Below are 213,357 nucleotides of genomic sequence, written 5' to 3'. Positions count from 1 at the left end.
GTTTCTCAATGGGCGTCACCTTCTCCCTGGCTGTGACACTCTCCGCTGTGATTAAATCGGGGCACAGCCAGGGAGAAGGAGACGCCCCTTGAGAAACCCTGGTGTCTCCCTGTACCGATGCTCAGTATTAACATACTGAGCGGGAAAACTACAGGGGGGGCACAGCGGGGTGCAGGAGCGATAATTGATAAAAAAAGACAGGCAGGCTGGCGGCATCAGCGGGGGCGTACCCCGCAAGTTAAGGTATTTATCTAGAATTTAAAAAAAACATGAAAGGTCCTCTTTTAGTAAACATATCGGGGCCCAGAAGATAGACGAACGCAGCCAGGGCACCAGAGCGAAAGGGATCAGGTGGGTAGGAGTTTCTCGACAAGTACCACATGCGTCGGGGGCTATGAAAAATAGCCCAAATTTCTGAAAATCACCATTAATAAGATATTTGTGTTATATCAGGTCCTAGAGAACCCCTCAAACTCTGTCTGACTATGTGACCCCCGTTCTCGACATTGGTGCAGGTCCCAGAGGTGTAGACATGTAGGCCAAATTTTGTGTATAAGCCATAAGTTTTAATGGGAATACCTCTTTTAAGTAAAAGCATATTAGCAACAGGTTTAAGGTGATAATTGTTTGATCGGTGGGGGGGTCCGACTTCTGGGAGAGAACGGGGGTCTTGTGTCTCCACGTATAAATGGAGTGGCATTCGAGCATGTGTTCTACCGCTGCATTCATCTCTATGGGACTGCCTATTACAGCCTGCAGCTCCATTCTCTTTATTGGTGGGGGGTCCCCGCAGTACCCTCCCCCACCAATCAAACTTATTCTGTCAGTAGGGGATTAGTTCAGAACGCGGCACAACCGTTAACGGAAGACATGATCCCTCTGTCCTATGCTTGCCCCATTTACATGTCCCGGACTTCAAAACCCACCAAAGACTGATTGCTGTCATAAGCAAAAGCCATAATTGTTGACGTCGCGGAGTTTACAAGAAACGCGCCACCGCACTGCTGGAGCATTATCCTGTGGATGAAATGAGCTGAACTTTTTGTAAATGTTAAGAGGTCGTCTTTCAAATTTTTGCATCCGCCATCTTCACTGAACAGAACTTAGATCAGTATAGGTCTCTGTGATGATCTAGGTTTGGTTCAACGGAACCATGGAAATCCGACTGCATCCACGAGGCCTCACATACACGCCCGTTGCTTGGCCTTTCTGTGCATTGGGGACCACAATTTGCGTGCGGCTGCCGCGACAGATCCGGACCCATTCAACTTGAGCACATGGCCGGTGCTTGCATATTTCGGACCCGCTGTTTAAGGCCGCAATACGGGCACAGCCGAGCAACGGCCGTGTGCATGAGACCCAATATGGATGCTAAAAAATGTGGCTGCATTGCGAGCCATGTGAATCTGGCCTTATTTTGCATGAAAGCAACACCATCCCATCCCAAGAGCGGAAGGATTTCCAAAATGTGCTGGTGCCTGAAGGTCTTGATGGACTACAATCAGTGACGGACACAGTCAACATAGACCTCATGATGATGGGTCCTGCAAATCTACAAGAACCTCGATTTTAGAATGGTCAAGTCTAAAGCTGGTCATACAACACATTAGACCAACTAAATATCGGGCAAGAAGGTTCAGGCATGATGGGTTTTAATCAGGGATGAACGAATCGACTTTGGATCCGAAATCGATTCGCATAAAACTTTGTTCCAATACTGTACGGAGCAGTGCCACTTGGAACCGAACCTGAGTTCGGGAAAAAAATTTTTTTTACAGTACAAATTAGTTTATGAAGTTATTACCCGAATTATCGAAGCAATAACTTTGGCTCATCGGAGCCAATACATTCTCCTGCTCCGTACAGTATTGGAACAAAGTTTTATGCGAATCAACTTCGGATGTTTCGACCAAAGTCGGTTCGCTCATCCATAGTTTTAACACGTCCAATCCTTTTGTTCTCAGGAGGATAAGTCGCTCTTTGTATTTACACCAACAGATTATCTGACCAATTTCTGGCCAATCAGGCCAATAGATGGTCTGCATCACAAAAGATCTGTGCGTGTAAACGGCCGACGGACCGATGATCGGTCAGAAAATCAGCATGCATGTGTGTGGTGGTGTCGGGACAGATGGTTGTCAGCTGAGGCTCAATCCCGATGACAAGTCCTAGTACGATCTGTAGCCGGGTTCTAATGAAGACGTCTGCAGACAAGCACAGCGCCCAATGAATACAGTTCTGGGGCATTGCCAATAAAGAAGTGTACAGCAGTTAATAGGAGGGTTCACAAAGTTTTTCCATCAAAGACCTTGATTGTATTAGCTTTCACACAAGAATGCCATTGTAAAATGCAGGCTGCTGGCCACATAATAATCCCTTCATGACTGTGGCTTTTCAGGAGCCATTCATACAGAGGTGGGCCCGTCCAGTTCCAGTAAGGCCTCACCCATTCATTCCAATGGGCCTTCCAAATCATCTCTGATCCAATCAAGGTGGTCCCCGGAGCTACATTCATAGCAAAGGGGGCTGAATACTTATGTCCATCCTACATTTGTTTATCCTTAAAGGGGTATCCCATCACAATGATCACTGTTAAATTTGTTAATTATTTGACAGTGATCATTTTTGTAAATATATTTGATTAACCAATTCCCACCATTTAGGAGAAAATTCATCCCCACTTACCTCAATGTTGTCATTCGGTCTCCCCTGGTTACGGCCACTACTCTTCTCCGGAATCCCGGTGGCCGCGCTTGCACAGAAGACTCCTTCTTTTCTCCCGGCCGGGCCACTCGCTGTCCTGAACGCGCACGCCGCCGTGCATGCGCGATGGTGACTTTTTCCTGGCCAGAATAGTACAGAGCCGCGAATGCGCACGTCGACTCTGTACTATACTGGCCAGGAATAAGTCACCATGGCGCATGCGCGGTGGTGTGCGCATTCAGTCCAGCGCGCGGCCCGGCCGGGAAAAGACTTCAATCAAGATAAAGCCCGCCCCCAGCCGGTAGCAGGTAAGTATGAAAATGCTAAGTGGGATAACCCCTTCAAAGGGGTTATCCAATTTCAGAAACATCCCCCCCCACATGTGCTAGGCCCCTGATAGGTAATATACTTACCCCGCTCCCTGCGGCGCTCCTGGTCCCCGCACCACCGCTTCTCCGGTGTCGGGGGGGGAGCCTCTTTAGGGTCACCCCGATGCTAGGGAGGCTCGTCCCCATCCCTGCCTGCTCCCCCCGACACCGGATGTTTTCATCTATGTGCGGGGACCAGGAGCACCACGGGGAGCGGGGTAAGTATATTACCTGTGAGGGGCCTAGCACATGGGGTGGGGGGAGGGGGTTGTTTCATGAAATTGGATAACCCCTTTAATACATTTGCAAACATTATGTTTTATTATTAAAGGGGTTATCCCATGACTAATGTAAAAAAAAAAAATCTGACATCATATAGGACATGACAATCTCTAACAAAGACAGAACCAGCCCCGCACCTCACATGGATCCAGAGATCTCCCCAATCATCAGAAGCTCAAGGGGAGTGTCCTTTCTGCTGCAGCTCAGGGGGCAGTATAAAGATGAAACTGAGCACGTGCGGCCACCTCAGTGAGCCGGACAAAGAAATAAGAAATTAAGTGTCACTATACAGATACATTGTTCTGAATAACTCAAAAATTATAATTACAGGCAATTACAAACCCCCAGAATCTCTATTTTTTTTGTTGCAATTCTGGAATTGTGGCAGCTTGCATCTTGGGCCGACACCCTATTCAGTTTAGTGGCTGCTACACGTCAGTGTTTGGTTGTGCGACGAGCGTTGTGGCAAAGATCGCCTTGTAGTCCCAGTTTTATTTTATATCTGCACTGGAGGCTCCGTGAGGACATCGTGCAGATATCAGCCCAGCCCTAGGCTTCATGCACACGACCAGATGTGTTTTGCAGTCTACAAGTCGCAGATCTGCAAAAACATGGATCCTGACCCTGTGCATGTTGCCATTTTCTTTTTCACTTCAATAGAAGCGTCCTATCCTTGTCTGCAAAACGGGCAAGAATAGGACAAGTTCTATCTTTTTTGCGGGGCCGCAGAACGGATGTGCGGATGCAGACAGCACCCATGAAGCCTAAGGCAGAGTTGGATTTTTGAGATTCTGGGGCTCGCCCTCTATACATTAACACATGGATGCACAACTGCTAATTCAACATACAGAGCATTTGGAAAGTCTTCAAACCCTTTCACTTTTTTCACAGTTTATGTTGCGGTCTTGTGCTAAAAAAATTATAATTTAATATACACTTTCCCCCCATCAATCTGCTCTCACTACCCCAAAAAAAAACAAAAAACATTTTAGAAATGTTTATAAATGTATTAAAAAGGAAAAACAAATGTAGGATGGACATAAGTCTTCAGACCCTTTGAGGCCTCCCATTTTTCTGGAACATGTCTGAGATGTTTCTACACCTTGACTGGAGTCACCTGTGGTAAATTCAGTTGAATGGACGTGATATAGAAGGCACAGCCCTGTCTATGTAAGGTCTCACACTGACAATGCATATCCGAGCAAAAACCACGCTATCAGGAATAAAGAACTGCCTGTAGAGCTCAGAGACAGGATTGTGTGGAGGCTCAGACCTGGAGAAGGGGACAAAAACTGTTCTGCTGCACTAAAAGGAGCCCAGTGGCCCCCCCATAATTCTTAATTGGAAGAATTTTATACCAGCCAGGACTCTTCTTAGAGCTGGACCACCCCACCAAACTAAGTAATTGGGAGAGAAGAGCCTTAGCAAGATAGGTGACCAAGAACCCAATGGTCACTCTGACTGAGATCCTGTGTGCAGATGGGAGAAACGTCCAGAAGGTCGACCATCACTGCAGCCTCCACCGATCTGGGCTTTATGGCAGAGAAGCCAGAAAGAAGCCTTTCCGCAGTGAAAGAACATGGAAGTTTGCACCTAAATGACTCTCAGACTGTGAGAAACACAATTCTCCGGTCTGATGAAATCAAAATTGAACCTTTCTAACCTCAGTTCTAAGTGACATGTCTAGAAGAAACAGCAAAACAAAGTAGAGAGATAGTCTTAATGAGAACCTGATCTACTGCGCTCTGGACCGTAGACTGGGTCAATGGTTCCGATCCAGAGGGCTCTGGAGCTCAGACTGGGCTGAAGGTTCGCCTTCCAACAAGACAACACAGGAGCGGCTTAGGGACAACTCAGGGAATGTCTTTGAGCGGCCCAGCCAGAGCCCTGAACCCAATCGAGACCTGAAAATGGCTGTCCACCGATGGTCACCATCCAACCTGACAGAGCTTCAGAGGATCTGCAGAAGAATGGCAGAAAATCCCCAAATCCAAGTGTGAAAACCTTGTAGCATCATGCCCGAGAAGACTGGAGGCTGCACCTTAGCGGCTTCCCTGATTCCCCATCACTTGAGAGGTTGAGGGGAAGAGTCCAAGAAAGTAGAGCGGAGGAGTTAAGGTGCACCGAGTGGCTAGGCCCCACCTTCAGTGCACTTCAGCCCTACTTTGAATATTCAGTTATTTCTCCTAAACACAGCAATGGATTGTTGGAAGAAAGGTATTTTTTTTTAATCAGGAGGGTCAGGCCTATCAGGCTTAATGCCTGCTATAATGGGGTTGATCCTGCTGACAGATGCCCTTTAACTTAACTGTACAGCCCTTTAATCTCTTGCCTGGCATAACCGGGCAGTCCGTGACTCAAGAGCAGTGCCCCACTGACTATATCTAGAGAAGTTGATCAGACGGAAGCCACTAACCCACGTAAATGCAACCCCATCTCTAAGAATGGGTCATATCTAGCGTCTTGGACCTCATTTTATCAGTCATATTGGACCCCCACAGTATGCACGTACCATTCTGCTAGCCCTATGCATTTTGCACATCTCAAGATCAATCCAGCCTTCATGATGTCCTATAGGCACCGTGCCCAGCCAGCTACCTGACATCCAGAGCTCGGAAGCTCTTGGCAAAGGCAATATTGTGCGAGGGGTTAATTTTTAGCAAAGACGACAGAGAGAAGGACCAAGGTGTTTAACGTGAAAGGATACAGCCTGAGAGCTGTCAGACAGGTTTAGGCAGAGCAGCAGAGAAGAATTCTCTTTAATGAAGCTCCTGGCCCTGATAAGCTGCGGCGTGTCAGCCTCAGAGTTCTGCTGTATGACCCGTGGCACCAAAGATCTGACCCTATACATATAGAGAGGGCAGCAGCGACCAGGTCTAACACAGTGCTACTGTGCCCATGCCAAAACAGCCAAACCGATCAGGACTCTTCGTGAGAAGCTGAAGGAGCTGCTGTTCCTGGATTTTAGAGACAACATAAAGACCCTTATTGATTCCCATAAACATTGCTCTAAGGTAGAGAGGTCGACCAGCGTCGGGCGGTCCGACAGGCAGCAGCGTTATGCGCTCCCTCTCTGAGGACATCTTCTCCGCTCCACGGCTGGCGAGTCGATGGCGACACCGCGGTCTTCTTCCTGAAGTGAGAAGGAGAGGTAAGAGGCAGCAGGTCGTAGGAACTGCAGAAACCTGGGAGACAATGCAAGAAAAAAATGTCATATATTTCAAGTGACGCATTTTTTTTAACTATTAACTTTTACTTACTTTGGACTAATGTGAGGGCGGTGCCTCGGAAACATCTAAAGACCACATCATAAATCTGTGATATTCTTTAGCAGTTCGGTTCCCAAAGACGACTCAAAGGGTTTAAGGTTATGGGGAGAGAAAGAGCAGCCATAACACATTACATAACTCCGGTGCATGAACTCCCTGGACCTCCGATCAGTCACACGTTACATCTGCTCATTTCTAGAAGCTTTATAGACATAACTTAGAGACTCCTTATAGATAACCGTCCATTTATAATGCTTTCATTTTCACAGACTTATTATGTCCAACAGCTAATCACACAATATTACGTTTGGTTCATCTAGGGTCCCAATAGTAAAGCTACTGATCCTGAGTTACATCCTGTATTATACTCCAGAGCTGCACTCGCTATTCTGCTGGTGGAGTCAGTGTGTACATACATTACTTATCCTGTACTGATCCTGAGTTACATCCTGTATTATACTCCAGAGCTGCACTCACTATTCTGCTGGTGGAGTCAGTGTGTACATACATTACTTATCCTGTACTGATCCTGAGTTACATCATGTATTATACTCCAGAGCTGCGCTCACTATTCTGCTGGTGGAGTCAGTGTGTACATACATTACTTATCCTGTACTGATCCTGAGTTACATCCTGTATTATACTCCAGAGCTGCACTCACTATTCTGCTGGTGGAGTCACTGTGTACATTACATTACTTATCCTGTACTGATCCTGTGTTACATCCTGTATTATACTCCAGAGCTGCGCTCACTATTCTGCTGGTGGAGTCAGTGTGTACATACATTACTTATCCTGTACTGATCCTGAGTTACATCCTGTATTATACTCCAGAGCTGCACTCACTATTCTGCTGGTGCAGTCACTGTGTACATACATTACATTACTTATCATGTACTGATCCTGAGTTACATCCTGTATTATACTCCAGAGCTGCACTCACTATTCTGCTGGTGGAGTCACTGTGTACATACATTACTTATCCCGTACTGATCCTGAGTTACATCCTGTATTATACTCCAGAGCTGCACTCACTATTCTGCTGGTGGAGTCACTGTGTACATACATTACTTATCCTGTACTGATCCTGAGTTACATCCTGTATTATACTCCAGAGCTGCACTCACTATTCTGCTGGTGCAGTCACTGTGTACATACATTACTTATCCTGTACTGATCCTGAGTTACATCCTGTATTATACTCCAGAGCTGCACTCACTATTCTGCTGGTGCAGTCACTGTGTACATACATTACTTATCCTGTACTGATCCTGAGTTACATCCTGTATTATACTCCAGAGCTGCACTCACTATTCTGCTGGTGCAGTCACTGTGTACATACATTACTTATCCTGTACTGATCCTGAGTTACATCCTGTATTATACTCCAGAGCTGCACTCACTATTCTGCTGGTGCAGTCATTGTGTACATACATTACTTATCCTGTACTGATCCTGAGTTTCACCCTGTATTATACTCCAGAGCTGCACTCACTATTCTGCTGGTGCAGTCATTGTGTACATACATTACTTATCCTGTACTGATCCTGAGTTTCACCCTGTATTATACTCCAGAGCTGCACTCACTATTCTGCTGGTGCAGTCACTGTGTACATACATTACTTGTCCTGTACTGATCCTGAGTTACACCCTGTATTATACTCCAGAGCTGTACTCACTATTCTGCTGGTGCAGTCACTGTGTACATACATTACTTATCCTGTACTGATCCTGAGTTACACCCTGTATTATACTCCAGAGCTGCACTCACTATTCTGCTGGATAAGTAATGTTATGTATGTACACAGCTACACTAGCAGAATAGTGTGTACAGCTCTGGAGTATACAGGATTTAAAGGGGTTTTCCAGTTGCCAATATTAATGAACTATCCTCAGGATAAGTAATCAATATCAGATCGGTGGGGGTCCATCTTCTGGCACCCCTGCCGATCCGCTGTTTTTGAAGGGTGCTGTGCTCTGTTTAGCTGCTCGCCATCGACGTTGCAGCAGAGAGCAGGAGTAATTACAGCTCCTCCATCCCATTCACTAGTAGTTACACTCCATCCCAAATGTGACGGAGGAGCCGTAATTACACTGCTCACTGCTGCAATGGCAGGTAAACCGATCGGCCCCATAGAAATAAACGGAGGGCGGCTGCGCATGCACTTTCGGGGCTCTGTTTTCGATATAGGTGCGAGAGCCAGCGGTGGGACCCGCGCCTATCAGACAATAGGGGCATATCCTAGCAAAATATGTCTCCATAGTCTGAGATGGGACAACCCCTTTAAGGGTTCCCTCCCTGGGCGTATGAATTGTCTTCGAGATTTATGTCAGGCGTTCCCACATGGCAGAGTTGGTAAAAAGGTCACTAACCCAAGGTCGAATACAGAGTCAGCGCTGTAATCTCAAGAGCGGAGATTCTCGCTGATGCCAGTATATACAGTACAAGGAAACCGGATCGGCAGGTTGTTATTCTTAGTTGAATTGGCTTTAATTATCGACAATTAGCTGAATATACAACACCCCGTATTTTCAGAGTCAGCCTGACCCACTGCTGGGAGGCTTCCCTGTACAATAAATATCCTGTACCCCCATCACGTACCTCTGCCCGTGGGATGTTCGGACCCGTAGATAAGACCTGTTCAGGGCTGTGTTTGTCGGAAAGTCGGCTGACGCGTTTCAAGCCTGTGATGAGATGTCAGGAGATAAAGCCCACGAGTTCCACGCGGTTATCACACTGCTAGGTGACGTCATTTTACGCTGCTTAACGATACTGTTCATGGTAAACCTGTGGGCAAATTTGGTGGGTTCGCAGTGGCGGGCAGGTGATTTGTGAGAAGGGGCCCCTGAGGATAAGTTGATCGCATGATTTCTCTGCTGCCGGAACCCCTATTGATCAGCAGCAATCTGCCTCAAACTGTGACGCCAGGTGTTTAGTACAGCAGCGCCACCACAGGGCAAATGTGGCATTACACTGCCCCCATCCGTAGGCTGTTCAAATAATGCACAGATCTTCCGAGTCTGATAGATGAGGGTCCTGACTGGGCGACCGCCTTCTATTCAGGGTATCTGAGAATGGGGTTTCTAATGCAGACATCCCCTTTCATTTATTCAGGGTCTTGTTCCATAGGTTATAATATAATTGGGTATTTCTGGCCTGGCTGCTGACAGTTTCCAGAAAGTATTACCACTGTAGGGTTGTTGCGGGTATCGAAATTTCCATACCCAATCGATACTTTTGTCCTGGTATCGATACGATACTGGGATTTTCATTTTTTCGATACTGGGCTGCGCAGTCTAGTATCTCTGAACATGAGCGCGCTGCTCTCAGCGCGCTCATGTTCCCTCAGCAGCACACGGGAGAAGGATACAGTGTCTCCCACCCCCCCTGTGCCGCCATTAAAGAGAGAGGGGAAAGCGCACTGCGCCACCAATGATAGGACTTTTCCTACACAGAGCGGCGCCCAGAGATGTCCCAGCACTTACTATTATTCCTGGGCGCCGCTCCGTTCACCCGCTGTGCGCCATTACTGTCTCCTCTCCTGCTCCATATGCTAATTACTATCGGAGCAATGGGGAGGAGACCATCAGCTTCTCTAGTGGGCGTTCCTTCTCCCCTGGCTGTAGCGCTGTCCAATCGCAGCGCAGGGAGAATGAACGCCCACTAGAGAAGCTGATGGTCTCCTCCCCATTGCTCCGATAGTAATTAGCATATGGAGCAGGAGAGGAGACCGTAATGGCGCACAGCGGGTGAACGGAGCGGCGCCCAGGAATAATAGTAAGTGCTGGGACATCTCTGGGCGCCGCTCTGTGTAGGAAAAGTCCTATCATTGGTGGCACAGTGCGCTTTCCCCTCTCTCTTTAATGGCGGCACAGGGGGGGTGGGAGACACTGCTTCCTTCTCCCGTGTGCTGCTGAGGGAACATGAGCGCGCTGAGAGCAGCGCGCTCATGTTCAGAGATACTAGACTGCGCAGCCCAGTATCGAAAAAATGAAAATCCCAGTATCGTATCGATACCGGGACAAAAGTATCGATTGGGTATGGAAATTTCGATACCCGCAACAACCCTACAGTGGATAATGGTAAGTGCTGGGACATCTCTGGGCGCCGCTCTGTGTAGCCTAATACTTAAAGTCTGGACCCAGGAAAAGTAGTCTTTAACACATAATACAGGAGGCAGGTGCCGGCAGCAGAATCGCATTGCTGGCACCCTGCCCCTGACAGGGAGCTGCGATCAGCGGCAGTTAACCCCTCAGGTGCGGCACCTGAGGGGTTAACTGCCGCTGATCTGCCAGTGCCTGCCTCCTGTATTAAGGGGTAATTATCATTGGTGGCACAGTGCGGCCGCCCCTCTCAACCCCCCAGTATTAAAATCATTGGTGGCAGTGGCACATGGTCCTCTCCCCTCCCCTCAATGGTAGCAGTGGCAGCTTCTGATCGGAGCCCCAGCTGTGTAATCCTGGGGCTCCGATCAGTTACCATGGCAGCCAGGATGCTACTGAAGCCCTGGCTGCCATGGTAATCTCCCTGCTGCTGTGTGCACTATGCACAGGACAGCAGGGACAGTATGAAGTCCTATTCACCCTGATAGACCTCTATTAGGGTGAATAGGACAAGGGATGAAACAAATCCCAGGTTCTAGCCCCTAATGGGGGAAATAGTTATTCAATAAAAAGTGTAAAAAAAAAAAAAAAGTTGTAAAAAAAACCCCTACCAAAATATTAAGTATGAATCACCCCCTTTCCCAATTTCACATATAAAATGTATAAACAATAAATAAACATATTACATATAGCCACGTCAGAAAAGTCCAAACTATTAAAATATATAAAAAAATCGATGTGGTGAACGCCGGAACAGAAAAAATAAATAAAAACTGCTCGATTCGCCATTTTTAAAAATGCATGTGGCTTTTTTGGTTCATTTTTTCGCGTGGTATCGAATGGTATTGAGTATCGCAATACTTTTTTATGGTATCGAAACCGAATCAAAAATTTGATATCGCAACAACTCTAGATCACTGAACAAGAAAACCCCTAAAATTTAACTTTTTATATAATCATTAGAATATAAAAAACCAAACCCCCAAAAACATAGATAATATATGGATAATATAGATAACACTCAGGATGCAACAGTCGGTGTAGTGCATATACCATATTAAAAAGCAACAGGGACAATAGACAATATGACACCGGCACATTTGATAAAGCATAGAACATGCAGTTCTATAACCAGTTACTTGTCACCAGATAGTCTCCAAATATTGAAAGACTCACGGTTACTTGACACCAGGTGATCTGTAGGCCAGCAACAGACAAGGTGGGGTGGGGAAGGTGTACTCTCCCTAAATTGTCCCTACCGGCTACCCCTGCCTAAAAGCATATGGGAAACAAGGGCAACAGTCTAGGAATAGAATAGAAGGGATGGAAACCGGAGATAGACATAAATCTCCAATTTCCAATAAGCAAATAAAATGCAAACTAACTCTGAACTGCGTGCGTTATACTACTACGGCGGTGACTACTACAATAAATGACCACACACTGTCATTTAAATAATAAAATAATCCATAGCAGGCTTTAAGGGGGCGCGTTTCCCTTACAGACGGGTCTCAGCCCTCCAGCACAGGCCTCAGATCCCAGCACACAGGCCTCCTGAGCTCCACTGTCAGACTGAGGTAATCCTCCTCACCTGGCAGTGCTGGCTGGTTTTTAGGCCTGGCAAAACCTGGCCTGGAAAATGAGGAGTAGTCACCCACCCAGCACTTTGACTACTCCCAGTAAGAGCTGTCCCCGATCAGCTATACACCCATACAAAGTATTAAGGTGTCAAACAGCAACTGCTGCTGACACATAAAATACGGCTCTTACTCCGCCGAGGCCAGGAACCTTAGTGACACGTACCTATCATCCACGATGATTCCTTGTACCTACTCACATTATATATATTTATATCAATGGACATATCAATATAAATACTTAGTCACACACGGTAATACTCCAACAATACTACAGTACAAACCTAATTACACTACACACAGTACAATATTCTAATATTCCACTCCAAACTCTACCTAAACATTACACTTACACACATGTACACGTTATTTAGCAATCAATCCACCCAACCTGGCTATATTCTGACCCTACACAATATGGCACTACAAGGGTTAATAGGATGATGCAGGCCAGGAATACAGTTAGATTGCAGGGATATGCAGGAAGGGGTAACTGCAGGGGTATATAGAGTTTGTGGGCTATGCCAGGGATAAAAGGGTTAATACTGTAGGAATGCAGGGCATGGGGAATAGCAGGGGTTAATGCAGAGGATCAGGGTTAATATAAGGGTTAATCGTTGGTGGTATAGGGTACTCAGCCAGATGCAGGGGTTAATGCTCGTCTTCCAGGGGTGCTCGTCTCTAGGGGATAATCTTCGCTCGTTCTGTGCTGCAAGGCTCAACTGAAGAGCGCAGTGCCCGAGCAGCCCGCGCTGCAGGTGTGCGCGCACGCTGCAGGCAAGGACATGTGGGCTGGCGCGGCGATATGACATCACCGCACCAGCCAGCACGTCCATGCCACGCGCATCTCTGTGACCGCGCATCTCCAGAGGTATTGATCCCCTGTCTTTTGAAGTAGCCGCCCCTGGCCAGCCATCTAGGCGGCATCTCTCTTCTGCAGGTGCGCTGGTATGTGCCTGCAGGGAGATTAGGCTGGGGAAGGGGCACCCGTTACTGGGAGGGGGGGATATTGGCCACACTTTATAAATATACATATACACACACATACACATATATATATATGCTAGGACCCTCCCCCCTCTGGCCATACAGGGCTAATACATCCCTATTGGCCATATAAGGGGTCTGCAGGGTGTGACACACAGACATCTTAGCTTCCTTACTTTTCTGTACCCCCAAATACTATCCTGAAGAAAAATTTGTGTCCCCCATAGTAACAGTACTCCTCATAGTCCCCCCAATAGTAACTCCCTACTAGAATGCTCTCATTAGTAATACTGCCCCCTACTGGACCCAACAGTGATAACGCTCCACAAGAGTGACCCCATTAGTAGAAGAGCCCTCCAGTATTAATAGTACCCTCACAGAGCCCCCAGTAGAAAAAGGGCCCCCTATTCTTCCCCCAGCAGTAATAAAGCTCTCTACAGACCCCACAATTGTAATAAGGCCCCCATAGTGCTCTTAGTAGAAATAATGTGGATCCCTCCTATAGAGCCCCCAGTAGGAATAAGAACGCCTAATGTCCCCTGGATTTAAAATGCCCCCACAGTGCCCCCAGTATTTATACTGACCCCTACTGTTATAATGCTCATCCTGAAGTGCCCCCAATATTTATAATGCCCCCTGCAGTGCCCCCTGTAGTTATATTCCTCCATTTAGTGTCCTCATAAATTATAATTCTTCAGCACCTCCACCATACAGTCCCATGTAAAAAACACTATTTCCCTCCCTCCGCCATAGAGTCCCATATAAATACCATCACACCATCTCTCCAGCCCCCTCCAATATACAGTCCCATGTAAATAACATCCCTCTCTATCTACAGCCCCCTCCAAAATACAGTCCCTTGTAAATAGCATCACCCTCTTCCCAGCCGCCTTCAAAATACAGTCCCATGTAAATAACATTACTCCTTAACATTCAATCCCATGTAAATAATATCACTCCCTCCCACAGCCTCCCTCAACATACAGTCCCATGTAAATAACATCACCCTACCCCAGCCACTTCCAAATTTCAGTCCCATGTAATTAACATCACTTCAACCCACTGTTGAACAGTGGGTTGAAGTGATGTTAATTACATGGGACTGTAACTTCCCTCCCTTCAGCCCTAACATACAGTCCCAGTTAAATAACTACAACTCCCAACATTGCTCTGCCTCTCACACTGAGTAGTCTTCACTTACCTCTCCTCATGTAGCAGACCTCACCTCAGCCTCCTCCCAGGGCTTCTCTTCACTGCCGTCCTCTCCTGCACTGGTCACATGATGGTGACATCATCCCAGGTCCCTTTCAGCTACTGCATTTAGAACTGATCACATGACCTGTGAGGTCATCACAGGTCCTTCAGCTCTTGCAGTGCATAAGATTCAATTGTATTTCAGTCCTGAGGACTTACAGTTATATCTAACAGGCAGGCAGGACATTCGGGGCCTGGGACAAAACATCAGGGGCCCAGGCCCCGAATGTTTTGACCTAACAACGCCCCTGCATATACAGTATATATCTATATATACGCCTACCCGACACTTCCCTCTACAGATCAGTTTTCTATTGTGCCATATTGTGTCAGAGAAAACGGATCCGTCCCCATTGACTTACATTGTGAGCCAGGACGGATCCGTTTGGCTCCGCTTCGTCAGGCGGACAGCAAAACGCTGCAGGCAGCCTCCAGAGCGGAATGGAGACAGAACGGAGGGAAACTGATGCTTTCTGAGCGGATCCTTTTCTATTCAGAATGCATTAGGGCAAAACTGATCCGTGTGGGCCGCTTGTGAGAGTCCTGAATAGAAATCACAAACGGAAAACCAAACCGCCAGTGTGAAAGTACGCTTAAGGCCTCTTTCACACTTGCGTTGTCCGGATCCGGCGTGTACTCCACTTGCCGGAATTACACGCCGGATCCGGAAAAACGCAAGTAAACTGAAAGCATTTGAAGACGAATCCGTCTTCAAAATGCGTTCAGTGTTACTATGGCACCCAGGACGCTATTAAAGTCCTGGTTGCCATAGTAGTAGTGGGGAGCGGGGGAGCGGTATACTTACAGTCCGTGCGGCTCCCGGGGCGCTCCAGAGTGACGTCAGAGCGCCCCATGCGCATGGATGACGTGCCATGCGATCACATGATCCATGCGCGTGGGGCGCCCTGACGTCACTCTGGAGCGCCCCGGGAGCCGCACGGACGGTAAGTATGCTGCTCCCCACTACACTTTACCATGGCTGCCAGGACTTTAGCGTCCCGGCAGCCATGGTAACCATTCAGAAAAAGCTAAACGTCGGATCCGGTAATGCGCCGAAACGACGTTTAGCTTAAGGCCGGATCCGGATTAATGCCTTTCAATGGGCATTATTTCCGGATCCGGCCTTGCGGCAAGTCTTCAGGATTTTTGGCCGGAGCAAAAAGCGCAGCATGCTGCGGTATTTTCTCCGGCCAAAAAACGTTCCGTTCCGGAACTGAAGACGTCCTGATGCATCCTGAACAGATTTCTCTCCATTCAGAATGCATTAGGATAATCCTGATCAGGATTCTTCCGGCATAGAGCCCCGACGACGGAACTCTATGCCGGAAGAAAAGAACGCAGGTGTGAAAGAGCCCTTACACCCCTTTAAAAAAAAAAGAAGGAAAATACTTTCCCAGATCTGGAGACTAGAGAGACCTGTGTCTTCTGTACTGTATCTACTGACCTTGTATACATTGTATCATCATAGGAAATACATTGGTTACAGAGTAGCCACTTGTATGACCCATCTGACTGAAGAAGTAGCAGGAGCGCCTGGGTACTGGCTGAATTCTACAGGCTCCCCCATACTGCCGGGGGACAGGTGTCCTCATCGCTTGCTTTTCTGATACATTAGGACTTTTTAAAGTGTAGGTTCACCTTTAAAGGAGTTCAAACTGTATTTTAGGTAAGTGAATGAACATCACTTCCCTAATTGACTTTTACTATAAAATTCTTTCCCTTAAAGGGGTTAGTACATGAGTGTAACAAAGCTAGAACCAGCCCTGTACCTGACATGGATCCAGAGATCACTCTTCATTGCTCCAATTGCTCTGCTAGATTTATTTCAAGCTGACAGTTCAGGGGGCATGTCCTTTCTGCTGCAGCTCTGCCTCTATCACAGCTCAGGGTGTGTGTCCTTTCTGCTGTAGCTCTGTCCCTAGCAAAGCTCAGGATCTGTGTCCTTTCTGCTATAACTCTGCCCTTAGAACACCTCAGAGTGTGGGTACTTTCTGCTGCAGCTCTGTCACTATCACAGCTATGTCCTTTCTGCTGTAGCACTGTCTCTAGCACAGCTCAAGGGGTATGTCCTTTCTGCTGCAGCTCTGTCACTATCACAGCTCAGGGGGTATGTCCTTTCTGCTGTAGCACTGTCTCTAGCACAGCTCAAGGGGTATGTCCTTTCTGCTGCAGCTCTGTCACTATCACAGCTCAGGGGGTATGTCCTTTCTGCTGTAGCACTGTCTCTAGCACAGCTCAAGGGGTATGTCCTTTCTGCTGCAGCTTTGTCACTATCACAGCTCAGGGGGTATGTCCTTTCTGCTGCAGCTCTGCCTCTATCACAGCTCAGGGTGTATGTCCTTTCTGCTGCAGCTCTGCCTCTATCACAGCTCAGGGTGTATGTCCTTTCTGCTGCAGCTCTGCCTCTATCACAGCTCAGGGGGCATGTCCTTTCTGCTGCAGCTCTGCCTCTATCACAGCTCAGGGTGTATGTCCTTTCTGCTGCAGCTCTGTCACTATCACAGCTCAGGATCTGTGTCCTTTCTGCTGTAGCTCTGTCACTAGCACAACTCAGGGTGCGTGTCCTTTCTGCTGTAGCTCTGTCACTATCACAGCTCAGGGGGTATGTCCTTTCTGCTGTAGCTCTGTCACTAGCACAACTCAGGGTGCGTGTCCTTTCTGCTGCAGCTCTGCCTCTATCACAGCTCAGGGGGTATGTCCTTTCTGCCGTAGCTCTGTCACTATCACAGCTCAGGGGGTATGTCCTTTCTGCTGTAGCTCTGTCCCTAGCACAGCGCAAGGGGGGTGTCCTTTCTGCTGCGCCTCTCTCCCTGTAACTGTCACAGCTTCTAACAGAAGATAAAACTGGTGGCAGATGAAGAATGGAACGGAGCGTGTGCGACCACCTCAGCAGGTGGCGCTATACAGATAGATTTTATTGAATAACTCAGTTGCTAGACTATATTTCAGGGGCTGGTTTGAAAAATGTAGAATATCTTTCATGGGAGAAGCCCTTTACAGGGGTTATTTCAAGAAGACAACTACTTCCTAAATGTGACCATATACATGATGAACATCAGCCAACCAGCTAATCTCTAGGAGGGTGCCCCAAATCTTCCCCGAGAGCAGATGTCACGGAAAAGAAGGATCAAACATGATGAATTTCAACATGTCTGATCCTGTGTTCTGATGAGAGCAGCTTAGCAGAAAGTATTGGCTCTTCTTAAAGGGGCTCTCCGGACTTTTAATATTGATGACGTATCCGCTGGATATCAGATCGGTGGGGGTCCGACACCCAGCACCCCCACCGATCAGCTATATGAGAAGGCACGTGCCGTATCCCTTCTCTCTTCCTAATCGCTGCTGCTATGTCTATGGCGAGCAGGAAGGGAGAAGGGAGACGGCACGCGCACCTTCCCTTCATACCGCGGATCGGCCGGCGTCCCGGGTGTCGGACCCCCGGAGATCGGATATTGATGACCTATCCTGAGGATAGGTCATCAGTATTAAAAGCCCGGAGAACCCCTTTAAGGAGATCCGCTCCTTGAATGCTCCATGGGAAAATAATATGAAAAAAAAAGGAGGTATCTCCCGGGGAAGGAGAAGCGGCTGAACTATACATAGTTTCTGGTCATGTTCCAGAGAGTCAGCCACTTCCAGTAGGTGGCGCTACCGAGACGCCCCTCTGGCTGGGAGACTGCGATACCTCTTTACATATTACTTTGCCATGTAGCGTTGCCGTTGTCTATACACCGCTCCATAAGGAAAGCCACCAGGGTATCTCACTAAGGGCTCATGCACACGACCGTTGTTTGGGTCCGCATCCGAGATTTTTTTGCAGCTCGGATGCGGACCCATTCACTCCAATGGGGTGGCATCCCCTGCTCCGTAAAAAATAAAATATAAAAAAAATATGGAAGAATAGGCCTTTCTATCATGGGCCACCTGTTCCGTTCCATGTTCCGTTACACAAATTGTGGAATGCACGCGGCCAGCATCCGTGTTTTGCGGACCCGCAATTTGCATTGGTGTGCATGAGCCCTAAGCCAGCTGGAATCCTACCCCATGGTGAGGAGCTGTCTGTGGACCGCTATATGGTCGGCTAGTTTCCCTTGTCCATGGCGTGTTGGTAGGGAGCCACGTCCATTAGGTGGCAGTAGCGAGACGACTCTCTGTTCGGGAGATACCTCTTTGCGTGTTCTCACGCAGGATAGGCCACTGTCAGAAGAGCGTATTCCCTTCTCTCTGCTAAGAGCACATGCATGCTCCTCAGCTAGGTGTGCATGTCTGGAAGGATAACTGCCGACCGAACAACAATGTAGCCGTCCGCTACTGAAAGCGAGCGGTCAGCTTTAGAGGAAGCGGCTGGAGGCCGCAGGTCGGGCCTCTCTACCTCCCCACAACGCTCGGGGGAGGCCACGGGCAGCCTCACAAATACATGGCCATTTGTGTAATTGTCCTGAGAACTGTTCTTTCGCCAGTGTATGGCAGTATTATTTGCACAAGGTGCGGAGTACACCGCCGTGTTATCTGGGTGCTGCATGGTGGAATATTTGGACGCTTTATGGTCTTTCCACTGCAGGGTCTCATTATGTTGGCGCTATATGGAGTATTTTGGGAAATAGTCTACTTCTACTCTCTGTGCGCTGTATGAGGTTATATAAGGGAGCTGTATGGTCCCATTATTTTGCCACTGTGGCGTACTATAGGCAAATGGCCTAGTTCTATGATCTGTGCACTGTATGGTGTAATTTCTGGACAGTGTATGGCGGTATTTTTCAGACAGTGAATGGTCTTATTTAGACACTGTACAGTTTTAGGATCTGTGCACTGTATGGTGGTATTGTTTAGGCCAGGGATCAGCAACCTTCGGCACTCCAGCTGTTGTGAAACTACAACTCCCAGCATGCTCTTTCCACTTGTGTGGGAGTTGAGAGAGCAGCCAAGCAAGTGTGCATGATGGGAGATGTAGTTTCACAACACTTGGCGTGCCGGAGGTTTGGGCAGTGAATGGTCCCATTATTTTGGCACTGTACAGTATTATAGGGGCATAGTCTAGTATGTAGTATTATTTGTGCTCTGTATGGCACTTGCTGACAGAATACTGGTTTGAATCTCCTGCTGTATCATTTCCTGCAGTACAATGTTACCTGTAGCTTGTTTTTTAAGGTTATTTTTCTTTTCTTAAAGGGGTATTCTGGTTTTAATGATTACATTTGTTTATTTAGAGAAGATGATGTTGAACGACCTATACATCTATTTAAAATTTTGCCCTTTATTGTATCCGTACAGTAGCCTCTCCCTAAAAATTTTTTAAAAAAATGGTACGGTCTATTTTAGTTCTATGAAGTACATCCAATGGAGGGCTGGATAGGACTAAACATGGCGTCAGGTGAGCCGTCATGTGACCCTCACAAGTATCTTGTGACTTGGCTTTCAGTTACCCGCACAGGTATCTAACAGGTAATAGTATTACAGTGAGGAGCAGAACATGTGCAGTATATACAGTATTACTACCCGCAGCAGCATCTCATGTCTCAGCGTCTGTAGAAACAGATGTGTTTTTTTTAGACTAAGCTTTATTAACAATATGACAACATGCCCTAGAGACAGGCAGCCATTTTTACAACATGCCCTAGAGACAGGCAGCCATTTTTACAACATGCCCTAGAGACAGGCAGCCATTTTTACAACATGCCCTAGAGACAGGCAGCCATTTTTACAACATGCCCTAGAGACAGGCAGCCATTTTTACAACATGCCCTAGAGACAGGCAGCCATTTTTACAACATGCCCTAGAGACAGGCAGCCATTTTTACAACATGCCCTAGAGACAGGCAGCCATTTTTACAACATGCCCTAGAGACAGGCAGCCATTTTTACAACATGCCCTAGAGACAGGCAGCCATTTTTACAACATGCCCTAGAGACAGGCAGCCATTTTTACAACATGCCCTAGAGACAGGCAGTCATTTTTACAACATGACCTAGAGACAGGCAGCCATTTTTACAACATCACCAAGAGACGGGCAGCCATTTTTACAACATCACCTAGAGACAGGCAGCCATTTTTACAACATCACCAAGAGACGGGCAGCCATTTTTACAACATCACCTAGAGACAGGCAGCCATTTTTACAACATCACCTAGAGACAGGCAGCCATTTTTACAACATCACCTAGAGACAGGCAGCCATTTTTACAACATCACCTACAGACAGGCAGCCATGTAAATACATGACTATTATACATATACGTCACGTAACACTGCTGCTTACTGAATGTCCGGGCTTATATGTTGTGATGCCATGTTTCTGATAGGCCACGGATACATTACACAGGGCCGCTGCATGGGCTGCACCATTCTACTGCATGTAGGGGTCAACGGCCTGATATTTATGCAGCATTTTAAATACATGTATATTAGAGAGTTGTATGATTTCCTATTATATAAACACATAAATTAAAAAATAAAATCTAGAATATTTTTCAGTGCGAGCGTATTGACCTTTATGCCGCGCTGATGCTGGCACAATATGTGAGCGTAAAACATTACCAAACTCCAGCCCAATTTTAGAAACAGTCTTCGTGCGGATCGGTCTGTAATAATATACCAGATGCAATAAATTATCTGACAACCGACAATGATAGATGACAAAGGGTAGGCTAATTACTTGTCAAAGATCGCTTCGAGGTCATGATGGGTACGGCGCGTACTCGCCCTGGGTGGGAGCTGTACAGGAAAGCTTTCCGATAATGTGTGTAATTACAGGATACGTGACATGAAGCTGCTGCAAATGTGTGCCGCCGTTGGTTGCAGCGGTTGGGGGTGGCTCGGGCGCATGCTGCCAGCTGCACCGATGGTCACACCCCTAAATGCACACAAATATGGCCAGTTACTATAAATAATTGGTTGCTACACCTTTAAAGGCCACAAGGTGGCAATAAGCAGGAAAGGGGGGGGGATGGTAAGAGAATAAGAATAATCAGCGAGCGACCCCTGCCGCTCACCTCCAAAGGCTGCTGAGGAGCAACTACAGACATGGTAAATACTTACAAAGGAAATATCCGGAAAGCTGGAGTTCACCTTTAACTATAATATAAATGAAGGAAAATGGATATTCTAAGGCCTGTACAATACAGCATCGGCAGAAGAGGACGGCGCATGGGGAACTGTGTGCCGCTGACCTACCACGGCAGTATGCTGCATGCGGTGTCCTGGTGGGTGGGGTGCCCCTGAAGTCCTCCTGTCACCATGTGATTAACTATGGAGAGCAAGTGCGGCGGTATATATATATATATATATATATATATATATATATATACACCGTCTATACACATCTATCCTGTGTGTCACTGCTGCAGTGTATATATATATATATACCGTCTATACACATCTACCCTCTGTATCACTGCTGCAGTGTATATATATATATATATATATATATATATATAACCGTCTATACACATCTATCCTGTGTGTCACTGCTGCAGTGTATATATACAGGGAGTGCAGAATTATTAGGCAAGTTGTATTTTTGAGGATTAATTTTATTATTGAACAACAACCATGTTCTCAATGAACCCAAAAAACTCATTAATATCAAAGCTGAATATTTTTGGAAGTAGTTTTTAGTTTGTTTTTAGTTTTAGCTATTTTAGGGGGATATCTGTGTGTGCAGGTGACTATTACTGTGCATAATTATTAGGCAACTTAACAAAAAACTAATATATACCCATTTCAATTATTTATTTTTACCAGTGAAACCAATATAACATCTCAACATTCACAAATATACATTTCTGACATTCAAAAACAAATCAGTGACCAATATAGCCACCTTTCTTTGCAAGGACACTCAGAAGCCGGCCATCCATGGATTCTGTCAGTGTTTTCATCTGTTCACCATCAACATTGCGTGCAGCAGCAACCACAGCCTCCCAGACACTGTTCAGAGAGGTGGACTGTTTTCCCTCCTTGTAAATCCCACATTTGATGATGGACCACAGGTTCTCTATGGGGTTCAGATCAGGTGAACAAGGAGGCCATGTCATTAGATTTTCTTCTTTTATACCCTTTCTTGCCAGCCACGCTGTGGAGTACTTGGACGCGTGTGATGGAGCATTGTCCTGCATGAAAATCATGTTTTTCTTGAAGGATGCAGACTTCTTCCTGTACCACTGCTTGAAGAAGGTGTCTTCCAGAAACTGGCAGTAGGACTGGGAGTTGAGCTTGACTCCATCCTCAACCCGAAAAGGCCCCACAAGCTCATCTTTGATGATACCAGCCCAAACCAGTACTCCACCTCCACCTTGCTGGCGTCTGAGTCGGACTGGAGCTCTCTGCCCTTTACCAATCCAGCCATCTGGCCCATCAAGACTCACTCTCATTTCATCAGTCCATAAAACCTTAGAAAAATCAGTCTTGAGATATTTCTTGGCCCAGTCTTGACGTTTCAGCTTGTGTGTCTTGTTCAGTGGTGGTAGTCTTTCAGCCTTTCTTACCTTGGCCATGTCTCTGAGTATTGCACACCTTGTGCTTTTGGGCACTCCAGTGATGTTGCAGCTCTGAAATATGGCCAAACTGGTGGCAAGTGGCATCTTGGCAGCTGCACGCTTGACTTTTCTCAGTTCATGGGCAGTTATTTTGCGCCTTGGTTTTTCCACACGCTTCTTGCGACCCTGTTGACTATTTTGAATGAAACGCTTGATTGTTCGATGATCACGCTTCAGAAGCTTTGCAATTTTAAGAGTGCTGCATCCCTCTGCAAGATATCTCACTATTTCTGACTTTTCTGAGCCTGTCAAGTCCTTCTTTTGACCCATTTTGCCAAAGGAAAGGAAGTTGCCTAATAATTATGCACACCTGATATAGGGTGTTGATGTCATTAGACCACACCCCTTCTCATTACAGAGATGCACATCACCTAATATGCTTAATTGGTAGTAGGCTTTCGAGCCTATACAGCTTGGAGTAAGACAACATGCATAAAGAGGATGATGTGGTCAAAATACTCATTTGCCTAATAATTCTGCACGTAGTGTATATATACTGTCTATACACATCTACCCTCTGTATCACTGCTGCAGTGTATATATACAGGTCCTTCTAAAAAAATTAGCATATTGTGATAAAGTTCATTATTTTCTGTAATGTACTGATAAACATTAGACTTTCATATATTTTAGATTCATTACACACCAACTGAAGTAGTTCAAGCCTTTTATTGTTTTAATATTGATGATTTTGGCATACAGCTCATGAAAACCCAAAATTCCTATCTAAAAAAATTAGCATATCATGAAAAGGTTCTCTAAACGAGCTATTAACCTAATCATCTGAATCAACTAATTAACTCTAAACACCTGCAAAAGATTCCTGAGGCTTTTAAAAACTCCCAGCCTGGTTCATTACTCCAAACCGCAATCATGGGTAAGACTGCCGACCTGACTGCTGTCCAGAAGGCCATCATTGACACCCTCAAGCAAGAGGGTAAGACACAGAGAGACATGTCTGAAGGAATAGGCTGTTCCCAGAGCGCTGTATCAAGGCCCCTCAGTGGGAAGTCTGTGGGAAGGAAAAAGTGTGGCAGAAAACACTGCACAACGAGAAGAGGTGACCGGACCCTGAGGAAGATTGTGGAGAAAGACCGATTCCAGACCTTGGGGGACCTGCGGAAGCAGTGGACTGAGTCTGGAGTAGAAACATCCAGAGCCCCCGTGTACAGGCGTGTGCAGGAAATGGGCTACAGGTGCCGCATTCCCCAGAAACAGCGGCAGAAGCGCCTGACCTGGGCTACAGAGAAGCAGCACTGGACTGTTGCTCAGTGGTCCAAAGTACTTTTTTCGGATGAAAGCAAATTTTTCATGTCATTCGGAAATCAAGGTGCCAGAGTCTGGAGGAAGACTGGGGAGAGGGAAATGCCAAAATGCCTGAAGTCCAGTGTCCAGTCCCCACAGTCAGTGATGGTCTGGGGGCCATGTCAGCTGCTGGTGTTGGTCCACTGTGTTTTATCAAGGGCAGGGGCAATGCAGCCGCTATCAGGAGATTTTGGAGCACTTCATGCTTCCATCTGCTAAGAAGCTTTATGGAGATGAAGATTTCATTTTTCAGCACGACCTGGCACCTGCTCACAGCGCCAACACCACTGGTAAATGGTTTACTGACCATGGTATTACTGTGCTCAATTGGCCTGCCAACTCTCCTGACCTGAACCCCATAGAGAATCTGTGGGATATTGGGAAGAGAAAGTTGAGAGACGCAAGACCCAACACTCTGGATGAGCTTAAGGCCGCTATCGAAGCCTCCTGGGCCTCCATAACACCTCAGCAGTGCCACAGGCTGATTGCCTCCATGCCACGCCGCATTGAAGCATCCTGGGCCTCCATAACACCTCAGCAGTGCCACAGGCTGATTGCCTCCATGCCACGCCGCATTGAAGCATCCTGGGCCTCCATAACACCTCCGCAGTGCCACAGGCTGATTGCCTCCATGCCACGCCGCATTGAAGCATCCTGGGCCTCCATAACACCTCAGCAGTGCCACAGGCTGATTGCCTCCATGCCACGCCGCATTGAAGCATCCTGGGCCTCCATAACACCTCCGCAGTGCCACAGGCTGATTGCCTCCATGCCACGCCGCATTGAAGCATCCTGGGCCTCCATAACACCTCCGCAGTGCCACAGGCTGATTGCCTCCATGCCACGCCGCATTGAAGCATCCTGGGCCTCCATAACACCTCAGCAGTGCCACAGGCTGATTGTCTCCATGCCACGCCGCATTGAAGCCTCCTGGGCCTCCATAACACCTCAGCAGTGCCACAGGCTGATTGCCTCCATGCCACGCCGCATTGAAGCAGTCATTTCTGCAAAAGGATTCCCGACCAAGTATTGAGTGCAGAACTGAACATAATTATTTGAAGGTTGACTTTTTTTGTATTAAAAACACTTTTCTTTTATTGGTCGGATGAAATATGCTAATTTTTTTAGATAGGAAATTTGGGTTTTCATGAGCTGTATGCCAAAATCATCAATATTAAACCAATAAAAGGCTTGAACTACTTCAGTTGTGTGTAATGAATCTAAAATATATGAAAGTCTAATGTTTATCAGTACATTACAGAAAATAATGAACTTTATCCCAATATGCAAATTTTTTGAGAAGGACCTGTATATATACCGTCTATACACATCTACCCTCTGTATCACTGCTGCAGTGTATATATATATATATATACCGTCCATACACATCTATCCTGTGTGTCACTGCTGCAGTGTATATATATATATATACCGTCTATACACATCTACCCTCTGTATCACTGCTGCAGTGTATAATATATTAAATATATATACCGTCTATACACATCTACCCTGTGTGTCTCTGCTGCAGTGTATATATATCGTGACACAGTGAAAGGTTTGGTCTGGGAGAACAGGTATTTTCCTCCCAGCATGTGCTGCTGGGCTGATTTACAGCACGTGGCTGTCCTTAAATAGGCAGCTGGGCACAGAAGCCAGGTCTCTGTGTTGGGATCTGGGAGCCTTGTGTCTGGATGAAGGCTTGCTACCTGTTTGGTGCAAAAACAGGTTGGTGCTGCCATCAGCAAGGACTCTGAGGCAGAATTGCCGCATGGTGTGAATTACCACCAACACCGCAAGGTGACTTTTTGTTTGATTATGAGTATTGCTTGTTTTGTCACTTGACTAAAGTGTGAATAAAACACTGAACTGTTTGATCCAAAGAACTTGTTTTTGCCTCTATACTGCGTCCGCTAATCCTGTCTACCAGAGCGACACCCCACAATATATATATACACAAACACACACACACATCTACCCTGTGTGTCACTGCTGCAGTGTGTGTATATATATATATATATCCCATCTATACACATCTATCCTGTGTGTCACTGCAGGGGCCGCTCTGCTTTTCACTTCCATTGTGTACAGAGCCAAATTAAGACTACTTTCACACTTACACCAGGGGCGTTGCTAGGTTAAAACATTCGGGGCATGGGTCCCTGAAGAGCTGAAGGACCTGTGGTGACATCACAGGTCATGTGACCAGTAAAACAGGCAGTGGTTAAGAAGGACCTGCGATGATGTCACCATCATGTGACCAGTGCAGGAGAGGAAGGCAGTGAAGAGGAGAAGACCTGGGGGGAAGAAGCAGTGATCATGTCTGTACATGAGGAGAGGTAAGTAAAGGGAGAGGTAGAGCAATGCTGGGAGTTGTGGTTATTTAACTGGGACTGTATGTTAGGGCTGAAGGGAATGATGTTATTTACATGGAACTGTATGTTGATGGCAGCTGTAAAAGGGAGTGATTTTATTTACATGGGACTGAATGTTGAGTGGGTGATGTTTACATGGGATTGCATGTTGGAGGCGGCTGGTGAGGAGGTGATATTATTTACTTGGGACTGTATGGTGGAGGGAGGAATATAACTACAGCAGGCATTATAAATACTGGGGGCACTTCAGGGAGAGCATTATAACACTAGGGGGCAGTATAAATACTGGGGGCACAGTAGGGGTATAATAAATCCAGGGGACAATATAGGCATTCCTATTACTACTGGGGGCTCTATAGGAGGGATTTATAGATCCATCGTATCTCTACTAAGAGCACTATGGGGGCCTTATTACTACTGAGGGGTCTGTAGAGAGCTTTATTACCTCTGGGGGAACAATAGGGGGCCTTATTTCTACTGGAGGGCTCTTCTACTAATGGGGCACTCTTGGGGAGCATTATCACAGTTAGGGGCACTGTAGGGGGCACTATTACTAATGAGGGCATTCTAGAAGGGAATTACTATGGGGGGCACTAATGTTTCTTCAGGATAGTATTTGGGGTACTGGGGGCACAGCGAGCAGCAGGATAACACTGTGGGGGCTCCAGGTTGGGGGATAATAGTAGAAATGTGAGGAAGCCAAGATGTCCGTGTGTCACACTCTGCAGAGACGAGGCGGCTGAGAGAAGTTATACGAACCTAATGGAGAAGATGATGACAGAGAAGATCTACATGAGAGGAGACGTCACCTGGAGGCCCTGGATGTGACAGGTATGTGCTGCTGTATAGCAAGTACAGCAAAGTGCGGTGTGTGGGGGGAGGGGGCAACAACAGAGAACTGGGCCATATTCATTGGGGCTTGGGCCCCGGATCTTTTGAGACCCTAACAACGCCCCTTACTTGCGTTTTCCCTTTCCGCTATTGATATCCGTCATAGAATCTCATAACCGGAGGAAAACGCTTCTGTTTTGTCCCCATTCATTGTCTAGCAGGGATGCCCAACCTGCGGCCCTCCAGCTGTTGCAAAACTACAACTCCCAGCATCGGTCTACAGCAGGGCATTGTGGGAGTTGTAGTTTTACAACAGCTGGAGGGCCGCAGGTTGGGCATCCCTGGTCTATGGGGACAAAACTGAACTGAAGGGAGGCACCAGAACGCATTGCGTCCCGTTTGGTTGCATCCCCATCGCAGACAGAATAACGTTGCAGGCGGCGTTTTTGTGTGCGTCATGGGATGCTGATGAAGACGGATCCGTCATGAAACACAATGTAAGTCAATGGTGGCGATTAGTTTTCTCTGACACAAAAGAAAACGGATCGATCCCCCATTGACTTACATTGGTTTTAGAGACGGAACAACCGGATCTGTTCGTAACAGATGCAGACGGTTGTATTATCAGAAACGGAAGCGTTTTATGCCGATCCATGACCGATCCAGCAAAAAAACACAAGTGTGAAAGAGAGGTGCAGGGGCCACTGCTGCGCTCACTTCAGAAGGAGGGGTGTGGAGGTTTTTTGGGGGGCAATTGAGGTATGTTCTGTCTGATGCCCTATGTATGGTGGTAGATCTATGACCCCGACAGAGCCTGTACATGGGGGGGGCTCGGTCCACTGCTGTGCAGAGAGCTAGATATGAGATATAATAAGATAGACAATGAGATACATAGATAGATATAGGAGACAGATAGATAGAGATTATTTGCTTACCGAAATGTATCTTTCCTTGAGTCCAAAGGCAGCACACACAAAGGGTTAATGTCTTGCTTCTCCCGTCTAGGACAGAAGATAAATCATTAGTAAATCAGACTAATTATCCCCCCTATAAAGGAGGGCGCGGCCACTAGGCAGACGTGTTTTTTTCCAAGCAATGTCTTTTTTAGGGATATTTGTGCTGCCTTTGGACTTAAGGAAAGATAAATTTCAGTAAGCAAAAAATTTAGACTTTCCTTATCGTCCTTCAGGCAGCACAACACGGGGGGGGGGGTGTGTGTGTGTGTGTGTGTGTGTGTGTGTGTATGCCTTAGGCCCCTTTCAATCCGGACCCATTCATTTCTATGGGGCTGTGCAGATGAGCGGTGATTTTCACGCATCACTTGTGCGTTGCGTGAAAATCGCAGCATGCTCCATGTTGTGCGTTTTTCACGCAATGCAGGCCCCATAGAAGTGAATGGGGCTGCGTGAAAATCGCAAGCAAGTGCGGATGTGGTGCGATTTTCACGCACGGTTGCTAGGAGACAATCGGGATGGGGACCCGATCATTATTATTATAACCATGTTCTAAGGGAAAATAATAGCATTCTGAATACAGAATGCATAGTACAATAGGGCTGAAAGGGTTAAAAAAATTGATATATTTTTTAACTCACCTTAATCCACTTGTTCGCGCAGCCGGCATCTCTTCTGTCTTCATCTGTGAAGAATAGGACCTTTGATGACGTCACTGCGCTCATCACATGGTCCGTCACATGATCCATCACTATGGTGATGGATCATGTGAAGGACCATGTGATGACCGCAGTGACGTCATCAAAGGTCCTATTCCTCACAGAACAAGACAGCAGAGATGCCGGCTGCGCGAACAAGTGGATTAAGGGGAGTTAAATTTTAGTAAAAATATTTTTAACCCCTCCAGCCCTATTATTTTCCCTCATAACCATGTTAGGCTGGTTTCACACGGGCGTTGCAGATTGGGGCCGGATGCGTTCAGAGTGCGTTCAGTGAAACTCACACTATTTTGCAAGCAAGGTCAGTCAGTTTTGTCTGCGATTGCGTTTAGTTCAGTTTTTTCCGTGCGGGTGCAATGCGTTTTTCACGCGCGTGATAAAAAACTGAATGTTTACAAACAACATCTCTTAGCAACCATCAGTGAAAAACGCATTGCACCCGCACTTGCTTGCGGATGCAATGCGTTTTTCACGCAGCCCCATTCACTTCTATGGGGCCAGGGCTGCGTGAAAAACGCAGAAAATAGAACATGCTGCGATTTTCACGCAACGCAGAACTGATGCGTGAAAAACAACGCTCATGTACACAGACCCATTGAAATGAATGGGTCAGGATTCAGTGCGGGTGCTATGCGTTCACGTCACGCATTGCGCCCGCGTGGAAAACTTGCTCGTGTGAAAGGGGCCTTATAAGGGGAAATAATACAATCTACACAACACCTAACCCAAACCTGAACTTCTGTGAAGAAGTTTGGGTCTGGGTACCACATTCAGTTTTCATTGAAATACCGGATCCGTCTCTCCGGTGTCATCTGGAAAAATGGATCCGGTATACATTTTTTTTTGCATTTTTAAAGGTCTGCGCATGACCGGAAAGCCGGATCCGGCACTAATACACTTAGTGGCGTCGCTAGAGGGGGGCGAGGGGGGGCAATTGCCCCCCCTATGTTGTTCCTTGCCCCCCCAGGTGCCCCCCCGCTGATTCCCCCGAGTGAATACTAATGAGCGCTTCCATTATGGAAGCGCTCATTAGTACAGAAGGACCAGGAAGTGGTGAACGCTCTGTACTCACCACTTCCTGGTCCTCGGCTGTCGGCTGTGCAGGGCTGCGCACAGCGTGAGGTCGCTCTGTGACCTCACGCTGTGCGCGCCAGTTTAGAGCACAGTCGACTGAGGAGGGAGAAAATGGCAGGCGGCGTCCGTCCAGGAGCAGGAGAGGTAAGTGTTTTTTTATTTTATTTTATAAAAAATGTGGCTGCTGGGGGCATTATGGGGGCTAATAGGAGGCATATGGGGGCTAATAGGAGGCATATGGGGGCATTTGGAGGCATATGGGGCTAATTGGAGGCATATTTGGGGGCTAATTGGAGGCATATTTGGGGGCTAATTGGAGGCATATTTGGGGGCTAATTGGAGGCATATTTGGGGGCTAATAGGAGGCATATGGGGATAATAGGAGGCATATGGGGCTAATAGGAGGCATATGGGGGCTATTTGGAGGCATATGGGGGCTAATAGGAGGCATATGGGGCTAATAGGAGGCATATGGGGGCTAATTGGAGGCATATTGGGTCTATGGGGCTAGTTGAAGGCATATGGGGGCTAATTGGAGGCATTTGGGGGCTAATTGGAGGCATATGGGGTCTATGGGGCTAATTGGAGGCATATGGGGTTAATTTGAGGCATATGGGGGCTAATAGGAGGCATATGGGGGCTAATTGGAGGCATATGGGGGCTAAATGGAGACATATGGGGGCTAATTGGAGGCATATGGGGTCTATGGGGCCAATTGGAGGCATATGGGGTTAATTGGAGGCATATGGGGGCTAATAGGAGGCATATGGGGGCTAATTGGAGGCATATAGGGGCTAATTGGAGGCATATAGGGGCTAATTGGGGGCTAATAGGAGGCATATGGGGGCTAATTGGAGGCATATGGGGGCTAATTGGAGGCATATGGGGTCTATGGGGCTAATTGGAGGCATATGGGGTTAATTGGAGGCATATGGGGGCTAATAGGAGGCATATGGGGCTAATAGGAGGCATATGGGGGCTAATAGGAGGCATATGGGGGCTAATTGAAGGCATATGGGGGCTAATTGGAGGCATATGGAGCTAATTATAGGCATAATGGGGGCTAATTATAGGCATAATGGGGCTAATTAGAGGCATAATGTGGGCTAATGAGGCATAATGGGGGCTAATGAGGCATAATGGGGGCTAATGGGGCATAAGGGCTTATAATGGGGGCTAATGAGGCATAAGGGCTGATATGGGGGCTGATATGGGAGTGATGAGAGGCATAATGAGGGCTAATGAGAGGCATAATGTGCCATCCACAGATCCCCCATAACAGTGTGTCTTCCACAGATCCACCATAACAGTGCGCCTGTGCACTGACGAGAGACAGAAAGAAGGGGAACGAATCCGTGGAAGCAAGCAGAGGATGGCACAGCAGATGACTCAATAGCTTCTTTTGTAAGTAAATTGTTTTATTATAACTGTATCCCTGCAGACCGCAATACTCTCTCGTATTTTGTAATCTTATTTCTATATACTTATTTTGTTTTTGCCCCCCCATTTTTGACTGTGGTATCTTTGTGCCCCCCCTATATATTGTTCCTAGAGTCGCCACTGAATACACTTCAATGTAAATTGGCATTCCGGCAAGTGTTCAGTATTTTTGGCCGGAGAGAACACTGCAGCATGCTGAACAGGAACCTGTTGTCTCCTGGCTTTTCATTGGCTGCCAGCCTCTGCTCGGTCACAACCAATCACCTTCCCCGCACAGCCCGTCAGCAACACATGGCGCAAACATCATCCGCTTTCCTACGTCACCCGCCAATCTTTTCCCAAGCCCCGCCCAGAGGAGGCGTATTCACGTCGTCCCTCGCGCGACATATTTCAGCGCATGTCACGTCTTGGCTCCCCCCTTAGTTACCGTCACTACCGTGTTGGCTCCACTGCCCCGCCCCTAGTAACGCTCTACCGCCTGTCAGCACCGCCCACCCGTGGAACTGTCTCACACAGCAGAGAGGCCCCGCCCCGCGCTTGCGCAGTGTACTGTCAGTAGGGGGGCGTGCCGTCGGTTCCTGTCAGTGTGTGAGCGGACCGGAGCGAGCCCCGGGACTTACCGACTTCTCCTCGCTTCTCCCGCTGGCCCGGGCGGCCATGCCCTCCGACTTCATATCGCTGCTTAGTGCCGACCTTGACCTTGAGACCCCGAAATCCTTGTACTCTAAAGGTGAGCGGTGAGCGGGCCCCGGGGGGCGGCGGGGGGGACACCGGCGACTCTTGTGACCTGACGCTCGGGCTCCAGACTTTGGTTGCCGCCAAGGATTCTGGGAAGAGCACACTGCTCCTTATCAGAGGGGGGCGTCCTGTGGAGTGTCCTGCAGGGGGCGCCTCCCCTCTGGACGAGGAGCTTGTACTCTTTGGGCTGTGGGGGTCTTCCGTCAGCTTGTGGCCCCCTGGCGCCTGTGCTGTAGGATTCAGGTCACATGTTGCGTCTTTTCTGCGTTACAACATCTGATGAGGTTTATTTGTGCCATCGATACATCTGGTGACTATTGGTGGTCACGGCGCTGCCACCCACCACTGTCCGTGGCTCGTCAGGTCCTGTAGAACCACAAATCTCAGCAGCAGAAGTGCAGAACACATCGCTGTCCTAGTGACCTGTGAGAGCCGAGTGTACGTCACTGTGTATGGCCATATAGGCGGTATATGTATACATCACTGTGTATCGGAATATACTCATATAGGCGGTATATGTATACGTCACTGTGTATGGCCATATAGGCGGTATATGTATACGTCACTGTGTATCGGAATATACTCATATAGGCGGTATATGTATACGTCACTGTGTATGGCCATATAGGCGGTATATGTATACGTCACTGTGTATGGGAATATACTCATATAGGCGGTATATGTAGACGTCACTGTGTATGGGAATATACTCATATAGGCGGTATATGTAGACGTCACTGTGTATGGGAATATACTCATATAGGCGGTATATGTATACGTCACTGTGTATGGGAATATACTCATATAGGCGGTATATGTATACGTCACTGTGTATGGGAATATACTCATATAGGCGGTATACGTCACTGTATGGGAATATACTCATATAGGCGGTATATGTATACGTCACTGTGTATGGCAATATACTCATATAGGCGGTATATGTATACGTCACTGTGTATGGCAATATACTCATATAGGCGGTATATGTATACGTCACTGTGTATGGGAATATACTCATATAGGCGGTATATGTATACGTCACTGTGTATGGGAATATACACATATAGGCGGTATATGTATACGTCACTGTGTATGGGAATATACACATATAGGCGGTATATGTATACGTCACTGTGTATGGGAATATACACATAGGCGGTATATGTATATGTCACTGTGTATGGGAATATACACATATAGGCGGTATATGTATATGTCACTGTGTATGGGAATATACACATATAGGCGGTATATGTATATGTCACTGTATCGGAATATACACATATAGGCGGTATATGTAGACGTCACTGTGTATGGGAATATACTCATATAGGCGGTATATGTATACGTCACTGTATGGGAATATACTCATATAGGCGGTATATGTAGACGTCACTGTGTATGGGAATATACTCCTATAGGCGGTATATGTCCGAGTATACGTCACTGTGTATGGGAATATACTCATATAGGCGGTATATGTATACGTCACTGTGTATGGTAATATACTCATATAGGCGGTATATGTATACGTCACTGTGTATGGGAATATACACATATAGGCGGTATATGTATACGTCACTGTGTATGGGAATATACACATATAGGCGGTATATGTATACGTCACTGTGTATGGGAATATACTCATATAGGCGGTATATGTAGACGTCACTGTGTATGGGAATATACTCATATAGGCGGTATATGTATACGTCACTGTGTATGGCAATATACACATATAGGCGGTATATGTCAGAGTATACGTCACTGTGTATGGCAATATACTCATATAGGCGGTATATGTATACGTCACTGTGTATGGGAATATACTCATATAGGCGGTATATGTATACGTCACTGTGTATGGGAATATACACATATAGGCGGTATATGTATACGTCACTGTGTATGGGAATATACACATATAGGCGGTATATGTATACGTCACTGTGTATGGGAATATACTCATATAGGCGGTATATGTATACGTCACTGTGTATGGGAATATACTCATATAGGCGGTATATGTATACGTCACTGTGTATGGGAATATACTCATATAGGCGGTATATGTATACGTCACTGTGTATGGGAATATACTCATATAGGCGGTATATGTATACGTCACTGTGTATGGGTATATACACATAGGCGGTATATGTATACGTCACTGTGTATGGGTATATACACATATAGGCGGTATATGTATACGTCACTGTGTATGGGAATATACTCATATAGGCGGTATATCCTGAAAAATGCCTGATCAGTCAGAAAAATGCATTGCAATACCGGATCCGTTTTTCCGGTGTCATCAGGCAAAACGGATCCGTTTTTTTTTTTTTTTTTTTTCATTTTTAAAGGTCTGCGCATGCGCAGACCGGAAGGACGGATCCGGCATTCCGGTATTTTGAATGCCGGATCCGGCACTAATACATTCCTATGGAAAAAAATCCCGGATCCGGCATTCAGGCAAGTCTTCAGTTTTTTTCGCCGTAGATAAAACCGTAGCATGCTACGGTTTTCTCTTTTGCCTGATCAGTCAAAACGACTGAACTGAAGACATCCTGATGCAAACTGAACGGATTACTCTCCATTCAGAATGCATGGGGATATGCCTGATCAGTTATTTTCCGGTATAGAGCCCCTGTGACAGAACTCTATGCCGGAAAAGAAAAACGCAAGTGTGAAAGTACCCTAAGCGGTATACGTCACTGTGTATCAAAATATGCACATATAAGCGGTATATGTCCATGTATACGTCACTGTGTAGCGGAATATACACATATAGGCGGTAACTGTCCATGTATAAATTTCAACTCCCAGCAGGCTGGAACTACAACTTCGAGCCTGCAGAGATGCTGGGAGTTGTAGTTTAAACACCAGCGGCCTATGCTAGTAGGTGGTCTCGTGATGTGAGACGTTTTTCTGCACCTGTTTTATGCTTGAGACTTTTTCTTTCATCCTGGTCACTCACGGTCTGATCCCAAGAGCTTACAATCTCTTGTCTCGCACATACATTAGGGGCAATTTAATAGGAAGCTAATGAGCCCATCAGTGTGGTTGTAGAGCAGTGGCCTGCATCCTGTGGCTCTTCATCTGTTGCAATACTATAACTCCCAGCATGCCCTGACACACTGTGGCTGTCGGGGCATATTGGGAGTTGTAGTTTTGCAACAGCTGGAGAGCCACAGGTTGGAGATCACAGTTTTTTAGATTGTTGGGAGAACATCCAGCCTCCGTGCAGATGGATTGCACAAGTCTTCACCCCCCAGTGATTGTCCCTGAGGTGACTACCTGCTCGCTCTCACATGACTCGCTCGGCCCGTTCTGGATTGTGCTGCGTTAACTTCATACGGGCGAATGTTCTTGCCTTTTCTCCTTCTCACCTGTCACCTAGAAGACGTTTGACTTGTCCCCGAGGACAGATCACTTGCACTTTGGTGATAGGCAACCAACATGGCGGCCACAGAAATCTCCACCCAGCTTTCCAAGGCCCCAGAACAGCAGACCAAGATATACCTGCTGGTGTTATTGAGCTCAGTCTGTTGGGAGTTGTAGTTGCACGAGAGCCAGAGGTTGCAGACCGCTGATGCCCAGTGAGGCTGATTTGCTATAATTTTGGAGCAAATCAGTTCAACTAAGATTTGCGCCAAAAATGACTTTTTGCCTTGTGTGTAGAGGAGAGGGGGCGTGACCGTGGCGATGCGTCCGATTTATACCTGGCGGGCGTCACTTTTATTAGTTCACCCAAGTCGTGTCCTAAGGAAAGAAACTTAATCTAACACATGCCAAAGATGCGCCAAATCTGTCAAACAGCATGCGTTACTGCGATATGGCGCATCTTCTGACTGCACCGTCGCCGATTTGGCTGTCTAGATGCTAGACCACATTAGTTTATCTGCCCCAGTATATAGTGGTCCCTAAAAGGTTGCGCCAGACAAATCCCGGGAGCGAGGTTACCTATGGATCCGGAAATTTGCTGCCGGTGTTGTCGTACACGGGACGGGATGCACGCATAGGGGGTCTGCTTCCTGTAGCGGCTGTAAATCGCGCTCTAATAGGCGCTCTGCTTGTCATGCCTTCCTACGTATAACTATAGAAGGCCTTAGGTCCTTGGTGATGCACGACCAGGTCGGATCTCCACTTTATGCACAGCTTGATTCATGTAGTTAAAGGGGTCGTCCGATTTCAGGGGGGAAAAAAAAACAGGATAACCCTGGGGATCAGCCTACAATAAAGGACTGCTCAGCACTTAAAGGGGTTGTCTCATCTAGACATTGGTGGCATATCGGTAGCATATGCCACCAGTGTCAGAACAATGCGGGTCCCACCTATTCATCTCTATGGGACGGCCAATAATAGCAGAGGCTCGGCTATGTCCCTCAGTCGCATAGAAGTAAATGGAGCGGCGGAAACGCTTGCGTGCAGCACTCTCCGTTCATTTCTATGGGTCGCAGTACACTGTCCTTCACTTTCAAGTGTCCGTTCTGGAGATAGGTGCAGGTCCCAGAGGTAGGACCTGCACCTATCTGACGTTGGTTGCCTATCCTAGCGATACGCCACCAATGTCTCAGCAGATCCAGCGCCATAAGACCTGGAGCTGTATGTCTGGATCTGCCAGGTAAGTACTGAGCAGTTCTTTATGGCAGGTTGATCCCCAGGGTCCTCCTTTTATCCCCTTAAAGCCGGACAACCCTTTCAAAATGGATACCGCATGGGTGGTGACCCTAAAGTCGGAGTGTAGCTGAGATTAGTCACTTATATGGATGTATAAGATGTTTCTACGGGCCCTTAGAGGGGGGCCGGGGGTTCTGAACTTCTTGGTTATCCAGACATCACCTTCCTGGCTGATAACAGGGAGCAGTAGCTTGCATTCAGATTTAGCGTCCATTGTTAGGACTAGGGACTGCTGACCGTTTTATGAGACAGAGACATCAGAGACATAAAAGGGGTTATCCCCTGACTATAAGCTTGTGACAGAGACCCCCACCAGCTGGAATCGGTTACCCTGCAGCGCCACCACAGGTGAAATGAAGCATTGCACAGTTACTATTGATCTCAAAGGGCCGAATGCATGCCATTCATGGGGTCCACTAAAGCAGGGACTGTCAAACTCTTGGTGCAAAACTATAACTTCCATCATGCTGAGACAGTCTACAGCTATCAGTGCATGCTGGGAGTTGTAGCTTTGCAACGGCCGGAGGGCCACAGGTTTAACATCCCCCAGTCTTTGTAGCTGCTCTGGGTAGAAGATGAGGGTCCTGAATGAGGGACCCTCTCGATTAACAGAGGTTCTGATTTCCGATTCTTCCTCTGCCGGCTGCAGTTGTCTTCAGGTGTCCTGAACTGGGTGAGAACCGCCGTGGGTCCTGTGATGGCGGGAGCGCTCACATGTCCATGTCCTGATGAGGGTGATCATGGGTCGGGGCAGTGTCCTCCGCGTAATCTCATATGCTGATCTGAAATCACCAAAGTTCGTTCTGCAAAAATGAGATATCGTTACACGTGTGTAGGAACGGCTGCTCGTTACCGTTCTCCCTGATCCGTCCATAATGAAAGGACTGTCTAGCGGTACATTGTAGGTTCTGTATTGGCCTATGCCATTTTAAGGGTATGTTCACACGGGGCTGAAAACCTGCTGCATGTTACAGTAACAACAAAGTGCGATTTTACCCGATACTGCGTAAAAGATTACACGCTGTGTGGATTTTAAATCCGTAGCGTTTCAATTCATATCACAGATTTTAATGGCAAATTTCATCCTTTGCAATGCATCTGCTTAGGCCTCATGGACATGACTATCTCCGTGTTTGGGGTCCGCACAGCACGGGTACCGGACGCGTGCATCCCGCATTTCCCCTTCGGCCAGTCCTGCGCTGTTGTATAAATGGTTATTCTTGCGCTACGGACAACGGTGTCCTGTCCGCATCTTTTTCAAGCCCCATTGAAACCAATTGGTCCTTATCCGATTCGAAAAAATGCAGATTGGATGTGGACTGAAAGATGCAGTCGTGCGCATGAGGCCTTACATCCTGTACCCTCAAAGCTAGAGATCATGGCCGCCATGACCGAGTCCAAAGGCCGGACATATCCCAGGAAGTTTGCATTGTTTTCTATGGAGGCTTTTGAGACAGGAGTCAGATTTGGCTTCTAAAGAGTCACTAGACAGACGCTTTATTCTAAAGTACAAATTCAGCGCGTGCGCCATTTGTAAACGAGAGCACGGCTTGATCTGATTGGCTGAGAGGCATCGGGTGGTCGCTACCGGTAAGTCCTTTTTTTTTTGTCTGTGGCCATGAAGTGCCTCTTGCATTTCTAGTGTCAGAAAAGCTTTGCCACGTCAGAATTTATTTTTGTGGCGGTCCAGATCCTGAGACCCCTGCTCCTACTGATTGCTGAAACAAAGGAGCAGAAGCTCTGCTTTGCTCAGCTCTCTTCAGACTGGTGTACACCTTTAATCCCACCTCTCCTTCAGCCGAACCCACCTGCCCCCATTTGTTTCGGTGAACATCGGACCCCAACAACCAGTAAAAAACGATGACCTGCCAAATGTTTTCTGAGACCGGAGGCACGCTTTGTGTATGATTATTATTAAGTTTTTTTCCCCCCCCTGTTTCATCCAGTTTTCAACCTGTGTCAGTCTCCACTGCAGTTGGCATCCTATTCGCGTAACAGGAAGATCAGGATGTACGCTGCCTTTAAGGGGGCGCTGCAGAGGATGGAAATGGGCATTTGCGCCTTGTGATTGCATTGTTGGAATTTATCAGATAATTTATACGTTAACAGGGCTGACTCAATGTTGGTGGTTTTCTTTCACTGGGTACATAAATAGTGGTGGTGTTACCTCTGCCTGGCACGTTCACCCATGCCCCCCCCCCATAACCAATTATGCAAGTGCGGACCACAGGAGTAAAAAATGAATGAGACAGGTACTCGCATGCCAATTCCTAGTGATGATGCCAGTCCGACCCCAGTTATTGGCACATAATAGAGGCTGGCATGTTTTAGGTTGAGTCAGTATTTCACAATGCAATCAAATGCAGCTGATCTTTCAGGTGGCAATGGCATGATGCCAGGAGGCTCCTTACTAAGTGCTGGCATCACCGGGGCAATATTGGTAGAGTGCCCATGTCTCGAGCAGCCAGTCTGGTTTTCTTAATGACTTCATTAATGGACATGAATAGAAATTGTTCCAGAGTCAAATTTATGGCTTCATTTAAAGGTATGGACCGGGGAGATTGAAGGAAGCTTTGCTAGTATTGTAGGAGAGCGGTATGAATGGCGGTGAAATTCCTTTAATCCAGCATTTGATAATCCCCCAAAACCATATCATTTGGCACCCATGACCAGGAGCCGAAGACTGAGCGGAGAGAGCCAATTTGGAAACTTCACGTTTCATTTTCGGCTTCCTCCCTCACGGAGTTAATCCTGTTGACTTCAGGGGAGCTGAGCTGCAATACCAGACACAACCTATGGGCCGGAGGTGGCGCTGTTTTTGTAAGAAAGCAGTGATGTTTTTTTAATAATCCTGGATAACCACTTTAAAAGTTGAATTCATATTACTAGGATATGGCATCACTTTGATTGGTATGGGCTCGAGCTCTGGGGCCCCTGCAAATCCTGAGCATGGAGGGGATTTAGCACTGTGTCCCCTCTGCTCTTTGTCCCTTCACAGCAGCGCTCCACCCACTGTCGGAGCCCTTCAATTATAAAGTGCTGCCATATCCTGTCCGTACGCCGTCCCTTTATAAGATGGGAAAAGCTTATTTAGCTTCATTATTGGAATCGCACTTATCAATCCGCCCGTCCGTTCCACAGACCAAGTATCGGCCACCTCTGGCACTCCGGCTGTTGGGAAACTACAACTCTCAGCATGCTCCATTCACTGTTATTAGAAGCTCTGAGGACAGCTGAGCAAGGGTGCATGCTGGGAGTTGTGGTTTGACTACAGACCCCTGCCATAGACGGCGTACAGGCTTCCAAAAACAGCACGTGCATTTTTCTTGATTTTTTTTTTTTTTGTTGTTCCCGCCTCGGAATTGGTATAAAGGATGTCATAGGGAATTGCCATTCATGCAATTGCCGCAGGTTGCGCTTTCTGCTGTGCCCGAGACATCGGAGGACTGTGCTTGCTTTACTGCCTGCTGCAACGTAGACTGAGAGGGTCGAGCTGATCTCGAGATCTGGGAGAACTTCTTCGTAATACTTTTTCCTAGACTTCCTCGATCAGATAAACCGTTGCAGGTGACCGGGGTCCGGCGTACACGCATGCATATCTGTTACCATGGGACCTGCCTCGTCAAGGTCATTCGCCCTGCACGTTCGTCCTTGATTTTGCACGAGGAGGAGTCACAGCTCCGGAGGGCTCGGGGGGGGAATTGCAAGCCTAACAATGCAGATCGCCCGACACTTCTCCTCCCCAGGACTTGCATCCAGCCGCCTTCTTCTGCTTTTCCGTGAGGCACGAAAGTTCAGGACGTTTTTTTTTTTTTTAATCTGGTTGTAACGTGACTCGGACATGGGAGGTCACGGAAAGGACTGGATCCAGTGGTTTCCCTTGGAAGTGACAGAAGTTGATTGCAGGAACGGTGCCAGCATCTTGAAAACCCTTGGCAGGTCCATTCACGTAGATGCCAAAACTATGGTCTGAAGTTATTTTTGGGTGCAGATGCATTGTGCACGCTCGTTCCTGTCAACACCACAGGGGGGGGGGACTGGAAAAAAAATAAAAACTGTGAAGTTACGCCGCTGTCACGAGGCCGAGGCGAAATGTGCATTAGTATTTGCATGTCATTAATCCGGCCGCAGGCTTCCCTCCTAGATCACAGGCTCCATGATTAAGCCGGACTGACGTAGGTTTAAAACTCCAAAGTATCTTAGCAGCCTAGAAAAATGCAGTCTCCAGCATGGAGGGTATTACAGAGCGCTGAGCCCCACAGAGCCCGGACAGGGGGGAAAATGAGCCGTCCGGGCAACCAGACCTTGTGCGCTTTAACCGTTTATTGCCAGGGGGGACGGCAGCAGTAAGAAAAAGACGTTCTCCTGCCCGTCCACCCCTGTGCGCTCCAGCTACTGGGACGTTGGGTACTGGGTGCACCCTCTGCACCAGTCCGGCAATGAAACTTCACATTACCAGATAAGAATATACTGTGTACCTTGGCTAGGAATCCTGAAAAACTACTGAATCGCAGACTGTCCACCTTTGGACACTTTTTTTTTTTTTTTTTTTTATTTTATTTAATTTTCCGTTTTATATGTAGACCTAATCCAGTCACTGCAATTGCTGCAGCGAGCAGGTAAACAGAGCAGAGAAGGCAGCGCTCGTATACAGCATGTAACTGAGGATCAGCACAGGATAAGTAATGTATGTACACAGTGACTGCACCAGCAGAATAGTGAGTGCAGCTCTGGAGTATAATACAGCATGTAACTCAGGATCAGTACAGGATAAGTAATGTATGTACACAGTGACTCCACCAGGTGAATAGTGAGTGCAGCTCTGGAGTATAATACAGGATGTAACTGAGGATCAGTACAGGATAAGTAATGTATGTACACAGTGGCTGCACCAGCAGAAGAGTGAGTGCAGCTCTGGAGTATAATACAGGCTGTAACTGAGGATCAGCACAGGATAAGTAATGTATGTACACAGTGACTGCACCAGCAGAATAGTGAGTTCAGCTCTGTAGTATAATACAGGATGTAACTTGGGATAAGTAATGTAATGTATGTACACAGTGAGTGCAGCTCTGGAGTATAATACAGGGTAAGTAATGCAATAAGGATGTACCAGAACCTATTCTGTTCTATCAGTTGGACCAGTCAGTGTAATTTAAAAAGCAGTTTTGCATAGAGTATAATATTACAGACTTGCAGCATCTTTACAGGTACAGCCTTAGGGTCACTGTAACAGATAATCCACCTTAATTTGTTTGTCTTCTTGCGTTGGGACAGGGAAACAACCTCGGAGTAGTTGTCCCTCTGTTGGTCCCACGTTCTCTCTGTGGTGGCCGCTGTGGACATGGCGCCCTGGTTCCTGCCATCTTTATATCAGATGAGCACTTACAGCTTTCCATTCACTAAAGTAAATTTGCTAATAAATCCCAAGTACAAACTCCAATGCCATAAAGAGCTCATATATTTGGCTAGCCTGAGGCAGCATACTTTTTCTAAGTAGCCAAACTTTTACAGTGTAAAAAATAAACAGATTCATTTAAAGTGTGACTTGGAGGTTGTCACCAGTGCGGAGGATGAGTGTTGTTCCTCTTTCACACAATGGTGCTGATAAGCTTTACAGCCAGTGTTTCACCATCTGCAGAAGAAGTTGGGCCTTTTAAACCCTCTTCACAGCGACGCTATGGCCTTAAGAGCCCTTTTACAGGGGACAGTTTAGCAGGCGTTTGTCAGGAGGTGAAGCGTTCCCTGCAAGTGCCTGCTCGTCCGTAAAGGAGACCGCTGCCTGTACATGTAGTACTCCGCAGTATGAGGAGGAGCGATCGCTAATGACGTCACTCTTCCCCATACAGAATCAGTGTTTGCCGGCAGCAGAGCGTGATTAGACAGCTCGATCTGCTGCCGGCAAAGGCAGATTTAGGCTACTTTCACACCTGCGTTTAGGTGCGGATCCATCTGGTATCTGCACAGACGGATCCGCACCGATAATGCAAACGCTGGTATCCGTTCAGAACGGAACCATTTGCATTACTCTTAGATTTTGTTTCAAAGTCTAAGTCAAACGGATCCGTCCTGACTTACATTGAAATTCAATGGGGGACGGATGCGTTTTCAATTGCACCATATTGTGTCAGTGAAAACGGATCCGTTCCCATTGACTTACATTGTAAGTCAGGACGGATCCGTTTGGCTCCGCATCGCCAGGCGGACACCGAAACGCTGCAAGCAGCCTTCAGAGCGGAATGGAGGCTGAACGGAGCCAAACTGATGCATTCTGAACGGATCCTTATCCATTCAGAATGCATTGGGGCTAAACTGATCAGTTTGGGGCCGCTTGTGAGAGCCCTGAAACGGATCTCACAGGCGGGTCCAGAAACGGCAGTGTGAAAGTAGCCTTAGGCTACTTTCCTACTAGCGTTTTTGCAGGATCCGGCAGGGCTCAGCAAAAACGCTTCTGTTACTGATAATACGTTATGAATCTGCATACGTTATGAAAGGATCCGGTTGAATTATCTTTAACATAGCCAAGACGGAGCCGTCATGAACTCCATTGAAAGTCAATGGGGGACGGATCCGTTTTCTATTGTGTCAGAGAAAACTGATCCGTCCCCATTAACTTGCATTGTGGGTTATGACGGGCACGTTTTGCTCCGCATCCCAGGACGGAAAACAAACTGCAGCTTGCTGCGGTTTGCTCTCCGGTATGGGAACGCAACCAAATGGGATGCATTTTGGAGTGTTCCATTCTGTTCCCTTACATTTTGTCCCCATTGACAATGAATGTGGATAAAATGGAAGCGTTTTTTTCCCGGTATTAAGACCCTATGACAGATCTCGATACCGGAAAATATTAGCGCTTTTGTGAAAGCAGCCTTAGGTGACCACATGAAAGATGTGATTACCCGACGAACTAGTGTTTTGCTCATTCATCGGGTAATTGGCGGCACCTTTATACCGCCAGATCATCAGACGGTTCCTACGATTCTAGGCCTCTGTGAAGGGCCCTTTAGACACAGAAATTAACCCTCAAAGCAACAGACTTTGCGACATTTGTTCATTATCGGAACATCTCCGGCCTCTCCCTCACTGGCCTCATTTACCTCTGAGTATGTGCCTTCATAATCTTCTATATCTCACTATAAGAAATAAGCTCTGCTCGCACTGACTAAATGCTGAACTTCTGCAGGGCTTGTGCATATGCACAGCAGCCACTCAGAACAAGCAGAGCTTCAGTGTAAAACACAGAGGAAGGCAGAACGGGAACAGGAGGCTCTTATCAGACTGCCTCAACGCCCAGGAAATGACCACAGATCTGTCCTAAAGGTGTAGAGACTTTAAAGGGGTTGTCCCATTAGAAAAACGTTTCCCACACGCACATCATAGGGCAGTGATGGCTAACCTTGGCACTCCAGCTGTGGTGAAACTACAACTCCCAGCATGCTCCATTTATTTCTATAGAGTTCTGAGAGCAGCCAAGCAAGGGGGGCATCTTGGGAGTTGTAGTTTTACCACAGCTGGAGTGCCAAGGTTAGCCATCACTGTCATAGAGGATAGTTATCTGATGGGTGAGGTTCTGACCACTGGTGCCCCTGCCAATCATAAGAACTGAGACACATGTTACTCTGCTTGAATGGAGAGGCAAACGCACGTGTCCACCTCTATGTTCAGCCCTATGGGACTGCTGGAGATGGAGGAGTATTTTAATTTTTGCCTGACGAAGGTTCCGATCCGGACCTGAAATGCGTTGCGATTTAACTAATAGAAACGTCTCCTGAACCCGATTTCCCTGTTCTCCTTCTGTGTATCTACCCCCAAAAAAAGATTTTGAAAAGTTACCCTCAATGGCACCTCTTCTGCAACGAATGTAATTGCCAGGAGTAAATTCCTGCACGATCTGACACAAGGCGTGGTGATCGTGCAGGATCTATCATATGTATCTGAAAAAATTGCCATGTCTTAAAGGGGTTCTCTGCTTTGGACAACCCCCAGTGGTTAGAAGGGTCCCTTAACAATAAGCTGACCACCAGCTAGGACCCTCAGCGATCAGCTGTAATCTGTGGGGGGGAAACCTGCCAGTCTGTGTGTGTCCGTTTTGTGGATCCGTGATTTGCAAAACAGACACAGCTGTGTAAATACATCCTAATTGTTAAATTTTGATGCAGCGCCACCACAGGGGAAATGAAGCATTGCACAGTGCCTATTGACAGCAATGGTCTGTCTGTATAATGCAGGACAGGATGGGTCCTCCAGAGCGAGAGATGCTCTTTGTAACCATTGTCCAAGAGACGAGGATCCTGAATGCCCCTCCTTCCCCCGTTCCCCATTATCTCATAATTCCCTAATCGGTTTTATGACAATTACTTTCTAAACTGGACAGCCCCTTTAAAAATGTATGGCGCATGTCTCTCAAAAAAAGAAGGTCTTAAAGGAGTGGTTCAACTTCACCGATGGGACCTGTTGAGGGAAGCTGCCCGATGCTCTGCTCCAGATCTATGGGTCCACCACAGTTTTCACTGCATTTCAGTTCCCCAGGTAAATTTATGGCATGAACGGGGGCCCGCGCACTTCTGCAGCCAACAGCTGATTGCAGTGCTGTCGTGTCCCCAAGCAGTACGTCACCTTGTGGACTTGTCACTGCTGGAGCCAGTCATTGACTGCAGCAGTGCACATGTCCTCATCCAGATTTTTACAGGTCTGGGATCGGAAGACCATGGCATGGAGCCAAGGTGCTGGAACGGAGCCATGGGGAGTATGTTTTTCTTTATTTTTTTTATTTTTTATTCCCCCCCCCCCCCCCCTTTCATCCTCCATGACTGCATACCATGAGAGATGACACACCTCCATCCAGGTAGGGACAGGAAGAATAACTCTAAGGACTCTGCTCCTTACCTCCCGCTTTGCGCGTCGAGCGTGGAGGTCCATGTGGTGACCGGACAGTATTGTGGGCGCTCCCTATTGCATCCCGATACTTTAGGCTCTTGGGATGACGTCACAGGAAGTTGGATTAGTTCCACATGCGTTCCATCAAGAAATTCTGGTATGCTTGACACGCATAGAGGGGGTGAAGCTTAATTTGGCAGGCGGATCAAGGCGGAAATCGCCCTCTGATCTGAGGTCTGCAGGTAAGAGGTATTTAAAGGGAACTAAGGTTTTACAGAGGCCTAGCAGTATGAACTGGAGACAAGCCAGATGGAGAGCTCTCTGGGGCCTACTGTTGTAAGTTACTTTCACTTGGAAAGCTAAAGCAAGTCCAAAAAATAGGAAGTGTGTGACATGTTCGGTAAAATTTCCAGTGGCTTGTAATAAGAAGCTCTGCAAAAAATGTACTGCCAATATAGCAGAAGATTTGGTTCCCTCTTTCAGGGAGGCGTTAAGGGAGGTAATCCGAGAAGAAATGCGTTCGGCCCTATCTGAAAATCCTGTGGCCATTCCTGGTCCAGCTACATCAAAGCGTAGGGACCCTAAAATGGTTGTCTCAGATTCTTCCTCCTCAGACTCAGAACAAGACTCTGAGTTAGAGAGTCGAGATTCAATCCATTCCTCTGGGTCTGATACGGAATTCAAAAGTTTTATTTTTTCCTCAGAGGATACGAAAGAATTGATTAAAGCGGTCGGAGCAACCATGAACCTCTCAGATGAGAAGGTCCAAAGGTCAGTCCAAGATAAGTTGTTTAGTGGACTAGAACAAAGAGTTTTTCCAGTCCATAAAAACATGCATTGATTGATAAAAAGGGAATGGAAGGCTCCAGATAGGAAGCTATTTATTCCAAAAACAATCAGACGTAGATTTCCCTTTAGTGAAGAAGACGAAGCGTTGTTAACCTCCTGTCCAAAAGTAAAGGTGTCCCATTCAAAATTAGCTAAAGCATCTAATGCACTTCCCTTTGAAGACATGGGGTCCCTAAAAGACCCCATTGATTAAAAAAAAAGTAGAATCAGGTCTGAAAAGAACCTGGGAGTCTGCTGCTGCCCTTTTAAAGCCAAATCTGTCACCAGATCTCTTACAACAGTTGAAATCCCTTATGAAAGAAGGCTCCCCTTATGACTCATTAAAAGACTCCTTCCCTCTCTCACTAAAGGCAGTGGACTTCTTACCAGATTCTACCGCGGAGTCTGTAAGGATGACGGCAAGAACCACTGGGCTGGCGGTTGTGGCTAGAAGGGCTCTATGGTTAAAATTCTGGAAAGGAGACATCAGTTCAAGGATGAAGCTATGTAGTCTTCCTTTTCACGGAAACCTAATGTTTGGTCAGGATTTGGAAAGTATTTTAGAAAAAGCTTCTGATTCTAAAAAATCCTTTCCCCGTTGAAACAAATATAAGGAAGTTTCCCTTTCGGAAAGTTAAGAAACGAGGTTCCTTCCAGTCCAAAAGATCTGACAGGGAGGAACAGTGGTCCAGGGGGGAAAAGTCAGAAGATTGGTAGAGGCAGAGGATTCTTGTTTAACCCCCAAAATTCGGAATCTTCCAAACAATGACGCCAGGCTTCAGGTGGGAGGAAGACTAAAATTCTTTACAAAAGAATGGGAAGAAATGACTATGAACCCTTGGGTTCTAAATATTATATTAGAAGGTTACGATATTCCTTTCCATCTTCCTCCACCCATAAATTTCTTCAAAGTATCTCCAATTCAGAAATCTGTTCTTCTACAGAGAAAACTAGAGGAGGATATCTTGAATCTGTTGGCTCAAAAGGCTATTATCCCGGTTCCAGCCCTTCAACAAAGAACATTATTCAACAGTTCTTTTTCGTAAAAAAAAACCGGGGGATTTCATCTGATAATAAACTTGAAGAGCCTGAACAGATTCATAAAATACGAGAAATTTAAGATGGAATCTATAAAATCCACCAAAAAGGAGGAAACTTTCTGGCTTCGAAAGATTTAAGAGATGCCTATTACCATATTCCGGTATGCGAGAGAGAGCGCAAAGATTCCTTCGTATAGCAGTTTTTCTGGGAAAAATCTACATCATTTTCAGTTACAAGTCCTCCCCTTTGGGATCACCTCCGCTCTGAGGGTTTTTACTAAAGTAACAATAGAGGTGGTGGCTCACCTGAGAAGAGGGAACATCATAATAATCCCCTACCTAGACTATTTCCTAATTGTAGGAAATTCAAAAGAAGCTCTAGAAAACAATCTGTTCCAAACCTGTCAAACTCTTTATCGCACAGGCTGGGTGATAAATTGGGAAAAAGTCAAACCCCTGTCCATCCCAAAGTTTAACCTTTTTAGGGGTTCAGTTAGATTCCACACATCAAAAAACATTCCTTCCCACTCAAAAAGTGGCAGGGGTAATAGAGAAAGTTCAAGCTTGCAGGGGCATTCAGCTTGTACGATCAGGGTTGCTATGAAACTGCTGGGCACACTAACATCATGCATCCCAGCGGTAAAATGGGCCCAGTTCCATACTCGGGTTCTTCAGCAGTGGTTACTAGGGAACTGGAACAAAAGTCAGGATTCGTTAGAGCAAACGATTAAAATTCCCTTATCAGTGAATCAGTCTCTGCAGTGGTGGCCAAATCCAGATAATCTGCAAAGGGGCCTTCCCTGGAGTCCCAGTCACTTAGAGATTGTCACAACAGGTGCAAGTCTTTGGGGATGGGGAGCTCATTGCTCTCATCTCTCTTTCCAAGGACGATGGTCCAGAGATCAGACGGCACTATCTTCAAACCTGAAGGGGAATTATCCGCGGTCTGGGAAGCTCTAAAAGCTCTATCTCAAAATATAGAAGGGAAAGACATTCAAGTAAGATCAGACAACTCGACAGTAGTAGCCTATCTAAACCGTCAGGGGGGGGAACAAGAAGTGCAAGCCTAAATCTGATGGCAGATTTTTTATTTTTTTTGCTGGGCAGAGATTCATCTAAAGTCCCTATCTGCGGTACACCTAAAGGGATCCCTAAATATAAAAGAAGATTTTTTTAAGCAGGGTATCTCTAAAGTTGACAGAATGGAGCCTATAAGAACAAGTTTTTCTCCAGATAGCAGACAAATGGGGAACTCCCCAGGTGGATCTGTTCGCTTCTGCAAAAAACATGAAGCTCAAAAAGTTATTTTCCCTAAACCCCTTCGATGGGAACATAGGGGTAGACGCACTGTCCCAAAATTGGGACTTTCATCTGGCATATTCCTTTTCTCCCTTTCTGCTTATTTCCACGGTTCTGAAAAAGATCTGTCAGGACAGAGCCCATGTTATCTTAATAGCGCTGTTATGGCCGAAGAAATCGTGGTTCCCTCTTCTAAAGTTCCTTGGATTCTTCCCTGGAGGCAAGATCTGTTGTCCCAAGGACCGGTTCTCCATCCCAAGTTAGAAAAACTACATCTGGCTGCTTGGAACCTGAGAGGGTGACTTTGAGATCCAAGGGCTTGCCGGACGCTATAATTAATACCATGGCGGCCAGCAGAAAGGAGGTAACCTCAAAAATGTATTCTAAAGTTTGGAAGAGGTTCTGTGGCTGGTGTACTCAATCCAAATAAATGTTTCACTGAAGTTTTCCATTCAGGCAGTATTGGGATTCTTGCAATCAGGGTTCGAGAAAGGGTTGCGCCCATATACCTTAAGAGTCCATATCTCGGCATTAAGTTCGGTGTTTGATAAAAAGATTGCGGATCTCCCGTGGGTCATCCAGTTTCTTAAAGGGCCAGATTGAGGCCTTTCCTAAGACCAGTGGTATCGCCCTGGGATCTTAACTTAGTCCTATCTGGTTTGACTGTAGCCCCCTTTGAACCTCTGTCGGAAGCCTCTCTAAAATTCATTTCGATGAAGACCCCATTTTTAGTGGCCATTACCTCGGCACGCAGGGTAGGCGAGATTCGGGCTCTAAAAGTGATTGAACCATTTTTCACTGTTTCCTGACACAATAGTTTTCAGATTGGACGATACCTTCCTACCCAAGGTCATATCCAATTTCCACAGGCAGGAGGAAATTATAGTCCCCTCATTCTGTTCAGATCCAAACTCAGAGGGGGAAGTAAGATTTCACAAGTTTGACATGCGTAGGGCCATTTTGTTCTATCTAGAGGCCACTCAGTCATTCAGAAAGTCAAATGTCTTGTTTGTACAATTTCTAGGGGCGTATAAAGGTCATAAAGCTACAAAGAATTCCCTGTCAAGATGGATAAAAATGGCTATATCTGAGACCTACAAATCGTTAGGAGTATCTCCACAAAATACCTTGACGGCCCACTCTACGAGATCTGTCTCAACGTCCTGGGCTGAGAGAGCAAACGCATCCATAGAAGAAATCTGTAGGGCAGCGACATGGTAGAGTCCTCATACGTTTACCAAACATTTCAGGGTTGATACTAGGGCAAGTCAGGGTCTGCAGGCCATAGTCCTTCCCTAAAATAATTAATCTGATATATCTTATGGTATGCCGTCATGGAGGATAAAAGGGAAAAACCATATTGCCTATCGGTAATTTCCTTTTCATGAATCCTCCATGATGGCATGTCCCCCCCCACAAAAAAAGGGGTTGATACATATACGAGTAGGAAATTGTTGGTGTGAAAGACTCTCCGAGGAGGAGCCGGACCAGGGTCTAATTTATTCTTCCTGTCCCTACCTGGATGGAGTCATCTCTCATGGTATGCCGTCATGGAGGATTCGTGAAAAGGAAATTACCGATTGAGCAATATGTTTTTAGTTTTTTTTCGTGAGATACAACACGTTCCTGGGGCAATTAAAAAGCCTTTTTAAGGTAGTCACTGTAAGGGTTAACTGAATTGTCCGCTCTTGCCAGGTGCACAGCGCCTTCCAAGGTTTTGCAAAGTGATCTCCGAGGCTGGAAGAAGAGACCTTGGAGTAGCTTCGCCTTGGCACCCGATTCCACATCGTGACGTGTGACCCCGTCCAGCAGACCATTGTAGTAGATGGTCACACATAGGAGTCGGTGGGGCCCTGGTAAATCGTCTGGAGTTGTCAGTAAGAAACCTTTTAAATGCCGAGAGGCGCTCTAGTCCTGGACGAGATCTGTGGGCCGGGCAGCGGAGGGATGTTTTCTACTAGATGATGAAAGCCTCCATTCACATCGGAGCAGGGCTTATTACTGGCCATGCTCCACATACACAAGTTTACTTAGGTTTCAGCCCTGAAAATACTGTTCTTTTGTAAGGAAATTGTCTGTTTGAATAAGCAGGATTTATGTGATGTGCGCTGTATTTACTCAGCTAAGTCTGTGTGGCTGAACAACACGCCGATTTCACGGGGTCTTCTTCACGGCCTTGAATGGCTGCAGAATTACACATCCTAATAGACCCTTGTATGACAGAAGGGGGTTTGGGAAACTTATAAATGGAGGCTGATCTAATCTTCTATCAACCATTCTTAAAGGGGATGTTCCACTATCGACAGGATTGGGTATAGGTATTTGTGGGGGTCTCCCACCGACCTCGAGCTTGGGGTCGACAGAGTGAATAGAGCAGTGGTCACAAATACTTGGGACTCCAGCACCTCCTTCTTAATCCCAATGGTCTGACCTCCGCTGATCAGATTAGTTCTTAAGGTGAGACGGCCCCTTTAAGCTGGCTGCTTGTTTGGCTGTCAACGATTCCTCCTGAACGTGAATGGGGAGAGGGAAGTAAGACACTGCCAGGCTTCTCTGGACATCTTTCTTCTGACATCTGCCTTTGGGAGAAAGTCGGGATACCCCCATACACATAAGATGGTTGGCTGGTCTCGCTGAAATTGGTGGAATAGTGGTCAGCTCTGTTGTGTAGCAAAGTCTATAAAAAAATTTGAATTGACCCTTAGTGTTCTGTTCATGCCTTGTTTACTGTGAATTGGAGGATTAGAGGGAGTAGGCCACCCCTTATGTTGGGCCAGCTTAAAGGGGGTTTTATCATGAGGTCAGCTCATAGATGATTTGGGGATCAGCTGTGAGTCAATCTTCTGAAAGCGATCCTCTGTTGGTGCCAGGGAAAGTTGCGATTGGCCAGAGGGTTCCTCTGCAGTATTACACGGCGGTCTTCAGATGAATAGCTGGAATTGTAATGTGTGGATACAAAGCTTCATTTTTGCAGTAGCATCTAATATTTGGTAGGTATGAGAGGGTCCCTAATGGTGGACCCCAATTCCTTCCTTATGTACTCGATAGTACTCTGATTGTTAATGAAGAAGAACCCAATGACAAAATCGGATGCTAAATTGTGGCTGCTTATCGCTGAAATGGCTTTTAAAAAGTGCCCTAATACTTTCAATAGCTATCGGCCGACCACTCAGTCCCGCAGACCCCCTATACCCGTGTTCCCTCGGGGGTGCACGTGTTCTGAATAGAGAGAAGGCAGTTAGCTTCCGTTACGTACCCCTGGCAGCAGAAAGGAGTGGCTGTTGTAATTCAGTGACCTGACCCTTCTTTACCCTGATATCTGTCGGGAGAGAATCGGAAGCTCGTGTGTAGAGACCTTTACATGAAAGGGGGTGTTCACCTACTGGGGGCCTTTCTGCCAGAACCCCCCCCCCCTTTCAATGTCACCGGACCTCCGGAGGATAGCATTCTTATCTGCTCCGGCTCCTTTGGTGCCGGTCTCCACGGGTCGCTTGGTCGCTGCAGCGGTGACTTGTCCCCTCATTTCAAGTCATGTGGCCCAGTGACATGGTGCATGTGGGAAACCTGACCAATGCATCAGGCTGTTGGCTGCGAAATTCACGTGAGCCACGTCAAACAGGATGTTGGCACGTGTAGATCGGAGAGCTGGAAGGGCCGTAACCCAGCGCCGAGGAGCAGGTAAATAGGCTTCCTTCCACAGTTCCTATGACATCGGGAGGAGGGAAGTCTTACATAAAGGCCACCTAAAGGTAAACTGCCTCTTTGAAAGTTTAAAAAAAAATAGAGATCTTAAAAATATCAAGTTGTGCCCTATCTGCAGAATAGCATCTCTGTAGGACCCCCACCAATCAGATGCTTATCCCCCATCTTGGTATGAGCCCTTTAATGTTGTGTAACGTGATCGGTGGATCGTTGTACGTTTAGGCCTCCTAAAAGGAACAGGTCGTTAATTGCCTTTGTCACAAAAGCAACAAACGCATATAACCAATGGCACGTAAAGCGGATTAGAGCCGCTCTGGCAGCCGGGGGGTGTTTTCTTGCTTTCTTTGTCGAGAACAGATAGAGAAACGACTAAACCTAATCCCTTGTGCAATATGGAGGATATCTTTAAACTTGGTCTCACGGGGAGAGGGTTAAGAGCTCCCGAGCGTCCTGGAGCCTCAAAGTATACCTCGCGTTGTTTAGTCACCGAGACTTCCCGTGTTTTGGAAATAGTGCACGCACTGGGCGTCACCGACATGAGGTCTGCAAGTTTCCTACGGGTGACGCTGGTGTGTCGACAAAGGTGCCCTGTGTGCCATCTGCTGGGGTGCCAGCCTGAACTTGTGAATATGCCCTGATCTTGTTTCAGGCTCGTGCATCTCTATCCCAGCACGATCTAAATATCTAAAAATAATGTAATGGAACGTTAGGCACTTAAGAAGCAGATGAGGCTGGATGCCTTCATTACTGTCACGATGCTGCTCGCTGCTTCCCTTGGTTACTGTGTAACGTAGACTCCTCGGCCCGTACATGCACAGGAACTGTAAGGGAGGATGGAGCATTGTTAGCCTCTGGTATTGTTGGCGTACCATCATCCCCTGCATTCCTTAAATACTTTGTTGGCTTTGGAAGTGGCTTGGCACTTCATGGGGTACTTTAACCCCTGGGTGGCTTAGCTGTCGCTCTTCTAAGGGCTACTGCAATGTACAGTGCTGAACTGGAGCTAAAAAGCAAGCTCCGACACCCTAACCCAGCCGAGCTCTGACACCCTAACCCAGCCGAGCTCTGACACCCTAACCCAGCCGAGCTCTGACACCCTAACCCAGCCGAGCTCTGACACCCTAACCTACCCTCTTACAACATCACTGAAAATATCCCACAGCAGATTATGCAGTATTTGGGTCACTTGCTTACTACTCACACCCCCTAAAGTATAGACCCTAGATAAGACCAAATAAAAAATAATAATCAGATCCTGCTTTGCCGGCAAGCTTTCTGCAATTTGCTTGTGTTGCTTGCATCCATTTGTAGACAATTTGCATACATGTTTTGCCATATAGCCCCCAGCCTTTGGGGTACAGCCTCACGTAGCAGCGTCCACAGCACCAGGGGCATAGCTATAGGGGGTGCAGAGGGGGCCCAGGAACCTGAGGGGGCCCAAAGTCCCTTGTGCCATATAAGAGGACGCTGGTATTATAGAAAGTACATGCTGGTCAAGTTACACCTCTGGCTGACGGGAAGGGGTTAGGTCAAGAATTTGGATTGAGGGGGGTGCTGTTTAAATTGTTGCCTCAGGTGGCACGAAGGCTATGTGTTTCCCTGTCCCTTGCCAGAAAGTAGGGGGCCCAAGCTGAACTCTTGCACCAGGGCCCATGAGCCTTTAGCTTACGCCCCTGCACAGCACATCAAAATTTGCATGAAATCATTCAGATTTTATTGTGGATTTCTGCAAGGAAATTTTCTGCTTCTGAACCCTTTAGAATTTTTCATATTTCTGCATAAATTTGACCTAAAACTACTTCAGATTTTCACACAAGTTCTAAAAGTAGATAAAGATAACCAAATAAAAAAAATAAGTCAAAAATATTAGATTTGGTCATTTTATTTATTTTGAGGAAAAAAAAAAGTATGTGAACCATTAGGATTTAGCAGATAAAACCACACATCCGTGTGGTTTCCGCGTCCGTATGTCCGTTCCGCAAAAAGATAGAATATGTCCTGTACTTGGCTGCGAAATGCGGACCAGTTGAAGTCAGTCCGCAAAAAAACTGTACGTCATGTGCATGAGGCCTAATTTGAAGATGAAATTAAAGTCAGGTGTTTTCAGTCAATGGGACAACAATCTGGTATCGGCAAGAAAGCGTTTCATTTAGAGAACAGGGATCTATCAAAGTCTGATCTTCACAACACATTTGTGGAAGTGTATCATGGCAAAATAAAAGGAGATCTCTGAGGACCTCATAAGAAGGGTTGTTGATACTCATGATGCTGGGAAAGGTTCTGAAAGTCTCTAAAGAATTTGGTCTCCACCAATTCACAGACAGATTGTGTACAAAAAGAGGAAATTTAAGACCCTTACCCTACCCAGGAGTGGTCGACCAACTAAGATCATGCCAAGAGCAAGGCATGTAATAGTCCGCAAGGTCAAAAAAGAACCCAAGATAACCTCTAAGCGACTGAAGGCCTTTCTCATGTTAATGTTCATGACTCCACCATCAGGAGGACACTGAACTTCAGTGGTGTGCATGGCAAGGTTGCAAGGAGAAAACCACTGCTCTCCAGAAAGAACTGCTGCCCGTCTGCAGTTTGCTAAATATCACCTGGACAGGACAGAAGGCTATTGGAACGAAGTTTTATGGACTTATGGGACCAAAATACAACTTTTTGGTTTACGTAAGTGTTTGTAGAAAGGAAAACCACTGCATTCCAGCATAAAAACCTCATCCCATTTGTGAAACATGTTGTTGGTAGTGTCATGGTCTGGGCCTGATTCGCTGCATCTGGGCCAGGGTGGCTTGTCATCATTGATGGAAGAGTGAATTCAAATAACACCTGCAAATTCTATAGGAAAATGTCAGGATGTGAGCTAAATCTCAAGACAACGTGGGTCATGCATCAAGACAACGTCCCTAAGCACACAAGTCGTTCTACCAAAGAATGGTTAAAGAAGAAGAAAGCTAAAGTTTTTTGAATGGCCAACTGTGAGTCCTGACCCTAATCCAAAGGAAATGTTATGGAAGGACCTGAAACGATCAATTCATGGGAGGAAATGCCGACATAGCAGTGCTGGAGCTGTTCTGTACGGAGGAATGGGCTAAAGTTCCTCCAAGCCGATGTACAGGACTAATCCACAACTACCGGGAACGTTTAGGTGCAGTTATTGCTGCACAAGACACTGAAAGCAAAGGTTCACATACTTTACCCCTCACAGACATGTCATATTGGATCATTTTCCTCCATGAATAAATTATCAGGTCTAATATTTGTGACTCATTTGTTTGATTTGGTTAACTTTATCTACTTTTAGGACTTCTGGTAAAAATCTGTTTTAGGTCAAATTTATGCAGAAATTATAGAAAATTCTGAAGGGTTCACGAACTTTCAAGCACCACAGTAGCTGTACTCTAAGACTTTTAGCTTCCCATTTCCCCCTCCAACACACCGCTACCAAAGGCCCCTTCTCTTTTTCACTTAGTGCCTTCCTTGGTCCCCCCTAATTTCTCCCATTTCCCCCGTGATGACACCCTTTCTTATTTGCATATAATGATCCCTATAGTCCTGGTGACCTCCTCCACTTCTTTCCGTAATGTGCCCCCTCCTCTTTGCTGCTGGTTCAGGACTTTTGGCATGTGACGATGTTACCAAAGGTCCTACACCAGTGGTGGCTAACCTTGGCACTCCAGCTGTGGTAAAACTACAACTCCCAAGATGCCCCGCTTGCTTGGCTGCTCTCAGAACTCTATAGAAATAAATGGAGCATGCTGGGAGTCGTAGTTTCACCACAGCTGGAGTGCCAAGGTTAGCCATCACTGTCCTACACCCAGTTTAATTGTGCTGTGTTTTGCCTCAATTTTACTGCAGTTTAGGCAGGACTGCGTTGCTTCTAGCATGGTTCTGTGCATCATTGATGATACAGCATGTTGATCTGCGATCTTTTAAAGCGTACCCAAACCTTCAGAAAAATTTTCTGTATAAACCTCTGTGTGTATGAGTTATTGCACTATATCTGACCATTATTTGACTTTTTCTTTTGTTTTTAGTTTTTCTTTTTTAATCCGTTTTCTCTTTTGCATACTACATCTCTAATTCTCAGTTGTCTCAGAGCTGGAGGGTGGAGACTAGCTGCTATTTCTGCCCATAGGCCACACATAGGGACAGCAGGTTCCACTCTTTTAGGGTCCATTCACATATCCGTGTCTGTTTTGCGGATCCGCAAAACACGGACAGCGGCAATGTGCATTTTGCAGACCGCACATTGCCGGCACTAATAGAATATGCCTATTCTTGTCCGCTATTGCGGACAAGAATAGGACGTGTTCTATTTTTTTTCAGGATCGGAATTGCGGACCCGGAAGTGCGGGGCCGCACGTCGTGCAGTCCCATAGAAATGTATGGGTCCGCAATTCCGTTCCACAAAATGTGGAATTAAATTGCGGATGTGTGAATGGAGCCTAACAGTGAGCAGGCTGGCCATCTTTGTCTCACAGTGTGGATTTCTCATAAATTTCAGGGAAAAGGTTATTTCGGAAAAGGGGAGGGGGAGAAACAGCTGAGCAACTCTAGAACAAGGCATTTATGTCTCTGATGAGGTATATTATAAAGTTTCATACGGTCACCTTAACTATGGATTTATGCAAAGTTATCTGATAGAGTTTGAAGAGTTAAATCATCGTACGTTCTTCTCTGTAAAATGAAATAATCTTGCTGGTCTTCAGAAGTAGAGAGCATAGTCTTATTGTGGAGCAAGTGACGCGAGGCTCCTGGCACTGCAGACGGAGAGTGTGGGCGGACGCAGCATCACTACAACAATGTCCTCCGTGTACTGCAAATATTTACATGATAAATATATCAATAGAGGTTGTTTAGACCCCTGAGGAAGCTGGATTGATCCGGCAATATACATGGGGCGTATTACCTGCACACCATGACCGCCTACTTCTCTATGTGATAAGTACCTTGCACTGTCTTTGATGCTATACTTATGAATTGTATATCTCCTTGGCAGTTTGCAAATGTTCTTATATTGAACCTGGTGTTTGTGGGACGTATTCTTGATCCAAACACAATGTTGTCATTGTATACAATGGTTTTAACTTTTTGGGCTTTGTGTCTACAAATAAACGATTGATTTTTACAAGAAGATGTGCGGCCCGTGTATGCGGCCTCCTTCTCTTACACAACGGAGAGGTTATACCTGCGTCCGGTTACAAACTGTAACAATGTAATTAAAAACAGATGGCAGATATTGGGGAGCGATGGTTGCCTCTACTAGATCACCCCCTTTCAGGGCATATAGAGGGGTATCTGCTGCAGACAGGTGACATCTCTGAAATAATGTTAGTTAAAAGGGGTTTTCTGGGACTTAAAGGGGCTGTTCTGCAAAATCAACAAATTCCCTATCCATGGAAGTCTGAACAGGAGAGCTGAGGTATGATTGGAGAAGCCGTTCCATTCGTTCTCCACCGGACTGCTGGAAATAGCAGATTACAGAGGTCAGCTGTCTCAGACCGTCCCATAGAGAGTGAATGGCGTGGTAATGCGTATACTCGACTGCCGTTCAGTTCATTCAGGACCGCCCCATGCTCGACTGCCGCTCCATTTGTTCCTGTGCACAGGACCGCCCCATGCTCGACTGCCGCTCCATTCGTTCCTGTGCACAGGACCGCCCCATGCTCGACTGCCGCTCCATTCGTTCCTGTGCACAGGACCGCCCCATGCTCGACTGCCGCTCCATTTGTTCCTGTGCACAGGACCGCCCCATGCTCGACTGCCGCTCTGTTTATTCCCGTGCACAGGACCGCCCCATGCTCGACTGCCGCTCCATTTGTTCCTGTGCACAGGACCGCCCCATGCTCGACTGCCGCTCTGTTTATTCCCGTGCACAGGACCGCCCCATGCTCGACTGCCGCTCCATTTGTTCCTGTGCACAGGACCGCCCCATGCTCGACTGCCGCTCCATTTGTTCCCGTGCACAGGACCGCCCCATGCTCGACTGCCGCTTTTCAGCCTGGCAGCTCAAGGAGGCGTGTCCTTTCTGCTCTCTCCCTGTAACTACCACTTCTTCTAACAGAACATATGGCAGGTGGCAGTTGAAGATTTAAAGGGACCCTGTCACCTGGATTTCACTTACTAAGCTATTAACATCACCACATCAGTCTCCACGATTTACATGAAAATATACTAGTATTACTGCCCTGTGTCTTGTAATTTGTCTATAAAAATCGCTTTTAGCAATATGCTAATTACCTCAATAAGGAGCCCAAGGGGCTGTCCCTCCGGCCATTGGAGCCCAACCGCGCCCATTACTTCGGAGCCCAGCACTGCCCCACTGCTAATTTTTTCACTCCTCTTCGCCGACGTAATGTTTGTGCAGTGCCTGTAATCCCGAGCATGCGCCCTGGATACACATGTCAGCGCCTTCGCGGTGTCCTGGCATCGGCCTCACAGAACTCATTGCGCATGCGCCAGCTTCCCTCGACCCGGGAAGGAAGAGCGGAGTGGCGCAACTTGCCGGGCGGGCGGAGGACAGAGGAGCAGGAGAGGGTCGAGCAAAGCTGATGCCAGGACACCGTGCGGGCGCTGATGCCAGGACACCGTGCGGGCGCTGACTTGTATCCATGTGTACTGATGTGGTGATGTTAATAGCTCCGTAAGTGACGTCCAGGTGACAGTATCCCTTTAAACTGAGCTCAATTAGACGGTCAAAAAAAAAAAGGAAAAAAAAAAAACAACAAACAGTCGGCGGCACTATACCGCACTATACAGATACCTTTTATTGAATAGTGCTCAGATCCAGGGTCTGGTTTGAAAAATTTTAGAATGTGTTTTGTGACACAACCCCTTTAACTTACCTTTTCTGCTTGTAAATGAGCTGTTAAAACTGGTTATGGTGATCGCCAATTGTACACAAGAATCCAGTCCTGCGCCAGTGGTACTAATGCTGGCAGTCATCGTAGTGGTCCTGTCCAGTTGGATGCTCGCCCAGCCTCCTTTCATTCAGCTTTGATCAGCCTGTAAATAACATGGCTTTCTCCCTCATAAACACACAGTTTCCATCTATGGGTCGCATGTTAGATATTTCACGTATATTTTCGAGGCCAAGTGAATACCGATGTCAGTGCGTGTAGATTTGAAGGGTTTATATGCAGGCTGACTCATGGGCTGGCTGTCTTGTTAAATATTATTGGTCGTGTATCTCTCTCTTTTTAAAGGGTTTGTTCAGGATAAGATGAACATGGCGGCTGTCATCTATAAACATCGCCACACCCGTACGTGGAATTACAGCTCTGCCCCATTCACTTCACGGAGCTGCAATATCAGGCACATCCTGTGAACTGGGGTGGCGCTGTTTGTGGAAGGCAGCAGCCATGTTTTTCTGGTCTTGGACAACGCCTTTTAATATATTCCTTCCCTGTTATATAAAGGAGCCAAGGAAGGTTAGCGGTAAGGGTACCACGTTTGGCCGGTTGGCTTAGAGGCCTCTGCCTTTCCACGTTCCCAACGTCTTACCATGTTATCGTAGCCCTGTGCAGAGTGGGATCATTGCGCCAAAACGTATACCGCCCTCTGCCAAACCAAACCTCCGTGACGCAGCTGACTCGGTGACGTGGCAGCCAGCGGCTTATATAAACTCCTGCATTTCCAACGCCTCTTGTTCTCGCCATGGAGGCTGAAGGAGCATCGCGTGGCTCGGAGATATTTTCTTTGGTATCTCCTCGTCTTGTTTTCCTTTTTTATTATGGGTCACTGAGAGTTCAGAGAGCTGTTTGTTGCCTTTTTGAATCGCTCTTGTACCTTTTTTATGCCACCTTTTAGGAGATCTGCGGCTACAAATATATTTTACCCATTGCTCCGATGTGGATTGCAAGCTCCTGAGGGGAAGGGCTGCGAAAGTTCACTGAATTCAGCCGCACTCTTACAAGGTTTGGAGTTTATGGGACGGTCAAAAGGACTTTTCCAACTTAAAGAAGTTTTTCAGGATTTCGATTTTGATGGCCTTGCCAATATCAGATCGGTGGGGGTCCGACACCCTATAGCCCCACCGATCACCTGTTTCGGGCAGCCTCTGGTGCTCCGTCCACGGTGTAGTTTCCACCGTACAACATGGCCACTACATGGTAGATGGAACCTTCTGCGTCCAGCTCTATCCACTGTATAGTTTCTGACGCCGGACGGTCCTGAGGGTAGGCCATCAATATTAAAGTCCCAGAAAACCCCTTTCAAAGTGTCCCTGAGATCTCCTTGTGTAAAGTCTGTATTTAGAAGTATTACTAATGCATTACTGAATCCCCCCCTCCCCAATATCGTTATCCCATAAACCGTTTTTACAGCAAGAGTCTGCAATGCTGTTAATAGCAGTTTTAAAGCAATTTACAGCATCAGAAAAGAGGTTTACATCATTTTTAGCTTCCGTATGTTCCACTTTGGTGCCACTGGGAGTGGTCTCTGCAGAGAATCAGTCTCCTCCCCCCTCTGGCAGCTGACAACATGCTTCCTTCTTAATTTTCATGCAAAAGGAGTCTTCTCTGCTTTACTGCCATATACTGCACGGACTCTGCTTCTTCCCTAAAGGGACTGTCCAAGTTATTTTTTTGTTCTTTGTATGTTTCTTACTAAGTAACTGTAAGGGGTTTACAATTCACTTCCTTCATCTCCAGTGGCCCTGTTCTCCTAGTTGGCTGAGGGTCACATGACCTGTGATGTCATCTTCTCTCCCTGCTCTGTTGACCATAGGCTGTGCTGCTTGGAGCAACAAGCCACACCCTCTGCACTGCCTGATCTGCTGGTCACGCCCTCTACACTGCCACTCTGCTGGCTGAGCTGTCTGCCCTGTGTCTCCTCCCACTAGATTCTTCTGCAGTTTAACCCCTTCTACCATCTTCAGCACAGACTCCAGGCAATGAGGAGATAAATGCTGTGCACAGGATCCTCCCTCCTCACCCTGCGGACACAGGCCGGAGGAGTTCTCTCCTCTGTACCCCTGTGCTGGCTGTGAGGAAGTGTCTGCAGAGCATTGCACAAGAACAGGTAGGGGGAAGATCCTGTCCGTATCAGCATTGTCATTGTACTGTACAGCTGGTACCTGTAGTTCCACACATACACCATGAGTATCCCAGCAGTCAGACCGCAGACAGGGCAGCTAGTTTATTCACTCCCTTTGCAGAGCAGGGGGAGAGGAAAGGCAGTCTTTGTTGACACCCACAAATAATAATGAGGAAAACCTCAGAGATTGCTGTTACACGCCCCCGCAGCTCTGCAACTGCATGTCAACAAAGGGGCCAGAACAGAACTAGCCAAATGAGAAAATAGAATTATGAATATTTATTTATTTTTGCTTAAAAGTTGCTTAGCTTATGTATATAATGCGGACCATCAGATTTAACAAGCAGAGATCTGGCTTTGGGGAGACTGAGCCTGTGTGTCCAGCAGCACCCATGCCGAACCCCAGGTGGCGCTGTACTGTGTCAGTAAGGATGCATTCACATGACTGTATATATTTTGCGGTTCGCAAAAAATACAGATGACATCCGTCTGATGCCCGTGTTGCATCCATGTTTTTGTGGAACCATTGTAAAAATTGCCACAGGATGTACCAGGACATACCCCATATAAAGTAGCTACACCACTGCTCCTAGGGTCTCCGCCGAGCCTTCTGCACACCCCGGGTGGCGTGTCGATAGCGTTGTCATTGCTCAGTGCCGACTGATGACCTTCAGTCCTATGGAGAAGTAGCACATGGTATGTTCAGTCATAAACTCGCCTCTCCTGTGTGTGAACTTGCATTGCTCCGTGGGACTGAGGTCAAGCAGCAGAGGTAGTACTTATGTTTTCTTAGTCTAGTTCGTTGGCCCTTTAAGAAATATATGGTTTAATTACTAACTTGTCTTTCTGTCCTTTAGGTTATTGCGCCGTACCTGGAGGTTACTGTTTAAGCGGTCATGCTGTGGCGTCTCCGTATTTTCCAGTTAATCATTGCTCATTTACAATTTGGACACCCAGACTGTGTTCACACGTGGCGGCAAAACACCTTGGGGTCCACCTAGGGGAAATCTGTATTTTCAGGCCACGTCCGACTTGCAATTTCTGCAGACCCATTCATTCCTATGTGGCTGCAGAAACTGCAGACATCCGCGTGCTGTCCGCATCCGTTTTGCGACAGTAGGGCGGGAGGGGAAGTTCGGGAATGTTCACGGACTGCTTACGCATTTTGTGGATCCGCAGTTTGCAGACCTCAAACTGCTTATATTCACTTCAGTATAGCTGAGCTGCAATACCAGACAAAACCTGTGGACAAGTGCGGCGCTGTTTCTGGGAGAAAGCAGCCATGTTTTTATAATACTATAAGCTCCTTTTAAAGGAGTCCTCTCACATCAGAAAATGGCATTTATCATGTAGAGAAAGTGAATACAAGACACTTACTAATATATTGTGATTGTCCATATTGCCTCCTTTGCTGGCTGGATTCATTTTTCCATCGCATTATACACTACTCGTTTCCATGGTTACGACCACCCAGCGGTGGTCGTACTTGCACACTATAGGAAAAAGCGCCGGCCTATTTGAGCTCCCATGCTCCCGGCCACTAGAGAGGCTGGTGTTTTTTTCCTGTAGTGTGCAAGCACGACCACCGCTGCTGGATTGCAGGGTGGTCGTAACCATGGAAACAAGTAGTGTATAATGTGATGGAAAAATGAATCCAAAGCTTTCTCTACATAATAAATGTAATTTGCAAAAGTCAGACAACCCCTTGGAAGTCTTGGATCATGTTTAAAGGGGTTGTCCAAACTCCATAGCCATTTTGGTTATAGCCCCTTAAAGGTGTCGTCCCAGGACAATAACTTATCTCCTATCCACATGATAGGGGATACGTGTCTGTTCAGCGGAGGTCTGACCGCTGGGGCCCCCGCCGATCACAAGAACAGGGGCCCATGTTTCCACACTTGAATGGCGCTGCAGACACGAGTGCTTTAGTCACCTGTATAGGACCATTGGAGATAGCCGAGCGCCTGTACTCGGCTACCCCCAGCAGTCCCATAGGGATGAATGACGTGGTTGGTCACACATGGAGAACACGGGCCCCTGTTGGTGGGGTCGGATCTTGGCAGATTGTTATGGGACAACCCCGATAACCGCCCAGCCTACAGAAAAAAAAGCACTTACCTGTTGACGCACGTCTTTCCATCACCAGGGGTTCCTGGTCCCACTTGTGTGACGCCCCGTCCATTATCATGTGCACTGTTGCAGCCATTCACTGGTCTCTGGTGACGTGTCCGTGGACGGGGATCCTCCATACTGGAACGCATCACAAGTGAATAGGTGTGTTTTTTTGGCTGAACAGCTAAGGGACCATAACTGAAATTTCAGTGGGGGTCGGACAACCCCTTGAATATATGGATGGCCCTATTTAGGAATGATATGACAATAAACCTGCAGAGTTGTCGGGATCTCCAAATCTGCAGGATGCCGTAAGAAACCGTTCACACACTTTACATGCTGCCCTTTATGGAGGCCTGTGTTTTGCCTACGGAGGAGCACACACAGGCCGTCCTAAAACTGGGGGTCGCTTCCTGCAGCGGAGGTAGGTATCACTGTAAGACCTCTTGCACACAAACGTATTTTCTTTCCGTGTCCGTTCCGTTTTTCTTTTTTGCGGACCTTATGTGGAACCATTCACTTCAATGGGTCTGAAAAAAAACGGAAGTTACTCCGCGTGCATTCGTTCCTGTATTTCCGTTCCGCAAAAAAATAGAACATGTCCTATTATTAACGGACAAGGATAGGACTGTTCTATTAGGGGCCGGCTGTTCCGTTCTGCAAAATACGGAATGCACACGGAGGTCAGCCATATTTTTTGCGGGCCGCAAGAGGCCTTACGGTGATACAAGTTCAGATAAATACATTACAATTGACAATATTTCAACCCCTTTTTGCACAAAGCCGGAGATGGCGGTAAAATGTCAGCGCGCACTGTCCAGCACGACAACCAGATCTGGGCAGGATTTAATATTAATCCGAGCTCTTGCGGGGGCCGACTCTCTGTGAAATTCTCAAGGTTCCTGAAAACAATCTCGTACAATAGGTCACATTTTATGCCGCTGACCTCAAAGGGCCAGAGAAGGCAGCGGGCCAACGAAAGATCCCATTTATAGATGAGGGGCGGAAGAAACGCAGAAAACAAGCACCGGTTTTTAATTTGGCCTCTAATTGGAACAGGCCAGGGGGTTAAATGTTGCGAGCGCTGCTGGCATAGGGCAGGCGCCACTTCCTTCTCAAAGAGCTGGCCACTTCAGATACTGGCAGATTCATAACTCCAGGGGGACCCTGTTTCCAAGTTTGGGGTCACCCCGTAACCCTCCGGGCCTCCCCCGCACTCATTATCTCACATGTTTATGGATACTTTGTAAATGACTTAGTAGCTGAAGATCTTAACGCTACACAAATATCTTTATTGCTCAGGGAATTGGGAAATTAATGGCGCCATCTCCTTCCCTTGCTTGGCAGATACAACCGCTACGGTTAGTGACTGACTGTGTGTTATTTTTATTTATTTTTTGGGTTTGACGTCAGGACGGTTTATATGTTCTGGATGTAAAGTATCTCACAAAAGTGAGCACACCCTCTCAGATCTTTGTAAATGACTTTTCATGGGACAGCACTGACGATCTGACACTTGGATGCAAAGATATCATAAAATGTGAGGGGTGGACTCCCTTTTGTGAGACACTGTGTGTCTCTTTTTGGGAATGCTGAGTGGTGACCAACATGGCCGCGGTTCTAGCTCTTGCATAGGGGTCATAGCGGAGGCTTTTCTGTCTGTTACATGGCGGCATGAGAGAGAGAGAGACAGGTATTACTACATGACCTATTGTATTTTCCATTCGGGAGTTTTGGAAAGCTGGGAGGGGTATGCCGTCACTTCAGGAGTGGTAGGGATCCCCAGCCATTTTGGGAATCGATGGGGTCAGCTGCAGCTCCCTGCACAGGGGAAAGCTGGGGCATCGCTGTGCTGAGCAAAACCAGCACTGTGGCCCCTTCCTGTTCAGGATCACTGGCGGTACAAGAAGGGCACACCCCTTTAATTGTCATGGTTCTCACTACAGTAAAGTTATTTGGTAATCAATGGAGTTCTATGGTAAGCAAGCAAATTTAAAGGGGATGTTGCATGAGGATATCTCCCAATTCAACGGGGACCCGCCAGGAGGATTCAGGCCCTAAAACAGTCACCAGTGATCTGTACTGGCCTTGGCTTCATCCTCACACTGCGCATGCGCTGGGTGCCACCGTCTGATGACATACCTGACCTGTGGGACATTAGTCAAAGCAGAAGGCAGATGGTCCATTCTGAATCTCTAGAGCTGCAGCTCCGCCCCTTTGACTCCTTACAGGTCATTTAAATATATCATGCATTTCTTTTTCTATGTTATACCTCATCTGCCAGAACAGATGCTCAACCTGTGGCCCTCCAGCTGTTGCAAAACTACAATTTCCAGCACAGCTGTGACTGTCCAGGCATGCTGGGAGTTGTAGTTTTGCAACAGCTGGAAGGCCACAGGTTGGGCATCCCTGCTGTAGGACATCATCGTCAACCTGATACCGCCGTGGATAACAGGATGGCGGCAGTTTTGGGGACTAAATTCTCCTGGCAGGTTCCTTTCAGTTTTGGTTCATTAGATGGGATCATGTAGTGGAGACCACGCAAGGCAAAGAATCGTATCTTTTGGACGCTATAGCAATTATGGGAAGAATTTTGGGGGGATGGGGGGGCCAAGTACTCTTTAGACGGGTGAAGCTAAGCCTTTACTTTCTCCACTGTCACCCCTGCCTGTTTTTTTATTTTTTTTATTAGCAAATGGGCAAGGATGACAGCAGGAAAGCACAGAAGGGGTAAGGCTTCCTTCCTTCCATGCTTTTCGGTGTCTCCTCTGGCCTAGTAGTTGGCGAATTTCTTCCAGCCTCCCGGTATGCCCGCGTCCGCCTATTGATATTGGAAACAGCAGGGATTGTCGGCTGCTCCGTCCATGTGGTCATAAAAATTGTTAAAAATAACATTTAAGCTGGCAGCTCAATGGGGGTGTCCTTTCTGCTGCATCTTAGGGTGTGTGTAATTTCTGCTGCAGCTCAGGGGGCGTGTCCATGCTCCCCCTATCACAGCTCAGGAAGCAGTTGAAGGATGAAATTGAGCATGTGCGACCATCTCAGCAGGTCAAAGAAATAAAATAAAAAAAACAGCAGGTGGCGCTATACAGATGCACTTTAATAAATAACTTACTACTAAATATTTAATTACAGGCGATTACAAAAGTGTTAATATCCAGGAGCCGGTTTGAAAACTGTAGAAATATTTTTTGTGGCAAAACCCCTTTAAGCTACAAGCGTGTTGCCTGCATGGATGCTACTCTATAATATGTATGCAGTATATGTATCGTGTGTATATGTTGTGACGAGGTTCCTCATGTTCTATGTGTTGTTTCATCACTGAGGCTAGCCATACACATTAGATGGCTGTCGGCTATCCCTCCCAAGCCCGCCATACACAGGCATGCTCAGCTCAGTTGAGCGTGCATGTGTCCTGAATGGGGTGAGGGTAGTAAGCCACTGAGAAGAAAAGGATCAGACATGTTGAAATCCAACTGTGTGATCTTTCTCCCCCCCCCCCCCCCCCCCCCCAACATCTGCCATCAAGGGGGGGGAGAGCTCATCGAATGGTCGGCCGGTCCCATCAAAATCGGCAAAATTTTCTGACATTAAAGCCGCATTCACACGATGGCAGTGCCTGTTTTGCAGACCACAAACTGCGGATCTGCAAAATGGCGCGGAGGGACGAATCCGGAAACACATGGAAGCCATTCTTTGTGCTTCCGGTTTCGTGCCTCCGTGCTGCAAAAGATAGGACATTTCCTTTCTTTGGCCGCATCATGCGGATCGTGGACTCATTAAAGCCATGCAGGATGCCCGCGTTTCTCGGATCCGCGGTTTGCAGTCCACAAACCTGGCGTGGCGGTCACACAGCCGTGTGAATGTGGCCTCATCTGTACACCCATCCTATGACCAGATACGTGCCCTGCTTGAATTCTCACATTTGTCTGTTCTTTTTTTAAATTATTATTATTATTATTATTTTTTAGAATCGGTTTATGACCTTCTCCCAAAGGAGCTGCAGTTACCGACATCTCGTGAAACCTCTGTCGCCCCAATGAGTCAGACGAGCGGAGGTGAGGCAGGGTCGCCTCCCCCAGCCGTAGTCGCTGCTGGTACGCATATCATTTCTTTTCTCTTGCTCAGTAGACGTGCCATCCTCTGTGTTGTTCTCTTCTACTTTTCTGCCTTTTTGCTTTATTTTATTACTTTTATTGCTGGCTCAAAATGAACAGCGCTGGTAAAGCAGAGCCTCAAACCACCCCCTAGTAAAAAAAAATAAATAATTTTTTAACTTAGATTCTTAAATAAAATACAAATATTTTCAAACGTTCCACTTTTTGCGTGCATGCCTATATTTAGTAAGCAGGATATTAAACTAAGTGATACTTTTCTGAGCCGAGCAGAATTTCTCCCCTCGGGTGCCAGCACACGTAGACTTGGTTGGCAGCCGGAGTGCTCCACTCCTAAATAATTATGTAATCCTTTTATATTACACCCTAACTCCTCTTTGTTGTACTAATCGCCCCTTTCCTTTATCCTTTCAATCTTTGGAAACCATTTTGGCCTTTTTTTTTTTTGCTGCCTGTTTCCTTTTATTACTATACAGTTGTATTATTATTATTAGCCCCATGTCCACCGGTTTATGTCCTTTTTATATACAGGAAATCCTGATAGATATGATATGTATAGATACACCTCGGCCATAAGCAGCATTGCCTTGGTCCCGGATACGGATGTGCCCAGCGGGTTGTTATAAACCTGGCACTCTGTTTCCACGTGTCGCAGTCACGTCCATCCGGTTCAGCTTATCCAAGGTTTGAAATGTAATACTTTACAGCGCTGCTCATTGTCCTGCAGGGTTCCTCCAAATCTGTGGTTTTATTGTGATCTGTATCCAAGTGCAATATTTTTTTTTCCAATTTTTTTATTTTTTAATTGCACCAAATTTGCCACCTTTGCAGTAAGCCCACAGATTGCCTTGTGCCCACCTTCTATTGCTTGGTTACCTGAGTATTGCAATACAATGACCCAAATTCATTACATGGAATATACTGTCTGTTGCCTCACCGCTTTTCCGCTGATCAAACCCAGTTTTGGAGTCAGCTAAAAAAAAATAATGGCTCTTGTTTATATTGGCTGCGGTTGGCGGCGGTAATTAGAGATTACTCGTATCGGCTGCCGTTATCACAGAATGTGCAGGGGTTTATTAACCTACTAAATCAGTCCGGACAGTCCGCCGCTGCTACAGTGCTCCGAGGGGGGGAATAAACAGGTATTATATCTTATCTAAAAATAATTGCATTATAATAAGAATAATAATACGCTCCAGACCTCGCTCCTCCCGAAAAGGAAATGTTGACCTTGGCTGTAGGGATCGTGAAATGCAAACGTTTTTTCCTCTGTTGCTTCCCAGTAACAAAAGTGTTTTGGTGTACTTGGCCGCTTTCGTCTAAATATATGGAGGACGTATTTTTATGTTGTGGGTCTTCCTGCCATTTGGATCTGGGAATGTTTAGAAAAAATAAAATCCCCCCCCCCCCCCCTCCTGGAACAAGTTCCTGCAAAAAACAAACAAAAAAAACCTAGGCCAAAATGAAATAAAAAGCCTTAAACTGCTAAAGTAAAATAAAACAAAAATAAATGGAAAAAAGATAAAGAAGTAGAAATGATCTGGAAGATAAAGCCCTGTGTGAACTCATGATGTATGCCGCGGAGTTCTTCTGGATTAATGGATGCTGGTTTCAAAAGGTGTCCTCTAACTTTCCATAGGGACCAAATGCTATATAAATCTACCAACCAATTTCTGTACCCATAAGGCTGTCCTCCGACTTTCCATAGGCCCTTAATGGCCTCTAAATCTACCAACCAATTTCTGTACCCATAGGGCTGTCCTTACGACTTTCCATAGGCCCTTAATGGCCTCTAAATCTACCAACCAATTTCTGTACCCATAGGGCTGTCCTTACGACTTTCCATAGGCCCTTAATGGCCTCTAAATCTACCAACCAATTTCTGTACCCATAGGGCTGTCCTTACGACTTTCCAGAGGCTCTGAATGGCCTCTAAATCTACCAACCAATTTCTGTACCCATAGGGCTGTCCTTACGACTTTCCAGAGGCTCTGAATGGCCTCTAAATCTACCAAACAATTTCTGTACCCATAGGGCTGTCCTTACGACTTTCCATAGGGCCTGAATGGCCTCTAAATCTACCAACCAATTTCTGTACCCATAGGGCTGTCCTTACGACTTTCCATAGGGCCTGAATGGCCTCTAAATCTACCAAACATTTTATGTACCCATAGGCCCGTCCTACGACTTTCCATATGGCCTGAATGGCCTCTAAATCTACCAAACATTTTATGTACCCATAGGCCCGTCCTCCGACTTTCCATAGGGCCTGAATGGCCTCTAAATCTACCAAACATTTTATGTACCCATAGGTCCGTCCTCCGACTTTCCATAGGGCCTGAATGGCCTCTAAATCTACCAACTATTTTATGTACCCATAGGCCCGTCCTCCGACTTTCCATAGGGCCTGAATGGCCTCTAAATCTACCAAACATTTTATGTACCCATAGGTCCGTCCTCCGACTTTCCATAGGGCCTGAATGGCCTCTAAATCTACCAACTATTTTATGTACCAATAGACCCATCCTCCGACTTTCCATAGGGCCTGAATGGCCTCTAAATATATCAACCAATTTCTGTACCCATAGGGCTATCCTCCATAGGCCCTGAATGGCATACCAATTGACAATATACAGAGGTATGTCTTTCTCATCTCTGCTACCAGTACTATCAGCCCCTCCCGCATACAGAATGCATGGCACAATGGGAAGGCACAATAAATAAGGGCTTTTACGTGATAGGATGAGTGACTTTCGTGCAATAAAACGCGCAGTTCTTGTAAGTCAGTAAAGCCTCATATGTGGCTGCCGTTTGTGAGGCTTCCTGGAATAGCCCTTTAAATGGTGTTGTCTTGCCTTTAAATATCGCATTCAACATTGCATGGCAGAGGAGACGACTCCTGAGAGGGAAGTAAGAAGGGACTATATTATCAGCTGCCAGTGGGGGAAGGAGACTGATTATGCTTAGAGCCCACCCCCAGCAGGACAGATTAGCAGCAGCAGTAAGGCCTCATGCACACGACCGTATGTACGGAACAGCCTGATAGAACAGTCCTATCCTTGTCCGTAATGCGGACAATAATAGGACATGGTCTATATTTTTGCAGAACAGAAATACGGACATATGGAAACGGAATGCACATGGAGTAACTTGTTTGCGGGCCCATTGAAGTGAATGTTCCGCATACGGTCCGCAAAAAAAACGGAACGGACACGGAAAGAAAATACATTCGTGCGCATGAGCCCTAAGGGAAATGCATGGAATAGAAAAATGCTGAGGAAAGTATTGTTTATGCTAGAAACATAGCAAATTACATGAAAGCAGCTATTCGCAGCCGTTCAGGATCTACGACCCCCATCATGCCCAGAGACTTTGGGTACAGACTGCATCTTTGCAGGTGCCAGAAACGTATTATTACAGGACAATTTAGAAAAAAAAAGTAGTTGCATTCTGCTGTATAATGAGCTCGATGCCTCCTGGAAGCCGCAGATTCTTGGTTTCTGCCACATTTCATTTTCTCATTGGATCTGAAATGAAATATACGTAGAGCTGCACTGTAAAGCATGGGGGACAGAATAATAGCTTGAGCTTCTGAGATTAAACTTCAAACGAACAAAGCCATCAAGGCTGATAATATAAAATGTGGCAGATACGTGGTGGGTTTTAATAGTTAACCTCACCTCCGCTATAGGTCCCATAAATAATTTTATTTTATTTTTTTCCTATTAATATATTGCGACTTATAAATTACTGTCCCTTTTATACCATTCTAATTACCGCCACAACTGCAGCCAATTACGAGACATGGCGGGGGGGCGTGTTGAGGTGATACTTTTCGCGGAGGCGACCAGTTATTGAGTTTCCTCCCTGTAGACTGATCGGTCTAACAAACCGTCTGAACATAACCTGTGTATGAAGGTGTGAGTTTTGGGAAGATGGCGGGTGGGTTTTGGGGAGGGGGTGGGGGGGGGGTGTTATGTGAATCCGATAGTACTTCAGAGTGAATGCGGACTAAACTATTGATCAAATTGACCTAGAAATTCCATGTGATAATTGGATTGCTTTTTTTAAAAAAAAATTATATTTGCTGGGATGCGGCTGTTTTCTCTATTAATACAGTTAACTTGCATTCTAGCTTCTCCACTCAGAGGCAGGCATCGTGTGGTGGGTTGTGTGACTATGTCTGTCTATCAATAGTGAAGACAAATATTGCCAGAGACACTAAACCCATCCAAACTCACCCAGGGTATAGGTCGGTCTCGTTTTCAGACTTCTTCCTAAGCCTTTTTTTTCTTTTTTCTTTCTTTTCTTCTTTTCCCTTTTTTTTTTTTTTTTTTTTATTCAATTTTTATTTATTTTTTTCAGTTATGATTAGTGGATTGATGATGAATGTTGGTTAAAAAAAATGTTAATTTGACTGTTTTATTTCATTTTTTTTTTTCACAATATGAAAAAAAATTGGCAAATTTATTTTTGACATAGATTTGTGGCCACTTTGCTTATAGACTATGAGCAAAAAAAAAAAATTAGTTAAAATTGGAAAGGTCCCCTCAGTATGACGTGTAGTTGGTTCCTGTAATTTGTACGTGTTATTGGATTTGTTAAATTTGGGTATGAAATATAATAAAATATTTATATGCTTAGTGATAACTGGTTCTGGTATTTTATCTACATCCATTCAGTTATCCATTTATTAAAAAAAAAAAATACAGATGGGAGTTATCTACATTGTAGTAATATTATTACAATGTATTATGTTTCCATATCGGCCTAAGCAATGTGGACTTCTATACAACAAAAAATAATGTAAATAAGGAAAATGTATTTGACAAACTCATTTCATGTTTTTTTTTTTTTTTTTTCTTCCAACCATTCTTTGTGTGGTTGGTAATATTATTAAAAATAATAATAATAATTTTAATCATTTTTTTAATCTTAAAATTGGTATTCTAAGAATAAGAAAAATGTAATTGACAATCTGAGATCAATATTTATTATTATTATTAGTTTTTTTTATAGCAAAATTGGTCTTTCAAATATAAGGATTATTTAATTGACACATGGAAACTGATATTAATTATTACTTTTTTATTGCAAAATTGGTAGTATAAAAATAAGATTTTTTTTATTAACAATCTGAGATCAATATTTATTAGTTTTTTTTATAGAAAAATTGGTCTTCTAAATATAATAAGGATTATTTAATTGACGCCCTGAAACTGATATTCATTATTACTTTTTTATTGCAAAATTGGTAGTAATAAAATAAGATTTTTTTTATTAACAATCTGAGATCAGTATTATTATTATTAGTTTTTTTTATTGCAAAATTGGTCTTCTAAATATAAGGAATATTTAATTGACGCCCTAAAACCGATATTCATTATTATTACTTTTTTATTGCAAAATTGGTAGTATAAAAATAAGAAAAAATTTAATTGACAATCTGAGATCAATATTATTTATTATTATTAGGTTTTTTTATATCAAAATTGGTCTTCTAAATATAAGGATTATTTAATTGACGCCCTAAAAACTGGCATTCATTATTATTATTTTATTTATTTTTTTGCAAAATTGGTAGTATAAAAATAAGAAAAATGTAACTGACAATCTAAAACCGATATTCATTATCATTACTTACATATTCAACAACATCCTGTCCTAGGAGTCCTTTGAACAATTCCTTTATTGTATAGAGAAAAAGAACTGAAAAAATCCTTAGTGAGGAACGACTATTGTGGCAATAAATGTAATAAAATTTTTTAAAAAATCATGCCTGCAATCTGTGCTAAAAGCAAAGTTGCTTCAAATCTTATTATGCAAAAATAAAATGTTATATTAATACAGAAGCATTTTCTTAATGCATGACCCCAAAAAAATACAAAAAACTTCCTCAGCACCCATACAGTACTATGATTTTCTTTTAAATGTGAATGTTTTTGAAAGTCACTGAATTTTTTTTCTTTTTCTTTTTTCATTTCAGCTGCAAAAGTATAGCAATGTGCACAAACATGGTGTAAAATGGAACTGATAAAATATGGCACAAAATGACATTTTTTGAAAAAAATAATAATAATAATTCTCCACCAAAAACAGCAGCTGCCAATAGGTGTGATTACTCCCCCCTTATTACAGTGGTTATCCCCGCCAATAATATTGTCTTAAAAGGAAGTGACTCGTTACCTTTGGTATGGGGGGGGGGGTTACATAAAGGTGTGAAACGAGGTTGTCACTGGTAAATTAGTATTTAGTTAATAATTGAGTTGTTATTATTCTATTTTTCAGGCTTGTGTGTAAAGCGTAACCTATGTATCTGGCAGTGCCATTACGTATAAATTAAAAAAGGTGGAGTAACGTATTATATATATCTTGGTGTTCGTGCCTAAATAATGATTAAAACAAGCGCACAAAAAGTCACCTGTGGTAATAATAAATCCACCAATAGAATAATACGTTTTAGCTCGTCTTCAAACCAAGAAGGTTTCTTAAGGCCAACGCCCAATTACTTAATTACCCCTTTCACATTATCTTTAGGGCCCAAAGCCGTATCAGTTCCATTTTGCCGAATACATGAGTTTGTCTTATACTCTATTTTTTTTTTCTTTATTATTTTTAATAGTTGATTAACTGGAATAATTAGCAGCTGTTTCTCATTTATTTTCTCATATTTTTATTCCAGGATTTGCCTCTGAAGCAGGGAGTGTCTGCATTAAAAATGACCTGTAGTTCTCTGCTTCATAGGTTAGAAACTTATATTTAATATTTTGTGGCTACAGTCAGTCCCACTCCAAAAACAAACAAACCCAAAATGACTTGTACCAATTGGCAATAAATGCTGACCATACATTTCGTAGGGGGGTGTTTATAGACTTTTTTTTTTTTTTCCAATTGGCCAAAAATTCTAAATTTGATCAATGAAGGTCAAATTATGTAACTATTTTTAATTTTTTTTAGTGAGGTTCTTATTTTTACACTTTTTGTTTTGACGATATTGGTGCAGCCAATACAGTTTGGGCATTTTAAGTGGCCGGTGCCCTTATTGGCTAGTAGTATTTTATCTAATTTTTTTGCATTTCTATATTTACCAAATTTCTACTTTTTTTTTTTTCCTGTGGGAATTAAAGTAATTGGATATATTTTTGAAGAAAACAAAAAAAAAAAAATCACTAAAATCCATTGGGACTGCTGGCCAGTGCCGGTGAAAATGTGTGTATTTACTTTTGGATTATACACTGCAGATGCCTCATCTTCCTCCTCTTCCACCATGGGCGGTGCTCGCAGTTCCTTTACCACCACTTCCAGCCCTTCTAATTACTCTACCTCACTCACCGATACCAAAGCTATGCAATCCTCTACCACGAGGGTAAGTAAGCCAGGGGTAAGTGATCAGCTGTTAGCCAGTAATGCGGGTCGGCAGCAGTCGGTGCCATTGAGATGGACAGTCCTAAACATTTCACCGCCCCCAGAAGACCTGCTGGATAGCAGTCAGATGTCCTGCCAAGATGAAGGGGGTGGCCTGGAGTCTGAGCAGAGCTGCAACATGTGGACAGAAGACTCCACGTCTAATTTCAGCAACATGAGTTCTCATTCTTACAACGATAACACCGAGGTTCCACGTAAGTCACGCAAACGAAACACGAAGCAGAGGCCTGGGGCCAAGAGACGAGATTCCATCATGGACGTTTTTGATGCAGACAGCGCCAAAGCTCCACATTATGTTCTCTCCCAGCTCGCCTCGGACAGCAAAGGGAACTGCCAGGCTGGAAATGGGTTGGTATTTGAATTTAATACACATCTTCCCTCTGTCCTATCCATAAACCTTTCCTTTGGTGTCTTAGGGTGGATCATAGTTATGTAGTTGGAAAGACCTATGTCCCTCAAGTTCCACCAGGGTAGGGGAAGACGACCCAAAGGTTGTCAGCGAGGTTGCAGCCGTAGTGTAGTGAGGGTCTTGCAGACGTCCAGTACATTTGGGTGATGCAGCCATTGTCTGGTGGCCGCCAATATTCTTGAGCACTAAGCCAATAAACATTTATTGTAAACCTATAACTTAGTAGAAACTTGAAACTGGCCGACGAGTAGATCTTCATGATGACACGTTCCAGCCCCATGTTTATTTCTGCGGCATATTCCGCAGCGCTGTACAGAGATTGTCACCATTCACATCAGTCCCTGTGTCCAGGACTGTTAATTCCCCTGTTTCAGACGCACACACGGTAGAATCTGTTTTAGGGTGCATTCACACGACCGTATAAATGGATCCGCATCCGTTCCGCAATTTTGCAGAACGGGTGTGGACCCATTCGTTTCAATGATGCGAACAGCACACCATGCGCTCTCCGCATCCGTTGTTCCGTTCCGCTGCCCCACAAAAAATATGGAGCATGTCCTATTCTTGTCCGCGGTTGCGGACAAGTATAGGCATTCTCTATATAGCGCCGGCCATGTGCAGTCCGCAAAATGCAGAGAGCACATAGCCAGTATCCGTGTTTTGCGGATCCGCAATTTGCGGACCACAAAACACTTACGGTCGTGTGAATGCACCCTTAAAGTAGGCCAATTAACTTCACAATATATTTTTGGGAATACAGGAGGAAACAGGAAACCATCATAAATACAGGGGGAACGTACAGACTCCTTGCAGATGGGGACCTTGGTTATATTCAACCCCAGGACCCCAGCGCTGCAATGCAACGGCGCTAACCACTGAGACTGAAAAAAAGTTATGCAAAATAGCGCTCCTCTCTAGTGCCACCTATTTGGGGGTAGCTGCCCTTTTAAGTTGATGTCCGACCTTTTAACAGGCCTCGCCACGTGGTTGGAAGCCAAACCAGAATCTTCTCCAAAAGATGGAAAGGGACCCATCCATAGACAGCTGTTTAATCACTGGTTGGCTGGATGAGGGACCTTTGACATGGCATTCTGTTTTCTTCCCTCTGGAGGAGAGCTACTTTGCAAACCACTGAGCCATGCTTGCTTTACATGTGCCGGAAATGGACATCCATTTGGGCTTGTATATGGTAGGTTATTGACGTCCATAGAGAGTAGCTGCTTCTCTGTGCGTTTGATCTACAATGCATTCTCTGTGTTTTACACTGGATTTGTGGCCCAGTGTTTGGCCATCGTCCTACTGCTGATCTCCATGAAGGGCAGTGGTTATTAGGATCTCGCGTTTCATACACGCCTGGATCCTGAGGGCACCCAAAGGCATCTCTTCTACATATGACGAGGCTATATAGGTAGGCCGCAAGTCCATTCCATGCCGGGGCTACATGGTCACTTGTGACCTGCAAGTTGCTGTGAAGCAACCGTTGCAAGAATCTGTCCTGCAAAATTGGGTTGTGGTTTCGGCAAGTAGTTGTAATGTAAGCGGCACTGCCTGGGATCTTTGCCCCTATGAAGCATGTCCCAACCAAAGGTGCCATGTAACCTGGACCTTAATATTTTATTTAGCAGCAGGAATATTAAGCATACGACTATATGACAGTTTACCGATTCAGGTTGTGTCATTAAGTTATAATATTCTGAGAAGTTGTACCATAGCCCCCATCATCCCCTAGCAATATTCAGAGAGCAGTACTTAGCATAGGCGGCTCCATCTATTTGATTTCATTTAATTACATAGCCTTAAAGGGATTGTGTCACCGATTAAAATTGTCCGCATTGATACATAGCTGTGGTTCACCCCATTAAAACGCTGTTTCTCTTTAGTTGATCCGAGGCTTAATTCCTGCATTACGATACTTTTACTTAATATGCAAATGTGGTATTTGGTGCAATGAGGGAGTCACCATTGCTCTTGTTGCACCCAAGCCCTACTTCTTTCTGAGGCGAGCCCCTCCCCGGCTGCTTTGATTGACAGGACCAGGGAGGGGCTGACCGCAGAAATGAGTGGAGCTTGGGTGCAACAAGGGCAATGGCGACTCCTTCATTGCACCAATGGCCTAATTTGCAATTTGTCCATAGATCGGAGTGGCCCTATATCTGAGATTAGTGGCAGGGTTTTCCTTGAAGTCTCCCCTTTTTGCACATGTAATCCAGGCGTAGCAGACACAAGTGCGTAGACCGTGTGCAAACCTCTACCGTGCCAGCAGGTCTTATCTCCTGTGTACTTGTAGGATTGTTAACCGTTTTATGTTGATCTGTGCATTTGTATTTGAAGCTGTTTGTTAAGATCGGGATCCTGAGACACTTTAAAGGGGTTTCCGGATTAGGCGGCTTCTTTTGAATGACCCGTAAGGCTATGTTCAGACGACGGATTTTTCAAGCTTGAAAAGGATAACGCTAATTTGCAAAAGAATTAAAAAATTTGCAGCTGACCTCGAACCTCAGTGGGGCTGATCCACATGTGGCTGATTTCTGTGCAGAAATATCTGACACCCAAGTGACACATCACTTCTTTTATAAATATGCGACCATGTGACCCGCCATGCAACATTCCCATTGAAAACAATGCGGGCAGATTTCATACGTGGCGAAATCTGTATGAAATTTCCATCGTCTGAACATATCCGTAGGTGATTTTTTTTTAGGGGTGAGGTTTGCCATTTGATCTACCGCCCCACCTCCCCCGTCCTAATTCTGGACGACTGGCGCCTTCTTGCATTGCGCAGATTACCCCTAGCAAAAAATTGCCTTTTTTTTTTTTTTCAAATCGCCGTGACCTCCTTAGACCAGACTGTCGTTATGTGAAAACTGACGAGCAGGCGATTTGCAGAGTACAGGCCACTGCTCCAACTTGTAAAGGAAGAGATTAAGTTAACATAGTAAGAAGTTTCTAAGAAGTTTGCAGTAAATTGAAAATCTGTAAAAAAAAAAAAAATGTTTTTAAAAAATGTAGTGTTGTGACCACAAGTGCAGGCAGAAGGGTGGGAGATGGGTTGGGTTTAGTTCGGGTCCGCGGTGGAGTCTCATGTGCAGTCGTGCTCCGGTAAAATGAATGGGCGCAGCTGTCAGAGGTAGGTAGCTGCGGAGAAGTAGTCCACAGGAGTCATCTGGCCATAGCAGCCAGGGTCCACGTGTTATTTTGATATGCAGCAGCTAATATGGTCGCTATGGGCAACACCACCTACTTTTCTTCTCTCTTCGCAGTGCAGCTTAGTAGATAGGGGCAGTTGTGTTCTCCCTCTTTGGCTTTCTTTACTGTGCGTGTTGAAATCTGAAGACATAGAATTGACGTTCTCGCGTTCCTCTCAGAGCCTCAGAGCCTCCAAAGGGAGGGAAGAAGAGTCCATTGCTGTGCGAGCAGTTCCCAACGAAAAGTGAAGGGAAAGAACTGAAGATTGTGGTACAGCCAGAGACGCAGCATCGCGCCAGATACCTGACGGAGGGAAGCCGCGGCTCGGTGAAAGACCGGACACAGCAGGGATTTCCTACAGTCAAGGTAAGTGTGATTATCACACTGGGCGGCTATTCACCACATGCATGGCCCCTGGACTATTGGGAAACTACAACTACCAGCATGGCACCTCCTAGGAGTACAGGTTTGTAAAATCCACAAGCAAGATTTGTTACCATTCCACAGGCTAGGCCAGGGATCCGCAACCTCCGGCACTCCAGCTGTTCTGAAACTACAACTCCCAGAATCCTTCTTTCACTTCTATGGGAGTTACAAGAACTGCTGAGTAAGTGTGCATGCTGGGAGTTGTAGTTTCACAGCAGCTGGAGTGCCGACGTTTGCTGATCCCTGGTATAGGTTATAAATGAATGATCTCTGGGGGTCCACCAATGATGATAGCAGAGGTCATTGGAGTGGTGGTGCACATGGAGGACCACCATTCACTGTCTATAGGACTGCCGAGTGCAGCACTCGTGGATCTCTGTCAGTCTTATAGAAGTGAATGGAGGGGGGGGATCACACTTTATTAACACGGGGAACTTGGAGAACCCTGTGATCGCTGGGGGGGTCCAAGCACTGAGATCCTCCAGTGGTCGCACATTTCTCACCCATCCTACGGATAGTTCTAAGAAGGATGAGGCACTCGTGTCCTGTTGTTTGGGGGCTCTAGTCGTGGGGTCCCAACCCCCAGGACATAAATTAGAGAAAATAAACTTAGGCACTCCTTGAGATTTGTGTGAAGTATTGTGCTTGTTTTTATTTGGTTTCCATATGCAAGTTGCCTTCAAGGGGAGCCTAAGTTTATAGGGGATAAATGTCTGTGGATCAACCCCTTTAAAGAGACTGTCCCGTTTCCTGATAGGACAGTGATTGTGGGCCCCACGTGGGGAATACGAAGTATTTGCAGGGGCTAAGAAAAAATATATACCTTCCTTTGACTTGGGGCCCATTCAGAGCATCAGTACTCCGTTCTGGGTGTAGTCTTAGTTTAGAAAGGACAGCACCAGGACTGACCACTGACAGTGGGTCAGTTCACTTGAACGAGATCCCCCAAGGACCATAGGTCAGGCACTGTCCTGCTCAGACTTTGTGCTTTTGCTCATTCACTTCCCGTCGTCCGTCTGAATAAGCCCTAATGGCTCCTTGCTTCAGAATGGAGTAGTGGGCAGATACTGCCGAGCCTAATCCATCCAGTCACATAGACTATCACTTCCCACATGGTTCCTGTGGAGGGTAAGGGTAGGTTTGTAAGTCATCGTAACTTATATTGGCAGACGACAGTGCAATCTAGAAGGACCTTTTCATGACAGATGTGCCACCAATGTGGAGAAGTTGACTCTACAGTTATGGCCGTTTTCTATTACATGGAATGGGAGACATTTAAAGGGCATCTGTCAGCAGTTTTATCCCTATGACACTGGCTGACCTGTTACATATGCGCTTGGCAGCTGAAGGCACCCGTGTTGGTTCCATGTTCATATGTGCCCGCATGGCTGAGAAATATGACGTTTTATTATATTCAAATGAGCCTCTAGGAGCAACGGGGGCGTTACCCTTACACCTAGAGGCTCTGCTTTGTCTGCCGCTCCCCCTCCAATCTGATTGATAGGACCAGGTGTGATGACGTTTATTGCCTGACCCTGTCAATCAAAGTGCAAAGGGCGTGGCAGTTGCAGAGAGCAGCGCCTCTAGGTGTAACGGTAACGCCCCCATTGCTCCTAGAGGCTCATTTGCATATATTAAAACATAATTTTTCTCAGCCATGTGGGCACATATAAACATGGGACCAACACAGATGCCATGTAACAGGTCAGCCAGTTTAAGGCTACATTCACACAAACGCATTTTATTTACGTGTCCTTTCCGTTTTTTTTTTTTTGCAGATGGCATGCAGACCCATTCAAAAATTCGGACAGGGCACCGTGTGTTATCTGCCTCCGTATGTCCGTTCAGTAGCCCCGCAAAAAAATAGAACATGCCCGTTTTGCTCACAAGGATAGGCATTGTTACAATAACGGATGCCATACGGACGTCATCCGATTTATTTATTTTTTGCACATACGGTCGTGTGAATGTAGCCTTAAAAGTACAAATCTGCTGAACTGACAGCATAAATCTCCCATCACCTGGAGACATGTTGGTATACGGGAATATAATTTCTATTATGAATTTCATTAACTTTAATGCTTCAAACCGTAAGAGCAATGATTACAGTGCAGGATCGGGCAATATAACCGTGCGGCCCTTGACTAGACAGCCTTCTGCTCCGGCTCCAGGGGACGCGATGGCAGTGGCTCCAGTACTGAAGAATGCATCCCAGTGGCCAGAACAGGACGCTGTCCAGTCGCGTGCCGCCGTGTAAGCCAAAGGCATTGAGATGTGTGTGTTGCATGCATTTTGTACGATTTTTGCAGCCTGAATAGAAGTGCCTATGCCGGCACCGTAGGTCATAGCCGCCTTATTTTCCGAAACAGCTGTGAGATTTAATTCCTCTTTTGCAGCTGGAAGGTCATAATGAGCCTGTGGTGCTTCAAGTGTTTGTAGGCAATGATTCCGGCCGAGTGAAGCCGCACGGATTCTACCAGGCCTGCAGAGTGACCGGGAGGAACACAACTCCCTGCAAGGAAGTGGACATAGAGGGCACCACAGTCATAGAGGTCATGCTTGACCCCAGCAACATGATGACCATAGCGTAAGTAAATGATCTACCAGCAGCTCCCACCCTCAGGAGCTGAAGCGCTGTACCCCTCGTGACAGGTTTATGTCACTGTGCGACGCTGGCATGCTGCTCTTATTGGGCCTTATCAGACGTTTTTATCTAAAATGCAGAAATTCCAGATTCTGTTACCGCTGGACCATGCAAAGAATGCAGACTTTCCTGAAATGCTGCATAGAGCAAAGGCATACAAAGGAAAAAAACCTACAGTGACCCCATACAGTGTTTTTCCTCAGTGCAGAAATGTGTAAATTATTTATAGGAGCCACCAGTTTATAAAACATTAGACATATCAGTTAAGTTTTTACTGGTCTTTTTTTTTTTTTTTTTCGTTTTTGGGGAGGGGGAATTTTTTTCTTTTATTTAAAGGGCCACACCTTTCTGCAAATATAACAAATATATGGTGTAATAGTGTTAAAGCTTGTTAATGGAAAGAAAAAGTGCGGGTAATGTGGGGCTTGTTCCATGGAGGAAGGTTCAGTATAGCAGCACGGAAATCTAGTACCTTTTTCACAGATCTGGTAAATTCCATAGAAAATGAATCCGTTACCTGAAATTGCAGGAGCAGGCACATGGGGAATGGAACCAGGGTTGTAGGCACGCCTGGTGTAAACGCTGCGGATTCTCTGCAGAGGAATGGCACGTGTAAAATAGCGGCATTTACGGATTTATAAAGTGGCTTGCGCTGTAGAAAAAAAACAACAACCGTAAAAAGTGACGTGCGCTGCAGGATTCCAGTAGGTTTTACCCGCGGCTTCCATCCTTTGCAGCGCATTGGTTGGAGGCCGGAGAAGACCCGCTGTGATTCCTCCAGCAATGCCACCACAAAAAAACAGCCCATGGCAGGCTTTTAATGTTTTTTGGCACCTGCACATTTTGGCCTTACCCTCAATCGTCCAGATAAGCGCCATCCCTACACAGTTTATAGGCCTCTGTAAAGTGAATAGTCCTACTAACATGTCTGTCGGACTTTCCACCGTGTGATTTTCACAATAAAGTAGGATTTTTCTTAACATTCATTAATACCAAGGGTAGAAAACTTGGTAGAGATCATCGCCTTATGCACTTTTTGTTAATTTGTGTGCGCCGTGTACCTCGAGCCTTGGAAGAGCTTCCTAGAACAGGTTACGGGGATAATGTCGGGTTTTGCAGCTGCTCTGCAGTTTTTGGCTTGCCTTCTCGTTCGTTCCCCTCCAGTCAGTTTGTTGTTAATTGCAGTTTAGCGGTAGTATCCATAGAAACCATACCCCGCCATGGGCTCTCCGTTGCATTAAAAGCCTTCACATTTTAACCCTTTCCTTTTGCTCTTCTCACAGGGTTGATTGCGTTGGGATCCTGAAGCTCAGGAACGCCGATGTTGAAGCCCGCATCGGGATCGCCGGTTCTAAGAAGAAGAGCACACGAGCGCGGCTTGTGTTCCGAGTAAACATCCCTCGGAAGGACGGCTCCACTTTAACCCTGCAAACCCCCTCGTCTCCTATCCTCTGTAGTATGTGTTTTCACTGCGTTACGTCACATTAGACATTGCCACCATATGTTTTATAGCATGCGGATATCCTCTGACTTCTGAAACATATTGTAGATGCATCCTCAGTCCATACCGGTGCAGGGTGAATGGGAAGCTCGGTTAGATGGGTCCTGAACTGCTGGCTAAAGTTCAGTTTATATTCTTTTCTTACTGTATGGGTTGGCCAGGACAGGTCACACATAGCAGCTGTAAACTTAAAGGGGTTTTGTTATCTGGGACTTTGATGGCATATCGCTCGAATATGCCATCAAAAGTCAGTTAGGTGCATGTTCCACCTCTGAGACTTATACCTGTCTCCAAAACGGGACCACGAAAGTGAAGAAGAGTGCACCACACCGTGCATGCAAGGCCACGCATGCACATTCTGGCGTTAGGTGCGGTTCCCAGAGGTGGGACATATGCCACCAATGTCTCAGATAAAACAACCCTTTACAGACCATTACCTAATCCTGCCTACAGGGCTTAGGCTAGTTTCACATCTGGGGCAGAGATCTGACTATAATGGTGTTGGGCAGAGATCCATCCACTACCCCGCAAATATGCAGAGAATCTGTTGGTCCCAAAAAAAAGCAGTTTTTGTCCAGCCTATTCCTGGCATTGCCTTCCGGACCTGCTGGCTGAAACACACAGCTGCCTTATCCTATGTATGGTACTTTAGTAATACATTGCAGCAATTTAAATGACTAGGCGACCATGGTATACACGTATTAAACAGGAAGCTCAGAGTGGGAGCTTCACTCTTTGAGTAGCTCTCTGCTGTGGCTTAAAGGGGTTATCCAATCCTAAAAAAGCCCCCCCCCCATATGCCGGGGCCCCCACATTGAATATACTTACCTAGGTCCCCGCCCCCTGCAACACCGCTGCAGTTTCTCCCCGTGCACGGGGTAGCAGCCAATGGCAGGCGGTGACGGGGACAAGGCTCCCTAGCATCACTTTTTCAGGCCACCTTCTTATCAGTAAGATAACAACTGAGCTATAATGACTGTTTATAAGGGCAGAGAGAGATAAAGAGTCCGTCAGCTCCCCAAATGACGGCGCAAATGGAAAATCCAATTGGTGCTTCTAGAGCATCTCAGCTCTGTACAGAAAAAAGGACTCCGTATTTTTAATAAAGATTAATCCCCAAAAAAATATTTTGCTCAAAATGAGTACAATGCAATAATAAAAAAATCAGGTTATCCCTTGTCCACAGGACAGGTGATAACTATTAGATCAGTGGGGGACCTACTGCTGGAACCCCCACCGATCACAAGAACGGGGGGGCCCTGTACCCTCTGCAGACCCCTGAAATGAATGGAGCGGCCTGTCGGGTATGCATGCAGCTGCTCCACCCACTTCTCTTGGATTTCTGGAGATAGCCGAGCTCTGTACTCCTCTATCTTCGGAACTCCCATAGAAACTAATGGAGCAGCCTCGCCCAAGTGCGTCCGACCGCTCGGTTCATTTCAGGGAGGGCTGCAAGGGGTACGGAGTCCCTGTTTTTCCGTGATCCCTGGGGGTCCAAGCGGTAGGAACCCCACCGATCTAATAGTTATGCCCTATCCTGTGGATAGGGGATAACTTAATCTAGTTGGAATACCCCTTTAATAAACTCGGCCCCTTTTGCATTGGCATATCCAGCTATAGCAACATGTAAACCTGCTCAGGAGCTACAAACGCAAGCTGCATGGAGACGAACGATCATATTAGCGATCACTTATTCCCACGCGCTGGGAGTGGAGCAGGATATCTGCGCGTGTAAAGGACACCTAAGGCCCCACTACACATTAGATAATCGATGGCGGAGTTGGGAAGAATAACTTTCGTCCAACAGCTATTAAAGATGCATGCAGTTGTTTATAGTAAAGTGAGTTTTTTTTCTTCTTTTTTTTTTTGGGTGGGGGGTTGGAGATCAATGATCTATTTTCGGGGCTTGAACACTTTGTCCGCACTTTGTTTTCCAGCTTCTGTGTGCACACAAAATCTATTTAATTCAACCAGCTGCCAAAGCATACATGGCCTTTGTGTCCTGATCACATCTGCCTGGCCGAATGCAGCTGTATCACAGTCTGGAAAACCTGTGCTGTAAAAGAGAGCTTCATAGTGTCTGACTACTGTTCATGTTTATCCATCGTTGGGGGCATAGCTGGCGCCGCGCCCTTTCAAAGACTACCCGTAATAAGCGGCTAGCTGACGTGACTCATTGCAGCGACAGTCGGGGGCTTTGTCCAGCATTTTATGTCATTTTGAAGTAAATGGGAGCTTGTGCAGAGCAGGAGTCGTGGTGCCTGCAGGAAAAAGTTGTTCACGTGTGGATGAATACTGGAGCGTCGTTCAGCTATTGGGGTCTGCTCGTTCCAGTAGTCGCTCTGCAGTGGGCAGCACTCAGTGCTAATGACCTTCAATACCCAAAAGTCTTTTTATATCCGGATAGTCAGAGATTATTATATTAACACATGTCCTGTTCTCTCTCCTTCAGCTCAGCCTGCAGGAGTGCCAGAGATTCTCAAGAAAAGTCTGCACAGTTGCTCGGTAAAAGGAGACGAGGAGGTGTTCCTTATAGGCAAAAACTTCCTGAAAGGGGCGAAGGTTATGTTCCAGGAAAACATAGCCGGTATATATGACTCTAGTTTTACATGTTCACATACAGAGTTTTTGAGGAATCACCTTGATATCTGCCCTTGAAAGGGGTTTTCCCACCATAACAGCTTTTCACCCATCTACAGGGACCCTCACAGATCACGAGAATGGGGTCCTCAGAGGGCATTCATTCACTAGGGGACCGCTGGCAAGTAGCTGGGTAAAGCACTTGGCTATTTCCAGCAGTCCCATATAGGACGAATGGAGCAACCGTGCCGATGCTCATCCGTCAGTCACTCCATTCATTCCACGGACTTCAGGACCCTGTTCTTGTAATCAGTGGGGGTCTCGGCCGTTTAACCACCACCTATCAGATACCTATGACCTGTCCTGTGGATGGGGATGAGCTTTTATGGTGGTTAAATTGTATAGTGGTATTGATAGATAATATTTCTGGGTTCCAGTGGACTGTTTTCCCTTTTTCTACTGAGTTTTAAAGGGGACCTGTCACCTCTCCCGACATTTCTGTTTTAGTAACTACCTGCATTCCCCATACAACACTGGAGAATATTTTTTATAACTCAGTGTTTTCATTCTTCTATTTTTCCTACTTTAAATTAATGAATAAATTGACAACTGGACGTTACTAGTCGAGGCTGTGTCCCTGCACAGTCTGACACTAGCAGCACTGATTGGATGGCGTGAGACTGTGCAGGGACACCCCCAACTGGTAACACCCAGTTGTCAATTTATTTATAAACTTCTTTTAGGAATTATAGAGGAACAGGACAACATATATAATAAAAGATGCTTCGGAATTGTCAGGTCACGTGGAATACAGTTATTTAAGACAATTTGGCCAGGAATTGAGGGCCCGTGGTCAAATGGGATTCTACAACCCCTTAGTTACATGTAATGTTTGTAAAAGGTCAAAGTTTGAAGAATGCAAAAAAATTATATATATATATATATATATATATATATATATATATATATTTATATTATTGGTCAAATACAATGTGTTAGCCTAGTGCAGGGATGCTCAACTTGTGGCCCTCCAGCTGTTGCAAAACTACAACTCCCAGCATGCCTGGACAGCCTACAGCAGGACATGGTGGGAGTTGTAGTTTTACAATAGCTGGAGAGACGCAGGTTGTGCATCCCTGGCCTAGTGCAAGAATAGGACTTTACAACTACCAAGAAGCCCAAGACCTTTCACTGCCTAGTGGTCCACTGCTGCTGGAGTGTTTGCTGGCATAGCCTCTCCGAGTGGAGATGGGGGAAGCCTTGGGGTGGACTTTACATCTACCCACATGGAAATTTCTTACCTTACCACATGGATGGTGCCCCCCTGGTCCAGACCGCTGTGTCCCTGATTAGAAGGGGAAAAGAAATTGAACTTGAACTTTTAACTCTTTCCACCGCAACACGTGTCCTTGGTGGTAATAATGTCATTTTTGGGTGTGCTGTGAAATTGGTTTACATTCTATATTTAATAGATTTCTGTTTCTATTTCAGATGATAATTCGTGGAAAGCAGAAGCTGAAATTGACATGGAGTTATTTCATCAGGTACCACACTACAATTAAGACTAAACATTAAAGATGGCTGATGGCTATTTCTCCCAGCCTGACTCCATGCACGCTTTGCTTGGCCGTGCGTACTTTTGTTCTCAAAAGAGTAAGACTGTAGAAGACACTTCTTGAGATGACTTATGTTCCTTGAGAAGAAAACGATCAGGCAGGTTGAAAGCCAGTATGCCCAGCTCTTTTTCCCCCAATATTAGATTAGATGGCCGGCTGGTCCCACTAAAATCAGCAGGCTCTGCCAAAATTCATCTTAAGGCTCATGCACACGACCGTATACCCTCTGAGACACACTGTCTGTGAGCGGGCCATATGTCCCAGAGCAGCATACATCGTAAGCACGGGAGCGCACAGCATCATAGGTTACTAAGATACTGTGCGCATCAGGCCGCCCGCGGGGCTATGGCCCCACACTCATATGATATTATGAGCACAGGACAAAAGCCCCGCGGGCGGCCTGATGCGCACAGCATCATAGTAACCTATGATGCTGTGCGCTCCCATGCGCACAATGTATGCCGCTCCGGGACATATGGCCCGCTCACGGACCATATGTCTCGGAGGGCATACGGTTGTGTGCATGAGCCCTAAGGCTCATGCACACAACTGTATGTATGTTGCTGACTGCAAAACACGGATCCACAATAAATACAGATGGCGTCCGTATGCATTCCGTATTTTGCAGAATGGAACAGCTGGCCCCTACTAGAACAGTCCTATCCCTGTCCATAATGCGGACAATAATAGGACATGTTTGATGGAACAGATATACAGAAACTCAATGCACACGGAGTAACTTCCATTTTTTTCAATTGAATAGTTCCACATATGGTTTGTAAAAAAAAAAAAAAAAAAAAAAAAAAAAAGCAGAACAGATATGGAAACGAAATACATTCATGTGCCCTAATGTGCATGGTCGCCTTTACTCAATAATTACTTCAAGTTTATGATGGTGGACAAGAAGAAGATGATTTGACTGGACAGTGAAGCTGTTGTTCCGGTGGGATTTGGTTTATTAATATAGTGTGTAAATGTCCAGATTGCAGCGCTGCGGACCCTCCAGTCTAAGGATAGGTGGGAGTCCCAGTGGTTGGACCTCAATGGCATCTCCATGTGCTATGACATCATTTTATAGGGATTGTCCAGTTTCATGAGAATAGCTGACAACCCTTAGGATCCAGCTTACCTGACAGATCCTGACCTGCAGCTCCCAGCCGGGCTGTGTTTACCTGGCTTCAGCATCATGTCCACAACATGCCACCACTGCAGCCAGTCCTTGCACTCTTCAGGTGCACGCGTTGTCATCATTTCTGCAGCCGGATTAATACAGCCCAGACGGGAGAACCAGGGCGGCATTTACATTTTATATAGCGCTGACCTATTCTGCATCGCTGTACAGACATGGTCCTTTATTGCTGTCCCCAGTGTGAGTGCCCTGTCAGTATGTCTTTGGAGTGTGGGAGGAAACCCATACAAACTCCATGTTGTCCTTGGTCACATTGGAACCTGGGACGCCAGGGCTGCCAGGCACCAGCGCTAACCACTGTGCACACAATCTTCCTCCTGAAACAGGGCAACCCTTTTACGTTAATAAAATGATAAAATTCCAACCAGCATTGGCAAGGCCGGGCGTATGGGCTTAGTTCTGGAATGCGTCGGTTAGTCGCTTTATGTCCTCACTGAACACCTTCTTTATGCTCTTTTTATTTGCTGCAGAATCATCTTATAGTGAAGGTTCCTCCTTATCACGACCAGCATATCACTTCCCCCGTCTCTGTTGTAATATTTGTGGTGACAAACGCAGGTCGATCTCATGAAGTTCAGCCTTTCACCTACACTCCAGAGCCATGTAAGTGCCCTCTTCTTTCCTATGTTGATTGGCGGTCCAGGACACGGCCCAGGCAACCCAGCGACTTACAGTAAAATCACGGGACCGCAAGTGCACTGGTCCCTTGTGACTTACCGCAGAAACGCAGTCACGGCCGTCCCATGATTTTACTGTAGTTGATGCAGCTGCCACTCGCCATGTGTCCTGGGCCTTATACTCCACCGTATAGGACTGACTTGTCTGACCGTTTTCTCTCAGTGGACTGCCGAACAGACAGGATTAACGTATACTTTGTATTCTTTACCACTTACCATAGATCTATGTCCTAGTGTACTGTACCGTCTGCCATCCACCTTACTTCTGGTATCATGTATATACAGTTAGTTCTGGAGGTGCATAGATATTTTGCCATCGTAGGAAGAGGACGTTGGCAACTCTACCCAGCACAAATGGGCATGGATTTATCAAATGAGGGTGGATGTAGCAGAGTTTATATGTTAATCCGCTTTTACTAATATTGAGATTTTAATTTTTTTTCTTAACATGTGTAATTAACTTTTGTCTTCCATTGGCAGCCACTCCTGTAAATGTTCTCATAAAGAAAGAGATTTCCAGTCCAACACAGGCCTGTACTTTTGAAGACTCTATGAAAGGTATTCATCTGCTTCATATTGATTCAAAAGTTCACTTAAGGGCAACTACTTCCATAATTGTATTTTTCATATTCGTAGAATTGCAAGAAAACTTATCATTGGTGGTGTGAAGGCATAGACACGATGTCCCTGTCAGCCCGTGTAGCCGTTATTGCCTCCTTTGCTGGCTTCCATTTATTTTTCAGTTGCATTATACACTGCTTGTATCCCCGGGTGTTATGACCACCCTGCAGTCCAGCAGCGGTGGTCGTGCTTGCAGACTATAGAAAAAGGTGTCGGCCTTTCTGATAGCCGGGACTGGGTGAGCGCGCACATGCACAGCCGGTCCCATCACCTCATGGCCGGAACCTCTGGAGACGAGCAGTGTATAATGTGATGGAAAAATGAATCCAGCCGGCAAAGGAGGCAATATGGAGAATCACAATGCATTAGCAAGTGCCTTGTATTAACTTCCTCTACATGATAAATGCCATTTGCTGAAGTAAAGAGTTATTCCCATCTCATCAATATGCATAGCTTTTTTGGTGGGTGTCTTACTTCCGGTCCTGAGAGTGCAGGGGTCACAACCCGTGTTAGCCTTGCACAGCACGTCACCCAGCCCCCCGGCTGTGCGGGGAACTGCATCTGGAATGGTGGCGCGGTGCGACTATGCACAGATTAAATCTTGTCCCTTACTTTGGCTATAGACATTTGATATTTTTTGGGTGTATTGTGCCAGTTTCTCCAGGATCCAAGAGAACGGGTTTTCCCTTTTACATACCATGTAGATAAACACTTTCATAGCAGTCTGGCAGCCGCTCTTCCTCCATGTTTAAGAGCTCAGTCTGTAGATATTACGTATGGCTCCCACGTGGAGTATTAATCGCAGTCCTCGGTGGAGCCTCACTCTGCTCCACTTCAATAGACCCCAATGAGATTTGCAAGGCGGGACGGGATAGGAGCAGCTCAGCGTCCTCGTATGAATCGTAGGCCTGTGCGCCGTCCTCTGTATGTGAAGAGTACAATAAAAGCACCTTGGGTACTGGATACACTCACCAACGTAGGCACTTTTGTGAATCGCGCTGCCTTGCGAATCTCATGGGAGCCGCTTGTCCTGCTGCATGTTTGGGTGAGCCCGACGATATACATGTACACGGGGGAAGCACAATAGTAAATGTAACGATTGGTTACTGTACCACGTTATGTGGAAACGCTGGACCTTTTCCTTTAGAACCGTTTTCACTGAAGGTTTTAAGACTCTCCCTAAACTGCACACAAAGGGCCCCCGCTGAACAGATTTAGCTATGCATATTTCATGGATGTGATTAAGATCCGTAATACACCTCAGCCTTAAATGCACTATGCAATAATGAAATTATTTGCTCTTTCAAAGAGGCCCCGTCTCCTCCCTTGACATGTCTGTTTTAGCAGACACTTGCCTTCTCCATGAAATAACAATTACGGAGCATCTATTCTTATGACTCTGATGTGCCATGTCTATATTATTCCTGCTAGAAGTTATGAATTCATTTTTTAGTAGTTTTCAATGAAGGTCCAGCTGGGTGTTACCAGTTGAGGGCGTGTGACACTATCCAATCACTCCTGACAGTGTCAGACTGTGCAGGGACACCCCTCCAACTGGTAACACCTATCTGGACCTTCATTCCAAAGTGGTAGCAATCCATTCCTAACTTCTAGCAGGAATAATAAAGTTATGGCACAGCGTACAGAAGAAGAATGCTCCAGAATGATCACATGGGGGATGCAAGTACATGTCAGGAGCGGGGACAGGTCCTCCGCAAACACTTTTCTTGCTGCAGTACTACAGATTTGGTGACCACACTCCGGTGGACCCTGTTCTGCAAACATAGGCATGTAACAGACCGCGGACGGGGTCATGTTGTCTGTGTTGTCTCCTGCATAATGCAAGGTCTGAGTGTGTCCTGTTGCTAATGTTTGGACACAGTCTGGCATCTCTCATGTTCTTTATGATTCATCACAGAACAGTAATTGTTGCACTCACCATATTTTCTACTTCGTCTTGTAAAATGAGATCGATTTGAATTTAATGAAGAATTTGCTAAATAGTTTTCTGAATGTCACTTCCATCAAGCCTCGGGCTCCAGTCTTTGGAATCTCCCCAAACGACTAAGGGATCACAGGACGTCTGCTGGGAACCCCCACAATCATTGGGTATCACTACATTGCAAGAAGGCAAGTGGTCTTGCCAGAGCTAGAACCAGGGGCGGAGTGGGAACTGAAAGTGGCCCTGGAAATAAAAACTAAAAGTGGCCCCTTGTTGTAGGTGCGTCAGAAGTAGCCATGACCAACAGTACTGTACTGCAAAATACTATACCGCCCCAGCAGAACCAGATACCACAGTGCAGCACAATGTACTGCCCCAGCAGAACCAGATACCACAGTGCAGCACAATATACCGCCCCAACAGAACCAGATGCCACAGTGCAGCACAATACACCGCCCCAGCAGAACCAGATACCACAGTGCAGCACAATATACTGCCCCAGCAGAACCAGATACCACAGTGCAGCACAATATACCGTCCCAGCAGAACCAAATACCACAGTGCAGCACAATATACTGCCCCAGCAGAACCAAATACCACAGTGCAGCACAAAATACCGCTCCAGCAGAACCAGATACCACAGTGCAGCACAAAATACCGCTCCAGCAGAACCAGATACCACAGTGCAGCACAATACACCGCCCCAACAGAACCAGATACCACAGTGCAGCACAATATACTGCCCCAGCAGAACCAGATACCACAGTGCAGCACAATATACCGCCCCAGCAGAACCAGATACCACAGTGCAGCACAAAATACTGCCCCAGCAGAACCGAATACCACAGTGCAGCACAAAATACTGCCCCAGCAGAACCAAATATCACAGTGCAGCACAAAATACTGCCCCAGCAGAACCAGATACCACAGTGCAGCACAATATACTGCCCCAACAGAACCAGATACCATAGTGCAGCACAAAATACCGCCCCAGCAGAACCAGATACCACAGTGCAGCACAATATACCGCCCCAGCAGAACCAGATACCACAGTGCAGGACAAATTACTGATGCCCGTGCCACGACATGAAACCATATTGTCGTCCTGGGGACAGCAATATAGTTAAACTCAGGAGGGCACCTTTGGCCGATGGTCAGGTGCAAAAGTGCCTGATGCTCCTACATTAATTAGTGCTGAGAGCATCAGGTCTCTATGTACCTGCGTATAAATATGGATAGGGCACTCAAAGAAGTCTGGGACCATGCACGGATACAGGAAATATATTTATTTGTGCTAAAAATATTCAGCAATCAATAAAATGATAAAAGACAGCAGCATACTACATATAGTTATAATATACCCCATCTAAAAACATCTACTACATAGACAGTGATTAATATCAATAGGGTAAGGCAGTGAATACATACAGTAGAAATAGCAGCAAATTTCGAAAAAAGTTGAATGGAGGCAATCCCGTTGGTAGTGGCTCGATAATAGAGACTAAACCGGATGCCAAAATTCGACCTAAAGAATATTCAGCCCAAAATATACGGAGGTAGCAAATGTCCACTACTAATAATTGATGAAATAACTCCAAAGTTCTTTACTTCATTCTATCAAAACCAATCTGTCCTTGAACATAGATGAAAGTTCATATCGTTATGTAGCCACACCTGAATAAAGCGGCGTCCCGCTACTGAACAACTTGCAAGCGATTATTATTTACCTCTATAAATCGACTTCTTTCAAAAGCAGACTTTGCCAGACCTTGGGATATTTTCGCTCCCTGTATCGTGCCTACGTTGTTGTAGCATCGGGAGTTTCTTATAGATAAAGACCACGCTGACGGACTCTTATTCGACACGTGGGCCAATGGTATATCGAGCCCTCTGTTTGTTTGTCGTCAAATCGCGTTGGTAACTTTCAACGGTATTAGGTCCCACTCTTCTGGTCAATGGCAGTCGATAGTAGGTAAAAATCTCTGGACACAAATAGCAGGGGATGTGGCACCAGACGCGTTTCGGGGTACTTGCATTCACCCCTTCCTCAGTGGTAGCTATATGTACCTGTCTTGCGGCAAAGTGGAGGGCTTGGGCAGCTCCATGGGCATCGGCATACCGAGGAAATTTCCCTGTAGGGTCAATAGCCAGTCCGCCCATGGCTAGAGCTGGGTCTGGACACTCCCTTGTATTATTTCCATATGCCCAAATATTGCTTGATTACTGATGGACTATTTTTCGGCTAGGTCATCAATGTCTGATCAGAGCTGCTGAACCCCCGCTGATCAGCTGACTGAAGGGGCCTCCAGCGAGCACCACGTCCCCTTCATAGTTTACCAGGCACAGGGCCCTGCTTTTTGTCATGGGTATGGTTCACTTGAATAGGACTGAGCTGCAGCGAGTTGCAGTACTGAGTACAGCCACTAACGCGAGTATGGCGCTGTGCCTGGTAAGCTGTAAAGGTGGCGGTGAGGGAAGTTGGACCACCACGGATCTGATACCGATGGCCTGAATCCGTTTCAGGAATCTTTATATCCTAGTGGGGTTTTTCTGTAGGTTTTAGCGATTATCCCCTTCCAACGTTATGGATAATCCGCAGGCTATGGTACATCCGTAGTCTCCAGCTATTGCGATACTACAACTCCCAGCAGCTGTAGAGACCAGGACCCCACATCATCAGTATATGCTGTATAGTCCTATACATTTTTGTGACGTTTAGCAGAAGCCTTGGTTTAATTCCTGTGCTTTCTGAGTTTTTCTCACCACCCACACGGCTGTGTTTTATGGAAATAAAGTGATTTGCTTATCGTCGTCTGTAGGAAAATAACGGACATGTTGGTGATCGGGGACCCTGGAGCTCTGCGCACCGTACAGCCGCGCAATAGCCGGGTAGTAAAGCTGTTTACAGCCAGGCCCCTCCGGGCTCCAGCGTGACTCGTGTTTTCGTCGAATGATTTGCATTCCCATTCCCACAGGCTGGAGCTATGGAATGCAGTTTTGTGAATGGTGGATGTAATGGACTTGACTTGTGACTTTGAATAAAGGAGAGATGGAGAACGCAGAGGGCAAAAATCCTCCACTAATTCCTTAAACACACAAGTGCTGGTGGGAAAGTGTATAGCCCAGGTGACGGGGACATGTTGACGCGGCCAGTGCTGTCCAGCTGCAGAGGTATTCACTACGCCAGACGGCCGTAAAACAACGCAGTGTTTGTGGCCCGCTCAGGACAGCGAGACAGACGCAGAGTTTTTGCCAAGGAGCTACTGCATAAAAAAAAAAAGACTCTTTAAAATGACTCTGAAAACCTCAGGCTTAGAAATAGTTCCTGTTTTTCCGATTCTAGGCCGGCTAAGAAAATAAGATGCCTCATAATTTCCTCAAATAGAAATTCAGACCTGAAGAGACGACGTAGACTAAAAGAAAGGCAGATAGTATGAACGCTAGACAAGCTGAGGCCCCACAAGAGGTAGAAGTAGTACTAAAAGCCATCCTTGTCTTACTAGGGCGGCCATTTATCTGAATCGTCCCCATGCAGTATACTGCATTTCCCCTTCAGTGGCCGCTGCAGGAAAAATGCCTGGCAAAATCGGATTTATTGCCCAGAGTGGGACAGCTGGTCACCCTGGGGGTCTCATACCGAAAAGGAATTGTCTCCTGTCAGCGTGTGCTGCCCAACCTACGGAAGAACCGGAATGGGCGCGTTCCCTGTCTAGGGTGGTACAGGATGTCTCCAATACCAGCAAAGCTATTGTGGATATATTGGGGCGTTTGTCGGCAAGGCAGTCCTCTGACCGGTCCGACTCTGGGGATTAGGGGGCTCGTGCCCATCGCGGCCGCCCCACAAAACGGGCCAGAACTTCCTCCCCCAAAAGGGGTTCTGTGTCTCCCGTGTCCAATTTGTGTCAGGGTCCTGAGTCGGGAGTCCCCTCGGAGGAACTTGCACATGTGGCCCTGCAGCTCTCGCATGCCAGTGCATATATTTGTGAAGCATCTTTTGACGCGGCCAGGTTTATGGCTCGCTCGTCAGCCCTGTTGGTGGCTATTAGCCGTACCAGATGGCTCTCATGCTGGGCGGCAGATAATGTCCCCTTCTAAACCTCAAGGCGTTCAACCGTTTCCTTCGCGTCCGCAGATTTTGGATGGAACCGGGGGAGTACCTGTCCTCAATAGACATCAAGGACACTTATCTTCAAGTGCCCATATGCGTCAGTCATCAGAGGTTTCTCCAATTCACAGTGGGTCCATTTCACTACCAATTTGTAGCCCTCCCATTCGGCCTGGCCACGGCTCCCAGGGTCTTTATGAAGGTTCTGGCGGCAGTCATGGCCCTTCTCCATGCCAGGGGGATCGTGACGATCTCTTACTTAGACGACATCCTGTTGAAGGGTCCGTCGTTTGACTTATCTGGGCATGGTACTGGACACTTGTCAGGTCAAGGTGTTCTTGCCTCCGGAAAAACTATCCATTCTCCATCTTCAGATTTGCTCATTGTTGCGGCCAGGTCCAGTTCTCATTCGTCGCTACATGCGGGCTCTGGCCTTCGAAGCAGTTCCTTATGCTCAGTTCCATACCAGAGCGCTTCAGCAAGCCCTTCTGTCCAGCTGGGATCGCTCACCAGACTCCTTGGATCGGCCAATGCGCCTCCTTGTCCCAGTGTGCCGGGCCCTCAGATGGTGGATGGCCTCTCCGATGTTGACATTGGGCATTCGTTTCTCCCTCTCCGTTGGAGGGTGTTAACAACGGACGCAAGCCTCAGGGGTTGGGGGGGGGGGGGGGGGGGGGGGAGAGGAGAGAGTGTTGGGAAAATATCTCGGTCCAGGGGGTATGGTCACGCGAGGAGCGCTCCCTTCCAATCAATGTTCTGGAGCAACTCTGGGCCGACCATCTCAGGGGTTTTCCGGTGCGGGTGCAGTCCAAAAACTCCACGGTGGTGGCATACATCAATCACCAGGGTGGCACCCGGAGCCCGATAGTCATGGAGGAGACGGCGCTGATTTTCAGCTGGGCGGAGAAACAGGTTCCGGCGCTATCGGCAGTTCACATTCCAGGCGTAGACAACTGGATTGCGGACTTTCTCAGCCGGGAGCATCTCGATCCCGGCAAGTTGGCTCTTCACACGCAGGTCTTTCGGGACGATGCGGTCAGCCGGATGTGGATCTCATGGCCTCACGGTTCAACAACAAGGTTGAGGACTTCGTCGCACGGTCCAGGGACCCAGGGCCCTGGCATGCGATGCACTGGTGATCCAGTGGAGTCGATTCACGTTTTCCTATGTGTTCCCGCCTCTTCCGCTCATTCCATAGCTTCTCAGGAAGATCAGGTCCGAGGGACTGCCCGTCATTCTCGTGGCCCCAGATTGGCCGTGCAGGGTGTGGCACGCATCCCTAGTCGCACTTCTCGCCGATGAACCTTGGCGTCTTCCTCTTCGGGAGGACCTACTGTCGCAGGGGCCGATCTTCTACCCGAATTTAGAGTTGCTAAATTTAACAGCATGGCTGTTGAAGCCGCCGTACTGAAGGCTCAGGGTTTTTCGGATGCAGAGCTCTCTCAAAGGGCAAGTGTCGGCCTCTCTCCATTCTTTTCCAGCAAAATTTTGCTTCGCTTTCGGAGGTTCGTAGTTAAGCCCATCCCTGGGGCCTGCTCTGGAACATCCCATGGTCAATGCCTGTGTCCCCCAATGAGACGGATGAGGAAACTAGATTTTTGTACTCACCGTAAAATCAGTTTCTCTTCCGTTCATCGGGGGACACCACTCCCACCCATATTTTTTATTTTATTTTTTTATGGGCCTTTTGCACATAATGTGATTTTCTTATGTCTGGCTTCTCCTACTGCTTTTGCACTAAACTGATTAGCTTGGTCCCGTCCCGTCCCGTCCCCCACCCCCCCCGCCCCAATGAACGGAAGAGAAACAGATTTTATGGTGAGTACAAAAATCTAGTTTTTGCTCCACATCCGATCCCCATCTTTTCCATACTTATGCATTTCAATGGGGCCGCAAACAATGCAGACATCGCATCGTGTACTGTCCACGTCCGTATGTCTGTTCCACAGCCACACAAAAAAGATAGACCGTGTCCTATTCTTAACAAGAATAGGCATTGTTACAATGAGTCTGCAAAAAAAAAAAAACTGATACAACATGGACGTCACACGGACATCATCTATATTTTTTGCGGACCGTAAAATACTAACGGTCGTGTGAATGCACCCTAAAACAACTATTAGTCACCTGTTAAATCCCTCAATTCTCTTGTGGTCCCTTGCGGTCCTGCAGCGGCGGCATGCCGTACATCCACATGAGTGCCGCAGCCAATCACTAGCCTCAGCCACCATGTGATATACCTGCTTGCACCAGCACTGAGGCCAGTGATTGGCTGCAGCAGTCACGTGGGTCTACGGCAGGATGTTAAGGACCAGGGGGAGTACCGGAGCATTGGCTGCGCAGGATTTACCAGGCAGGTAATTCTGCTAACTTCTTATACTCCCAGAAACCCCTAAACATCATGTTATTTAGGATCCTGCGCCCCAGGTACCTAGGCAGCTATTAGCGCCCAGGAATGAGGAAATGCAGAATACACGTCCACCTTATGCCCCCAGACAGGAAGGAGATCCAGGGCCGGGCCATGGTTGCAGTCAGTCTCGTCGAGCCTCTACACCTCTTTCCTGGCCGTACTTTGGAGCCTTTTCAAAGGTTCCCACATAGATTGGGAGCAGAATGTATCCGCTAAGCGAGAGAACAGATGGGAACGCGAGAGGTTTCGCCACAACCGTCTCTCAGCCTCTTTTCAGATTAAACAGCTCTATTTTTGGTCTTTGAGCAAATATTCCGTGTGTGCTGCTGGCTGGCGTCCATCCTGTTCACCAGCCCATGTGAGCCGGTTAGAATCCGACTGAAACGGAGATGGACAAATGCTGTGCAGACCTGCACAATGCTGAATTTCTTTTATGGCAGCAGCTTTTCACGCAGAAACATCTGGCGGGGCACATGCAAGGGAGCTTTTGCAGATTCCTCCGTACAAGTCTGCTATATAACAAGGCATCAGATTTACTAATGCGGTCTGAAACGTAGAAACTGTAAATGGTGCGTCTCAGGCCACACCCCATTCCCGCTAAGTCCCACCCTTAACATCTATGCCACACCCACTCCGCAGAAATATGTCTGAAAAGAGAGGTTTAAAAAAAATGCACAAATTATGCCAGACGCATCCATAAAAGTCGGTGTGCACCGATACGTTTCCCTCTAATTTATTTAGGCATTCTGTTCAGCTCGCTCTTAGCTCTGGTAAAGCGGAGTGGCTATCCTTGCGGCCACCATTAGGGTCAGTTCATGTGCTGCAGAAATCCATGCAGAAGCAGCTTCATTCAGGCAAATGGAAGGGAAATGTCCACAATTCTGCTGCGTGTGAACATATCCCTACAGCTCCCCTTGTGGTTGTCGCCCAGAGTACTTCTCAGAGGGGGGTTCCTGGACTTAGATATTGTCGTTCTCAGATTGATGGGGTCTGACACCCGGCACCCCCACCAATAAGCTGTTTCGGACCTGCGCCAGAAGCTGCAGTGGACAGAAGGCTCAGCTCTTACACTTGACGTACCCGACGCGTCCACTGCACAGTGGACATAGCCTTCTGCTTGCAGCTCCATCCACTGTATAGTTATAACAGCTGCCCACAACAACTGAACGGTGGGGCTGCTGGGTGTCAGACCCCCACCCATCTGATGATGACCGATCCCGAGGATAAACAATCAGTGCACCAGAGGACCCCCTTTAAGAAATCTGCCTTCTGCTTTGCAAGGCATCCCCTGCTCCCAAATCTCTGCATAACTAGACAGATCTCCAGCTTAAAGGTGACCCCCTGTGGGAATTTTAATGGCTGCCACCCATTTTTATAAGATGAGGACCACCATCTCCATACACCCTATCAAGGAATTCTGAGTTAATCTTCAGATTCCTCATGTCTTGGACAGGTTTCTGACGCTGGAGGACCTACTACGCAGACGACCCCCATTAATGTGACTAGGCACTGTGTAATGCTTCATTTCCCCTGTGGTGGCGCTGCAGGGAACTTGAACACTTCTTGCAAGGTTCCCTTGCAGATTATTGCCGATCACTGACTGTCCCAGCATGGGATCTCTTTATGACCATCTTATTATCAGGGGAACGTTCTAACAATTGTCCAAAGTGGGAAAACCCCTTCAAACTAGCTATAGGTGCAGTATTTTGGCCCAGTGTAATGATTAAACGGTTTATGGGGGCTGTTGAGTCCCCTTCAGAAGCTTATACGTTACATCTCAATTTATTGTCCTGTATGACCAGGTTTATACAGATCATTGCAATCCGCTCAAGGGGACGTGTCTTTTGTGCTGCAGCACAGGGGGCGTGTCTTTTGTGCTGCAGCACAGGGGGCGTGTCTTTTGTGCTGCAGCACAGGGGGCGTGTCTTTTGTGCTGCAGCACAGGGGGCGTGGCATTTCTGCTGCAGCTCTCTCCCGATCACAGCTCAGGAGGCATTTGAACTGAACACATGTGGCCACAGGATAAAGAAATAAGTGAAAAAAACAGCAGGTGGCGCTATACAGATACATTATACTGAATAGGCCAGCGGCTATACGGAATTTACGAATATATATATGGTGAGGATTCGTTCTGGTAGACAGGTTAGCGGACGCAGTATAGAAGCAACCACAAAGTCTTTAACTTAAACAGTTCAGTGTTTATTCACACAGAACACAAACCTTGTGAGCAGGTTTTCATCGGCGGTCCCCAGCATGCGGCTCTCAGCCCTTTAGCACGGCACACATCTTCAGATCCCAAAACACAGAGACTCCGCACCTTCACTGTGAGATGGAAGATAATCCACCCCACCTGACAGTGCTCACTGCTTTTATAAGCCTCCTAAGACCCGGCCTGGAATGTGGGGAGTAGCCACCCACCCAGCACTTTGGCTACTCCCAGTAAGAGCCGTCCTGGATCAGCTTTACAGCCATACTAACCTGCGGAAGTGTCAGACTGCAAAAATGGAGAAAAAAAGTCTCTTACCTCACAGAGGCCAGGAACCTCGGTGACACGTACCGCCCATCAATGATGACCCCTTGACCCTTCCTACTATATATATATATATATATATATATATATATATATATGAGAAAGGCTCACACACTGAGCCGAAACGTCGCCTGTCCCATATGGGTAATTAAAGTATTTTTCATTTTTTACTTGATGGAGTGCTGCCCTTTTTTTGTTATTTTATATATATATATATATATATATATATATATATATATATAATATTATAAAGCTTACCAAATACAGTGCCATCCATTGTATAGCGGCAGTGCTTGGTATTCAGTTGAATGAGGCTGAGCTGCGCCTTGGCCGATGATGAGGAAGAGGCTTAGGAGCTAACACAGTGCCTTGGCCTCGTCCTACATCTGATCGGTGGGGGTCCTGAGAGTCGTCCATCTCATATTGATGACCTATCCTGAGGATAGGTCCTCAGTATGTAACTCCCCTTTAATACTTTTGCAGCGCCACCACAGGAGAAATGACGCATTACATGGTGTCCATTCACATTAAAGGGCTGTCTGTGTGATACAGGACAGACCCTCCAGAGAAACTCTCTGAGCCACTGTCTCGTCTGGGCAAAAGTGAGGATCCTGAGCAGAGACCCCCTCTATTAATTCAGAACTCTTTAATTGGGTCTATAAAATGGGTTTTCTTTACTGAACAAGTCCTTTAAGTCGCAGGAGCTCTAACCACAGGCCGATGTCATCTCAGGTGTCTTATGTAGCTCGTATTTCTTTTCCTTTCCTCAGCCGCGACCCCTCCTGTGTCTAACATCGACCAAGTGAATTTGCTTCCACCCGCCCGGGGGTCTCCGCACAAGTCCAGCAACATAAAAAATGAAGATGTGGCTCCCATGGAGCTGACAGGAGACCAGAGATCTTCACAGTTATACAAGGTGCGTCCAACACTGATGGCTTATAAATGTCAGCCGGGATTAGGACACTGATATAATCCCAGACATGGTACTCTGTATAGTAAGAGATTGAGATAGACCAGGGGTCAGCCACCTCTTGCACTCCAGCTGTTGTGAAACTACAACTCCCAGCGTGCTTTTATGGAATTTCTGGAGACAGCCGAGCTAGGATGCTGGGAGCTGTAGCCGGAGGTTGCTTAGCCCTGCAGCAGATCAAGTAACTTTTTGCAGCCTTAATAATACAAGAACACGAAGGTTAAAGGGGAAGGGTCACTGAAGCTTAGCCGTACGGCTCGCAGGTTAACAAAGTGAAAATCCAGGATCCCCTGTATTATAAAGGATCTATAATTGTATGTCCCGTAACATATGTTGTTGGGTGTCTGTGTTGTGCCTTTCCTCTGTTATACTTCCTGAAAATGTTTGACCAAATTGATCCTCTGCTGTTACCGTTGGGGTGTGACGCTACAATGCCGACCATGTCGGAGGCTGTGACCCACCTAGCTGTCAATAAGGAATAAGAGAGGAATGGCGCTCTCCAGCCCTACTGCAAACTCTGATGCGACCGTCAATGGTAAACCATAGTTTTGCAGGTTCTGCCTTGGTACTAATGAGTTAGCAGGATGGCTGGAGAGTGCATATTCCGTAGACCCAGTGGACCAACACCAGATGGCATGGTGGGGGGCGCCATTAGCCACCATGGCCGTGTTCTGGAAATATTTACCAGCCTTCGGTATGTCCAGGACATCCTGGAACCTGTCCTACTGCCTATTTTTGACTCTGTTCCAACAAGATGACCCCACACATTGCCCGCCTCACACAACGTGCTCTTCAGGGTCCCCGGCCAGTTCTATCTCCAGATCTCTGAGATTGGATGGGGTGACGGATCTGTATACACAGCAGCCAACAACTACTGTACCTCGGCAGCAAGCGGAGCAGCCACCCAGTATTAATGTCACCCTGCCCCAATGTCCATCCTGCAGGGCCACCACCTTGGTTGTGTGATCATTGACAGACACCGCCATCAGTTTACACTTCGATCAGTCTTGGCTCAATCGCATTGTTTTCCATGTTTTTTCTCATTTTCCAGCAATGTAAATAGCAGGTTGGCCTTCGGCAAAGGGGGCGACTTACATGTCATTTTTGGTATACATTACCTTTAATCCAATTGTTATTGCTGGAGGGCCCTCCCCTGCCAAAATAGAATTTCTCCCGGTCTACCACATAACACCCATATACAGTGGGGACTGAGGATGTGAGGTCTCCGAAGATTAGCATTAGGGCTCATGCACACGACCGTATGTATTTGACAGTCTGCAAAAAATGGATGACGTCCGTGTTGCATCTGTTTTTTCTTCTGGCGGATCCATTGTAAATGCCTGTCCTTGTCCGCAAAACAGACAAGAATAGGACATGTGCATGAGCCAGGGGTTTTCCTAGGAAATAAAATACCTACCCGCCGATCCCCTGCTGCTGCTGCTCCTCTCTGGTCATTTTAGGACCATTGAGAAAGATGTTCTTGCTGGAGGGCCCTCCCGTGCCAAAACTGTCCTGGCTCAGTAGACTGGAAATGCCAGGGATGGTCCACCCAGCCAGTCACTTTTCATGGTTTAACTAAATTTGCTCCAGTCTTGGTTTATGAAATGTAATTTTAAAGTGTTAATATGAGTGTTTTCTGATCTTATCCACAGACCTCAAACAGTGTTGGATCAGGCCAGCCGAACCTGGAGAGCTCACCTGCCAGTGGGTCTTTTTCACCTTCTGTGTCCCATATCGCCAGCGAGAAGGACCAGCAGACCCCAATTCAAGTGCAAGTTTTCAGCCCAGAACCGCTGCCTACCATCCAGACTCAAGACATTGCTCAGCCCAGCAGTTTCCAAGCGTCGCCTCCCAGCCAGAGCGAGGAGTCCATCATGCAGCAGACGACGTTTCAGGCCATGGAGTCCCAGAGCCAAGAAACTCTGCAGTCAGAGAGGACAATGGTCACCCTGTCACAGATGGCAGAAGCCACACAACAGGCCCAGCAGCCAGGCTTGCAGGAACAGGCTCAGACTTTGCAGCAGCAGATCTCGACAAGCTTATTCTCCCCATCTAGCAGCCAGATGCAGAACACCCTTCACCAGATTCAATCTGGGAGCTTTCAGCAGGGGGTCAGCGGCAGCAACACAGAAGTGGACCTGGTCCAGCAGGTTCTAGAGGCGCAACAGCAGCTAAACTGCGTCTTGTTTTCTAGTCAAGGTGGGAGTGAAAACAAGCAGCCTGCAATGGGGCAAGTAGAGGAACAGCTAGAGAATGGGATATTTCAACTTATTGGTTCAATGCAAAATACTCCCAGTCAAAGCATCTTTTCTTCCGCTGATTCGGTGCATAGTAGACCTGAAAATGTCCTCTCTGGGAGACCTGACAGTCTTCTTCAGCAAGCTGAGAACGCCATGACAAGTCAACAACAAGCTATGGAAACCAATGCATCCATGGTCATGGAAATGCAGCCAGGTATCCACCAGGCTCCGGGACCAATGCAGTCTGACATATTCCAAACTCAGAGTCCCGGTGCGGGAAGCATCCAGTCACCCGTTTTCCAGCAAGGCTCTCACCTAATGAGTGGCCTCACTGCTAGTGAAGAGATGCAAATACAATGCGAGATGTTCTCCACACCCGGTGGGAACGATGGAGGCTCAGGGCAGCAGCAAGTGTCTGCCGCCGGCTCCAATCTCTTCCAGTCTTCCACAGCTGCAGAGAATAAGAATTCACCAAATCAGGCAGAGCAGATGCAGAACAGCGTTTTTCAGTCCATTGTCCAGATGCAGCACAGCGGGGACGGACAAGCCCAAGTCAACCTTTTCTCGCCTGCAGAAGACATGATGGGGGTTCAAACATCTAGTGGTCAGCAGCAAGGGGCAGGATTGTACCAACAAGCTGGCAACATGATGGCCCTCCAGCAAGGTAATTTTCTTCAGCAGCCCCCACACTCGCATGCTCAAGTATTCCACTCCCAGAACGCAATAGCCGATAACCAAAATTTGGCTCAAGACACACAAGGAAGTCTCTTTCACCCTTCAGGCTCCATCAGGCAGCATCCAAGCTCGTCTTCTTCTCAAGACCAGATGCAGTCTACTCTTTTCCATCCACAAGAATCTATTCCGTCTCCTCCAGAGCAGGCGGCCACGAACATGTACACCATGAGCTCTCTGCAGAACAGCCAAGTGCCTCAAGAGAAGCCCCTCTCGTTCTTCTCCAGCCAGAACTCCCTCCCGCAGCTCCAGGGAGCGACGAGCTCAGAGCAGCAAGCCGCGTTCCAGCAACAAGCCCAGTTGTCTCATATGCAGAACTCAGCGATGGCCCAGGAGCAGCAGCGGCAGCAGCAGTCGCCACAGAACCTGTACCAGGCACAGAACCAACAGGCGTCTATTTTCCAGGCAACTCACTCCATGGTTGGCATGCAAGGCAGCCCTTCACCTCACGAGCAGAATCAGAATATCCTCTTCAGCGCACAAAGTTCTATGGCCAATATGGCGGCACAAGAACAGCAGCAAAACATGCTGTTCAGCCAGAGCCAGGAACCCATGGCTACCCAAGAGCAACAAAACCAAGCCTTATTTCATGCACAAAACATGGACTTTCAACAAGCTCAGAGCCCGGTGACCTCTCAGCACGAGCAGCAGCAGTCTCCGATGTTTCATAACTCCCCGCAGCTCCAGCTCAACCAAGCTTCACCCACATCCCTGGAGCAACAAGTGGCATTGTATATGTCCCCTGCCTCCATGTCGGCTCTGCAAAACAGTATGGGCCCACAGGAGCTGCAACAGGCCAGCATGTACTCTCAGTCCATCCAGGGGTCCACTCCCCCTCCTCAGCAGCAGGCCGCCATGTTCCACAGCTCCGCGGGGGGAGCCATGAGTCAGATGCAGGGTGCATCCGCATCATCTCCACAGGCCACCGGGATGTTCCTGTTTGGAATCCAGAACAGTAAGTTGTCACCAGTTATGCCTTATAGATGAGTAATGCAATGCTATGGGCTTCTCCTTAGCTTGCAGCATCCCCTGCTGTTTCAGTCTCTCTAAAGACTTGGCTATGGACCACATGGGAAGTGCACAGTTTATAAAGTTTGTCTTCCGTTTCCATAGACCACTTTATCGAGAGTTCTTGATTGGCATATCTTGGCAGAATTTTCCAATTTCTCTTATTACCGGGGTGTTTGGGGACTAAGTTTAGTTATGATTGTTTTGGGGCTTTTTTTTTTTATTGTCAGGTGTGTAAAGCAATGACTCTAACGTCCTATTCTCCCCACAGACTGCAGTCAGATGATGTCCCCAGGAGCGGGATCGCTGCCTGACCAGATAATGGCGCTAGCTCAGTCAGGCCAATCCCAAGGAGACGGACAGTCGGTGACCACACTCCTGTCCCAGCAGATGAATGAGAACTCGTCAATGACAACAGATCAGAACATGGAGAAAATCAGCAATTTACTGGTGTCTCTCCACAACCAGGGGAACAATATGTCCAGTTCTTTTTAAATGGTAAGTTTACAGCAGTGGCATCTACTATGGCAGGAATGGCCAACCTGAGGCTCTCCAGCTGTTGCAAAGCTACAATTCCCATCATGCCCAGACTGCCAACAGCTATCAGCTTACAGCAGGGCATTGTGGGAGTTGTAGTTTTACAACAGCTGGCCATGCCTGTACTATTGGATAGGCGACAGAGCTTGGTGAGGGGCATGACCACACAAGTCAAATTCACCAAATACCGTATTTTTCGCTTTATATGACGCACCTAGGTTTTAAAGGAGGAAAAAATATATGACCCCCCAGACTTCAGATGAGACCCCCATTTTATCCCTCTGATCAGATCCCCATGTCAGACCTCAGATGAGACCCCCATAATAGATAAAATAAATACATTAACTTACCTCTCCTGCGCCGCCTCCACTCTTCAGATTCCGCGGTCTCTCCTGCAGTCACCGCTCGCTGGTCTTCTCGGCGTCCTGAGGCTGTCAGGGCAGTGCAGGGCCCGGAGGAAGACCAGGGAGTGGTGAGTACCGTGCTTCACTGAGTGCTCCCCGCACCTCCTGGATACTGGTGAGGGCTTTCATAATAAAAAGCGCTCTCTAGTATTCGCTTTATAAAACGCACTGCCATCTTATAATGCGGAAAATACAGTATATGAATTTGCAAATAAATACAGTGTTTAATAATTCACTAAGAAAATAATATTTAGTAGTGAAATCATATATTTGTCAATTTTTATTTATTTTATTTTTTCTGCACCCAGTGCCCAACCACGTGCAGTAGTTGCCATCAATGTATGGTCATGGCACTTGCTTTGACGCCGCTGTCTTACAGGTGGTGTCTGGTATTGCACCTTGGCCCTGATTGCCGGGGATCTTCTTGGTTAGACCGCCATGGATTACACAGTTAGGGCTGTTCCGTTCCGCAAAATACGGAATGCACATGGATGTCATCCGTATTTTTTGCGGATCCGTTTTTTGTGGACTGCAAATTACATATGGTCGTTTGCATGAGCCATAATGGCATATACTGAGAAAGTCAGACATTCCCTCTAAATTTTGTACCCTTCTTCTATGTTTTACCCTTTCAGGTGGAGCCGGAGCAGCTGCCGTGATAATAAACTGGATTCTTCTGTTTATCGGTCACAGTCCAAGTAGAATCGGTTTCTAGTGTTGTTTTCCTCCAGACTCCTCTTGGTCTTTGTTCAGTATTTAGCGACCAAGACTACAAAGCTAATATAACGTCATACTCCAGAAAGCCGTAACCCCTGAGACCCTGCAGGGGGCGCTCAGCCGTCAGGGCTTTCTTCAGTGATTGTAATGTTTACCTCTTATTTCATTTTTTTGTCCGTGTGTTTTATGTAGGCGTGTATGTATGTATATATAAATATGTACAGAATATATATATATTTTTCTTCCTCTATTTTTCTCCTTGAAGAAATCACTTTAATCTCCCTCCCAAGAAGCTGTGATAGTGTACGCTTAATGCATATAACGGTCTTATTACAGAGCGGTCTGTGCTAGCAAGTGAGGTGGCGGAGGTACAGCTCTTTGCAGGGCGGACCTGGATGTAGTATGCAGGTGCTACCGTGGCCCCATCAGCGGGGCCCCTACAGCAGCTGGATGAGGGCCAAGACATGTTAGGCAAGTAATGCTGCACTTAAACCTGTTTTCTGCTGCCCCCTAGTGGCCAGCAGAGGCAGCGACTTTAACTTTATTGAGCCATGTAGATATATTTTAGTACCTGATCTGTTTCTAGTCGCCCGTTTTCCTCCTGTGTTCTTTCTTTGTGCATTATGTCATCTTCACGGAGACATAGCATCTGCAATTGGACACTTTTTGGCAGCGCAGGCTTTGCAGAGCATCATGGGATACCGAAGCTTGACGCGCTAAAAAGCATCCAGTCTCTGGATTTTAACAGTTTCAGTAGCGCAGGATTATTACCGATATGAAGGGAACTTTTTTTTTTTTTCCCCAGAATGAGGCCCATCACCGGCCATTTAATTATTATAATTATTTTTTTTCTGACTAAGGTTTTTAATTGTTGGTTTTTATCTAACGTGTTTTTTAATTTTTGGGATTTTTTTGTTTGTTTGTTTAAAGCTCAATTTTGTATTTAGGTCTTTGCTACATGTACTGGACCAAGTGCGTTAGCAGAAGTATATATAATAATAGTATATAAAAATGAAAGGTTTCTATATAAATACAATACATAAGATTTTTTTTTTTTGCACACATTTGTGGCAGATTTTGTCCGTCTTTGTCTCTGTAGCTCCTTTTTGGGATAGGGGATGGGAAGAACTGGAAATGCTGCTGTATATGGAATGGTGGACAGGGGTGTATGGAGAGGCGATTTGGTCTGGTGTTTTTATTTCGGTTTGGGCCTTTAGCTCCAGAAATCCCTTTGCGTACGGTTTTATGCATCCTGACACCCCACGGCCAGGAGCCTGCAGTGCCGGACTTCATTCATCGCCTTGCCATGAATCAAGTCGGCGTAGGTTTCCTGCAAGGCGCACGGACTTACTCATTTATGCCTCGTCATGAATTAGACTAATGCTCCGGCCTCGCAAAGGGAAACAAAGACTGGCGAAAAATGGACTGTGCCCCAGTCATAGTTTTCTACTAATAATGAAGCATTCAAGTGGATTAAATAAATAAAAAACCTGTCCTGTGGATAAAGGGGTGAGACTAGCCTGTGATTCATTATCTGTATTTGGCCCTTCCTATACACGATGACCATTATGGGCAAGTTATTGTCTCCATGTTTTGCAGGCTCAGTCATTGCTTCTCCAGAAGGAAGAAACTCTCTAGCGCCACCTATCGGTGCATAACGACAAGGCTTTCATGTCCATATACCGCCATATAAGTGAACCCCGTGATTTGCTGCTGGAAGCTCATTTGCTTTCAAACCTGTAATTCTCCATGGGGTCCAAAAAAACAAACTGGCATTGAGCGAGGTGGCTGTATAAAAACAGGACCCCCCCCCTCCTTACTTACCTTTAAAATGAACTGACTTAATGGGAGCAGCGCTGGTGCTGCACTCAAACAGCTGATCGGTGGGAGTGCAGGACGTCGGACCCCCGCCGATCAGCTAGTTTTACAACTGCAGGAGGTTAGTGACCCCTGAACTGTATTAAAGTTTTAGGTATTACTGAAACTGTAACTTACCTGGGGTCCTTGTGGGGTGCGATCAGGTGCACATGCAGTTTGGATGTGGGAACGTGAGGTTGTCGGACTCCAGCTTCCAGCAAGGTATGCAGGAGTATTCTGGTCTGACAACCTCGTCCCCACACTCAGCCCAAGATTTCTACCGCCATAGACCACAGCCAAGTACGTCATGGGTCAGAAACTTCACTGACAGTCTAAAAGCCATTACCAGACGGCTTACACTTTGTGTCCATCTTCGTAAATGCCTCAAACAATAAGCGGAGACGGATAGGACACTAACTTATTATACTGACTGACCGCAGAAGAAGAAATGCTCTGTCATCTGGATGGAGGATGAACCCCTTCCTTCCTGGATGTCACCTACTTATGAAGAGGTACACTGTTCTATATGATGTACATGCAGACCCCCCCCCCCCCATCGCATGCTCCCGTGTACAACATGACGTAAGCTTGTGATGGTTCCAGGTTCATGGCTGCTGACCGCCCCATGGTCTTGTTTTTTAATGTGTAATTGCAAAGTGGGGGGGGGGGGGTCGGCCTGTAAGTCAGTGGCGTAGGGGGCACCAGGCAGACCTGCTGAGCCTCTCCATCCTCCTCCCATGAGCGGTGCAGGGCATGGCTCCGGGGAGACCAGCAGCAGTTTATTTTATACCAGCTACACACAGTTTGTTCTGTCGAGGGGCAGAGGTATTTTTATTGTTTTTAGCAATCTTGTAATAACGTGTTAAATATTAAAGAAAGGATATTTTGCTTCTATCAGAACATTTGTATACTCTTTGCAATTATATTTCTGTAAACAGCTCAAATCAATAAAATGAAAGTTTTCAGTCTGCGTTCATTGCTTTTGATTCCTCTTCAGCTTTTGTATTGTACTTTTGGGCGTTGTCACCCAGCTTTCCCAGAATGGCATCCCTACCTAATGTCTCTCCTTATATTGCTGTCGCCAATGCAGATTTTCTGTTCTCTTAAAGGGGTTGGCTACTGTTCAATGGCTATATGGCGCTTACTAGTGTAACCATATTTTGTAAGGTACGCCCCCTGGTGGGCCGAGTTTTGTGCCGTCAATGCGGAGGTCCTGTCCATAGGATGGCTGCAGATGTAGTCATGTGACCAGACATATCGCTCAGTCTCCTCAGGAGGAGGCCGAGTCGTGTCCATCAGCAGCCATCTTAGGGACAGGACAGCACCGAAGGTTTGCCTATCAAGGGGACATGTCCTATGAAATCTATCAAACGGAATATCAACAAAGGCTACGTTGGTCAGTAGTAGAAAGGGGTCAAACCCTCTAAAAAGTTAGTGGAATAACATCCCTGCATTCTTCCAAAAACCAGCGCCACACTCGTGCCTGGTACTGCAGCTCCGCTTCATTAAAGAGAATAGGATGGGGCTGCAATGCCACAAACAACCTGTGGAGAAGCATGGCGCTGTTTTTGGAAGGAATCGGCTATGGTTTTCTGATCCTGTAAGAAAGTAGAGCAACAACCTTTGGAGAAGCTGTAATGCCGCCAATAAACGGGTGTCACTCGCTGCACGGAGGTATAACTACAAACCAATCTGGAGCATGTTTAACACTTGATGGAAAAGGGACTCAAGGACTTCTGTTTGCTGGGAATTCTTAAAGGATTTTCTAAGACTTAGGGCTCATGCAGACGGCAGTTTCCAAGCCAGGGCCTTTTTGCAGCCCGCAGTGCGGAACGGAGGCACTACGGAGTTGAATGGGTCTGCATCCATCTGCTGAAACCGCATGGATGTCCCCCAATGCACGGAACGGCTAGGCAATGGCCGTGTGCATCAGCCCTTATACTGATGACCTGTCCTCTGCATAGGTTATCATTATCTGATCAGTGAGGGTCCGACGCCCCCGCCGATCAGCTGTTTGAGAAGGCACCGTGCCCTTCTTGCAGCTTAATCTAGGCTAGGGATGCTCACGTTGTTTCAAAACTACAACTCCCAGCATATTTGGGCAGCCTACAGCTATTAGGGCATGCTGGGAGTTGTAGTTTTGCAAAAGCTGGATGGCTGCAGGTTGAGCATCCTTGGTCTAGGCACAGCTCAGCCCTATTGAATTGAATGGGACTGAGCTGGGATAACGAGCACAACTGTAATACAATGTACGGCGCTGTGCTTAGTGAGCTGCGAGAAGGGCGCAGCGCTAACAGGAGCGCCGATGCATTCTCAAACAGCTGATCAGCGGGGGTCCTGCGTGTCAGACCCCCAACGATGAGGATAGGTCATCAGTATCAAAGTCTTGGAAAACTCCTTTCAAAAAGGCATGTTCTCGGGGGGACGTATACACTGCAGATAGGAGTGCAGCAAATGTTCGTCCAGCAACAGTGGATGACATTTTAAATCGCATCTGTAAAAAATAAAATCCATAGTGTAAATTGACCTGCGATGCAGATTTTAAAATCACAGCAAATCAATGTATATGGTGGATTTGACATTGGGGGAATATTGCAATACACACAAACTCCACTAGGTGGAGTCAGTTTTTTTTTTTTTTTTTCCTGCAGCAAAGTTACTTTCATCTATAAATGACAAACTATAAAAACATGTGTAATGCGCTTCCCTCACAGGGATGGCTGTGCAGTTGGGGCGATCTGTATATTTTTGGAGTATGTAAGGAAATCTATATACACGGGGAGAACAGGCAAACTCCATGCAGATGTCAGATTCAAACCCGGGACCCCAGCGCTGCGAGGCACCGGTGCTAACCACTGAGCCACCGGAATGAGAGCAGCTTGCTAAACCCAGAGCCGTGAGGCAGCAGCGTTGTGGGAATGCAATTTTAACAAATCCCATTCACTACAGACATACCACAGTGGCAGGTGCGAACGTTTCATTAGGATGGCATCACTAAAATAGGACCTGTCACCTCTCCTGACGTCGCTGTTTTAGTAAGTAATCGAATTTCATATTAAATGCCAATTCTGGAACATTTCTAATTATGACTTATGCCATGCCTCTACTATTCCTGCTAGAAGTTTATGAACAAAAAGTATAATTGGGTGTTACCAACAGGAGGGTGTCTCTTCAAAGTCTGACACTGTCCAATTAGTGCTGCCAGTATGAGGCTGCAGGGACAGACACCCCCTTCACTAAACTGGTAACACCCAGATGGACCTTTACTTATAAACTAGCAGGAATATCGGAGAATCAGCCCAGAATACAGTTAGCAAGTGGTTAGTAAAACAGACCTGTCAGGAGAGGTGACAGGTCCCCTTTAAAAGGGGTTTTCTGCGATTTTAATATTGAGGACCTATACTCAGGATAGGTCATCAATATCAGATCGGCGGGGTGTCGGACGGATCAGCTGGTTGAAGGGAAGGCTGTGCTCAGTGTGAGCAGGTGGAACTACAAGCCGCCCCATTCACGTCTATGGCACGGCTCTGTAGTATACACTTGAATATAAACGAGGCGTCCATAGAAATGAATGGGACGGCTTAGGTGTAATTACACCGCTCAACGCTGCGATGTTGGCGGCGAGCAGGTAATCAATGAAGTGAAGGCTGCGCTTACGTGGAGCATGGCATTCCCTTCATCCAGCTGATCAGTGGGAGTGCCGGGTATCAGACCCCCTCAGATCTGATATTGATGCGCTTCCCTGAGGATAGGTTGTCAATATTAAAATCCCAGAAAAGCCCTTCCCGACCAGTACGGCGCTGCGGGAAGTGACTGCGGAACGCTGATTGGACAGGTACAGGAGCTGTGCCCGCCCAATCAGCTGCAGGGGACCGGCTGTTCCCGTTAGCAGGACCCCTGCTGTATGCGCCAGCATCGGTGAAAAATCACAGGTCAGCGCTGACCGCGGCATGTGCAGGGAGAGGAAGCTCCCTCCCCGTCCCCATCGGGTCCCCGCGCTACTGTGACGGGAACCCGATGGTTGGGACGGCAGCCCAATGACTTACTTAGGCATCGTGGCTGCCTTCCCTGTTAGCCTGTGAGATCCAGCCCCCTGGATCTCACAGGCAGGAAGCTGTAACTGTATTACATTGGTAATATACTTACAGCCAATCCAGATGTATTGTAATGCGTTATACAAGGGATAAGATCCCAAAAAGTTGTGGGGGAAAAAAAAAAAAAGTTTTGCATAATAAAAAAAAGTAAAAAAAATAATATGAAAAAGAAGTATACATATTAGGTATGGGTAAGTGCAGTATAAAAAAAAAAAAAAAAAAGCCCATAAACCAATCCATCAAAATCTGTGCTGCAACAGACGTATAGTGCTCCTTCCGTTCTGAATCCCGCCATGTGCCCTCCCCCCCAGCACATACCACCACACATGGGGTGTTGCCGTATTCAGGAGAAAATAGGTAACAAATTTTGGGTGCTTTTTCTCTTGTTACCCCTTGTTACCCCTCTGTAAAACGCTTATGGGGTCAAAGTGCTCAGTACCCCCCTTAATATATTCTTTGAAGGGTGTACTTTCCAAAATGGGGTCACTTTTTAAGGGTTTTCACTGTAGGGGTACCATCAGGGTCTCTTCAAATACAAAATAGTGCACAAAAACCATTCTACCAAAATCTGCCTCCAAAAACCATTCGGCGCTCCTTTCCTTCTGACCCCTGTCACGTGCCCAGGCAGCAGTTTACTACCATATATGGGGTATTTCTGTAAACTGCAGAATCAGAGTAATATAAAATGACATTTACAAAATGATGCCAACATAAAGACATATGGGGAATGATGACTGATAACTACTTTATGAGGTATTACTATCTGTCTTAAAAGTAGAGAAAGTCAAATTTAGAAAATGGTGTATATTTCCAAGTTTTTGGTAAATTTGGGATTTTATTTTATAAATAAAGGAAAAATATATTGGCTCAAATTTATGAATGTCGCGAAGTACAATGTGTCACGAGAAAACCATCTCAGAATGGCGTGGATAAGTAAAAGTGTTCCAAAGTTATTACCACAAAGTGAGGTTTGCAAAAAATGCCCCGGGCAGGAAGGTAAAAACTGGCCTGGGGTAGAAAGGGTTAAGCATCTACAAAAACAATGGTTTCCCTATTGTGTCACAGGCAGGAAAAAAAAAAAAAGGTTCTAAATTCATCAGGATTCTGCAACTTCTGGCACTCCAGCTGTTGGGAAACTACAAATCCCAGCATATACATTTGCTGTTTTCAGGACTTCCATAATAAGGAATGGAGCATACTGGGAATTGCTGGAGTACCAGAGGCTGCCGACTCCATGATGGGTAAAGAATTCAACCAGTTTATACTAAGAACTCCTCCAACTCCGCTCCTAGTACAGAAGTTTGGTTGGGTGGCTTGTACATGCCTGGCATCCAGCTGAAAAGGACATGTAGGAGGAGCATTATGACATTCTGCTCATCAGTTGCACACCAACAATCTGCTTCACTCTAAATGTTCAGCAGCGATGACAAGTGACAGCTCTTTGCCAAGGTCCTTTTCAGCTGAATGCCAGCCCCACCTCACATCCTCCCTTCTCCAAGAATTCGCTGAATAGTGGAAAGTGTTAACTGCTTAAAGAACCGTACACAAGCGGTTTAAGCTTTTCACTTGACCACCATTGTTACCCATCATGCAACACGGACTATCAGAATATGTGCAGATTTCCAGACTCGGGACAATACGGCATCTAGTGGGTTGAGGGCATGTAAAGTAAATGGAGGCAAAGCACTTAAAATGAAAGGTGGTTTTATTGGATATGACGGAGCGGCCGGTGGTGCTCAGAGCCTGGTGCAGCTCGCCTTCACTTGACTATCGGGAGGTAAGGCCTTACCCTCATGTTGGCCCACGGTCAGCCCGTATTTATTCTTGGCCTTCTTCTCCAGCACTTCCTTTTTCAGCACAAACCCCCCTGCGAAGGACATATCGAAATCCTCATTGGCTGCAAAGTTGATGCATTTTTCTTCCCAGATCTTGTCCAGGCGAGCTTGCCATGCCTTCAGGATGAGGGAGCGTTTCTCCGGAGGAGCGTGGGCAATGCTGTAATTGATCTGAGGCTCCAGCACTTGGAAGCCGCAAAAGTTCAAGATTCCTCTCTGCGGGAAAGAACACAAAGAAGCCGAATGGGTTGTAGGAGAAACAGCGCCACCCTTTTCCATAGACTGTGCCTCGTATCCATCATCTTTACAGATTTTAATGGGAATTTAAAATGGCTGGTAACAGAGAACCATGGAGAATATCATGAGATCGTCCTCCACCTGTAGCCATATTAAAGAGGCTCTGTCACCAGCATACTGCCTGGCGGGAAAAGGGAAAAGAGGTCCAGCGCTAACACGAAAAGAACATCTTCAGTCTTTATTTAGCTTCATGTAAGACTAAGATTTGTTAGAAAGCAGTAATGCACCAACGCGTTTTGATCTATGTGGAGATGTATTTTTCATCTCAGTGCTGGACATCTTTTCCTTTTCTTCGTGGATTGTTTATGGACTGGACCAGGTCCTTGCACGAGAGGCTATACACAGTATACTGCCTGGTAGGGCTCATCATGCTGATTGATGTACAGACAAAAGAAATATAATGCTTTAATAAACATTTGCATTTTTACTGAAATGCAAATGAGCAAGTTGGAGCACCAGGAGCCGGGCTGAATCCTTGGAGCACTGATTTGTAACACCCCCCTGTGCTCTTGATTGACAGGGAAAGACCTGCTGAGGGTCCTAGCATCTACACCTATTACTGTAGCCATACTGTAATGAGAAGTGTGGATTTTTATACTTAGCAAGCTAATATACATATTACTGGTTTATCATACCTCCCAATTTTTGAAAAGCAGAAAGAGGGACAATATGTCATGGTAAAATTGCTCATGTTAAACCACACCTCTTAACTCCACCCAAAACATAAGTATACACACCCAGTCCCCCAATGCCCCCACATAGTAATTATTTCCTCTTTGTGTCACCGCACAGTAGTTATGCCCACATTGTGCCCCCTTCACTGTAACAGTGCCCACATGTGCCGCCTTCACAGGAAGAAAAACAAATAGTAAATACTTACCTAGTTCCTCCGATGATCATCACAGCTTACCCTGCGCCCCTTCCCCAGCAGCAGTCAGGATACTGTCACAAATTGCGCTGCTGGGCTGTGTATGAGGAGGACAGGATGATTCCGGGTCTGCCAGCACCACGATGTGTGACAGCATATAATGCCTCCTGGGGAGCGCCAGTAGATGAGCTCCCTGCTTCACCATTACAGGCAAATGTCACTGTGTCCTATGGACAGAGACAGCTGAGAGTGGGACATACTTCAGATATTCTGGGACTGTGGGCAGCCACCGAAATCTGGGACTGTCCCGCCGGACCTGGGATGGTTTGGAGGTATGGGTTTATTCACAAACACAATATATAATTATTGAGACGCCAGTAATATGTATTAGCTTTCTAAGCATAGTTTTCAATATGATAAGGCTTTGAATGTAGATGTCCTAGGCTTGAATCTTGGGACAGACTTTTGTCTTTGATATTTTTCTCTCTAATTCACTCCATTAACCTATAATAAAAGGCTATAGCTTTATCATATTGAGAATAATGTTTTTATACTTTAAAAGCTAATACATATTACTGGTTCCTTTATAATCACGTATTGTGCCTGTGAGTAAACGAGTAATGTGTGTTCAGTTTTAATATAGTAAGGCCTTTTAATATGGGTTAAGGGTCCATTCACACGTCCGTTTTTTTCTTTCCTGATCTGTTCCGTTTTTTGCGGAACAGATCAGGACCCATTCATTTTCAATGGGTCCTGGAAAAAAAAAAAAAAAAAAAAAAAAAAAAAAAAAAAAAAAAAATCGGACAGCACAATGTGTGCTGTCAGTTTCCGTTGTTCCGTTCCGCATGTCCGTTTAAATATAAAACATGTCCTATTATGTTCCTGAAAAATCGGATCCTGGTACAATGCAAAGTCAATGGTTCCGCAAAAAACGGAAGACATTCGGATGTCATTCCGTATGTCTTCCGTTTTTTGCGGAATCCGTTCCTGGAAACACATAGCAAATTTTTATTTTTTATTTTTTTTTCAAAGAAATCCAAACAACTTTATTTGATTATTGAAATGTATACATGTTTCAGTTTTTTGCGGATCCGCAAAAAACGGATGACATACGGAAACATTTTCAGGAACAACGGATCCGCAAAAAACGGACCGAAATTCGGATTATAGAAAAATACTGAAGGTGAATGTAGCCTAAATGAGAGGAAAATAATAACAAGTATAAGAGAAAAAAATAAATATAAATGAGAACATAGTCCTGCCACTTTACACATCACTAGTCAGACCACACATGGAGGACTGTGTACAGTTTTGGGCTCCTGTGAACAAGGCAGACAGAGTTGGAGAAGGTCCAGAGGAGGGCAACTAAAATAATAACTGGAATGGGGGGGGGGGGGGACTACAGGACCCTGAAAGATTATCAAAATTAGGGTTATTCACTTTAGAAAAAAGACGACTGAGAGGAGATCTAATAACTATGTATAAATATATCAGGGGTCAGTACAGAGATCACTCCCATCATCTATTTATCCCCAGGACTGTGACGAGGGGACATCCTCTGCGTCTGGAGGTAAGAAGGTTTATACACAAATATAGAAGAGGATTCTTTACGGTAAGAGCAGTGAGACTATGGAGCTCTCTGCCTGAGGAGGTGGTGATTGTGAGTTCACTATAAGAGTTCAGGAGGGGCCTGGATGTATTCTGGAGTGTAATATTATTACAGGTTATAGCTACTAGAGGGGTCGTTGATCTCGGGAAGGAATATTTTCCCCTAAAGTGAGGAAAATTGGCTTCTACCTCAGTTTTTTTTTTGTTTGTTTTTTGTTTTTTTTTAACCTTCCTCTGGATCAAATTGCAGGATGACAAGCCGAACTGGGTGGACAGAGGGCTTTTCAGCCTTATAAACTATGTATACCATGTATGCTGGCATCTGAACTTAGGATATCTGATCACTTACTACCAAGCTAAAGCCTTACCACATAGAGAACTGTTTTTTTTGTTCTATACTTAGAAAGCTAACACATATTTGTGGTTTCTTTATCATCATATATTGTGCTTGTGAATAAAGGAGTAATAAATGTATATTAGCTTTTTAAGCATAGAAATCCACCCTTCTCATTATAGTAAGGCTATAGTAAGTAATGTATGTGTACATGCTAGGACACAGCTCTGCCCTCAGCATGGTGATCTCTAGCCCTGTCAATCAAAGGGAGGAGGGAGTGTGCAGAGCACAGGGGTAAGCAGTGCTCCACGGATTCGGCCCCGTCACCTGGTGCTCCAACTTGCTTATTTTCACATATGAATACAAACCTATATCTCTGCAGCCGTTTATCATACAGAGAAAAGAAATGCATCATTTTAATCAGCATGATCAACCCTACGAGGCAGTATCCCTGGTTTAATTACATTGATCATGCTGCGACAGGCTCTTTAAATGCAGCCTAACTGCATTACAGGCCGCCTGGGCATGACCGCGTTTCTCTTGCCTGGCGCCCGTACATCCATTGCCCTTATTATTAGTACAGAATTAGCAGCCATGTTACCTGCGCTGGCCACAGCAGGACATTCATATCGCCATTGATCCCTACTGGGCTGTACATGGATTCCAGCCCCCCAGTGGTGAAGGACAGAACTGCCTTTTTATTCTGTGAAAAGAAGGAAGATTTCAGAATAATTGTCTTATTAAAATATGGATTCACCTTCCGGACATCCAGCAACACATTTGGAAAATTTAAAAGGGTTCTGCCAAGGTTTAAAAATCCCTACTCCACAGGACAGGAGATGTGTCTGACCGCCAAGCCCCCCTCTGATCACGGTGCTCCCCTGAATGAATGCTTGTCCCCATATAGCGGGGGTGATTAACCATATAAAGGCCACCAGCGTCTCTGGAGCGTCTGGTTTTGATCATCAGTCCATGTAAAAAAGGACCCTTTGAAGCGAATGAGGAATGCATTAGATACAGGTGTGTGCATTGCAGACGCTGTATGCAAATAGAGATGACCCTTGACCTCATTGGCCACAAAAGTGCCGAGAGGGGTAGAGGTGTGGTGGTGGCCAATTTCGCTGCGAGGTGCCTTGATTTGGATATAGTGCACGCTTTAAATTTTAAGTGGCACCCACTGATGTCATTGAGGTAAACTCTGCTACATAGTGGCCCTGGAAAATAAATAAGAGGCCCCATGTTGTAGACAGGTGTAAACTGACATCAGGCAGTGGGGCTAGCTACGCCATAGGGCAGCATGAAATATTTCCCCAGCAGAACCAACAACCACAGAATACCGCCTCAGAAGCAGCTCCTCTGATGACCAGCGCCCGTTGTTGCGAGAGATGGGCTTTATATCTCTATATAACGTGGTGTGAACATTCTGCATGCTCCGTCCTCATCGGCAGCGGAGACCATAGCACCAAGCCAGGCTGCCTTCAGCATCAAACATACAGGAGAATACAGCACCAAATGCCTATTACACCCAGTGAGGTCTCCTCTGATGTAGACTTTATCTTCTCCTTTCAACCCAAACCGCCATGACAATTATCTCAGTTACAGCTCGTCTCTGCAGAGTTTGCCACAGATTCCTCATTTCTCCATCATCACCTTCTCAAACTCACCATCCTGCTGCCACCCCTATATTGTTCCCGCTGTGCTCCCCAATACTATACCGCAGAAAGAGCGCTATACAGACAGTTCCCCTGAAAATATTAGCACTATAAAAATTTGACAAGCAGAGTGCCCCCAGTAGTAATAATGCCCCCAATAGTTCCTCCACCAATAATATTGCCGCTACAGTACCACCCCCAGTATTAAAGTGGTTTTCCGAGATTTTAAAACTGATGACCTATACTCAGGATAGGTGGTCAGTATCTGATCGATGGGAGTCCGAAACTTGGGACCCCCGCTTCAATGGGGCTGAGAACTATACCAAGCATAGCCGCTATACAATGTACGGCGCTGTGCTTGGAAAGCTGCAGCACTAACAGCAGCGGATCGACGGGGGTGCCCCCACAATCAGATACTGATGACCTATCCTGAGGGTAGGTCATCAGTATCAAAATCTTGGAAACCCCTTTAATGTCCCAATAGTAATCCCCAGTAATTCCCTCTATAGGGCACCCAGGGTCACCCTTTGTTACGCTCCTCATCCTCGCCGGGAATCATGGCTTCAGCTATGGGGCCCAAAACTAAGTGGCATTGGCGCTTGCCTATGGCCATGGGCCTGTCTAGGGGGCGCCAACGAGGTGGCAAATTCCCTAAATAAGAAGAATGCTCAGAAGCAGCCAAAACATTTCCCTATCGGACATTTCAGGGGATCCAGCGTCTACATGAGCTGCAGAAACACTGGGGGGGGGGGGGGGGGGGGGATGGTGCAGCAGAAGAGGCTGCTACACAATTTAAAGGGCATCTGTCAGCAGTTTTGTCCCTATGACACTGGCTGACCTGTTCCATGTGCGCTCGGCAGCTGAAGGCATCTGTGTTGGTCCCATGTTCATATGTGTCCGAATGGCTGAGAAGAATTGTGTTTTAATATATGCAAATGAGCCTCTAGGAGCAACGGGGGCGTTACCATTACACCTAGAGGCTCTGCTCTCTCTGCAGCTGCCGCGTCCTCTGTAAATGTCAGAGACTGAAGTGTCACTTATTGATAATCTTACCTTGAATGGTCCGGTATCGAACATGGAGGACATGTTGTAAGCAAATCCCTGGGTTAAAACTCGATCAAACCAGCCCTTCAGCATGGCGGGGAGTCCGAACCAGAACATTGGGAACTGTCAAACGGAAAGAAAAACAAACACTCATTGCAGGAAATGTATCAAAACTGGTGCAAAAAAAAAATAAATAAAAATAAAAATAGTGCAACCAAATCAGGTTCCGGATTCTATCATCCAAAGGGGATACGATAATAGGGGTGGACTCCGGACATTGCTCTGGGCAGTTCTTATACTGTTTGTACCTGGAATATCACCAGGTCCGCAGCTTCCAGCTTCTTCTGCTCCGTCACAATGTCTTGGCTGAGCCGCCCCTCCTTCCAGGCGTTCATCGATTCTGGACCATACTTGAAGTTTTCAGGATCCTGAACTTTTTCTGCAGGCAGTATATAGGGTGTGAACAGTCGCTACAGGGAAACTTAGTAATACACGGCGGCAGGGGCGCAGCTACGGGGGAAGCAGCTGCTTTGGGGCCTGAACTCGGAAGGGGCCCGCCCAGGAGGAGCACTAAAATATTTTATCAGGGCCCCCTCAACAGTATTATACAAGGACATTATAAGCAGTGACCATGTAGTAAACAGATGGTGCGGCTGCCGGGCCTCGTCTGAGAGCCATCTTGACTAGTCACAGTAGTGGAGGTTGCACAGGAGGAGGGGGTTGCGAAAAAGTTAAAAAATTTGTTGTGGGGCCCAGTAATTTCTAGTTACGCCACTGCACGGCGGCTATTCAAGTGCATGGGAACTATGCGATAGGCACAGTGCAAACAAAGCTATACCTAACGCACGTGCCGGCCTGCAGCGGCAGCAGAAAGCCAAGGGTCAGTCTCTGATTTCGGCTGCATGGAATGGAAACATTTACTGTGCGAATCCCGTAATAGATGGCGGCTAATCCCTGACACATCCGTTCTTGTAAATTCTGTGTTGTGCCTGTCCTCTGTTATTCCTCTTGGGAACACATCTGGGAGTTACTATTCCCCTTGTCAGTAGGGCGTGTCCCTCCAGTCTGCAGTGATTGGACCACGTCATGAGAGACTCCCAAGGTAAATGGTAACTCCCAGTCATCATATAGTCATATTTCCAGGAGGAATAACAGGAGCACAACGCACGGTTTTAACAAGAGATGCTCCAAAACTGTTATGTCATGGGGAACGCAAGTATTTGCTGAAAGACACGTCAGAAGAAGTGACCGTCTATCACACGCAGTGTTGTGGCACTGTAGTGTTTTACAATAGGCACTCGCGTGGTGTAAATCACGCCGTTTTCAGGACATGCTGCTGCTGCTCCTCCGGTGCAGAATGTGTGTATGATGGTACTAGGTCTCTATAGAGCAGGGGTGCACAACGTTTCCTGGTTGGGGGCCACATTGCCAGACTGAACCAATGACGAGGGCCGCAATTAAAATTTAAAGGTGTATTAACTGAAATATTGTACTTATGGCATGTTGAACACACATTATATACCATTAATGTCTAGTTACACTTCTAGGACTCCCATCTAATGGGAGAAATACATAAAAAATGCATGTGAGCAGCCACAAGACATAGGCATACATGTCTGTTACCAGATGGTTGGGGGCCGCACAGAATAGTATCAAGGGCCGCATGTGGCCCTCGGGCCGCAGGTTGTGCACCCCTGCTATAGAGGGTGCATTACCTGTAATATCATCTCTGGACACCAGGGGGCAAAATTTCATGGCGTATAGATCGGACTCTGTGACGTGCCATCCATTCCTCTTCAGAGCCTCTACAGCGGCCTCCTTCATGGCATAATTAAAGGACGTCCGCTCAGGATGAGCCAGAACCAGAAGAGCGCGCTTTCCTGGAGACAAACAGAACACTTACTAAGAACCCCCCAGAAACTGCGCAGGAATATACACTATGTAATACAATGGATAGATGCAGGATCAGTACATGTAATGTATGTACACAGTGACTGCACCAGCAGAATAGTGAGTGCAGCTCTGGAGTATAATACAGGATGCAACTCAGGATCAGTACAGGATAAGTAATGTATGTACACAGTGACTGCACCAGCAGAATAGTGAGTGCAGCTCTGGAGTATAATACAGGATGTAACTCAGGATCAGTACAGGATAAGTAATGTAATGTATGTACACAGTGACTGCACCAGCAGAATAGTGAGTGCAGCTCTGGAGTATAATACAGGATGTATCTCAGGATCTGTACAGGATAAGTAATGTATGTACACAGTGACTCCACCAGCAGAATAGTGAGTGCAGCTCTGGAGTATAATACAGGATGTAACTCAGGATCAGTACAGGATAAGTAATGTATGTACACAGTGACTGCACCAGCAGAATAGTGAGTGCAGCTCTGGAGTATAATACAGGATGTAACTCAGGATCAGTACAGGATAAGTAATGTAATGTATGTACACAGTGACTGCACCAGCAGAATAGTGAGTGCAGCTCTGGAGTATAATACAGGATGTAACTCAGGATCCGTACAGGATAAGTAATGTATGTACACAGTGACTGCACCAGCAGAATAGTGAGTGCAGCTCTGGAGTATAATACAGGATGTAACTCAGGATCAGTAATGTATGTACACAGTGACTCCACCAGCAGAATAGTGAGTGCAGCTCTGGAGTATAATACAGGATGCAACTCAGGATCAGTACAGGATAAGTAATGTATGTACACAGTGACTGCACCAGCAGAATAGTGAGTGCAGCTCTGGAGTATAATACAGGATGTAACTCAGGATCAGTAATGTAATGTACACAGTGACTGCACCAGCAGAATAGTGAGTGCAGCTCTGGAGTATAATACAGGATGTAACTCAGGATCAGTACAGGATAAGTAATGTATGTACACAGTGACTGCACCAGCAGAATAGTGAGTGCAGCTCTGCAGTATAATACAGGATGTAACTCAGGATCAGTACAGGATAAGTAATGTATGTATACAGTGACTGCACCAGCAGAATAGTGAGTGCAGCTCTGCAGTATAATACAGGATGTAACTCAGGATCAGTACAGGATAAGTAATGTATGTACACAGTGACTGCACCAGCAGAATAGTGAGTGCAGCTCTGGAGTATAATACAGGATATACCTCAGGATCAGTACAGGATAAGTAATGTATGTGCACAGTGACTGCACCAGCAGAATAGTGAGTGCAGCTCTGGGGTATAATACAGGATGTAACTCAGGATCAGTACAGGATAAGTAAAGGGAACCTGTCACCATGAAAACGATAAATAATCTGTGACCGCTCTCTCGGTATACACATTTTGAGAAGATGGAGAAACGCACTCTACTTGTTAGGTTGTGGTGCCAACCAAGGGCTACAAGCAGCCAATATACACGTAGTAAAGTTGAGGCACACAGTTTTCAGTATTGCAATTTCAAAAGAGATTTATTCATTAAAATCGTATAGTAGTTTCATCCGTTTGCTCAATATATATTTTAGTATGAACAGTATTCTTAAACCGGACGTTTCGGTCACATATTTATCTATAACACAATAATCGACAGGAGCTGGATTATAACTACTGAAACAATCAAGCTAGATACATATAAAAATATATTATTACAATGTGTAAGTCCTAAAGGATCGGCGCTAAATAACAAATCTATATGGAATCAGAAGGCCACAGAGTCCATAATGGGGAATTCTGCTTAGTGCTAGGCACTTATTACATATCAGCCATATAATACACGTCTGCAATCTATGCAATGCATTGTTTATCTATATAGTACCCCCCAATTTCATAAGAACTACATGCTGAAATGGTGTTAAATGCCACCTGGTGAGCAATATGGTTTGGAGCATCTGAAACTAGTTTAGCCACATATATGTCAAAGTATATGGTCTGAATGCTGGTCACATTTATTTGGATTGCTGCAGCTGTGCGAGCGGGTTCTCAAAACATAACATAATATATATGGATTTCTCCCAAATGAACATTATATCTTTTTTTTTTTAAACATTTTTGCTTCTTACAATCTATTATGGTCAATCAATAGCATAGAATAAACTATACAGTGCTCTCTGTATACACAGTCAGAGGGCAGGGTGTAAGGGGGGCCTCCGGGGCTTCAAAGCCCAGAATGAGCAGGAATATAAAATTAATAAAATGCAAGTTATACTGAATCTATTCCTTTTCCAAAAAACTATATATCAACCTGCTCAGCTCCTCCTGCTCTATAACCCGCTGCCTGCAGCTCAGACACCGTGTTCAATGCGATAAGTTCCCTTTAAAGTATTTACACATCGACTCACATTTATGGAGATTGGATCTACATAGAGAAGACACTTTACATCAGTTATCTCCAACCTGTGGCTTTCCAGATGTTGTATAACTACAACTCCCATCTTGCCCTGATAGATGCAGGTATATTGCTTTATATCCAGTTTATAACGGGAATGTTCTTTCTATATCAAAAATAACCAGCAGGTGGCAGTATGGTTGCAGAAAAAAAGAGCCATGAATATTCTCCGTCAGTGACAGAACCATGCTGCGGACATATGGAGTAACTTCATTTTATTTATTTTTTGGTGGACCCATTGAAAAAATGGTTCCCGATACGGTCCGAAAAAAAAACACCACAACACACGGAAAGAAAATACGTTTGTGTGCATAAGCCCTAAAAAGTGGTGCAAATTGGCACCGAGTGTTTGTAGAAGTTTTTCTAACTTGCTTGAAAAGGGGTTGGGGCATGGACAGGTGTGTGATGTTTTGTGCCAAAATTGCACCACATTTCTGGCATAAAACTCTTGACTAGGGTTTTGCAGAGGCGAGAATCTATCCAACTGTAAGATAACCAGTCCTGACCCCGTGTGACGATGGAAAAGGTTGGACATGAACATATTAAACCCAGACAGGTTGTCAGGAGAGGAGGTCATGGTTGCCCCGACATCCCCAGTCGCAACACACCGACTCGGGGATTATAACTTCCGGCATCCGTAAACCGATCCCTTACACCACTAGTTGTTGGGGGGCGCCATCTCTCCAATGGTTCCCCGACTACCACCTTAATCCGTTCAATGCATGACCTCCTCCTTGCCAGCTGCCATGACAAAAGTGCTCCACAAATATAAACAAAAGACCCACAAGCCTTGTAACAAGGACTGGTGCAAGGATTTTTGGCACCCTAGGCAAAAGCCAATTTTGCCGCCCCTTGACCACCCCTTTTTTGTCGGCCACCTATTTATACAGACTGTACCCTTCATTGTGGTAAGGCCACGTTTTCTCCCTCCAGCTACATAACATGTCATCCACCACAGATCCCCCCCCCCCCCCCCCCCCCATCAGTGTCATCCACCACAAAGCCCCCATAAGTGTCATCCACCACAGATCCCCCCCCCCCCCCCCATCAGTGTCATCCACCACAAAGCCCCCATAAGTGTCATCCACCACAGATCCCCCCCCATCAGTGTCATCCACCACAAAGCCCCCATCAGTGTCATCCACCACAGATCCCCCATAAATGTCACCCACAGATCCCCTCCCCGCCCAGCGCCGCCTCCTCGCTAATGTATTCACTTCACTTGCCTCTGTGTAGTTGCAGAGAAGCGCCTTAATCTCGCACAGGCGCACTGGCAGAGGCATCGTGGAACGAGGTGCGCTGGAAGACGACGCATCCGCACTTCGCTCAACGAGGCAAGTGAAGTGAATAAATTAGCTAGGAGGCAGCGCCGCAGGCCGGCGCCTCCAGCAAGAGTGCGCTCTACTCGGTGGCGTACCTTGCTTATTGGTGGCGCCGACCCTGCTTGTAACAAGAGGGAGGGCCATTTCCAGGTTTCGCAATACACAGGTCACCAGCCTTGTGCATACCGCATCACGGATGCGGACCCATTCACTTGAATGGGTCCGCAAATCCGGAGATGCGGTGCGGAACTGAAGGTGTTCAGTGCTTCCGTTCCGCAAAATAATAGAACTTGCCCGTGCATTGCGGGCTGCAATTTGCGGTCCACGGCACGGAGCCCTTACGTTTGTGCGAATGAGCCCTAAACGTGCCGGAGATCACCTGAAGAAGTGAAACGCTCATTCACCAGGTGATCTTGTCGTTTGTGCAGGAACCTAAATAATCGTTTTTTGGGCAGCCGATCCTGCGGTCTAAACAGCGATCTGCTGCCCAGACGCAATGCAATGAAGCAAACTCCCAGGATGCATTGCAACTGGCAACTTCTACGAATTGTAGATTGTAAGCTCTTGCGGGCAGGGTCCTCTCCCCTTCTGCACCAGTCTTATTATTAGCTTCATGTTTATCGTATTAGTATTTTTTATATTATGTGCGACCCCCTCTCGATGTTCAGCACCCTGGAAATAACTGCGATATCAGGGAATTGCAAAGTGGAGGTGGGAAGGGGGGGCATTAAAAGAATCTCAGGGAGGGTCCGGACTGTTCCAAGGGAATGCATTTAGTCTTTGAAGCCGTTTGGGTGAAGTTACTCTTTGTAGTAAATTACACGGACGATACAAAGATCCGTCTCATCCAGTCTTATATACGAGTTTTCGGTGTTTATCTGCCATATCTCCGCCATGTTCTACATTACTCTGCTCTTGACCGAGAACTAGTGATGCGAGAAGTTTTTTTAAAAAATTCGATTTGGCTGCTTTGCCAAACTTCAACAAAAAATTGGATTTGTTACGAAGTACTTTATCACGAATCGCATTCCATTGTAAGTCATGGTCGCAGTGACGAGGAACGGCGATGGTGCTGCACCCCAGTCATTGAACCCTTCAGATGGCGCGTTCAACACTGATCGTGGCATCCGAGAGTCACTGAGGCCTAAATCGGGGGGAGGATAAAAAAAAAATAATAATAATTTTTTAAAAGTCGCGGCAATCTTGATGGAAGAAAACCCACCATATTTTGTGCGCGCTGACGTGAAGGCCGGGTGCAGTGACGTCAATGATCGTGATCTCCACAATGAAATGGATGAGGCGAGTTTTTTTTTTTATTGCCATTTCAGCTTAATTCAGATCGAAATCCACTTTGTTAAAGAGGACCTTTCACTAGTTTATAAACTAAAAACTAACTATATCAGTGGGCAGAGCGGGCCCAGGGGTCCCCCCGCACTTACTAGTATGTCTGGGCGCTGCTCCGGTGTCTGCAGCTCCCTCTGTTGTACTGGACGGATTTTCTGTATTAGGCGTGTCCCTTGCTGCAGCGCTGGCCAATCGCAGCGCACAGCTCATAGCCTGGTGCCTTCTATAACCCCTCTCTAAACCATAGGTTTACTGTCATGTACACAGTTCGTAGTATATTCTAACTTGAAGCGTCCCCATCACCATGGGAACGCCTCCGTGTTAGAATATACTGTCGGATATGAGCTTTCACGATGTAACTCAAATCCGATGGTATATTCTAACATAGAGGCGTTCCCATGGTGATGGGGACGCTTCAAGTTAAAATATACCATCGGATTGGAGAAAACTCTGTTCCGATGGTCAATGGGGACGGATCCGTTTGCAATTGCACCATATTGTGTCAACGTCAAACGGATCCGTCCCCATTGACTTGCATTGCAATTCAGGACGGATCCGTTTGGCTCCACACAGCCAGGTGGAAACCAAAAATCCATGTCCGTGGATCCTTCAAAAATCAAGGAAGACCCACGGAAGGAAAAACGGACACTGATCACGGAACCCGTTTTTTTGCGGACCGCAAAAAAAAAAAAAAAAAAAAAAACGTCCGTGTGCATGAGGCCTTAATAAGTGGGATGTCTTGGCTTATAAATGGGGTTGGGACCATCAGATGCGTTGTGGAGAAGTCAGGTGGATACACAGCTGATAGTCCTACTGAATAGACTGTTAGGATTTGTATTATGGCAAGAAAAAAGCAGCTAACAGTCTGTTCAGTAGGACTATCAGCTGTGTATCCACCTGACTTCTCCTCAACGCAACTGATGGTCCCAACCCCATTTATAAGGCAAGAAATCCCAATTATTACACCTGACAGGGCACACCTGTGAAGTGAAGACCATTTCAGGTGACTACCTCTTGAAGCTCATCAAGAGAAGGCCAAGAGTGTGCAAAGCAGTAATCAAAGCAAAAGGTGGCTACTGTGAAGAACCTAGAATATGACATATTTTCAGTTGTTTCACACTTTTCTGTTATGTATATAAGTCCACATGTGATAATTCATAGTTTTGATGCCTTCAGTGTGAGTCTACAATTGTCATAGTCATGAAAATAAAGAAAACTCTTTGAATGAGAAGGTGCGTCCAAACTTTTGGTCTGTACTGTATGTATATGAGATTTGGAAAAAAAAATCCCATCTACCGTACGTCGCTGGGACTGGATGACGCTGTGGATTTTCCACAAACAAATCTGCATTCTATTTGTGTGCATGTGGCCCTATAGAAGGCGTCATCTGCAAGGCAATGCTTATCAGAGGGCAGGAGTTTGGCAATGGCGCGTTATTCTTTGACTGAGAAGGTGAACATGTGCCAGGAACAAATTAAAAGCACAAACAGCCCGTACCCTCCAGATAAAGGAGCAGTCGGTGCCAGATACGGATAATGTACGCCGCAGGTTTCGTACATGGATCTACTGTGCACAATAAATCCATGCCACCTACCGAGTGATGGCATCCTGCCATTGAAGTCAGCGAGTCATTACTCATTGAATGGTGCGGACCTGTGCGGGGGCAGAGTGGGAAGTGAAAGTGGCACTGGAAAAAACGTAAAGGTGTCCTCAGTGTAGGTAGGTCTAAACTGGCAGCAGTCAGGGCAAACAGAGATAGGAAGGGTCCACAAACCGTCAGCCCCAGCCACGCTGGTTGTAGGTAGGGCCAGTGGAAAGATACAATGGAAAACCCCTTTAAAGAGTCACTCTCACCTCTCCCGACACGTCTGCTGTACGTTGTGCCATTCCGGTTATTTCTACTAGACGTTTAGAAATTAACTGAGCAGCTCGCAGTAAAAGGTACAGATGGGTGTGTAGGGGGGGGGTGTCCCTGCACAGTCTGCCACTAACAGCACTAATTACAGATGGGTGTTACCTGTCGGGGGGGGGGGGGGGGGGTGTCCCTGCACAGTCTGCCACTAACAGCACTGATTACAGATGGGTGTTACCTGTCGGGGGGGGGGGGTGTCCCTGCACAGTCTGCCACTAACAGCACTAATTACAGATGGGTGTTACCTGTCGGGGGGTGTCCCTGCACAGTCTGCCACTAACAGCACTAATTACAGATGGGTGTTACCTGTCGGGGGGGGGGTGTCCCTGCACAGTCTGCCACTAACAGCACTAATTACAGATGGGTGTTACCTGTCGGGGGGGTGTCCCTGCACAGTCTGCCACTAACAGCACTAATTACAGATGGGTGTTACCTGTCGGGGGGGTGTCCCTGCACAGTCTGCCACTAACAGCACTAATTACAGATGGGTGTTACCTGTCGGGGGGGTGTCCCTGCACAGTCTGCTACTGGTAACACTCAGCAGTACTTTACTGCAGACTGCTGGCAATTTATATGTAAAATTCTAGCAGGAATAATACAGGAATGACATCACAGGGTCATGAGAATAGAGGCTCCAGAATTAATATTACACAGGGAATGCAAGTAGTTACTAAAGCAGACATGTCCGGAGAGGTGAGAGCTCCTCTTTAAGACTATAAGACAGGGTTCCCCGACCCTTTGGCTGCGCTCTAATGTTGCGGCTGCAATGTGTTTCTATGTGGTTTTTCAAAATCACAGTAAAAACGGAACGCTGGCATTTTACGCACCGCCCTATAGTGAGCCCAGTCATTACATACATAGGGGAAAAGCTAACCGTTTTTGGCAACCACCAGATTTGTAACTCTTCTATATGCATTTTACGTCGCCCTCACCAAGTCTACGAAAAGGGGGCATGCCGAGGGTGGAGATGGGGCACTGCCTTAGCTAATTCATCATCATTTACTCCAGAAACTGGCATAGATAATGACTGAAATCTATGGCAGCTCCGAGCTGCTGAAGATTAGATATATTGCCCCCAAAGGGGGGCTTAGAACGGGAGATGCCGGCCACAGCAGGTGAATTCAAAGGGCATGTGCGGTTGCTGGTGGGGTTCACGAGTACCCGATTCTCACACTGTTAGGGCTCATTCACACAGCAGTTGCCTGGCCGTGGCCGTATTGCGGCCTGCAAACAGCGGGTCCACAATACATGGGCCCCCGGCCGTGTGCACAACGCTTCACTTGAATGGGTCCACAATCCGGAAAGTCGGTGCAGAACGGAGGCATAGAACCCCACAGAGTGGAGTTTCTGTCCGTGCCTCTGCACCGCCAAAAAGTAGCGCATGCACCATTTTTTTGCGGTGTGGACCGTTGGATGCGGATCGCTGACCCCATTCAAGTGAATGGGTCTGAGTCTGAATGCGGCGGCCCTACGGTCGGTGCCCATGCATTACGGACCGCAGCACATGAAGCCTTATTTACCACTCAGAGATCATTATGTACCCAGCCAGCGGCAGAGAGGAGAGCTCCGGCGGCCCCCCGGGATATTTCCCGGTAGGGTCTATGGCTAATCCGCCCCTGGTCACAGGTATAGGCTGCCACTCCATTCACCTCTATGGGGCTGGCAGAGATTGTAGAGCGCTTGTACTTCTACAGTCCTAAAGAGCTGAATGGAGCGGTGGATACACATGCGGGTGTAACGCCCCAGAGCGGCATTACCATCTTCCCCACCATCTCTTATGCTTGATTTAATGCCATCATGTGTATTTATTCCTAGGTCCTGCACATTTTGTATTTCTGATTTTGTGACTGCTAACATGTAATGTACCTGGTTCACCAGCAGATGGCGGCATCTATGGCAGAGCTACTTTGCATAGAATGGAACCTTCCTCCATTCTAGTCTCTCTCCCTAGAGAGCAGGAGTTTAGTTAGTGAAGGTCAGTCTAGCCTACCCCTTCTAGGGGAGAGGTCGTGTCTAGAGCAGTGTTTCCCAACCAGTGTGCATCCAGCTGTTGCAAAACTACAACTCCCAGCATGCCCTGACAGCCAAAGGCTGTCCAGGCATGCTGGGAGTAGTAGTTTTGCAACAGCTGGAGGCACACTGGTTGGGAAACACTGGTCTAGAGGATCCCCTCTAAGGGTCCATTCACACGTCCGCATCAGTTCTGCATTTTTGCGGAACAGGTGCGGACCCATTCATTTTTAATGCGGCCGGAATGTGCTGTCCACATTTGCGGATCCGCTCAAAAATAGAACATGTCTAATTCTAGTCTGCAATTGCGGACAAGAATAGGCATTTTCTATGAGAGTGCCGGCGATGTGCGGTCCGCAAAATGCGGAACGCACATTGCCGATGTCTGTTTTGCGGATCCACAAAACACATACGGACGTGTGAATGGACCCTAAGGGGAAGGCAGCAGGCCCTCCTCCCTGCTGGACGAGCCCTGCAGAAGGGAGTCTAATGTACCCCCTGTAAAGGGAAGGCTGCGTGCCAGGCAGCAGAGTCCTGTCGGCTCTGCTGGGACAAGAGCAAAGAGCCTCAGAAGCCAGGAGGAAAGGTCCCCTGGACAAAGATAAAGATAGAGTCAGACTACAGAAAGCGAAGTTCAGTAGAAAGGAAAAGTTTCTATTTAATCCGGATAGCACAGCAGAGCCAGAGAGTGACAGATGTAGCAGTGCCGAATGTGTTTGCCTGCCAGAATTTAAGCCAAAACCTGCTGGTGACCAAGATAAAGCTGGAAGATTGTTCTCTGATGCAGGTTCATTCAAGTAAGGGCTCATGCACACGAACGTATTTTGTTTCTGCTTCCGTTTTTTTTGCGGACCGTATGTGGAACCATTCACTTCAATTGGTCGGGAAAAACAAAGGAAGGTACTCCATGTGCATTCCGTTTCTATTCCACAAAAAAGTAGTCCGTGTCCTATTATTGTCTGCAAATCACGGTCCGAGGCCCCATTCAAGTCAATGGGTCCACAAAAAATACGGAACGCACACAGAACACATCCGTATGTCATCCGTATTTTGCGGATCCATACTGTAGAAATACTATGCCCAGCCCATATTGCTCATGTGTTTGGTGATTAATAAGTTACTGTTTCCGATCCCCCAAAATACGGATCAAATACGGAAACCATACGGATATGTTTTGTGCAATAACGGAACGAAAGAGGACATAAATAAAAAATCTTTTATGTGGAACAATGGATCCGTGAAAAACGGACCGCAAAACAACAACAGCCGTGTGCATGAGCCCTGGACTGGACTCAATTCATTTCTTTATCCCCTTCATCAACTATCCCTTGCTCTGCTTCGGACGACTGCGTCTGGAGTCCCAGGATATCCATGTAGGAGCACCGTGACACGTGCACAGCCGCACCTAAAGGGACATTATAGGCTACCCTAACACCACTCTGGCATTCCTACACCTGAGTCTACTTAGGGGGACTCTGTCCCTCGTTGCTGAAATGCAACTGGCGTCACGACAAAAACTATTCACTTTAAGGAACCCCTGGTAGTCAAACCACCACCAACCCCGTCCGTTGCACAGGTCTGCCACTAGATTTGGACGGGGAGCACGGACTCCCATTCTCATGATCGGCAGGGGTCCCAGCACTCCTGTGGGAAGGGGATAAGTTGCCTTAATAGGACTACCCCTTTTAGGGCTCATTGAGACAACCGTATGTGTTTTGCGGTCTGCAAATTACAGATCCGCAAAACACGGATGCGGGCCCATGTGCGTTCCACAATTTACGGACCGCACATGGCGGTCACTCTCATAGAAAATGCCTATTGTCTGCAATTGCGGACAAGAATAGGACATGCTCTATATTGAAATGAATTGGTTCGCACCCGTTCTGCAAAAATGCGGAACGGTTGCAGAACAAAACACAAACGGCCGTCTGAATGAAATGAGCCCTAACATATACACAAGGGGATTGTCCTAGTGTATGTGTTAAACACACGGTCAGACGCAGTGCGCACTGAACCTTACGGCCCCCATTTAGTACCTCTAAGGCCTCTTTCACACGGGCGTCAGTTTTTTTGCCCGGATAAGAGCCGGGTGCGTTGCGGGAAAATGCGCGATTTTTTCTGCGCAACTGCAAAACATTGTCATGCGTTGCACTCGCGTGAGAAAAATCGCGCATGTTTGGTACCCAAACCCGAACTTCTTCATAGAAGTTCGGGCTTGTGATTGATGTTCTGAAGATTGTATTATTTTCCCTTATAACATGGTTATAAGGGAAAATAATAGCATTCTGAATACAGACTGCATAGTAAACCAGCGCTAGAGGGGTTAAAAAAAAATAAATAATAATTTAACTCACCTTAGTCCACTTGCTCGCGAAGCCCGGCATCTCCTTCTGTATCCTCTGCGCTGAAGTTGAACAGGACCTGGGGTGAGCTGCTCCATTAAATATCGGTTAAAGGGAACCTGTCACCCAAAAATCGCCTATTAAGCTGTTTACAGTACCTTATAGTGCTGTATAGTCGTTTCCTGATGCACTTTTTGTTAGTTTTGCAGCATGTATGCTCAGTCAGAAATCGATGTTATATTCAGCTGCTGCCCCGTGCTTCAAGTCAGGCTTGAAGTCACGGGGGCAGCGGCCTCGGCGTCTTACATGGCCCTCTCCCCGCCCCCTGCCTCTGTGACTGACAGCCGAAATCCGATTCCGGGACCGCGCTCAACGGCCGCATGCGCAGTAAAGGGCGGCAGGAGCGCGGTCCCGGCTGCCGCGCGTACTACGCGCCGTCTTACTTTCGCCGCACTGCGCATGCGCCCGACATCCTGTATCAAACGCGCCCGCGCCCAGATGCCGGGCGCGGGCGCGTTTGATACAGGATGTCGGGCGCATGCGCAGTGCGGCGAAAGTAAGACGGCGCGTAGTACGCGCGGCAGCCGGGACCGCGCTCCTGCCGCCCTTTACTGCGCATGCGGCCGTTGAGCGCGGTCCCGGAATCGGATTTCGGCTGTCAGTCACAGAGGCAGGGGGCGGGGAGAGGGCCATGTAAGACGCCGAGGCCGCTGCCCCCGTGACTTCAAGCCTGACTTGAAGCACGGGGCAGCAGCTGAATATAACATCGATTTCTGACTGAGCATACATGCTGCAAAACTAACAAAAAGTGCATCAGGAAACGACTATACAGCACTATAAGGTACTGTAAACAGCTTAATAGGCGATTTTTGGGTGACAGGTTCCCTTTAAGGACCTTCGATGACGTCACTCCGGTCATCACATGGTACGTCACATGATCTTTTACCATGGTGATTCACCATGGTAAAAGACCATGTGATGACCGGAGTGACGTCATCGAAGGTCCTTAACCGATATTTAATGGAGCAGCTCACCCCAGGTCCTGTTCAACTTCAGCGCAGAGGATACAGAAGGAGATGCCGGGCTTCGCGAGCAAGTGGACTAAATTTAACTCACTAAGGTGAGTTAAATTTTATTTTTATTTTTTTAACCCCTCTAGCGCTGGTTTACTATGGATTTTGTATTCAGAATGCTATTATTTTCCCTTATAACCATGTTATAAGGGAAAATAATAATGATCGGGTCTCCATCCCAATCGTCTCCTAGCAACCGTGCGTGCAAATCGCACGGCATCCGTACTTGCTTGCGGATGCCATCCGATTTTCACACACCCCATTCACTTCTATGGGGCCTGCGTCACGTCAGAATCGGACAATATAGAGCATGCTGCGATTTCAACTGAACGCACAAGTGATGCGTTAAAAACATCGCTCATGTGCACAGCCCCATAGAAATGAATGGGTCAGGATTTAGTGCGGGTGCCATACGTTCGCCGCACGGATCGCACCCGCACGGAAAACTCACCCGTATGAAAGGGGCCTAACAGAATGGCCGCTGACCCCCCCAGTCTCCAAGAAGCACTTTGTATTCGACCTAAGAGCAACTTCAATAAACATCTTCACTTCGAGGCTCGCTGGAATACTAATTACTAATTGCGTCTACAGAGACGTCTTACTTCTGCAGGAGATATTAATGAAATCCAAAGAGATGCGTTGCCATGTTTTAGGCGTCTATGGGGGAAATTCATTTCCAAAAAAAGCCCCATGACATGTAGACGTGCAACATCATGGCTGCCCTTCCCCTATAGAGTAATATTACCGGGGACTACGCACAATATAGCACTGCAGATACTGAGGTGTGTAATAATGTTGTTATGAGGCCTGGGCCATACACAGGGGAGACAGTTGCCCATAGCAACCAATCAAGTCACTGCTTTCATTTTACAAAGGGCCTCAGAAAAATGAGAGCTGGAATCTGATTGGATGCCATGGGCAACTGCTTCACTTTTGTCACGGTGGGGAGTGGGAGAAGGAATGCTACCAGGCCTGAAACCAAGGATAAGGGAGCGGGACACCTCCTAGCACATCCCTAATCATCGCCCTGACTCCTAACTGCATGAGCAGACCTAGAAGTTAGGGCGGCTCATGCTCAGGAAACCTAGAGCCCTACTAACCCCGATGATCCCTGGTAGTAAGATCAGGGCCAGAGACAACCTGTTCGCCAGACGGCAAGGAGAGGAGCAGACAGTAAGCAGAGGACAAACTCGACAGGTAAGTGTCCTGTGGCAGAAAGACAACAGACCACAACGTCACTTACCTGCCCACAACAACTAAAAGGAACGAGTCGGCCGCACCACAACCACTGGATCCTGTGAAAAGCACTGAAGCCCGAACACACAAATATGGACTACGTATCAACAGCAAACACAAGAGCAGTAGTAACTGCCTGGACAACCATGCGGCAAGATGCATGGCGGACTCGCACAGCAGTGCTTAACTGAGTTGTAGTTCCCCCTCCGGGGAACCCTAGGGACCCCCATCCGGAGGTACAGACAAACAGGGGAAATGACAAAACCATGCTGGACTACAAACACCAAAGGATGAAAAGTATGATTAGTATCACACTGCGGGCTACCCTGAGGTACTGTTGGTGGGTTTACATGCATTTAGGAGGTGACAGGTTCCCTGCTATTATCACAGTTTAAATTCCAAGTGTCAATTACTCACTGGGTGAATACGGTCAAAATTTAGGAAAAGTGGGTGGAGCTTAAAACAGCAAATCAGATTTCACCTATTGACTTCAATGTAAAACTTTCAAATACTGCCATTCTCACAGTTTTAAAGCCAGAGGCCAATCACATTTCAGCCATTCGTTTTATATAGGAAAATGTTAATTGCCGCCACTCTAAGGCCTCTTTCACGCGGGCGTCAGTTTTTTTGCCCGGATAAGAGGCGGGTGCGTTGCGCTCGAGTGCAAAACATTGTAATGCGTTTTGCACTCGCGTGAGAAAAATCGCGCATGATTGGTACACAAACCCGAACTTCTTCACAGAAGTTCGGGCTTGGGATTGATGTTCTGAAGATTGTATTATTTTCCCTTATAACATGGTTATAAGGGAAAATAATAATGATCGGGTCTCCATCCCGATCGTTTCCTAGCAACCGTGCGTGAAAAATCGCACCGCATCCGCACTTGCTTGCGGATGCTATGCGATTTTAACGCACCCCATTCACTTCTATGGGGCCTGCGTCGCGTGAAAAATAAAATAAAAATCGCACAATATAGAGCATGCTGCGATTTTCACTCAACGCACAAGTGATGCGTGAAAATCACCACTCATGTACACAGCCCCATAGAAATGAATGGGTCAGGATTCAGTGCGGGTGCAATGCGTTCACCTCACGCATCGCACCCGCACGGAAAACTCGCCCGTTTGAAAGGGGCCTTAGACTGTTAATGGCAGGGTCCTCAAATTTGGCACAGTCTGTCATTGGGTGACTTTGGCTAAAAATTTTATAAACCAGGTTAAAACAGACTTTGCTTATATCTCTAGCGTTTTCAAGCCAACATCCTGTGGTTTCTTCAGAAACGATACCATCTAGTTATTTTGTCCCCGTCGATGGTTGCAATCTAATCTCCACATTTCATACCCATCTCAGGCCTACACACCGGGGGTCATTTATCAAGATCGGCATATCTTCGCCAAAGGTTGCTCTTAAAGGGGCATTTCCATCTTGGACACTGAGGACGTATCGCTTGGATATGTCCACCTCTGGGACCCGCACCTATAGTTAGAATGGAGCCTGCAAAGCACCGCACATGCTCTGCTAACCTGCATTCTTTTCTATGGAACAGTTGAAAATAGCCGAGAGGCTCGCTTTGCGGGCTCCATTCTAAGTATACGTGCAGGTCCTTGAGGTGGGACCCACACCTATCCGACATTGGTGGCATATCCTAGTGAATATCCCTTTAAGTTATAAAATGAGGGGCACACCTTGTCATAAATGAAGCTCATCCTCCGCCAGCCTGGGTGCATAGACTGAAGTCTATGCCAGCTGGTAGCCAGTGGCCACTCCCACGTCACGCCCCCTTCTTGGAAATTGGGGAGCGGATGTAAAAATACAACTTGTACCTGAAATTTAGGTGAAAAGGTGGTGTTTAACCCCTTAACGACCCAGGACAAGAATGCTCGTCCTAAATCGCCGGCACTTCGCGCTAGAGGACGAGCGTTCTCGTCCTGCAGTCGTTCCTCCCCCCCCCCCCCCCGCGTGCGGTACCGCGATCATATGGGAGGTTTGCGCTCCCTCACCTCATCCATCGGTCCCCACGCTGCTGTGGCGGGGACTCGATGGTTGCCATGGCAGCCCCAAGCCAAGCATGTACGGAGGCCTAAGAGGCCCAGCCCCCAGGCTGGGTCTCCTAGGCAACTGTTAGCGTCTTACAGTGTAAGGGCTCATGCACACGACAGTATTTTGCGTTCAGTATACTGGACGTTTTTTGAGCTCAGTATACGGAACATATACTGAACCATTCATTTCAATGGTTCCGCCAAAAAAAACGGAATGTACTCCGTATGCATTCCGTTTCCGTATTTCCGTTTTTCCGTTCCGTTTTAACATAGAACATGTCCTATTATTGCCCGCAAATCACGGTCCGTGGCTCCATTCAAGTCAATGGATCCGCAAAAAAAACGGAACACATACGGAAATGCATCCGTATGTCTTCCGTTTCCGTTCCGTTTTTTCCTGAACCATCTATTGAAAATGTTATGCCCAGCCCAATTTTATCTATGTAATTACTGTATACTGTATATGCCATACGGAAAAACGGAACGGAAAAACGGAACAGAAACGGAAACACAACGGAAACAAAAAACGGAACAACGGATCCATGAAAAACGGACAGCAAAACACTGAAAAAGCCATACGGTCGTGTGCAATAGGCCTAAGGCTACATTCACACGTCAGTATTTTTCTATAATCCGAATTTCGGTCCGTTTTTTGCGGATCCGTTGTTCCTGAAAATGTTTCCGTATGTCATCCGTTTTTTGCGGATCCGCAAAAAAAACGGAAACATATACATTCAATAATCAAATAAAGTTGTTTGGATTTCTTTGAAAAAATAAAAAAACTAAATAAAATTTGCTATGTGTTTCCAGGAACGGATTCCGCAAAAAACGGAAGACATACGGAATGACATCCGAATGTCTTCCGTTTTTTGCGGATCCATTGACTTTGTATTGTACCAGGATCCGAATTTTGCGGAAAAGAATAGGACATGTTTTATATTTAAACGGACATGCGGAACGGAACAACGGAAACGGACAGCACACATTGTGCTGTCCGATTTTTTCCAGGACCCATTGAAAATGAATGGGTCCAGATCTGGTCCTGATCTGTTCCGCAAAAAACGGAACAGATCAGGAAAGAAAAAACGGACGTGTGAATGGACCCTTAGACACTAACAGTTCAATATAGCACAATACAGATGTATCGTGCTGCATTGAAACAGTGATCAGACCCTGTAATGTTGAAGTCCCAGAGTGGGACAAATAATAAAGTGAAAAAAAAATAAAGTTTATAAAATTTAAGTTTTACAAAAATAATTAAAAGTTTCAAGTAAAAAAAAAAAACAGCGTCCTTCCAAAAATAAAGTAATAAAGTAAAAAAAAGCTAATAGGGAAAAGACATAGACCTATTAGGTATCGCCGCGTCTGTATCGACCGGCTCTATAAAAATATCACATGACCTAACCCCTCAGATGAACACCGTAAAAAATAAATAAAAACTGTGCTAAATAAACCATTTTTTGTCACCTTACATCACAAAAAGTGTAATAGCAAGCGACCAAAAAGTCATATGCACCCCAAAATAGTGCGAATCAAACCATCATCTCATCCAGCAAAAAAGGAGACCCTACCGAAGATAATCGCCCAAAAACTGAAAAAAACTTTGGCTCTTAGACTATGGAGACACTAAAACATGATTTTTTTTGTTTCAAAAATGAAATCATTGTGTAAAACTTACATAAATAAAAAAAAAGTATACATATTAGGTATCGCCGCGTCTGTGACAACCTGCTCTATAAAAATACCACATGATCTAACCTGTCAGATGAATGTTGTAAGTGAAAAAAAAAGTGCCAAAACAGCAATTTTTTGTTACTTTGCCTCACAAAAAGTGTAATATAGAGCAACCAAAAATCATATGTAGCCTAAACTAGTACCAACAAAACTTCCACCCTATCCCGTAGTTTCTAAAATGGGGTCACTTTTTGGGAGTTACTCTAGGGGTGCATCAGGGGGGCTTCAAATGGGACATGGTGTATATAAAAAAATAAAAAGTTCTGCAAAAATCTGCCTTCCAAAAACCGTATGGCATTCCTTTCCTTCTGCGCCCTGCCGTGCTCCCGTACAGCAGTTTACGACCACATATGGGGTGTTTCTGTAACCTACAGAAACGACCACATATGGGGTGTTTCTGTAACCTACAGAATCAGGGCCATAAATATTGAGTTTTGTTTGGCTGTTAACCCTTGCTTTGTAACTGGAAAAAAATATATATATTAAAATGGAAAATCTGCCAAAAAAGTGAAATTTTATCTCTATTTTCCATTAATTCTTGTTGAACACCTAAAGGGTTAGCGACGTTTGTAAAATCAGTTTTGAATACCTTGAGGGGTGTAGTTTCTAGAATGGGGTCATTTTTGGGTGGTTTCTATTATGTAAGCCTCACAAAGTGACTTCAGACCTGAACTGGTCCTTAAAAAGTTGGTTTTTAAAAAATTTCAAGATTTACTTCTAAACTTCTAAGCCTTGTAACGTCCCCCAAAAATAAAAAGGTCTTTCCCAAAATGATCCTAACATGAAGTAGACATATGGGAAATGTAAAGTAATAACTACTTTTGTAGGTATTAATATGTATTATAGAAGTAGAGAAATTGAAACTTGGAAATTTGCTAATTTTTCCAAATTTTTTTTTATAAATAAAAATGAATTGTTTTTGACTCCATTTTACCAGTGTCATGAAGTACAATATGCGACGAAAAAAACAATCTCAGAATGGCCTGGATAAGTCAAAGTGTTTTAAAGTTATCACCACATAAAGTGACACTGGTCAGATTAGCAAAAAATGGCCTGGTCCTGAAGGTGAAAATGAGCCTGGTCCTTAAGGGGTTAAAAAGTAAAAAAAAAAAAAGTTTTTTTTTTTTTACTTTAGCCAGAAGTCTGGCATAGGGTGATTGTAGATGAACCCCCACAATATATAATACAAATAAATATATTTGTTTACACTTGTAAAAAACATGAATTTCAAGCATTTTTTCTGATATTTTGGTGGAATGTGAGACTAAGGCCTCCTGCACACGAATGTGTGCGCCCCGTGGCTGTGCTGTGGCCCGCAAATTGTGGGCCGCAACGCACGAACACCGACAGTGGGGCAGCCGCAGCGGATCATGGACCCATTTACTTTAATGGGTCCGCGATCCTCCCGTTCCACAAAAAGATAGGACATGTTCTATCTTTTTGCGGAAAGGAAGTACGGGACGAAACCCCACGGATGCAATCCGTAGGGTTCCGTTCTGCACTATTCCGCATCTCCGGGTTTGCGGACCCATTGAAGTGAATGTGGAATGCCCACAGAACGGCGCCCGTGTGTTGCGGCAACGGACAGCACACGTAAGGAAAATTAAATTAAAAAAATGGTCATTAAAAAGTTTAAAAAAAATTAAAAAAAAAATCTTTATTTTGAGCACCAGTTATGATCAGTTTGTGTCACTTTTGCCAGAGATTAGTTATTTTTGATGGGAGGAAAAAAACTCTTTGAATGGAGAAAAAAATCCTACATGCAAAATAACCATTGTCTGGATCCTTTTTGTTTTTTCCCTGTCCTTCTGACGGACCGCTAAACGGTGATGTAGAACGGATGCGGACCAAGTATTACAGTCGTGTGAATGCACCCACAGAAAGTTAGCCCAGCTAATATATCATATCATTAAAGCAGACAGTTTCAGGATAATCGCCGGGAGCCGTACAGTCACCTCAGCAAGTGGCTGCATCCCTCCACACCCATTGTCAAATTGGGCGGAAAATTGAAGGTATTTGCACTCGGGTGCGCGTGAAAGTGCAGGAGATCTGCCCTAATTTGTGTGCATTTCCTCACCCAAACCACTTCAATTCATTATTGCGGTTTTTGGTGCGGAATTGATGCAGTTCTGCCACAGATCTCACCCCAAAAAAAATATTTAAAACAGCACGAACATTTCCACACAGAAAAAGGAGGCAAAGTGTACGTGAGATTTGCAAAGTCTCCCACACTGTCAATACTTTATTATCCCGATTTATTTATTTTTGCACGAAAATCTGGGCCGCAACATGTGCAGTTTGCCCAAGGGGCTTATGCACACGACCGTATGTATTTTGCAGCCCGCAAAAAATACAGATGACATCCGTGCGACATCCATTATGCATCTTTTTTTTGTGGATCCATTGAAGTGAATGGTTCTACATACTGGCCGGACATGGACAAAAAGTACATTCAGGTGGATGACCCCTAACACTGCAAGGATTCCAACCTCCATCCTGCAGATTGGATAATAAAAAATAAAAAAAAAAACACACACACACCACAACAACAGGCAAACTATTTCCTACTTTTCCACAATCCCAAAGGAATGCACCAGATCTGCGCTGACAGATCAAGGCCTTAGAATAATCTTATTAGAAAGCATATGAGCAGTTGGCATTGTTTGGAATGATGAGGAAACAAAAAGATAAAAAAATATATATATAACTGAGGAAAATAGTAAGAGCATGTATCGGGAGATTTATCAAAACTGGTGTAAATGAACACTGGCTTAGTTACCTGTAGGAACCAATCAGATTTCACCTTTCATTTTTCAGGGCTCTGTTGGAAAATGAAAGGTGGAACCCGATTGGTTGCGGTGGGTAACTAAGCCAGTGATCCTTTACATTAGTTTTGCTAAATCGCTCTCCTGTAAACTGTGCAGAAGGAATGAAACAACAACTGCTGCCCAACCCAACACAAGCTCTTAAAGGAGAAGATTTTTAAGATGATCAACTATCAAAACACATTTTACAAAATTGCAAAAAGATTTTAAATCCGTCTGAAAGTGCAATCAAGGGCAATAACTGTCACGAATTGTAGTCCCAGGACTTACCAGACATTGCTGTGTGACACCGGCTCTGTGCTGCAGACGTTAGTGCTGCTTCCTGCAGGATGCAGAGTTATAGCTCGGTGAGAGGCGGCTCTGAAGAAGCCTGGCCCCGGGGAGGTGGCAGCTGGGCCAGGCCCTGGAACTAGAGGCTGCAGCTTTACTCCATGTTCACATGTGATGCACTTTGATGCAGATTTTGAGGGCAGATCTTGCACCTGACGCACGATGACACTCAGAGTACGGCCACACCTGCAGGGTTTTTTTCTATGCAGTTTTTAAAGCCAAAATCAGGTGGGGATTATAAAAGGACAGAAAGTATAAAGGACAGATACAGCTTCTCTTTTTTTTTTTTTATCCACTCCTGGTTTTGGCTTAAAAAAATGACATAAAAACTAAAAAACCTGCAGGTGTGGCCGTGCCCTAATTGTACAGCTGGCGCGCAGGACTGCTCCCTGGAAGTATTTTACGCCAGTCTTACGGCTTTTTCACACGAGCGGATGCCGTGCGAGTAATCTGCTGCGTGAAAGAGAACCAAGCCTCGTTCCGGACAGCAGAGACACGGAGCAGTAACATGACTGATAATACCCCGTGCCTCTCTGTGATGTTTTTACTACAAAATCGCAGTGAGATAAAGTTGTCCCCGTGAGAGGCACGGAGCGTCATCAATCATGTTACTGCTCCGAGTCTCTGCTGTCCGGAACGGGGCTTGGCGCTCTTTCACACAGTGGATTTCACGCACGGGATCCACTTGTGTGAAAGACCATTAGTTTCCCCCTTGCTCTGCCATTCGATTTGTCTAATTTAGGGCTTGTTCACACAACCGAAATTGTGGTCCGCAATGCACAGGCACCGACCGTGGCCCAGCCGCATGGGGATCGCGGACCCATTCACTTGAATGGGTCCGCGATCCGTCCGTTCTGCAAAAAGATAGAGCAGGTTCTATCTTTTTGCGGTGTGGAGACACGGAACAGAACCCCAGGAAGCACTCAGTAGTGCTTCCGTAGTGTTCCGTTCCATGCTTTCATTACGCATCTCCGGATTTGCGGACCCATTGAAGTGAATGGGTCCGCATCCGTAATGCGGAATGCACACGGAACCATGCCAGTGTATTACGGATCCGCAAATGCGGCCCGCAATACGGCAACGGTGAGCACACGTTCGTGTGAATGAGCCCTTGTGACGAGGCGTGCACCTTGTCATATGGGCCCATCTGTGGCAGTCCTTGTGCCTGACGTAGTTTTTCACTAATGTTAGTAAATTTGTCCCAACCCCCAACATGCCCCCACCCTGGTCACGCCCAACTGGCGGACAGGGCTTAAACCCACACATGGACGGTTAAAAAAGGGCACTTCTAAGATAGTGGCAAGTCCCTTAGTGATTGTGCCCCTTTGTTCCAACCGGACAAGACACAGGCCTAGTCGTGAATCAGAAGCACTGCAGTCTGTGTACCTAGAATAAAAACTACGCCAGACCCTTAGGGCTCTTTCACACAAGTGCGTCTCTTGCGGGAATCACGCTCCGTGTGAGAGAGGGATCGTGTGTTCTGGACTTAGGAAGCGCACAGCGTTATCATGGTTGATATTGTTATGTGCCTCTGCCTGACCTTTCTGTAACGGAATCAGGCCTCATGGACACTACCGTTTTTCGGGTCCGCATCCGAGCCGCAGTTTTTGTGGCTCGTGTGCAGACCCATTCACTTCAATGGGGCAGCAAAAGAAGCAGACAGCACTCCGTGTGCTGTCCGCATCCGTTGCTCGTTTGTTCCGAGGCCCCGCAAAAAAAAAATGGCATATTCCTATTCTTGTCCGTTTTGCGGACAAGAATAGACATTTCTATAATGGGCCTTCCGTTCCGCAAATTGCGGAAGGCACACGGGCGGCTTCAGTTTTTTACGGATCCACAGTTTGCAGACCGCCAAAAACAACACGGTCGTGTGCATGAGGCCCCATACTGACATAAAGCTGCCAGTATAATTCTGTTACAGAAAGGTCAGGCAGAGGCACACAAGAATATCAACCCTGACTATGCGTGCGCTTCCTAAGTCCAGAACGCACAATCCCTCTCCCACACGGAGCGTGATTCCCGCAAGGAATTCTCCTAACAACCATCAGTGAAAAACGCATTGCATCCGGAAGCAATCTGTTTTTTCATGCAAGCCCCATTCAGTTCTATGGAAACAGAGCTGCATGAAAAACGCTGAATATAGAACATGCTGCGATTTTTCCTGAACGCATAAATGATGCATTAAAAAGCATGCGCACAGAGCCATTGAAATGAATGGGTCAGGATTCAGTCCGGATGCTATGCGTTTGATTCATGCATCGCACTCTGAAGGAAAACCCGCTTGTGTGAAAGAGACCTAACTGGAGTAGTTTTTCCTCCTCTTCCTCCATCTGTTTTCAGGCATAAAAGTAAGGAAACTTGTCTGGGCCGATGTCTGTGGTAGCCGGGCCCCTGCTGTATCCGCCGGTAAAAGATCATGTGACGTACCATGTAATGACCGGAGTGACGTCATCAAAGGTCCTTTACCTGTATTTAATGCTCACCAAAGGTCCTATTCAACAAAGGAGACAGAAGGAGATGCTGGGCTTCGCGATCAAGTGGACTAAGGTGAGTTAAATTATTTTTTTAACCCCTCCAGCGCTATTGTACTATGCAGTCTGTATTCAGAATGCTATTATTTTCCCTTATAACCATGTTATAAGGGAAAATAATACAATCTACAGAACACTGATCCCAAACCCGAACTTCTGTGAAGAAGTTCGGGTTTGGGTACCAAACATGCGCGATTTTTTTCACGCGAGTGCAAAACGCAATACAATGTTTTGCACTCGCGCAGAAAAATCGCGGGTGTTCCCGCAACGCACCCGCCTCTTATCCGGGCCAAAAATATGACGCCCGTGTGAAAGAGGCCTTAGTGTATGACTCAGTGTCATACACTAACAGGCAATGCATTACAATACAGGGATCACACCCCCAAAAGTCAATGTCATAAATAAAGTAAAGTAAAAAAAGTAAAAAAAATATGTGTTTAATAATAAAATTTATAAAGTAAAAAAGAAAAAAAACGCCTCTTTCCCCTTATTTTATAATAAAAAACTGTAAAAAACAACAAAACCAACACATATTAGGTATCGCCACGTCCGTAATGACCGGCTCTTTATATATATATCACATGATCCACCCTGTCCGATAAACACCATAAAAAATAATAATAAAAACAGTGTAAAAAATTGCCATTTTTGTCACCTTACATCACAAAAAGTGCAACACCAAGCGATCAAAAAGGCGTATGCCCCCCAAAATGGTATCAATAAAACCATCACATCATCCCGCAAAAAATGAGCCTCTACCTAAGACAATCGCCCAAAAAATAAAAAAACTATAGCTCTCAGAACATGGAGACACTAAAACATATTTTTTTTTGTGTCAAAACTGCTATTATTGTGCTAGAGTGAAATACATAAAAAAATATAACATATTAGGTATCGCCACGTCCGTAACAAACAGCTCTATAAAAATATCACATGACCTAACCACTCAGGTGAACACCTTAAAAAAAAAAAAAAAAAAAAAAAAAACCTGTGTAAAAAAAACCAATTTTTGTCACATTACATCACAAAAATTGCTGCAGCAAGTGATAAAAAAGGCGTATGCCCCCCCAAATTAGTACCAATCAGACCGTGACCTCATCCCGCAAAAAATTAGACCCTACCTGAGAGAATCGGTCAAAAAATAAAAAAGCTATGGCTCTCAGACTATGAGACACCAAAATATGATTATTTTTTGCTTCCAAACTGCTATTATTGTGCTAAAGTGAAAAAAATAAAAAAAATTATACATATTAGGTATCGCCACGTCCATAACAAACAGCTCAATAAAAATATCACATGACCTAACCACTCAGGTGAACACTGCCAAAAAAAAAATAACTGTAAAAAAAAGCAATTTTTGTCACATTACATCACAAAAATTGCAACAGCAAGTGATCAAAAAGGCGTATGCCCCCCAAAATAGTACCAATCAGACCATCACCTCATCCTACAAAAAATTAGACCCTACCTGAGAGAATATGTCAAAAAATAAAAAAGCTATGGCTCTCAGACTATGAGACACTAAAATATCATTATTTCGGTTTCAAAAATGGTATTATTGTGTAAAACCTAAATAAATACGAAAAAGTAGACATATTAGGTATTGCCACATGCGTAACGATCTGCTCTATAAAAATGTCACATGACCTAATCCCTCGGTAAACGCTGTAAAAATAAAAAATAAAATTATTTTTTATTTTTACAGCGTTTACCGAGGGATTAGGTTTTTGGTGCCAAAACATCCCTTTTTTGTTACCTTGCCTCACAAAAAACATAATATAGAGCAATAAAAAATCATATGTACCCCAAAATAGTACCAATAAAACTGGCACCTTATCCGGTAGTTTCCAAAATGTGGTCACTTTTTTGAGTTTCTACTGTAGAGGTGCATCAGGGGGGCTTCAAATGGGACATGGAATCTAGAAACCAGTTCAGCTAAATGTGCCTTCCAAAAACCATATGGCGCTCCTTTTTCTACTGCGCCCTGCCGTGTGCCCGTACAGCAATTTACAATAACATGTGGGGTGTTTCTGTAAACCGCAGAATCAGGGTAATAAATATTGAGTTTTATTTGGCTGTTAACCCTTGCTTTGCTACTGGAAAAAATGATTAAAATGTAAAATCTGCCAAAAAAGTGAAATTCAGAAATTTCATCTCCATTTTCCATCAATGGGTTAAGAAAGTTTGTAAAATCCGTTTTGTATACCTTGAGGGGTGTAGTTTCTAAAATAGGGTCATTTTTGGGTGGTTTCTATTATGCAAGCCTAACAAACTGACTTCAGACCGGAACTGGTCCTTAAAAAGTGGGTTTTAGAAATTTTCCGAAAAATTTCAAGATTTGCTTCCATATTTCTAAGCCTTGTAACGTCCCCAAAAAATAAAATGTCATTTTCAAAATGATCCAAACATGAAGTAGACATATGGGGAATGTAAAGTAATTACTATTTTTGAAGGTATTACTATGTATTATAAAAGTAGAGAAATTGAAATGTGGAAATTTGCTAATTTTTCAAAATTTTTGGTAAATTTTGTATTTTTTTTATGAATAAAAATGTTTTTTTTTAACTTATTTTTACCACTGTCATGCAGTACAAAATGTGACGAGAAAACTATCTCAGAATGGCCTGTATAAGTAAAAGCGTTTAAAGTTCTCACCACATAAAGTGACACATCAGATTTGCAAAAAAAAATGGCCTGGGCAGGAAGGTGAAAACAGGCCCGGGGTTGAAGGGGTTAAAAAGTCACAAAAAGTAGTCTTGCAACAATGTTTATGCCAAAAACGTATCAATCCAATTCATACAATATAGAAGCAACCCCCGCCCTGAAGATAAACAGTTCTGCTCTTGTTTGGAATCTGTGCAGACAAAGTTCTGGCGCGGCTGCGCAGTGCAGTTATTGAACTGAATAGGGCCGCAGCATGACTCACAACTTAATGGGATCCGAGAATGAAAAAAAAAATAATCAGCAGTGTTGGTATTTTTATTTTTTTCAATTCTGGTTTCGTAGCTGTGGCAACTTGCACTAGTTGCGGTGTAGCCCCAGTCTTAAAGGGGTTGTCCTACGAAAAATATTCTACAGTTTTTAAACCAGCACCTAGATCTAAATACTTTTGTAATTGCATGAAATTAAAAATTTTGCATAGCTACTGAGTTATTCAATATAATGTATCGGTATAGCGCCACCTGCTGTTTGTTATTTTTCTTATTTCTTTGTCCTGCTCTCTGAGGTGGCCGCACATGCTCAGTTTCATCCTTCAACTGCCTCCTGAGCTGTGATAGGAGGAGCATGGACACGCCCCCTTAGATGCAGCAGAAAAGACACACCCCTTGAGCTGTCAGCTTCATATAAATCTAGCAGAGCAATGAATGGGGAGATTTCTGGATCCATGTGACGTACGGGCTGGTTCCAGCTTTGTTAGAAAGAGATTTTCATGTACTACATGATGTCTGATTTTCACTTTTTATATTAGTCATTGGATAACCCCTTTAAGCTGGACATGCATTTTAGGACTGTCGCCTGTTTTGCAGTCCGCAAACTGTGGATCTACAAAACACGGACACCGGCCATGTGCGTTCTGCATTTTGCGGCACATCTGGGTCATAATAGAACAGTCCTATCCTTGTCCGTAATGAGATCAAGAACAGGACATGTTCTATATTTTTGCAGTTGCCAGAGAACGGACATACGGATTAAGACAGGACACGGTGTGCTGTCCGCATCTTTTGCGGCCCCCGGATACGGACACAAAAAATACGTTTGTGCATGAGCTGACTAATGTTTGTTCATAGCTCAACCTACACATACATGCATACACGGCCGGGTCTAGTGTGCATGTGCTATGAATGAGAATAGCTGCAGTCAGACACCTGGTGGGGACGTATCACCCCGAGAACAAAAGGATGGGGCATTTTGGGATCCGATTACCCCATTCTTTTTAGCAAAATCCCTTTCTCTCCTGTCCTCGAGAAACAGTGAATTGGTTATAAATCATCTTAGAAGATCGTTCAGGAGAGGAGAGAGACGGTCTAGAGACTGAGGCTCCACACAGACAGTCTGATGGGTTGCCTAGTGAACTGCTATGTATTGTCATATATGCAGCATATGCAACAATTTTTTATTTTTTTTAAAGCCTATTGCTAATTTTTTATTAATTTTTTTGAAAATATGTATGTATGCATAGCCTCAGTGCATATTGGACCTGCCCCAATAATCGGGTAATGAAGAGCATGCACTCTAATTTTCAGTACATTCAGTCCTTCATCCCCTGCAGTCCCATATGTATCTGGAGATGCTAGTCCCACTCTCCTGCGTGCATGTTTATGGAGAAGATAGATGTTGGCTATGCTAGAGTTTAGCCCAGAGACCGAATGCACGCCACCCAATGAAACTTACACAAATTTTAATGTCATATAAGAGTAAAATGCTTTACAGGCTATTACAATAAATGAGGGAATGAGCAGAGGAACTTGATGTCGAAAATGTCCGCCTGGTACCTCGTTGTGTAAAATGATCCTGTGACGACACATCTCTGTATTACCGCATCGTAGTGGCAAGATCCTAGTGCAGCCAGTGACGCGTAGACTGAAAGGACACAGCATCTCACGTAAAACACTTTGCCAAGCCGTCTCTTATGAGCTGGAGATTTCCGCCTTCACCTGGCTATCGGGTGGTAGAGGTTTGCCCAGGTGTTGCCCCACCGTTGGGCCATACCTATCATCAGATCTGGCCTCCTCCACCTGCTTCTTCAGCAGAAATCCACCAGACACACCCTCAAACTCCTGAAAGGGAATGTATCTGATGGGCTTTTCGTCCCAGATGGTCTCCATTCGCTTCTCCCAGCTCTTCAGTATCCCAACCCGAGCTTCCTGAGGTAAGTGTGCCACACCGTATAAGATCTGAGGCTCCAGGACTTGGAATCCGCAGTAATTCAGAATGCCATTCTGTAAATGCATAAAAAACTCAATTACCGTAGATTCTGCTTAATGGAGACAAACTCTACTGAGGAGGAGAACTGTAACACCCAGTCATCAATGAATTCATATATTTCCAGGAAGAAGAGGGATGCACAATGTGGAGCTCCAAGAGAACATGCTTCAGAATTTTTATATAACGGGAAATACAAGCATCGCTCCTCCCCATGCTGGGGAGATCTCTGCACGTAATAGCAGTGGTCTCCTCCGCTAGCTAGCAAGCGATTGCCGTGAGGGAACACTTCCCTCCCGCAATCGCTTGCTCAATCGGCTTGTGTAATACAGGCTTTAAAAATCTGAATTGCCCAATGAATAAGCATTTTCTCGTGCTTATTGGGAAATCGGCGGTAGTATTACACTGCAAGATGATCGCTAACGAGCATTCGTATGAGCGCTCATTAGCAATTATCATCGGCCAGTGTTATACAGCCTTTAGGCCCCATCATCTTTTACCACGGTGGTGGATCATGTGACGGACCATGTGATGAGCGTAGTGACGTCATCAAAGGTCCTATTCCTCACAGAACAAGACAGAAGAGAAGCCGGCTGCGCGAACAAGTGGATTAAGGTGAGTTAAATTTTTATTTTATTTTTTAACCCCTCCAGCGCTATTGTACTATGCATTCTTTATTACGAATGCTATTATTTTCCCTTATAACCATGTTATAAGGGAAAATAATAATGATCGGGTCCCCATCCCGATCGTCTCCTAGCAACCGTGCGTGAAAATTGCACTTCATCCGCACTTGCTTGCGGATGCTTGTGATCTTCGCGCAGCCCCATTCACTTCTATGGGGCCTGCGTTGCGTGAAAAACGCACAATATAGAACATGCTGCGATTTTCACGCAACGCACAAGTGATGCGTGAAAATCACCACTCGTGTGCACAGCCCCATAGAAATGAATGGGTCCGGATTACCCACGAAGAACCCCACATGTGATTTATAGCTCTGGTGCCTGTATATGTGGCGGAGGAGCTTTTGGTTTCCTCAAGTACCATTGCCTAGGTGTAACCACTAAGGGTACTTTCACACTTGCGGCAGTGTGATCCGGAATTTCGGTATTTTGAATGCCGGATCTGGCACTAATATATTCCTATAGACAAAAATGCCGGATCCGGCATTCAGGCAAGTCTTTCATTTTTTTTCACCGGAAATAAAACCATAGCATGCTACGGTTTTATCTTTTGCCTGATCAGTCAAAACGACTAAACTGAAAACATCCTGATGCATCCTGAACGGATTACTCTCCATTCAGAATGCATGGGGATATGTCTGATCAGTTATTTTCCGGTATAGAGCCCCTAGGACGGAACTCTAGGCCGGAAAAGAAAAACGCTAGTGTGAAAGTACCCTTACTTCTGCACCCCTCACCCCGTAGATTGCGGATGCTAAATATACCGCGCCTATTGACATGAAAAATGTCCTGCTAAACAAAGGGGGAGAGCGGAATTTCTGACGAGAATTTGAAGACTCATGAGTAGTGACCAGGGGTCCTCATGAGTGTGTAGGATTAACACGAATCTGCATATATAATAAGCAAGTGGAGGGTATTAAGTTGGTTCCCTGCACAAGAGAAATTGTGGGATCAATACTGATTAGCTATTATTAAGTTAGTGAGTTTTATAGCAACCAGATATTGGGTGCCCTACGATGATGGGTAATTCTAATGTTACAGGATATAGTGAAGAGATGCAGCAGCGGCTCAGCTAATGCAGTTAGGAAAAGCATTTTGTCATACTAAGTAGCAGCGATTTCCGGTATTATCCGGAAATATGCAATATTGTGTTCCCCCTAGAGCAGAGGTGCACAACCTGCGGCCCACGGGCCGCATGCGGCCCCCAGGGCCAAGATTTGCGGCCCCCATCCTCCTGGACAGAAACACAGCTGATTGTAAAATCAGCTGTGTTTCTGCCCGCAGCGCCGCGCGATGGATCATTACAGCTCTTGCCCCTGCACTGTAGCAGGAGCAGGACGGGTCGTCAGCTGTCAGTGACAGCGGGGGAGCCGAGAAGAAGGCAGAAGCAGTTATCAGCGCTTCTGCCTTCTCCTCACACAGGTGAGCGCTATGTAGGGTGGATCCGGCTTGGGGGCGGAGGAGCACAGAGCTGCAGCGTTAGGAGTGCCTGTGTACAATGCCCCCACCGCAGGCTGGTTTACCCTGTAACTGGGGCTCCTTTGGATGCCCCAGTTACAGTGGAAATAGTGCAAAAAAAAAGTCTGTGTCCCCAAAGGTCTTTCAGTGAACTCTTGGGGACAAATTATGTGGAAAAAAGATATTAAATAAGTTAAAAAATTATTTTAAAAAATATAATAAATTGCAAATAAAATAAAAAATAAAATAAAATATGATGTGGCAAAAAAATAGATTATAAAAAAAAATACAAATAAAAGCAAAAAATAAAAGGAAACATTTCAAAGTAAAAGAGTGTTCACTGCCCCTAGCAGTCTTTTTATGATCTCTTGTCATTATGTGGCAATATATTGAAAACAATTATGAAGAAAATAAAAAAATAATAAAATACAAATAAAAGAAAAAAAAAGAAAAAGTGCAAAATAGTAGAGTGTTCATTGTTCCCCAACAGTCTTTTTATGACCTCTTGGGGGAGATTTTATATGGCAAAAATATATTTAAATATTAAGTAATAAACCAATTATAAAAAAAATAATAATACAATAAAATATTATTACAATATAATACAAATAAAAGTAATAAATAAAAAGGAAAGAGTAAAAAATTCACAAAAAGTGTCAGTGTCCCCCAAAGGTCTTTTTATGACCCCTTGGGGGATATTATTTGTAGCAGAAATATATTAAAAATTAAGTTAAAAAAGATAAAAGAATAATAAAAGAAATAAAAGAAAAAACACCCACACCAACCAAAACCGTTGCCATTATCGCCCCATTCATGTGAAACTAACTATACATATAAATATAACAAAACGACTGACACAAAATACACAAGAGCCAATTAAAATAATAAATTTTGGTGTCAGTTTGCATATTTATAGAATAAGGAGCTATAGTTTGAAAGAAAAAAAAAAACTTTTAAAAATGTTTTGTGCAGTTTTCCCTAAATAAAACAAAAAAATTATGAGGCTCTACCTGTCAAGTGAAATATTGTTGCAACAATTATTTTGGTAGTCCCAATACATAAAAAAGTTACAATTCGAACCACCAGGTGCACAAAAACATAAAAAAAAGTGTCTTTTCAGACCTGGTTATCAAAGTGTTAACCAATAACCGCTTTCCCCACTAGTAAGAGAAAGTGCTTACTGGTTATTGCAGGGAGCCTCTAACTGTCAGGAGGCGGTAATAACCAGGGAGCACGGCCACTGCAGTGAGGGAAATCACTGATTTATAAACAAGTTCCTGAGGTGTGGCCCCTGAACCAGAAGATGCATGCTTACCTGCTCTATGCCACCCTGCCCCCGCTGCCTCTCTGCTCCATGCCACCCTGCCCCCGCTGCCTCCATTTTCCGGTTCCTGCACTTTTATACCTGTCCGTGCATGACCACGGTCACAAACACCGCTCCAGTCAATGACTGGCTGCAGTAGTGACTCGCTGCTTGTGGCCACATCACCGCTGAAGCCAGTGATTGGCTGCAGAGGTACATGTGACCATGGCCATGCACTGACAGGTGTAATTAGCGCCGGTAGCAGGTAAGTATAACTCTTCTGTTTCAGCGGCCATGCTGCAAGGAAATCCCTTTGAGCCAGGGAGGATTAGCCATAGACCTCACAGGGAAATTTCCCAGGGGGCCGTCTGGGCCCTCCTCACGGCCAGCCAGTGAGAGTTTTTGGGGATGTATTTTGTGCTTATGGGGGCAGTATTATGTTATGAACTGTGGGGCGGTATAATGTGCCACAATATGGTATTGCTGGGACTTCAATCAATTTGTACCCGACTACAAAATGGGGCCACTGTTAGTATTTTTCCAGGGCCAGCAGTGAGATATTCAGGTCAATTACTGGAAACACGTCTTCATAGGGACACTCACTCATGATAACTGTCGGTATAATCGTGCCGCACATCTCTCTGTGTGATCAGGGATGTGCTACTGATAGTCAATGTAACTAAATGACGGAGGAATGACTGTGATAGCAATGATTCCTCCTGAGTCACTTTACATCGGCCTGTGTACATTGCGGCCCCTTGAAATAGAGCGATGTGACAATGCGGCCCTCAGACCAAAAAAGGTTGTGCACCCCTGCCCTAGAGGGTGCAAATACAGTAGGAGAGTAAATAAAAGGTTGTGGAAAGTGTATTGAAGGAAAAGGAATGTTGATTAAAGGATAATAATAGGCCGGTGCAAGCGAAGTGATGGTGGGAATTGTCTATGGAAGTGACTGAGAGAAATGGAAGTAAGTTGGAGAAATGAAATGAGCAGATTACAAGATGGAGGATTTTGAATCATACAGAGAACAAAGAAAGTGCCATGTGTCATCCCTTCCCCCATCACATCTGCTGTAACTTCCTAAAGTAATTATGTGACTTGTAGTTCCACAAGAACTTTTCCTGTTTTCTCTCTGGAATGTGCTCTCAAAAAGAACCCCTCCCATCGTGTATTCACATCCCCCTCCTGTGTTCAGGAATTCAATCCCCCCCCCCCCCCCCCATATGGGGGTTGGGGGGGGGGGGGCTGGTAATATTGGTAATGCATCTGCAGACTGTGAAGATACTAACGTGTGTTATCTATAGATCTTACAGACAGGGCTCCAGCATTGGATTAGATCCCGCAGTGATTGCTCCATGATGCCAATTGGAAGTGTCCAATCCTATCAAGTTTTTTTTAAAATCAGATACATTTTTTATTATTATTGTTATTATTTTGAAAAAATAAACAGTATCATTTAAAAAAAAATCTTGTCTCATATAGTATGTTCAATACAGTGCAAAAATACTCTTTTTACAATACAGGATAGCCAATACACAGGATCCTTAACATAAAGAACCCAACCAACCAACCAACTCCCCCCACCCTCTGTGAGACCTTATCGCGAGTAAATAAGCATAGACATGTGTAAGACCTATTTGTTTTAGTTCCAGACCATGACATCACCTTGATGAATACAAACAACCCCACTTCTCCCCCCACCCGATTTAGCTCGAGAAGATCCTCAGACTACTTTGCAAAGTTAACAATGTGCTACAAACTCCAGATCTGTCAATCCAGGGGCCCCAAATATTATCATATTTCGACATGCAATTACGCTTCATGCATACCCCCTTTCCAACCCTATGACGGTATTCATTCTTGCAATAAATTCCGATATGCTTGGGGGAAGCGGCTGTATCTATTTAGCAGCTAGGGTTTTGTGTGCCTGATATAATATTCTGTTAATTCCATTTGTAATATTTGGTTGCAAATTATCCGAATCTAACATACCAAGCAAGCAAAACCTAGGATCCAGTTTATAATTAGCCCTATAAATTTTGTTTAATAAATTGATTATATCTGTCCAATAGCCCTGTAGCGCACTGCAATTCCACAGCATATGGAGCAATCCGGCCCCTTCTTCCCCACATTTCGGGCACTTGGAGTCAGATCTATATCCCACCTTCCATAAGAAGATTGGAGTTCTATATACCCTGTGTATCATATAGAGTTGAGATATTCTAGCCGCCTCACTAGGGGTTAGAGTAGGAATCTGTTTAAGGACTTCTTCCCATTGGCTGTCTGAGATGGGGCCCACATCCCTCTCCCACTTCAACTTAACTTTGAGCGGATAGTTTTTCAACTGTTCATATTGCAAAGTATTATAAGTATCCGAAATAGCTCCTTTGACAGGACCTGTTTCTATCAATTTTTCAATAATGTGATAAAATACTAATTGTAGGGGGCGCACTTTATCCTGCGAACTGATAGCGTGCCTTAACTGAAGGTATTTATAGAAATGGGTAGACGCAAAGTTGTGCAAATTGTTTAAGGATACCTTGTGAATATAATTGACCTAAATTCCATCACCCTTGGCACTCCCAGTCAGAAAATCCCTGCAGTTTGGACAATTCTATTAAATTAAGGGTTATGCCAGACAGGTTAGGCCAGAAAGTGTTGCAACTGAGCTGCTAGGAAATATACAGTCATGTGAAAAAATTAGGACACCCTTTGAAAGCATGTGGTTTTTTGTAACATTTTTAATAAAAGGTTATTTCATCTCCGTTTCAACAATACAGAGAGATTAAAGTAATCCAACTAAACAAAGAAAACTGAAGAAAAGTCTTTTCAAGATCTTCTGTAAATGTCATTCTACAAAAATGCCTATTCTAACTGAGGAAAAAGATAGGACACCCTTGCCCCTAATAGCGAGTGTTACCACCTTTGGCTGAAATAACTGCAGTGAGACGGTTCTTGTAGCCATCTACCAGTCTTCGACATCGGTCTGAGGAAATTTTACCCCACTCCTCAATGCAGAACTTTTTCAGCTGTGAGATGTTTGAGGGGTTTCTTGCACGTACAGCCCTTTTCAAGTCACCCCACAGCATCTCAATGGGATTCAAATCTGGACTTTGACTTGGCCATTCCAGGACTCTCCATTTCTTCTTTTTCAGCCAATCTTTGGTTGATTTACTAGTATGTTTTGGGTCATTGTCATGTTGCATGGTCCAGTTCCGCTTCAGCTTTAATTTTCTAACTGATGGTCTCACATGTTCTTCAAGCACCTTCTGATACACAGTAGAATTCATCGTGGATTCTATGATGGTGAGCTGACCAGGTCCTGCTGCAGCAAAGCAGCCCCAAACCATGACACTTCCACCTCCATGCTTCACAGTTGGTATGAGGTTCTTTTCTTGGAATGCTGTGTTTGGTTTACGCCAAACATGTCCTCTGCTGTTGTGTCCAAATAATTCAATTTTGGACTCATCTGTCCAAAGAACATTATTCCAGAAGTCCTGGTCTTTGTCAACTTTATCTCTGGCAAATGTCAGTCTGGCCTCGATGTTTCTCTTGGAAAGCAAAGGTTTCCTCCTTGCACACCTCCCATGCAAGTTAAACTTGTACAGTCTCTTTCTGATTGTAGAGGCATGTACTTCTACATCAACAGTAGCCAGAGCCTGCTGTAGTTCTCGAGATGACACTTTAGGGTTTTTGGAGACCTCTTTTAGCATCTTGCGGTCTGCTCTTGGGGTGAACTTGCTGGGGCGACCAGTCCTGGGCATGTTGGCAGTTGTTTTGAAAGCCCTCCACTTGTAGACTATCTTCCGGACAGTGGAATGGCTGATTTCAAAATCTTTTGAGATCTTTTTAAATCCCTTCCCAGACTCATAGGCTGCTACAATCTTTTTTCTGAAGTCCTCTGACAGCTCTTTTGCTCTCACCATGGTGCTCACTCTCACTTCAACAGTCAGGAGCACACCAAACTAAATGTCTGAGGTTTAAATAGGGCAAGCCTCATTCAACATGCAGAGTAACGATCTACTAATTATGTGCACCTGGTGTGATATACCTGTGTGAGATCTGAGCCAATTTAAGAGGGAATACATGTGAGGGTGTCCTATCTTTTTCCTCAGTTAGAATAGGCATTTTTGTAGAATGACATTTACAGAAGATCTTGAAAAGACTTTTCTTCAGTTTTCTTTGTTTAGTTGGATTACTTTAATCTCTCTGTATTGTTGAAACGGAGATGAAATAACCTTTTATTAAAAATGTTACAAAAAACCACATGCTTTCAAAGGGTGTCCTAATTTTTTCACATGACTGTATAAAGGGGTTAGGCAACGCCAGTCCCCCCCCCTTCTTTACCACGTTGTAATGTTTCATATCGGATTCTACTATTTTTGTTTTTCCATATTAAGGATCGAAATATTCTCTGTATCTTATAAAAATAATGCATGGGAATCCATACTGGTGAGTTATGCAATATGTAGAGCAATTGTGGCATCCATATCATCTTAAGAAGATTACCTCTACCTATCATCGACAATGGGAGCTTATGCCAGGTGACCGCTTTCTGTTTAAATCTATCCGTTAGTGGTATTAGGTTGTTTGCTACATAAGATCGGGGCTGAACTGAAATAGTGACTCCAAGATATTTAAAGGAGGAGACCACTTTCAGGTTAACATGATCTAAGCAAAGAGATTCCGGAAGAGGGGACAGCGGAAGAATAACTGACTTATTCCAGTTGATTAGTAAACCAAAGTTTTCCAAAGTCTGAGATTAACGATATAATGGGATCAATTGATGATGTCAGATCACCCACATATAATAGCATATCATCCGCATACAGCGAGACTCTTTCCTCCACCGCCCCCTTCTCCAAACCTTGTAGAACGCAAAATACAAGCCAGGGGCTCAATGGCAAACAGGAGGGGTGACAAAGGGCATCCCTGCATGGTGCCTCTCTCTAGTGTCATCATTAGGGATAGCTTACCATTTATTCGCAGCCTAGCCCTCTGTTGGCTATAAAGCAATTCTACCCAATTAATGTATCCAGGGCCGAATCCTAGTTTTGCCATAACCGCCCATAAGTATTCCCATTCAACACTATCAAAGGCCGTTGCAGCGTCTAAGGAGACCACTACAGGGCATCCCACATCCCGTTCTGTTCCCCTCATCTGAATATTGAGGAACAGACGCCTAAGGTTTAATGACGTGGATTTTCCTGGCAAAAACCCACATTGATCTTCATGTACAATGTGGGAGATAACATTCAGGAGCCTATTAGCAAGTACCTTGGCCAACACTTTTATATCTACTGTTAAGAGTGAGATGGGTCTATATGAATCTACCATATTGGGATCCTTATCTGGTTTAGGGATCACCACCACCAATGCTTCTCTCATAGAGCTAGGTAAAGCACCTGTCCTATAAGATTCATTAAACACCTGTAGGAGATGCAGGAGCAAAACTTCTTGATGTTTTTGGTAGAATTCCCCAGATAAACCATCTCCCGCAGGTGCTTTTCCGTTAGGAAGTGACTGCACCGCCAGCACCATCTCTTCTAATTGAACGTCCCCATCAAGTAATAACCTCTGATCATCAGACAGGTTGGGCATCTGGATATTATGCAGGTATTGCTCTCTGTCATTCCCTAGTCTGGACGTATAGACTTCTGCATAGTGCTCATGGAATATGTTCATTATGTTATCATCTCCCGATACCTGAACGCTCATCTTATTAGTGATTCCCAATACACAAGAGGGGCCCGATTGGGTTTTAACAATAGTAGCTAATAGGTGACCCGTACATTCCCCTTCCATAAAATAATGTTGAGTTTTAAAAAATTGTTTGTCCCCAGCCCTACTAATCAAATGTTCCTTCAGTAGATCTTGCGCCTCCGTCCAGTGCGAGGAATTTTCTACAGAGGGGTCAGAAATATATTTAGCTTCCGTAGTCCGAACTCTATCCAGTAGTCCTGCTGTAACTGCCCTGATTTTAGTTTTATGGGAACTAATTCGTTTAATGTATGTCCCTCTAATATAAGCTTTCATTGTGTCCCAGATAATGGAGTGACTCGCTGAACCTTCATTATTGGTAAAAAAGAATTCTGTCAAAGCAGCAGATATCACAGTACCAGTATCAACTAACTGGATCCAAAAAGGGTTTAGTCGCCATGGTTGTCTCGGACCCAATAACTCTCTCCCTAAATCCAGTACTACCAATATCGGGGAGTGGTCAGAAATACTACGGGGTAAGTACCTAACATCCTAGACCTTATCTAACACTCCCTTAGGTCCCACAGCGAGATCTATCCTAGAAAGAGAACTATGTGATGACGACGAGTAGCAGGAGTATTGCTTCACACCGGGATTTCTGGACCTCCACAAGTCATACAAGTCTACTTCAGCGAGCGTCTTGGCTGATGAGGATAGAGAAGGGCCGGAGGCCCCACTATCGGATTGGAATTTATCTAGGGATTCGTCCAAGAACATGTTAAAATCGCCAATTATTAGAACTGGTAGATCTGGAGATTTGGAAGGGAAGGATAATACGTTTTTGAGAACTTCGCAAGAATATGGGTGAGGTATATAAACAGCCACTAGTATCATTTGGTAATGAAACACAGAACCGTTAATACATATAAAGCGACCCTCATCATCCACATGTACCTCCCTCGATATAAAGGGGAGATTTCTATGCACCAACACGCTCACCTCTCTCGATTGCGTGGAGTAGGAGGAATGTAAGGGCCCACCAGAGCGATTAGCTTGGGGGACACATGAGGGCAATGACCCCATATTTTATGGCAAGTTTATTAGGCAGTTTGTGTTCTCTACCCCCCCCCCTCTCCCCCTTTTTCTTTCCCTTCCCGCCTTATTTTTCAGGTGAATTTACCTCAAGATGCTGAATCCGGTTGGAGCTGGTTCTGTTTAAGTTTGAGATTCTGGATGGCAACTGGAGCGGAGCTGCTGATTGGTTGCTGCCCTGTTGCTGGGGGAGATTTCCAGCTATTTGATTTGTTCCTGGCCGCAAGGCGGGAAACTTGTCCCCTTTATATTTTCAGGTTCGCCGCTACCTCAGGGCAGTCGTCACGGATCTGGACAGCGCCCGCCCTTTCTCCCCCCCCTACTTTAATCTTGTGCTATCTGTCGCTGTGCTTTATTAGAGGGGCTGTATCGCTCAGCTGATGCTGAGTGGATCTTGGTCTATATGGATGGTTTGAAATTGGTATTTATTGTTATGGTTTATGGTTTTAATTATTAATTAATTTATTAAATAATTTATTGGTTTTAATTTTGGTTACCCTTAATAAAGCACTTCGGCCATTTCTATTCCACTAAGAAAATGTTGTCATTGTTTTTATTTATCTAATCACATATGGTTGAGGGGGAGTGGTGTCATTTGCCCCCATGAAACTTCTGTGCCACCCAAGCCTTGGTAATAAGATGTGTTCTCTCAGAAGTGAGATGAGATTCTGAGAGGCACAGAACTGCCGGTTGATACGTTTGTAGAGCGTAGAGCCCCCTTACATTCCAGGCAATTATTCTAAGGGTACCCATTTATGGTTTTAAACCATAGCAGTACCGGTCCGTAAGCAGCCTCGCCCCGGTCATACACATAGAGCCACTGGTGTCTAGTTGATAAGGTCTCACAGCCCCGACCACCGCCCTCCCCCTTCCCAACCCATACAGAACAAAGACATTTCACATACACGTGAAGCCTTGGGGAAAATAATTTCCTGAACTTGTGGAATACAGTTTTCAAATCTACCTATGAACTCAGTTGAAGATGCTGAAACCACTCCTATCAGGTTAAGGAGCCGATAGTCTCTTCTTAAGGAACACCCCCTTTTCTGATGTCATGTCTGCTATTTTAGTCAATGTAATGTGAATAAAACTCGCTCTTCTACCATGGCTCAGGGGGGATAAGAAGATGCTTTCATGAAACCACCTAGTTTGTCTGGTCTCATTATGAAAGCAGTATGGTGTACACATACTTATTGTCATGGAACCATGAACCAGACGTACAACAAGAGATAAGTGGAAAATAAGAAGGTTTTATTGAAGAGCAAGCCGTAAGCAAAGTCCGAACGGATGGCTAAACCGAAGCAGGGTCTTGCGGAGACAGAGGTCAGGAACCAGAAGGGTAGTCAGACGAAGCCAGGAACAGGAACCAACGGGGTAGTCAGACGAAGCCGGAATCAGGAACCAACGGGGTAGTCAGACGAAGCCGGAATCAGGAACCAACGGGGTAGTCAGACGAGGCCAGGATCAGGAACCAGAAGCAGCAGCAGTCTTGGAAGCATGTGAACACAGGAGGACCAAGCAAGGAACTGAAGCCACAGACCTCCTATATATATGAGCTGGGCATCCAGCTCCTCCCAGTGGGAAGGAGGAGCCGCAGGGTGGGAGGCTACAAGAAAACCCAGAAACCAAGATGGCCGCCAGCACATGTCAAACAAAGGGAACAGCAAGGAGGTAAGACCATGACAGTACCTCCCCCTCAAGGGCCCCTCCTCCGCGGAGTAAGGAACGGTTTCTGAGGGAAGCGTGCGTGGAAGGCTCGGAGCAAAGCAGGAGCATGGACATCTGCGGAGGGAACCCAGGAACGCTCCTCTGGACCATAACCACGCCAATGGACCAAAAACTGCACCCGGCCGCGGACCAGGCGTGAGTCCAGGATATTGCTCACCTCATACTCCTCACGATTGCCCACTTGGACCGGACGAGGCCGAGGAATCGAGGAAGTGAAACGATTACACACCAGTGGCTTCAACAGGGAGACATGAAACACGTTGGAGATCCGCATGCCAGGAGGAAGCGCAAGGGCATAGGCTACCGGGTTTACCCTGCGAAGCACTCGGAAGGGACCAACAAAGCGAGGCGCCAGCTTGGGAGTGGGCACTCGAAGGTTGAGGTTGCGGGTGGACAACCATACGCGGTCTCCGACCTGGTAGGAAGGAGCGGGCGCTCGTCTGCGATCAGCCTGGAGTTTCTGGCGCTGCGCAGAGACCTCAAGGGACCTCTGGATCTGTACCCAAGAAGCACGTAGGACGGAAAGGTGATCCTCCACAGCCGGAATATCCTGGGGAGAGAATACCTCCGGTAACACGGCAGGTTGGAACCCATAATTGGCCATGAAGGGAGACGTCCCAGAGGAAGAGTTCACCGCCGTGTTCCTGGCAAACTCAGCCCAAGGCAGGAGGTCAACCCAATTGTCTTGGTGATCGGAGACATAGCAACGAAGGAATTGCTCCAAGGCCTGATTGGATCGTTCTGCGGCCCCATTGGACTGAGGGTGGTAGGCCGAGGAGAAAGAGAGATGAATCCCCAACTGGGAGCAAAAGGCGCGCCAGAACCTGGACACAAACTGACTCCCCCGATCCGACACAATCTCCTTGGGCAAACCGTGCAACCGGAAGACCTCCCTGGCAAAAATCGAGGCCAACTCTTGTGCAGAGGGTAACTTCTTGAGAGGAACACAGTGGCACATTTTGGAAAACCGATCCACAATCATGAGAATGACCGTATGGCCTCGGGATGCAGGGAGGTCCACAATGAAATCCATCCCCAGGTGTGACCATGGACGCTCCCCGGTGGCTATGGGTTGCAAAAGGCCCAACGGAAGGTGCCGAGGGGACTTACTCTGGGCACAAACGGAGCATGCCGCTACATATGCGGCGATGTCGGAACGTAGAGAAGGCCACCAGAACAGACGTGAAACCGCCCAGGACAGCTGATTCTTTCCAGGGTGCCCCGCGGCCTTGGAGTTATGGTAGGTTCGCAACAACCGAGTGCGCAACTCCTCAGGCACAAAACATCTGCCGTTGGGTCTCCCAGAGGGAGCACCAGATTGAGCCGCCAAAATCTGCTCACCCAGAGGAGAAGTCAGGCTGGTGCGAATAGCGGCCAGGATCTGATTCGGGGGTATGACCGTAGTCGGAATCGACTCCTCCCCGGACAGCTCGGAGTACTGCCGTGATAAGGCATCCGCTCTGATGTTCTTGGAGCCGGGTAGGTAGGAGACCACGTAATTAAAACGTGACAAGAACAGAGCCCATCTGGCCTGACGTGGTGTCAATCTCTTGGCCTCAGAGAGGTAGGTCAGATTCTTGTGGTCCGTCAGGATGAGAACCGGAACCACCGAGCCCTCGAGCAAGTGCCTCCATTCTTTAAGGGCCTGCACGATGGCCAATAACTCCCTGTCACCAATCTGATAGTTGCACTCCGCGGAAGACAGTTTCCGGGAGTAAAACCCACAAGGAAGCAGAGGACCCTCTGGTGTTCTACGCTGAGACAGGAGGGCGCCTACTCCCGTCTCAGACGCGTCCACCTCGAGGACAAAAGGCAACCCAGGGTTGGGATGCGACAGAATCGGAGCCGACACAAAGGCGGACTTTAGAGCCTCAAAAGCTCGGATGGCCTCGAGCGGCCAGACCTGAGGATTACTGCCCTTCCTGGTCAGATCCGTGAGAGGCTTGGCTAGCATGGAAAAGTCCCTGATGAACTTCCGATAATAATTGGCGAAGCCCAAAAAGCGCTGCAGGGCACGAAGCCCACTGGGCTGGGGCCACTGTAAGACAGCCGAAACCTTCTCAGGATCCATGGAGAACCCCTCAGCGGAAATGATGTAACCTAAGAAGGTTACCTGGGATCGGTGAAATTCGCATTTCTCAAGCTTACCGAACAGCTTGTTCTCTCGTAAGCGTTGCAACACTCGTCTGACATCCAGAATGTGGGCCTCCATGGATGCAGAATATACCAAGATGTCATCCAAATAGACCACCACACACTGCTGCAACAGGTCACGGAAAACATCGTTGATGAATTCCTGGAAGACTGCGGGCGCATTGCACAACCCAAAGGGCATAACCAAGGATTCATAATGACCGGTCCTGGTGTTAAACGCGGTCTTCCACTCATCGCCCGCCTTGATCCTTACCAGGTTATATGCCGCCCTCAGGTCGAGTTTGGTAAAGACCGTGGCCCCTTTGAGGCGATCGAACAGCTCGGAAATCAAGGGTATCGGGTAAGCGTTCTTGATCGTGATGCGATTGAGACCCCTGTAATCGATGCAAGGCCTCAACTCGCCGCCCTTCTTTTTCACAAAGAAAAATCCAGCCCCTGCCGGGGACGAGGATTTGCGAATGTGTCCGCGTGAAAGCGCCTCCCTCACGTACTCCTCCATGGCCTCATTCTCCGCTACCGACAGTGGATAGACTTTGCCACGAGGAGGAACGGCACCGGATTGTAACTCTATGGCACAATCGTATGGGCGGTGCGGAGGTAGGGCAACCGCGCGCACCTTATCGAATACATCCCGGTACTCTTCGTATTCAGGAGGCAACAGAGAGTCCGAGGAAGTACACAGCAACTTGACAGGCCCATGGATGCAACTAGCCCCACACTGCGGTGACCACGAGAGGATCTCGACCGATCTCCAATCGAAAGTCGGATTATGCTTCTGGAGCCAGGGGTACCCCAAGACCACCGAGTAGTGTGGAGACGAAATAACCTGGAGACAGACCGACTCTCTGTGAACGGCACCAATGGCTATCCCCACTGGAAGGGTCTCATGAGTCACGTGTGGCGGCAGAAGGGGTCTGCCGTCTATCGCCTCAAGAGCCAGTGGGGAACCTCGAGGCTGCAGAGGAATGGAATTGGCGGCAACGAACACTCTATCAATGAACAAACCACCAGCACCAGAGTCCACCAACGCCTGGGTCGTCACCGAGCCCCCGACCCAGGAGAGGACAACCGTGATCAGTGGTTTGTCAACACGGGAAACCGGGGACGAGGAGACTCCACCCAAGATCTGCCCCCGACAGGACCTCAGGTGCGAGCGTTCTCCCGGACGGTTCGGACATGCCAACCGAAAATGCCCACCGAGACCACAGTACATGCATCGGCCCTCGCGTCTCCGGAGTACCCTCTCCCCCTCAGACAGGCGAGCAAACCCCCGCTGCATGGGTTCACCCCCAGACAAGTCATCCCCAGGAGGCGTGGGAGGAGAGGGAGGCACGGGTGGGACAGCAAACGTAGGCGCCAATCTGTTAGGAGACCTCCGCAGGCTCTCCTTAAAGGAAGGTCTCTCCCTGAGTCTGGTGTCAATCAAAATCAGGAAAGAAATAAGAGACTCGAGCTCCACTGGTAGGTCCTTAGCTGCAACCTCATCCTTCAAGGCATCCGAGAGACCATGAGAGAAAGCAGCGACCAGAGCCTCATTATTCCAGCCCACCTCTGCTGCCAGGGTACGAAACTCAATGGCGTATTCAGCTACGGATCGTGAACCCTGTCTGATGGACATAAGGAGCTTCGCAGCAGAGGCAGCACGAGCCGGCACATCGAATACCTTCCGAAGAGAAGCAACAAAACCGGAAAACTCGGCAACCACCGGATTGTTGTTCTCCCATAAAGGGCTGGCCCAGGCCAAGGCCTTGTCCGAGAGCAGCGAGATCAAGAAGCCCACCCTTGATCTCTCAGTAGGAAAGGCATGTGGCAGCAACTCGAAGTAAATGCCCACCTGGTTAAGGAAACCTCGGCACTGAGTTGGCTCTCCCCCAAAGCGCTGTGGAAGGGGGGCAGAACCGGTCATACCCTGAAACACCACAGGCGCAGCAACAGGTGTCAGGGTAGACTCTGGCGCAACAACCGGAGCGGCAGTAGGAGCGGGCCCAGGAGCGACAACCGACCCATCGGCAATGGAAGCTAAATGAGCCGTGCGTTCAAGCAGGGTTTGCAACGCCACAGCGAACCGACCCAACAGGTGATCCTGCTGATCAAGTCTGGCAACCAGCGTAGGTAGCGAGGGTGGCCCTGTACCGTCAGAATTCATGGCTTGGTCCTAATGTCATGGAACCATGAACCAGACGTACAACAAGAGATAAGTGGAAAATAAGAAGGTTTTATTGAAGAGCAAGCCGTAAGCAAAGTCCGAACGGATGGCTAAACCGAAGCAGGGTCTTGCGGAGACAGAGGTCAGGAACCAGAAGGGTAGTCAGACGAAGCCAGGAACAGGAACCAACGGGGTAGTCAGACGAAGCCGGAATCAGGAACCAACGGGGTAGTCAGACGAAGCCGGAATCAGGAACCAACGGGGTAGTCAGACGAGGCCAGGATCAGGAACCAGAAGCAGCAGCAGTCTTGGAAGCATGTGAACACAGGAGGACCAAGCAAGGAACTGAAGCCACAGACCTCCTATATATATGAGCTGGGCATCCAGCTCCTCCCAGTGGGAAGGAGGAGCCGCAGGGTGGGAGGCTACAAGAAAACCCAGAAACCAAGATGGCCGCCAGCACATGTCAAACAAAGGGAACAGCAAGGAGGTAAGACCATGACACTTATACTTCTAATTGATTTGGTCAGGACTCTATCCTCTAAAGGAACAACTTTTAGCAAATGAGGCAGTGGAAAAATGGCCCAAGGGTCATTGGAAGGGGTTTAGGCAGAAGCCGTTCTGTCCTGTGGGGGGGAGGGGGTTGATCCTTGCTATGGTTCCCTTACTTCACTGGGACTGAACTGCTAGCCGCCCTTCACCCCCTTGGATGCCATGTACAGAATGTGCCAACCTTGGGGCCACTGAATACGATCAGCATGAACACCATTGATAAAATACCTGCATAGGCCACAGAATAACATTGATGTCTCCATTAAGGCCCCTGGGTGTATTCATCGACTCGGAGCCACCGGTGGTGAAGGATAATATTGCTTTCTTATTCTGTAAAAATAAAAATAAGAGGTTAGAATGAGATTGCATCATCCAAACTAATTTCATCTGGCATCTGATAATCCAGAAACACTCATAATCCATCAAATATCATAATGTGGAGTCTCTGAGGAGCAGTGTAGCGGAGAATATTCGATAATCCGTCGTCTATAGGTTTCCTTACATTCCAGAATAAAGGATGTACGATGTATATAGCAGTGGTATCTCGGCTTTCATGTGAGTTCATGTATGACGGCTCAATCCTACAAGTCAATGACGGCGGCATACCTTGAACGATGCTTCAGAGTACTTTCTTTGATAGCTGAACGCAAACTCCATACAGAAGATTCGTTCCACCCATCCTTTCATTATGGCGGGCAACCCGAACCAGTACAAGGGAAACTGGAACAAATAACAAATGTCAGTTTTAAGACCTCAGCAATACTCCGGCATACCACCATTTGAATTGACTAAATGTAAATGTGTTACAATATTTAATTTAGGGCCCCATTTCAAATTTTGCCAAGGGCCACATATTGTCTAAATCTGGCCCTGGGGTAAGGCCACTGTTACAGTGGCAGAGTAATGATTATACCAAGCTTAGCCCACGTCCGCTCTTACACTCAGAATCCTAGTATTCTGTCCTGGAAAAGAAACAGAATGCCAGAAATGGCATATTCAGTAGATGCCGGACACCGCCTGCGCCTGGCCGATCCCATTTACGGTAAGTGGGGTCCACCAAGGGTCTGGCGTGAATACTGTCTCTCTGCAGGAAACATACCACTGCATGGTTGGTAAGGTGGTCAAGGATCATGGCAGTCTTCTCCTGCATTACATAACACCATTTGGGATATGGAAAGGGACACAAAAAATGCCACGGAGAATGTGTGATGGCAGGGGGAGGTCGTGAGTCATGAAGAGATAGACTTTTTGTGACCCCATTTTGTGACTTTTTAAACACCTGGGCGACAATATTTAAAGGTGGTGAAGGTCTGGATATTATTCGTGAAAAACTTCTCCAGTCAGGTGAGTACAGGGAGTATCAAAGACCAGCGTAAAAAAAATGGGTCTTTGATAAATGACACCCTAAATATTCTGGCTGTACAAGGCCGAGAGGAGTACCTGTCTGATTTGGACATTCAAAAAAAAAAGTTTAAGTCGATTCTGGAGAGGCGACTTGACCTGTGCATTAGGTGTGGTGGAAAAGCAGCAGATAGGACCAGCAGAGCCATACTTTTGTTGGCGGAATCAAGATGTTTCCATCAACAAGGTCATCTCGGTGGAGATCAGGCGGCCCTGTGGTGGGATATGCATGAGCTAGATGGTAAAGGCAGCCACGGCAGAAGGGCATTTAGCTAGTCCCTCAGTATGGGTAGCTGCAGGTGGCCAGCTGCTGACCCAAAGGAACCGGACGAGAAAAGGGTGGTCCTGGCCAGAAAAATATTGGTCAGATGATCGGCAATGTAGTATAGTTGAGGAGTTTCTCCCAGTTCCCCATAAGATCTATAGAGGATTGTACATAAGAATAAACCGCCAGGAGTCACGAAGCAAACAATGCTCTAATTTAAAAAATAATAAAGGTTATGTGTATAACCTACCAATAGGGGTTTCCAGAAGTATACATTGATGGCCTTACCATTACGATTGGTGGTGTCCAACCCCTGAGACCCCCACTACTTGAATGGTGCAGAGCTACACTAGTACCAGGTACATCCACACATAGTGCTGACATCTAGCACACATACCTGAAAGATTACAAGGTCGGCCTTCTCCACTTTCTTCTGCTCTTCCACAATGTCTTTGGAGAGACGCCCTTCCTTCCACGCTGCCTCAGCCTCTGCGCCATATTTGAAATGACTCGGATCCTGGGGACTACCTGCATGAAAGCGGAATTGGTCTAAGGCTCTGTTCATATCATAGTAGAACCTTGTGTCCAAAATTGGTCCAAGGCCTCGAAGTACAGCACTGCACAGGCGTTAAGTGGCATTGGTCACCCATAGATGCCCATGCAAAAAAATAAAAAAGTAGAGGACGCAGTATATATTGTGGGACGCCTCTTTTCTATGCAGAGTAGTCAACCTGCTTTTCTATGCAGTAAAAAAAAAAATGTATACTGAAACTGGAGAACCACAGGTTGGAGACCACATTTTTACAGGTTGCCCGTCCAGCCCATGGGCTATGTCTAATATTGCAGCCCAGCCCTACTGACTTCAATGAGCTGCAATACCAGACAAGGCCTATGTATAAGAGTGGCAGTGTTTCTGAAAAAAAGTTAAAAAAATTCTTATGCTGGACAGGCCATTGAAGTGCTGCCATTATTCTTACCTGTGACATCATCACGTGACAGGATAGCATTAAACTTCATCTCGTAAAGATCAGACACGAGAACCGTCCAGCCCTTCTTCTTAAGAGCTGCCTGAGCTGCTTCCATCATGGCATAGTTAAAAGATGTCCTCTCTTGGTGAGCAAATACAATCAGCGCTGTTTTTCCTATTAATATCATAATACTCAATTAGTCATTTAGCCACAACTGGGACTTTTAAGGAATATCTGTCATCAGGATCAACCCTATTAAACCTGGCGTACTGTCTGGTAGGGTGGATCATGGTGACTAAAATGACCACTTCCTCTCTGCAATTGGTATGACCGATGCTGATCAATTCTGAGCACCGATTCACCTCCACCTCTGCCAGTGATATTGATAGGGCCAGGCATCCTCACTGTTCCGATGCCTGACCCCGAGTGCCGGTACTATTGGCGCATGTGCAGTTGAGATCTCATAGTGGGGATGAATGCTGTCAGATCTTTGCTGCACCTGCAGAAGATTTCAGGGCAAGGCAACAGAGCCTGGCCATCTCACGTAAGTAGTCCTTCCCAAAGGACTGCGGCTGGACGGAACGTGCATCTTCATCGCGAACCAGACTTGAAGAGAGAGCTCCGAAATGCGTTGTCTAACTGAAGTTTTACCAATAAAGTTCTTCAACCACCCAATGGTCGCGTCATTGCATCAATAGATGTCTAATCTGCATCAGACCTTTATGGTCTAAGCGTTCAGCGCTTCCTACTATGGTCTCGTTGGGAGAGGCAGCGCTCTAAGGGGCTGAGGATGCCACCCACCCTCCATGCTGCAAGAGACCTAATCGGCCGTGAACAATTTCTGGGTTGGACTGAAATGTTGTCCGTGTCTATTGGATGGAATAAAATCCCTAAAAACTATTTAAACTCTACCCGAGTGCCGTGATATTTTATAACATTATTGTTTGATGACTCCCCTATCATTGAGCACTGGGACCTAACCACTAAAGTGGAGTGCCAACCATTTTTCTTTCTTGCTCTAAGGGGTTAGGCCAGCCCCTCGGTGCTCCAAGTATCTCATTTGCATATAACTAAAGATAAAAATGTATCTGCATCTGTAGTACTGATTGCAGATAGAAAGGGCTCAATTTGATCAACCTTACCCGGCAGTATGTCTGGTTTAATCGGGTTCATCATGGTGACAGATTCCCTTTAAAGGGGGGGGGAAATAGTTGGAGAAGAAATAAGAGTGGGTTAAAAAAAATTAAAGGGCCCCCTCTCAACACATAGTAAATGCCTTTTTGGCCAATCATTGGCTCAGGTGGTTCACTGGGCCGGCCAGGGACTGGCAGAGGGGGCCCTTCCTATATCCTGAGACAGGACTAGTGAGGACCCAATAAGTGGCAGAAGGGCCAGGAGAACACTTATCTTATGCTTACTATAGATATATCAAGACTAAGGCCTCATTCCCATATTTTGTATGCGCTCTGCAAAACGATAGAAGATGTCCTATACTTGACGGTAAAATGAGGTCCACGGATCCATTGAAGTCAACGGGTCTGCTCAAAAAACGGCTGCAACACGGATGTCTCAATGACATCATACATATTTTGAGGAATGCAATATATTTATGGTTGTGTGCAAGAGGCCCGACCATGTGATTATTCCGGGCACAAATGCAAAAACCTTGTACACCATTATCTACAGGACTGGTTCTCCTTATGTAGGGTAGAGGGGCCTTTTTGGCTCTTGCAGATTCCAGATCCTATGGACAACAACCCGCCCTCCAGGGCAACCGGCCTGCGTTTAGTTGACCTTGTGACCATATGAATTGCAAAATAGGAAGAAGAACCTTTAGGCCCCTTGGAGATGAGCATGTCTGGATTAGGTCCGGATGCGTTGCGATGCTGTGAGGAATACCAAACCTTGTGCCCGCTTGATGTCAACTATGTTGAGCTCACGAGACACGGTATGGTCACTGGTTACCAAGGCGTGGCGTTACGCCCTCCTGGAGGAGCGGGTAAGGTCAGTCTTGGTACAGTTTTCACAGACTCTTCCTGTCCACACGGGCACAGAGAGGCAACAAGCTGAGAGAGCCTTTTTACTGCCCCAGTAAAACAGCGAGTTCTCATCCCGGAAAGACTGTCACCAGTTTCTTGTTTCATATAAGCCCGGTCCGCTAACGGGAATATATAGGGTAAGAAAACAACCCGCGGTATTTAATTGCTTTAAGGGCTCACTAGAGATAACACTATACACACAAAGAATTTATACAGTGGTCTGACGTTACAAATACAGGTGGTATGCTACAAACAGGATTAAACAGAGCAAAAGTCAGTTTACCAAATGGATAAGTCCTTTTGGGTTGTGATGAGTCCTTAGCTGTAGTCACATGGAGGGCAGTGATGTCAGCAGCTTGCAGGTCCCTCTAAACACATGGCACGATGTGACCCCCCTACAGAGAAAAGACACGCCCACTTGCTGGCACAAGCCTTTTGACCTGTAGCCGGCCCCTCCCCTCCGGACCTCCGGGAAGGGTCCACTCCCCCTCTTCTGGGGCTGGCAGCAAATGAGCCACAAAACCGATTAGGGCTCATAGCTCCAGACCAGAATGTCACAGGAAGGTGGTTCTGGGACCAATGGATTCCCCTGGGTTCCAGCTACCATGAGAGTCAAAGCATGGTACCGTTATTTGGTTTCTGTGGGGAGATATGTATATCTCCCCTCCCTGGCATCCCACCACCAAACTATGACCATGGGACTGTTCATCGTGGCCACAGGGACATAAATACTGTATGTATCGGGTTTATGCCTGTGATGGACGGGCGATTCATAATTCCTTATAAACCACCAGCTCCAATATGTCTGAAAATTCAGACTGAACTGGAGAATGGCCTAGACCCCCTGCAGAGAGGTTTTTCCTGTTCCATTAGCTGGCTGAATGGATGTGTAAAATTGTACGCAAGTGGCTTGCTTGGCCAGGACCTCCTGTGGAGTTCTCTGACCTCTGCTATCTGCCTGCACTTAGAAGCAGGGCCTCCCTGTGGAGCTTGATTTCCTCTCTTGGCTATCTGCCAGCAGAGGGCTGGAGTGAGAACATGGCTGACAATAAATAATAATCCATATTCTTTCATTCAGTGAAAACTGTGCAATTTCGCAAAGTCATTCAGTTTTGTTTGCGATCGCGTTTGATAAAAAACTGAATGTTTACAAACAACATCTTTTAGCAACCATCTGCTCAATTCACTTCTATAGGGCCAGCATTGTGTGGAAATTGCAAAATATAGAACATGCTGCGATTTTCACACAACTCACAAGTAATGCGTGAAAACCAATGCTCATGTGCACAGCCCTATTGAAATATTGAAATGAATGGGTCTGGATTCCATGCGGGCGCCAATGCGCTGAAAACTGTCTCGTGTGAAAGGGGCCTTAAAGAACCCTGGTCACCTGCAAACATTGTAATTGTATATTATATATAAAAAAAAGAGGAAAGCAAGAAAGGTTGGGGTTCCTAGAAGACCCACAAAAGACTCACCAGCCATTGCGTCCTCTCCTGACTTTTTCTAAACCGGAGTCGGGTTCACCTTTGCTCAGTTGAAGTTGCTTTATTAACTACCACGCGGAAACAGGGCATTTGAGGACAAAACCTGTGTTTTTATAGATAAGCTGGCCCACTCAGATTTGTCGTCACCAAGACACAGGTAAGTGAGATTGAATCTACCTTACAATTAGGCACACACCCCTTCCCTGCCTCCGCTCAGTGATAGAGCAGACCCCAGCCCAGGACCAGACAGGTTATTCTCGTTATTTCAAGTGCAAATATTGATGTGTCTGCTGTATATAAATCAATGGGGAAGAGGAAAATATATAATTACTATCATAAGCAAGAGGAATAGCAGAGGCGAACAAGAATTAGGTGCCTGTTCACACAGTGGTAAATGCAAAACAAAAACAAAACAAAAAAAGGGATTATATATTAGCAAAGACCATTCGGTTTTACAAAATGTGATCTTGCTACAAATTTCTTCACGCGCAGTATTTTTTGTTGCAGGAATTTCTGCAACAAAAAGCCTTGTTCAAATGAATGGAACCGATTATCAGTCACAGTGTGAAGACACCCTTAGGGCTTGTGCACACAAACGTATTTGTTTGTCCACATCCGACCCGCATTTTTTGCATGTCCGATGCTGACCCGTTCACTTCAGTGGGGCCATATGAGATGCGGACAGCACACCGTGTCCTGTCTCCAGCCGTATGTCTGTTCTGTGGCATTCGCAAAAATATAGAACATGTCCTGTTCTTGTCTGCATTACAGAGAAGGATAGGATGGTAGACATGGCGGCTGGTATACATGTTTTGTGGATCGCAAAAGAGGCAACGGCCGTGTGCATGAGCCCTTAAAGAGGTGGTCCGAGTGATGCATACTGATGACCGATCCTCAGGATAGGTCATTATCTGATGGGGGTCTGACTCCGGGCATCTCTACAAATACGCCTTGTGAGTGCCACGGTCTCTTCCTAGACCTGTGATGTCACGTTCATTGGTCACGTGGCCTAAGTGCAACTCAGTCCTATTCAAGTGAATACCAAGCACAGTTGCTATCCAATGGGTATCACTGCTCAGTAAGCTGTGAGGAGGCAGTGGCGCCCACTGGTGTCGGACCCCCACGATCACATACTGATAACCTATGCTGAGCTTTAAACACTTGGAAAACCCCTTGAACAACCACAGATTCTAGTAATACAAATTCAATCCATTCTCGTGCAGACACATATATGACGCATAAACTAAGCCCAACAGAGTAAGGCTACCTTCACACTTGCGGTAGCAGGGTCGGGCAGGCTGTTCCGGCGGGGAAACAGCCTGCCAGATCCATGTTAACACTAGCCCACCATGCCGCCGGAAGTCCGCTCCGGCCCCATTCACTATAATGGGGTGGCCCGGTGGTCCAGCCACAGCACGGCAGACAAGCCGAGAGGCAGCCGGACAAAAAAACGCAGCATGCTGTAGTTCTTGTCCAGCCGCCTTTCTGCAAGTTTTCTGTGCTGCGGCCGGACCTCTGGCTGGCCCCCATTATAGTGAATTAGGCTGGAGCGGACTTCCGGCGGCACAGTGGGCTACCGTTAGCACGGATCCGGCAGGCTGTCCCGGCAGCTTCTGCCGCAAATGTGAAAGTCGCCTTACATCATTTTTTATACCTCTGCTAATGGAAAGAGTCTTGTCTACTCCTTAAGATATATTTGTGCATAAACCGCTACATACTCGACAGATATGCGACGCACGGGGGTTAACAGCCATGGGATTCCTTTAAGAGGAAAAAAGTTTAAATTGGTTTGTCGTGACGCCAGTTGCAGTGAAGCAACAAGGGCACAGGGCCCCTTTTAATGATATGGTGTTGGATGGCACCCAGGTGTAGGAATGCCAGAGTGGTGTAGGGTGGCCTAAATGTCCCTTAAAGGGGTTATCCCACTTTGCGTTTTCATACTTACCTGCTGCCACCGCGCGTTCACTTCCTGGATTCTGGCTGGGGGCGGGCTTCATCATTATTGAAGTCTTCTCCCGGCCGGGCGGAGCGCTGGACTGAACGCGCACGGCGCCGCGCATGCGCAATGGTGACTTATTTCTGTCCAGTATAGTACAGAGCCGGCGTGCGCATTTCCAGCTCTGTACTATTCTGGCTGGGAAGAAGTCACCGTCGCGCATGCGCGGCAGCGTGCGCGTTCAGGACAGCGAGCGGACCGGCAGGGAGAAAAAAATGAGTCTTCTGGGCAAGCGCGACCATCGGGATTTTGGAGAAGAGCGGTGGTCGTAACCAGGGGAGACCGAGTCACAACAATAAGGTAAGTGGGGGTGAATGTTATCCTAATCGGTGGGAATTTGTTAATAAAGTATATTTACAAAAATGATCACTGTCAAATCATTAACAGATTTAACAGTGATCATTATGATGGGATAACCCCTTTAATTGTGTTGCACATGTCACAGTGCTCCTACCTGGACACGCTGGAACCCCAGGCGTTGTCGTGCAAAGCAGAAAAAGGGATAGTTGATGAAGGGGATGATGAAATAAATTGAGTTCAGACCTTGCGATGAAGTAGATAACGGCTTTACTTGCATAAATGTTCATCAGGAAAAAATCTTCCAGCTTTGTCTTGGTCACCAGCAGGCTTTGGCATAAGTCAGGCCGGCAAACAATCTTGGCCCTGCTACATCTGTTGCTCTCTGGCTCTGCTGTGCTAATGTTGCACATATGCTGAAAGTATGGTTAATAATTCCAATGTGCGAAGGGAGCGGGCTGGGTGAAACCAGAAGTGTTTTTATTGAACATTTACTGCAATGACAAATACATGACCTTCGGTCTGAGAGACAGGATAGTAACAGTCTATTCTGTCCCTACATCCTAATGACATTCACATAAACAGATATAGCATTCTTAGAAAAGATAATAATCGATTAATATGTGCAGCTCTATTTACAAAATAGTATAATAGAAGAATATATATTAACATCAGCTCCTATAGCAATTGCATTCACTATGCATTAGCACCATGTGACACGCAGTTTACTTCACTAACATTTGCACAGTGTTTATCTACTCACACTGCATCACCAGCAGCCTTAGCTGATTACAGGGATGTGAATTTAATCATTTTACCCTGTTTATTGCTCAGAATATGTGTTCTCTTACCTGCAATGACAAATACATGACCTTCAGTCTGAGAGACAGGATAGTAACAAGATATTCTGTCCTCCAGGAACCAAAGGTCTGTGTTTTAAGTTCCCTCCTCCCCTGCTATGAGGAATGCTATGTCAGTCAGGCTTTAAACCCTCTGCTGCCATCTACTGGTGATTCAATAGAATTGCCATAAGTTTGTTTTTCCTATTATTACAGCCATACTTCTGGGATTGTTGAAGCTGGAAAGGTATATATATATTAGTTTATTTTTTTTTATGGGGTGCCTAGCTTTTGACATACCTTACACTAACAGGATTAAATACAAAACTTTTCCTTTTCTGCTGTACTTAGCTTGGTAGTCTGGTCTGTCTCTGGTTTAATACAGGGAACTTTTTCCTCCTGGCTTCAGGCTTTGGCCTTAATATCTAGCAGAGCTGAAGGTGCTCTAGCTGGCCTAAGCAAGGCTCGTCCAGGAGGGACAGGCTCCTGTTGCACACCCTCCCTTGGCAGGGGGTAAATTAGACTACCCTCTAACTGTCACCGCCAGTTCTGTGAGAAGATCTGGCAGATGTTCTTCTCTACCGCTTGTATGACGTTCTTTGTTTTGGTTTCACTTTGTCATCTCCTTTCCTTCTGCCAGGTGTCACTTATTTAGACTAATCGTCTTCCTTTATATTCCCTCCCATACTGCCTCACTTTGCGGTTTATACTACTTCCTGGATGAAGTGTTCACTGCTGGAGGCTGCTGCTTCTGCTGTTTGCTCAGATAAGTCTTTTCCTTTATTGTATTTCCTTGCTGGCTTGATTCTAGGTGACTCTGACTCCATCCGTATTAAGTGCAGGGAGCCGGTGGTCGTGTCCCCTCACTATTATAGGGTTTTCAGGTGTCTTAGGTATGTGGGCATGCAATTGTCTACCATTGAGACCCTTGCATGTGCATAGCAGTCAGGGAGAGCTCTTAGGGTTTTAAAAGGCTCGCCTATATGTTCCTTAGTTTGGGATCAAGCCAGTCGGTCGTTTATTTATACGTTCCAGCTATCTGCAACTTCATCCGTAACACTAACTAGCTAAACTCCTCCCTAGAGGTGGAGAATAGAATGGAAAGAAGGTTCCATTCTATGTAAGACAGCTCTGCCATGCTTGCTGCCACCTGCAGGTGAACCAGGCACATATCATTATTACAGATATACATTTTGCAGGTCCTGGAAATCAATACACAAGGTTACATTGGGTTAACCTTAGGAGAGAGTAGAGAGGTGTAAAGGTGATAATGCACCTCTGGGGCATTACAGATACTCTGATTGTGACTCTTGAAACCAAAGGCTGTAGACATCTGTGTGGAGGTATGCCATAGCCGTCTCTAACTACCAACCGGGCATAGGTCCACAAACTAACCAGCCCTGATGACCACGGAGCTGCACAGTGGTCAGTGCAGAGTTACACTCATCATTTCCATTAGCTTGGAGAAAAGGGAGCATAACCCTCTTCATGAATCCATATTAGTTTATTAATAGACCCCCGTTCAGGCCCCTCATGTATTAGCCAGAGCCGAGAGAGAGGCTTCTAAGATCGTCTTGCATTTTAGAGGACCTGGCTAATCCATGCATTACACTAAAAGTCTGATTTCAATAAGAATTTTATAATGCTTTATTTCTCCTGTGGAGGTGCCATAGGGAAACTCGTTAATTTCTAACGATAATTAGTTTTACCTTAGTCCTAACAGCAGCACAGCTGGGGTATTACTGCCCCTGTGGACAATCAGGACAGGTGGAACTTTTATAAATTAAATCAAAATAAGCGGTAATGAACCGAATAGGCCCCTATAAAGCCCTCCTCCCACACACACCCCGTGCAAACTATTAAGTATTAAACAACAAAAATTAGAGGGAGGGATATACGTGTGCTGCTGTTAGGACTAAGGGAAAACAAATTATCATTAGAAATGAACAATTCCCTTACGTCCGAACAGCAGCACAACTGGGGACTTAGCAAGAAGAACTGAACTCCTCACGTCAAGCCTATAATGGCTTACAAATGTAGTGTGGGAACTCCATGAGGCAGCAGCACAAATGTGCTCCAAAGGTACTAGGCTCCTCTCCGCCGTAGAGGTAGATACCGCTGGGGTAGAATGAGCATGGACAAAAGCAGGGGCACCAATCCCTGGGCGACAAGCTACTCTGATGGCTTCTTTGATCCGACGGCTTAATGTTGGCTTAGAAGTTTTAAGACCTTTGTTTCTTCCGTCAAAAAGAATTTAAAAAAAATTCTCGGCTCTTCGTAAGTCTTTAATTCTTTCTAGGTATATTTTCATACTTCTGGCAACATCTAGGGTCTGAAGGACCTGCTCTTCTTCCGACACTGGAGATGGATAAAAAACAGGTAAAGAAAGGACCTGGCTTAAATTGTGGAAAGAAGGTATTAGGCACGATGGTAGGGAGAAACCGCAGAAGGACTCTATATTAAAAATAGAGTATAAGACTCCACAGCAGCAAAGGCCTGCAATTCTCCAATTCTCTTTGCTGAAGTGATGGCCAGCAAAAAAAACAGGTCTTCCAAGACAATAACTTTAAATCCATGCTTTGAAGGGGTTCAAAGGGGGGAAAGCATAACCTCCTGAGCACGACTGACAGGTCCCACTGAGGTATAGGGCTCAGGAACCTAGGTTGCAGTCTTTCGGCTTCTTTAAGGATCCTTTTGATTAGAGGGTCCTGAGAAAAAGGCTTGCCCAAAACTGCAGACAAAGCTGAGGTATGTACTCTTAAGGTTTGAGACCCTTGTCTAATCCATCCTGTAGGAACTGAAGAATGGAAGAAATAGGGGGATCCACTGAGGACACCACATTTAGGGCACACCATTGCCGAAAAGTTCTTCTGATCTTGGAGTAAGCTTTGTTGGTAGATACCGATCTGGAATGGGATAAAGTCTTCAGGACCCTCGCAGACAACCCTCTAGACTCTAGAAGGGGGCAATCAACCTCCAGGCTGTCAAGTTGAGACTCTTCAAGTCTAGGCAGGACCCTGCCAGATGTACCAGGTCCTGCCTCAGGGGAAGCTTCCAATATTGCCCCTGGCTCATCTGCATGAGCTTAAGAGCCAAAACCTCTTCGGCCAGAAGGGTATTATGGCGATCGCTGAGGTCTGGTCTTGCCTGACTTTCATCAATACTATTGGTATCATGGAAACTGGAGGGAATACATAGGCCAGCCTGAACCTCCACGGAATGGACAGAGCATCCACCGCCCAAGCATTGTCTTCCCTGTATAGGGAGCAGAATCTGTCCACCTTGGCGTTGAACATTATCACCATAAGATCAATCTCTGGCATTCCCCACTGTTGCATAATCTAATGGATGACTTCTTGGCTTAGGGACCACTCGCCTGGCACCAGAATATTTAGACTTAGGTGATCCTCCACCACATTGAGAGTTCCTCTGATGTGAACTGCGGCCAGGTGGATAAGGTTCTTTTCTGCCCAAGATAGGATCCATCCCACTTCCTGGAGGAGAGGTTGAGATCTTGTTCCTCCCTGTCTGTTTATGTAGAAAACTGTCATATTTTCCGAGTGAACTCTCACTGCTTTGCCCTGGACTTGAGGCGCGAAGTGTAGGAGCGCCAACCAGACAGCTCTTAATTCTCTTAAGTTTGACATTTGGCTCTCGTGGGGAGTCCAAGTACCCTGTACTTGAACTTCTTCCAGATGGGCTCCCCAACCTAGAAGAGATGCATCTGTGGTCAACATGTTCCAACGGGGTGGAATCAAGTACCTCCCATCTTTCAGCTGCTTCCACCACGTGAGGGAGCGGCATACCCGAGGAGACAGGGAGCACTTCTTGTCTAACCCAGTTGGGTTGCGGTTCCACAGGACCAACACTTCTGACTGAAGAGGGTGCAAGTGTGCTAGGGCCCAAGGGACTGCTTCTGCAGTTGCTGACATGTTGGCCAACATCTTCATCAAGGTTCTGATGGAAACCACACGGGGGACCATTAGAAACTCTGCGGCTCTGATTACCTTCTGGGGTCTCTCCAGAGTGAAGGAGAGAGTCATCCGAAAGGAGTCTATTATGAACCCCAAGAATCTTCTTTATGTTGCTGGTACGATTTTGGATTTCTCCCAATTGATTATCCAGCCTAAATGCTGGAGAAAAGTAAGAGCCTGATGAAGATGGTTCTGCAACACATCTAGAGACGCGGCCTTTAGTAGCCAGTCTTCTAGGTAAGGAATAATTTCTAAACCCTCTAGCCTCAAGGCCGCCACTATAGCAACCACAACCTTTGGAGGTGTGTGTGTGGGGGGGGGGGCAGAAGAAATTCCAAAAGGCAGGGCAGCAAACTGAAAATGTCTGACAGTGCCCCTGAGAGAGACAACAATCCGTAAGTATCTTCTGTGATCTGGATGAACTGGTACATGAAGATACACGTCTTTGAGGTCTATGGTGACCATGTGGTTGCAAAGCTTCTATGACTGAGCGAATTGTCTCCATTCTGAACTGCCTCTGGGTTATTAACCGGTTCAGGTAACTGAGATCTATTATCATTCGCCAGTTCCCGTCCGGCTTGGGTACAAGAAATACGGGGGAATACACTCCAGACCCTATTTCCACAGAGGGCACTTCCTCTAGCGCTTCTTTTTGTAGGTAAAGAAGGATGGCTTGTTCTAAGCACGTCGGCTTTACAGGAGAGAGGAGAGAGGTCCTCACAAACTTTGAAGGAGGAGGAGCTAAAAAAAACTTATTCTGTACCCCTCTCTTATAATCTGAAGGACCCACTGGTCAGTAATCCTGTGTTCCCAAATGGCGGAGACATCCGCCTACAGAAGTGAGCAAGCCGGGGGGGGGGGGGGGGGGGGAAAGAGGGTCTACAATAAGATCCGCCAGGGGACTGGAGATGACGTCAAAGGCTCGACTTCTTCTCCCTAGGGTCCTGGGTACAAGGATTTCCTCTGCCCCGAGAGCCTTGTCCTCTGCGGAATCTCTGGTAGGATTGGGATCTGGATCCCCTAAATTGTGTACCTCTCCCCCTAGAGGATTGCTGAGGGAGACACATTCATTTTTTATCAGAGCGTCCCTCCATAATCTTATCTAGTTCAGACCCAAATAGTCTCCCTGGTTCATAAGGGAGACCACAGAGATTGTACTTAGAGGCATTGTCTGCCTTCCAGGATCTGAGCCAGAGGGGCCTCCTACTGGTGACAGAAAAAGCCATCAACTTTGAGGCCAACCTAAGCTCTTGAGATGCTGCCTCACTCAAGAAATCTGCACCTAAGAGAGCAGACTTTAACTGAAAACTGATATCAGCTCTAGCAACGCCCGAGTCTATATCTGTCTGAAGTTAGCAACCTCCAAGGACGCAACAGCAACTGAGGCGGATGCGGCAGAATAGTTTCTTCTTAAAGTGCATTCAATTCTTCTATCTAGTGGATCCTGGAGATCAGAACCACCCTCAGAGGGAACCACAGTGTGTCTAGACAGCTTGTATATGGCAAACTTTACCGATACAAAGAGCCCCCCCCCCCAAAAAGTATGACTACCAGGAGCCACAAGCTATACATTTACACATGAGTCACCATATTTTTCGCCCTACAAGATACATATAGGTTTTAACAAAATAATATAAGAGAAAAAAGTTAAAAATTTCTTATTTTTCATTAGCAGAGAAAAAAAAGTAAAAATATTTTTTCCGTCAGACCTCAGATCAGACAACACTGCTCAGTTCCATCATTTAAAAAAAATCTCTTCCCTCTCCTGATCAGACACTGGGCTCCTGCTCGGGCACCTGCTACTCTGCAGGTCTGATACACTCTCCACTGTGACCTAATGAGCACCGTCAGGTCATAGTGCGTGTCTCCTTACTACGTTCTCACACTGTGTGCATCAGGACGTAGTGGAGACTGAGTGAGCTGGAGCTGCAAAGTAGTAACTGTTCCCGATCAGGAAAAGATATCTGAGCATGGGGTGGGGAGTGAGCCGTCTGACTGCTTCCTGGCTCCATAGCTAGAGCCTCACTTGAAGAAGCAAAGAGACGCATGTAGCTCAAGAGCCACAGGTTGGCCACCCCTGGACTAAGGGGTATAAGGTTCTGAACTTTTACATATTACCGGTCCCTTTTCTGGATGCTTTCATTCAGTTTTCATCAAACTTTTGAGCGACTCCTCCACTTGAAGGCCCTAGGCCACCTAGAGGTGGATGCAGAAGCTTCCCCTTGATCAACATCCTGGTCCCTTGACCAGATGGATCTCAAAAATCGCTGAACTTTTTCCACTGGAAATATCTGGGTGGTAGTGTTCTCATCTTCTTCACCACCTTCTTTATTCAATAATCATCGGGTCTTCACCAAAAGACAAAGATCTCCTAGGAGAACTAAGTCTAGGCCTTTTCTGGGTGAATGCGTCAGTTATGGACTTGCCCACAAATTATTTTACCCAGGTTATCATGTCCAGAGAATGGGGCTCAGGATCTGGAGGGGGGCGACAACTCTGACATTTGCTATAGATATAGTCGTCAGGCAGCAAGGCGCCACAGCCCCAACACGACAGGTGCCTGCGTTTGGAAGAAGTGTTCCATCCTGAAGAGGGCACCTCCTCCGATCCCGGGGATGACATTACAGGAAGATACTAGCAGCAACAGCCGAGACGGCTGAAGGATTAGCAGGTAGCGTGAGCTCAGTCTTGTCAGCACTAAGGCATCAGCAACTCTCAGAACACGGAGTGAACGGAAAGACCGCTGAATTGGAAGATCAGAGAGGAGGACAGAAAAATCCTCCACCCCTTCTGACATTAGAGCCGAGTAAAAAAAGGAGAAATTCTACAGGCAATGGAATTTAAGAGAGGAACTACAGAAAAATAAGCTAAATAAAATAATTAAGATAAATAACTTTAGCTTATAACAATACTTTTGGTCCGGAGCCGGACCGGACGTTCGGCAGTTCACTGCTCTTCCCACCCCCACCCGCCGCTGAAGAGAGGTGGAGCCGCCAGGAGTAACTGGCGGCGACGGCGCATGGAGGATGAAAATGCCACCTCTACTCCCCAAGGCAGGCAACCCAAGAGCCCGTCCGTTCTGCGAATCACCTGCCTCTGCACAGACTGCCCCGCACACACACAGGCCGCGCGGCACACAGAGCATCAGCCCGTCAAAAACCAGGATCGATCCGCGATCACCCAGTGCAGACAATACTGACCCGCCAGCAGGAATGGACAGCCCAAGGTAAAAAAAAGAGGGGAGGGGGGTAGCCAGAGGGACACAGGCTGACGCAGGAATAAAAAGCAGAAAAAATTGGTCTCTAAGAGACCACCACCTGTCCCTTCTGTGCGCAGGGGCAGTAATAAAAGTTCCACCTGTCCTGATTGTCCACAGGGGCAGTAATACCCCAGTTGTGCTGCTGTTCTGACGTAAGGGAATAACTATTTTCCATGGGGTTCTCCAACAGATGACCTCCAATCACTGGTTATCTCGCCACCTAGTGCCTAGAAAGCCTAGTGCATGGATGCTCAACCTGCGGCCCTCCAGCTGTTGTAAAACTACAACTCCCATCATGCCCTGCTTTAGGTTGATATCTGTAGGCCGTCTGGGCATGCTGGGAGTTCTAGTTTTGCAACAGCTGGAGGGCCGCAGGTTGAGCATCCCTGGCCTAGTGTATAGCTTCTTGTCAGGGGACTCTTTTAGGAAAAGGGCAGGGATGTGGCTATAGGGGCTATAGGGGGTGCAGAGGTAGCAGTCGCTACAGGGCCCAGGAGCCTAAAGGGGCCCAAAGACCATTGTGCCACATAAGAAGACTGATTTTATAGAAAGTGCATGCTGGTCAAGTTACCCCTCTGGCTGAAGGGAAGGGGTTAGGCCAATAATTTGGCATGGCGGGGGTGGGGTGAGGTTTTTGCATCAGGCAGCACCAAGGCTATGTGCTTCCCTGCCCCTGACCACAAAGCACTGAGGGAAGGGGGGCAAAGCTGAAGTCTTGCACCAGGGCCCATGAGCCCATAGCTACGTCCCTGGAAAAGGGTATGGTACAAAGCAGAGATCCCCTTGCAGATGACTGCCCCCCTCTTCTATAGCTCATGTGACATGCACGGTGCATGTCTTCTATAGTTCATGTGACATGCACATATCGTGAGACGTTGCAATCCAGATAAGGGTATTAATAGAGTAACTGCAAGAAGGAGCCTCGGCCCCATGCTGAGTCACTGTGACTGGAACAGTAGAAGACCTGTCTCCCAGGCCGCCCTGGTATAATACTCCTGTCAGGTACATTCAGCTGCCTCCTTCACAGCAACCATCTTTAACCCTGCCGCCCTTTCTATATTTGCTCACCAGTCTCTGCACACCTAGACTCTGTTCATCTCTGTCACCATGAAAAGCTGCCGCTAGTGACCAAGCTGCAAAATCAACGACAGCAGCACTATTACATTTTTTAATTAAATTCTACTTATGAAATTTTGTTCAGACATTTTTTTTACCAGAAAAAAAGCCATTAAAATAATTTAGTCTTTTTTCTTTTAATGTATTTTTTAATTTTAAAGATTTTTAACAAATTAAATCTAGAAAGGGGATTAGGTACATTAGTTTTATGGAAGTTGATGTCTGACTTTTTTTTCCCTACAGAGATGTAAAAAAAATGACAGAAAAAAATAAGCCAAAACTTGAGCATGCTGTGTTAAAAAAAGGTCAATATTTAAAGGGTCAATGAGCTTTCCAAAAACTTTTAATATGTCATAGCAACATATCAAAAGTTTTGATTGTTGCACGCCCGAGTGTTGAGACCCCTACCGATCACTATAATCAAAAGAGGGTCCCAAACTGTGGATCTGCAAAACACGGACACCGGCCATGTGCGTTCCGCATTTTGCGGCACATCTGGGTCATAATAGAACAGTCCTATCCTTGTCCGTAATGAGATCAAGAACAGGACATGTAATATATTTTTGCAGTTGCCACAGAACGGACATACGGATTAAGACAGGACACAGTGTGCTGTCCGCATCTTTTGTGGCCCCCGGATGTGGACAAAATATATACGTTTGTACATGAGCTGACTAATGTTTGTTCATAGCTCAACCTACACATACATGCATGCACGGCCGGGTCTAGTGTGCATGTGCTATGAATGAGAATAGCTGCAGTCAGACACCTGGTGGGGATGTATCACCCCGAGAACAAAAGGATGGGGCATTTTGGGATCCGATTACCCCATTCTTTTTAGCAAAATCTCTTTCTCTCCTGTCCTCGAGGAACAGTGAATTGGTTATAAATCATCTTAGAAGATCGTTCAGGAGAGGAGAGAGACGGTCTAGAGACTGAGGCTCCACACAGCCAGTCTGATGGGTTGCCTAGTGAACTGCTATGTATTGTCATATATGCAGCATATGCAACAATTTTTTTAAATAAAAGCCTATTGCAAAAATTGTTTTTTTATTTTTATTTTTTTATTTTTTTTTTTAAATATGAATGTATGCATAGCCTTAGTGCATATTGGACCTGCCCCAATATTCGGGTAATGAAGAGCATGCACTCTAATTTTCCGTACATTCAGTCCTTCATTCCCTGGAGTCCCATATGTATCTGGAGATGCTAGTCCCACTCTCCTGCGTGCATGTTTATGGAGAAGATAGATGTTGGCTGTGCTAGAGTTTAGCCCAGAGACCGAATGCACGCCACCCAATGAAACTTACACAAATTTTAATGTCATATAAGAGTAAAATGCTTTACAGGCTATTACAATAGCATAAACATTATGAGGGAATGAGCAGAGGAACTTGATGTCCAAAATGTCCACCCGGTACCTCGTTGTCTAAAATGATCCTGTCACGACACATCTCTGTATTACCGCATCGTAGTGGCAAGATCCTAGTGCAGCCAGTGACGCGTAGACTGAACGGACACAGCGTCTCGCGTAAAACACTTTGCCAAGCCGTCTCTTATAAGCTGGAGACTTCAGCCTTCACCTGGCTATCGGGTGGTAGAGGTTTGCCCAGGTGTTGCCCCACCGTTGGTCCATACCTATCATCGGATCTGGCCTCCTCCACCTGCTTCTTCAGCAGAAATTTACCAGACATACCCTCAAAGTCCTGAATGGGAATGTATCTGATGGGCTTTTCGTCCCAGATGGTCTCCAGTCGCTTCTCCCAGCTCTTCAGTATCCCAACCCGAGCTTCCTGAGGTAAGTGTGCCACACCGTATAAGATCTGAGGTTCCAGGACTTTGAATCCACAGAAATTCAGAATGCCATTCTGTAAATGCATAAAAAACCCAATTACTGTAGATTCTGCTTATGTGATCTTCAATGGCGTGCTTGGATCGATCACCCTTGACTGGCTAGGCTTGCTGATTGAGAGTATTAGTACTCTTCTTTATTTTTCTGCACAGGAGGGATGGTTGGTTGGGGAGATGTGGGATGGAGAGAACGAGAAAGGAGTTTATACTCTTTTGTATGGTTTCCTGTACAGTACTATAGTATTAACCAATAGACCTGACAGAACAACAGACGTGCAGGTTGGGGGACACCTGGGAAATAGTGACCATAAAGTAATACCCTTCCAATTCGCATTTAAAAGAGCGTTTCTACACGGAGGAACAAAAATACCAAACTTCAAAAAAGCTAAATGTAGCCAACTAAGAGAAGCCATAGGCCTAACTAACCGGGACAAAGTCCTCAAAAATAAAAATACAGCCACAAAATGGGATATCTTTAAAAACATCCTAAAATCTCATTGTGAGAGGTACATACCATATGGGAATAAAAGGTTAAGGAACAAAAAGAAACCAATGTGGATAAATTGAACTGTAAAGAAAGCAATAAATGACAAAAAGAAAGTATATAAATCCCTAAAACAGGAGGGTAGCGAGGAAGCACTGAAAAATTATAAGGGAAAAAATAGAACATGTAAAAAACAAATAAAAGCGTCCAAACTAGAGACCGAGAGATTAATTGCCAAAGAGAGTAAAACTAACCCTAAAATGTTCTTCAATTATATAAATGTTAAAAAGTATAAATCTGAAGGTGTCGGCCCTTTACAGAGTGATGAGGGGGGAGTCGCAGAGAGCGATGAGGAGAAAGCAAAGCTGTTAAATATTTTTCTCTCCAATGTATTCACTGAGGAAAATAAACTGTCAGATGACACGCAGAATGTAAAAGTAAATTCCCCATTAAAAGTGTCCTGTCTGACCCAGGAAGAAGTGCAACAGCGACTTAAAAAGATTAAAATAGACAAATCGCCAGGACCGGATGGCATACACCCCCGTATCCTAAGGGAATTAAGTAATGTCATAGCCAGACCCTTATTTCTGATATTTAAAGACTCTATACTGACAGGGAATGTCCCACAGGATTGGCGCATAGCAAATGTGGTGCCAATATTCAAAAAGGGTCCAAAAACAGAGCCTGGAAACTATAGGCCGGTAAGTTTAACATCTGTTGTGGGTAAACTGTTTGAAGGTTTTCTGAGAGATGCTATGTTAGAGCATCTTAACGGAAATAAGCAAATAACGCCATATCAGCATGGCTTCATGAGGGATCGGTCATGTCAAACTAATTTATTCAGTTTCTATGAGGAGGTAAGTTCTAGACTTGACCGCGGTGAATCAATGGATGTCGTATATCTGGACTTCTCCAAAGCTTTCAACACTGTACCACATAAAAGGTTAGTATATAAAATGAGAATGCTCGGACTGGGAGAAAACATCTGTATGTGGGTAAGTAACTGGCTGAGTGATAGAAAACAGAGGATGGTTATTAGTGGTAAATACTCAGATTGGGTCACTGTCACTAGTGGGGTACCTCAGGGGTCAGTATTGGGCCCTATGCTCTTCAATATATTTATTCATGATCTTGTAGAAGGCTTGCATAGTAAAATATCAATTTTCGCAGATGACACTAAACTGTGTAAAGTAATTAACACTGAAGAGGACAGTATACTGTGTATCTACTACAGAGGACAGTATACTGTATATACACTACAGAGGACAGTATACTGTATATATATATACTACAGAGGACAGTATACTGTATATACACTACAGAGGACAGTATACTGTATATACACTACAGAGGACAGTATACTGTATATACACTACAGAGGACAGTATGCTACTACAGATGGATCTGGATAGATTGGAGGCTTGGGCAGAGAAGTGTCAGATGAGGTTTAACACTGACAAATGCAAAGTTATGGACATGGGAAGGAATAATGCAAGTCACCCGTACATACTTAATGGTAAAACACTGGGTAACACTGACATGGAAAAGGATCTAGGAATTTTAATAAACAGCAAACTAAGCTGCAAAAACCAGTGTCAGGCAGCTGCTGCCAAGGCCAATAAGATAATGGGTTGCATCAGAAGGGGCATAGAGGCCCGTGATAAGAACATAGTCCTACCACTTTACAAATCACTAGTCAGACCACACATGGAGGACTGTGTACAGTTCTGGGCTCCTGTGAACAAGGCAGACATAGCAGAGCTGAAGAGGGTCCAGAGGAGGGCAACTAAAGTAATGACTGGAATGGGGCAACTACAGTACCCTGAAAGATTATCAAAATTAGGGTTATTCACTTGAGAAAAAAGACGACTGAGGGGAGATCTAATTGCTATGTATAAATATATCAGGGGTCAATACAGAGATCACTCCCATCATCTATTTATCCCCAGGACTGTGACTGTGATGAGAGGACATTCTCTGCGTCTGGTGGAAAGAAGGTTTGTACACAAACATAGAAGAGGATTCTTTATGGTAAGAGCAGTGAGACTATGGACTCTTTACGGTAAGAGCAGTGAGATTATGGACTCTTTACGGTAAGAGCAGTGAGATTATGGACTCTTTACGGTAAGAGCAGTGAGACTATGGAGCTCTCTGCCTGAGGAGGTGGTGATGGTGAGTACAATAAAGGAGTTCAGGAGGGGCCTGGATGTATTTCTGGAGTGTAATAATATTACAGGCTATAGCTACTAGAGAGGGGTCATTGATCCAGGGAGTTATTCTGATGCCTGATTGGAGTCGGGAAGGAATTTTTTATTCCCCTAAAGTGGGGAAAATTGGCTTCTACCTCACATTTTTTTTTTGCCTTCCTCTGGATCAACTTGCAGCATGACAGGCCGAACTGGATGGACAAATGTCTTTTTTCGGCCTTATGTACTATGTTACTAGGTTTAAAAAAATAAAATAAAATCCAATAAAAAAGATCTGATAAAAAAAAAACAAAACTAGAAAGGAGAACCCCTGTATATGTGGCGGAGGAGCTTTTGGTTTCCCCAAGTACCATTACCTAGGTGCAACCACTAACTTCTGCACCAACACCCCTCACCCCGTAGATTGCGGATGCTAAATATACCACGCCCATTGACATGAATTATGTCCTGCTAAACAAAAGGGGGGGAGAGCGTAATTTCTCACATTTGCTGCCCTACATACATATCAACACAGGCTGCTCTATGGACGAGTTACCTTTGGGGCCCCCCAATCCAAGGATCCCATTTACACAGTGCAACCTGCAGCCAGGGGCATAACTACCATACCGGTAGACCATGCGACTGCTATGGGGTCCAGGGCAAGAGGGGGCCCAGTCTTAGTTAGGATTATCTCCTCTTCTACTGGAGGTGAATACTTGGTCAGGACTCTTCCCTCTAAGGCCCCTTTCACACAGTCGAGATTTCCGCGCGGATGCGATGCGTGAGGTGAATGCACCAGCACTGAATCCGGACCCATTCACTTTAATGGGGCTGTTCAGATGAGCGGTGATTTTCACGCATCACTTGTGCGTTGCGTGAAAATCGCAGCATGTTCTATATTCTGCGTTCTTCATGCAACGCAGGCCCCATAGAAGTGAATGGGGATGCATGAAAATCGCAAGCAAGTGCGGATGCGGTGTGATTTTCACGCATGGTTGCTTGGAGATGATAGGGATGAGCAACCCCATTAAAGTCAATTTACTGTATTATTTTCCCTTATAACATGGTTATAACGGAAAATATTAGCATTCTTAATACAGAATGCTTACTAAAATGTGGCTTGAGGGGTTAAAAAAAAAATATATATATTAACTCACCTCATCGTCTTCTTTCTTCTTCTTTCGGGACCTGCAAAAGGACCTTTGGTGATGTCAGCGCAGGTCCTTTTGCAGGTCCTGAAAGAAGATGAAAGGAGACGATGCCGGCTGTGCGAACAAGCGGATGAGGTGAGTAAATTTTTCTTTGATTTTTTTAACCCCTCCAGCGCTATTGTACTATGCATTCTGCATTAAGAATGCTAATATTTCCCCTTATAACCATGTTATAAGGGAAAAAAATAAAATCTACAGAACACCGATCCCAAACCCGAATTTCAGTGAAGAAGTCCGGGTTCGGGTCTGGGTACACAATCAGTTTTTTCTGAAGCACATGCAAAATGCATTGCACTCGCGCTGAAAAAACTGAGCAACGCAACGCAACGCAATCAAAACTGACTGAAATTGCGTACGCACTCGCATGATTTTGCCTGATCGCAGACTCAACGCATCCGGACACGCTCATCTGTAAGGGGCCTAAAGGACCAACTTTTAGCAAATGAGACAGGGGAAAAAATGGCCCATTGAAAAGGGTCTAGGCAGTAACCCTTCTGTGTGGGGGGCCTGGCTTGATCCTTGCTATGGGGCCCTTACTTCTCTATGTACGCCACTGCCTGCAGCCAGTAGATGGGTCCCATGGGACTGAACTGCTAGCCGCCCTTCACCCCCTTGGATGCCATGTACAACCTTGGTGATACTGAATACGATCAGCATGAACACCATTGATAAAATACCTGTATAGGCCACAGAGCAACATTGATGTCTCCATTAAGGCCCCTGGGTGTAGTCATCGACTCGGAGCCACCGGTGGTGAAGGATAATAGGGCTTTCTTATTCTGTAAAAATAAGAGGTTAGAATGAGATTGCATCATCCAAATTAATTTAATCTGGCATCTGATAATCCAGAAACACTCATAATCCATCAAACATCATAATGTGGAATTTATAGTGTAGCGGAGAATATTCGATAATCCGTCGTCTATAGGTTTCCTTTCATTCTAGATTAAAGGATGTATGATGTATATAGCAGTAAGCAAAGACCAGGTAAAGCAGTGGTAGCTCGGCTTTCATGTGAGTTCATGTATGGCGGCTCAATCCTACAAGTCAATGACGGCGGCATACCTTGAACGGTCCTTCAGAGTACATTGTTTGAAAGCTGTACGCAAATCCCATACAGAAGACTCGTTCCACCCATCCTTTTATTATGGCGGGCAACCCGAACCAGTACAAGGGAAACTAGAACAAAAAACAAATGTCAGTTTTAAGACCTCAGCAATACTCCGGCATACCACCATTTGAATTGACAAAATGTAAATGTGTTACAATATTTAATTTAGGGCCCCATTTCAAATTTTGCCAAGGGCCACATATTGTCTAAATCTGGCCTTGAGGTAAGGCCACCATTACGGTGGCAGAGGAATGATTATACCAAGCTTAGCCCGCGTCCACTCTTACACTCAGAATCCTAGTATTCTGTCCTGGAAAAGAAACAGAATGCCAGAAATGGCATATTCAGTAGATGCTGGACACCGCCTGCGCCTGGCCGATCCCATTTATGATAAGTGGGGTCCACCAGGGGTCTGGCGTGAATACTGTCTCTCTGCAGGAAAAATACCACTGGATGGTTGGTAAGGTGGTCAAGGATCATGGCAGTCTTCTCCTGCATTACATAACACCATTTGGGATATGGAAAGGGACACAACAAAGGTTAATAAGGCCACAGCGAATGTGTGATAGCGAGGGGGAAGTTGTGACTCATGAAGATGTCAACTTTAAAGGGGTCATTTACTATCAGCGGTATGACAGTTTTTGGCATTAACAAAGTTCCAAGACCCCATTTTGTGACATTTTAAACGCCCGGGCGACAATATTTGAAGTTGGCGAAGGCCTGGATATTATTGGTGAAAAACGACTCCAGTCAGGGGAGTACAGGGAGTAAAAAAAAGGGTCTTTGATAAATGACACCCTAAATATGCTGGCCTGTACAGGGCCGAGGGGAGTACCTGTCTGATTTGGACATTTTTTTTGCAGTAGATTCTGGAGAGGTGACTTGACCTGTGCATTAGGTGTGGTGGAAAAGCAGCAGCTAGGACCAGCAGAGCCATACTTTTGTTGGCGGAATCGAGATGTTTCCATCAACAAGATCATCTCGGTGGAAATCAGGCGGCCCTGTGGTGGGACATGCATGAGCTAGATGGTAAAGGCAGCCATGGCAGAAGGACATTTACAGTCATGTGAAAAAATTAGGACACCCTTTGAAAGCATGTGGTTTTTTGTAACATTTTTAATAAAAGGTTATTTCATCTCCGTTTCAACAATACAGAGAGATTAAAGTAATCCAACTAAACAAAGAAAACTGAAGAAAAGTCTTTTCAAGATCTTCTGTAAATGTCATTCTACAAAAATGCCTATTCTAACTGAGGAAAAAGATAGGACACCCTCACATGTATTCCCTCTTAAATTGGCTCAGATCTCACACAGGTATATCACACCAGGTGCACATAATTAGTAGATCGTTACTCTGCATGTTGAATGAGGCTTGCCCTATTTAAACCTCAGACATTTAGTTTGGTGTGCTCCTGACTGTTGAAGTGAGAGTGAGCACCATGGTGAGAGCAAAAGAGCTGTCAGAGGACTTCAGAAAAAAGATTGTAGCAGCCTATGAGTCTGGGAAGGGATTTAAAAAGATCTCAAAAGATTTTGAAATCAGCCATTCCACTGTCCGGAAGATAGTCTACAAGTGGAGGGCTTTCAAAACAACTGCCAACATGCCCAGGACTGGTCGCCCCAGCAAGTTCACCCCAAGAGCAGACCGCAAGATGCTAAAAGAGGTCTCCAAAAACCCTAAAGTGTCATCTCGAGAACTACAGCAGGCTCTGGCTACTGTTGATGTAGAAGTACATGCCTCTACAATCAGAAAGAGACTGTACAAGTTTAACTTGCATGGGAGGTGTGCAAGGAGGAAACCTTTGCTTTCCAAGAGAAACATCGAGGCCAGACTGACATTTGCCAGAGATAAAGTTGACAAAGACCAGGACTTCTGGAATAATGTTCTTTGGACAGATGAGTCCAAAATTGAATTATTTGGACACAACAGCAGAGGACATGTTTGGCGTAAACCAAACACAGCATTCCAAGAAAAGAACCTCATACCAACTGTGAAGCATGGAGGTGGAAGTGTCATGGTTTGGGGCTGCTTTGCTGCAGCAGGACCTGGTCAGCTCACCATCATAGAATCCACGATGAATTCTACTGTGTATCAGAAGGTGCTTGAAGAACATGTGAGACCATCAGTTAGAAAATTAAAGCTGAAGCGGAACTGGACCATGCAACATGACAATGACCCAAAACATACTAGTAAATCAACCAAAGATTGGCTGAAAAAGAAGAAATGGAGAGTCCTGGAATGGCCAAGTCAAAGTCCAGATTTGAATCCCATTGAGATGCTGTGGGGTGACTTGAAAAGGGCTGTACGTGCAAGAAACCCCTCAAACATCTCACAGCTGAAAAAGTTCTGCATTGAGGAGTGGGGTAAAATTTCCTCAGACCGATGTCGAAGACTGGTAGATGGCTACAAGAACCGTCTCACTGCAGTTATTTCAGCCAAAGGAGGTAACACTCGCTATTAGGGGCAAGGGTGTCCTATCTTTTTCCTCAGTTAGAATAGGCATTTTTGTAGAATGACATTTATAGAAGATCTTGAAAAGACTTTTCTTCAGTTTTCTTTGTTTAGTTGGATTACTTTAATCTCTCTGTATTGTTGAAACGGAGATGAAATAACCTTTTATTAAAAATGTTACAAAAAACCACATGCTTTCAAAGGGTGTCCTAATTTTTTCACATGACTGTAGCTAGTCCCTCAGTATGGGTAGCTGCAGGTGGCCAGCTGCTGACCCAAAGGAACAGGATGAGAAAAGGGTGGTCCTGGCCAGAAAAATATTGGTCAGATGATCGGCAATGTAGTATAGATGAGGAGTTTGTCCCAGTTTTCCATAAGATCTATAGAGGATTGTAATTTGTACATAAGAATAAACCGCCAGGAGACATGAAGCAAACAATGCTTACATTTAAAAAAAATAAAGGTTATGTGTGAAACCTACCAAAAGAGGTTTCCAGAAGTATACATTGATGGCCTACCATTACGATTGGTGGTGTCCAGCCCCTGAGACCCCCACAATTCAAAGAACAAAGGGGATACTTGAATGGTGCAGAGCTACACTAGTACCAGCTACATCCACACATAGTGCTGACATCTAGCACACATACCTGAAAGATTACAAGGTCGGCCTTCTCCACTTTCTTCTGCTCTTCCACAATGTCTTTGGAGAGACGCCCTTCCTTCCACGCTGTCAGAGTCTCTGAGCCATATTTGAACTTACTTGGATCCTGGAGATTACCTGCATGAAAGCGGAATTGGTCTAAGGCTCTGTTCATATCATAGTAGAGCCTTGTGTCCAAAATTGGTCCAAGGCCTCGAAGTACAGCACTGCACAGGCGTCAAGGGGCATTGGTCACCCATAGACTCCCATGCCAAAAAAAAAGTAGAGGACGCAGTATATATTGTGGGACGCCTCTTTTCTATGCAGAGTAGTCAACCTGCTTTTCTATGCAGTAAAAAAACAAAACTGTATACTGAAACTGGAGAACCACAGGTTGGAGACCACATTTTTACAGTGCCCGTCCAGCCCATGGGCTACGTCTATATTGCAGCCCAGCCCTACTGACTTCAATGAGCTGCAATACCAGACACAGCCTATGTATACGAGTGGCAGTGTTTCTGGAAAAAAAAAAAAGTTAAAATTCTTATGCCATTGAAGTGCTGTCATTTTTCTTACCTGTGACATCATCACGTGACAGGATAGCATTAAACTTCATCTTGTACAGATCAGACACGAGAACCGTCCAGCCCTTCTTCTTAAGAGCTGACTGAGCTGCTTCCATCATGGCATAGTTAAAAGATGTCCGCTCTTGGTGAGCCAATACAATCAGCGCTGTTTTTCCTATTAATATCATAACACTCAATTAGTCATTTAGCCACAACTGGGACTTTTAAGGAATATCTGTCATCAGGATCAACCCTATTAAACCTGGCGTACTGTCTGGTAGGGTTGATCATGGTGACTAAAATGACCACTTCCTCTCTGCAATCGGTATGACCGATGCTGATCAATTCTGAGCACCGATTCACCTCCACCTCTACCCCTGCCAGTGATATTGATAGGGTCAGGCATCCTCACTGTTCCGATGCCTGATCCCGAAATCTTGTGCATGCACAGATGCCAGTACTATTGGCGCATGTGCAGTGAAGATCTCATAGTGGGGATGAATGCTGTCAGATCTTTAATGCACCTGCAGAAGATTTCAGGCCAAGGCAACAGAGCCTGGCCTGCTGTCCATCTCACGTGAGTGGTCCTTCCCAAAGGACTGCGGCTGGACGGAACTTGCATCCTCATCGCGAACCAGACTTGAAGAGAGAGCTCCGAAATGCGCTGTCTTACTGAATTTCTACCAAGAAAGTTCTTCAACCACCCAATGGTCGCGTCATTGCGTCAATAGATGTCTAATCTGCATCAGACCTTTATGGTCTAACCGTTCAACTCTTCCTACTATGGTCTCGTCTGGAGAGGCAGCGCTCTAAGGGGCTGAGGACGCCACCCACCCTTCATGCTGCAAGAGACCTAATCGGCCGTGAGCAAGTTCTGGGTTGGACTGAAACGTTGGCCGTGTCTATTGGATGGAATAAAATCCCCAAAAACTATTTAAACTCTACCCGAGTGCCGTGATATTTTATAACATTGTTTGACGACTCCCCTATCATTGAGCACTGGGACCTAACCACTAAAGTGGAGTGCCAACCATTTTTCTTTCTTGCTCTAAGGGGCTAGGCCAGCCCCTCGGTGCTCCAAGTACCTCATTTGCATATAACTAAAGATAAACATTTCTCTGCATCTGTAGTACCAATTGCAGATAGAAAGAGCTTGATTTGATCAACCTTACCAGGCAGTATGCCTGGTTTAATCGGGTTCATCATGGTGACAGATGCCCTTTAAAGGGGGAAAAACTGTTGGAGAAGAAATAAGAGTGGGTTAAAAAAAATTAAATGGCCCCCTTTCAACACATAGTAAATGCCCTTTCAGCCAGTCACTGGCTGAGGTGGTTCACTAGGCCAGCCAGGGACTGGCAGAGGGGGCCCTTCCTATATCCTGAGACAGGACTAGTGAGGACCCAATATGTGGCAGAAGGGCCAGGAGAACACTTATCTTATGGTTACCTTAGATATATCAAGACTAAGGCCTTTTTCCCATGACCATATTTATTTTGTATACGTTCTGCAAAAAGATAGAGGATGTCCTATACTTGACGGCAAAATGTGGTCCACAGATCCATTGAAGTAAATGGGTCTGCTCAAAAAATGGCTGCAACACGGATGTCTCCCCCGACATCATCCATATTTTAAGGCAAGGCACTATATTTATGGTTGTGTGCATGAGGCCCGACCGTGCCATTATTCCGAGCACAAATGCAAAAACCTTGCACACCATTATCTACAGGACTGGTTCTCCTTATGTAGGGTAGAGGGACCTTTTTGGCTCTTGCAGATTCCAGGTCCTATGGACAACAATAAACAACCCGTCCTCCAGGGCAACCGGCCAGCGTTTAGTAAACTATGACCTTGTGACCATATGAATTGCAAAATAGGTAGAAGAACCCTGGTCACCTGCAAACATTGTAATTGTATATTATATATCAGAAAAATAAGCAAAGCAAGAAAGGTTGGGGTTCCTAGAAGACCCACAAAAGACTCACCAGCCATTGCGTCCTCTTCTGACTTTTTCTAAACCGGAGTCGGGTTCACCTTTGCTCAGTTGAAGTTGCTTTATTAACTTCCACGCTGTAACTGCACATTTGAGAAGAAAACCTGTGTTTTTATAGATAAGCTGGCCCAACCAGATTTTCCGTCACCATGACACAGGTAAGTGAGAGGTGATTGAATCTACCTTACAATTAGGCACACACCCCTTCCCTGCCTCCGCTCAGTGATAGAGCAGACCCCAGCCCATTACCAGACAGGTTATTCTCGTTATTTCACGTGCAAATATTGATGTGTCTGCTGTATATATATCAATGGGGAAGAGGAAAATATATAATTACTATCATAAGGAAGAGGAATAGCAGAGGCGAACAAGAATTAGGTGCCTGTTCACACAGTAGTAAATACAAAACAAAAAAAAATAAAAAAGGGATTGTATATTAGCAAAGACCATTTGGTTTTCCAAAATGCTGCAAATTTCTTGTTGCAGGAAATTTTTTGTTTCAGGAATTTCTGTGACGGAAAATCAGTTCCGTTCATCTGATCGGGGTTGTTTTGGCAGCAAGGACATGGATTTCTGCAAGCCTTGTCCAAATGAATGGAACCGGTTTTCAGTCACAGTGTGAAGAAACCCTTAGGGCTTGTGCACACAAACGTATTTTTTGACCGCATCCGACCCGCATTTTTGGCATGTCGGATGCTGACCCGTTCACTTCAATGGGGCCGCATGCGGACAGCACACCGTGTCCTGTCTCCATCCGTATGTCTGTTCTGTGGCATCTGCAAAAATATAGAACATGTCCTGTTCTTGTCTGTATTATGGACAAGGATAGGGCTGTTCTATTATGGCCCGGACATGGCGGCTGGTAGACGTGTTTTGCGGATAGCAAAAGAGGCAACGGCCGTGTGCATGAGCCCTTAAAGACGTGGTCCGAGTGATTAATACTGATCCTCAGGATAGGTTATTATCTGATTGGTGGGGGTCTGACTCCGGGCACCCCTAAAAATATGCTGTTTAAAAAGACTGTGGGGTGGGGGCGTGACCGGCCATGAGCGAGTGAGGACGCGCTCAGTAAGAGCTCCTCTGCATCCCTGGCAAAATTACCTTCCTTTTAGCCTCTCCTGATGGTAAAAACTCTAAAAAAGGGTAGAGCCCGTCCATCGGCTCCCCTGGCTTCATCACAAGGCGATTTGCCTCTCCTCTTCGCCGGGCATTCCTCACCCCCGGGCTCAGCTCAGAAGGATCGCTGTGCCCCCAAGATGGCGCCAGCATGCTGAACACGCGGTCCACTAAAGTGCATCCAGGCACCCCTGGGAGCCCTGCCACACAGCTACACCGGCACCGCATCTGTGCCTCTGCTGCCAGCCTCGACCCCAGGCAATGAACCGCACGAGCGTCGGGACCGCATCCACCGGAGCTGCACTCTCCATCCTCACCCTCGAACCTGGCTCCCACGCGCACGCTGGAACCTCCAATGCTCACCTCAGCCGCAGCGCTGCCAGAAGCCTCACAGGTCAGTCAAATCCCCCACGATGTGGCCCCGGAGGCCAGCAACCCCACCATCCCACAGAACTCCACTCTGAGGCCCTTGGCCCACTCCTTCTGGCCTAGTGGGCCCATGTCTGGAACCCCTGGAGCCCCAACTCACCACCAGGGGCACACAAGCACCCAGCTCCTGACCCATTCTGGTCTCCCCCTTCCGGGACAATACTAAGGGTTTCGGCCCTCCAAGATAAGGTCCAGTCTCACAAGGCTCAACTGTACACTCTACATCAGCACCTTGATGACATTGAAAACAGCAGCCGCCGTAACATACGGATCAGAGGCCTCCCAGAATCAATAACGACACCTGACCTACTGCCTTCAATTGTAGCAATATTCAATAAAATTTTGGGTCGCCCACCGAATTCTCGCATAGAAATTGACCGAGCTCACAGAGCCCCCTAATCCGGATGGCTCCAGACCAAGAGACGTCATCTGCAGATTACACTTTTATGTTGTCAAAGAGCAAATTCTGAATAAGGCCTCGGCAGTCTTCCCCTTTGTCTCATGAAGGGTCCCCAATCAAGTTGCTGAAGGACCTTTCCCGCCACACTCTGGTACAGAGAGCTGCTCTGCGTCCTCTATTGGACCTCCTCAGGAATTGGGGAATTCCCCGTCGGTGGGGCTATCCATTTGCCCTCTTTGCAGGCCCCAGTGTGGGGGACAGTTACTACTGTGGGGTCAAACTACTATATGGGGGTAGTGTGGGGGATGTTTCTATTGGGTAGGAACTATAGGAGCATTTCTTTTACAAGGACATATTAGGGGACATTATTTTTCAGGGACACTATACAGGCATTATTACCTGGAGCACAATATAGGATGTTATTATTACTGGGGGCACTCTAGGGGACATTATAATTGCTGTAGACACCATAGGGACATTTGGGGGTCACTGGTTTAACATAGACATGGCTTAGTTGCCCATAGCAACCAGATTCCACTTTTAATTTTAGACAGCTCCTTTTGAAAATGAAAGGTGGAATCTGATTGGTTGCTATGGGCAACTAAGCCAGTTGTACTTTACACCAGTTTGATAAATGACCCCAATTATGAGAAATCTAACGTGTCTGTGTAACAAACTCTGCAGAGACGAGATGCGGCTGAAAGAATTAGTCATGGCGTTCTAGGGCAAACGGAGGAGAAGAGGAAAGAGAAGATCTACATGACAGGAGCAGTCACTGGATGTAAGAGGTGTGTGGCGCTGTATTCACCTATATGTAGAGCCGGCTCACTACTGTGAGCTGCGTCTCATCTTCTCCTCCAAGTCTTTTTTTTATCATAATTTATCGTATTTGTCGCTTCACAAAAAAAATGTGGGGAAGAAGTCAATGCGTCTTATAAAGCGAACATGCCCAGAAATATGGCCGTCACATTGCAGGCTGTTATCTAGAGACGCACCTCCAGTGTTAATAATGTGAGGCAGCGTCCTCTAGTAGGAAGTATGGGGCGGACGGCGGTCATCAAAGCTAAATGCCGCCAGCACGCATGTTTAATAGGACGTGTGAGCTCTCAGTGTGCTGTTGCTTAGCAGCACTGACGCTGTGCTGTCCTCCGAACCGCACCTCCCTCCCCTACTGGGACGCGCTCCGGCGCTGCTGCCCTGTATGTTGAGCTGATTGGTGGTGAGCATGGCGGAAACTGCCGCTCTGCCGCCTCCACCAATTGGTTTAGTCAGTTGCCCCGACCGCTCGTCACTACTGCACCTCCGGCCCCCCGAGTCAGCACTGCTTTCCCTGGGACTACTGGGCTGTCTCTACCTGAGACTTGGTGAGTGACAGCCTGGATATAAAGAAGGGGAGCTCAAAGGCCGACCTGGACAAGTACGTATTACATATGGCTATAACCTCTCCTCAGCTATAGCAATACACCCATGTACTGCAGTACATGGGTGCGCTCTTTAGGATGAGGGGGGTTATAGTCACATTTAATATAAACACTGTCCAGGAGCTGTACTATTATTGGCCTAAGTGTTTGCATTAAATGTGACTATAACCCCCCTCATTCATAGGAATACACCCATGTGCAGCAGTGCATGGGTGAATTTCTATGGATGAGGGGGGTTATAGTCACATTTAATATTAACACTGTCCAGGGATTGTACCATGATTGACCTGTGTATATTAAATGTGACCATAAGCCCCCTCATCTATAGGAACACACCCATGTACTGCAGCATATGGATGAGGGGGGTTATAACACAGGTGAATTACGGTACACTGGACAGTGTTTATATTATATGACTATAACCCCCCTCATCCATAGGTATGAACCTATGTACTGCACATGTTTTGGTTGAAATTATTTTTTTTTGTTATTTTCCTCCTCTAAACCTGGGATGCGTCTTACATAGCGAAAAATACGGTATGCATTTTAAATTTGGTTACAAAAAATTTAATTTGGTTCCTAAATTTTTCAGTTTAGGAGCCAATTGCTCCTGGTTATTTTTGCAGTCCTATGTAACACTACAGATAACATGAGGTAAAAGGGTTCTCTTGGATTTATATACTGAAGGCCTATCCTCAGGATAGGTCATCAATATGAGATTGGTGGGGGTCCGACTCCTGGCAACCTAGCCAATCAGCTGTTTGAGTTGATAGCACTGTGCTTGGTATTGCAGCTCAGCCCCAACCACTCGGACGGAACTGAGCTGCACCTAGGCCATGTAACGATGAATGTAATGTCATATGCCCTAGGAAGAGACTGTGGCGCTCATGAAGCACCACAGCCTCTTCATATAGAAAAAACACTAAACTAAAATGGAGGGAGGGGCCCGAGATGGGTAGACCGCCCCGGGCCTATCGTGCACTTAGTCCGCCCCTGATTCTCCCAGACCTCCAGAATGCGCGTATGGATGCCCCACGCCTCTTAGAGACGTCTTATAAGCGAATGATCCAAACCTGCTGTAGTAAATTTTATGAATACAGCAACAAGAGTGGTCGCTTGCTGGCGGGTGTTCTCAGGGGGAAAATTGCTGCCTCTTACATCCCCGCGGTAAAACCCCTGCAGACCGTATAGTGTACACCACGGAGGACATTGCCTCATCTTTCCAATATTTTTATTCTGAACTATATAATCTTCCCTTTTCCTCTCAAACATGTGAAGACCAGGTCCCTGAACCGGCACCTCATACCCCCAAGCTATCTGACGTACAATCTGCTAGCTTAAAAATTCAATTTACCGAAGTGGAACTGCAAGAAGTTCTCAAATCCCTACAGGGGGGTAGGAGCCCCGGCCCTGACGGAGTCACAGCCAGGTTTTATACGTTCTTTTCAATTCTCCTCACCCCCTTCCTGCTTTGTGTCTTCAATGCAGTGTCTTCGGGGCATCCCTTCTCGGTGCAGTCCACTGAGGCCCACATTGCAGTTATCCCTAAACCTGGTAAGGACCCGCACCTGTGCGTCAGTTATCGTCCTATCTCCCTTTTAAATGTGGACCTCTAAATATTTGGCAAACTGCTGGCTAATAGACTAACCCTCAGCATGTGTTAAGATAAGTGGCACCTTCTCCTCCCCCTTCTCCATCCACAATGGCACGCGACAGGGATGCCCGGTGAAGAAAACAGAAGTATTGAGCAGCTCTCACCTGCCAGGGATTCCACTGGTATAGCACGGAGCAGCTCCTTCACCCGAATCAGGAGAAATATGGAAGTATAGAAGAAAAGAGATTTTGTCCAGCTTGTACTTGTGGTAATCCAAGGCTTCTTTATTCAAAATTCAGTATAAAATCCAGGTACAGAAAGCAGAGTCTACATGTTTCGGGCACAATGCAATCTTAGCCCTTACTCATGACTGTTTCAGATACACTGTGAGTTACTTTTGTAGAGAGGAGGGGGAGGGTCTCTCACCTGAGATAATCAGGCTGAAAATTCAGCTGAAAATTCAACCCCTCCCTTCTAAAAATGTGTACATAGGTAAAAACATGCCAAAAAGACAATTCATATGGTCCATAAAATAATACATATAAGGCTACTTTCACACCAGCGCTTGATCGGATCCGTTCTGAACGGATCCGATCATATTAATGCAGACGGAGGCTCCGTTCAGTACGCAAGATGCCTGAGCGGATCCGTCCAGACTCCCAACGCAAAGTCAATGGGGGACGGATCCGCCCGAAGATTGAGCCATATGGTGTCATCCTCAAGCGGATCCGCTCCCACCGACCTACACTGCAAGTCCGAACGGATCCGCTCGCCTCCGCACGGCCAGGCGGACAGCCGAACGCTGCGAGCAGCGTTCAGCTGTCCGCCCGGCCGCGCGGAGGCGAGCGGAGGCTGAACGCCGCCAGACCGATGCAGTCCGAGCGGATCCGCTCCACCCAGACTGCACGGAGGCGTTCGGGTCCGCTCGTGAGCTCCTTCGAACGGAGCCCACGAGCGGACCGACGAACGCTAGTGTGAAAGGAGCCTAAAGGAGCCTAAAGCTGTCCGCCCGGCCGCGCGGAGGCGAGCGGATCCGTTCGGACTTGCAGTGTAGGTCGGTGGGAGCGGATCCGCTTGAGGATGACACCATATGGCTCAATCTTCGGGCGGATCCGTCCCCCATTGACTTTGCGTTGGGAGTCTGGACGGATCCGCTCAGGCATCTTGCGTACTGAACGGAGCCTCCGTCTGCATTAATATGATCGGATCCGTTCAGAACGGATCCGATCAAGCGCTGGTGTGAAAGTAGCCTTATATGTATTATTTTATGGACCATATGAATTGTCTTTTTGGCATGTTTTTACCTATGTACACATTTGTAGAAGGGAGGGGTTGAATTTTCAGCTGAATTTTCAGCCTGATTATCTCAGGTGAGAGACCCTCCCCCTCCTCTCTACAAAAGTAACTCACAGTGTATCTGAAACAGTCATGAGTAAGGGCTAAGATTGCATTGTGCCCGAAACATGTAGACTCTGCTTTCTGTACCTGGATTTTATACTGAATTTTGAATAAAGAAGCCTTGGATTACCACAAGTACAAGCTGGACAAAATCTCTTTTCTTCTATACTAGGGATGCCCGCTGTCTCCGTTACTTCATGTTTTGGTCATGGAGCACCTGATCTCATCCATACACACCAACCCAGACATATCTGGGATCAAGATTGGAGACACTGAGCATAAAAGTGCGGCCTTCGCGGATGACCTTTTGCTCTACATAACTAACCCTCACATCTCCTTACCGTCTGTGCTTCGCGAGATTGCCAGCTTTGGTAAATGGACGAACTTTAAAATCAACGTGACCAAATCTGAGGCCCTAAACATCTCCCTGCCTTGCGCCTTGGTCTCTTCTCTCAAAACCTCCTTCCCATTTGTCTGGCCACCCGCGGAAATAACATATTTGGGAATTAAGATCTCCGCCGACCTATCACATCTCTTCAGAATAAACTTCACCCCTCTCCTTCAAAAATTCCAAAAGGACCTGGAGTTGTGGAGCCGATGGGATTTGTCTTGGTTTGGTAGAGTCAGTATACAAAAAATTAACTTATTGCCAAAATTGCTCTATCTCCTGCAGACCATCCCCATCCGAATACTGTCAGTGTTCTGGTCGCAACTACCTCAATGCTTCACACACTTTGTATGGTCACCTGGTAAACCACGGATCAGGTGGGAAATAATGACTCGGCGGGGTTGGTCTGCCGGACTGTAGACTGTATTATCACTCCACGGCATACGCTAGGCTCCTGGATATGCTGCAAGTGGATTCTTCCAAATTCTGGGTTTATATAGCGCGAGACTCCTCTTCCTGCTCGCTTTCAGTACTCCCCTGGTTGACAGGCGTGCCACGCTCTATCACCTCTAGGTTATCCTTTACGGCTAATTACACATTTGCAACGATAGCATCCATAAACCGTCACACCTCTCTAATCGACACTAAGGGCCCCCTGACTCCAATCACCGACCACCCGTGTTTCACGCCGGGACACTCATCTCGCCACTTTCTTACAGGCACAAAAATAAGCCCTCTCAGATTTCACCGGGTCCTCTCAGGGTCATCCCTAAAGCCCCTAGTCCAACTGGTAGAATCTCCGCACTCCCAATCTAGACATTCCTTTGAATACCTACAGCTCCAACACTTCTATTTTTCTACACGCAAGACTCATACCTAACCAGACGCCTCACCACATTCAGCGGTATTCAGGGACATCTCAACCATCTACAAACTACTTATCCTCCAACACTCCTCACATTTTGTTAAGCTTGGGAACAAGATCTGGGTGTACAGCTCATTCACGCTCAATGAACAGGACCTTCCTTCTCTCCCACAAAGCGCTGATTTCCACTAAGGCGCAAGAAACAAGCTATAAAATACTCTCCACATGGTACAGGGTTCCTACACTTCTGCACAAATGGTTCCCAACAGTGTCAGATCGCTGCTGGAGATGTCACACAGAAGAGGGTACGATGATCCACATTTGGTGGCACTGTGCTATCCTGCGCCCATTTTGGAACTTCGTACATAAAACAATACAGGAGGTAACAGGTATCCCTGTACCAAATTCTCCTGAATCCCTCCTACTTGAATATCCCAGCCTACAAAGCCTCACTTTTAAAGTATATGGTACAGGCGGCAAAAACGGTAATCCCCCGACACTGGAAATCTCCCTCTCCCCCTACACTGGAGGAATGGTTTGAAGAAATTGCTCTTCACCAGAGAATGAAGGATCTCATTAGCGCGACTCCCTCAGACTCCTCACGTTTCATAAAAACCTGGGGTCCATGGGAGACATTTCGTACTTTGGATGCGTTTCGAAAAGCTCATTTTTTCTTTTTGTGTTTGTTGTATTCATCATAGAGATCTTACAAGGTTCATGTTTATTGTGAGGATACACCCACATCGGTATATATTCTACTGTAATCTTCTTTACAAGTCATCAAATTCCCCATCAGATTGTATGTTACTTTGAACATTAATGTATGTTACTGCTATGGAAATACTTTCTTGAAAATCTCAATAGAAATTTTGAATGGTAAAAAATAAAAATAAAATTGTGGTGCTCCGGACTCTTACTAGACCTGTGATGTCATGTTTATTGGTCACGTGGCCTAGGTGCAACTCGGTCTCATTCAAGTGAATGGGGCTGAGCGGCAATACCAAGCACAGTTGCTATCCAATGGGTATCACTGCTCAGTAAGCTGTGAGGGGGCAGTGGCGCCCACTGGTGTCGGACCCCCACAATCACATACTGATGACCTATGTTGAGCTTTAAACACTTGGAAAACCCCTTGAAACACCACAGATTCTAGTAATACAAATTCAATCCATTCTCGTGCAGACACATATATGATGCATAAACTAAGCCCAACAGAGTAAGGCTACCTTCACACTTGCGGTAGCAGGGTCCGGCAGGGGAACAGCCTGCCGGATCAGTGCTAATGCTAGCCCACCGTGCTGCCAGAAGTCCCCTCCAGCCCTATTCACTATAATGGGGGCAGGCCGGTGGTCCAGCCACAGCACGGCAAACAAGCTGAGAGGCGGCCGAAATAAAACTACAGCATGCTGTCGTTTTTCTCCGGCCGCCTCTCGGCAAGTTTGCTGTACTGCGGCCGGACCACCGGCCTGCCCCATTATAGTGAATAGGGCTGGAGCGGACTTCCGGCAACACAGTGGGCTACCGTTAGCATGGATCCTGCAGACTGTTCCGGCGGCTGCTGCCACAAATGTGAAAGTAGCCCTACATCATTTTTTATACCTCTGCTAAGATATATTTGTGCATAAACCGCTACTTTCACGTATCTCATGGATACTCTGATTGTGACTTCTGAAACCAAAGGCTGTAGACATCTGTGTGGAGGTATGCCATAGTCGTCTCTAACTACCAACAGGGCATGGATCCACAAACTAACCAACCCTGATGACCACAGAGCTGCACAGTGGTCAGTGCAGAGTCACACTCATCATTTCCATTAGCTTGGGGAAAAGGGAGCATAACCCTCTTCATGAATCCATATTAGTTTATTAATAGACCCCCGCTCGTGTATTAGCCAGAGCCGAGAGAGAGGCTTCTAAGATCGTCTTGCATTTCGGAGGACCTGGCCAATCCATGCATTACACTAAAAGTCTACTGATTTCAATGAGAATTTTGTAATGCTTTATTTCTCCTGCGGAGGTGCCATAGGAAAAATAACTATTTTCCATGGGGTTCTCCCACAGATGACCCCCAATCGCTGGTTATCTCGCCACCAGAAAGTCTTGTGTATAGCTTCTTGTCAGGGGACTCTTTTAGGAAAAGGGTATGGTACAAGGCAGAGATCCCCTTGCAGATGACTGCCCCCCTCTTCTATAGCTCATGTGACATGCACGGTGCAGTGCATATTACTGGTGCATCATGATTCAGCTTTCTATGAACATATCGTGAGACGTTGCAATCCAGATAAGGGTATTAATAGAGTAACTGCAAGAAGGAGCCTCAGCCCCATGCTGAGTCACTGTGACTGGAACAGTAGAAAACCTGTTTCCCAGGCCACCCTGGTATAATACTGCCCTCAGGTACATTCAGCTGCCTCATTCACAGCAACCATATTTTAACCCTGCCGCCCTTTCTATATTTGCTCACCAGTCTCTGCACACCTAGACTCTGTTCATCCCTGTCACCACGAAAAGCTGCCGCTAGTGACCAAGCTGCAAAATCAACGACAGCAGCACTATTACATTTTTTTAATTAAATTCTACTTATAAAATTTTCAGATAAATCACAAAAAAAAAAAATATGGTCAGACATTTTTTTACCAGAAAAAAATCCATAAAAATAATTTACCCTTTTTCTTTTAATGTATTTTTTCATTTTAAAGATTTTTAACAAATTAAATCTAGAAAAGGGATTAGGTGCATTGGTTTTTATGGAAGTTTATGTCCAAAACTTCAGCATGCTGTATTTAAAAAAAAGTCAATATTTGAAGGGTCAATGAGCTTTCCAACAACTTTTAATATGTCATAGCAACAGCAAGTTTTGTTGCAAGCCCGAGTGTTGAAACCCCTACCGATCACTATAACTAAAAGAGAGTCCCAAACTGTGGATCCGCAAAACACGGACACTGGCCATGTGCGTTCCGCATTTTGCGGCACATCTGGTGTAGCTGGCCAGCTAAGACCTGTCCTAGGTTGCTAGTGTAGCTTATATGTGTATACAGCTAGTCCTGCCAATAGCCTTAATACAGATCCTATGTTTATATGTTAAAGACAAAAGCAGAGTTATTTACTGTGACCTCATGTTTTGGATGTCAGATAACGTATATTTTGTGTTCACAGAAGCAGAAAAAGATAATATGCCGTTAAGATTCATTTTGTAATGTAAGGTAAGCTCAGTGACACAGTGCCTCTTTCACACTACCATTTTTTTTTCCGTTTTGCGGGCAGTTTTTTGTGTTCCGTATACGGTGAGTTTGTGGTCTGTATACGGAACCATTTATTTCAATGGTTCCGCAAAAAAACAGAATGTACTCCGTATGCATTCCGTTTCCATATTTCCGTTTTTCCGTTTCGTTAAAAGATAGAACATGTCCTATTATTGCCCGCAAATCACGTTCCGTGGCTCCATTCAAGTCAATGGGTCCGGAAAAAAACCGGAACACATACGGAAATGCATCCGTATGTCTTCCACATCCGTTCCATTTTTGCGGAACCATCTATTGAAAATGTTATGCCCAGCCCAATTTTTTCTATGTAATTACTGTATACTGTATATGCCATACGGAAAAACGGAACGGAAACACAACAGAAACAAATGGAACAACGAATCCGTGAAATACGGACCGCAAAACACTGAAATAGCCATACGGTAGTGTGAAAGAGGCCTTAATCTGTTGTTGCTGGGCAAAAGTCTAGACCAATCACAGCCAGCTTTTCACACAGCAAGAGTTTTCAACAATCACAGCCAGCCTCACACACAGCCTGTCTGGGAATTCCCCTAGCTGCTAGAATCATTATTCACCAGAGTCAGGAGCTGAAGAGACATTCACTCCACTGAGAGCCGTGTTTTTATGGAAGCAGAGAGGCCAAAATAGGTATTTAAAACAGTTATATAATGTTCCTACTGTTAGTATAGTGATTAGAACTGTATACTGAACCAGTTATATGTGTGTTTACTTACAGTTCCACCAAACTGCAAGCTACAGTTGCAAACATTGAACTACTTAATAATCCATACAAATTGCAACCATACCAGATCATACTCAACCAATCTGCAAATAGTTACTGCAAACTGCAAATGAAGTTTAGCCAGTAGAACTGTTAAATCTCAGATATACCAGAGAGATCATAAAGTGCTTAAATAACTTAAAGTGAGAAATATATCCACCATTTTATGTTGAATGAGAAGATTGAACAGTTGAACCACCATCTTATGCATACCGCCATTTTGTGATATCTTTTCAACATGTGTTTTATACATGTCTATCTGCTGTGGAGGCGGCAGTGTTATAAATGAAGAAAAGTTTAAGTTAATAAAGAAGTTACTTGAAGCATTTGGTGTGCTCTTTAAACCTACGGTTTCCATAGAACGGCGCTAGAGGAATTACAGAGTAATAGACAGTCTGGTTAGACTAAAAGTCAGAGATATCAGAATTCTTCTAATGCCACAGCGCAAAAGGAATTTCATAGTGCCGCGCCTGCCACAGTGGAACTATTACCCTCAGAGAGCGAAGTGATAGCGCTCCTCAACTTGCACAGTAAAGAGCGCATTAGACCAGCGGAGCGCCAGCATATACCGCCCAGGGCCGTCTTTACCAAGGGGCAAAAGGGGCAGCTGCCCCGGGCCCAGTTGCTCCTGGGGGGCCCAAGGCAGCTGCCTCTTGAGCCCTGCTAGCCACTGCCCCGAGTGTCAGGCTGTCAGCTACACAGGGGGTGCTGCCATGCCTGCCGGCACTGAGTCCAGGAATCGTACTGTGAGTGAGAGCTGTGATCTAGGACCTTAGATGACATCATCACCATGTGACCAGTAACCTAGCAATGTTACTGGTCACATGGCTATGAGGTCATCACAGGTCCTACCAGGAGTGTTGCCGGAGAAGTTTGCCTTAACTGTGGAGCTTTTTTTGTTAAGATTACATCAGAAAAAGGTGACAGGGGCTGTTATGCTAATATACTATAAACTACTGTATAGTGGGGTGCTGTATACTGTGTGGGGGGGCCTGTATACTATGTGGGGCCTGTATACTGTGGGGGGCTGTATACTGTTAGGAGCTGTATACTGTGGGGGGACTGTATACTGTGGGGGACTGTATACTGTGGGGGGCTGTATACTGTGGGGGGCCTGTATACTGTGGGAAGCCTATATAGTGTGGGGGGCCTGTATAGTGTGGGGGGCTATATACTGTGTGGGGGGCTGTATACTGTGTGGGGGCCTGTATAGTGTGTGGGGGCCTGTATAGTGTGGGGGGGCCTGTATAGTGTGGGGGCTGTATACTGTATACTGTGGGTGCTGTATATTGTGGAGTGCTATACTGCTGTACTGTATACTGTGGGTGCTGTATAGTGTGGAGTGCTATACTGCTGTACTGCATAGTGTGGGGGGCTGTATAGTGTGGGGTGCTGTATCGTGTATAGTTTGGGGTGCTATACTGCTCTACTGTATACTGTGAGGTGTTGTATACTGTGGGGTGCTGTATACTGTGGGCTGCTATACTGCTCTACTATATACTGTGGGGTACTGTAAAGTGTGGGGTGCTATACTGCATACTGTGTGGTGCTGTATACTATAGGGTGCTATACTGCATACTGTGGGTTGCTGTATACTATAGGGTGCTATACTGCATACTGTGGGGTGCTGGGGTGCACTGTAACACCAGGGTGAGCCGAGCCCTGGTCTCCTTCCTGCAGAGCGGTGCCCACTTCCAGCCTGAGCCCAGCTGCCCAGAGCACTGATCCTGAGCCGCTGGAGTCTTCGGAACTGTAAGTATTTACAGTTATTCACTGTACTCTACCAGATGTGTGTTTTTTTTGTGGGTGTATTGTGGTGGAGGGGCGTGATTGCCTGCTAAGGTGTGGGAAGACGGGATCCAGGGGGCCCAAGTAAATTTTTGCCCAGGGTCCAATCAATATTAAAGACGGCCCTGATACTGCCGCGCAGCAACTGTTGCCTGAGTGAGCAACCAAAGACACCTCAGCAGAGCTGCCATAGAGGCCATAAAATGTGCGCATTAGTCAAACTGCAGCCGACTCTTAAAGTGCCAGAACGGCAAAGGCAAAATAGTCAGAGAAAGAGCGCCAACCCTCCTTCGATCCCTAGAGAGAGAAAGAGATGCATGGTGGGAGGCCAAAGTCCAGAGCTAGAGTGCCTGCACCGCCACTAGGCCCAAAGCCTGCTGCAGCGTATCCAAGCCAGCGCATCGCAAGTCTGCACAGAGCATCGCAACACATCAAGAAAAGACACGTCTCCTTTAAGACTAACATGTGTTCTGGCTCTTCAGAATAAGGTCAGAGCTTTCCTTTTATTACTCATCATTTCACATAGGTTTTGGTATAAAAAGAGACATTTTAGTGTTGAGGAATAAAAGACAAAAAATATAGGCAGGAATTACTGCGCATTGCCCACAACATACCCCTGTCAGGACATCTAGGGGTCAGCCAAACTAAACATCGGCTGACCCAGAACTTTTTCTGGCCAGGTATCTCAAAGGATATCAGCCAATTTTGCCAAACCTGCGATACCTGCCAGAGAGTAGGGAAGCGAGGAGATCGCTATAAAGCAAAGCTCCAACGCCTTCCAATCATTGAGGAACCATTTAGTCGAGTGGCCGTAGACCTCATAGGCCCCCTAGCAAAACCCAGTCCCTCCGCCAGTACCTCACTACAATAGATCTTTGTAAGGGGTACTGGCAGATTCCCTTAGCCGAGGAAGCCATCCCCAAGTCAGCGTTTGTCACCCCGTTTGGCCTGTACCAGTTTAAGGTCATGCCATTTGGGATGAAAAACGCCCCGACTACTTTTCAGAGAATGGTGGATCGGTTATTGGACGGGTGCCAGGAGTACGCTTGCGCCTATTTAGATGACATAGCCATTTTTAGCCACTCCTTGGCCGAACACCTGACCCACATAGGAGCCATACTAGACCGGATCAGGGAGGCAGGGTTAACCCTTAAACCCAGTAAATGCCATATAGGGATGGCTGAAGTCCAATATCTAGGCCACCGAGTAGGGAGCGGCCAACAGAAATCCGAGCCCGCCAAGATAGAAGTCGTAGCCAAGTG

The 213,357-nt window shown here is 46.1% G+C and overlaps 4 protein-coding genes across 13 annotated transcripts; 1 reads left to right on the top strand and 3 right to left on the bottom strand.

Moving 5' to 3' along the window:
• Window positions 1-6,149: 6,149 nt before the first annotated feature.
• NFAT5 (nuclear factor of activated T cells 5) lies at window positions 6,150-110,968 on the top strand. 8 transcript variants are annotated; one of them, XM_044270670.1, is made up of 15 exons: window positions 68,127-68,254; window positions 72,408-72,524; window positions 74,955-75,016; window positions 75,514-75,638; window positions 79,472-79,658; window positions 82,115-82,305; window positions 83,646-83,818; window positions 86,316-86,450; window positions 87,935-87,987; window positions 89,719-89,851; window positions 90,406-90,483; window positions 102,304-102,449; window positions 104,156-106,430; window positions 106,755-106,981; window positions 108,060-110,968. In XM_044270670.1, exons 4-14 carry the CDS (start codon window positions 75,514-75,516, stop codon window positions 106,976-106,978), a joined length of 3,720 nt encoding a protein of 1,239 aa, XP_044126605.1. In that variant the 5' UTR covers window positions 68,127-68,254; window positions 72,408-72,524; window positions 74,955-75,016; the 3' UTR covers window positions 106,979-106,981; window positions 108,060-110,968. The 8 variants fall into 8 exon arrangements, with proteins under 8 accessions (XP_044126598.1, XP_044126600.1, XP_044126599.1 ...); XM_044270667.1 differs by having other exon boundaries at window positions 75,514-76,045; XM_044270663.1 differs by lacking the exons at window positions 72,408-72,524; window positions 74,955-75,016 and adding an exon at window positions 6,150-6,504 and having other exon boundaries at window positions 68,129-68,254; window positions 75,514-76,045.
• A 4,811-nt stretch (window positions 110,969-115,779) lies between these two features.
• Window positions 115,780-144,337, bottom strand: LOC122920395 (NAD(P)H dehydrogenase [quinone] 1-like). The gene is made up of 6 exons (XM_044269851.1): window positions 144,193-144,337; window positions 123,446-123,610; window positions 122,039-122,169; window positions 121,740-121,853; window positions 119,636-119,737; window positions 115,780-116,143 (listed from the first exon to the last, which is right to left on the bottom strand). Exons 1-6 carry the CDS (start codon window positions 144,197-144,199, stop codon window positions 115,829-115,831), a joined length of 834 nt encoding a protein of 277 aa, XP_044125786.1. The 5' UTR covers window positions 144,200-144,337; the 3' UTR covers window positions 115,780-115,828.
• Window positions 144,338-151,165: 6,828 nt separating this feature from the next.
• LOC122920798 (NAD(P)H dehydrogenase [quinone] 1-like) lies at window positions 151,166-177,847 on the bottom strand. 3 transcript variants are annotated; one of them, XM_044270534.1, is made up of 6 exons: window positions 177,827-177,847; window positions 171,166-171,330; window positions 170,586-170,716; window positions 169,129-169,242; window positions 168,751-168,852; window positions 151,166-151,723 (listed from the first exon to the last, which is right to left on the bottom strand). In XM_044270534.1, exons 2-6 carry the CDS (start codon window positions 171,272-171,274, stop codon window positions 151,412-151,414), a joined length of 768 nt encoding a protein of 255 aa, XP_044126469.1. In that variant the 5' UTR covers window positions 171,275-171,330; window positions 177,827-177,847; the 3' UTR covers window positions 151,166-151,411. The 3 variants fall into 3 exon arrangements, with proteins under 3 accessions (XP_044126469.1, XP_044126467.1, XP_044126468.1); XM_044270532.1 differs by lacking the exon at window positions 177,827-177,847 and adding an exon at window positions 177,222-177,270; XM_044270533.1 differs by lacking the exon at window positions 177,827-177,847 and adding an exon at window positions 174,674-174,760.
• A 9,130-nt stretch (window positions 177,848-186,977) lies between these two features.
• LOC122920800 (NAD(P)H dehydrogenase [quinone] 1-like) lies at window positions 186,978-198,790 on the bottom strand. The gene is made up of 6 exons (XM_044270537.1): window positions 198,646-198,790; window positions 196,674-196,838; window positions 196,105-196,235; window positions 192,961-193,074; window positions 192,573-192,674; window positions 186,978-188,031 (listed from the first exon to the last, which is right to left on the bottom strand). The coding sequence occupies exons 1-6, from the start codon at window positions 198,650-198,652 to the stop codon at window positions 187,720-187,722; spliced, it is 831 nt and encodes a 276-aa protein (XP_044126472.1). The 5' UTR covers window positions 198,653-198,790; the 3' UTR covers window positions 186,978-187,719.
• Window positions 198,791-213,357: the final 14,567 nt, after the last annotated feature.

Source organism: Bufo gargarizans, chromosome 10, assembly GCF_014858855.1.
Source record: "Bufo gargarizans isolate SCDJY-AF-19 chromosome 10, ASM1485885v1, whole genome shotgun sequence".
Classification (NCBI taxonomy): Eukaryota; Metazoa; Chordata; class Amphibia; order Anura; family Bufonidae; genus Bufo; species Bufo gargarizans.
The sequence above is the reverse complement of the archived record's forward strand: the minus strand, read 5'-3'. Positions and strand labels throughout refer to the sequence as shown.

Coding starts and splice junctions, on each gene's coding strand:
- LOC122920798 (XM_044270532.1), bottom strand. CDS start 177,255: ATGCAAGTAAAGCCGTTATCTACTTCATCGCAAG. Junction 171,331..177,221: donor GTTATCTACTTCATCGCAAG/GTCTGAACTCAA, acceptor TGATATTAATAG/GAAAAACAGCGCTGATTGTA. Junction 169,243..170,585: donor CCGACCTTGTAATCTTTCAG/GTATGTGTGCTA, acceptor TATTTGTTCCAG/TTTCCCTTGTACTGGTTCGG.
- NFAT5 (XM_044270663.1), top strand. CDS start 6,414: ATGCGCTCCCTCTCTGAGGACATCTTCTCCGCTCCACGGCTGGCGAGT. Junction 68,255..75,513: donor CCCAGCCGTAGTCGCTGCTG/GTACGCATATCA, acceptor TATACACTGCAG/ATGCCTCATCTTCCTCCTCT. Junction 83,819..86,315: donor CTCGTCTCCTATCCTCTGTA/GTATGTGTTTTC, acceptor TCTCTCCTTCAG/CTCAGCCTGCAGGAGTGCCA.
- LOC122920800 (XM_044270537.1), bottom strand. Junction 193,075..196,104: donor CCGACCTTGTAATCTTTCAG/GTATGTGTGCTA, acceptor TTTTTGTTCTAG/TTTCCCTTGTACTGGTTCGG. Junction 188,032..192,572: donor TTGCTCTGTGGCCTATACAG/GTATTTTATCAA, acceptor ATGCATTTACAG/AATGGCATTCTGAATTTCTG.
- LOC122920395 (XM_044269851.1), bottom strand. Junction 119,738..121,739: donor TCGATACCGGACCATTCAAG/GTAAGATTATCA, acceptor TTCTTTTCACAG/AATAAAAAGGCAGTTCTGTC. Junction 116,144..119,635: donor TCCTGCTGTGGCCAGCGCAG/GTAACATGGCTG, acceptor TCTTTCCCGCAG/AGAGGAATCTTGAACTTTTG.